The sequence below is a fragment of the Emydura macquarii genome, unplaced genomic scaffold, assembly GCF_026122565.2.
Source record: "Emydura macquarii macquarii isolate MOO-44397 ecotype Brisbane River unplaced genomic scaffold, CSIRO-AGI_Emac_v2 contig_2013, whole genome shotgun sequence".
NCBI lineage: Eukaryota > Metazoa > Chordata > Testudines > Chelidae > Emydura > Emydura macquarii.
The window spans coordinates 30,779-306,446 of NW_027132150.1; the positions used below are offsets into that span (position 1 = coordinate 30,779).

The window sequence follows — 275,668 nt, forward strand, 5'->3', positions numbered from 1 at the left end:
GGAGACGGTGCTGCTCCCCACCCCGAGGGCTGAGGAAGTGTCTGCTCGGTGGACAGCACTCACAGTAAAGAGAGACGTGCAGGATTCAGCGTAGCTAGGTGCCATCTCACATGCTGCGTCCCCCATTGTACCCTCTGGCCCACACTTCACAACAGCGCTATCCGGGTCATGACACGACAGCACCTCCCCAATCAACAGCACCGTCTGGTCCCCTCACCCCCTAACAGTCCCCAGATTCACCCCATCACCCCACCGTGCATCTCATTCCAGTCAGAAACAAAGGAAAACACATTTGGTGAGCACAGGGGGAAAGCAGCTCCAGCCCCTGTAAGAGGAAGCCCTCATCCACCCCCCTCAGTGAGAATGTGTCCAGTGCCAGTAAGCAGAGGTTAGTGAGCTGGATTTTACTCAGACTGGTACATGTAATTGTATTTCCTTGACAGGAGCTGCTGTGACAGGAGAGGGCAGCAGACTAGGACCTACCGTCGGTCTCTCTCTCTCCCATCCCCCTCTGCGGGACACATTTTACCCTGCCCATAGTAGGAGGGGAGAGTCTGGCTTGGAGGATTTCAGCCTGTCTGCTTCAGGCTCCAGCCACCACAGCAGGAAGATTCTTTCCCAGAAGTTCAAGCCCTGATTTGTCACTGGAGGGGCTGTGGTGGTTAAAAATAAGGATTTGGCAAGAGAAAGAGGGCAGGGGAGCAGGTGATGCCACTTTGCAGCACTGAGGAAAGAAAGCGAGAGAGAGGCTGCACTACCAGTCACAGAGCAGGGCAAAGGGGAGGTACTGCCAGAGGACACAGACACTTCCTCCCCTCATATGTCTCCATGGCTGCTCAGAACCTGAGCTGGGGATGTGACATAGATATGGCTGCCTTCCTGTTTATCCCCTCATGGTTAAATGGACTGCTCCTTGCCTGTTCTGTCTTTCTCCGTTGCTCCCTAATGGGTACCATTTCTTTACCTTTCTGCCTTTGTTGAGGGTGGGTCTTTTTTCATTGGTGGAGATCTGTCTCTCTCTCTCTCACACTCACATGTACATTTAGATTAATATCTTCCCCCCTGTAGGTTTTTCATATCCCTCCATCTCCACTCCTAGTGTTGCCCCCTCTCACAAGTCTCACAGTATTAAGTGTTAAGGCCCCAGCTCTTGAAGTTATGTGAGTACATGGGACTCACTGATAATTTAAAAAGGAATAGTAGCCACCCATTTGTAGTGAAAAGCTGGAACTCAAACCTTAAAGGTAAAAAGTAAAATGTATTACTCATAAGCCAATCTAATGTTTGTGGTCTGCCTCTTTGGTATTGAAGTACTTCATCAAGAAGCTCTGAGTGACTGGAAGTCCCTGGGAGACCATATGTCCCTTCATGATCCTGTGTTTTGGCTGCAGGGGGGCAGAGCTGCTTCACAAAGGGAAGCAAAGAGCGAGGCCAAGCCCTGGGCACTCAGAATTTACAGGGATCAAAAGGGGGGAGTGGGTCCTTGAGTCCAAAGGGGTCTGCACCACCTCAATGGGTGTCTTATGCAGTGGTCTGGGCCTGTGTCCAGCCAGCATCTCTGTTTCTGTCTAATCTACTTGTGACAAGACCTTGCATTTTAAATGATTTCCGAGTTCTGTCCGCACATCTTTGAGGAGCAGGATGTAGAGCAGAGGATCCAGGACACTGCCCAGAGTCGTGAGGCATAGTGCTACCTGGCTGTAAATGAAGAGGTTTGTCTCAAAGAGGCAGAGGCCGTCCTTGTTCTGAAGAATCTCCCTCTGGTATTTATAGAAAGAGGTCACCTGGTATGGGACGCAGAGCAGGAAGAAGGAGATGAGGAGGAGGGAGATAAAGTTGGAGATTTGCCTTTTTGTCTCCTGCTCCAGGGATGGCACCTGCCTGAGCTTGTGCAGGACCCGGAAGTAGAAGAACCCCATGAAGAAGCAGGGTAGGAAGAAGGAGAAAACCATGGTGGCCATCTTGAAATGTGCATAGTACCTGTCCAGCGGGTAACCCTCATAGCAGTGCTCCGCTTCTGCCTCCTTCAGCAGTAGCCCAGTGCCCACGGAGCAGATGCCCAACACTAGCACCCAAGCTGCAGCACTGATCTTGCTGGCACCCCTTACTGTTTGTAGCCCACGGAACCACAGGGGATGGACCAGCCCTATGTAGCGCTCCATGGCGATGAGGCACAGGAAGCCATTCTTGGCATAGAAGTTGGTGATGAAGACCAGGCCGACTGTCCCACAGGTCCCAGGCCCCAAATCCCAGTGGTGATCCCGGTAGCTGTAGTAGATCCAGAAGGGCAGCATCAGGGTCTGCAGCAGGTCAGCTACCACTAGGTTCAGCATATAAACAGAGAGGACCATGGACTTGTTTATCTGGGACACCAGGACCCAAAGTGCCAGGCAGTTCAGTGGCAAGCCAGCCCCCAATACCACAGAGTAGACAGGGATGAGGAAGTATTTGGTGGTGTTAAAGGCCATGGGGCAGGGTGAGGGCACGACCATGGTAGTCATCTTACCCACCAGTCAGCAATTGTTACCAAGGACCTTGGTTGCCGTCCTGCATGGAGGGGAATACAGGCCCCTCTTCTCAGGGCAACTGTCCTACTGTGGGAGCCACATCCAGTTCTCCAGGGTGTCTGAGCCACAAGGGGAGCACAGTCACTTCACTTACTCCCAAGCTGCACTCCTCAAAGAGCCTAGAAGAGAGAAAAACCAAGAGCTGTAGGGAAGAGGCAAGGCAGCCCAGGCACCTGCCTCTATCCTTGATTCCTTGCTCTCTTTATCAAACAGAGAAGGGTGGGATTTTACTGCCTAATAACCCTTGTGTTGGGATCTGCGCTAGAGAACAAGCTTGAAACTAGGGCTTTTAACTCCTCATTGTTACGGTCAACATGGCAGCAAAGCTGGGCTGTCTGGCCAGGAAGTAATCACAACTTCCTGTTCCCCTGACAGGCCAATTATCCTTTTAAGCAAGCAAAGTCCACTGCAAACTCCCAACTAACTAAATGTGAACGAAAAATGAGCACTGGGTCTTGATGCAAGGCCTCTGTGTGGCCTTTACAACAACTGCTCCCCCTAGCCCCAAGCAGAGCTTCCCACAACTGGGGAAGTGAGAAGAGCTGAAGACTCAGTGAAATTCCTTAGGGATCTTGCTTTGCCAAGAAATGAACTTGGGAGGCACTTGGACACAGCAGTGACTGGTGCCAGCAACAGAGAGGAAAGGCTCATCAGAGGCACAGGCCCTGCCCTAGGGAACATACATTCTAACTAGATCACGTACAAGTCAAATCCATCTGTACAAATGTGGGGCAGTAGGCAAGGGCCAGAGCCAGAACAATGGAGACACCAGGTCTAAGCTAAAATCAAGGACAACTAGGCATTGGCTCCAGAAACTGTATCATGAATGGCTCAAATACATCTAGTAACCCACCCTCCTCGAGTCCCTTTTCGAACCCTCTGTAGCAAAGGGGCCTTGTCCCTCGTGTCATTATTTACAGTAGTGCAAAACGTTGCTTTTTGCATTCAGGAGCATTTCCCCACCCATTTTCCATTGGTGTGGCATGATGCTCCTAGGTGCCAGCCCCCTTATGTTTAAAGCACCTAGTGTACTACTTGGTGTTGCGTAATTAACAATGCAGTAAGGCTACGGACAACTGCATGCTCAGACTTATTGCTGCACCATCCTTGGGCCATTGAGACTATGTGCACAAAAGAAACAGCCTTGGATACATGGAGAAAGCCCGTGAATGTAAGGAAAGGACCAGATTAAATTCAAACAGGAAATTATGCCTGACCCACATACGACACATTGGTGGGGGGAGAGAGATGAATGAGAGCTATAGGATGACTGCAAATGGGGTCATGTTACTCAATAACCCAAACTGCTAACTCTTCAGTTGATTCAGTCAGCAGTTTAGCTACCAGGGCTGGGATTTTCAAAGAGCCTAAGGAAGTTAGATAGCCAGTGTCCATTGACAATAGGAGTTGGGTGCTTAACTTCCCTAGAGCTGGTCTATCTATGAACTTGCGCTGAAAGAACTAAATCAGATTTAATTCACTACTGTTGTCGTTTTAGTGCAAGTCTGTGGATACTCCAGTTTCGGTTGAAGAGTGCTTTACAGCAATTTAGTGCGAATCATTTTTCTTGATTTAAGCTCAACTGAAAGAGGACACATTCCAAAATAAGAGTGTCCACACACAGATTTGAATTGAAATAGCAAAATGAGAAATTACAATTATTTTAATGCAGAGAACCAGCTCTAAGAGTCCTTTGCAAATCCCAGTCTACCATGACTGCTATGTAGGTATCCTGTCCGTGTGTCTGTTATCTATTTATTTGTACTGTGCTCAGACCTAGTGTCCTCAGATGAGATCAGGACCGTACTACGCTAGGCCTCATACAAACACATAGGAGATCCAAAGAGCACACAGTGTAAACAGATCAAGAGTGGGAGAAAGTAGGTGATCTTATCCCCCTGTTATAGCCCAGCTCGCTAAATGGTCATTTTCTAAAGAGCTCAACACTCAGCTTTTGAAACTCTGGCCATTTAATTTAGGGACCTGAACGGGAGCTGATCTACTTTGAAAATCTGACAGCAGAATCAGGCTGAGCTTGGACCAGCCAGCAGCATTTTTACAGACAGCCAGCTCAGGTTGTCTCAGACTCATGGCCTAAGCTGAGCTATAAAACATAAGTGCATCTCTGAGTCTACAGCACCAAGCTACCCTTTAATACAGTATCCTCAGATGCAAAACATTAGGAATGCAGCTTGTGAGGAAAATGCCATTTCACTTTAGCTTTTAGTGCAGAGTTGGAAACAGTTACCCTTCATCACAGCCATGCACTACCTGTTATTCCTCTCAGTTCGTCTCTCACCTGAGAGAAGCCATAGCAGCACCTCACTCCATTTGTGTTTTATTCTATTACCCTTTGAGGTTGGGATTTTGTTCCATGGTACAGTCCCGGGTTACTGCTAACATCACCCCAATAGATAGTAATACCACCCAGCTTATCTTGAATAAGCCTAGTTTGGTAAAGAGGACACCCACTCCTGTGACAAGCACATTTGACCTATGTAGCTCACGTGGAGAAGTGATATTAAAGTGCAACCTAAAAACAGCTCACTGAAAGATTAAATGACGAGGCAGGGGAACGGACTATTGGAGATTTGGACATAAAATATATAGGGTTAAGAGGCAGTTTCAGAAACAGTAGTGTTAATTGATTGTGGGAGGGAGGGAGGGAGCAAGCCAGAGAAGGCTTGCATACTTAGAAAGCTTTTTCCTTTGTGTAAAACTAGTCAGCATTAGTTCAGAACATTTGTACAAATTGTCATCTCCATGAACTTTGCTTGTGTGTTCGCAAGGATCCCGGCTCGCCAGCTGTCCCTTCCACATCTGCGTGTGCTCGGATCTGCATTGGTTTGTGAATAAATTCTCCATAGGAAGCAGTTTAAATGTGGATGTCCCAGTGTTTCTTTGCTGTATCCAGAAACAATGTTTGGGACACACTCTTACCTGTTAGTTTTACAGCAGGCTGGGTGTGGTTGTGTGTGATATATCAGAAAAATGTATTTTATTGTATTGCAATAACTAATCAATAGGATAATTGTAGAATGAGAGATGGATTGGTGTTGCAAAGGGTCCATGGGCTCAACTCTCTTTTCTCTTATTCAGGTCCTTATTTGCACACCCTTAACAGAGCAGAAAGTTTGCATGAAATTGAACTGTGGTTGCACTGGTATTTCTGTGGAGCTATAATACTTAGAGCAAATACAATGGACTGTATTACACAAGACCCTAAATGTTGCTCACCCTGTGTGTCTAACACAAGAGAAAAAGTGCAGCTCTCACAGAAATCAGGATAGAGGAGCTTCATAATATCCTGCTGACTTTCCCCAAGACAGTTAGGAAAGAGGGGAAGGGAAAGCTACAGAATTTTGGGGTAGACACACTCCATGTTTGGGCCACACTGTAGCTTTTCTCCTACAGTCACAAGGTTTCTGTAAAATTTCATAAGCAGAGAGAAGAGCAGCACTGATTCAGAGTGCAAGGCCTGAAATAACCATTGTGATTATCTAATCTGTAGATCACAGGCCATACAACTTCCCCAAAACATTCTTAGAGCATATCTTTTAGAAAAACATCCAACTTTGATTTAAAAATTACCAGTGATAGAACAATTTACCCAGGATTGTGTTGTCAAATGGTTAATTACTCTTCCTGTTAAAAAGTTACGCAATATTTCCAGTCTGAATTTGTCTAGCTTCAACTTCCAACAATTGAATGGGGTTATAGCTTTCTCTCCTACATACGAAGTGCCCATTATGAAATACTATTCCCCATGTAGGTCCTTACAGACTAATCAAATCACACCCCTTAGCCTTCTCTTCGTTCATCTAAATAAATTGAGCTCATGTTTATCATTATAAGGCGTGTTTTCTAATATTGTAACCATTTTCATGCCTCTCTCTGACCCTCTCCAGAATTCAAGAAGGATGTTGATAAACTGGACTCCTGAACTAGACAAAGCATTCCAGCAGCAGTCACACCAGTACCAAATACAGTTAAAATAGCCTCTCTATGCCTACTTGAGATTTGCTTGTTTATGCACCCAAGAATTACATTAGCTCTTTTGACCACAGCATCACTCATGTTCAGCTGATCCACCTCCCAAATCTTTTTCAATGTCACTGCTTACCAGGAGAGAGTCCCCCATCTTGTAAGTATAGCCTATATTCTTTGTTCCTAGATGTATATATTTACATGTAATCATATGAAAATAACTTACTACATGATCCAGAGTGCTTTGTACCAGTGACCAATCTGCACTGAACCCATAGCATGGCTGTCTGAAATAGACCAGAGCCTTCACCTAAAGAGCTTCACATCCCCCCCAAAAATAGTATTTTATAAGTGAATTAAAAAACCTTCCACTGACACTTTGTCAGAGCTGTATAGTCCAGCACCTGTGAGCTGTATCCATCATACTCACCAGTAATTCCACCACCTTTTGTTTGCTACTGTCATCTGTTGATCCTTGCTTTGGATTTAGACTGGAAGCTCTTTGGAGCAGTGTGTTTGCTACTACAGCCCCTGCCACATCCTTGCAGGCTGATAGATAAGTAATAAATGCAGTAATTAAATAGCAAGAGGGCAAGTGCCTTTAAACCCCAAGGAGTAAATAAGGAAGATAGGGTCTTTCCAGTAAAGGCATCTTAGGAGGTCGATAAAATCAAATAAGCACTCACTGAGCGTCATAGGACGTGCTAGGGCTCAGCGACACTCCAGCTCCTCTGTCTGTCTGTCTCTGGGTGTCAAACACTCCGCAGCTGTGGTTTAGTTACGTGACATTTACTATCTGCAGGTAGGAACATCTGAGCAAGTCAGCAACTAACCACAAAGCCTTGAATATGTGACGAGCATATGCTAACCATAGACTGGGAACTTGCCCACAGCGCTGCTTATTGAGCATAGCGTGTGCTTATTGAGAGGCCAGATTCAGCTCTAAAAGGAGAGTGACTGACAGAGGGAGGGGGATCTTCAGGGGTTGTTCTTCAGCAAAAATCACCTGCACAAAGGCCAGGCAGAATCATGACCCTCAAACTCTCAGGTTATCTCCTCTGAGATGAGCAGCACCCCAGGGGGTCAGGGAAAGGGGATAGAGGGCACTGGTTCCAGTCCGGTCCCAGATTGAAGAGAGGTTAATGAAATATGGGGACTTTCCCCTCTAGGGGTGTCATCTCGGATTCCAGCTAGGGATGGAATACAGAGCCTTTTTCTTCTAGTAGATGCCAGCTCCAGTGAAGCCCCAGGTCAGGCAAGTCCTTCCTAGTGGAAGCTCTTTAGTTGCTTGTCTGTTGGCAGGTCTCAGCCCCATCTCCCCAGTTTCCTGGGGACATAAGCCATCCTCTTTGGCCATCTCAGCAGGGAGGCGAAGGACTGACTGGGCCATGGATTGCTCTGCATCCCTCTGCCCCCGCGCGGGCAGTACCTGTTCTATGTATAGGGAGGGAGCTCCAGCTTGGACTCTGGGAAAAGGGAGCCAAGCAGCACAGTGAAAACAGAACTGGACTTTCCCCATCCACTGTCTCCTGTCCTTTCCTGTGCTCTCCACTTCCCCAGTTTATTTCTGCACACAGCCTTGGCCATGGTTTCAGCGGTGACCACATACTGCTGAAGAGGAGGAAGCGGAGTTACAGCCAGAGCAGAGCTGCTCCCTCCTGCCTTGCTCAGAGAAAGGACTAGAGTAACTGAATTCCTTCCCCATCCAGTTGGGGAGCAGACAGGTGCTCTGTAACTTGGGGAGCCATAAACTTGGCCACTGAGATGAAGTTTGCACCTGTAGGGAGCTTGGACCTCTCTGCTTGTGACAGGCATCAGTGACTTGTGACAGTCTCTGAATGGAAGTCAGGAGCAGCAACCCTGAATGCTCTGTTGCCACAGAAGTGGGACGCTCACCGACTTCAGCAGGGGAATATTCAAGATGCTGCTTTGGAAATGTTGCTGGTTCTCATATTCTTTGGGTTCCTCAGCTGCAGTCCCAAAATTGCAGCTCCCCTGTGACTGACACACACACATCCTCCCCCCCCCCCCCCCCATCCCATACACGTAGAGGCATGTACACACCCCATGCCACTCCACACAGACAACCTTCCATGCACACCCTTCAGTTTCCCAGCCATGTGCAGCGTCACGCAGACTCCACATCCTCCCACCCACACAGGCGCAGTCACTCATCCCTCTCATGTAGGTACGTGCAGACCCCCTCCACAAGCACACCAATCTCTCATGCATCCCTTAAGGCCAGGATCATGCACCCCCTACCCCCCCCAACAACCAGTGCACATACCCCTCACACACTCCACCAGCACACAAGCACTCCCACACACCTCAGTAGCCTCCTGAACTCTATCCAGAACCACAGAGAGGTCCTTCCCTTCAGTAGCTTGGCTAACGTGGTGAGAGCCATGGGAGGTGCCTGATTCCAGACACTGTTGAGTGTCTGACTGGACAGCTCTGGGGGGTCAGAGTGTGAGGAAGGATGTGGGAGCATGGTGTGAAGGAGGCTGTGTGCGCAGGGAGTGAGTGGTTGAGCAAGACTGTGTGGGACGGGGAGGTCCCCCATGTTGCAGTTGGGGAGTCCTGGGGGCAGGGGGTGGGAAGAGAAAGGCTGTAGCGAGATGTCTTGGGATGACGAAGTTGTGTGGGCCACTGTGGCAGTGCTGAGGAAGGACCCTGGCTGTACTGGGGGCTGAGGCTGGAAGCGTCTGCACTATGAGTCACATCAGCACAGTAAGGGCTCCCCTGGTACTGCTGCCTGCTCAGCAGGGAGCTGCGGGTGCAGCACCAGGGCCTCACCACAGAAGCCCTATGTTGTGTATTTTGTGTCTTGCCTAATTGCCTAAGTTACTGTAGCAACAGAGCTTAGCTTGTTGCCATAGCAATCGAGTTAGACTATGAGGGGATAGCTCAGCCTGTCCTGGCTGGTTTTAGTGTTCGTTCAATAGAGACGCTCCCTGTGTTGCATCTCGCTGTGATCCTGTGCTGGTTCCTCTCAGAATACAGGCAGTTAAAAGGAATTCAGCGTAACACACTGGGCTTCCCACAACAGACCTCTAGCCCAGACAGTCCCCCCTACCTTGTCCAGGCTCTTCTCCCTACCTCCAGTTCTTGGTGCCCTTACTCTGGAGAGCAGTAGAGAGTGACAAAGCAACAGACTCCCTCTGACTATGTCTCAGGGACAGATGGGTACTGAGTTGAAGAGCCCATCCCTAGGGCTATTTCTCTCTCTCCCCCTTTCCACCCCCAGTCCTCTTGTGAGAGCCCAGCTGCATAAAGGTAGTGGCCCTGGGGTGCCCTTGCTTCACTTCATACTGCACAAGGTGGCTAGACCCCCCCAGCCTTCCCTCTTCATCTCCTAATGAGCTTACACAGCAGAGGATTACAGGAGCTTTGCCCTCTCCTTCTGGGCAGCAGCTGCATGGGACTCACACAGGCAGAGCACCAGGACCAGCTAGAGCCAGGAGAGGTGAGATGGAGCAGAGTGAAAACAGGGCTGAGATAGCAGTGACTCTGGGGGTTGGAAGTGAGGGATGTTGGCAAAACCATGGGGTAGCCCTGGGCTGTGTTAGCAGGGGGCTGCAAGTCAGAAGTGAGGGGCAGTGGCAGAACTGGGATCAGGGTATGGAGCCCAGGGCCGAGAGCAGCAAATCGGGGGGTTGGGAATGAGTGCCGCTGGTAGAGTTGTGGGGCATGGAGAGTCCAGGGCTGGGATAGGAGCGGGCTTCTGTGTCTGGACGGAGACGGAGCAGTTTCAGCAGAACCGGGGTGGAGGGAGCCGGCACAGAAGCTGGCTGTTCAGCCTGGTTGATGTCAGTTCTGTTCCTTGGGCATGTCCCTCTATGATACCCCTGTACCCCCACATCACAGTGGCTGGGCTGGGGACCTTCAGGGGGCTTGGGCTACTTTCTGATGGATGGTAGCAGATTAGCTGGGAAGAGGATCCTCCTCCACAGCTGCTAAGATAGCTTTTTCCAGCGACACAGTCAGATGGCTGGGCAGGCATGGAGAGTGAGGGGGTGCAGGGAGAGAACACCCAGCAGTTGGGATGGGGGGCCAGCGACAGACACCAAGGGAGACCCTCCTGCAGGGTTAGGGATGCTCCTTGTGTCCAAAGCAGGGGCCTCACACCACTGAAGTCTCTTCCCTGGGGATGGGACAGGCAGCACAAATGTGGGGCCTGGAGATTCGACCCCAGAGCTGAGCTGCTTCCCCATCCCACCCCTCCAGAGCTCAGCAGCGGAAGGAAGCCACCTTGGTACCCCCTGTATCCATGGCTATGTCAATGACTCGCCTCAGGCGAATGAGGCAGCTGCAGAAAGGAGCCCTGGTGGACTCTCCCAGCAAGCATCCATGCTGCCACTCTGCCCCCTCCAAGCCAGGCTGTGGGGCACACTTGGGGGCTGGACATCCCCCCCCAGGTCACCTGTAACCACCTCTCTCCCTTCCCCCTCCTCCCTTCCAGACTGAGCTAGCCCACTGCCATGTCACTGCTCCTGCTCGATGAGACAGCTGGAGACCTGCCTGTCAGAGACAGCAGCCCAAAGCCTTCAGTGATCACAGCTATTCAAGGTCAGAGCCACCTCACTATGGCAACGCAGGGATCCCAAGGGAGGGGGGCACAGTGACCCCCCAGGCTCCCTCACTGACCCCCAGGCTCCCTCCTGGTCTCCCTCACCCATCTAACCCCCACCCCAGTCCACTCAGCCCCTCACTGAGCCCCCTTCCTGTTCCCTGCCCACGACAGAGTGATGCTCTAACTCTTTCCTGCTGACTTCCTAGATATGTTAGCTGTTGCTCGTCCCACGAAGGCCCAAGGGCTGAAAACCCGGATGAGTGGTGAGTGAGGGGCCCACCCCCATCCAGGGGCAGTGGGGCACAGACAGGGTATTCCCCCACAAATACAGCTCTCTGCCGGCAATAGGTATCCCACCCTGGGGTCAGCATCACTACCCCCAATCTAGAGAGTCGGGCTGTATCCCTGGGAAAGACTATTTCCCTGAAGTCTTGAGTTCTTACCTGATGGGCTTTCAGAGTCAGCGGCACGGACGCGGCAGCATGTGAGTCAGGTGAACCGGCTGGAGCTGGAGGATGGGTTCCTGCGTCTACATGATGAGAACCTGGTGCTCAAGGAGTTTGCCTGCAAGCAGGAGGACAGGATCAAGAGGTACCAACAGGAGCCCCTGAAACCCATCACCCTCACTGCTGGGATCCTAGACTTCCAGGCGGGTGCTGGAACAATTTGTATAGTGGGGGTGCAGACAGCCATTGAACCACACCGTAAACCCGGTCTATGATGGAAACCACTTCCATGAGAGGATCCTAGGATACTGCAGCACCCCCAGTTCCAGCACCTCTGCTGCCAGAGACATGATGGGGTGGAGGAAGGTATGAGGGATTGCAGAGTGAGCATGTTTGGGTGTCTGTGTTGGTGCAGGAAGAGGCATGGAGTTAAATCCCTGTGCTCCCCACTCCCCCAAGGTGGCTGAGACTAACCCATTAGCAGGCACAGGCTGAGGGAAGCATGGGGTGGGTAGGATAGGTGCTGTGGCAGTGTCTGTGTGGGGATGTGGTGGAGGGATTAGCTCTGGATTCATTACTCGTGCTTCCCCTTAGGCTGGGCACTAAGCTGCTGAGACTTACTCAGGAGCGGGCACAGGTTGAGGGGCAACCTGGCAGCAGGGCCAGGTGGTCAGGCCGGGACCTGGAGGAATCCCTGGAGGAGCTACAGGAGCAGGTGCAGGAGCTAGAGCGGCGCAATAAGGGGCTGCGGAGTCGTCTGCTTTCCTATAAGCAGCAGCTGCAGCTCCATGGTTGCAGGCACCACTGCCCCTACAGCTATGTCCAACCCCGGGTGGACACAGGGCTCTGGAGGACCCACACTGCAGATCAGAGGGTGCCGGAGAAACGGCACAGAGGTGAGGGGGATGGAGCAGGGCAGGGAGCCTATCCAACTCTGGGGAGTGGGGCAGTCACCATTCCTTGGTGGTGAAGGACCTGGATCCTGGGGTAGCATCTCCCCAAGAAAAGGGCTGGGAACCTAGGGATCTACTCCCCAATGGGAAGTGCTGGGAGCCCAGAGGCTTGGGTCTGTGAGCAGGGGGGGGGGTGTCCCCAGCTCCAACAGAAGGGATGGGGTAACAGACACTCCAGCAAAAAGTCCAGGGGATGACCCATCTTGGCCTCTCTGCAAGCCCTTTCCCAGTTCTGCTTCTGTGTCTGTGTCTTGAGTCAGCTCACAAGTGAAGTGAGTGTGCTGGCCTCAGCCCAGTCCCCTGTGCATCCTTTCCCTCTACAGAGTTAGCACCAGAAAAACATAAGGCCTCATCTTCTCCCCTCCCCTTCTCCTGCTGCAGGGATGCAGGTGCACCATCCAGGGGCCAGACCCACCCACCCAGCTCTCCCCCCATACAAAGACTGCATCACAGAAGGAGTACAAGCAGAGAGGGAGCAACTATGTGTCCCTCCCCCACCCAGCACCACAAAAGGGGCAACAGCCCCTGAATCCCAACTGTGAGTTACTCTACAGCCCTTCTCCTACCCCTTATCCTCTCCCTCAGCTGCTGCCCCTTCCCTCTTCCTAGCTGGGATGGGGCAGAGGTTCCTCACCCCCAGCATCAAAGTGCACCAAGACTGTCTTACCTGCGTACACAGCACATACTTCAGTAACAGGTTCTCAATCCCTCCACCACGATAGCCAGACAGCTGGAAAACAGGGCAGTATCCTAGCCCTTCTTTTCAGGTGGAAAGGGATAGTGTGTTCCCAGAATGCCCCTTGTCACATTAACCTCACTTAGGGACTCCTCAAGCACTTACTGCCTGTGCTCTTTTTAAACCACCGGCCCATTAATGGGCTAATTAGCTCATTGCCTGCCTAACGCCAGGCTGGCCTAGTAATCAGCCGCAGCCCTGACCAATTAGGCCTTCTGGGAGTGTGGGGGTTGCTAATTGGTGCAACTGGTGACCAGTGTGGTGGCTCATGTTCCCCTCAGTATGCTGTCAAATGCTCTGACTCTGCCAGCGTCCCTCCAAACCCGCCTTGCAGCCCCCCGCTCTCTTAGGAGTCAGTCTGGCATCACCCTAAGCACCTATGTCCTCTGCTCCCTGCCCCACACTGCCATGGGGGTCAGTGTAGCATCACCCCCAGGTTCCATTCTCCCCATCGCCTCTGATCCCTCTCCTCACAACTCCCTTAGGTCCCTGTGTTCTGTGCTGTGTCCCCTGCTCCCCACAGATCCCACACCCTGGTGTTGGCAGAGCTGGAGCCTGAATCACAGTGTGTGGCATGGGGGAGCGAGATGGACCACGAAGGGGCCCAGTCTCAGCAGCACCACCAGCAGGCCCTGGAGCATAGGTAGGGCACCCCTGCTGAGCGCAGCACACCCCCTAGATGAGAGGTGGCTCTGTTGGGTCTGGGGGAGGATAGGGGTCTGTGCCTATGTGGAACTGGCGGGCAGAGGGAGCTACTCTGATTGGCCCTGGGAATGGAGGGCAAAATCTCAATGGATAGTGGAGGGTAAGGAGGAGGAGCCTGGCCCTGTGCCAGGCCAAGACTGGGGGGGGGGGGGGGAGAAGGGAGGCCCTGCCAAGCCCAGGTGATGGTGGGGCATGCCAGGCCCCGGCTGGAGGCACAGGACAGATGGGATGGGATGGGATGGGGTGCAGGTGCGCTGTAGGGATTGCTGTTTGAGCCCAAGCCCCCCACTGCTTCCCTTGCAGAGCTGCCATCCGGGGAAACGTGGAGCAGATCCGGCTGCAACGGCTCCTGAGAGAGCGGAGCTGTGAGCTGGCTGTGACCAAAGGTCGATTCGCCGACCTGCAGGAGGTGAACTAGTGCCAGTCCTCTGCCACCCGGGGGGAGGGGAGAGAGAGAGAGCCCCCAGCTCTCAGTCCCTGCTTGTGCCACCCGGGGGAGGGGAGAGAGAGAGACCCCTAGCACCCAACTGTGACCCCCCCAACCCACCTGTGGGGATGAGTAGGGCCTTAGTGGGGAAGCTCTCCCTTCACCCCCTTGTGTCTGCACCTGTTCCGCCAGTGGGTTCAATGTACCTGGCCCTGGCGCCGGAAGGGCCACAGGGACTGTCCAGGCCCAAGGCTCTCCCAAGTCAGCGCTCAGCAAATAACAGGCTCACATGGCAGCACTGATGGCAGCTCTGTCATTTCTCTTCCCAGGCCTATGAGAACCAGCTCCAGCAGGTAAATACTGATGTACGGGAGCTCCCCTTCCCCAGCAACCCTGATGGAGGGGAGAGTCTCTGTACTGATGGGACAAGAGCTCCCCTGTCCCTATTACCCCCATGGAACCCGCTGCCCTCCCCACACATCCAGGCGGGGAGAGGCGCTCTGTACTGATGGGACAAGAGCTGCCCTCCCTCCCGATGGGACTCAGCCCAAAGACAATGCACTCTCAGCTGGAGGGGTGGCCTGGGGCAGGAGCAGTCTGTACCCAGCCCTAAGGAGACAGGGCCCCACCCCACCCCTTTGCTGCTGGGGTCTGTCACTCAGTGCCGGGTCCCTCCATCCCGGTGGCCAGGAAGCAGGGAGGGGCAGGGGCTGGTCTCTCTTCCTTTCCCTCCCCAACCAGAACCAGACAACACTGCGAACCACCAGCGATGCCCTTCTGGCTGAGGTGGAGGAGCTCACTGTGCAGCTGAAGGCAGAGAGGCAGAAGGTGACAGCGCTGGAGAGCCAGCTGGAGAGGGTCTCATCTCTGCAGGGGGCGCTGGAGGAGGTAGGGAGCCCTAACCAGCTAACGCAAGCCCTAAGCCCCCCGCTTCTCGGCCAGCGTTCCTGGGGTCAGTAGGGAGATCTCTGGTGAGCCGCAGCTGGGGGTCCCTTTCTAACCCCAGCCCTTTAACAGCCCACCCCCATTGGGTTTATAGCCCATCCCCATGGTTGGGGGATCTGGGCCTGGGAGCTGATCGCTTTGTCGCTCTCAGTTTCAGGAAAGACTCAGGCACCTGGAGAAGGAGCGAGACCTGCTGAAGGAGGAGTATGATAAGTTGTTGGAGAGGTGAGGCTGTGAATGAATCCCAGTCCCACGCCGTGCGGTGGAGCTGTCCAATGGAGGTGGTGCCCAAAGTCACGTGAGGAGGCTCAGCTCCTATTGCTCTGCCAGAGATGTCACAGCACATGAGCTCTTCAGACAGTGGCTCAGCCCCGGCTGTGAGCGCCGTTCAGAGCAGGGCTGCTGGGGCTGGGTGTTCTGGCTTGCAGGAGACGGGGCAGGGGTCTGGAGCAGCCCCAGAACAATGCTTACTTTGTGCCAGGCCTTGCCAGTTCCTAGCCCTGGCACCTCTGGACTTGCTGCATCAGTTATGACGGTACAAAAATGGCTTAAGCCCCCGGAGCTAATTGCTTGAGCACTGCACCTCTTTCCTTACAAATGAAGGACTACCCCAGAGACAGGTGACTGACCCTGGAGGATGGGGGTTTTGGGGCCAGTTAAACCCCCAGAGCCATAGGGACATCCCCCTCTCCGTCAGTCTGCCGTGCATCATGCCGGGGGCCCTGGCAAAGAACTGCTCCAGACATGCAGAAGCCATTCCCAGGGCCCTGAGGGCTCAGGGCACCAGGTGTGGTAGCCCTCCCCCTTCCCCCGTGGTGGGTTTGTTTCTGTCCCCCTTGGGGTACGCTGTAGCATTCCCCCTCTCACTGCAGCACTCTGGACGGTGAACGGCACCGCTGTGGCGCACAGCAGCAGGGGGCCATCTCACGGCTGGAGGATCAGCTGAGCTTGGAGCTGGCAGAGAAGAGGCGGCTGGTGGAGGAGCTGGCGCAAGAGAGAGGTGAGGGGGCAGGGGCAGCTCAGTCCCAGCACAGGGATGAAGGCCTGAGATGTCAGCCTCATCCCAACGGGGAGTTCATGCGTCACAACTGACTATTCCACTGTCACTGGGGTGGGGGGGGCCTCCCAGCCACGTGACAGCAGTGGGGGAGAGGGGTAATTTCGCCCGTGGAGGATGTGTTGGGGCCTGGCCGTGTGACACCCGAGGGAGGGTGTGGAGCCTTGCTGTGCAATGTGTGGTGTTGGTGGTGGTGGGGGGATGTGGCCCAGTCACACAGGGCAAGGGGCTGCTCTGCATCACAGCCGGCTTGGTGTCCAGGCAGGATTGCCCCCAACCCGCCTCTCCGCTCTAGCCCAGAGTGAGGTGCTGAAACAGGAAGTCACCCGGCGGCTCCTCGCCTACCCGCAGGAAGTGGAGAGGGGGGCTATCTTAGCAAACCAAACGCCAGAGCAGATGCCTCAGCTGACCCCGTCCCCGTCCCAGGTGGGTACGAGCCAGAATGGAGCCAGGGTTGGCAGATCTTCCCTGGCCCTTGCGGGGCGGGTTTGGTCTGGTCCCAGCTGTCACTGAAAGGGCTGGGCCCTGTGTGGAGGTGTCAGGGAGCTGGGGCAGTCCCACACTTCCCGGCGCGAGCTGTGCTAGGTGTGGGGGAGCTGCAGCTGGGGGCCGTGGTGGTCCTCCCTCACGCAGTGGGGTAGGCTTGGCTCTTCTCTGCGTACTGCTCGCCCAGCTCCCTCTCGTTCCCCACAGCCCCCTTGCCTGGATAGGCTCCCCGCAGAGACCCAGCAGGAGCTGGGCAACGCTCAGAGACTCCATGAGACAGAAGCTGCCCACGCTGACACCGTCCTGGAGCTGGAGAAAACCCGGGACATGCTGATCCTGCAGCACCGTATCAACCGGGACTATCAGGTGTGGTGTAGTGGGTGACCGGCCGCGTGTGCTGCGTCAGGCCGAGCTGTGGGGCAAGGCGGGGGGTGAGCTCTGGGCTGGCGCGTAACTGGCCGCGTGTGCTGCGTCAGGCCGAGCTGGAAGGTGTGATGGTGCAGGCGGAGCAGGAGAAGAGGGGACATGAGGAAAAGCAGCAGAAAATGGTGCAGCTCCTGGATCTGCGCAGCGCCCGCATCCGCCAGCTGGAGGGTAAGTGAGCGGCACCAGCCCCGCCTGCCCCCGGGAGCAATTCTTGGCCCTGCCTCACTCACAAACTGCTGGAAACAGCACTTGGGCAGGCTGGGCCTCTGGCGGGACCCGTGCTCGTCTGTCCTGCCCCCGAGACGCTGTGCCAGGGCCCTGCCTGCCTCGTGCCTGATGGCACTGTTCAGGGGGGCAACGGGCCCTGGCCAGGTGCTCTCAGGGGAGGCGCTGCGGCTGCTAGGGGACGTCCAGCCTGTCGCCGTCTGCACCTGTTCCTTCTACAACCTGGAGACGCACTGCACCCCGGGGTGCGTGGGCCCAGCCACGCCACAGCTTCACCGCTCAGTACGTGGTACAGGCTGAGCCCCTTTTGCTGCACTACCTGCAGGGTGCTATGGTCCACCTGGACCTGCACCTGGCCACGGCCACTGGCCACGGCCCACCTGGACCTGCACCTGGCCACAGCCACTGGCCACAGCACACTGGCCTCCTGCTGGCTGCGCTTCGGGGCGGTTCTGGGGCACTTGCGGGCACAGCAGTTGTGCTCTTAGACAACGACGGTGGGCTTGTGGGGACTGAGCCGTACAGGACGACAGCAGAACGGGAGTGGGTCACCTCTGTCAGGCACACAGAGGAGAGGGGGGGCTGGTCCAGGCTACCCTTTGGGGAGAGAATGGGGAGGGGATGGGGACATGCCCGTCCCTCACAGGCAACCCCCCCAATCTCCTCCCCCAGAGCACCTGAAGGCTGTGGTTTATGGAGCAGGACAGCGCCCCGTCCTGCCAGCTGTGGACGACATGGACGTGGAGGCGGGCAATGCCCCCCTGCTGCAGCCTGGTGAGAACCTGTTTGAGCTGCACATCGCAAGGGCGGTGCTCTCAGGGGAGGCGCTGCGGCTGCTCGGGGACGTCCAGCCTGTCACCTTCTGCACCTATTCCTTCTACAACTTCGAGACGCACTGCACCCCGCTGGTGCGTGGGGCCCAGCCGCGCTACAGCTTCACCTCTCAGTACGTGGTACAGGCTGAGCCCCTTTTGCTGCAGTACCTGCAGGGTGCTACGGCCCACCTGGACCTGCACCTGGCCACGGCCACTGACCACAGCACGCTGGCCTCCTGCTGGCTGCGCTTCGGGGAGGTTCTGTGGAGCAGGGAGCGTGTGCATGCCACAGCAGTGCTACATGGTAAGAGTTTTCCCTCTCCCCGCTGGTGCGCATTGGTTCAGAGCCCCACTTACCCCTGGCCTGGCATTGCTACGCAGTGAGGGGGCGGGGGGACCTGGCCGTGACAATGCCCCAGCTCAGCTGTATGCCATAGGCCCCGTGACTGGAGTAGCTCATCCTTGTCCCACAGCAGAGGCTCCCTGTGGACCAGTCAATAGCACAACGTGGCCGTGTCCAACGACAAGGCTCACCCTGCTCCAGCCATTCTGGCGTCAGCTTAGGGAAGAGGCCAGGTTTCTAAGCATGCTTATGTTCCTGTGGCTTAAATGGCCTATTCTCTGCTGCCCGAATTCCTTCGTGTTCCCCCACTCCCTATACCCCGGCTCCATGTCCCCCTCCGCCCCGCTCCCCCCTAGGTCCGAGCGACGAGAACTACGGGATCCTGCAGTATTGGGTGAGGCTGCACCTGCCCATGGAGCAGACCATGCGGCTGCACCGCGAGCGCACCCAGGCCTCGGGCTACTTGTCAGCCTGCATGCTCCAGGACAGAGCAGCCCCACAGCGCGGGCCGCAGGACAAGAAAGGGGTGAGGAAGCAGGGAGCACATGGGGCAGGCGCAGGTGAGGGGTCAACACAGGCTCACTCTGCAGGAAATGCATCCCAGAAAGGGGGAGCCTTATTGGGCCACACCCACTGGCACTGGCTTCCTAGAGAGAGACAACTGCCCCATAAAAGGGGATCCCCACGGGGCAGTCACAGGGCCTCCTAGGGATATGTGCTCCACGCTAGCACCTCTGCCACACATCAGAGCAGGCTCCTTGGAAGCCGCAGGCACTTTGGATGCTGAAATGCCTCCAGGTGGCAAAGCTGCGATCCCTACGAGATGCAGCCTGGCCCTCTACTCCCAGTTACCAACCTTACCTCTCCAGGTCCTGGCTGCTGAGTGGATGTGGAATGAGCTGCAGGTGCAGATTGGGGGCTGCACGGGCTTGCGGGGTCGCTGGCTCGGCACCCAGCCCAGCCCCTACGCCATGTACCGCTTCTTCACCTTCCCCGACCACGACACGCCCATTGTCCCCTCCAGCAACAACCCGCAGTTCGGGGACCTGCAGACCTTCCCCATGCGCCCCACGGCTGAGCTTGACCGCTACCTGCGTCTGGAGAGCCTCTGGGTGTACATCTTTGATGACGAGGATGCAGAGCCAGGCCGTTACCTGGGCAAAGCACAGATCCCCCTGCTACCTCTGGCACATGGGCACAGCATCGCAGGTGAACGCCGCCACAGGACCCCCATCCTCTGGTGTCCACGAGGCATAAGTCTGGCACAGAGCCCCTGCCTTGTGCGCACAGCGCCGCCCCTGGGCCTGCTTATGCCACCTTTTCTCTGTTCCCCAGGAGATTTTGTCCTCACAGACCCAGCTGGGCATCCCAATGGCTCCATTAGCCTCAGCCTGGCGTGGAGGCAGCGGTATCTGCCCCCGGGGGCTGCCCTGCGCCAGGCAGCCTTGGCCAGGGACCACCAGCGGGACAGACCCTGGCAGCAGCTGATTGAGGAGGAAAGGGCTGCACTACACAGCCAGGTACAGGACCACCCAGCAGCCCATGGTTAAGGTCCACCCCATACAATACCCCCCTGCCTGAGAAGAGCATGGGGCGAGGAGTGAGGTTGGAGGAGGGAGAGGGGGGGGCTTGGAGCCAGAATGCCCGGCTTCTGTCCCCAGCTTCCTTTGCCTTGCTGGGTGACGCTGCCCGCCCTGCACCTGTTTCCGCTCGGCTGTAGCACGGGGAGGGCAGCATTGGAAGCGGGGAAGTTGCCAGGGTGTGGCAGAGGCAGCAGAGGATGCCGTGTGACTGTGCTGGCCTGACCCCTGCTCAGGCCCTGGTTCTTCCTAGCACCTCCCCCTCGCAGCCCACCTGCCAGAGGGAGAAGCTGCGTGTCTCGGCGGCCAAGGCTGATGGCCACACTGGGAAGCGGGGCAGGCGGGATGAGGGAGCCAGCGGTCAGACTCAGCCCAGCCCAGCAACAGCGTTCAGTGGCCACGCCCCAGAGGCGGCGGAAGAGGTAGCCCCTGTGGGCGAAAGAAAAGGTGAGAGCTGGGGAGAGGGGCACCGGAAGCCGGCAAAGAGGGTGCAGTAGCCCCAGTCCCCTTCCCAATGCTCACCCCACAGGCAGTACCAAGAGGGCTGGGCCACAGCACACCTGGCAGGAAGCGCTGTTCCCACAGCCTGACGGCGTTTGTGTCCGTGCCGGGGACGCCAAAGAGAGCAGCTAGCGGCGAAGGAGGCCCAGGCTGGCGCGGAGCGGCAAGAGGGTCAGCTAAGGAAGCGGAATCCCCTGCCAGCACCCAGTGCTTGGTGTCTGAATCCCTTGCGTTGGACGTAGACTCGGCCCCGAGGACACTGCTACCAGCGCCTGCCTCCCCTGGGGCACCCAGCTGTCAGTGCCAGCTGGCCATGCTACCTCAGGGCCCTGCCCAGCCCCTCGTGCTGCGCCCGAGCTGACGGTGTAGGTCACACTCACCCAGCCTGAGGCGGCACAAGGTAGAACCAGAGCTGGGGCACCCAGGTGTCCATCTGTGGAGTGAGGCTCGCTGTGACGCGGAGAGGGCAAGAGGGTCTGTCCCTTTGTCAGTGGGGCAGGGCGGGGCAGGGCGAGATGGCCATCCCTTTGCAGAGCAGGGTCCTGCCTGAACAGACTCAGAGGTGGGCATGGGTGCTGCCCTGGCAGCTCTCGCTGCACACGCAGTCTGTCGCTGTAGCCATTGCTCTTCGCTGCCCAGGGCAGGCCCCAGCCTACTTCCCCTCCCCTTAACATCACTCTGTTCCCTCCAGCCCCCGAGCCAGCACCGGAGAGCAGCAGCGATGCGCAGACAGACAGTGACGAGATTGTGGTGGGGACCAGCCTGGGCAGCCCTCCAAAGCTGGTAATGCCCCGCCCGAAGGCCGTTGTGCGGGAGGAGAGACCCCGGGGTGGGGTAAACCCTGCCAGGTGCACGTGACTCAGGAAGAAGCATGGGGTAGCTTCAGCTTGCGGTGACCAGTCCTGTGCCCTGCGGGTTCCAGGGACTGCATATCGTGAGGGCAGAAGTGGGGTGGGGGGGAAGATCGGAGCTTGGCCCTGCCATCCTCCCCCCCACGCCAGAAGAGTTTGGGGTCCTGGATCCCACCCTCTCAGGCCCTACCTGACCTACTCTCACCTCCTCCTGTCAGGCCCTGGAGCGGATCCGCATTGAGATTCTCTCTCTGAGTCTGCATCGTGAGGCCATGGCCAATGAGCACATCCAGCAGCTGTATGTGGAGTACCGCTTCCCGGGGGTGCCCCTCTCGGAGACCGAGACTCCCCTCTCCTTGCGCAAGCCCCGTGGGGGTGAAGAGATCTACTTCCACTTCAGCAAGGGTGAGCTATTGAGGAGTGGGGTGGTGGTGTCTGGTGCACGCTCCCTCCCACCGGAGGCAGGGCAGGCGTATCCTCTTGGCTCCTGGGTGGACAAATCAGTGGAGAGGAGAAGCATCCCCTATCCCCTGCCTGCACTTGGGCCATACCCTAGTACTAGGCTTCGGGTGCAGCTCTACGTTGAAATACGGTCCCCAGTGGGTCACGCTAGACCCAGAACAGCAGCTGGAAAGGGAGGCCATTACCGGGTGAAGAACACCCGTCTCCTCAGCCCCCCGACTGGGGCTCAGCTGCCCCACGGTCGGTGCCAGCTGGCAAACAGCCCCGTGTCCCTGGCTGCGTTGTGGTTCTCACACTGCACCCCCTCCATGATGTGTTAAGCAGCATGGCCATGCCTGTTCCAGTGTCCCTCCCGCTCACAGGGCGAATGCAGCTCTGGGCTGCACCACTCACAGGGAAAAGGGATGACACCGGGGAGCATCTGGGCCCAGGCATCAGCCTGCAGCCAAACACCAGCCGTCCATCCGTCCGTCCGTGCCTTGCGCTTGCTGACGCCCTTGTGCTCTCCCCACCCTGCATCACCCTGGCTAACAGCTTTGTGCCTCCCACAGTGATCGTGCTGGACCCAGAGGGGTCGAGCACCCAGCGGGAACTGCTTTTCTCCATGCTGCAGGCAGAGGAGGCAGGGCAGAGCCGGTGAGTATCCTGGCTGGGAACAGGAATTCTGCCCCGGACAGAACCCTGCAGCTCACCCACCCCCAGCACAGGCTCCTCACATCATCCGAGCCAGCCTGTGCTTGTTCCCTGCCTCCCCCCGCTGGGGGGCCGGGGCTTTGGCCTGTTCTCATGCAGCGTGCACATGCGGCTGTAGGTTATGCTCTTGGAGGTGAGGCGGTCTCAGCTCTGGGAGGAGTTTGTCTGCCGGTGAGCTTTGCTCTTACTGTAGCGTGTTCCATGGCCGGAGGAACGAAGCCGTCTGGCACGGCCCCCATCCCTGAGCCCGGACACGAGTGCACTAGAGCAAAGGAGCAAGCCCCTGAACCTAGCTTCCCTATGGAGAGCCAGCCTCGGATGGCCATGCCCACTGCCCCTCTGTTGCAGGCTGCGGTTCGTGGTGGTGAGCGAGCCTCTGCCTGGAGCAGGCGGCGAGTGTGAGGACGTGGGCTTTGCCTACGTCGACCTGCGTGAGATCCTGCTGACAGGCAGGGACGTGCTGGAGCGTGACCTCGATGGTGAGTGACGGAGGGAGCCAGCAGCATCCAAACAAGCTGTCTCCCCTGCTGAGCTGCTGCCTCTCTTCCCAGAAAGGGGGCCAGTGGGCAGAAAAGAGGCACAGGCCTGGCCACTGAGCTGGGACCCCCAGTCCCCAGGGAGCTGCAGCAGGGCAAGGCCTGCCCCTTCCCAGGGTGGGGGGAGGCAAGTCCTGGCCGTGCCCACCTAGAGAAACTGACCCTCACCTCTGATTTCTTGCCCACTGCTGGCAGTTGTCAGCCCGCAGGAGCCGGGCTCTGCCATTGGGAAGCTGAAGGTCTCTGTGGAAGCAGCTGCCGCCCTCTGTGCCATCTACTGGGAGGGGAGACGGAAGGCTGAGGAGGAATGAGGGACCCGATCCGGTGAGAATGGCAGCCCCCACCAGGCGGGCAAGGACGGGACCGGAAGGCTGCAATGGGGATCTCCCCCAAGCTCAGAGCATGCCAGCCCTGCCTGAACAGTCAGCGCATTGCTCCCTGGGGCAGTGCCCGGCCCTCTCCGTGTCTATCCAGGGTGCTGGCCAGGACGGGGGGTCCTGGGTGTGACCAGAATACCAATAAAGAATGAGGTGACCAGTGTCCCCGTCCCACTGCCTGAACAGACTCAGCGCCCGGGAAAGGTGAACTTACAAAAAAAACATTTTATTGTTTCAATTCTCCAAAGTCAAAAATCCAAGAGCTACCGGCTATGAAAAAAAAAGAGCGCCCCCGCTGCCCGCGTCGCGTCGCATCACGTCGCCTCCCTCCCCAGCAAGCAGCAGGGGCCGGTGATGGGAGCCGAGGGGAGAGGACACAATAAAACCCCCCACAACAAAAGCATCTCTCCTGCCAGAGGCTTGACTTGGCAACTGAGGAAACAGATAAATACGGGACAGAGCCAGGCGAGTAAAAAACAAGCAGCGGGATCCCCTCCGAGCTGGACCACTCCCCTCATGCGCCCCCTTCCCTGCTCCCTGCAGTGCCGGGCCACTCCCATCCCTCCAGACCCCAGCCGTCCTGAGGGGGTGTGACCACCTCTTGCCTCCCCACCCCATTGCTGAGGAAGGCAGCAGTTGGGGTGGGACGGACGTGTAGGCACCAGCCCTGTGCCTCCCCCCCACCCACCTTGGTTACCAGCGTCCTGAGAACGAAGCCGGACACACTCGCGATCCTCTGGGCCGGCTGCCTTCCTCCAGTCCCCACAGCTGCCGGGAGGGAGGGAATGGCTCCACCCCAGCACAGGCAGCCTGCAGCAGCTCAGCGCCACGGCCTGGCAGGCACTGGACAGAGCCGGGGGAGATGCACCATTCGTACTCCTCCTGGGGACGGGGGGTGCCGGGGGAGGGAGGGGGCAGAGGAGCCAGTGGGGGAGCACATCACTGACACCAGCGTCCTTACTCCCAGAGACCTCTTCCTCCTCTTCATTGGCAGTGCTCGTGTCCATGGTTACAGGCAGGTGGGGCCTGGAATTCTCACAGCTGATTGGTCCGTACAAATGGCCAGAAAAAATCAGAAACAAAATGGGGGAAATTGAAAACGGGAAAAGACAAAAGTTTGTGGGTGGGGCCTGGTGCCCCCCACCCGGGGATTGGCTGCTGAGCAAGGTCTGGTGCCCCAGGACTGGCTCCTGGGGAGGGTCAGAGTTCAGTGCCTACTTCCTCTTCTTCTTGGGGGGCCCCGAGCTGCGGCCTGGGCTGCGGCTGTGGGAACTGCGGCGGCTGGAGCTGTGGGCTGAGCCCTTCCTCTTCCTGCTCAGGCTGCGGCTCTGCTCCTCCTCCTCCTCGTACCGGCTCTCCCGGTCCGCTAGGGGAGTGAGAGGGGATGGGGGTCAGGCGTGGCTGGGGAACCCACCCTCTCCCACGCACCCCCTGGCTCTCCTGGCCTATCCCCACCAACACCCTCCGGTACCAGCTCTCCTGGCCTACTGGAAGGCTCTCTCCCCCAGTAATCATTAGGGGTCAGAGTGAACAGGGGCTGTCCTTTCAGGAGCCACAAAGAAACCCACGTCCCCTGCCCGTGGGGGGCGTTTGGGGAAACGTCTCAATGGCCGGCACTCACCTTTCCTGGCCTCCTCCTCCAGCTCGTCCCAGTCCTTCCCACTCTCCTCCTCGCTGCCCATGGATTCCTTGGAGTAATCTGCCAACAGACAGGAGCTCAGAGGATGCCCCAGTGTGCAGCCCCCTACCCCCGCCGGCAGTGCGCTGCCCTCTCTCCAGTGGGGCTGGGATCAGGGGGAACTGGCTCCACACACTGGAACAAGAGGTGGTCCATCCCCCCCGTCCGAATGGGAGCACGGGGGAGGGGGGGGAGGGGAATGAGGACAGTGTGTGTGTGGGGGGGGACAACAGGGGGTTCCCAGCAGGAGGGCGAGGCCAGCAGAGAGAGAGAGAGAGAGAGAGAGAGAGAGAGAGAGAGACAGAGTGTGTGTGTGTGTGGGTGGGTAGGTAGGTAGGTATAAGGGGGAGTTCCCGACAGGAGGAGGAGGCAGGCAGTGTGTGTGCATGGTGGTGGTGGGGGCCCCCGAGCAGAGAGTCAGGGGAGGCCGGCACTGTGTGTGGAGGGGATAAGGGGGTGCTCCCGGCAGTGTGTGTGTGTGTGTGTGTGTGTGTGTGTGTGTTGGGGGGGGGGGGGGGGGGGGGGGGCGGCGGCGGCGGCGCAGCGGCTAAGGGAAAGCTCCTGCTGCCCAGCAGTGATGGGTTTGCCGGTGATCCCTCAGGGTCAGACTCGGGGGGTGGGTGAGAAGAACCCCTCCACTCCATGCTAGGGTGCATGGGACTCCTCACCTGATTCCTCGGCCTCAGAGGAATAATCTTCATCGCTGTCCTCCTCCTCCTCCTCATACTCATCCTCCGAGGGGTTAAATGTCTCGTCCTCGATCTCTGACTCCGACTCCCCAACCTCTGCATCGCTGCCCTGGGGAGAGATCCCGGCAGGCATCAGGGCTCCTGGGTCCTAGCCCAGCCCTGGGAGCCGGCAGTCCTGGGCTCTAGTCCCCGCTGTCACCCATTCACTGTGCTCTTGTCAGGGGGGCAGAGGAGTGGGAGGAGATCAGATTAATTCACGTTCATTAGGCTCAGATACTGGGGTGTCCAGAGAAAATAAAAATGATCCCCCCCCCCCATCACCGTCCCTTTGCAGGGGCCCCTCCCCCTTGGGAGTCAGAGCCCCTCAGCCCCATACCTCTCCCTCGGGCTCCAGGAACGACCAGCCCCCCTGCTCGAAGAAGCCCTCAGGGTCGTCCACAATCGTCTTCATGATTTTGGTCCAGTTGAGGGACTGCACCCCCTCAGTGTACTTCAGGTCACACGAGCTGGGGGAAAAGGAGAGGTCAGTACTGGGCCCCAGGGGATGAGAGGACTGGGCCTGGGGGAATGGGATCCAGAGTGGATACAAACTGATGATTGAAAATAAATAAAATCTGATGTTTTATTTAAATAGAATGTATTGTATTTAAACTAAACAGGTTTATTTTAAAAAAATGAAGCTATTTAAATTAAATGTGAAATTACAACCACCTCCATGAAGGCCTAAATTGACTATAATCTATGTACAGGACATTAAAAACGAAGAGTGTTCAGTCAATGTTTGCTACCCTCTTTTCAAGGAAGTGGAACCACTGAACTGGTGGAAGTAGCTGGCTAAACACCTGGGACCAGAGTCTGAGGACAGGCTAAGCAAGCCTTTAACCACAGTAGCTCTTCTGCAGGTGCAGAGAGAATAGCTTCCTCATTTCAGTGCGTTCAGCTAGTTCGGTTCCAGGACCAGTTCAGGCAGTGTTACAGATCTACTGGGAACTGGGAAAGCTGCCATCGCGTAATCGGTTTCAAATGCAGAATGTTTTGATAAACTTGATATACGTCTCTTCATACGTATCCAGCACATTGAAGAGTTTATTCAATTACTAACAAGCATTTTAAAATGCGGGTTTTGTGCATTTTTAATTGAATTTGAATTTCTATCCATGTAGAGCTTGACACAAACCAGCAACAATCAATCAATCAATCAATCACCACCTACTATGTAAAATGAAGACTGCAGAAAGTGTAAACTGCTGTGTAATCGCTTAAATAACCGGGTCAGGGTATAGGTGAGGCTAGCACATCTGCTTAGCAAAAAGAAGAACTGAATTTATGTGCAGGCCGTATTCAGTTGCAAATTAACTTGTTTTAACGGTTACCAGCCAGCCACCATCAGCCTTTCTTTAGGAAAGAAACCTAAGAAGTACAGGTGCAAACCATGAGTCAAATGGATTTAGATGATGATTAAAACGGGTGATTTCAATCCACGCCCCAGAGCCTCCCTGGGTGGACTGGAGTCCTGGGGTGTGTGAGGTGGGCACAGTGAGGAGGCTGGGAGCTGGGATGCGGAGGTGCTGGGGGATCAGCATCCCGGGAGGTATCAGGGGAGAAGCCCGGGGGGGCGTCACTCACTTGAGCCACTCCTTGATGGGATCGAGGGAGGCCACGGGGATGGCATTGATCATGGTCACTTTCTTGCTGTAGTCCTTGTAGACGATGACCATGTCGAAGTTCTTCAGGTGGAACTGGACTCGCTCGAAGTGGATGAGCTCCACCTCGTCCAGCGTCACCACGAAGGGGGGCTGCAGGGGAGGGGGGGTCAGGCACAGGATGAGACAGGGACCTCCTGCCGGTGCAGCCACTAATCACAGGGGAAGGAGCTGCACCCCCGAGTCCCTTCCCACCCCACAGCGCCAGGGCTTGCCCTGAGCTCCCCCCTGCCCAGAAGCACCCAGGCGGCTTGCGGTCTCTTGGGCCCTTGGGGGACAGGTTTGCGCCACGCCCTGTACCTAACCCCTTGTGCTCCATCTGTGTGGGGCACAAACAGGTGCCCCACAGACACTCACCCACTCCGTGCAATTCACCAGGGCACTGCTGGTCGGCTGGAGCAGGCAGGTGCTTCGGTAGGGGGCCCCGTTGAACCTGCCGGAGACAACGGCGCGTGAGGTCAGCGAGAGCCAGAGACCAACACCCACAGGGGCCAAGGCCAGGGACCCCCCCCCGAGGCCTGATCCAGCACAGTGGCTCCTGCAGGGTATGGGGGGCAGACTGAGCCCTCTGGTGGGCATCTTGTGTTACTGAATCTGCTCCTGGGGCCAGTGCCACAGCCCCCCAGGTCCCGGACGGGCACCCCCCACTCCCAAGAGGTGCAGGAAGAGCGCCTCGATGCCCCAGCTCTCCCTCTTACCCCAGGTCCCGGAAGGGCACCTCGAACTCCAGCTCCTCCTTGGTCAGAGCCTCCACCTTCTCGATGAAATTCTTAAAGGCCGTCTTCAGCTTGTGGCGCATCTCACGCTCCATCTGCGCGGGGCACAGGACAATCAGCCCGGCTCCCGGGGAGACAGACCTCCCCCTATTCTGAGCCCCCTAGTGCTCCACCTGCAGGATCAGCACAGCCTCCTAGGGACACAGACCCCTAAGCCCAGTCCCCCCTCGCCTTGCCCTCAATCTACAGCGGCAGCTGCCCGCCCCCCATCTCACCTGCTCAGCGTAGAGGTCATCGCGGTCGTGCATGTGCTGGTGTTTGCCCAGGTCTGTGGTGATCTCGCCCACCTCGGTGTAGAACTGCACATCCGTGTGCCGCTTCTTCCCAAACATGATGGCGTTCTGGGGGAGCGGAAGGGCACGAAGGGCAGCAGGATGAAGGCTCCCCTGTGTCACACGCGCCCCTCCCTTCCCCCCGCGTGATACTCTGCAAGAGAGAATCCCCACCGCGCACAGAGCAGGACAAGACCTGCAGGCACCCTTTGGGGTGGACGTGCAGCAGGATGGCCATCTCCCCACGGCAGGGCCATGGGGGGTGCGGAGGATGGGTCCGGGCGGCGCGAGCGGCCGTACCTTGAGGTGGAAGTGCAGCACGATGATCATCTCCCCGTCGCAGGGCTGGAACAGCGCGTGCTTGATGTTGTTGTACAGAATGTCGACCTTGTCTCCTCGCACCGAGGTGAAGCGGAAACCTGCCCAGGAGACAGACAGACAGGGAAAGTGGGACCGTTTCACTGGAGTCTGGCCGGGAGACAAGCGGGCCAGGGGAAGAAGGGCCCTTGCTCGGACCGGGGCTGGGAGGCAGGCGGGCTGGGGGGACGTGGGTTCTCCCCCGTACCATTGACATGGGCCTCCAGCGAGCCTTGCATCCGCTTCTGGGCGATGTTGGGCCGTATGTACAGGTCTTTCAGCTTGGGGTTGCTGCGGTTCAGGTTAATGATGAGGGAGTCTTGCTTGACGATACCCTGCAGAGACACGGGTAGAAGCGGAGTCAGACCCTGCGGGGCACAGAGCCTCTGGGGTCTGTCGGCGTCTCTGCCAGACGCCAGGCTGCAGGGTCAGCTCCCAGGGGTTCCCCACTCCCGGCTCACCTCCTTCTCCTTCTCCTCGGCCTCCCGGGTCTTGTAGCGCTTCTGCACCTCCTTGATGATGCGGAAGGCATTCTGCAGGTTGAGGGCCGGCACCGTCTGCTCCCCGGGCGTCTTCATGTTGGAGGCACGGTATGTGCTGAGGGAGGCACAGCGAGTGGGTGCGGGGCAGACAGCCCCGCCCCACAGAGCTCAGGGACACGCAGCTGGTGCCCACGCCCCCCGCCGCCCCATACAGCAGGCTGCTCACACTCCCCACTGTCCAGACCCCGGTCACACAGCCAGACCGGGCTAGAGCCCAAGGCCTGAAACCCCAGCCCTGCCCGGGCCGCGAGGGGGCTATGAAGCAGCCGCACGTCCCTGACGAAGGTGGCCTCAGGGCTGGGTAAGATGTTGCCTTGCTGGTACGCTGTGTGGACTGGGGGAGCCCCATGGAATAGTGGAGCCCTCCCAGGGTGGGGAAAACGTCAGTGGAGTGAGGGGGGGCTCCCAGGGCAGGGAGGCGGGAGGGGGCACTCACATCTCCTTGACGAAGGTGGCCTCGGGGTTGGGGAAGATGTTCCCCTCATTGCGCCCCAGGGCGCTGCCCGGGCAGTAGAAATTGATGCGCAGGTAGGTGTAGTCGCCCTCCACGGACATGCTGATGTTCTGCGCACAGGGAGGCGGGGGTCAGTCGGACTGTGCACACGGAATGCACCTGGGGACTTCCTCCCGACCCCTGCCCTCCGGGCTCCCCCCCGAGCCCCCCACCCAGCCCCACTCCGCAGGGCTCGTGCTTACGAGGCCAACAGAGACAGGGACCCTGGCGAAAATGCCCCCCTTTCCTTTGAGCTGAAGAACCAACATCCCCCTCGGCCCAACTTGTTCCCTAACCCCTGCCCCGTGCGCGGCGGAGTCTCACCTTTCTGGCCGCTGTCAGCCCCCATGCCTTGATGGGGGCGATGTGGAAGGACGTGGGCTCCCCGCATTTCCCCAGCCCTCCCACCTCGAGGGGGGCGATGTGGAGGGGTACAGGCCCCCCCGTACCTTGATGGTGGCGATGTGGAAGGGCGTGGCGATGCCGAAGACCGGCATGATGACCGTCTCGTACTTCTTGTCAATGTAGATCTTCATCTCCCGGATGTGTGGCTCCTTGGGCATCAGCGACGGGTTCTTGTAGGAGACGTTCGACTTGCGGGCCCTGGGTGGGGTGGGGGAGGATGAGACCACACGGCCACCTGGGGCCCCCGGACATCCAGCAGGCGCGCACCAGCTCCTCAGCAATGCGGCACAGTGAGACAGCACACCTGGCCCGGGTCGCACCCCCAAGGAACCCCACATCACCCACAGATGCAGAGCCCCTCCCGCTCCGGGCTCCCCTCCCACTCACTTCTGGATCTGCTGCTCGCCCTTCTGCTCTGTCAGCCGCCGCTTGGCCTCCTCGTTGAGCTGCATGGCCAGCTCCTTCTGGTGGGCTCGACGCTTCTCCTCCGCCGTCAGCTCGTTCTGGGTGGGCAGCAGGGATGAGCGTGAGCCCTGAGCCAGAGCCAGCTCAGCATCGCCCTGGTCCTGTTTACCCCCCCCGAGGACCATTCAGCCCCAGTCCCATGGGAGTGTAGCCCTCCAGCCCCTCCCTTGGCGGTAAGTAGCTCCCCCTGGGGACTGCGTGCCAGGCCCCCCACGGCACAGCCAGCCTGCCCAGCTCCCCCATGGCAAGAGAGGACTCGCACCCGAGTCCGCTCTGTCAGCAGTGCTGCTGCTCGAGAGCTGCGCCCCAGCAGGTCTTCAGCCTCGTCCTTCTCCTCCTCCTCTTCCTCCTCGTCTTCATTCTGTGGGAGAGGGACAGAGTGGTCAGAGCCGGTGCCCCCATCCTGGGGCAAGGAGCGAGCAGCACGAGTGCCTGTGCTGGGGCCCACGACTACCCGCCTGTCCTCAGCCGGAAATTCCTCCCCTTACATCTCTGCCCCAGCTCCCACCCCCGCGCCCTGCCCCATGGACGGTGTGCGCTAGGGATCACACTGGGGATGTTCTCCGGCATGCAGGATGTCAGACTCAATGGTCGTAATGGTCCCTTCTCTCTTTGGAACCTGCCAATTGATGAACTTTCACCACTTGACCCCTCAGCGTCTCCCCATCCCCATTCCTAAGGCAACCCCGGGAACCTTCTCTTGTCCCATCGCCGCCCCCCGTGCCCTGCTCTGACATCGGCTCCCACACACCCCGCCTCACCTTCAGGAAGATGCCAACATTCTTGACCTTCTTCTTAACAGAGGTGAGGATGACGGCCGGGCCGTCCTGAGAGAGGAGAGAGGGGGTCAGAGATGGGAGCAGATGGCAACCCTTGAACACACATGGGCAGAGAGACAGAACGTACCCACACCGTACACGCCCGATCCACCAAGGCGATGCCCCCGATAGAACTCTGTCCCCCCCACCCACCTCGTCCACCAGCACGGTGTCCCCAGTGAACAGTGCATATGTTCGCTCCTCTGGTTTCTTCCCATCCTTCCTGGTCAGGTCCGAGAAGCCCATGTTGATGCTGAAAACCATCCCTGCCAGACAGATAAGAAAGGGGGTGGGTGACTCAGTTCAGGGAGGTCCAGGCCAGGGGTGGCAGGGTGAGGGCCTGCCTGGGGGATGTGCAGGGAGGTCAGCAGTCCCCAGACAGTCCGCACGTGCATGGAGCTGTACGGGGGCAGGACACGCCCCCAGTTCCCCACTGCCTGCAGGAGAAGAAATTTAGAAACTAAAGGCAGGCTGGGGAGGTGGCAGGGGCTGGGTACCTGGTTGTGAAGGGTCTCTCTCCATAACTGAGCTGGGACTAGCTCTCATGTGGGGGATGGCAATGGCTCAGTGGGAAGTGATCTGTGTTTGTGTGTGTGGGGGAGGGGGGAGTGTGGTTGTTTCTCACCTTTCTTGAGCCGATGCTGGTTCTTGCTGTTGATGACGAGGGAGCCCTCTCTGAACTCGATGCCCATGGCAAATCTGGGGAGAGTCCGGGAGGAGTGCCGTTACCCATCAACATCGTCTGGCCCCAAAAACGCTCCCCTCCCCGTAGACCCAGCGCTGGTTTGGGCAGGAACTGCAGGTACCAGACTGAGCTGCAGAGGGGCTGGGCTTCTGCTTGAACCCGGAGCCGGTCTCTCTCGCTGTATGGCCTGGCTCATCCTGCTCAGCAGACGCAGAGGGGGCTGTGTGGAGGGTGAGGGTCTGTGTAGTGCGTGTCTGTCCCCAGGGGCATGATAGGATTTGAGGGGCGGTTTCTTACCCCAGGTTCTTGGTGATCTTGCTCAGCAGCTCTGGCTTCTGCTTCTTCACCACATCCATGACAGCAGCATAGACCTCACACAGCTTCACGCCTGTGGGAGTCTCAGCATGAGCATTGAATGGTGCAATGCCCTCACCTCCTTCGGGCAGCCCTATGCCTTCCCGCCACCCCTCCCCCTCCTTTCCCCAGCGCCCTCCCTGCTCACCAGGCCGCAGCTCCTTGAGCAGCTCCTCCTGCAGTTGCAGCAGAAAGGTGTAGTTGTCCTGCACTTCCTGGGGCGGGTCCACCATGAGCGTGCGCACCAGGTTGGAGCAGTAGGATTTGTAGCGGATGCCCATGGCACACGTGATGGCCCCAAAGTGCATGTGGTTCTTGTCGCTGGAGACAGAAAGAGGCGGGTATCAGGGGAGGCTGGGCTGAGCTGACCCAGAAGTCCCTGGAGCCTGGAAAAGGCACGGCCTGGACACACGTGAGACAGCCAGACCCAGCCCAGCCAGCAGTGCCAACTCCCCGACTCCTCGCCGTACGTTCCAGAGGCCTCTTCCTTTTCCATTTCCTTTCGGCCAACCAGTCCCCAGCACTGGGAGGTTGGGGGGAGCCAGCCTGACTGCGGCCCTTGTCTGCCCGCTCGGTAGAGGTAGGGGTGGGGTGGCTCCTGACACTCATACCGGAGTAGAGGGGAGGGCTAGGAGCCCTGCAGGCACTGACCTGACAACACTGAACTTGAGGTTGTAGTTGCCACCGCTCTGGATGATGGGAGGATAGCACATCTCCACTGTGGAGGGGTCAGCCCCCGACAGGTACTTCTTCTCCTCGATGGCTTTCTCCACGGACTCTGCCAGCTTGCTGTGCCGCACTTTCTGTGGGGGATGAGGGCGCGTGTCAAGAAGACTTTGAGAGTAGGAACAGCCAGACACGCTGCAGGATTTGCCAGCTTCCCAGGCTCAGAACAACTCATCTCCCAACCCCTGGGATCTCACTTCCCAGCCGCAACTCACCCCCTACCAGCCCCCATTTCCCAGCCACAATTCACCCACCCTCTCACCTCATCGGCATCAACAATCTCCATGACCCGCTCCTTGAAGAATTTGTTGAAGACCTCGGAGGTGATGGTGGCTGCTTTGCGCATCAGGTTCAGTTCCCCATCCTCCTTCACTGCGATGGTGTAGGCCACGACTGCGCTGATATCGACCTGCTCCAGAGACAGGGAGAGAGGTGAGGCATTTTGAGGGGCAGGTAGAGCTCCCCACATCACTGCCACGGTGTAAGCAACAACCCCGCTGATATGACTGGGAGGGAGAAGCGTGGGGGGCAGGTAGGATCCCCACATCACTGCCATGGTGTAGGCCACAACTGCGCTGATATCCACATGGGACAGAGAGAGGGCGAGGAGGTAGCACCAGAGAGGGGGGGAACAGCAGTGACCTGTCCCCCAGCTCACCTTCTCAAAGCCTTCCTTGCTGAGACAATCATTCCAGCTCTTCATGAACTCCCCAGGGAACTTGTCCTTGCTGAAGACCCCAATGTGCTTCCCGTTCTTGCTGCCCTTCAGCGCGTCAATCATCTTCTCAAAGTTCCCTTTATTGCTCTCATTCTGCAGGGGGGATGCTCAGGGTTAATCCCCAGAGATTGGGGACGGCATTAGGGAGAGGGCAGGCTGCATCACCAGAGACCCCCATCCCTTCACCTTGCCTCCCCAAGCGAGCCCCGAGCGCAACGTCTTGGGATAGTAATTCTGTGCCTGAACAATGGGAGTACAGCAGTAGGTACACACTGCCAACCACCCGCCAGAGTGGGGACAGTGACTGTGAAATGCTCACGGAGATTAGAGAGGTTATCAAAATAAAAAGCTCAGAAATCATGGGGGACTTCAACTAGCCCCATACTGACTGGGTTATTACCACCTCAGGAAAGGACGCAGAGATAAAGTTTCTTAACACCTTAAACGCCTGCTTCTTGGAAGAACTAGTCTGGAACCCACAAGAGGAGAAGCGATTCTTGATTTAGTCCTAAATGGAGCACAGGATCGAGTCCGAGAGGTGAATACAGCTGAACCGCTTGGTAACAGTGACCGTAACATAATAAAATGTAACATCCCTAGAGGAGGGGGGAACACCAAAGCAGCCCACTACGGTAGCATTTAATTTCAGAAAGGGGAGCTACACAAAAATCAGGAAGATATTAAACAAATCCCTGCAAGCTGCATGGAAACTTTTTAAAGACACCATAATAGAGGCTCAATTTAAATGTATACCCTACATTAAAAAACATAGTTAGAAGACCAAAGAGTGCCACGGTGGCTAAACAACAAAGTAAAAGAAGCAGATAGAGGCAAAAAGGCATCATTTAAAAAGTGGACGTTAAATCCTGTTGAGGAAAATAGAAAGGAGCATAAACCCTGGCAAGTGAAATGTAAAATTATTAATTAGGAAAGCCAAAAAAGAATTTGAAGAACAGCTACCCAACGACTCAAAAAGGTAACAGCAAAAAAAATATTTAAGGACAACAGAAGCAGGACGCCTGCTAAATAACCAGTGGGGACACTGGACCATCGAGATGCTAAAGAAGCACTCCAGGAAGATAAGGCTACTGAAGAGAAACTAAACTAATTCTTTGCATCGGTCTTCATGGCTGAGGATGTGAGGGAGATTCCCAGACCTGAGCCATTCTTTTTAGGTGACAAATCTGAGGAACTGTCCAAGATTGAGGTGTCACTAAAGGAGGTTTTGGAACAAACTGATAAATTAAATAGTAATAAATCACCAGGACCAGATGGTATTCACCCAAGAGTTCTGAAGGAACGCAAATGTGGAATTTCCAAACTACTAACGGTGGTATGTAACCGCTCATTTAAATCAGCTTCTGTACCACATGACTGGAGGATAGCTAACGTGATGTGATGCCAATGTTTAAAAAAGGCTCTAGAAGCAATCCTGACAATTACAAGCTGGTAAACCTAACTTCAGTACCAGGCAAACTGGTTGAAACTATAGTAAAGAACAGAATGATCAGACACATAACTTAACACGATTGGCACAGGGGAGGAATCAACATGGTTTTTGTAAAGGGAAATCATGCCTTACCAATCTACAAGAATTCTTTGAGGGGATCAAGAAGCACGTGGACAAGGGTGATCCAGTGCATATAGTGTACTTAGATTTTCAGAAAGCCTTTGACAAGGTCCATAAAGACTCTTAAGCAAAGTAAGCTGTCATGGGATAGGAGGGAAGGTCCTCTCCTGGATCAGTAACTGGTTAAAAGATAGGAAACAAAGCATAAGAATAAATGGTCAGTTTTCAGAATGGAGAGAGGTAAGTAGAGGTAAGTAGTGGTGTTGCCCAGTACTGTTCAACGTATTTATAAATGACCTGGAAAAAGGGGTAAACAGTGAGGTGGCAAAATTTGCAGATGATACAAAATTACTCAAGAGAGTTAAATCCAAAGCAGACTGCGAAGAGTTACAAAGGGATCTCACAAAACTGGGTGACTGGTCAACAAAACGGCAGATGAAATTCAAAGTAATGCATGCTGGAAAACATAATCCCACCTATACATATAAAATGCTGCAGTCTAAATCAGCTGTTAGCACTCAAGAAAGAGATCTTGGAGTCACTGAGGATAGTTTTTGGAAAACATCTATTCAATGTGAAGCAGCAGTCAAAGAAAGCTAACAAAACGTTGGGAATCATTAGGAAAGAGACAGAGACTAAATATCACATTGTCTCTAGAAATCCATGGTATCACCACATCTTGAATACTACGCGCAGATCTGGTCGTCCCACCTCAAAAAGATATATTGGAATTGGAAAAGGTACAGAAAAGGGCAACAACAATGATGAGGGGTATGGAACAGCTTCCATGTGAGGAGAGATTAATAAGACTGGGACTTTTCAACTTGGAAAAGAGACGACTAAGGGGGCATATGAGAGAGGTCTATAAAACCATGACTGGTGTGGAGAAAATAAATAAGTGCTATTTACTCCTTCTCATAACACAGGAACTAGGGGTCAGCAAATGAAATTAATAAGACCAGGTTTAAAATGAACAAAAGGAAGTATTTCTTCACACAACGCACAGTCAATCTGTGGAACTCTTTCTTTGCCAGAGGATGTTGTGAAGGCCAGGACTATAAGGGGGTGGGGGATGGGGGTTCAAAAAAGAACTAGATAAGTTCCTGGAGGATAGGTCCATCCATGGCTATTAGCCAGGATGGGAAGGGATACAAAACCTTGCTCTGAAGTGTCCCTAGCCTCTGTTCACCAGAAGCTGGGAATGGGCGACGGGATGGATCACTTGATGATTACGTGTTCTGTTTAATCCCTCTGAAGCACCTGGCATTGGCCACTGCCGGCAGACTGGGCTAGATGGACCTTTGGTCTGACCCAGTATGGCTGTTCTTATGAGCTTGCCCTCCAGCCCACCCCATCACACCACACCACCAACCTCCCCCCAGCCCAACGTGCACAACCTTCAACCTCCCACCAGCTCCACCTTGCTGTAACTTTCAATGGGTTCGGCACAACACCCTCTCTTCTCCTCAGAGCCCGGGGTACATCTTCATTCCCCAACTCTCCATCCCTCAGCACACATCACTCCCGACTGGTATGGAACACCACTCCCAACCTCCCAGCGGTGTCCAAGACACTTGCCTTCTCCCGGACAAGCAGTGTGATGGCTGGCACGCCGTTGGCATTCTCGTTGCCCTTGGTGTTGGCGATCTGCTTCAGGAACTCCACCTTCTTCTTGCTGGCCATGAACAGGATCTTGTCCTCACAGAAAACCATGATGGTGTCGGTGAGCTCATAGCCAAAGAGCCATGTCTGTGGGAAGGGAAGCCGTGAGGGAAAGGAGTCATTCTCTCATCTCCCCATGGCTCTCCCTCAGAGACCGATCCCCATAGACACCGACCCATGGAGTACTACCCCAACCTCCTTCTTCCCTTCACTCAGTGCTTTCCTCGTTCCCAGTGACCATGGCTTCCTCCACGTACTTCCCTTAGACTCACCTGCAGGGCAGTGGACTTCGCATAAACAATCTCTTCGTCCACCCCCACTGAGACCACAATGGCATCGATCTTGGCATATTCATCCTCTCCCTTCTGCAAGGGAAGTAGAGGGAAGTGAAGGCAAGGATCTCTCTTCTACTAGCTACCCCCAAACAGCGTAATGCTGATTAGCAAGGCTAATGTGACTCTGTGTGTCCTCTGGGCTCTCAATGACCTGTACCCTCGGAGGGGCAGCCCAGGGCTTCACGTGGTGGGGAGCAATCCTAATATTGTGATATAAACCCACAGGACACTGATCATTTCTGAGGGCCCTGTGTCTCAGAAAGGACCGAGTAGAAGGGGAAGGTCAGAGATGGGCAATGAAAACCACAAGAGGAAGGGAAAGTATTTAGCAGAGATGAATGAGAAAGGAGATAACAGCTGGCTACAAAATTGGACAAAGACGACCGTTTAGCTTAAGGAAGTTAGGGACCCAACCCCCAAATCAATGTCTGCTGGGTACCTGATTCCCTTTGAAAATCCTAGCCTTCAACTGGGTCTGGAACTCTCTCTCTCTAGGGCAAGGACGGCCTAAGCTGACAGAGGAATTTGGACACTCTACTCCCATCAAAGTGAACAGAACTGGGCACCCAAATCCCCTTGTGTGTGTGTCTATACGATGGGGCTCTGCCATAGCCCCTCTAGGCGCTACCATAATGCAGGCATCAACAGTTATAACTGGCTGGGGTTGTCGAGACAGTTTCCCAACTCCCATGAAGTTACTAAAAGTCACACAAGAGTCGGGTTTTCTAAAAGCTCTGGTCCCAGGAGCCAGGTCACAGCGTGAGAATCTCAGCGCTCACCTGAAACACACAAGGACATTTCTAGGCTCCAGGTAACAGAGGAAAAGCTGGAAACACAACCCACGTGCTATCCAAAGACTCAGAAACCAAACAGCAAAAACCCAAAACACGACACCGACGTTCATTAAAAAAAAAAAATGTAGAACCCAAAGGGTCAGACCACTAACAACTCCTAGGCCCCTCAAATCAAGGCGGGAGCTTCCAGCTATCCAAAGCCTTTATCTGGGCCCCGCTGCTGTAGGATCCGAGCATCTTGCAATCTGATGCATTTAGGCCCATGCCCCGCTGTGGGGTAGGGCCAGACTATTACCCCATTGTACTGGTGGGGAACTGTGGTACAGGGAGGCTGAGTGACTGGCCCAGCTCCCACAGAGACTGGAGTCTGTGGCAGAGCAGGAAGCTGAGCCAGGTCTCCAGAGTCCCAGGCTAGGGCCCTGAACTCTGCACCACGCCCCTCTTCCTGTGCACCCTTGGCTCTGAACACACCCCTCCCACCCTCCCTGCTGGCTGCCTCCACCTTCAGCTGGGTGCTTGCTTTAGATCACACAATAGGTGGTGGGGCCCGTTCCGTGCAGCACCTAGCACCTGTTCCGTGCAGCACCCAGCACGATGGCACCCCAATTCCCTCCTGGGGACTGCTACGTGAGCAGTAAACAGCAAGCGTCAGGAGATGTGTTTCAGCACTAGCAGCCTGCGGGACGCCTGGCCCCCAGATCCCCGCCCAGGCACGGAGCTCAGTGCTGTGTGGGGCCTCTGTGCGGGATGAGGGAGGGCGTGATGCTGGAGCGTGTGCTGGGGGTGCGGGTGGAGGGGGCAGCCTGGCAGCAGCTGGCGGGGGCAGGTCGCTCCCCCTGAGGAGGAAGGGGGGGCGGGATGCTCTTGGTGGGGGCAGGGCGTGGGAGGTCCATGCTGTGGGGTGGTACCAGGAGAGGCGCTAGGGGCTGTGCCCGGGGGATTAGCTGGAGCTAATGAGACCCCCCCACACACCCAAAGACCCTGGGAAGGGGTCCCCGGTGGGATCTCGAGCAGGTCTCCCCTAGGGCTGGTGGCTGGGGGTCCCGGGAGGGGGAAGATCCCTGGCTGGGGCTGGGGGGTGTCGGGCCAGGGAACATCCCAGGAGTCTGCCCGGGGGCCGGCCCAGAGAGACTCACAGGGGCGGGCGGGGGTCCCAGGGGTCTCCGGGGGGCCGTGGGCCGGGGTCTTCCCAGCGGGGTGTCGGGGGCGTGGGTCGGGGGGTCCCGGGGTGGTCCCGGGGGGGTGCCGGGGTCTCCCCAGCGCAGCTCTCGGGGGGGGTCGTGGGCCGGGCCCCGGGCCGCACCTGCCAGTTGCCATAGAGACGCTTGACTCGGCGGTAATAGGCCTCGCGGTCCAGGCTCAGCGCCATGGAGGCGGCTCCGGCTCGGCTCGGCTCGGCTCGTCACCGCGCTGCAGGCCCCGCCGCGGCCCCTCGCCCCCCGGAAGCGCTTCCCGCCGCCCCCCCGGACCCGCTTCCGCTTCCGGGCCGGAACGTCGCGCGGAGATTTTTTTCGCGGGTTTTTTTTTTCGCTCCTTGCCCCGCGCGGCCCCAAGACCCCCCCCCCTCCCTGCCGCGTGCGCGTGCGCGGCCTCACCCCGCCGCGGCGTGCGCACCGGCCACGTGACCCTGCCGCGCACGCGCAGGCTGCAAACACCCCCCCCCGTTCCCGCGTGAACGTGACGTCACGCCACTGGACCCGCCTGCACGCGCAGCCGCGGCCCCGGCACGCGCCCGCGTCTTGCCGCGCGCACGTTCACCCCGACTCCCCCTCCGGTCGCGGGGGAGGGGCCTGGGCGCCCTTGGTGGCGGGGGGAGGGGCCAGGGCCGGGAGGGGGCGATGCACCCCGGGGCGCGTCGCGGCCGGCCGCAGCACAGGGGCGGGGGGCGGGGCAAGGCAGGGTGCCCCCCCCCCCGCAGCTCCCCCCCCCCCCCGCAGCAGGAGGTGCCCCTGGTGCCAGGCCCAGCCCCCCAGCGGGGAGCCAAGGCCCATCTCAGAGCCGGGCATGGGGGGGGGGGGTCCTGCCCCTGCCCCACTGCTGAGCCCCGGCTGGTAGCCAGGGACCGGCTGGCCCGGACCGGCTGCAGGACACACACCAGGGGCACGGCTGGCCCGGCGCGGCCGCGGGACACACGGCGGGGCCCGGCTGCAGGACACACACCGGGGGCCCGGCTGGCCCGGCGCGGCCGTGGGACACACGGCGGGGCCCGGCTGCAGGACACACACCAGGGGCACGGGCGGGGGTGGGTTTTTTTGCACATTTTGTTTCTTTTATTAGAAAAAAAAAAGTCCGACTACAGGAAATGCTACCCCCGCCCCCCCCCACCCGCTCCAGCCCCTGGCAGCCCCCCAGGGTCCCGGCCCCACCACGCCAGCCCCGCCCCGCCCCTGCCATATTACACAAGACATATTACATATTTATATAAATATAGCCCCCCTCCCCCCGTACAATACAGCATTGGGCCCTGCACCACGGGCTGCCGCCAGGGGCTGCCACCCCCCAAGGCCCAGGAAGGAGCAGGGGCTGCACCCGCGCAGACAATTCTGCCGGGGGAGAGGCGACCGCAGCTGGGGCCTGATGCTGGGGTGCAGTGTTACTGGCCAAGCCCAGCGAGGCTCCTCTGCGCCAGGACAGGGGCTGTGCCCCCGTCCCATCAGCCCAGGAAGGGGCAGAGCGCCCCCGCTCTGGGCCCTGACCCCCAGCAGGGGAAGGGGATTGATGGATGCTGAGGGCCCAGGCCTGACCCCCTCCAGCCACCCCACACACAGTCAGTGAGTTCCAGTACCCCCTTCTGTCTGTTCAGCTCAGTCGCCCCCTTCATTAGCACCATCACTGGAGTCTGAGTTGGCCGGCATCATGGGGTCATCGAGCAGGGAGAAGTCCCGTTCTGAACTGGCATAGCCCTGAGACAAGTCATCCATCTCATCCTCCTCCTCCTCCTCCTCCTCATCATCCTCCTCCTCGTCAGGCTGTGGGTGCCCCAGGGAGCCGAGGTGCAGGGGCGGCCCCGTGGGGTAGCTGCCACGGCCCAACCCCGGGTGCAGCAGGGAGCCAGAGGAGGAGGCTGTAGGGAAGGGCATGTAGGGCAGGGAGGAGCCAGGGGCTGGTCCAGGCTGGAAGGGGCTGTGTAGGGACAGGGGCCCCACAGCCCCCAGCTGGCTCCGTCCAGCCCCACTCATCAGGGATACCATCTTGGACAGCTCCACACCAGCCCGGTGAGCCCGCGACTGTTTCAGGCCCCCCTCGGCCTCCAATGGAGCTGGCAGCAGCCGGCTCATCATAGGGTCAGACACGTAGCCCTAGAGAGAGAGAGAGAGAGAGAGGAGAGGGAAGGGACGGAGGAATTAGTGCTGCACACGCTGGTCCAGTACTGCTATGGGGCCAGCCTGCCACCAGCAGAGACAGTGACCCCAGCCCAGTAGCCGAGGGGCCGCCTGCCCCTACTAGGGGGGCACCGACCCCCAGCCCAGCCGTGAGAGGGAGAGAGATCCCCTCAGTGTCACAGCCCTCCCCCAAGAAGCCAGGCACTATGAGTGGGAGGGACTGCATGAAACCCAAGAAGGGGCTGTGCAGACAATAGCCCAGCCTCTGGGCCCTCCCCGGGGCAGAGGCTGGAACAGGTTATAGGGGAGGAGGTGGAGGACAGGTCACTGGGAGGGGCCAGGCGAGCCCCATGGGAGATGGAAGGGGGGGTAGGGAGCCATTACCACCGGCCTCTCTGGCCTCTCTCACCTTCTTGCCGTTGTGGGAGCCGCTGGCCCCCAGTCCCCGCAGGCAGCTCAGCTCCATGGTGCCTGTCTTTTTACACCGGTGCCACTTGTGCTGCTTGCGCCGCTCTTCCATGTACTGGGGGGTGGGAGGAACGGGGAATGACAGAGGGATTAGGCAAAGACAAGGACAATGACCTGGTTATTTGGCTCCGGCTCTGCTGCTCCAGGGCCCCACCTCCCTGCAGGGGGGCCTCTATCTGACAGCAGCCCCATGGTGCTGGGGCCTGGGGGAGCAAGCGCTTGACCCAGTATGGGATAGGGGTGCGTGACCCAAAGAATGCAGCAACTTTCAGAGCCTCCTGCTATTTGGGGACCATCAGAGCCCCTCCCCACTCATTTCACTGGGGTCTGGGGGCCCTGGATGCCCCTGGGCAGTGTTCAGGGGGCAGCTGGGTCCCTGGGAGTGGGTCTTCTGGAGGATCAGATGGAATAGCCGGGGGAGGCCGGTCTCCCAAGCCTGTTGCTCTACCATCTCCAGGCTGACACTGATGAGCAAGGGGGCAGAGAGGGCTCCGGGCTCCCAGGCATGCCCATGGCAGAAGGGAGGGACAGGGCAAGACTCACAGCCAGGAAGCGGGGGTCAATGGCGAACTCGGGGTGTGCCTGCAGCCAGGCCTCCAGTTCAACTCTGCGGGGGGCTGCCTCCCCCACCAGCAACGTCCCATTGGTCTTGTGCACCACCGGGATCCGCGCCTCCAGGTCAATGTCGGGGCCCCGCAGCCCCTCCAGACACTGCAGCTCCAGCTGGGAGAGAGATCCCCTCCCCATCAGCAGAGAGCGAGGCCACAGAGCCCCCCCAGCCAAGACAGAGACGCCCCACAGGCATCCCATCTCCCCCAACCCCCAGCACTGCAGCTCCCACAGAGGTCCCCAGCCCGCCCAGGCCCTGCAGCCGGCGCCGGACCCAGAACCACCCCCTCCCACTTCTGACGCACTCCCCTGTCCTCACCTCCACCAGCTTCTTGCTGCTCTTCTTGTGGCCCAGCGGGTGCTGGTGCAGGTGCCGCTCATGCACTGTGCCGTTCGGGATCAGCTTGTGCTTCTGGAACGTCAGCTTGATCCCCTCCTCCTGCGGGAGACGCAGGAGCAGCATGACCATGAAGGCGGGGTGGGGAAATGGGGGCCAGTGCCCCAGACCCACAGGAAAGCAGGCACCTCAGGTCTCCATGAGAAGTGAGTTTAACTCATTCCTCCCCAAGGCAGAGCCACTGGCACTGCTGGGGGTGTCGGTATTAGCATGGCAGGTCATCACGGGCACCCACTTCTGGACAGACAGACAGAGCCCCCCATAACCGTCCCCCCACACCTCCCATACCCTCCCCGTGTGCTGACCTGCCTGGCTCTGGCCGCAGCGTGGCCAGTCCAGAGCATTCCACCCCCGGTCCTCGCCCCCCACTTACGTCTTTGATCTGCACTGTGAACTCCTTCTCCTCGGGGCTGTGCCGGAGCCGGGTGTACAGGGCCGGCGCCTCCTCCTGGGGGCAGGCGTGGGGGGTGGGCGAGCTGGCATAGTCACCCGGCAGCCGGGGGGCAGTGTCCCCCTGCCCCCCGCAGGGTTCCTGGCTGCGCTGACCCGAGGGCCACTTCCCCGAGAGCACAGCCTGGCATACCAGGTCGATGCGGTTAATGAGCACGCGGTCCTGGGAGAGATGGGGTGTCAGCGTCACCATGGCAACCACCCCTCAAAGCCTGCCACGCAACCATGGCAACCGCCCCACTGCCCCACAGAACCACAGCAACCGCCCCACCAAAACCTGCCCTGTAATTCCCCCACCGTAGGGGAGACAGGGGTGGCAGTGTCAGCATGGCAACCTCCCCTCCCCCAGAACCCACCTCCCTCCCAGCCCCCCAGGCCATCGGGGCTGGGCTTGTCACCCCCCCCCCCGGGGAGCAGTACCTTGGGCCACTCGTGGGCACGCTGCCGCTCCTGCAGCAGCAGCTCAGGGGCAGAGGGCTGGGGAGAATCACCCTCCTGGGAGGTGGGCAGGGAAAGCAGCGACTCCTCCTCCTCCTCCTCCGACAGCTTCCCCCCGCAGGGCGCCACGCCTGGGGGTGGGGAGAGAACGGGGGCAGTGAGACAGACACCTTCCCGCCTGCGCTCCAGCGGGGAGAGCCCTGGCTCAATGGGGGCTTCGGGAGGGGGTCCAAGAGGGCCCCCCACTTCTCTCGCTGTCACTAGATCGGGCTGGGCTGACGGGGGTCACTTCACTCACCCTCGTCTTTGCGGTCAGAGCTGGCTCAGGGAGATCCCTAGCTCTGCCGGGGCACAGGGAAGGGCACGGGGGGCCCACGCTCATCCCTCTTGCCACTGTCCTCAGTGCAGGAGGACGAGGGGGGGTCCCTGGCTCAGTGAGGGTATGGGTGACCCAGAGGGGGGACAAGTACGGGGGGGTCCCCACACTCACCCCTCTCGTCGTCACTGTCCTCGGAGCAGGACGAGGACGACCCGGACGTGGATGGCGACAGCTTTCCCAGGTCAAGCTCCGAGTCCGAGTCGTCGGCCGAGTCCGGCTTGGGGAGAACCACAGGCAGCAATGGGGCTGGCAGCTCGGACGCAGGGGGCAGCGGGGAGCCCACAGAGGCTCCAGCACCGCCCGCAGGGGGCTGGGGCGTCCCTGCCCGGCTGTGCAGGTAGCTGAGGCGGGCGGCCAGGAAGGAAAAGTCGGGGTCCTGCATGATGGTGGTATCGGTCTGGCTCAGCCCATGGCGCGCCGCCCCCCGCAGCAGCTCCCCATCGTGTCGCCCACACTCCCACCAGCTGGGCAGCTCGGGGCCCGGGGGCTGGCACAGCGCCAGGCGCTCCTGCAGCAGCGGGTGGCACAGGACCTGCTCCCGCAGCCGGCGCAGCAGGTCCACGCGGTACAGCGTCCGGGAGGCCCGCTCCTCCGAGATGGGCTCAATGAACAGCGTGGGGTCTGGGGATTCTGTGGGGGAGAGATGGGGGGAAAGGAGGGTCAGAAGGAGCCAGCCCCCCCGCAACGCCCTGCCCCTTCGAGATGGGCTTGATGAACAGCAGGGGGTCCGGGAACTCTGTGAGGAGGGGGGGGGTCGGAGACTGTGGGAGCCCTGCCCCCCAACATCCCTCTATCCACACAGTCACTGGGAGCTGACACACATGTGCACACTTGGGGCTGCTGGCAGAGACAGACAGACAGATATTCACCCTCCCCCATGCCAGGGTCAGCCAGGACAGAGACAGACAGACAGCATCACTAGCAGCTGGGGCAGACGGCACAGGCAGACACTGTCGCTGGCACAGACAGACAGACAGACTCACCGTCGCTGGCGGCCGGGGGCAGCCGGCACAGACACAGACAGACACCATCGCTGGCACAGACAGACAGACAGACACTCACCGTCGCTGGCGGCCGGGGGCAGCCGGCACACCTGCCGGCACATGGCCACGAAACCATGGAAATACTTGGTGAGGCTTTCGTCCGTCTTGCGGCCTAGCCGGGCCAGCGCGCGGAAGCGGCCCCAGTGGAAGCGCAGCGTGTCCGGGTCGTACTCCACTCCGAAGCCGGACACCACGCGGTAGAAATCCGACTGCTCCCGACGCGTCCACCTGGGGGCAGGGGGGACAAACAGAAGAGACTCAAGGGCACATGGGCCTCGGCCAGCCCCTGGGGAGAGGCACTTCTCTCCCCCTAGTCCCTCCCAGCCCTGGATCCCAGAGGCCTCTCTGCCCTGCTGCCCCAGGGGTTCCTGCTACCCCCTCGGCTGCACATCACCCCAGCCTCACCGTTGCTGCTTCTCCCGGCGCACCATCTCCTTGAGCTTGCACGCCGCCTCGCAGCGCTGGCGCCGCCGGTCCCCCCGCTCGGCCGCCTCCATCTTCAGCTGCTCCCGCTTGTAGCTGCGCTGGTACGCCGTGATGAGGCGCCGCAGGCGGGCCGTGAGCGCAGAGCCCGGCGGCCAGAACAGGTGTCCGGGCTGAGCCGGCTGGCCTGCGGGGAGGCAACAGGGGTCAGAGACCCCCAGCGCATGCCAACCCTGCCCCCCCAACTGCCCGACTCCTCCTCACCCCCGCAGCCTGCACGCTAGGAGAGAGCGCCTGCTTTAACCCTTTCTTCGGAGCCTGCCGCCCCGCTCCTGCCACCCTCTCCCACCCCCCGGTACCTTCATCCCCATCCACCACCGAGATCTCCTCCTCCAGCAGCATCAGGGGGTCGCCCTAGGGGTGGGGAAGGAGAGACAGACACTGAGGACCGGCAGCATTGCACCCCCGGCCATTTCCACCCACCGCCCGAAACAGACGCCCCCAGGAGCCATCGGGGCCGAGAACCCAGCGTGGAGCTGTGGCGAGGGAGCCCAGGTGAAGTGCTGTGGGGAGAGCGGGGCAGGGGGGGCCCGGGGGGCAGGAGCAGCTCTCACCTCGTCCTCCTGCTCCTTGGCCGGCCCAGACAGCGGTTTGTATTCAGGGTCCTCGCAGTCTTTGTCGAAATCCACCCTGAGGCACGGGGGGGAGGGGGAGGGGTTAGCGACCCCCAGGAACTGCCCCCGGCTGACCCCCGCTCCACAGCCCCTGGGGAGCCATGCCTCAGGACTTCCGGAGAAGCAAGTTTAACTCATCCCCCCCCCAGGGCAGAGCCAAGCGCTGCTGCTGCTGCTGCTGCTGCTGCTGGGGGGGTCGGGATTAGCATGGCAAATCATCACCGGCAGGCCCCTCTGGACAGGAGTTCCCAGGGGCCCCGCCCCCAGGCCATCAGTTACCCCGCCCCCAGGCCCAGGCCCCGCCCCCAGGCCATCAGTTACCCTGCCCCCAGACCCAGGCCCCGCCCAGTCACTCACCCCTCCCCGACATCCAGGCGGTGCTCGGCAGCAATGGCCTTGTCGTCAGGGCGCCCCGCCTTCTCCAGGAAGCAGAGGGCAGGGTCAGCTCGCATGGTGTTGTACTTCTCATAGCCTAGGCAGAGGGGGACGGGACGGGTCGGGAGTCAGCACCCCGCTGCCCTCTCTGTAGCCTTCTCAGCCCCAGCCACCCCCGCAGGCAGAATCCCCTCCCCCGGAGCAGCTCAGAGCCCCCCACCCTCCCCACTCAATCACCTCCCCTCCAACCGAGGGGCAGCGGAGCCCCCCCACACGCACCGTGCTTGAAGACCCCAATGAGCAGGGACTTGTCGGCCTCGGCGTTCCACCAGCCGGTCGGCACCTCCAGCTGCTCCACCAGCGGGAACCAGATGTCCAGCTCGCTGCGGGGAGAGGCGGGCAGAGAGAGGGGTGAGACACGGGCCAGGCGCCGAGGGGACGGACAGACCGAGGGGAAGGGAAGGAAGGTCCCTTACCTGGCGCTGGCGCCAGCCAGCACCTTGCTGGCCTGGTCCCCGATCACCTCCTGGCGCAGGTAGTACAGCATCCGCACCCGCAGCAGCACCCTGGGCGGGGACACGTCACAGCGTCAGAGAGAGACAAGAGCCCTGGGTCCCGCAGCTGAGCCTCTGCCCTGGGCTGGCAGCAAACGTGGAGGGCAGCCCGGGCGCCTGGGTCCCGTGTTGCGGGGGCCGAACGCGCGCGGGTCGGGGGCGCGGGCGCCTGGGTCCCGTGTTGCGGGGGCCGAGCGCGCGCGGGTCGGGGGCGCCTGGGTCCCGTGTTGCGGGGGCCGAGCGCGTGCGGGTCGGGAGCAGCCCGGGTCCCGTGTTGTGGGGGCCGAGCGCGTGCGGGTCGGGAGCAGCCCGGGTCCCGTGTTGTGGGGGACGAGCGCGTGGGGCTCGGGAGCAGCCCGGGTCCCGTGTTGTGGGGGCCGAGCGCGTGCGGGTCGGGAGCAGCCCGGGTCCCGTGTTGCGGGGGCCGAGCGCGCGCGGGTCGGGGGCAGCCCGGGCGCCTGGGTCCCGTGTTGCGGGGGCCGGGCGCGCCGAGCCCGGGTCCCGTGTTGCGGGGGCCGCGCGTGCGGGTCGGGGGCAGCCCGGGTCCCGTGTTGTGGGGGCCGAGCGCGTGCGGGTCGGGAGCAGCCCGGGTCCCGTGTTGTGGGGGCCGAGCGCGTGCGGGTCGGGAGCAGCCCGGGCGCCTGGGTCCCGTGTTGCGGGGGCCGAGCGCGCGCGGGTCGGGAGCAGCCCGGGTCCCGTGTTGCGGGGGCCGAGCGCGTGCGGGTCGGGGGGCAGCCCGGGCGCCTGGGTCCCGTGTTGCGGGGGCCGAGCGCGTGCGGGTCGGGGGCAGCCCGGGCGCCTGGGTCCCGTGTTGCGGGGGCCGAGCGCGCGCGGGTCGGGGGCAGCCCGGGCGCCTGGGTCCCTTACTTGTTGCACTGGTGCTTGAGGTGCTTCTTGTAGCTCTCATCCTGGAAGAGCGTGTCCGGGTTGTACTTGCGGATCCACTCAGCTTTGTGGACGTCGAACGTGCTCTGGGACTTCACCTTCTTGCCCTTGCGCCCCCGCGGCACCGGGATGGACAAGCCTGGCGGGCAGAGGGGGCCAGAGGTCAGGCCGGCGGATGGCCTTTGAGGGGTCTCTCGCCCAAGGGGTTCCGCAGCCCCTCCCCCTGGCCCGTCTGCGATGGGCGAGCAGGGAGGGGGCTGCGGGGGCCGGGGTCCCTCACCCGAGTGGTTCTGCAGCTCCTTGGCTTTGCCGTTCTCGGCCGGGCTGATCAGGTCCCAGATGAAGCCCTTGATGTTCTCGTCGCCCCGGTAATGCAGCAGGCAATAGACCAGGATGGCGCGGCAGATGGTCTCCACGTCCCGCTCCGACAGGCGCCGCTTGAATCGCCCGTGGGACAGGATCTCTCGCCAGCGGCCCCAGCTGTGGGGAGCCCCATGGGTCAGCACCAGCCCTGCCACCATCCCCCCCAACGCACCCCCAGCCACGAGAAACCCTGCCACACTAAGACCTCCCACCAGCACTCCCAGCCCTGGGGAACCCCCGAGAAGTCTCCCCGCAGCTGCCCCATGGCCCCCCTCACCCGTAGACCAGCAGGTGCTTCTCCACGCGGAAGCAGTCGGTGCGCCCGTAGGAGTGGTGCAGGGGGTGGTGGCGGTCGTGGCGCCGGGAGCGCGGCCGCTCCTCGTCCTCACTCTCCAGGTCCGAGAACTCCACCAGGTCGTCGTCCTTCAGGGTGCTGAAGTGTCGGGTCTGCTTCCGCACCCGCGGCGTGTCGATCACCAGGTTATTCTGGGGAGGGGAGGGGAGGGGCGGTTACGCCTGGCGGGGGCCCGTGGCACCTCAGGAGAGTGCCCGGTCCCCTTCCCTGACAGCCCCGGAGCCAGGAGAGCAGCTCTGGGATACCCCATCCCCGGCCTGGGATAACCTGCCCCCCTAGGCTCAGCCCCAGACCCCTCCACTCCTCTCCAGGGTGACTTCGGACCCCCGCTCTGACCCCCCGCTGAAGCACCCACGCCCCATCCCTTCATTGCCCCGGACCCCAACCTTGCTGTTGAGCAGGTCCAAGTCCAGGTCTGCTTTCTTGGCCCATTTCTGCCAGAAGTTGGGGTCATCCAGGGCGATGTCTGTGCGGTTCTCCGAGGCCACGAAGCTCGCCTGGCGGAGGCAGCCGGGGGTTAGTGGCAGGGGGGTGGGCTCGTCCTAGAGCTCCCAGCTACAATCCGCCACGTGTCCGTCTATCCCTCTCCTCCCTCCCCACTCCATTCCCCACCCACACGCTGGCCGCGAGCGTCCCCGTCTGTGCCCCGCCGGGACGCGGGTGAGCCGCACCTTGGCAAAGGTGGAGCCCTTGCCCTCGCTCTCGATGGTGATGGTGGTGGTGCGGCGCAGCAGGATCTGGTCAATGTCCTCCTCACAGAACTTGGAGCCCTCGTCATCCTCCTCCATGATGGCGGCGTAGGCCCCCTTGCGCAGCAGGTCCTCGATCTCCTTCTTGGAGAACTGCTGGATCTGGGGGGAGGGACCCATTCATACGGATATCCCCAACGTCCCCAACGTCCCAGCCCCAGCCCCGCCGTGGGAACCTCTTCCCTGCCACAACTCCGTCTCAGCACCCCACCCCACATCGCAGCCACCGCCCCCTTGAAGGGAAAGGCCCCAGCAGGTCCTGTTTGCCACTTTCCGGAGCCAACTAGTCCCCTGCCCTGAGGCCAGATGGGGGCCTTGCCCCGTAGGAACAGGTCCCATTCACTTCCCCCCGCTCTCACCCCGGCGATGTTGCCCTCACGCCCGCTCATGGACTGCAGCACGGCCTTGTCCAGCCCCAGCTTGAGGCTGGCCTTGTCGAACATCTCGCGCTCGTAGGAGTTGCGGGTGATGAGGCGATAGACCTTCACCGCCTTGCTCTGCCCGATGCGGTGACAGCGCGCCTGAGCCTGGGGAGAGAGGAGCGTCCAGGCAGCCGGGGGGAGGAGCTGGGCTCCGGGGCACGGGACCCAGTGTGCGCTCAGGGGCACGGGACCCAGTGTGCGCTCAGGGGCACGGGGGACAGCGGTCGGGGGTTGGAGGACCCCCGAAGAATGCTCAAAGATGGGGGGCTCATGGGGCCAAGACAGCACTCGGGGGCAGGGCCCACACAACCTTTTCGGGCCCAGTAGAAACTTGTAACATGGGCCCCCTCCCACACACATTCCACAACACCTCATCCCGTACGTACACTCTCATGAGACACGAACATTTTCTCCTCATGGTCATGGGGGCTGCAGCCTGGTCTGGCCCTCCCAGGGTCTATGGTAAAGTGTATCCTTTCCCTGCCCCATGGGGGGGGCCTGCTCGGGGGGAAGGGAGGTTGGGGGGCTCAGAGGCTGCTCTGCAGCCAGAGAAGATGATGTGGGTGTCAGGGGCTGGGAGGGCGCGTGTGGGGGGTTTGGGGTCCCGTGGGGGCGTCCCCGGTACCTGCAGGTCGTTCTGCGGGTTCCAGTCCGAGTCGAAGATGATGCAGGTGTCGGCTGCCGTGAGGTTGATGCCAAGGCCCCCCGCCCGGGTGCACAGCAGGAAGACAAAGCGGTCCGAGTCGGGCTTGCTGAAGCGGTCAATGGCAGCTTGCCGCAGGTTCCCCCGCACCCGTCCGTCAATCCGCTCGTACAAGTACCTGCCAAGGAGAGGCCAGCACTGTATTTACTGTAATAAAACCCTGTGCCCAGCTACAGAGTGGGGGGCGAGGATCACCCAGTGCACCCCCAACTTCATTACCATAGGTCCCATGACACCCCTTCCAACCTGCCACAGCCTGTGTTGATGTAGGCCCTACAACAGAACCCCAGGGCCAGCTACAGCAGAAGCTAAGGTCACATCCCCATGGATCCCACCCACCGCCACACACACGCCCCCCCGCCCTTTCCCCTCCAGCTGTCTGTGTTTACATAGGTCCCAGACCAACAGCCCTGCCCCCTCACCTCCTCTGGATGAGGTAGTCCTCCAGGATGTCGAGGCAGCGCACCATCTGCGAGAAGATCAGCACTTTGTGGCCGCCGGCCTTGAGTTTGGGCAACAGCTTGTCGATGAGCACGAGCTTGCCGGCGGAGCGCACCATGGCCTGGAGGTGGAGGTCGTGGGGCACGTAGTGCGGGCAGGAGTCCCGGAACTCGGCCAGGATCTTCTCCTCCGCACCTGATGGGGAAGGAGCGCAAGATGGGGTTACCCTGGGGCCGGGTGGGGCGGCCTCCCGTGCCGCTGAGACGCCCCGGTTCCTCCCTGGTGTCAGGATCAGCACCGACTGCGTGGGGGAAGCGCCCCGGGCCCCACACTGCGGCGCCAGGGCCGGCACGGAGGGAGGGGGCAGCCTGCGCCCGGCCCCCCGCCCGGCTCCTCACCATTGATGAGGTAGGGGTGGTTGCAGCACTTGCGCAGCTCCATCATGGTGTTGAGCAGGTTGGGCATGTTGGTGTGGCCCGCCCCCTTGGACAGGAAGGAGAAGTTCTTCTCCAGGATGGCCCGGTAGTATTTCTTCTGCACGTTGGTCAGCTCCACCTCGATGATGGTCTCCTGCTTGGGCGCCAGGTTCTTCTCCACGTCCTCCTTCAGCCGCCGCAGCATCATGGGCTTCAGGATGGCCTGCAGCTTCTGCACCTGCAGGGCCAGGGGGGGTCAGCGTGGGAGGAGCAAGCCCAGGGCTGCGACGGCAGGGGCCGCGGTTTGGGTGCGAGGGGTGGGGGGGTAGGACGCCCACCCCGTCCTTACCTGCTCCTCTGTCTTGAGGTCCCCGAAGTCCTTGAGGAACTCGGCCTCGGAGGGGAACTGCGAGGGCTCCAGGAAGTGCAGCAGGCTGAACAGCTCCTCGACCGTGTTCTGCAGGGGGGTGCCCGTCAGCAGCACCTTGTGCTCCTGGCACGGGACGGGACGGGGAGAGCGCGTCAGGAGGCAACGCAAAATCCCAGCACGGGCCAGGAAGCCCACCGAGGGAGCCCCCCCACAACCCCTTCTGGGCTGCAGGGCTCCGCAGTCACCAGCCGTCCGCCCAGAGCCCCCCCCCAGTGCTCACCAGGTCCATGTGCTTGAGGCTGTCCAGCAGCTTGCAGTTGCGGTTCTTCAGCCGGTGGGCCTCGTCGATGATGACACAGCGCCACTCGATCTCCCGCAGCTCGGGGCAGTCCGACAGGATCATCTCGAAGGTGGTGATCAGCGCGTCGAACTTGTAGGCGCCGGGGATCAGCCGGCCCTGGAGGGGGGGGCAAGGACCATCAGAGCACGGGAACTAGCACAGCCGGATACCAAGAACAGCCTCCGCACAACGTTCCAGGGCAGGACACCCACCTCTCAGGGGCACCGGACTCCCCACCACTGCCTCAGGCCCGCGACAGCCCGCACACCTCTCCTGGAGCCCCTACCCCGTACGTTCCCTCCCCCTGCACCCAGAGGCCTGGGCTCTTCCCCCTCAATCACATGCTTTGGGGGGGGGGGGGGAAGGGGGCGTCCTACCAAGACCCTGCCCTGCTGGGACCCTGCCCCCCACCCAGGAGTCCTCGCAGCACACGCACGTGCGTGTCGGTGCCCACTCCTCTGCCCCCACAGGGGGGCGCGGCCCCGTACCCGGGAGTCCTTGCAGTACATCTCGTACTGCTGGATCATCTGGCGGGAGGCCAGGCTGCCGTGGTAGACGATGCTGTTCATCTCGGTCCACGTGTTGAACTCGCGCTCCCAGTTGGTGATGGTGGAGAGGGGCGCAATGACCAGGAAAGGGCCCCGGATGCCCACGTTGTAGACCTCCTGCAGGAAGGCTATCGACTGGATGGTCTTTCCCAGCCCCATCTCGTCTGCCAGGATGCAGTTCTGCCTGTGGGGGGGGGAGATGGGGTCAGCACCTCCCCCAGCTACCCCCCCACCAGCCCCACCTTGCTGCCAGGATGCAGTTCTGCCTGCTGCATGGCAGACAGAGAACGAAGACAAGCCTCAGCTGCCCCAGCCCCAGCTGCCCCCCAGCTCACCTGTTGTACCAGTTGAAGAGCAGCCAGTTGACCCCTTCCAGCTGATACTCGCGCAGCTGGTTGCGGTTCTTGTACTCGTGGGAGAGCTCCAGCTTTTGCCAGGAGATGGCCTGGGGGCGGGCCTGGGGGGACACAAGGAGACCCCGTCAGCGTGGAGGAAAGAAGCCCCCCCCTCCTCGGCAATGCCGAGGGGGCTGCAGGGTGGAAACGGAGGAGAGCCCAGGGCTGGACAGCAGCAGGCTGTGGGTCGGGTCGGGACGGGAGGCTGGGAAGGCAGCGCTCACTCACTGTGTACGGAGGTTGGGGCGCTGGGTCTGGGTGTCTCTGGGATGGGAGAAGGGGGCATAGCCAGGAGCTGGAGCTCCCACGCATGGTGAGGGACAGGTGCCCGACCTGCTGCTTTTGGGATGGGGGGGAGGAGGGGGCAGGGGCTGAGCCGGGAAGGTCGGGTGGCTGAGCTGGTTTGGGATGAGGGCTGGGGAGATTGGGGGGCAGGGGCTGTCATGCACCATTCAGCTGAGCTGGACGGTGAGCTCCGGGCACAGGGCTGGGGCTGGGGGGCGGAGCCGGAGCTGGGGGCTGTCACTCACCACACGTTTGAGCTCCGGGTGCCGGGCCTGGATGCGTTTGAACTCCCGGACTTTCCCCTCATCCACGTCTTCCTTGAGCTCCCAGGTGCTGTCCTCGTAGGGCAGCGAGCACCACTTCACCAGATAGTAGATGACCGGCTGGGGGGACGGGGACAGACCCACCGTCACAAGGGGCTCCCACAGCTCAGCCCCGCCCCATGGAGAGGGTCACCCCAGCCCGGGAGGGTGCCAGCTCCCCCCTCCCCACAGCGAGTTCCCTTCCTCTCAGCTTCACCCCAAGCCTCAACAGCCCACCTCGGCCATACATCAGTGCAGTTTGCAGCCCCACAGCTATGGCCCCTTCTCCCCCAGAGCTCACCACCCCTGGCCTCCTCTTCTCCCCCAACAACTCACTGCCCCCAGTTCCCCCTTCCCCAGGCAGCCAAGACCCCCACCCCACCCTGGTCACCTCTCCGTTGTCCTTATCGACACTGTGGGACTCATCCAGGATCCGGTCAACCTCCACATAGTCGGGGTTAAAGGGCTCCTCGTCCTGGGGAGAAGACGTCAATAATTCCCCTCTCCCTGCCCCCAGTCACACACACATCCCTCATCCTAGCCAGACCCCCTGCACCCACCCTCACAGCCCTCTGCTGGTGCTCCTCAGGGACCCCCTGGTGCCAGCAGGAAGAGGGAACGGGGGTGGGAGGGACAGAGGGCTGTACAGGGACCCGCTGGGTCCGTTATGTGCAGAACAGTTCACCAAAGGGTGGCATGTGAGGTCTCCCCCGAGAGCCAGCAGCCCACCGGCCCTCACTCATCGGGAAACGCACGCACTGACAATGTTTCAGGAGTGATGGGTCTAGACTGGAAATGATATTCTTAAGGTGTTGGAAGGAAGGCAGATCACCAGGAGGTGACACCCCTCGGAAACGCTCCTTTCAGGCAGGAAATACCAGACACTTCTCAGACTCAGACGCTAAGGTCAGAAGAGACCGTCATGACCATCTCGTCTGCTCTCCTGCACATCGCAGGCCACAGAACCTCACCCACCCACTCCTGTAACAGGCCCTTAGCCTAGGGCTGAGTTACTGAAGCCTCGAATCACGATTTAAAGACTCCACGTTAGAGAATCCACCACGGACACCAGTTTAAACATGCAGGTGACCCATGCCCCATGCTGCAGGGGAAGGTGAAAAATCTCCAGGGTCTCCCTGTCCGGCACATTGCAATGCACGCTTCTCTGCATACCGAGACACAGGCTATGTAAGAGATGACAACATCTCCAGGAATAACAGATGGGCTGCCAACGTCTGCAGAACGGCAAAGCATTATTCTGCCACCTTGGAGTGCAAAGCGACCCACCCTGGAGCCTTCACCTGGGAGACAACCAGCGAGCGTGCGAGGGACATGAAAGGAGGGTTGCAGCCAACCTGGCCATAAAGCGCTGCAAAGAACATGGGCCCGCCTGACTCAGCGAGACCTGAGCATCTAGTGCATTCAGTCTAGGCTCAAGAATGCACCTGACTGCTGTCTTTTCTCTTAACCCTTCCTTTACAATACTTGTACGTGCTGCCCTGGATCCTCTGCTCTGAGAGAGAAACCTTCGTTCTCACCAGAGACGTAGCTAAGTGCCATTTGTTCGGCGGAGCGGTGAGCTGGGCGGAACAGCGAAGCTGGGGTGTTCTGCTTCTGTGGGTCCCGCGAGTGTCCATGGGCTGGACGCTCCAGGGAAACGCACAGAGGGGTGCCAACTGCCAACCTTGCAGTGACAACTAGGCCTGCGAGGCTGAGAGAACAGTGCCCTGGCCCGCAGAGACCAGACTTCCTCATACTCAGAGCAGGTGGCAGCAGGGTGTCTCACGGCTCTGGGCACCCCCAGGAAGAGTTACTGCTGCCCAGACCCTGTCGTCCCCACACGACTTCCTCTAGTACCTCATGGAAGAAGTGCCTCATCTGGGTCATCTTGGTCTTGAAGCGCTTGAGTTTCTGGTGGATCCGCTTGTCCTTCTCCAGCTGGGCGATGGTGGCCCATTCGCAGTGCAGATACGAGCTGGAGGGAGGGCAGAGGGGTTAGACAGACAGACAGACAGCCCAGGAGTGATATCAGACCTGGCTGGAAACTGGAGTTCTAACTCCACATACAGAAATTCTGACATTGGAGATTTTTTCCATTCTGGATCTGAACAGAAAGCAGAAATTTCAGGAACTCCTGTGCAACAAAACCCCCCAAAACAAGGGTTGTCTCATGACCATGGAAACCAACTGTTTCCATAGGGTGAAAGGGGATCCTTTTGAATTGATGGTTTGGATTAGTTTCATTTTATATTCCTATACACAAACACACAACAACATGTTGTCCTGGGGGGTGCTGATGGCAGCCAGGGACCGCACAGCTGATGGGTGCACGACCCACCCTTCAGTCACACTGTGTGGAAGGAGGAATTCAATGCCCTTTTAGGCAGTGTCAGCTGGGAGCAGTAGGAAGCCAGTGATGAACGTGGCTCTGGGAGGGAGTTGAGACATGGTGCTCCTGGGATACAGGACCAGCTGCCTTCTATTTTGTTTCGATCACGTTCCAGGGAACAGGACTATGTGTCTGTTCTTTGTAAATGAGGGACCGCAGCAAAGAACAGACCCGACTAGCACTGACTTTTCCAAACAGAAACATCCCAGCTAGGCCCCAGACCCTGACAAAGCACAACAGCACAGGGTATAAAGCAGAATATTCCAATCCAACAGAAATCGGAACAAAATAGAAACAGCCCAAGTGAAAACCGTGTACTTCATGGACATTCTGCAATGAGAATTTTCTCCTGGAAAGTTTCTCTAAGTTACGTTGCTGTAAAACGTTTCCATTTTGACAGAATTTTTTTTTTTTTTTTTGGACACAGAAAACCGTTGTTGGTTGAAAAAATGTTTCAGCCAGCTCTAAAAGGCTGCACACCCCCCTGCACCCTGGGCCTTCCCCAGCTGGGCACTGCCACCCCAGTGCCCCAGCCCCCCAGGGCCTGTAGTGTTGGGTGCTCCAGACCCGTCCGCCACCCCTCAGGCCCTTGCAGGGGAAATCGGAGCTGGAGAGACCCAGCTGCCGCCTCCCCACACCATGCGGGGGGCGAGGAGCTGGGCTCAGGGAGCTGCAGGTGGGGATGGGCATGGCGGGAGACACCTACTAGTTCTTGTATTTGACGAAGAATTCCTCCGCTTCTGTAAACTGCCCAGAGGGGAGCTGGAGAGAGAGGGCCGGAGTTAGGGGAGCTGACACCCTGAACCCCGTTCCCTGAACCACCCTCCTCCCCTGTGGCCAGACGGGAGCCAGCTCCCCCAGAGGAGAAAGGCCCCACATCGCAGTCCCCGACCCCCTGAGCCGGCCTGCTCCTTCCTGCCGGACCCCGTGCCTTGGAGATGTCAGACCCGTCCCCGCAGTCTGTGCTCACCTCCTTCTTCACCACGCGCATGGACAGCACCTTGTCCACAATTGCAGCGTCCTCCTCGCTGGGGTTCTCCTGTGGGGGGCAGGTGGGAATGACACACGGCAGGAGCCCTTCCCCTTCCACACCCTGCCCCCCACACTGCATGCTCCCAACACCCTCGGGGCCCCCGTCCCCTGGGACTCAGCATGGGCCAGAGTCCCCACCCACCCAGCTCCTCAGGCTTACCACAAGGAGAGGCGTAGAGAGCACTGGCTCTGCACCCACACCCGCCCCCTGGCAACCAGGCAGCTTATCACCTCCCCCATGAGCCGGGGGGGGACTCACCACGAAGAACTGCATGGAGGGCAGGGTCTCCCCCTCCGGCTCAGGGGCAGGGGGCTGCGGCGTGGGGAGCTGCTCGGCCCGCACCGGCCCCGTCACGTCGAGCTCCTCATCCTCCTCGTCGTCCGTGATCTTTATGTCCAGGTCCTCGGTGTACTTCTTCCGCTTCACCTGCCGGTTGGAGCGACGCTTCTGGGGGGCGGGGGGCGTGTTAGAGACACCCCCAGAGCAGGCCCTGCACACAGGGCCCAGACAGCGCCCCCATCACCCCCACATAATGGGTTAGAGAGCAGTGGGCCAGAACGCCCTCCCACACACACACACAGTGCCCCACTCTCGCTCCCCCAGCAGAGATCACACTGCCCCCCCCAGGCAGGGAACCCCAATGTCCGGGCAGCGGATGACACCTCCTCCCCCCACCTCCCAGTCTCCTCACCTGGACGCTGCTCTCCTCCTCCTCGCGGGGGGACGGGGCCGGCATCGCCTCCGTGTCAGAGTTATCGGAGGAGGCGTTTCGCTTCCGTTTCTTCCCCACCACGGGGGTGATGGTGCTGGGGGTGGGGGGAGACAGACAGGCAGAGTGAGGGGGGCTGGCCTCACACCCCATTGGGGGAGGAACGGGGGGGGAGGGGTAAGGAGGTCATGGCTCTGTTCCACTCCACCCGGCAGCGCAGGAATCCCACACTCGCTGCCCACCATTCGCCAGAGTGTCCAGCACAGCTCCCAGCCCACCCCAGATCTAGACCCAACCCCCCCGCAGCTCCCAATTCAACCCCCCGGGGACCACCACTGGCACCTCCAAAGGCAAGATGGGGCAGACAGGACTGGAGGGGCCTGGGAAAGGCGGGGCTGGGCTGGAAAAAGGGAAGATGGGAAACTCACGAGCATACAACCCTGAGCGCACCGCACCTCTGGGCTGGGGGTCAAGTCTCCCCTGGGGGGATGTATGGGGGGGTGAGGGTCTCCCCTGGGGGCTCTGGACTGAGGGACTGGGGGGTCAGTCTCCCACCTGGGAGGGTGGGGACTGGGGGGCTGTAAGGGGAGGTCTCACCTGGGCTTGCTGCGCCCCTTGCTCTTGCCGGAGCCCCCCTGGCCCCGGCCCTTGCGGGGCCTCTCCTCCTTGGGCCCCCCTCGCTCGCCCCCGCCCTTGCGGCGCCGCTTGCGCTCGCCTTCCTCCTCGGGCCGCACGCTGGGCAGCTCGTCCTCGTTCAGCACACGGGGGATGTTCTGCTCGCCCCGCGCCCGCGCCCGGGCGATGGCCTCGGCCACGATGCGATTCGCCTTCTCCTGCTTCTTCTGGTGCTCCAGCTTGCGGGTCTCCTCCGAGCCGCCACGCACACCAGAGCTGGACAACGCCGCCACTTCGCTGCTGCTCAGCACCTTCACCACGGAGAGCCCCGGCGAGCCGGCCTGGGACGAGCCAGCCTGGGCAGGGAAGAGCACGTCACCCCTGACCCTAACCCCTCAGACCCCTAACCCAGCCTCCCCCCCCAGCGAGCCGGCCTGGGACAAGCCAGCCTGGGCAGGGAAGAGAGCGTCACCCCTGACCCTAACCCCTCAGACCCCTAACCCAGCCTTTCCCCCAGTGAGCCGGCCTGGGATGAGCGAGCCTTGGCAGGGAAGAGCGCGTCACCCCTGACCCTAACCCCTCAGACCCCTAACCCAGCCTTTCCCCCAGCGAGCCGGCCTGGGGCAAGTCACAGCCCGCCCCACGGATAGCCTTCCCCATGCACTGCCCCACGCAGGCCCCACTCTCCAGCTCACCTGCGGCTGCAGCACCATCTTGAGGGGAACCGTCAGCCTCTGCCCCGGACCGCCCACCACCTGGGCCTGCTGCAGGGAGGAGATGGCCAGGGGGGGCTGCTGCCCTGAAGCACCCGTTGTCTGGGGCTGCTGCTGCAACAGCTGGATCTTCTGAGGCCCTCCGGGCTGCCCCCCCGGGGGCTGCTGCACCTGCAGCTGGATGGTCACCACCTTGGCCGGCTGGCCCGGCACCCCCTTGGCCTGGCTCAGCGCCGCCAGCTGGCTCCCCTGCAGCACGATCTTCCCCGGCAGGTTGCCCAGCACCACGTGGCGCTGCCCGGGTGGGCCGCCCTGCGGCTGCTGCAGCACCAGGGTGATGCGCTTCGACTCACCCTGTGCGGGAGAGAGCAAAAGGGTTGAGACTCCAGCCCCTCCAGTACCCCTGCCCCCCGCCTGGAGCACCAGGGCGAGGTGCTCTTACCAAGGGGGACACATCCGCCCCCCCGCCAATCCCCCTCACCTGCGCTGGGGCGGACGTCAGGGTGACAGCAGGCTTGAGGGGCGTTCCGCCCGCAGCCCCGGCGCCCCCCACCAGGCTTTTCACAGGCTGCAGCACCAGTTGCTTGATGGGCCGGCCGGGCTGGACTAGCCGGTGCACAGTGGTGGGGCCGCCGGCGCCGGAGGGGGACACCTTGGTGGCCAGCACAGCATTGCTGGAGACGATGGAGACGCCGGGGCGCAGCGGGGTGCCCGTCAGCACCTTGGCAAACGTCACCTTGCCCCCGTTGGCCGCCCCCAGCGGCTGGGGCTGGGCCTGGATCTGGGCCACATGGGCCCCCGTCACTGAGCCACCCGCCGGTGCCTTCAGGATGACAATCTTGGGGCCTGGCAGGGGGGCGGCGGCCTGCGGCAGCTGCTGCCCCCCGACGGAGGAGGCAGACACCACGGCAGTGCTGGCACTGGACACCCCCATAAAGGGGTTCCCTTGACTCAGCACCTCCTGCCCCTGGGGGAGCCCCGGCTGCGAAGGGTCGGGCTGGGGGGGGATGGGTGTGGCATGCGGCTGCCCCGGCAGCGTCTCTGGCTGGGCAGGCTCTGGGTCGGTAGGGGGTGTCGGCTGGGAGGGCTCCAGCGCCCCTGACAGCCCCAGTGCCTCTTCGATGGGGTCAGGCGGCGCCGGGGCGAAGCCTTCGTCCGTCAGGGAGTCCAGGCCGAACAGGCTGGGGTCGTCGAACAGGTCCATGATGGGGTCAGCCATGGCGGTAGGCTGCTGAGGAGGAGGCTGCCCCGGTGGGGAGGGGTTTGGGGGTCCCCTCCCCAACGAGTGTGGCGATCAGGGCCTTGGCGGGTCACGTCCGGGGGGACCAGGCCGCATGGAGAAGGGAGAACAGAGTCCGGGTCCGGCTGCAGGGGGGAGACAGGGGAGAGGGTTATCTGGACGGGACGCACCTCCAGCATCTCTGGCTCCCCACGAGACAGGCCAGACACTCACCACGTACACGTTCACCCTCACGCCTGCCCCACAGAGCCCCTGCTGTCCCTCCCAGCCCTGCCGCTGCCCCATAACTCTGCCCCACAGCCCCCTGCTGTCCCAGCTCTGGGCTTCCCCCATGTCCCACGTACACACCCCCCGAGTCTCCAGCTGAGACACAGAAAGGGGACTCATCTCCAGTGTCCCAGACACTCCCCTTTCCAAGCCTGTCCAGCCACCACTCCCACAGAGCAGGAGCAGGAGTGACCACAGGTCCTGCCCCAAACCAGACCCGCAACCTGCCCTGCCCTCACGCCACACAGCAGCAGCGCCCCACGCCTGCCCTGCTGTTACCCCCAGACACAAGAAACCCCTCGTGCCAACGTCCTGCCCCGGCCAAAAACACTACGACAGCCGGGAACCAGCCCCCGAGAGCCGCAAGGGCTCAAATGCACATGGCGCTATACGCCTCAGGGGCGCTGCACAGAGCTGCCCCCACCCCCGACGGAAAGATGGGGCCGGAGAAGGGCCCCCCCGCCCACAGCTTCCAAGGGGCAAGAGGGCAGAGAAAACACCACACTGCTCCCCCCGTCCCCACACGCTGCTGCCCCCCGCAGCGTTACAGCCCTGCCCCCACACTGCACCAGAACCCCCACTCCTAGCTCCATCCCCCTCCCCACTCAATGGTCCCCATGCTCCTCCATTCTCCCAGCCTCCCGCAGCCTGGACCCGCTTCTCCCTCCATCCCCACTGTCCACACCCCTCATCCCGTCCCCATCACCCCAGCTCCCCCATCCACCCCACCCCAGCCCCCTTCCCGCAGCACCCCACAAGCCCCGGTGCTCCCCTACCCCATCTCACTCCAGGGGCCCCCCCATCCCCTTAACCCCCCCAATGCTCCCCATCTCACCCCCCTGTCCCCAGTCGCCCCCCATCCCACACCGGGCTCCAGCCCGGACGCGGCTCCAGCCCAGCGTCTCGGCGGCGAGTCCCTCCCCCGGGCCGGGCAGGAGGCGGGGCCGGGCCGGCTCCTTCCAGCACAGACAGGCCAGGCCTCAGCCGGCCCCGCAGGAGGATGGAGGGACATCGCCCCCCCTGCAGCTCCCTGGGACCCCCCCATCCCACACAGCTCCCTGACCGCCCCAGACGCCCGCACAAAGCTCCCCGGGATCCCCCCAGCCCGGCCCCACAGAGACCCACTGCCCCCAGCCCAGACCCACGGAGAGAGACCGGCTTCTCCCCTGCACACAGCTCCCCAGGACCCCCAGCCTGGCCCCACAGAGACCACACCCCACAGCCCTACACAAGAGACCCACCTCAGTCCCCACCTCCATAGATACCCCTTCATGGCTCAACACCCCAGGCACCCAGCAGCCCCCACATGCAGCTAGCCCCCCAGATGCTCCTGAGAATCCCCCGCAGCATCCCCCCGGCCAGGAGAACCCCCCCAACTCCCCCCACTGCAGACCCCTCCAATCCTGCCCCCTCAGCTTCCCCTCTCGAGCTGCAGCACCCCCAAGTCACTGAGGTGACCGCCCAGAGCCGGTGCCAAAAGCACCTCATATACACACGCTCTGGCCGGCAACCTCCACACCTTTGTGCCAACCCCCCAGGAGCCCGGAACCCCCCGCATCTAACACCCCACTTCACGCGGTGCAAGATACGGCAGGGTCTGGGACAGAGACCAGGGGCTCCATCCACCCACCCCAGCACGTAGAGCTGTATCCGCAGTGCTGGGCAAAATACAGCAGCTTCTCCCCCCCACCTGCTCCAGCTGCCATCTCCCCACTGCGCCCTAGAGATAACCCCCCACCCCCAGTGCCAAAAATAACCCCACCAACACCCAACAGGCTGACCGGGGGGTGGAGGGGAACCCTTAGTCCTGTACCTGCCATAGCAGCCAACTCCCACCCCCTGCTGAACCATAGCCCCCCTCAGCACCATCTGCCAGCATGGCTAAGCGACCCACCAAGGCCACCGGCCCCCCGGAAGAGTGCACAGACCACAATGCTCACTCTGTCCCAGCTGAACCCACAGGGCAACTGCCAGTCCTCCTCAAAGAGCGCAGGAGCCCGTACGCTTCCCAAACCCCCCCCCCCGCTGCATTGTGACCCCCCCGCCCGCCACTGTGCCCCTCTGCCAGCACCCACACACTGTGCACCAAGCTCACAGCCAGCACGCCTACCTGCCTGCAGTGCTAACCCCACGCATCCCCCAAGCACAGCCCAGCCCAGCCCAGGCGTTCCTCGCTCCCTGGGAGCGTCAGCATAAACAGGGAACCCCCACCCCAGGCCAGCCACAGCTCACACACGTAGGAGCCTAGAGTCCGGGGGGCCTGGGAAACAGGATGGGGAGCAGGACCCCACACCCACCTGGAGCCAGGTGCTGGGGGTCAGAACGGTCCTCGCAAGGAGAAATCCAGGGCCATCCCGCTGCACCCTGGGGGCGAGCAGGGCAGTGTGTGACGGGACAGGAGGGGGGAAAATTAGGGGCCCATCCAACACAGCACCCCGGCCTTGGGGGACAGGCTGGGGTTGTTGCTGGGCAACGACCCAGCATCCAGGTTGCACAAGATGAATGAAGGGAAAGCAGACGGGAGCAGGGAACCAGCAACGTGATACAGCAACAATGGGGTGGGGGAGCACCCCCACTCCAGGGCTCAGGGGTTGTCCGCTCAAGGCCCCACTGGGGAGAGAACCCAGGGCAAACAGCAGCATCTGCAGGGTGCTCGGTGATCTGGCTTGGCCAGGCAGTGACTAAGGGGGATGGCAGTGGCGGCTGGAGAATCTCGGGGTCACATCAAGGAGGAAATTCCGGGAGGGCTGGTCCATCCCCATCCTAGGGAGCCGTGGGGGTCACCCACGGAGAGGAGCACGCGCCCTGCGTCCCCTCAGCGCCACGCCACACGCTGCAGCTCCCAGGGCCCCAGCACAGCTGCTCCTGCCCCCAGGTGCCAGCCCCCACTCGGTCCCGGAGATCACCCCCCGGGCCATCACTCGGTCTGAGCCGCGCACACCCCCTACTGCTGCACCCCACTACTGCCCATCACCCACCCCGACACCCCCGCAGTGCCAACCCGGCCCGCGTCCCGGCCCACACGGCTCCCACCCCGTTCGGGGCAGAGGCCAGGCAGCCGGGCGACCTACGCCAGGCCACTCTGCCCACCCCAGCAGGGGCCCTGCAGAGCTCTGCCAGGGCCCCCCAGTGCTTCTCCTCTCTAGGGGAGCGGGCTGGGGGGGCCCGTGCACCCAGGTGAGCCGCCCCTGCACACGCACCAAGCTGGGAGCGCTCCCGAACCCCGACCCTGCCGCTGGGAAGGTGCGTGACCGGCGCGTGCGAGGCAGACGTCTCCCGGAGCCCCGACCGCCCCTGTCACCCCCGCACCCCCCGCCGCACCCCTGCCCGCCATGGGGCCTGCACGCCCCCACTCTCGCCGGGCAGAAGGGGGCAAACAAAACAGAGACAAGCCAGGGGGACGGGGGGGGCTCAGAGCCCGGCGGGGGGGCCTCAGGCCCCCCACATCACCCCCCCAGTCCTGCCATCTCCCCCCATCCCATCCCCTCTGCTGACAGCCGGCACCCCCCGCCCCTCAGACCCCCCCCCACGGGGCAGCCGCCCCCTGCTGCGCCCCCCAGCCCGGCCCGGCCCGGCGGGGGTGCACCAGCCCCACGGCAGCGGCTGCTCCCCGCCCCCCGTAAAAAGGGGGGCGCTGGGATGCAGCCCCCCCCCGTCTCCTTCCCCCCCTCCAAGGGCAGGGTGACAAGGACCCCTCCCCCCACATCCCCGCCCCCCAGCGCCATGGGCACCCAGCCCCCGCGCGCGGTGGACGCGCCCCCCATTATCCCCTATGGGGGGCGGGCTGGACCATCCCTCCCGGGGGGGGGGGGGATCTTCCTGCCTGGGCGGCCCGCAGCCGAGCGCGTCGCCATCCCATAATACCCCGGCCGGCCGGGCGGGGGGGGGGGGGGCGGGGGCCTTACCTGGGGTCTCCCCTGCGGCTGCCGCTCGGCCTCACCCTGCGCGGCGCTGCCCCCCCCTCGAGAACAAGGCAGCTGAGCATGGGCGGCGCAACCTAACCCGCAGCCCCTCCAAGCCCCGCCCACGCCGCCCGGCCGCGGCTACGGGCCCAGCGGCCTCGGGGGGCGGGGCCAGCCATCAGGTTAGGCTGAGAGCCTTCCAGGAAGTCTCCGCAGAGAGGAGGGGGGAGGGAAGGGGCCTCGCCCGGGCGGGGCTGTCCTGGGTGATGCCTGAATTAAAATAATCCTAATTTAATTACACCATCTCATTGTGTGTGGGATTTATTCCCCCCCCCCCTCCACTCCTTTGGAAGCCGGTCGTGAATAATGCTCCCCCTCCTCACAGTCAGGCAGTGGGCTGAACAGCTATGTGGCATAGCCATCTTGGTTTGGGATGGATGCTGAGTGTATGGGGGGTAACCCCCATTTAACCCTTTCATGACCCCCCACCCTCCAGTGCCCAGCTGGGACACAGGCCACAGGGCGAGCCCCACAATGAGTCAGCACCCCCCCCACAGTCACAGGATGGGGGTTAGAATCACGGGATCAGGGTTAGAAATCACAGGATGGGGTTAGAATCACGAGATCAGGGTTAGAAATCACAAGATTGGGTTTAGACATCACGGGATCTGATTTAGAAACCAGAGGATCCGGCCTAGAATTCATGGGATCAGGGTTAAAAATCACAGCATTGGATTCAATAGGCATGAGATTGGCTTTTAAATTACTGGGATGGAGTTTTAAAACCGTGGTCTCGTCAAACAGCAGGGCCAGAAACTCCCTTTAAAAAATAAGAAATCTAGGAACCTCAGATAATCAGTTATAATAATCTCTAGTTTTTATTGACTGCTTTTCACCTGTATTAATCTCAAAGCACTTTCAAAACCAGGCCAGAATCATTATCCCCATTTCAGAAATAAGAACAGCTATACGATGTCAGACCAATGGTCCATCCAGCCCAGTATCCTGTCTTCCGACAGTGGCCAACACCCGACGCCCCAGAGGGAATGAACAGAACAGGTAATCGTCAAGTGACCCATCCCCCAGATGGGGAAACAGAGGCACAGCAACGTGAAGTAACTGCTCAAGGTCACTCAGCAAGCCAGAATCAGAGTCAGGAGGAGCGGGGGCTTTAAAACAAAATGCCCAAGACTTGCCATAAAATCATGAAATTTGGCAAAACTGAAATGCTAAAAAACATTGATCAACCCCTTCCCCCTCCACATAATTTGATTTTTTATCCTGCTGTGGTTGAAGTTTAAAGTGGGCGTGGAGGAATCCCTTCAAAGGCAGAACTTTTTGTTAAAAAGCTGCTAATTCAAAGTTCTCTGGAATCTGTGGGCATACTCAGACTGTCTTGAAAACCGACAGGAGCTGGGGTAGGTGGTGTGCTGCAAATCCGGAGTAATGTGGTCAAGGAGTTCCAGAGACAGAGACAGAGACACTCCCCCCCCCCCCCTCCCATCTCCGCAATATAAGTGAACTGCTTACAGTTTTCAGAATATCATCCATACACATTGGTAAATTTCCTTGAAAGTAGCGCACCCAAGGAACGGGGGAAGCTGAATACCCCACTGAGATGAATGGGGCAGTTTATACCTCTATGACCCTCACCTGCTGCAGAGCCCCTTCCCACTCCGGCCCTGTGGGGGCATGGAGGGGTCAGAGCTGGTCGCTGAGTGTGAGGTGCTGTCCCCAGCCATATTTCTGTGTATTAACACGGGAGACAATTTACTTTAACCCTTTAATTCCCATTTTGCAAAACAGCAAAATGGCTTTAATCCTGGATTTCAGACTCTCAAAGGCTATTCTACACCAGGAGTTGCTCTGGATTAACTCCTGCGAGCAGTCTTAGGCTTCTCTAGGAGATGTTAATCTGGATCAAGGCAAGCTGTGAATTTAAAGCAGAATACTTACTCTGCAAAACTCCATGGATCTGGTGCTTTTATTTTGTAATTGACCTCTTTAATCCCGATGATATTTTCTGAGCGCCCCCATGTAATCAAGACTTTATTCCAGAATAAGAGCATCTACACAGGGAGTTACTCTGGAATGACCATTCCACTTTCAGTTCACACCCTGCCATAATCTGGATTAACATACCCATGCAGACAACCCCTAAGAGTGTTCACTTGTGAAGTTAGTCAGGAAAACCACACACGTACATAAACCCTCCGACTCTATCTACACTACAGATGCTTGCCGGCACAGCTTTATGGGTCAGGGTTGTGAAGCACTGCGATCCCTGACCCACAACTGGTCAGGGTTAGGGTTGCCAAAGGTGTGCCAGCAAAAACTTCTAGTGTAGACACTGCTGCACCGCAATGCTGCTCTTTTACTGGTGCAGCTCTGGCACTGGGGGTAAGAGAGTTGGAGGCCTGGATTCCCCGGGCAGAGCTATTTCGGCTAGGGGTGTGATTTTGTCACCCACATAGCTATGCTGGTACGAGCCCCATTGTCCACAGGAGCACTTTTGCTGGCGTACAATGCGTCTCCACGAGGAGGATTTACCGGCGCAGCTACACCGGTGCAGCTATGCCAAAAAAACGTTTCTAGTACAGGCAGGGCCAGCAAAAGCAGAGCCTTGCTGGTGTAAACCGTCTTCATACTCGGAGGGCTTGTCAGTCCAGTTGAAGGTCTAGGTAGTACAGTTACTCCCCGTGTAGATCCGGCCTCAAGATAAACAGGAACCAGGCACTCTCCTTCTGGAATAAGAATGTCCACATGCGGAGTTCGCGTGTAGACTGGCACGAAGTCTAGGAGTCTTTCCAGGCTCTGGGAGCTGCTAAGGAAGTTTCAGGGCAGTGAGCAGAGAGGTTGCTCCCACGTCCCTGGGGGTCTTTTGGCTGGGAGCAGGGTTTCTCTCAGTGAGGGGGGACACCCTGCAGCAGCGATTGCCTCCTGCAGGACTCTTTGGGGTCTCTGCCCCATGTTGCCCCCTGCATTGGCATGCTCAGAAGCACCAGGCAAGGGAACAAAGCTGTCTGCCCCGATCCTGGGCTCCTGGAGGGTTAAGAGTCTGCTCGTCTTGCTCCATTTCTGCTCTGCAATCTGTGGCCGCTGCATCAGCACAGCACCCTGGCCTCAGGGCTGCAGAATCCGGGCCAGGACCCCGACTTTACACAGGGAACTGTGCTCCAGTGGGATTCAGATAAAACAGGCACAATTTAGGCAGGGTTTATGAGACATGCAGGGGTTTGCCCACCAGTCAGATTGTGGGTGACATATGAACCAAGGGAGCCCTGAGAGACAGGCAGACTGAGGAGGGATGGTGGGACAGGCAGGCAGATAAAAGAACAGCTGTGTAGGAGGATGGGTATAAAGTGTGGAAAAACGGACACAGACACTAGGTAGAGATATGTAATGGTGGGAGAGAAAGATCAGGACAGACAGACACTGCAGGGGGAAGGACAGACAACTTAGTGGGTGACCAGTCAAATTGGTTTTCTCCAGGGAGATGCCCAGAAACATCAGCCTCTGTGATCCATGTATTTCCCCCCGTTTGTCGCCGATGTGCTTCCCAGGGGCTCAGCCCACCCAGCCTACGGGGTGCACATCATCCTTCAGGGCCACGGCTCAGACCCAGATGGCCCAGTGCAGCTCTGAAGTGTCTATGAAACGGCCACAAGACAGCTCCCATTCTCTCATACCTGGCCATCATCTAGTTGAATGTCCATACTAAGCCCAGTGACGAAAGCATTCTCTAGCTGAGGTTCTCAGTCCTGGAACAGTTCAACCGATTTCCCTCCAAAAACGCTTTTTAATAAAACAAATGGTGCTTCAGCAAAGACACTTTCCACAAAAAAATTTATTGGTTTTTTTTTAAACAAAGTCAAAAAAATTATTCTAAAAATAGTGGGGAAATTCCTTCTCTCCTCCAGTTCTTCCTTTATTCCCTGGTAAAAGGGGGAGGGGCTGTAAAAGTGAGGGGCAGGAGGAATTCCCCCCACTATTCTGAAATGAAAACATTTGACACTTTCCAAAGTTTCCATAATCCACCACCCAGGGAAAAGGGGGAAACCACAGAAACTGGAGACTTCCCAGCCTCAAACAAAATACATTTTAATTTAGAAAAAAGAAAAGTTTAGATTCCTCCACCCCCCAGAAATGGGGGAAAAATCAAAATGTTTGAATTACATTAAAATTGCTCATTTTCTTTTTAAAAATAAACCCCCCACAAAACCCTGCCCCAAAATAAACTCTAAAATAAACCCAAAAATCATAACTCCCAGATGCCTTCCCTCTGGGGCTGGACTCCCTCAAATCTGTCCTGTCCCAGGAGACACTAAGACCTTGTCTACACTTCATGGGGTGTGTGAACAAAACACAGCACCTCACAACATAGCTATACCAACAAACAAACCCCCAGCAGTGCTGACAGAAGAGGGCTCATGATTTGGTGAGGTCATATTCCTACACTGGCAGAAAACGTGAGAGCATGCCGACACCTGGGGCTGTGCTGGCAGAGCCGGTGCAGCGTAGACGTAGCTAGCAAGAGACGGTGCAAGTCCCTAAGCTTGCAAGTTGGGATCATCCTTACCAACGCCAACACTTGAAATTGTCCCATGCACTTAAGAGATTTTGTTTTGCAGAAAGCTTCAAAAGAAAATGAACAATTTTTGTTCCTTCAACTTTTAAACCTTTGAAATGGTTTTTGTTACGAAACTCTAAACGTGTCTTTTTTCCACAATGGAGTATTTCTAAACAAGTTAAATATTTGCTTAATTTAAAAACATATTAGGATTTCCTGGGTTTTTTCCTTCTCTCACTTTTTTTTTTTTTTTTAAAATTCCTTTACTCTCCTTTTTCATCTCACTGGAGGAAAAAAAAAAAGATGACCGTAGGAAGATGGTCACTTCTTTTTTATTAAAACCCTTTTTCTCACTTTTCCAGTGGGAAAATGGAAACGCAGGAGAAACAGAGACATTCTCCAACTTTAAAAATCCTTTAAAGTCCCTTTTCCCCATAGAAAAAGCAGGAAAATAAGTTGAGAGAAAGTTGGAATTTCCCCACAATTTCAAAACAAAAATGTGCAATATTTTCTCTCTTCAAAATATATTAAGGACTTGTTGCCTAGGGACACTGAGGAATGAATTTAAATTGGATCCAGTGAGCCATACTGAATCCCTGCACAGATGCTCTAAGTCGGAATTCAAGTGATGCTAATTCAGCTGATTTGTTTCCAAAGTGAATGAAGCTAAACTGAATTCCACTCACTTTAACTCTAAATAACAAAAGCATCCTCACAGAGATCTGATGCAGTTTAATGAGTCCACCTTAAAAGTTAATCCAGATCAACTTTCCTGAGTAGACAACCCCTCAGGTATCATCTACACGGGGAAGTTGTGTCAGTTTAATGCAACCGATGCCTGAATTCCAACTCTGACCTCCACGCCAGAACAAACCGTGGCTCTGACTCCGATTCGGCTTTAGAAGTTGGACACTCGGGGTGTGTCTGTTCCCTCTGTGAGTCTCACTGATCTGGGCTGAGAGAGGTGAGGAGCTGGGTGCCTTTGCTGGTACCAGCCCCGACTGTTAAATGTTCCCCTGGCATCACCGGGTACCGCACATTATCTGCGGTCCCATCACCACAGTGTCTGCGCCTCCCTGCTGTCAGCACGTTCACCCTCCTGTCCCTCTGCGGCCAGAAACATGGGGGGCCAAGATGTTCAAAGCTTCCTAAGGGAACCGGGTGCCCAGTGAATGGGGAACTTGGTGCCTGAATCCCCCAGGAAACTTAGAAAAGCTCAGCCCCACCCACACTGATGAAGAGAATAAATCTCCCAAAAGTGGTGCGGCCTAGGAGGGTACAGCAGGAGGGGGTGGGAGCCAGGACGCCTGGGTTCCATCCCCAGCTCTGGGAGGCGAGTGGGGGCTAGTGGGTTGGAGCAGTGGGGGCTGGGTTCTATCCGGGCTCTGGGATGTAGTGTGTGGGAGTAGGAGCCAGGACTCCTGGGTTCTCTCCCCAGCTTAGGTGGGGAAGGGCCATGCCATGGCGCTCCCATAAGCAGAGAAGCAGAGAGTGCAGGCTGAAGACATGCACACATTTAATGAGCCACGGAGCCACAGAGAGCGAGTACAGTATAAAAGCCGATATAGTCTGAGGGAAAGGGGCTAGGCACCTGGCCGGAGACACACAGACTGGGTGGGGGGCCCCAGTTGGGACCCACAAGCCCCAGGGAAAGGGGCCCAGGCAGCAAGGGATGCAGCTGAAGCGAGAAGGCACTGACTGGGGGGTGGAGAAGGAAGACTCCAGCCCAGGCTCTGCCCCCAGCCCCCCACTTACAAGGTGGAATGTTTGGGGCAGGATCTTTAACTGGCCCCAGGTACGAGCCAGCTGGTCTCTGTTTCCCTCCATGAGGTTGGGACAGGAGCCACTGAGACAACCCCACCTCCACAACTCAGCTGGGGGGAGCCACCATCCCTCCCAGGGACTGCAGCGGGCTGGTCTCAGGCCTAGGGGAGCAGAGGGTGACGGCCCTGTCCTCCCCACCCCAGAGGCCCTGGCAAGCACCAGAAGGTGCCACCAGGGGCTCAGCAGCAGCCTGAGTTGTCTCCCGAGTCCTGGGGGCTGTGGCGGGAGCCGAGGGCAGCGCCCGACGGCTGCTGGGGCCCGATCTTGATGCCGTTTGCCTAGAAGAGAGAGGGGAGATTACCAAGATGTGGACAGGACAGGGGCTGCCCAGGGAGCTGTGCACCAAGAGACTGGCTCTGGGAATGGGCCCAGGCCTCCAGGCCGGTATTTCCAATCCTCTGCCGGGAAAGGCGGGAGTGAGAAATGGGTCCCACGGAGCTGGGACACCGGCACCCTGAGTCGATCTCACAGAGCCCCTGGGGGAAGGGAGCCAGGCGTCCGGGATAGCAGCATGGGGGCAGTCACCCTAGGAGACCCCATAGCACGTGACGGGAAGAGGGAACCCAGGTGTGTGGGATGGCAGAGCTGGTGCCTCCCCACCCAGAAGGCCCTGTAGGTGGGTAAGGGGCTCCGGCTCACCTCGTTGTTGACGTCAAAGAGCCCCTGCTGGATCTTCCTGTAGATTTCCTTGGCAGTGTCAATGAAGGCCTGAAAATGCAACCAATGTGGGGCTGAGACCAGGGAGGCCTAGGGGCATCTCCCCCTGCCCCAGGACCTCTCCCTGTGTAATGGTGGGTGGTGATGGGTGTCACGCTGGCTGGATTGGTGGGGGGGAGGTGGGGGGAAATTTAGTATATTTAGTATATTGTTTGACATCAGTGTGTCAAAATCAGAATCATTCACGTGAGATACGCCCTGTCAGGTGCTGTTAGAAAGGCTGTGATGTGCGGAGGAAGATGACAATACCTATGTTCATGTGTTAGTTGTGGAATGCAAGTTATGGATATATTTGATACAGCCGTATTTCAAATGGTGCTGTCTGAGACACACCCCAGACAGGATGGCGGCAGGACTACAGCCTGCTTAATGGCCCATTGAGACATCCACAGATGCCAGGGGCCCAGGGGGAGAAGCCAAGGATACACCTGATGAGTCGCCAGGACTTGCTCATGTGACTCTGGACTCCATTTGGGTTCCTGTGAAATTCCACAAGCAGCATGGCCAGGACAGAGGACATATAAGGCAAAGGCCTGGGAATCCATTTTTGTCTTTCAGTCGGGATTCAGCTTCAGCCACCAACCTACCTCTGAACCAGCTCATCTACAACTACACTGAAGCTGTGAAACAGAGGACTGGGGCCCATCCAAGTACCGGATGTAGACCAGTGGGACTATATAAGCCTGCAAACTCCACAATTCTTCTAGAAACCTGATGTACATGGACTTTCAATCATTCGTACGTATCTGATTGCTCTAATCCTTTAACATTTCTCTCATGGTTTGTTTCTTTTTATAATAAACCTTTAGTGTTAGTTACTAAAGGGTTGGCTGGCAGTGTGGGATTTTGGGTGAGATCCGAACTCACATTGCTCTGGTGCTGTGGCTGACCCCGTGGGGTCAGAGGGAACCTTTGTAGTAAAGAGCAGAGAGTTTAAAGAACTGGTCTCCTTACAGGACCAGTGCTGATTTGGGAGCCTGGAGCTGGAATGCAGTGAAGGGGCTGTGTGTGTTTGTGGACTGGCTTCTGTGGGGATTCATACACTGGCTTCTTGATAACCTGTGTGGGGAATCAGAAGCGCAGTTTGTGGCTGGTTGGGAAGTCTGGCTTCAGTGCCACCCCCCAGTGCAGGGAGAATCTGCTCTCCGTTTACAGCTGCCCTGACCTTGGCATTCTCAGGAGGCTGCCCTAGGCAGGAAGGGTCACCATGGGGCTCCCAGGCGCACCCCTCAGCCCCGCTGAGTGGATCCTCCGCATGGGGACCCCGTGTGTAACAGGTGTGCAGGCCCTGGCAGCCATCTTGGCTGAGCAGAGAGCACGGGAAGGGGCACGGGGCGGGCAGAACAGAGAAGAATGGGGCAAACAGGGGAACGGGGGTGCGCGGTCCCGGGCCGTGACCCCAGCTCCCCTCCCCCGTCACCTCCTCGACGTTGGTGGACGTCTTGGCTGAGGTCTCCATGAAGACCAGCCCGTGTTCCCGGGCGAAGGCCTCGCCTTCAGCTTTCTGCACGTCCCGCCGGGACTCCAGGTCACTGCAGGGAGATGAGGGGTGAGCGCGGCTGGGCAGGGGTCCTGCCCCAGTGACTCCCCCTACCTCAAGGGCCATGCAGGGAGCCTGTCCTGGCCGGGCTGAGCACACTTCACCCTGCATCCCTGCACCCCGCCAGAGGGAATCCCCTCACCCCATTCTGCCCTGCAGATGTCAGCCCCTTCCCCGCACCCCCGGGCACAGACGTTCCTGCATCCCATGGAGATGAGAAACAGCAGATCTCCCCACGGACCTGGCCTGGAACGCCTGGATTGCCCCCCACTGTGGATCCCGGCCCCCCGCTACCTCTTGTTGCCGATGAGCATGATGACCATGTTGGAGCTGGAATGCTGCCTGGCGTCCTCCAGCCAGGAGGTCAGGTGGTTGAAGGTCTCCCGCCTGCGGGGCAGAGAGCGGGTTGGGAGGCTCGGTGGGGGGACCCCCGGCGCTGAGTGTGCGAGGACGGGGCGTGTGGGGCGTGTGGGGCGAGGGATCCCCGCCCTTGCCCTTACCTGGTGATGTCGTAGACCAGCAGCGCCCCGGCGGCGCCCCGGTAGTAGGAGCGGGTGATGGAGCGGAAGGACTCCTGCCCAGCCTGGCGGGGAGAAGGGGCATGAGCGCGGCCGCGCACCGGGCCCCACTTCTCCGCGGGCCCCACGGACCCCCCGGGTCCAGCTCCCCCACGGGCCCCCCCGACCCGGCCCCTCCGTCTTGCCATTGCCCCAGTCGTCCTGTTCCCCGGCCCCACGCCTGCCCCCTGCCCCCCCACAGCTCCACCTGCCAGCACGGCGCCCGGCCCCACGGCGCCCAGCCCCACAACTCCCCCCGCCCGGCCCGGCTCACCGTGTCCCAGATCTGCAGCTTGATCGGTTTGCTGTCCATGCTGATCATGCGAGCGCCGAACTCCACCCCTGCCGGAGAGCCGCAGCCTCAGCGCCGGACACCCGCCCGGGGCAGCCCCACCGCCCCCTCCCGCCGCGCCCCCCGGAGCCCCCCACTCCCGGTCCCCAGCCCCCCCCCGCACTCCCGCGGCCCGTCCCGGCGGCGGCGCGCACCGATGGTCAGGTCGTGCACGGGCTGGAAGCGCTTGTCGGTGAACTGCAGCAGCAGGCAGGACTTGCCGACACCTGCGGGCACAGAAGGGAAGGCTCAGCCCCGGCGCCGGGACCCCGCGCCCAGGGTGGGGGTGGGGGTGGGGTCGGTGGGGGCGGGGCGGGGGTGCGGGCCGGTGTCGGGGGAGCCCCTCCCCCCCGTACCGGTGTCCCCGATGATGATGTATTTGAAGAGGTAGGCATAAGACATGATGCCTCAACCAGATCCGCCAAGGGCCTCTCTAGCCCCTCCCAGGCATCTCTACTGCTCTACAGCTGGTGGTGCCGCTCTATCCCCACCTCGGGCTGTCTCTACTACTCTACTTCCGGCGCCGCTCTAGCCTGGCCGAGGCCTACTCTATGGCCCTCTTCCGGCGTCACTCTATCCTCGGCCATCGCCTACTCTATACTCCACTTCCGGTGACGCTCTATCCTCGTCCAGCGCCTACTCTATGGCCCACTTCCGGCGCCGCTCTAGCCTGACCGAGCGCCTACTCTATGCCCTACTTCCGGTTCCGCGCCGCTCTAGCTCTTGCAGAGCTCAGCTCGCTGGCTGGCAAGCCGGGGGGCCACTTTAGCCCCCAGCTCCCCACTCCGCTGTGCCCAGGGCCGCCCGCCCGCCCGCCTCGCTGGTCCCCGACACAGCCGGGCTTGGACCAGAAGCAGCCCGCAGAGGCACGGGCCGGCAGGGGGCGGGTTCCGGGTTCTGCTTCCGGTGGAAGCTCGTCGAGCCGGGCCGGGGGCCGCTCACGGCTCTAGCCGCCTGTCCGGCGGCGTCGGCTGAGACCATGGAGGTGAGGGGGGGGTGGTAGTGGGCGTGTGTGGGGCTGGTTGTGGGGGGCAGTGGGGGGTGGGGAGTAGTTGGGGGGCTGGCTGGGGCTGGTTGTGGGGGGGGCTGGCTGGGGCTGGTTGTGGGGGGGGCTGGTTGGAGGGGCAGTGGGGGGGCTGGTTGGGAGGGGTAATTGGGGGGGGCTGGTAGTGGGTGGCAGTGGGGCTGGGGGGCTGGCTGGGGCCGGTTGTGGGGTGCGGTTGGGGGTGGGGCCGGTTGAGGGGGTAGTTGTGGGGGGTGGGGCTGATTGTGGGGGGGGGCTGGTTGGGGAGACGTTGAAGTCACAGGTTCAGGCCTGTTTTGCGCGTGAGGGTTTTGCCAAGACGGTGCGTGTCCCCCCTCCCCCCGCTGACGGCGCCGGGACCCCCGTGGGGTTACACAGGCAGTCGCTCGCGCCAGCGTGGGACCGGCCCGGGCTGGTGTCAGCCACGTCCGCGCTAGGGCAGCATCGCCAGCTGAGCCGCGCCGTTTCCTGTGCCCGTGTGGACAAGGCCTGACACCAAAGCAATGACGGGGCTGGATCGTGACACAGGCGGCTCCTTTCGCTCTGGACACAAAACCAGCACCTGCTTCCCGCTGGCGTGAAACTGGCCGGGTCTGTGTGACTCGCGCCTGTCAACGGAGCGGCGCAGATGATGCCGGTTTAAGCATCCACAGGCCAGCTCGCAGCCGTTGGACAGAGCGTGCATGAAATCCCCTCTTCAGAGAGAGCCGCGTGGCTCTGGTGGGTGGGGGGAGAGGGGGAGCGTCAGGCTGAAATCCCATATCCCTAGGCCAGCTCGAGGGGTAAAAGGGTGCCAGTCAGGTCGTGTCTACACTTAAACATGTTGGCGTCTTGGCCCCACCCGCTGCACACTGGCAGCTTTACTGGTGTAAAAGGGTGTGTGGCGGGGAAGTGAAACAAGCTCTTCTGGTGTCATCTTTTATACCGGTTTCGTGCTGTCTCTCCTGGCAGTCCTATGCCTGGCGATCTTCGATATATGTCTCCTCCCAATGCACCATTTCTCTCGGGACTTTGTCCAGATGCTTCATTGCTCTCGTTGTTAAAACACTGGGCCTGATTTCCAAGCGGAATCTGTCTGGTTCAGCTTCCAGCCACTGGTTCTCACGCGCGTAGCTGAGGCTGGCACGGGTGCTGGGTCTAGGCCAAGCCTGCCTGGAAGTCCCACTGACGTTCCTTTGAAAGGCCCCGCCTCAGATCACAAGGGCCGGTATTTGCCCCTCGCTGCTGCCTCGGCCAGGTGCCCGTCACTCAGTGTGGACAGGACTGAATTCCATAGTGAAGGGCCTGTGCTGAGAGGCCAGGGACACAGGCTGGCCTGTGATCAGATGGGCTCAGTCAGTGAGTGGCGGGGCGGGAAATCTGCTCCCTCCCCACGTCTCCCCTTCTCTTCCTCACAGTTCCCTGGAGGAAACGACAATTACCTGGCCATCACTGAGCCGGCTCATTCCTTCCTGACCGGGGCGGAGGTGAGGCAGCGTTGCGGTGCGGGGGGGGGACAACAAACGGGAGGTGACAGCGAGATGGGTTTGGGGCAGGAGGTCCCCCCGACTGGGGGCTGGTGTTGGGAGGGAGGGGGAAGAACCACTCTTTGGACAGGGTCCTGCTGGGAGGCCTGGGTGGAATAGGCCCTTGGCTTGGATGTACCAACTGGGAATCGGGGGGAGGCCAACGCTGAGGTGATGAGTGCTCGGGGGGTCAGGGGTCCTGTGGGGAACCAGGGGCAGGGCGATTGGGCCCATCATTGGGGAATGGCTCAGGCAATGAGGAAGACACCAGGCTGTTGTGGGCTGGGTCCTTGATGGGAGGTGGGGAGCCCTGCTTGGCGGGTGACAGGGCTATGGGGCTGGCCCAGTGGTGGGGTGTGACAGCTTGGGAACGTTCTGTGATGTTTTTATGAACCACGCGCCTGGCAGCGACTGACTGGACTAGGGTTGGCTCTCCAGTGGGGGAGAAGGGGTTGAATGCTCCCAGGGAGGATAGGGAGACCATGGGAACCCCACAGAGACCGCGGGGAGCTGAGCAGGGCGGCCTCTGCCAGAGGAGGACCCAGGACAGGGACCGAGACACACGCAGAGGCAGAAAGAGGAAACCAAGCCAGTTCCTTAAGCAGCTTTGCTCCGGGGAGCTGGGGCTCGGCCAGGACGGGCCACGGTCCTTTGCTTCTCTGTGCTGACCTGAGGCCTGGGCCATGCTGGGACCCGGCTGGCTTCTAACCCCGGCTCAGTTTGGAAAGGCTACCTGGGGACACGGCCGATGCCCCTAGGCAGGCGCCTTAGTCCCAGCGGCGGAGCAAACGTCTCTGAGCAGGACGCGGCCGCAGTGGGGCAAGGAGGCGTGACCCTGAAGGAAGAGTGGGACCCCCTGGGGCTCTGGCCCAGTGAAGGACGGTTTAAAAGGGGGCGCGTGGCACAGATCCTGTGGATCACCAAGGGGCTGGGGGCTGGGCCCTGGCCGGTGAAGAGGCAGCGGGGGGCACCGGGGTGATGGGCCCTGGCCAGGGTGGCATGGTCTCTTACTTCTCGCCAGACGTTCCACACGCCCAGCCTGGGGGATGAGGAGTTTGAGATTCCGCCCATCTCTCTGGACGCCGACCCCTCGCTGGCCGTCTCCGACGTGGTGGGGCACTTTGATGACCTGGGCGACCCCAGCAGCGCGTCCGACGCCGGCTTCTCCGCCCAGTACGGCGTGCAGGCCCTTGACATGCCGGTGGGCATGAACCACGGCCTAATGGAGCAGGGCGGCGGGCTCCTGGCTGGGGGCTGGCCATGGTGAGGGGGCAAAGGAGGGCACCCGGGGACATGGAGGGGGCGGGCTGGGTTGCCTGGCTGGTGGGGTAGGGGAGAGCCTGTGTCCCCTGGGGCCCTGCTGGGGGTGGAAGTGCCGGGGTGCCCCTGGCTGGGGGTGGGGGCTGTGCCCCACAGGCCTTGGCGGGGAGGGCTGGGGGTGCTGCCCTCCAGCACTTGGCAGCATTCTGCAGGGGGTTGGTTCTGCCTGGGGCCTTATGCGCGGGGCCGTGCTGTCTTGTGCCAAGCCCCCAGCTTTCTGTCTTCCCCCTCCCCCCAGGACCTGGATCACTCCCTGGGCACCCAGTACAGCGCCAACCCGCCCGTCACCATCGACGTGCCCATGAGCCCCGGGGGCCTGGTGGGTCACAGCCAGCTGACCACCATCGACCAGTCGGAGCTCAGCTCCCAACTGGGCCTGAGCCTGGGGGGCGGGTCCATTCTGCCGCCCCCCGCCCAGTCGCCCGAGGAGCGGCTCTCCACCACGCCCTCGCCCACCAGCTCCCTGCAGGAGGAAGAGGCTGAGGAGTTCAGACGGGTGAGATGCTGTGACCCGTCCCGTGCCCAGGACAGCCCCCTGAGAATGCCAAGGTCAGGGCAGGCTGCAAACGGAGAGCAGAGTCTCCCAGCACTGGTGGGTGACACTGAAGCCCGGCTTCCCAACCAGCCACAAACTGCGCTTCTGAACCCCCACAGAAGCCAGTCCACAAACACACAGAGCCCCTTCACTGCATTCCAGCCTCGGGCTCCCAAATCAGCACCAGGTCCAGTAGAGAGACCAGTTCTTTAAACTCTCTGCTCTTTACTACAAAGGTTCCCTCTGACCCCACGGGGTCAGCCACAGCACCAGAGCAATGTGAGTTTGGATCTTACCCAGAATCCCACGCTGCCAGCCAACCCTTCAGTAACTAACACTAACGGTTTATTATAAAAAGAAAGGAACAAACCATGAGAGAAATGTTAAAGGGTCAAAGCAAATCAGACACATACAAGTGATTGGAAGTCCAGGTACAGCCAGTCTCTAGGAGAATTGTGGAGTTGCAGCTTGTCCAGTTCCTCTGGCGCACATCCAGTATCTGGGTGGGTCTCAGTCCTTGGGTTCAGTTGCAAGTGAACTGAGCCAGAGGCAGGCGTGTGTCTGTAGCTGGACAGGAACAAAGACAAAAACCACTGGCTTAGCTACCCCTGGCCCTGCTGTCTGGGGGATGTTATAATGGAGTCCCGAGTCACATGGGCCAGTCCTGGTAACTCCTCAGCTATGCCTTGAGTTGCCTCCTGGGCCCTTTGCATCTGTGAAGGTTTCGATGGGCCATCAAGCAGGCTATCGTCCTGCCGCCTCTGTCTGGGGTGTGTCCCAGAAACACAGCTGTATTAAAGACGTCCATAACTTCCGTGTCACGTACAGCACAGGCACATCCGTGCTATCATCTCACTCAGCACATTACAGCCTTTCTAGCAGTACCCGCCATGGCCTAGCTGACCTGAATTAGGATGATTTTGACACACTGATGTTAACCAATGACAAATGCCCCCCTCCCCCTCCCTCAGCTCTGCCGACGCCCCCGGGCCGGCACCCCTGTCCTCCACTCGCCTGCTGCTGAAGGCAAGGTCTGTCTCTCCTGCAGCAGGTGCCGGCCCAGAAGGCAGCGCCTGTGGTGCTGGACGCGGGGCGGAAGCAGAAGCCTCCCAAGAAGCAGAAGAAGAAGAAGGACCCGAACGAGCCGCAGAAGCCGGTCTCGGCCTACGCCCTGTTCTTCCGTGACACGCAGGCTGCCATCAAGGGCCAGAACCCCAACGCCACCTTTGGGGAGGTGTCCAAGATCGTGGCCTCTATGTGGGACAGCCTGGGCGAGGAGCAGAAACAGGTGTGTGTGTGGGGGGGGTTGTGGGGGAGCAGAAAGGATGAGATGTGGGACTGGTGGTGAGGGACAAGGGGCAGGGGAACGGGATGGAAGGAGTGTGGGGGGCTGGGACTGTGGTGGTGAGGGACAAGGGGCAGGAGCTGGGGAACAGGATGGAAGGAGTGTGGGGGGCTGGGACTGTGGTGGTGAGGGACAAGGGGCAGGGGAACGGGATGGAAGGAGTGTGGGGGGCTGGAAGCAGGGCAGTGGGAGCGCCGGGTGTCGCTGCTGACTCCCCGACCTGCCTTCCCAGGTTTACAAGCGGAAGACGGAGGCGGCGAAGAAGGAGTATCTGAAGGCGCTGGCAGCCTATCGGGCCATCCAGGTGTGTCAGGTAAGGGGGCCAGGCCCCCTTCCCCCCGCCACAGCCGGCTTGGTCTGCTCCTATCTGCCTGCCATGTCTGGGACCCACTCTCCAGCTCCGCCCATCCGCAGCAGGATACTCACCAGCTCTGGCTGGGTCAGTGCAGCCCCATAGGCAGGCGCTGGCAGAGCCATGGAGCCCCTCGCCCCGATCCGTGTCCCCGCCTGTCTGTCTGTCTCCATCCCTTCTTGCATCTCAGGTGTGTTCCTGTAGCACAAAGGGCCAGCCAGGAACGGGGCCCCACTGCCCTGGGCGCTGTATGGACCCTGCCCCACAGAGCGGCCAAACCCGGGCCAAGGGAAGGGGCTGGCAGCAAGTGGCCTGGCCATGCCCTGTGGCTCTGAAGGCGGGCTGGGCTCAGCAGAGCGGGAGGAGGAGGGTTGGAGCAAACGGCCGAGGAAGGGCAGCAAAACTGTAGCAAGCTGCCTGCAGGCCCCAGCTTCTCCCCCCCGGCTGGGGTCCCCGGCTGCGCTCTGCCACTCTCCCCGGGCACCGTCAGCTCTGCACAGTGCGGGGCCCCCGGCGGGGTCTGGGCCGGTGCCACTTTCCGTTGTCTAACCTTCCCCCTCCTGTCTCCCCCTTCGCAGACGACAGCAGAGATGGCTGAGCTGGACCTCGCCCCGGGGCCGCCCCCGGCTGCTTCCCAGCCAGCGCCAGCCCCCGCCCCAGCTGCCCCCTCGCCCTCCCCCACGCCTCCTGCCCCCTGCCCGGTTCTGGACTCCCCGCCAGTTGCCCCCCAGCCAGCGCCGGCTCCCGGGGCCCTCGCTTCTCCACCGGCACCAGCGGCGCAGCCCAGCTTCACCAAGATCATCATCCCCAAGCAGATGCTGCCCTCCTCGCTGGCCGTCACCTCGCAGGGCAACGTGGTGACCGTCATCCCCGCCTCTGCCTTCACCTCCCGGGGGCTGCAGCTGGGCACCGGCGCCACCCAGATAGTCACCCGCTCGGTGCTGCAGGCTGCCGCCGCCGCGGCCGCCGCCGCCTCCTCCATGCAGCTGCCCCGGCTCCAGCCCCCACCCCTGCAGCAGATGCCCCCACCCCAGCCCCCCGCCCAGCAGGTGGCCGTGCTGCAGCCCCCCCCACCGCTGCAGGCCATGCAGCAGCCCAAGGTGCGGCTCCACCTGCAGCAGCAGCCCCCGCCCCTGCAGATCAAGATCCTGCCGCCGCCGGCCCTGCAGATCCAGCCGGTCGCCCTGCGGCCGGAGGAGGCCAGTCCCGAGCGGCCCAGCCCGGAGCCGCAGGGCTCCCCGGAGCCGGTGGAGATGATCACCGCCGACGTGGTGCCGGAGGTGGGTGGCGAGCCCAGAGCGCGGAGGGACAGGGTGCCTGCCGTGGCCCAGCAAATCCATTGCTGGGGGGTCCCCCAGAGGGCGTGGGGCGGGCTGGGTGGTTGGGGGTGGCAGGGCCGGGTCGTCTCCCCCGCCCACAGTGACTGTCCCCCCCGCCCAGGTGGACTCTCCGACGCAGATGGCCGTGGAGCTGGTGGCCGAGTCGCCCGTGGGGCTGTCGCCCCGGCCCCGCTGCGTGCGCTCCGGCTGCGACAACCCGCCTGTGGCCAGCAGCGAGTGGGACAACGAGTACTGCAGCAGCGAGTGTGTCGTCAAGCACTGCAGGTGAGGGGGGGGGGGGGTCCCTGTGCCCCCACGTCTCGCCCCCAGGAGCGGCCGGCTCAGCCTCACGCTTCCCTCTGTCAGCGGGTGGCAGGGACCTGGCCACTGTCACGCCCCCGTGCCGGCCTGGCCGGCTGCGTCTGACGCTGCTTTCTCTCCCCTTCGCAGGGATGTGTTTCTGGCCTGGCTGGCGTCCCGCAACTCCAGCAACAACGTGGTCTTTGTGAAATAGCCGGCCCCGAACTCTGCGCGCCTGGGGCTGCAGCGCGCCTGGACTCAGCCTGGGGGCAGCGGGCGAGCCCCATGCGGTGGCTGTGGAGGACTGAGGGGACGGCGGGGGCGGGGGGGGCACCGGGACGTCTCAGACTTTGTCTGTGGGGCCGTTCCGTTGGATCTGATTAAACTGGGAGGGGCTGGAGCTGGCTGGGCCTGGTGACCTGCTTATTGGGGAGGGGGCCCGGCTAGCTCCCTGCAGGGGGCCCGGTGCTGCCGCCCGGGGGTTCAGAGGAGACTGGAGCAGCGAGGGAAGGGAAGGGGCTGAGCGGCCCCTTGGCGCTGGTCTAGCCCCAGAGGGAGGGGACACAGGCCCATTCCTCCCCGCTGAGACCCTCACTCCCAGGGCCGGAGGCACAGCGTCCGTTTCCTTGTTTTATTACAAAATAAGGCCTGGCCCGGCCCCGCGGGCCCTACATGTTCTTGGGCTTGGAGATGACGCCGTCGGGGTAGCGCTGCTTGAACTGGGCCACCACGTCGGGATCCAGGAGGTGGATGCCGTCCAGCTGGTTCCCCAGGGTGATCCTGGCCAAGGGAGGGGGCAGGGTTAGAAAGCCGGACGGCCGGGGGCCAGGCGGCCCAGCAGCTGCCGGTCAGGGCGGGTGGGGGGCACTCACCAGTTGGGCTGCACGTTGTGGGGGCGCCCGAACAGCTCGATCTTCCGTGTGCCGGGAGAAAGGCGCTCGATCATCCCGTAGATCTCGTCCGGCTTGTGGCTGGTGGAGCGGACCTGCAAGAGGAGGAGTAGGCCGTGGGGGGGCCCATGGGGAGCAGGGAAGGCGCCCTGGCCTCTCCCTGTGTGTGTGTTGGGGGGGGGGAGACGTGGGGAGGGGCTGAACTCACCTCTGCTACGATGACATCACAGTCCAGGCCCCGGTTGAAGCCTTGGGGGCTCCCCTTGACCCCCACCTGCACCAAAGAGAGAGCGGCTGAGCCAGGCCCTGGGAAGAGTCCTACCCAGCCCCCCCCCCACTGTCCCCCTGTACCAGGCGGGGTCCCCCCCTGCTGCCCCCGTACCAGGCAGTGCTCCTTGCCGTGGTTGAGCCAGTGTCCCGTCCGGCCGGTGCGGATGATTCGCTGCAGCTGGTTGGTTTTCACCCAGATGATCTCATCCACCCGCTCGTACCTGGGAGAGAAGAAGGGGGCTAGAGCCTGGGCCAGAGTGGGCAGCGTAACGGGGGTTGTTGGGGGGGCGGCAGAGACTCACCCCCAGAGATTGAGGCACTCACGTCCCAGCTCCATGGCCCTGTGGGGAGAGCAGGTGGGGGGTGAGATGCTGAGCCCCCGGCAGCCTGTCCTAGGGATTCCCCATAGCAACCGCCCCGGAAATCCCGATGCAGAGATCCCCCATGGCCATGCCATGCAGCAACCCCCCCACCACCTCTTGTCCCGTAGCTCATCCCACCCCAGGACCCCCCAGCCAGTGCCCCAGGACCCGCCCCCTACCGGCCGGTGACCCAGAGGAAGAGGAACCCTTCGTCCTGGAGCACGGGGATGTTGAGGCGCCGCATCTCGTCGTCCGTCAGCGTGCCGTAGGGCAGCTCCATGTGGATGTCCCAGGGCGGGTCGGCCATGACCACCGCAAACTTGCCCAGGATGCTGACGTCCAGGTAGCGGATGTCACAGCAGATCCACTGCGGGGAAGGGTGTCAGCCCGAAACCACAACCCCCCCAGGAGACGTCCCCCAGCGACCCAACCCCGCAGAAAAACGTCCTGGGCATGCTGATCTCAGAGCCGCAGTGATAGGGTGTGTCAGAGCCCCCCCCTTGCCCTACTGCGACCCCCAGAGCCTCAGCTCCCCACGCTCTGCAAGCCGCCCCAGAGATCCGACAGCCCACACCCTGTAATTCAGGCCAGAGCCCCCCTGCAACGTGTTCTCCAGCAACCCCCAACCACACCTGCCTCCAGCCCGCAACGTCTGCCCGGCCCCCTCCCAGCCCGCAGACGTCACGGCGGATCCATTGGGGCGGGTGGGTGTCAGACAGAGCCCAGAGCCCCCCATCACCCCACACCCCGCCCACAGAGCCCCCTGCCCCCTTCCCCAGAGCTCCCACCCCTGTGTCCTGTATAACCTTTCCCCCAACCCCGCCCGGATCCGCCCAACGCCCCCAGGCGCTCCCCCCTCGATTCCCCCACTCCCAGACACCTGCGGGGGGAAGAGGCGGTCGATGCTGGGGTCCCCGCCCACCGCCTGGGGCAGCGCCAGCTCCTGGCCAGGGTTGTGTTCGCGGCCCCCGGGGGTGTCCGGGTCGGCACAGGCGTCGATCTCGTAGTGCACGTACTTGCAGGTGTCCATGTGGAAGCAGGTGTTGAGGAAGGAGCAGTCGCCCAGAGACTCGTCCGTGTGCTTGTTAATGATGCGCCTGGGAGGAGAGCGGGGGAAGACGGGCATGGAACCCGGGAGTCTGGGTGTCCAACCTGCCCCGCCCCTCCCCCTGCCAGATCACAGAACCCAGGAGTCCTGGCTCCCAGCCCCCCCACTCTAACCCACCAGACCCCACTCCCCTCCCCCAGCCAGAACCCAGGAATCCCAGTCCCAGACCGTCCCCCCCATGACTCTAACCCACCAGACCCCACTCCCCTCCCAGAGCCAGGGACAGAACCCAGGAGTCCCAGCTCCTGCTGCTCTAACCACTAGACACCGCTCCCCTCCGACAGCCAGGGACAGAACCCAGGAGTCCTGGCTCCCAGCCCCCCCTGCTCTAACCCACCAGACCCCACTACCTTCCCAGAGCCAGAACCCAGGAGTCCCAGTCCCAGTCTGTCGCCCCCCCACTCTAACCCACCAGACCCTGCTCCCCTCCCACAGCCAGGGACAGAACCCAGGAGTCCTGGCTCCCAGCCCCCCCTGCTCTAACCCACCAGACCCCACTCACTTCCCAGAGCCAGGGACAGAACCCAGGAGTCCCAGCTCCCGCTGCTCTAACCATGAGACCCCGCTCCCTCCCAGAACTGGACAGAACCAGGACTCCGGGCTCCCGGCCCCCTCTCACCTGAAGTGCAGTTTGCGGCAGGGCCGCTCGGCATCGGTGGCTTTCATGCACTCCTCCTTGGTGCCGTAGTCGCAGAACTCCTGCACCTGGGCGCGGCCGCGCGAGCGGAACTTCTCCACAATCGACTGCTCCTTGGCCGTGGTTGTGTTCAGCAGCTCCAGGATCTCCTGGCTCACCTGGGTGGGTTGAGAGCAGTGAGAAGGACCCAGGAGTCCGGGGGTCCCTTCCCCCCATGCCCCTGCCAGTCCTCTGTGGGGTCTAGCAGGCCTACTCCAACCACTGGGAAGTGAGTCAAGGTCCATATATTGTCCTAATGACCGTTACTAAACGTTAACGAGGTGTGAAGAGGAGACATGCCCTACGGGTCTCTGATCCCACCCACGTCTGAGCTAAGCTCACGGCTGGTAAATGAATACCCACGGGACAGGCTGTTCCACCCTTCACGGTCCTTAAAAAACAGAGTGACTCCAGGTGGCCTGGCCTGGCCAAGAGGGAGGGACCCACTGACGTCGCTGCCCCCACCGGCTCCAGCTCAATCGGGACCACAGCCAGTTGTGGCGTGGCTGATCAGGGCACGTCCTGGCCCGTGTTTCTCCAGCAGCGAGGTTACAAGCGGGAATGAGCAACAAAGACAGAGGCTGCATTCTCCATCTTTGCTGTTCGTTGCTCTCCGCTGCTGCGTCTCCTTAGTTTTAAAAAAAGCAGGATCAGTGACAGCCCAGCTCAACTGCTCCCCTGCTCCCTGAGGACAGCGACTGCCCCTCGAGCACCATCGACGAGAGCGGAAGACATGGCGGGTTCCTTCTGCAAACTCTCTCCAGCTCGTGGAAAAGGGGAGAAGGGATACCGGGAAGCATCGAGCACGGCTTTAGTCTGAACAGTTCCAACGCCCTGTTTCTCCTCCTTTTTCCGTCTCTTTCATCAAAGGTCAAGAAGATTTTGAATAGTGGTGGTAGGCGGCCAGAGTCCCCGCACTCAAAACCCTGAACCGGATTTAATGGTTTGGTGGCGTCAATGGGACCCTGTCACCCAATCTCTGGGCCCGCTTTTTCCCATCAAAATTAATATAACACGCCCCTGCCCTAACCCACTAGACCCCATTCCCCTCCCAGAGCCAGGGAGTCCTGGCTCCCAGCCCCCACTGTCCCACCCACCCCCTCCCAGAGCCAGGGACAGAACCCAGGAGTCCTGGCTCCCAGCCCCCACTGTCCCACCCACCCCCTCCCAGAGCCAGGGACAGAACCCAGGAGTCCTGGCTCCCAGCCCCCACTGTCCCACCCACCCCCTCCCAGAGCCAGGGACAGACCCAGTCTTTAGGCGCCCAGCCCACGGTGAGGCTGGAACCCAGGGTCCAGCTGGCACCTTCTTGCTCTGTTGCTCCTTCGTGGACTGCTGGCTCAGCAGGCTCTCGATCTCCAGGTCCAGGTCTGACGCCTGCTTCCGAGACTTCTTGGCCGGCTCCTTGGCTGGCTCCGAGCTGGCCGAGGCGCAGGGGGTGGCGCCGGCCGGGGAAGGAACGGCACCCCCGGCGTCCTGCTCCGCCCAGCGTTTCTGGCCCCCAGCGCTGCCTGGCTCGGCAGGGCCCTTCCGCTCGGCCACGGCGCCCATCATGGCCGAGAGCTTGGAGTGGTCGGCGTAGGTGACCAGGGTGGGCTGCTCCTCGTCGTCCTGCAGCAGCCCCCGGCGCACCTCGATCAGCTCCTGCGCCGCGAACTTCTGCAGCAGGCTCTCCACGCTGCGCTGGGTGACGGGGGCCTCCGGCTGGGGGACAGACAGGGTCACGGGGCGGGGCCAGTGGGGACAGAGAGGGCGTTACCCCAATGCCCAGCGGGCCCCGTGGCGCCGGCGGGCAGGGAGAGGGATCGGGCTCTCACCGTGGAGATGGCCAGGCAGATGGAGAGGGCATCGGTGGGCAGGGCCAGCCCCAGGTCCGAGAGGTGATGCAGGAGCCTCTTCTCCAGCTCGGGGTCAGTGGCCAGCTCCGGGGCGGCGGCGCCGGGCGTGGAGGCGGCGGGCACCGGGCTGTCGCTGCGGAAGGGCGAGGCCAGCTCTGGGTTCCTGAGGTCTGGGGAGGTGAGCGGGCAGAGAGACAGGGCGACGCTGACGATGGCTGGGTCCCCAGGGCGACTCCCCACGCCCTGCCCTGCCCTGGCACCAGGTGCCCCCCGCCCCACGCACTGCAGGCAACGTCTCCCCCCACCTCCGGACAATCCGTCCTGCCCCACCTCCGCTGCCGCTTGGCCAGTGGGTCCTGCTGGGGCCTCTGCTGCAGACGCGGCGACACCCCAGTGTCCTTGGCTCCTCCAGCCGCCCCGCTGTGCCCCTGGCCCCCGCTGATGCCCCAGGATCCTGCGGGGCCCCCCTGCGCTCCCTGCCCCCCGCGCCCTTTTACCTCTGACCCCACCACAGGGCGCCTGCTTCTGCCGCTGCTGCGCCCCCCTCCTGGTCCCTGGTCCCCTCGCCCCAGAGTCCCGGGCTGCCCCGTGCCCACCTCCTGCGCCCCGCCATGGTCCTGCAGAGCCCCTGGACCTCGCCGCCAGGGATCCGGCCTGCCCCGACCCCCAACCAGCACCGCTCCTGCTGCCCGCCCAGCTCCAGATCCCTGGGGCCCTTTGACACCCCCCGGCCTCGGCCCCCAGCCCCTCCAGTGCCACTTCCCTGGGACCCTGCGACACCCCCGAGCCCCCCCCCCCAGGGAATCCTGCTGGTGCCACTATTGCCCCCACGTGCCCTTTGACCCCCATTGACCCCTGAACCTCCCCGCCTCGTGCCCTTTGACCCTCAACCCCCCTGCCTCGGCCCGCCTCGTGCCCTTTGACCCCCGCCTCGTGCCCTTTGACCCCCGCCCGCCACGCCTCGTGCCCTTTGACCCCCGCCTCCCCTTTGACCCCCCCCGCTGCCCCCCACCCTTCTCACCCAGCGGATCCTGCTTCCGCCGCCGCTGCAGCCGCTCCCGCAGCGAGTCCAGCTGCTTCTTGTGGGCCTGGATCGAGCTCCACGTGTCCGACATGGCCCGGCCCGGCCCGGCCCGGCCCCGCCGCCCTTCCCTGGCCCTGCTCTGTCAGCCGCGGAGCGGGGCCGGGCGGCGCGATTCACACTCTGCCGCGAAGCCCCGCCACCGGCAGCGTCTCTCGATGGAGGGGGGGACACACGGACGAACGGACACGTCCGGTTTCTGCCCTCACCGCGAATCCGCCGCCGCCATCATGTGTACTGGCAAGCGACGGCCATCTTGGTTATGGGCGTGCGTGTCCAGGGCGGCCATTTTGGTAATGGATAGTGCCGCTTGTCGGGCAGCCATCTTCGTTATGTACGGCGGCCATCTTGGTTATGGGTATCCTTAAAGCAGCCATCTTGGTTATAGTCGGCTAGAAAGCAGCCATCTTATTTACTGGCAAACGGTGGCCTATCTTGGTTTTAAGCCTCCGCGGCGGCCATTTTTGACTGGGGCGCATCGGGCGCCCGTCTTAGTTAGTGGCCAACGCTGGTGTCGGCCATGTTTGTTACTGGCACGGGCGGGGGTGGGCACTTCGCGGCATGATGGCAGCCATCTTTGTTATTGGCACAAAGGTTTTGCCCTGTGGGTCATTGGGCATGGGGTGGTTGGCGGTGCCTGGCTCACCCTCTCACAGGGTTGCCAGCCACATTGGCGCCTGGCCCCCGCCACAGAGGACTTGTCAGCCGAGCTGGCAGCCCCCCTGTTGGTCTCTCACAGGAAGGTGGGGGGGAGGTGTGCGTCTCCATCTCCCCGTGAAGTCCTGGCGGCCATGTTGGTTACTGGCAGTGGCGTGAAGCCACAAGGCCGCAGATGAAAGCACCATCTTGGTTGTGGGCAGGTGGAGGTAGCCAGCGTGATCACTGGCCCTTTGGCGCCATGTCGGCCACGCGCGACTGGCAGAGCGCGCCGAGCCGAGCCTGGGGGACGCCTGCCAGAGCCGGCTGTCTTCTCTGGGCAGGGCCGAGGCCTAACCCTGCTCTCTCTTCTGCAGCTCCCCCTTCCCCTGCTGCGGGCTCACATTTCCATTGCTCCTGCCCTCTGCGTCCCCAAGCACTCCACCCGCCACATGCGGCCCCCTCTGGGGGCCGGGCAGCCCCGTACTCAGCAGCCGGGGATGTGGGGGGCAGCAAAGAGTGCATCCCTGGGCATCTGCCCCATGTGGAGCAAACGGGAGCCCCACATTTCCCGCTGTCCCACACCCTAGGATTCAGGACCCTGGAGGTCCATGCTCAGCTCTGCCACGGACACGCTCACCTTCAATCTACCCGTAGCTCCCGCAGGGGACAAAGAATCCACCCACCTGCCACCCACTCACCCAGCCGTCAGCAGCGTGCTTGGGGAGGTGGGCCGGCCCCTCTGCCCCGTGCACCTGGCAGGGGTGGTGCTGGGCTCTGCACAGGGGAGAGGGAGAGGAATAGCTGGCCGAGGCATGAGGAAGGGAAAACAAAAAGGGGAAGGCAAGGTGGGAAGGGCGGGCAGAACAGCTGAGCCGGAGGGGGAAGATTTAGAGGATTAGCGCTGGCTGGACGTTCCCCTCGACGGAGGCCTCCCAGGCAGCTCTGGCTGAGACAGGCGTGAGCAGCGGAAGAGCATTATGTGAAACTGGCAGGGGCGGGGGAAGAGCTGGGCCTGCAGGAGCGGTGCAGGGAGCAGGGTTGGAGAAAGACCAAAGCAGGGGGTCTTGGTAATCCACGGGGATGGTGTGTTACACTCCCCCCTGTGCCGAGCCACACAGGATCTGCGTGTGTTACAGTCCCCGGCTGCATAGACCTGGCTCCTTAGCTCAAGGGGTTTAGGGCTGGAGATCCTCGGCTCAGGCCCCAGTAGGTTGGCGAAGATGGCAACCGTCAGCCATTCTACCCCTCACCCCCAGGGATAAACCGAAATTGTAGTCTTGTGGCTTCTGCAGCTGCTTACTTCAGAGGTAGGTGGGCGAGGGTGGAGGTGTGTGAATCTCCCCCTGTGCAGTAGGGAGCCCTGCTGTGTGTGTCCGCACACATCCCTCCTGCAGAGCTGAACCACGTGTGTGTGTTACACCGGACAGCCCTCGTTTGGGGTGGTTTGACCCCCTCCCATATCTGCTTGGGGACACCCTTTTAAAGCGCACACTGCTGTGCCTCTGCTGACAGGAGCTCACACACGCTCCCCTGTGCAGCGTGACCGTGTACGGATCACATGTGCGAGGTGGGGCTGGCAGAGACAGGGTCAGGCTGGCTGGGGCCATCCCCGCCCCAGAAGTACCTCAATGTCCGGTACCCTGGGAATGCACGAGTGGCCGCCTCGCTAGGGGGGAGACCTGTCCGGCCTGTGGGTGTGTCTGATTCCCCCCTACGAGAGGGGGTGAGCCCTGCTGTGTGTGTAGCGTCCAGGCTACTCCCTGCTGGATGCAATGAGTGTGTTTGTCCCTGCTGCAGGGGATGTCCTGCCATATGCGCGTCCATCCGTCTGTCCTTCCTGGAGGGGAACAGCCCTGCTTTGTGTGTGGGACACAGAGAAATGGCTGAATCTCCCTCCTCGCCCCCCATCTTCCAGCTGCAGATGCCCCTCGCCGCCACCTCCCGTCTCCAGGGAGAAGAAGACCCGAGTCTCTGGGGATTTGTCAAACTGCTTTAATGGTGGACACAGACCAAGTCCCGCTGTCCCTGGCCAGAGAGGCTGGGCCTTGGCTCTATACTAGAGGGCGCTTTGCTACGGGTCCAGGGTGTCAAGGACGAGCTCCGGTCCCTGCGCTCGGGTCCTGTCTCCCGCCTGGTCTCCTCTGAGCTACGGTAAAAGACTAAAATGCCACTAAAGTTGTGGGGAAGGGGATGCGTCCCCGATGCCTGATTCCCCCGCGGGGGCTGGGGCCGCCTGCAGCATGCCAGGGCTGGTTCCCCCTGGAAGAGAGAGAGAGAGCTGGGGTTAGGGGGCAGCATGGGGGGGCAGAGCAGGGTCGCCCCTCCCTGTCCGGGAGTCTGGCCCTAGGCTAATAAACTCTGGCCCAGGACAGAGCCCTGACCTCTGGAACCAAAACACTTGTGATGAGAGAGCACAACCCCCCCAACCAATGGATTAACCTCTGACCCCAAATCCATCCCACCAAGCAGCCTCTGCCTTCCCACCCTCGTCTGCCCTGGCACCCCAAAACTGCTGCTGACTCCCCCCCTCCCTTCCATCAGCTACCACCTTCCCCGTGACGTGGCTAACGGGGGAACAATCCCAACCATGGCTGGGAAGGGGGGGGGGGGAGAGGAGTCCCCATGTCTTTGGAGCAGCCCCCCCCCGCCCAGGACTCCCCAAGGGAGGGGGGACATTACCTGCGGAGGGCCTGGCGCGGCTGTCAGCTACTTCTCCACCTTGCCTTGGCTCTCTGGGGCGGCCTCCCCTGCCGCTGGGGGTCCTCCCGCTGGCTTCTCCCTGGCTTCAGTGGGGGCCGGCTTGCTGGGCGCGGGGGCCGGGCCGAAGAGCGCGGGAGGCGCGGTGGAGGAGGACGGCGTGGCGGTGGGGGGGCCCCAGCAGGTCTTGGTGGACAGGCCTCCCCCCGCGATGAAGGCCGTGTACTGGTTCCAGAAGGACAGAGGCCCCACCAGCTGGGCCGGCACGTCCCGCGTCAGGAACTCCTGCAGCTTTGCCGCGCCTGCCGGCGCCTCCGGGACCAGACGCCGGCCACGCCGGGGGGTGGCGCAGCTCCAGGCTGGGCCGCCTGGGGGAACCTGCCACGGGGACAGAGAGAGGGGAGCCCATTACATCCCAAGGCAGGCCGAGGGTCCCGGGGGCAGCCCCCATGGGAACCCTCTCCCTGCACAGAGGCAAGGGCAGATGGGGGGCTGGTTTCCCATACGTGGGGAGGCAGGTTTGAGGAAGGGGAGGTAGTAGGGAGGGTGCCAAGGGACAGGCTGCGGGGATGGGGTGAGGGGCAGCATGGGAGGTCCAGGGGCTTCCTTACCTGGTGGTGGGCAGCCAGAGCATGCTTGTGCAGCGCCGAGCCTTCGGGGGATTCCTCCTTGCCGACCCCACAAGCCACCGCCACCCCCTCTTTGGCCTGGCTGGCCCGGGGGGCCTCCTCTGCTCCGGCCCCCGCCTCCTCTCCGTCCTGTGCTCCGTCCCCTCCTCCCTCTGCCTTCTGGACGCTAGCGTCCCCTTCTCCCTCTGCGGTGGGCGAGGGGCTCCCGCCCCCAGGTGAGGAGCCGGGATCGGCTGCTCCCTCCCCCTCTGGCTTTCCAGCATGAGCTGGGGCTTCCTCCTCCGGGCTGGACGCCCCCTCCGAGCCCCCCAGGGCCTTCTCCGTGCCGCTGTCCAGCGAGTCCTCGTCACTGCCTTCCTCCTCCTCCTCCTCCTCCTCCGACAGCTCCTCCTCGTCCCTCTGCGGGGCGTGGCCCTCGGGCTGGCGGGGCCCCTCCTCCGGGGCGGCGGGGGGCTCGGGCAGCAGGGCCCCGTTGGGGATCTGGCCCCCGAGGTGCATGCGGACGTGCTGCTGGAGGCTGACGGCGTTGGTGAACTTCTTCTGGCAGATGGGGCAGGAGTTCTGGGCCCGGGCCGCCGGGCTGGCCTTGTGGCCCACGAAGTGCGCCCGCAGGTTGCCCCGGGTGGAGAAGGCCCGGCCGCACACCTTGCACTTGAAGGGCCGCTCCCCGCCGTGCTGCCCGTAGTGGAGGCGCAGGGCCCGGGGGCAGCTCAGCACCCGCAGGCAGATAACGCACTGGTTGGAGCCCGCCGAGGACGAGGAGGGCGGCGAGGAGGCGGAGGGGGCGGCCGGGCCCGCTCCGGGCGAGCCCCCCTGGCGGTCGATCTTCTCCACCAGCTGCTGCAGCTTGGAGGTCTCCGAGGGCGAGGCTCCCAGCGGCTCCAGCACGTAGGGGAAGGGGAAGCCGGTGCTGGCTGCTTTGAAGTGGTTGGCCAACAGGGCCCAGCTCGGCAGCTTGCCCAGGGGCACCCGGGCTCCTTCCGCCTCCCGCCCTGGCGGGGTGTTCTCGTCCCCTTTCCCCCGCCCCTCGGCCGCTTTCAGCAGCACCAGCTTGTTGAAGACGGGCAGGGTCTGGGCGGCGGCCGTGCCCCCGGCCGCCGTGCCGGAGAGCAGCGTCAGGCTCTCGGTGGCGCTCAGCCCCTTGCGCTCGGGGGCCGCGGCTTCCTCGGCCGGCTCGGCTTTCTCCGGCGGCACCGACATGCCGTAGGGGAGCCCGGCGCCCGTCAGCACGTAGTCGAGGTGTTCGGGGACGGGGTGGGGGTTCATCTGGACGTGCGGGTACTTCTCCCGGTGCCGGTGGAAGTGCACCTTGAGGTTGCCCCGCGTGGTGAAGCGGTTGCCGCAGACGTTGCACTTGTAGGGGCGCTCGCCCGTGTGGGAGCGCAGGTGGATCTGCAAGGCGCTGTCGCTCCCGAAGACCTTGGCGCAGAAGCGGCACTTGTGCCGGCCCCCCGGCTTCTCCTCCAGCCCCGGCTCTGCCCCCCCCGCCCCATTCTTCTGCCGCAGCAGCCCCGGGGAGGTGGCCTGCTCCAGGCCCCGTGCCGCCCCCAGGCACTGGGCGGCCAGGAGCCCCGTGGCCGGGAAGGCCGGGGCCAGGATGGACTCTGCTTTGGGGGCCCTGGCGCTGCCAGGGAAGGGGTGGTAGAGGTGGAAGAAGGTGGGCTTGGGCACCTCTGGGGAGCCCGACACCTGGCTCCTGACCGGCTCGGACTTGATGGAGAAGATGGGCAAGGGGGCCTTGGTGGGGTGGGAGGCCCCCGGGGCCGGCTCTGAGGAGGGGGCCGCGGCGGCCGGCTGCCCCAAGGAGCCGAGCAGCAGCACCTGCCGGCAGATCTCCTCGGTCATCTGCATCTGGTGCAGCTGGCGCTGCTGAAGCACTCGCAGCTCCTCCAGGATGAGGGGGATGTTGAGGTGCCCGGAGTGGGAGGGGGCAGCGGGCGGGGCCAGAGGAGGGGGTGGTGGGGGAGGGGGCGGCTCCGGGGCCAAGGGGTTGCTGGCTGGAGGAGCGGTCTCTGTTTCCATGCCTGGGGGGCTGTCGAGCCGGGGCTCGGAGGAGGAGGAGGAGGAGGAGGAAGAGCCGGCGCTGTCTTGCCCGTTGGCGGACGAGGAGGAGGAGGGAGGGGGCTGGTCGGGGTGACAGGAGGATGGGGCTGCCTCGTCACCCGTGTCCCCTGGGGAGAGAGAGAGAGAGAGAGAGAAGGGGTCAGACGCTGGCCTGGGGCAATGCCGGGGGCGCCCTCTGCACCACAGAGCTTCCGCAGCACCCCCAAAACCATAAAGAAACCTGTAACGTCCCTCCACACCTATCGGGGATCCTGCCCCCCACCCCCAAAGCTGTAAGGGACCCAGATACACCCCCAAACCTACCCAGAGACGGCCAGCTCCTAAAATCTAGAGAGGGATCTGTTAGCCTCCCTAGGGATGGGACAGCACCTGTCGATGGGGGGTGCTACAGGGCCCCGTAGATTTCAGGGGCTGTATTACCCCCACGTAAGCTATAGCAGAGGCACTTGCTACATCTCCCAAAGCCCCAGGCTGCATGAGATGGGGGGAGCCGCCTCGCCCCCGCCCCCCGCCATGCAATCATCCCCTGCTCTGCCCAGAGAGCCCCCTGCACCCCCAAATGGCGCCCCCGCCCTACAGGCACCTTCCTGCCCCCCGCCCCTCCACGTGGGCACAGGAGAGTCCGGGGAGGAGGGTCGGGCCCCACAGAGAGGTGCAGGGTTCTCCTTGCCCCAGGGTGTAAATCAGGAGTAGCCCCAGCAGCGTGCAGCAGGACAGACAGACAGACACCTCTGGAGAGAGACACTGGATAGGCCGAGAGAGGATGTGGGTGAAGAGGGGTGGCCGGCGAGCCAGCCAGAGGGGTGTAGGGACGGGTGATGGGGCTGCACGGGGACAGACGGACGAGGGTGTGTGGGGCGGACGGATGGATGGAGAATGGGGACGGACAGACAGACAGACGAAGGTGTGTGGGATGGACGGGTGATGGGGACGCACGGGACGGATGGAGGATGGGGAGGTACATGGGGACAGACACAGGGCGGGGGACAGACAGACAGACAGCGCGGTGCACCGGGCGGACGGACGGACAGACAGACAGCGCGGTGCACGGGGCGGACGGACAGACAGACAGACAGCGCGGTGCACGGGGCGGACGGACGGACAGACAGACAGCGCGGTGCACGGGCGGACGGACGGACAGACAGACAGCGCGGTGCACGGGCGGACGGACGGACAGACAGACAGCGCGGTGCGCGGCGGCCGAGCCGGCGGCGGGTGCGGAGGAAGCCCGGCGCCCCGGGCAGGGCAGGGCAGGCCGCGCCGGCGGTACCGCACCTCCGGGCTCCGCCATGGCCCCGGGCCGGCCCCGGCGCGCGGAGCCGGGCGCTGCAGCGGGCGGGTCGGGGTCGGGCAGGAGCAGGAGCAGGAGGCGGAGGAGGGTCGGGGGAAGCAGGAGCAGACGCGCACCGGATGCAGAGAGCAGCGGAGCCGAGCCGCCGGGACGGCTGCAGGGACCTCTGGTGTCCGGAGTGCCGCAGACAGCCGGGCCCTGCGCCCCGGTACACCGGCACCGCGCGCGCGGAGCGCCCGCCGGGGGGTCCCTGCACCCCTATGCACGGGGACCCCGCCCCGCGGAGACCCTGGCTGGGGGTCCTGCACGCTGACCCCCGGGGACCCCATTCCGTGGAGAGCCCGGCTGGGGGTCCCTCCCCCCCCCTCCGACGCATGGGGATCCCCCCCATGGAGAGCCCGGCTGGGGGTCCCTCCCCCCCCACTCCGACGCATGGGGACCCCCCCCATGGAGAGCCCGGCTGGGGGTCCCTGCGCCCCGACGCCCAGGGACCCCGCCCCATGGAGAGCCCGGCTAGGGGTCCCTGCGCCCCGACGCCCAGGGACCCCGCCCCATGGAGAGCCCAGCTGGGGGTCCAGGCGGAGTGCCCCCCCCCCCTGCCGCCCCCTCCCCTGCTCAGGGCAGCTGCCACCAAGGGCGATGTGTGGGAGAGGGGGAGGCGGGGGAAGCAGGCCCCCCGGGCCACAGCTGCAGGGGTCCGCTGGCAGCCCCGCAGCCGGGGGCAGATTGCCAGCTGGTGTGAACGGGCAGGCTCCGTTTGCGGCACGAGGGCACAGGGGTTCACACCAGCTGGGGACCCGGCCCCGCTGGAGCGAGGAGCGATGTACAGGGTGGCCATGGCCAGACTCAGGCCTGTGGAGCTGTGCTGACGGATGGCGCCCTCACTCAGACAGACAGACAGACAGACTGACCGACCAGGGCCTTGTCTACACTAGACAGAGACGTGGACCTACGTTAGGTCGACCCACAGCCACTGCATGAATGACTGTGGCGGCTCATGTCCACACTGCCTTCCCCCGATCTAAGGGGAGCCCCGTCTCAGCTTCGCCGGCAGCCCCCTGCTCGGAGCCCAGCTGCCCCACGGGCTCCCGGGATCTTGGGGGGCTGCCCCCACCCTTTCCCTCCCTGCTCCGCCGCGTCCCGCTCTGCAGGGGAGCAGGGGGCAGCTGGGCTCCGGCTGCCTGGCTTTCTTGTCATGTGATGTGAGGAACGCCGCGTCTACACGGCCGCCGCGTCGCCCAGCGACACGGACAGAAGCCCGGCGCCTCTCCCGGAGCTGGCTTTCCTCTGCCGGCGTAGCAGGGGCGAAGCTGACTTCCGCAGTGTGGACGGGCCTGAGGCCGGCCTAGTCCAGACTTCAACCCGCCAGCGGCCCGGCTGCCCCACGGGGAGAGGCCTGGTGTGCTGCGTTAGCCTCCCGCCGACACAAGAAAGACACCGGGGCTGGCCCGAGTGTGCTGGTGTGGACAAGGTCTGGCCCAGCCACACACAGGGCCTGGTCGGTTCATCGGCGACGGGCCCCGGCGCGCACACACGCGCTCTGACCCAGGAGCCGGCCTCCCGCGGGAGCCGCCGGCCCGTTGAACCGGCTCACTCCGCCGCGACCTCTTTCTTCAAAAGAAAGAAACCCAAACTCAACACAAGAGGAGATGGCCAGCGCTCACACGGTTGCCTAGCAACCGCACAAAGGGCAGAGCGAGTTGGGAGAAGAGTGGCGCTGCGCAGAGACGGGCGGAGAGACGGACAGACAGCTGACTGCAGGGGTGTGTATGGAGATGGGTGGCTGGACGGACAGGTAGAGACGTGTGTATGCGGGGAGAGCTCTGTACAGCCGTGCATGGGGACAGACAGATGGGGGGTTTGGGGGGACAGCAGGGTGGGGGGTACATAGATGGAAGAGGTGTACGGGGATCAATAGAATGGGGTGCATGGAAATAGATGGGTGCAGGGGATGGATAGATAGATGAGGGGTGCAGGGGGATTCCAGGGGGATAGACAGGGATAGACAGATGGGGTGCAGGGGGAGATGAGGGGTGCAGATGGGGTGCAGGGGGATTCCAGGGGGATAGACAGATGGGGTGCAGATGAGGGGTGCAGGGGATGGATAAATGGCTGAGGGGTGCAGGGGGATTCCAGGGGGATAGATAGATGGGCTGCAGCGGTGTGGGGTGGGATGGACAGACGGGCATATGTAGAGCAATAGCGGAGGGTTCAGGGCACAGATGAGGGGTGCAGGGGGTACATAGATAGATGGCTGAGGGGTGCAGGGGGATGGAGACAGACGCAGGGTGCTGGGGCTGGATAGACAGATGGGGGGTGCATTGGCTGAATAGATGGCAGAGGGGTGCCCCGTGGGATGGACAGACGGGGGTACGTAGAGCGACAGTGGGGTGCTCAGGGGACAGATGGGGGGTGCAGGGGATACATAGATGGCTGAGGGGTGCATTGGCTGGATTGATTGCTGAGGGGTGCGGGGGACAGATTGGGGGGTTCAGGGGGATACACAGATGGCTGAGGGGGCGCAGGGGGATACACAGATGGCTGAGGGGCGTGGGGGACAGATGGGGGTGCAGGGGGTACATAGATGGCTAAGGGGTGCATTGGCTGGATTGATGGCTGAGGGGCGCAGGGGATACACAGATAGCAGAGGGGGTTCAGGGCACAGACGGGGAGGTCCAGGGGGTACACAGATGACTGAGGGGACGCAGGGCACAGACGGGGGGCACAGGGGGTACACAGCTGGCTGAGGGGGGCACAGGGCACAGACGGGGGGGTTCAGGGGGTACACAGCTGGCGGAGGGGGCTAAACAGATGGCGGAGGGGGATACACAGATGGCGGAGGGGCGCAGGGCACAGATGGGGGTGCAGGGGGTACACAGCTGGCTGAGGGGGTGCACGGGACAGACGGGATACACAGATGGCGGAGGGGCGCAGGGCACAGGCGGAGGGGCAGGGGGTACACAGCTGGCGGAGGGGGGTCCAGGGGGTACACAGCTGGCGGAGGGGCGCAGGGGGTACACAGCTGGCGGAGGGGGTCCAGGGGGTACACAGCTGGCGGAGGGGCGCAGGGGGTACACAGCTGGCGGAGGGGCGCAGGGGGTACACAGCTGGCGGAGGGGGGTCCAGGGGGTACACAGCTGGCGGAGGGGTCCAGGGGGTACACAGCTGGCGGAGGGGCGCAGGGGGTACACAGCTGGCGGAGGGGGTCCAGGGGGTGCACAGCTGGCGCAGGGGGTACACAGCTGCGGCGGTGCAGCAGCGGGCCGGCCCGCGGGAGCTGGCGACTCCGGCGAGTTTCCCGGAGTTGGCGCACTCCGCCCCGCCCGCCCGGCGCACCTGCCGCCCGCACCCACCGTGCTCGGAGGCCGTGGAGCCGTCGCAGTCCGAGATGAGCTGCTGGGGCTTGCGCTGCTTGCGGCGAGACATCCCCGGGGGGGGCCGGGCCGGGCCGGGCCGCGCGGGTCTCCCGCCAGGGCTGGGCGGCGGCGGCAGCGGGGCTCTCCCGGCCAGGCAGGGGCAGGGTCCCGGCCCCCCGCCCCCGCCCAGGGACACGCCCCCCCCGGCGCCCCTCATTGGGGAGGCGAGGCCCTGATCTGGCCGCACGCTCCGGGCTCTTTTGTGCCTGGGACGGGCGGGCTCTTAACCCCTTCCTGCCCGGCCGGCCCGGCCCGGGGACGCCGCAGTGGCGGTGTCGGGGCGGCCGCTGCTGATCCCGGGCGGGGCACGCACGGAGCCCTCGCCTGGGGCTGAGATGCAGCCACCTCTGGGGTGCGGCCGCTGTTAACACCGGGCTGGGGGGATGGACGGACGGGGGCTGTTAGACACGGACCCTCGCCACTGAGATGCAGCCCCCTCGCCTGTTGGGCTGTGGGGGATGGCAGCTGTTAGACACCCCTCGCCTGGGCCTGAGATGCAGCCACTTCTGGGGCACAGCCGCTGTTAATACCGGGCTGGGGGGATGGACGGACGGAGGCTGTTAGACACGGACCCCTTGCCTGGGGCTGAGATGCACCTCTGGGGACCACCTACCAGGCTGGGGATGGACGGATGGGGGCTGTTAGACATGGACTCTCGCCTTGAGATACCGGGCTGTTAACACCGGGCTGGGGGGATGGCAGCTGTTAGACAGGGACCCCTCGCCTGGGCCTGAGATGCAGCCACTTCTGGGGCACAGCCGCTGTTACTACCGGGCTGGGGGATGGACGGACGGAGGCTCTTAGACACGGACCCCTCGCCTGGGGCTGAGATGCAGCTACCTCTGGGGACCAGCCGATGTTAATACCAGGCTGGGGGATGGACGGATGGGGGCTGTTAGACATGGACTCTCGCCTGGGGCTGAGATGCAGCCACCTCTGGGGTGCGGCCACTGTTAATCCCGGGCTCCTTCCCCCGGTGCTGGGAATTCGGGGCGGGCGTGCGGCACGAAGTGGTTTGGGATGGACCCACGAGGCCAGCAAACGAGGCCATCCCGGCAAAGGCAGCCTGCTGGTCCAGCGCCTGGAAGGGGCAGCACACTGACAAACATAACATCCCCCCTGCCCCCCGCCGCCGCCCTGGGGTCAGCGCAGACCGTGAGCGAAGGGCCCCCCCCCCCCACTGAGCCCCTGCCTTGGCTCCCTGCAGACGGGCACCCTATGCACAGCCCCTGACCCCCGCTCTGCTCCAGCCTGGCGCGCCCTTCCCCCACCCCCGCCCGCCTCCACCCCCGCATCACACCCTTCCTTCCCTTTTCTTTTCGCCTCTTCCCCGTGGCCTCCTGACCTCCCCCAGCGCCACAAAAGCCCGGGCCTCGGCGGAGCTGGCGCTGCGGGAATGTTAATGAAGCTGCAGCACAAAGGGGGAAAAGACGCTGGGGGGAAAGAAACCAAACCCCTCCGAAAGGGCCCCTTTGAGAAAGGCTGGCTGCTGTGTGTGGCTCGGTGCGGAGGGGCTGGGGGGAGGGGGCTGGTTGGGGGGGGCATGAGAACCTCCCAACTTGCTACCAGTGGGGGACATGCTCGTTCCTGGCTCTTCAGACAGCTGGGGGGGGGGTGTCAGTCAGCCGCCTGTGGGCCTCCCTCCCTCCCTGTATAAAGGGGGTGCAGTGGGGCGGGGGGGGGGCTGTGTTAACAGCGCATGGGGGGGGGGGGGAGTCTCCCAAGGACTTTAATCCTCATCCCTTCCTGCCCCGTCCAGCGTCCCAGCTCCTGGCATGGAAGTTGAGCTGGTGAAGCCTGGGGTGTGTGTGTGTGTGTGTGTGTGTGTGTGTGTGTGCAGGGGGGTGCTGTCAGCTCCAGCAGGGGCACTGCTTGGGCAGGGTGAGGGCACACACTGGGCGCCTGCTGGCTCTGCTCTGCATGGTTCCTCCCCACCCAGGCAGAAGCTGGCCACTGATTGTTTTCAAACTGTGCCCCCCCACACCCCCCCCGTTTTTGGCGCCCGGCTTGAGGCGCCCCAGGAGTTGCTGTCTCGCTCAGAAGCTGAGTGCCCCCCAGGCGCCCCAGTGGGGAGCTGCCAGAATCAGGCCCTCCGGAGAGCATTGGTGCCTCGAGGATTGGCTGGGTAGCTCTGAAAATCCAGGCCCATATGGCCAGGAGCACAGCGTGGCCCTGTAGCTGCCCTGGGGTTAACTGAGGGGCTGAGAAACAGGGCTACCCATCCCCCTACACCCACCCCTCTGATCTCTTCCTGGCCCCCTGCCTCCCTAGGCAGAGTTAACGCTTCCCTGCAGCTCAGGCCCAACCCCACACCGCTCCCCTCCAACACACAAAGAAAAGGGGGCGCCCCCTGCGGCCAGTGGGCTGGGGGAAGGAGGAGACGGGAGGGTGAGCCCCAGCCCCTGTGCTGGGGAGGGGGATTGGTGCAGCTCTCCCCGCTGCCGCTACATGTGGGGAGGGTGTAGACAGCCAATTTGTCTGGCCCCAGGAAACCCTGGATCTTGCAGGGAAGGGTCAGGAGAGAGAGAGGAACTCAGAGACCTCGACTGGCTGTGTGTGTGTGTGTGTGTGTGTCTGTGTGTGTGTGGATACAGAGAGGGAATGTGCAGGGAATGTGGGACGGATGCGCACCAGCTACGGATCTGGCCCCTTGACTCCAATGCAGCTGAGGCCAATTGACACCCACGCTGGGGAATCCGGCCCAGCCTCTTTGTGTTTTAAGCCCTTAAAACGCTGTGCCGGGCTGCAGGAAGGTGAAGGAGCAGCACCCCCCAGCTGATAAAGATGCCAGATCGCCTGAGGGGAGACAGGAAGGGCCAGTTCTCTGCCCTGGCTCCTTCCAAGGGCTTGTCCTGGTGGGGATGGAGAAGAGGGGGAGGGGACCCAGCTGGGTGGGAAAAGGCCGGAACTGCGCTTTCAAAGCTTTTCCCACTACAATGGAACAAAACCCTGGGGCAGCTCCTCCGGTGGGGGTTTGTGCAGCCACTGCTGCTTAGCTCGTCAGCTGGATTTCTCTCGCTGGTCTTAGCCAAGAGCTGCTGGGGGCATAGTGTGGCTGGGTCGGGGTCTCCTGCCCCTGGTGGGATGCAGCTGGGGGTGTAAACATCAGGCAATCACCAACCCCAACTGGAGTGGTGAGTAGGCGCACCTCAGGCATAAATCCCATCTAGACAGATGGGGATGATACAACGCCAGCCCCCCTGTGTCTTGGTGCGTAGGACTACAGGTGTCAACCACATCTGGATTTTTGAGTATCATTCCATCACCAATACCAGCTTGAGTATCTTACTGTGACCAAATAATGGGCCATAGCTGGGCTGGAGACCAATAGGAGACAATTGTGACTAACATCTGGCTTGGTTAATAGAGCACAGCCATAAACCAAATCTGGATGAGTGTTTCTGAGACAATTTTGAATCACCGCCGGCTGTGTGAACAGGGATACAAGCAAAAACCACACTGGCGTTGGCAATTATGCACAGTCATGAACCACAACTAGATTCGAGAACATGAGAGAATTGCGACTCACATTTGGGTTGGTTAATAGAGTGCAGGTGTAAACCACAACTGGATTGGGGATTATGATACACTCCAACCACATCTGGATAAAGTAGTAGGCTATAATCACAAACATCTAGATTTGTGCAAATTACACAGCCAGCACTTGATCCAGTCACCTCTGGAGTTGCAAGTTATCCCAGCTGGACTGGTTAATAAGCCACGCTGAGTAGAATCTCTCTGCTGGGGAGAGTTATTTTTTTATGTGGGAGAGATTTTGCCACCACCGTCCCCTGGCAGCTGCATGCTGTGCCTCAGAGGGAATACTCAGGAAAGAGGTGTTTTTGGAGCTGGTACAAACTAAAAGATGGAGGAGGAAAGGCTGGCAATTTGTTCCCAGTGGGCAGGGGAAGTTTTGTTCCAGGGATGATAACGGGGAAATCTGTACCGAGAATAACCCAAACTGCTACCAGGGAACTGAGAACCCCAGCGGGGGAACTGAGAACCCCAGCGGGGGAACTGAGAACCCCTACCAAAGAATCTATACCCAGAAGATCCGCACTTCTATCAGGAACCTAAAATTCATTCGTGTCACATATAACCACAATGGAACAGCTAATCCCCAATGAATAATTTAAAACACCAGTGGATAAAAGGCTCAGAAAGAATCCAACACTTTCCCAGGGAACCTAGAACCCAGTGGGAGAATCTAGAGCACAGAAGAACCTGACCATCTTGAAGGAACTCTAGAACCCCAACAAATAATCTACCGGCTCAATGAAGAATCTAGAAACCCAATGGGAAAGCTATAGCCAGAAGCCCCCAACACTCTTCTATGAAACCCAGACCCCTAGAGCCTCAATGGGAGAATCTAGACTCCAATGGCAAACCCCTTGAGAAAGCTATACCTAGAACCCCAGTGTGTAACCTAGAACACAGAGACTCTAAGAAGCTGAGAATCGGGTAGGATTTGTTAGGCCAGGAGGGAGAAGTGGCAGCATGGAAACAGAAGGGTATAAAAGACAGTAGCTATGAATGAACCATGTAAGATGCCCACAAGATGTCAGCATGCCCTAAGAGTTGAGCAGGGGTGGCCGGTGGCTTTCAGCACGGTAAATGATCAGTGTAGTAGACTCATCCCGATGACGACACAGGGCTGTACAGAGAGGCTGTAGCGCTGGGGAAAGTGCCCTAGAGTCTGACTCCTCTGTTTATTTCTACAGCACCTGTCTAGGCAACTTCCTCCACTCAGTCTGTCCCACAACTGGGGCCAGAGCCCCAGCCGGTGCCAATCAGCCTGGGTCCACTGACTCGCGTTTACGCTCGCTCTCTGTTTCTCTCACGCTCCGTCCCTCCACATCATCATCCATCTACCCATCCTTTCAAGAGCCATAGGTCCTATGCATGCCTACCACAGCATGTGGTGTACCTCATGCCATGCACTAAATGCCCCAGTAACACATACGTGGATGAAACCAGACGGTCACTACGCTCGCCGAAAAACTCACAGAAAAGTGATTCAAAAGACAAAAAAACACCAGCCGACCCGTGGGCGACCCCTTGTGACAAAACAGGCACTCTGTAGCTGACTGCTCAAGCCTCATCCTCAAAGGAAACCTGCACAACACCTTCGAAAGATGACCCTGGGAGCTGAAAGTCAGCACTTTGCTGGACACAGAAATCATGGTCTTAATAAAGGCCCTGGATTTATGGGTTCTTACGGTGAAACCAACCCACTAACCCTTCTCCTTTGTCCTGTGATGGCAGGGGTGTTACCTGGTCCCTTCACCTTGAACGGTCTCCGAATGTGTGTAAACTACGTATGCTCCACCATCTGCTCCACCGCGATATGCTGACCTGACGCAGAGCTCGGTATGGCTTGAAAGCTTTTCTCTGTCACCTAGAGAAGTTGTTCCAATAAACGCCATAACCTCCCCAACCTTCTCTTTCCCCCCCATATACACCCTTCTGTCTAGCCGGCCATTCTCATACACATCCATCCACCCACCCCGCTCGCATTCTGTCTGACCCATGCGCCCCATGGTCTCTGGGGCCTGGTCAGTCTCTGTCCGGGGCTGACTGCAGGGATACCTGTTCGGTCTCCAGCATAGGAGCCATGAAGGGTGGATTCATGGCAGGCGAGGAGCAGGGCCCGCCTCTGGCTTCGTTGCGCTGACGGCTGAGTCACTTCCTGCCTCCGCTCGCTCAGGTTTGCTGTGTCTCCTTCACACCCGCAGGGCGAGGTTTCAGCATGCAGCTCCAGTGTCTCCTCCTCGCTGCCTCTCTTGGTGCCTTTTGGGGTAAGCGTGGACTTTTCCTGGAACTCATTTCCCCTCGTGTAAGACATTTCGCCAGCCCTTCCCAGCTCTCTGCAGGGAACTGATGCTATCCTCAGCCAGCCATCCAACTTATCCCCATGCACGCCATCCATCCCCAATCACCAGCTCTCTCTATCTACATCCACATCCGTCCCTCCCTCCCCACTCACCCTGGTATCTCTGCTGCTGGCTGGACAGCCATTAGGGCGCCTCGCCCATCTCCCTGCCTGCGAGCGTTGAGCAGCTGCTGAAGTTTGAGCCGGTAAAAGCCGTGTGAGGAAGGGGACATGTCCCGTTCCCATGAACACTGGGAGCTCCGTCTCCTGGCTGCGCTCGGTGTTAATGCAGGCCTGGGTGCAGCGCGGAGTGTTTGGGAGCCCTGCTCGGATCTCATGCACCGTGGCCTCTGCCGCTGTTCTGCCTTCCAGGGCAGGCTCTCGGTGACCGGGTGTCCCAGCTGCCCCCGGAGCTGACGATGACAGAGAGGCAGAGCGTGACCCTGAGCTGCAACTTCTCCAGCAGCCGCTCCCAGCTGGATCTGTTCTGGTACCAGCAGCTCCGGGAGCAGCCGCCCCAGCTCATCGCCCGGGTCAACAACTATGGGCAGGCGGAATCCCAGCGCGGGCGCTTCTGGGCAGCGTTGCACCCGGGGAACAACACAGCTCCCCTCAGGATCCTGGCGGCGTCCCTGCAGGACAGTGCAGGCTACTACTGCGGCTTGGATCCCACATTGAGCTTGGCACTCAGACTACCTGCGCAAAAATGCCAGCCAGCCTCTCCTGCCCTGCTGCACACAGCGCAGCTCTCGGCCGGCACCGGGCAGCGCTCAGACGGGCAGGGAGGATCGCTCTCTTCATTTCCTGTAGGGGAAAAAAGTTTCCATGCCCCTTTTTCAAGCAGCCTGTTATGAAACAGGTGCTTCAGTGGGCCTGTGACTGGGAGATTTCAGAGAGGAGGAGGGGACAGGGCCAGGGGAATGCGACAGGGGTGTGCGCTCTAGGCAAACGACTCTGGGCTGCCCGTCGCTCTCTTGCAGCCCCACTGGACAGAGCCCAGCAAGGGGTAAGGGTGTACGACCCAGCCTCCTGCCCCGCTGCTGGTGTCCAACAGGGAGAACGTCCCCTTTCCTTGCAGCTTCGCATCCATCTCCTCCACCGCCTGTCGGCAGCGCCCGTCCCACACCCTGGCGTATTTGATTCATGGAGACTCCCTGGGATTCACCGACGGGGAACGAGGAAGAGCAGGCGCGTCTCTGGGTGGCTAAGGAGGGGCGAGCTGCATCTCTGGCTATCTCTGCAGCCCGGCTCTCGGACTGCGCGGTGTTCTTCTGCACACTGAGCCCCACAGCCCTGCATCCTTCCCCTAGGTGAGAACCTCCCAGCCCAGCTCCAACCCTTCTCTGTGCATGATCTTCTACCCTCCCATCGCCCCATCCTGCCCCGGGCAAGGACCTTCCCCACTTTAGTACTGCAGCCACCATGGTCTCGGTCAAGTAACTCCCAGCCACGACCCCTTCCTGCCCTCTCGCCCCTTTATTCAGGGCTTCCCTGCCCCCCACCCGCTCCTCTTGGGGCTGGGGGCTGAATGCTGGCTCTCTGAGGGGGTGTTATCACCGCCGCAGTGTGCACTGGGATGACGTTGCTCACATGAGCACAAGGCCTAAGACCGCTGATAGACACCGAGAGGCACAGACGTACGGGACTGTGTGTTGTGTGTTTCTAACTGCTGTATCTTTAACTGAGTGGGACGGCCCAGGAGCTGCCTTGCTGCCTCAGAAGAGATGAAAGGGGGCTGCCTTGCGGTCTCCAGAGCAAGCTTTCCCTGGTGGTTGGCTGCTGGGGCGGTTGAAAGGGAAAAGGCCGGTGGCTGGCGGAGGGGCGGGTGCTGTGCTGACAGGTTTGTGGTGGATGCAGAGGCAGCTGGGTGGCAGTGCTCAGTCACAGCTAGGAAGCACAGCCCCCCACCGCGCTTTTCCTCAGCACGTGCGGGGCAATGGGGGCTGGAGCTCTGAGCCGGGCCATGAAGGAATTACTGCCTGTGCTGTGCCTGCTAGGTGGGTAAGATCCTCCATCTCTTGTCTTCGCCTCTCCCCCTGCAGGGTCCAGCTGTTTATCCATCTGTCCTCCCCTCCCTCCCTCCCTCCCCCCGACCGCTGCCCTTCTCCGCACCTGCTGGATGAGTTAGGGACACTCCTTCTTTGGGGCCGGTGGCCCTGCCCCCCGGGTTCTCTCCGGCCCTAGACAATTTGTGCATCGCCGCCCAGCTGGTTCCGAGTTCTTCCTCTTTCACGCTCTGCCTCTTCTCCCACAGTGGCTCCCAGATGGGCCCTGGCCCAGGTTTTCCAGCCCCCTCAGCTGACGTCTGTGGAAGGAGAAAGGATCTTGATCCCATGCAGCCAAAATGCCACCTCCCACGACATGATGTCTTGGTACAAACAGCCCCCGCAGGGCCGTGGGGCGCTGAGTTTTCTCGGGACTGGGCACGAAGGCACTGCGTCTGCGGGAGGATTCACCGTGGCTGTAGACAAGTCCTCCCGCTCCACCAGCCTCACCCGAGACACAGCCAGCGTGAGCGATGGCGGCATCTACTACTGCGCAGTGAGAGACACAGCGAGGGGAACCAGGTGCCAGCTGTGCAGAAACCCTCCAGCGGGCTTCCTGCTGTCCCTCCCTCCTCCGTCAGCACAGCAGTGTGGGACCCCAGCGTCAAGCGGACGTGCCTTTTCTGGTGAAAAGGCTTTTTTCAAAGTGCTCCAGCCTCCATAGGCAGCATCAGCTCAGCTGGAAAACGGCTATGGGAGCAGAGGGATAAGTACAGAGCGGGGCTGGTAAAGGTGGGACCATTTGGTCTAGTGGTTCCTGAGATAGACACCCCCCAAGACAATGACCTGGCCTTGAAATTCTCATTTGTATTTGTGCAGAGCGAGGGGATAAATGACAGGCCAGGAAATTCAAAGGGAGGTAGGTGTCACTCCTAGGGGAAGGGAGTGGGGTCTAGTGGTTAGATCAGTGGGGCTGGGAGCCAGGATTCCTGGGTAGTATCCTGGGTTCTGGGAGGGGAATGGGATCTAATTGGTTAGTGGGTGTGGGGGTGAGTGGGTTTGAGAGCCAGGACTCCTGGGTTCTAGTCCCAGCTCCGCTGTGCAATCTTAGCCATGTTGCTCTGTGCCTCAGTTTCCCCATTTGCAAAATGGGGTTGATAACCTTTTCTTACCTCGTGGGGCTAGCGTGAGGATAAATCCGTCTGTGTACGTGAGCCGACAGGAGCCATGTAAACAGAGACAGAACTGGCAAAAGGGGGCCGAAAATGTCGTCTTGTGGCAGGAAGCTAAAAGAATGAGAGAATAAACAACTTGGCAAAGTACTTGGGTCCTTGCCTGGCATAAATTAAGCAGGTTCCATTGCAGTCAATGGGATCTGGTCTGTCACACTTGTATTCGTCCCTCCCTGGTCCAGTCAGGTGCCCACTGTCAGGCTTCCTACTCCCCCCTCTCAGGTCCTGATCCTCAGCCGCTATGAACAGTGTCGTTGCCCACAGTGAAGTCACCACTCAGCCCGTGTGGTAAGTCAGCACATTTCTTGTTACGCTAAAAGCATCACAGAGAAAACACATTCGAACCTACCTGCACGGTAACGCCCGCTAGAGATCACTGCAACTCCAAGAAGGGCTCCGGCAGGCGAACAGTTCCTCAGATCTGACTGAGGATTTGTGCTGATAGTGGGTAGCTCAGAAGAAGCCCACTCGTGACAAGTTTAGTCCCTCCTTTAAACAGCCTGGGTCTTTGATCTGGGACTAGGTGATTTGTAGACAACGGGCTCTCCTTAGGGTGTCCCTTCAGCTGGAGGAGTTACATTTGCATAACCCACACCTAGAAATTTCCTGGGAACTTCAAAAGTTCATTGTTTCAAATAGTCCTCTGATGCTCCTAACACTTCCCAGGGTTCCCATTGATCAGATCTCCCCACTAGAGACCTTCGATATAATCCCACAATAATACCTAAACCTTTGCATTTTTAAATACAATGAACTCCTAAAATACTTGCACTTAATTCAGTGAGGTTTGTCCAGGATATTGCAGGAAATTGCCACATCTGTCAATAAACTAGTTCTAGAGTTTTATTCCCCATCAGACGTCAGCCGGTGTCCTGCAGTGTCAGCCACGGTTATCATCAATCAATCATAATTCGGTAGAGCCAACGGGCCAGCCAAGAACGGGGTGCTGGGGTGCTGCACTAGGGTGACCTGTGAAATATCAGGACGGGGTAATAGGCACCTACATAAGAAAGAGCTCCACCTATTGAGACTGTCCCTATAAAATCAGGACATCTGGTTCCCCTACACTGCACAAAGCAGTGGATGGGCCTGCCCTGAAGAGCTGACCATTTAAATAGACCAGGCAGACGGAGGGTGAGGGAAGGGGTAGAAGACACCAGCAGCGTGAATAAGGGGACGGCAGCAGATGGCATTTGGTGCCATGAGCTTTCTTCAAGGCGTTGTTTAGGAGGGGATCAGCTAACGGGCAAGGAAAGCGGAGGGAAGGGGGTGAGGGCACAGGGCAGGGAGAAGAGGGCCAGAGAGGCGGTGTGCAGTGACGCTGGAGCACACAGCAGCGGGCAGTGGAAATCCCGTGAACCCATCGGGAAGTCTCAATGTCCAGAGGTCCCGGCTTTGGCTGCTCACAGAAGTTTGCGGGAAACGCTGCGCCTGGGGAAAACATTTTATACTGAAAATAAATAAATAAGTCGCGTCCCTGGTGATTTAATTAGAGGAAGATGCACAGGTCTCCCAACAACTCGCTCTTTCAACCAGCACCCTGCAGGGAGGCTGAGCTAAGCAGCCTGTCCTATATCTGACAGAAGGCAGAATCACCCGGGGCTGAGAACCTGGGAACAGCTGCAGGAAGCAGAGCGGTGCCAAGCCAGGACAGGGCGTGGAGAAGAAATCCTGAAGGTGCCGGGTCCATCGAGCTCAGCAGGTAAATACCCACTTTCAAAAGGCGCAGAGCAGGGCATTTTAACCAGCACCCACCCCGTGGTTCTGGATTTATTATTAACGGGCCGGCTCACCATCTGCCATGACTTGCCCATAGCTCCCCTGAAGCCAACACATGCAGGTGGGGATCTGTCTCTCTATCGTTTCTCTGTCTTATGGTAGGGCTAGAACTGAGCTTCCACCAATAGCAGAACTGATGGGCCCACGTCCAGCATGGACACACAGCAGGAGAATGTCCCGGCCCTGCACAGCTGAGATTGTCAAAGAACCGTACCCCTAAACCCTCACTTGGACCGTAATTCTAGCCCGCCCTCTAAGTCCTTTGCGAATCTGAGCATATCACTGAGGCTGACATCTTCACACACCTCCACTGATTTTGGGCGTCCGAACAGGGACCCGGGTGGCCTGATTGTCAAATGTTCCAAGCCGCTCCCCAGCTGAAGAGTGCGCAGCTGTTCACCCCTTAGTTTCTCCCCTTCTCTCAACCTACTTCACGAGGAGGGTTTAGGTGGGGATTGCCCCACGACCCTGGGTGCCTAACTCCTGGCTCTGGGGAAAATCTCTGCTTAAGGTTTACAAAGCAGTTTAAAATCCTTGGCTGGAACAGGCTAGAGAAATAGCGAGCCAGAGCCCGAGATTGTAAATCAGCAGAGCTCTGGTGTGTCTACACCGCGTCACACGAGCTGGGGTCTGCTCAGCAGATCACTGCAGGATTGTACAGTAGGTTTTGCTAATTTTTGTGGGGAAGATGAATAGAGAGGCTGTCTAACAAGGATTTGAAATTTGAGGAGGTTTTGGTGCATTTTCAGGAAAATTCAGGGTCCCCGAAAGATTCCTGAGAAGAGACAAACTATTCCTTGTCTTTCTCTTTTTAGGAGCATGAATCCGTAGAGCTTTTTGGCAGTGATTCGATTAAGGAGGATGAAGCTTTACTCAGCTCATCTCTGCAGCAGATCAGGTAAATCCTCCCAAATCATGGGAAACCCCTGGTGCCAGAGTTACCAGACTGGGTCCAGATTCTCCACTCTGTCACACTGGGAACACAGCAGCGAATCAATAGCTTTCTGGGTCATCAGAGCTGTTTGTGTGTCCAGTGCATTGGGCATGAACTTACCAATAGGCAGAGAAAGGGAGTAGCTGAAAGAGAAGCAAGGAACAGAATATTCATATGCAAGAAATATTGAACAGGTTTACTGTAGAGATAGGGAAGTAGTAATAGCATCGTACAAGGCACTAGTAAGAGCTCATCTGGAATAGTGCCCAATTCAGGTCATACATGTTTGAGAAAGAGGAGTTTAAACTAGAACAGGTTCAGAGAAGGGCTGCTAAGATGTCTAGGGAAGAGAGAGCTGACCTTATGAGAGGAGACTCAAAGAGCGTGACTTGTTTAGCCTAGCTAAACGAAGGCTGAGACTGGATCTGATTGCTCTCTGTAAAGACATCAGGAGGGTAGCAGGCGGGGAGACGAGCTCCTGAAGCCAAAGGGCAATGTAGGCACAAGAACAAATGGGAATAAACTGGCCATGAATACATTTAGGCTGGAAATGAGAAGAAGGTTTCTAACCATCAGAGGAGAGAAAGTCTGCAAGAACCTCCCAATAGGCAGAGTGGGACAAAGCTCCTCATTCGTTTTAAGATAGAGTTTGATACATTTATGAATGGGATTACGTGACAGGGTTGCTTGTCATAGCAGAGAGTGGATTCCATGACTCAGGAAGTCCCTTCCAGTCCTGTCTTCCTACGTTCTGGAAATGCTAAATTCTTCCATCTGATTGAATCTCCTAATGGCACAGGGATTAAAAAAAAATCCCTAGATTTATAGATGCTAACCCCAGAAGGGACCGTTCAATCACCTGGTCTGACCTCCAGCATGAGCCGGGGCAGAAGGTTTCCCCCAGACATTCTTGTGGAGTGAATTACTCCCACTCCCACTGTTGCACCCAATACCTTGAGTTTGAACTAGAGCATTCATGTCATACAGCTCTTGGCTAGGCTTGGAAGATTAGTTTTGTGTCTGTAAATGTTTGTAACTGTACATGCAAACCGACAAAAATATTTCCATTGATAAATAATGGCAGTTTAGAGAGGCAATGGAAGAAAAATGCTGCTTATTAGATTCATTAGACTTTAATTTAATGTTGACAATTTGTTTTTTAAGGATTATAAAGCTTTAACTTTTTTATATCACAGTGTCAAATAATTGTCTGACACCTCCACAATTTCCCACAACTTTCGATAGCTAAAATATAGAAACAAATGTTTAAAAATAAAACATGGATATTATCTGTTGAAATTATTAAAAAATAATTCAGTTCTGCCATGGAGGATAGATTCATGGATTTTAAGGACTAACGAGGCCATTTTGATAATCTAATTTAACCTCCTGGTAGCTCAGAGCATAGAATTTCACCCTGTGATTCCTGAATTGAATCCAATTACTTGTTGGATTAGAGTGGATCTTTGAGAAAGTCATCCAGTATTGATTTGCAGATTCCAATGGTGGAAAATCCACCAGGTTTTTTGGTAAATTGTCTCAATGGTTAATTCCCCTTCCTGTTCATTTTTAAAAAAACATCTTTCCAGTCGGAATTTGTCTAGTTTCAGCTCCCAGCCACTGGATCTAATGCTGCCTTTGTCTGCTATAGTAAAGAGCCCTCAGTTATCAGAGATCTCTTCGCCAAGAAGGTGGCTATAGCCTGGGGTCAAGGCACCTAAATGGAAGTGTCTACATCTAGGAAGAAAGAACGTAGGGCAAACATACAGGACGGGGGACTCTCTCTTGGGAAGCAGGGACTCTGAAAAAGATGTGGGGGTCATGGCGGATAATCAGCTGAACAGGAGCTCCCAGTACAACACCTAATGTGATCCTGGGATGCATAAACAGGGGGATCTCAAGTAGGAGGAGAGAGGTTATTTTGCCGGTCTTTGGCACCGGTGCGATGGCTGCTGGAATACCGTGTCCGGTTCTGATGTTCACAATTCAAGAAGGGAGTTGATAAGTTGGAGAGGTTCCAGCGAAGAGTCATGAGAATGAGTAAAGGACAAGACAACCTGCCTTCCTGCGAGAGATTCCAGCAGCTCGATCTAGTCAGTGTAACACAGACAAGATCACAGCTTGTGAGTACCTACATGGGGAACAAATATTTAGTAACGGGCTCTTCACTCTAGCAGAGAAATGTCTAACATGAACCAACGGCTGGACGTTGAAGTTAGACAAGTTCGGACTGGAAATAAGTTGTAAATTTTGAACAATGACAATGATTGTCCATTGAAACAATTTAACAAGGACCATGGTAGATTCTTCATCAGCGGCAATTTAAAACTCAAGGCTGGATGTTTTTTTAAAAGATCTGCTCTAGGAATTATCTGGGGAGGTTGTATAGCCTGTGTTATTCCAGGCTCAGACCAGATAGTCGTGTGTGTGTGTGTGTTTCTGGGGCTGGACTGGGTCATGGGGTAGAATTACTTTGTGCATAGAAATCCTTGCTTTTTTAAACCACATTTCCAATCTGAATTTGTCTAGCTTCAGCCCTCAGTCACTGGATCCAGTGCTGCCTTTGTCTGCCTGGATGTCAGAATCTGTGACACCTTCACTTAACTAATGGTTTCCAGCGGCGTCTCTGGCGCCTGGAGCCCAAGCCTGCATTTGCGCCCCCCGCCTCACCCCCTCTCCCCTGCACAGGGCAGGAGGGGTCCCGGTGCTGCCCCTCACCTGCCCCAGGGAGGGGGGGCATCTATACCTGTAGGTGGGGAGGTGGGCGCATATGCAGGCTAGATTCCACCACCCCCCCCCACACTTACCCATTGCATGGTGACCGCCTCTTCTATTCCAGTCCCGCAGCCAGGCGCCAGCTCAGACGGGGGCAGCCGGGCTGGCCCTTCACAACGCAGGGTGGGGGGCGCTGGAAGGGCTGGTGGCCCCGTCCCCTGCGTGTTGTGAAGGGCTGGCCTGGTGCCCCCCCCTCCCCGCAGCCCCACATCCAGGAGCCTGGCCCCCTCCCACACCCCTCTCGGTACGCCACTGATGGTTTCTTTCTTTCTTCTCCACGTGCAGGCTGGGATTTCCAAGGGAGCCCAGGGGAGTGAGGCACTCCCAACGTCAATGGGAGTTTGGCACTCTCTTTGAGAAGCCCACCTACAGAGGGAGCGTTTCAAGTCCCCTTCAGGGATGCGGCTGCCCGCTGTCCACTCATTTTGAGTGTCCAAACCCCCTAGTTGGCTTTGAACCTCCCCACTCCAGAGCCCTGAACTTCTTGCCCCCAGATCCCTTCGCAGACACAGCTCCCAGCAGAGATCTCTGCTCAGCCCCTCCCTAGTCGCACTGCGTGGACGCCCCCCCCAGAGCTCGCTGAATGGACGGGGAGAATGTCACCGTGGTGACACACTTTGTGTTGCTTGGATTCACCGAGAGCCGGGCGCTGCAGCTGGCCCTCTTCGCCCTCTTCTCCGTCACTTACCTGCTGATCCTGGTGGGGAACATCCTCATCATGGCGACGGTGGCCAACGACCGGCACCTCCACACCCCCATGTACTTTTTCCTGGGGAACCTCTCCTTCATCGATGTCTGCCACGCCTCAGTCACGGCCCCCAAGATGTTGTCCGACCTCCTCTCGGGGGAGAAGGCCATCTCCTTTGCGGGCTGCGTGGCCCAACTTTTCTTCCTCCACCTCTGTGCCTGCGCCGAGATCTTCCTCCTGACCGTCATGGCCTACGACCGCTACGTGGCCATCTGTCACCCTCTGCAGTACCCCATGGTCATGAGTATGAGAGTCTGCACCTGGCTGGTGGGTTCCCTGTGGTCTGGAGCCACTGTCCACTCCCTGGTGCAGACGGTGCTCACCGTCCGGCTGCCCTACTGTGGCCCCAACGTCATCGACAGCTTCTTCTGTGATGTGCCACCCGTCATCAAGCTGGCCTGCACCGACACCTACCTGACAGGGATGCTGATTGTCTCCAACAGCGGCATGATTTCTCTCACCTGCTTCCTGGCCCTGCTGGGCTCCTACCTGGTGATCCTGGTCTCTCTGCGCAGCCGGAGCGCTGAGGGGCGGCGCAAAGCGCTCTCCACCTGCGTGTCCCACTTGGCCGTGGTGGGCTTGTTCTTTGGGCCGTGCATTTTCATCTACTCCCGCCCCACCACCAGCTTCTCGCTGGACAAGGTGGTGGCGGTCTTCTACACAACCGTGACACCGGTGCTCAATCCGGTGATCTACACCCTGCGGAACCAGGAGGTGAAGGGGGCCATGAGGAAACTGAGGGAGAGACAGGTCTTCTCCTGGGGGAAATAGGACGATGTACAGGTGGATGGGGTCCAAATGGAGGGCCCTTCAAAGGAGGAACGGACCAGTGCATGGGGAAATGGGGTCCAAGGGGATGAACTGGAAGACACAAAAATACACACACACACACACACACAAGCACCCAACACATTTTTCTTTACTGTGGTCACAAATAAACAATAAAGCTGGGATAACATAAGTCCAAGGGAACACAACGAAACAAGAAGGGAAGAGAAGCGCATCTGGGTCCCAGCTGGACACAACACCCCATGCACTGAGTCTGTGTTACCAGCTGATTTTATCCTTGTGCATAGCTGATGCCAAGGCCCAGCTCACCTGATTAAAGTTACTTGGAAAGAGTTCGTTTTTCCCTAGACTTATTCTTTAAAGTTCTGGGGATCCAGGATGGCCAGGAAACCCCAGCTGTCGAGTGCTCATCAGGTTATTCTCTGCGCCCTGCGCCCTGCCATATTTTCATCAGGAGGTAGAAGGTATTTGACTTTGGAATCTGTCCCACAATTTGGTCAGGGGGTCAGGGTCTGCTCAGTAGTGTGCGTGGGGAGCCCAGGTCTGAAGGGCACCAGCAGAGATGTCCATGGGGCACTTTCAACCAGTCGTGTGTGACTATACGATATGAGAGTTTACCAAGGGTCAGCCAGTGGATCAGTGGAATATTTAGCAATAGAAGCCAGATGTCCTGTCTCTCATCCCCTTCTCTAACCCACTAGATTCCACTTCTCTTCCTGATGTGGGGGGCGGGGAGGGGGGAACCCAGGAGTTCTGACACCCACCCCTCTGCTCTAACCCACCAGCGCTGGGGATAGAACCTGCACTCCTGACTCCCGGCTTTCCTCTTGTAACTCACTTGACCTTGTTTCACCTTCCCCAGGCACTGGGACTAGAACCCAGCGGTCCCGACTCCCAGTCCTTGCTCGGCCAATTAGATTTCACTGTGTGCCCCCCACGTCTGGGGGGGGGGGGGGTTTGTTTGGTTGGGGGGGGGGGTGTGAGAAGCTTGACTAGGTGATGAGTTTATGGGCAGGCAGGTTAGCCCAGGCCATCAATGGGAACGCAGCCAGAGTTAGACAGTGGAACGGCCCGAATGCAACGTGCTGTGACTGTTGCATCACCTCACACACCGGCAGGCTGGTGCAATCTCTCTTGCTGATTCTGATTATGTCTCTTCCATGCTGCTACTTTTAATTAGATGCTGAGCAACCCCTTCAGCATCAGTCCACCTGGACTTCCTTCAGAAACTTGTAATGGGACCCAGAGGAATTGATTAGAAGGCCGGAAACTTGTGCGGGAGACTTTGCAATGGCATGGGACAGAGATAAGGGGACAGATCCCCGATGGGTGGAAGTCAGCCTCAGCTCCACTGGAGTCAATGGGGCCAGATTGCAAACTGGTGTAAATTGCCCATCGCTCCATTAGCGTGTCAATGGGACAGATCCGCAGCTACTCTAAGTTATCCACTTATTCATGCATTAAGGGGTTTAGACCTGTCAATACAGGAATGGCCAACCAGGATCAGACCAGGGGCCATCCAGCCCAGTTTTCTGTCTTGACAGCGCCCATTACCCGCGGCTGCAGAGGAAGGAGTTGGAAACCACCTAGAGTGAAGTTTCCCCCCTTCCCTGTCTGTTAGTGTTGGGTTTATGCGCTGAATCCAGAGAGTTTATGGCCCTTCTAAACTGCCTAATGCAATGCTGGCTGTTCTCATGATCCATCTCGAGAAGTGGGTTGTCTTAAATAAGAGGTGGAAGTCAGGACAGAACTGTCTGATTTCCAAGAGCTGCAAGAGACAGCTAAACCAACCCACTGAAGACAAAAGGGGTATTTGAGCCCACCCAGTAGTTTAGACTTTGTGGGCAGAGAGCCCCACAGGGTTTTGTCTTTGTACGTATGTGGTACAACACAAGCAAAGAGACACAGGGATAGAGAGAGACAGCAGCAAGAGAAAAGCAAAAGAACAGCGAGATACGCAACCTGAACAAGTTGGCTGGAAGTTTCTTGTCAGTAGCAAAGTAGCAACAAAGCGATCCCTGTTTTTTGCTTCCCTCCTGTGTCTGGAGAAGCGGGACTTTGTATATACAAGAGTCCATCAGAGAAAATAGCAGACTCCATTGTCAATTTCTGCTGCCAACTGGAGCAGCCCTAATGCCCCAAACTTTGATTAATTCGCCACTTGAGTCAACAGGGTTAACGATATAAAAGTGGCACTGGAGAAAGCCCTGCTCCGTGGAGCTGGGCAAAACTCAAGATTTCCCTTCCATGGGAAAACTGGATGTTCTGAAATGTTTCATTCTGAATCAGAATCCAAACAAAACAGAGTTCAAACTTTCCCACCTCCAGGTCAATAAAAATGTTCTGTTCTGCGTGACCCGTCCGTGCCCAGGGCAGCCCCCTGACAATGCCAAGGTCAGGGCAGGCTGTAATCGGAGAGCAGATTCTCCCAGCACTGGTGGGTGCCACTGAAGCCAGACTTCCCAACCAGACACAAACTGTGCTTCTGAATCCCCACAGAAGCCAGTCCACAAACACACACAGCCCCTTTCACTGCATTTCGGCTCCTGGCTCCCAAATCAGCACCAGGTCCAGCAAAGAGACCAGTTCTTTAAACTCTCTGCTCTTTACTAACCCCAAGGAGTCAGCCACAGCACCAGATTAATATAAGTTTGGATCTTACCTAAAATACCACACTGGCAGCCAATCCTTTAGTAACTAAACTAAAGGTTTATTGTAAAAAGAAAGAAACAAACCATAAGAGAAATGTTAAAAGGTCAAAGCAAATCAGACACATACAAATGATTAAAAGTCCAGACACATCAGGTATCTGGGAGAATTGTGGAGTTGCAGCTTTTCCAGTCCCTCTGGTTCACATCCAGTACCTGGATGGTCTCAGTCCTTTGTTACACAGCTTCAGTTGCAGATGACTTGCTCCAGAGGTGGGTAGTGGCTGAAGCTCAGGATGGAAGACAAAATGGTTTCTGTGGTTTGGTCTTATAAACCCTCTGTCCCTGGCCATGCAGCCTGTGGGAACCTACAAGAACTAAATTGGAGTCCAGAGTCACATGGGCCAATCCTGGTAACTCTTCAGGTCTGCCTTTAGTTTCCTCCTGGGCCCCTTGCATCTGTGACTGTCTTAATGGCCATTAAGCAGGCTATTGTCCTGCCGCCATCCTATCCGGGGTGTGTCTCATACACCATAGTTTGAAACACAGGTACATCAGATATGTCCATAACTTCCATTACAGATAGAACACATGAACACAAGTATTGTCATCTTACTCAGCACATCACAGCCTTTCTAACAGCACCTGACACGGCATATCTCACATCAATTATCACAATTTTGACATACTGATGTCAAACAATATAACAAATGCTCCCCACCCCCATCTACCCAGCATGACATTCTGATTTCAATTTTTTAAAATATAGACTCACAGACTCTAAGGTTAGAAGGGACCATTACAATCATCCAGTCTGACCTGTACAAGGCAGGCCACAGAACCTCACCCACCCACTCCTCTAACAGACCCTGACCTCTGGCTGAGTTACTGAAGTCCTCAGATCATGGTTTAAAGACTTCGAGGTACAGAGAATCCACCAGCAAGTGAGCCATGCCCCATGCTGCAGAGGAAGGTGAAAAGTCTCCAGGGCCCATGCCAATCTGTCCTTGGGGAAAATTCCCTTCTGATCCCAGATATGGCGATCAGTTAAACCCTGAGCATGTGGGCAAGACTCACCAGCCAAACACCCAGAAAGAATTCTCTGTGGTAACTCAGAACCCGCCCATCTAACATCCCATCAAAAGGCCATTGGGCATATTTACCGCCAGTAGTCAAAGATCAGTCAATTGCCAAACTGGGCTGTCCCATCAGACCATCCCCTCCAAAAACTTACCAAACTCAGTCCTGAAGCCAGCTGGGTTTCTTGCCCCCACTGCTCCCCTTGGGAGGCTGCTCCAGAACTTCAATCCTCTGATGGTTAGAAACCTGCATCTAATTTCAAGTCTAAACTTCCTGATGGCCAGTTTATAGCCATTGGTTCTTGTGTCTGAACTTGGTGCTGAACTTAAATAACTCCTCTCCCTCCTTGGTATTTATACAGAGCAATCACATCTCCCCTCAACCTTCTTTCAGTCAGGCTAAACAAGCCAAGCTCTTTGAGTCTCCTCTCATAAGGCAGGTTTTCATTTCTCAGATCATCCTAGTCGCCCTTCCCTGCACCTGTTCCAGTTTGAATTCATCTCTCTTAAAGATGGGGGACCAGAACTGCACACAGTATTCCAGATGAGGTCACACCAGCACCTTGTATAACGGTGCTAACACCTCCCTATCTCTACTGGACATACCTTGCCTGATGTATCCTACGTCCACATTAGCTTTTTTCACGGCCACATCACACTGGCGGCCCATAGACATTCTGATCAACCAATACAACCAGGGCCTTCTCTTCCTCCGTCACTTCCAACTGATGCGACCCCAGCTTATAGCAAAGAGTTCTTGTTATTAGTCCCGAAGTGCATGCCCTTGCACTTTCCACTATTAAATTTCATCCTGTTTCTATTACTCCACTTTGCAATACTATAACATATAATGAAGTAAATTTTGAAATAAAAAGTAATTTCAAAATGAAACATCCAAAGGTTTCATTCTGACAAGGTCAGAATAAAATATTTTGACTGTCTCAAAATGCTCTCCCCCGTTCCCAGTCAAAACAGACACATTCCCAAGAAAAGATTCAATTTCAACAAAATGCCCTTTTTGACAGAAAATGTTCAGGTGGAAAATGTTTCACCTGCTGCACTGCTAAATCTCAGTGGTACCATGTGGCAATGAGTTCCAGTGGCTAAATATTTCACGTTTTTACAGGCAGAGACAAGTTAACACCTCAATAGTTTTGCTTAAAAATGCAGATTTGGCTTGATTGAAACATTTTACACATAAAAGACTAAGAAACATAAGAATGGCCATACTGGGTCAGGCCAATGATCCATTTAACCCAGTGTCCTGTCCTTCGACAGTGGCCAATGCCAGGTGCTTCCGAGGGAATGAAGAGAACAGGGCAATTATTAGGTGATCCATCTCCTGTTTTCCAGTCCCAGCGTGTGGCTATCAGAGGCTTAGTCATCTTGGCTAAAAGCCATTGATGGACCTATGCTCCATGAACATCCACCATGCATTGGTGTCCATTTTGCTGATAAATAAAATAAAAATGTTTCGTTTTGACATTTAAAAATGAAATGTTTTGATTTGAGATTTTTTTTGTTTCAAAATTTACTTTGATTTTATTAATTAAAAAAAAAATCTGAAAAATGAAACAAAAATATTCAGTTTCAGACGGAAGGGAATGTTTCATTCTATCCAGAAGCATTCCTCCCTTCTCCCCCACCCACACTTTTTTGGAACGGCCAGAGAACCAAAAAATAATTTATTTTGTCAGCTATGGTGAGCAGCACTCGAGGTTAACCCCTCCCTGCCCCCTACCGGGCCAGCTAGCGTGACCTTAAAACACCGCTTTTAACTCGAGCTAGGAATTTGTGCGCACGACTGGGACTTGGGTTAGGGGCCAGTCTCAAGTTGTACCTTGAGCGATCACTGTAGTGAAAACAATAGACAGAGGCCAGGATAAAACAGTGGTGAGTGGGGGTGGAGAGAGACGTATTCATGGAGTGATAGATTCCAAGGCCAGGCGTGCGCGCTGGCTGACCTCCTGCATCGTGCAGGCCAGAGAACTTCCCCAGAATGATTCCTTGGGACACGCAAGCCTCCTCAGTGTCATTTCTCTCTGGCATAGACCTGCCTCCTGAGCAGCTTGCGCAGTGCATTCTGCATGTCCTCGTTCCTCAGGGTGTAGATGACTGGGTTGAGCAGCGGAGCCACAGCCGTGAAGAAGACGGACACCACCTTGTCTGCAGCCAGACTCTTGGCTGGCCTGAGGTAGATGAAGATGCAGTGCCCCAGGAAGAAGGTCACCACCGTCAGGTGGGCGGCGCAGGTGGAGAGCGCTTTGTGCCGCCCCTCGGAGAAGTGGTTCCTCAGCGAGACGAGGATGACCACATAGGAGACCACCAGCACCACGAAGCAGACCACGGAGATGAGGCCCGAGTTGGAGATGATGAGCACCTCAAAGACAAAGGTGTCGGCGCAGGCCAGCTTGATGACCAGGGGGACATCGCAGAAGAAGTTGTCAATGGCGTTAGGGCCACAGTAGGGGAGGTTCAGGGTCAGGGCAGTCAGGGCCACGGAGTGGACCAGCCCACCCAGCCACATAGCCGTGGCCAGCTTCAGGCAGACCCTGCGGCTCATGAGGGTGCTGTAGTGCATGGGGTTGCAGATGGCAGCGTAGCGGTCGTAGGCCATGACAGTCAGGAGGAAGATCTCCGTGCAGGCGAAGAGGTGGAGGAAGAACATCTGGGCGATGCATTCACCAAAGGAGATGGTCTTCTTCTCCACTAGGAAGTCGGCCAGCATCTTGGGCATCACCACGGAGGAGTGGCAGACATCGATGAAAGAGAGGTTGCTGAGGAAGAAGTACATGGGGGTGTGAAGGCACCGGTCGCAGGCAATGGTGAAGACGATGAGCGTGTTCCCCAGGAGGATGAAGACATAGATGACTATGAAGAAGGCGAACAGGGCCAGCTCCAGTGCATGGTTGCTGCTGAGGCCAGAGAGGACGAATTCATTCACCCTGCTCTCATTCTGCACCACCATGTTCTGTCTTGGTTTTGTTGCCCCTAGAAGAATGGACACGGTGGGAGAAGCAGGTGGTTATGTGAGGTATGAATGGGCAAGAAGTGACGGTAGGTATTTGGTGCCAACATTTTGAAGCCCTGTGCAAGAGGAGAGCCAGGAAAAATGTGGGTAGTGGGACAACTATGCAGAATGCACGCCAGAGGAGAACCACGCAAACCCTGGAGAACTGGCCAAAACCTGGCATTTCTGTTCCACAGGAAATTCCAGCGTTTCAGAAAGGTTCTTATTCTGATCTGGAATAAAAACTTGAAAATTCAAAATTTCCTGCAGAAAGGAAATTGAGATTTTACATTTCAGAAAAATCAAAGTGTTTCCATTTGATTTAAGATAGAATGGAGCAGCTGGCTGCCTGGACTCCAGCGATTTCTCAAGCTGCCCTGACTCCTGGGGTCTCCCTGGAATTCCCCCCTGTTCTGGGAGACTGAAGACTGCCCCTGACTCCAGCTTTAAAATCTGTTCAAGAGGACAGGAGAACAAAATACATGCAACAAGAGAGCCCTGCACACTGGATGCAAAGGAGAGCTATGCAGAACTGCATGCAACAGGAAAGCCATGCAAAAATTCATGCCACAAGAGAACAGTTGACAATGCATGCAATGGAAGAGCTGTGGAAAGCATTTGCAACAGAAGTCTGTGTGCAGAAGGCATGCATATTGGTAAATGGCTCAAGTTCTGCTCCAGGCCGGTTGGGCAGAGTTACAATTCTTTCTCCACTCCCATACACAAGATCCAGAGGGTAATAACCCTCTGCAAACTCATAACAGTATTCTATCTCCTAGCCTCTCTTGGCTGGGGCCAGCAGAGGCCTAAGTGATGGTTAACATCTTGGCTAGCTAGCCAGGGATCGATCTGGGGACCTTCATGGTTAAAACATGAGCTGCTGCAGTTTGAGGAAACAGGTATCCCTGACTGCGGCTGACACAGACTCGTATCCTCTGCAGATGGGCTCCAAGGGGGCACAGAACGCACCAGCCTCCTGCAGGGCTGCTCACGCATTTCCTTTTACAAAGAGTTTTAAATGAACAATTCTTCGCTGTTGCTCAGAAGCGAGAATTTCATTATTTTTTGAATTTTCTGATTTTTTTTTGATTTTACAAAAATAACTGGTTTTTTTTTTTTTAACCCCTCCCCCCCTCCATTTCCCCCATTGCGTGCATTTTTCAGTAGGAAAATGACAAAAGGCAGAAACAGGTGACAGGCGTTAGTTATGTCGGTTAATGCAGATCTGGAAGAAGTTCGGATATTGTGTCAATGAGAGTCCTATACAACTTGAATTGCACAGAACAGACCAGAGAATGTTGTAATATAGCAGGGGAAATCAGAATAGGAAAGAAAATAATAACTTTTCATTGAAAGATGACACTTTTTCATGGATTTTTTGAGAAATAAATGAGAAGAGTTTGAAATTTTCCACACAATCCTTTTTCATAGACTTTAAGGCCAGAAAGGACCATTATGGTCATCTAACCTCATCGCCACCAAACAGACCAGAGACTGTCACCCAGTGATTTCTGCATCAAGCTCATAACTTCTGTTTGAGCTAGAGGTATCTGTAGGAGAGTCATGACTTAAAGACTCCAACTGATGGAGAATCTACCATGTTGCTGAGTAAATCGCTCGAATGGTTTAGTTCCACTCAATGATAAAACTTTGTGCCTTGTATCCAGTCTGACTTTTTTTGTAGCTTCAGTTTCATCAACTGGATCTCATTATGTATTTTTCGGCTAAATTAAAGAGCCGATTGCGGTGTTTCCACGTGCAGGGCTGTCTACCCAAAGCAGACAGGTCCTGAGTGTGGAGTGATGCCCATGGGCAGGGGAGGAGAGACACAAGGTTATAATGAGACAGAATGGAAGAAGGTGACTCAGGAGCTGACTGAGAGTCAGGAGCTCGCTTGCTTGCATGCACACCCTTCCAGTAGGGGCAGCAGACAGACAGACATTACAGAGATGGACAGAGGCGGCTTTTTCTCCCACATGCATACACATGCATTCTGGGCAGGGCTCATTCAGTCAGTAGGGGGCAGCAGGGACAGACGGATGGACAGACACACACAATCTAATTTTCCCTCAAAGAGCTATGCTAGCATAAACCCAATTTAGTTAAGTACTTGATGGGGTTACTTGGGGAAGTATAATTAGGCAGGCCAAAAAAGAATTTGACGAGCAATTAGCAAAAGACAAAAACTGGCAACAATTTTTTTTTTTTTTAAGTACATCAGAAGCAGGAAGCCTACCACACAATCAGTGATGCCACTGAATGATCCGGGTGCTAAAGGAGCGCTCAGAGAAGACAAGAACATTGCAGAGAAGCTGAATGAATTCTTTGCATTGGTCTTCACTGCAGAAGATGTCAGGGAGATTTGCACGCCTGAGTCATTCTTTTTAGGTGACAAATCAGAGCAACTGTCCCCGATTGAGGTGTCAGTGGAGGAGGTTTGGGAACAAATTGATAATTTAAACAGTAATGGTAGCAGGACCAGACGGTGTCCACCCAAGAGTTCTGAAGGAACTCGGATATAAGATTGCAGAACTACTAACTGTGGCATGTAGCCTATCATTTAAATTAGCCTCTGTCTCAGATGACTGGAGGCTAGCGAATGTAATGCTAATTTAAAAAAAGGCTCCAGAAGCAAACCTGGCGATTACAAGCAGGCAAACCTAACTTCAGTGCCAGGCAAACTGGTTAGAACTATGGTAAAGAACAGAATCAATCAGACACATAGATGAACATGATACATTGGAGAAGAGGCAATGTGGCTTTTGTACAGGGAATTCAGGCCTCGCCGTGCTATTAGAATTCTTTGCGGGTATCAGCAAGCGTGTGGGCGAGGGTGATCCAGTGGGATAGTGGACTTGGACTTTCAGAAAAAATGTGACGTGGTTCCACACCAAAGGCTCGTAAGCAAAGTAAGCAGTCATGGGATAAGAGAGAAGGTCCTCTCATGGATCAGTAACTGGTTAAAAAATAGGAGAGAAAGGGTAGGAATAAATGGTCAGTTTTCACAATGGAGAGGGGTAAATAGCACGGTCTCCCAAGGATCTGTGTTATTCAACATATTCATAAATGATCTGGAACAGCAAATGAGCAATGAGGTGGCAAAATTTCTAGATGATACAAAATTACTCAAGATAGTTAAGGCCAATGTTGACTGTGAAGTGTTACAAAGCGATCTCACAAAATTGGGTGATTGGGCAACACAATGGCAGATGAAAGTCAATTTTGATACATGCAAGATATTGCACATTGGAAAACATAATCCCAACTACACAAACAAAATGATGGGGGTTTAATTTAGCCGTTACCACTCAAGGAAGAGATCTTGGAGTTGTGGATAGTTCTCTGAAAGTGTTTTTTTAGTGCAAATATTATCAGACTGTTAGGACCCATTAGGAAAGTGATAGCTAAGACAGAAAACATCATACTGCTGCTATATAAATCCATGGTACTTCAACACCAGGATTGCTGCATGCAGGTCTGAAGTTCTGACTGAAAGAGTAAAGCAAAAAAACCCAAACAAAACACCTCCCCTCCAACCAATTAAACCCAAATTGAAGCAGACATTTTTAAAAATCCCACATTGAATGAAAAAAAAAAAAAAGAGAAAACTTACTCTTGCTGGAGTTTCCAATGCTCAGTGCTCGCTGGACAATAATTGAATCTGGCCTAACTCCTAATACTTTGCTTCCATAAAAGCACAAGCAGCAGAATTGCCCTTTGTACCAGTCTCTGATTATTTTAATTTATCCAAGGCATGAAGAATAGTTTGTATTTAACAGGCAAGTTCTGTTTTGCTACCAATAATATCAGACTCATTGGTGAGCAGGTTAACTCTTTGTTCCTATTTTTAGGGCTCAGTGATAAAGAGAGAGCTGGTGATTCACCAGTGGAAGCTTTTAAAAAACAAGTTTTCTTGATTAATTTTCCAACAAACTTTGCTGTGCAAATAGGAACCTAATGCTACATTTTTTCTCAGTCTACTTCCTCAGAAAGCAGTGTTTCCTGTGCTAATTCTTTTGTGCTGTGTGACTAATCCTAGGAATTAATGCTCAATCATCTTATAATAAAGGAGGATTTCTAGATGAATTATACCTGCAGGAGTTCCCCCTAACATCTAGCCTCAAAAATCCAGCATTGTTGCTGTGTATTGTTCTCAACCCCAGCTATATAACCTTTTGCACTGTTGTAAATGTATTGTGGTGTGACATCAATTTGTGCTGGATACCTAAGAAAAGGTTTGTACTCCAGGGACTTGAAGATGTTTGACTTGCAGCTGAGTTGCCAGGGGAGCTGTTAAGTTGTCCAAAGTTTCTGAAGGTACAAAGTTTGTCAGAGTTTCACAGCTGCCAGTGGGATTAGAGTCCTACAGTCAGCTCCACAGCTGGTGTTAATCAAGAGAAGGCTATGGGAGCTGCTGGACCAGAACACCAGCTGGTGGCAATTGGCAGCACTCCTGGAGCCAGATCCCCTGTGGTGTAAATTGGTTATAGCGCCAATGGGGTCAGTAAAGCAACACTGATTTACACCATCTGAAGACCTGAATACTGGATTCTGTGTGTGCAATAGCCTTGAGGACAGAGGGTATCAGTTTAACTCATTTGTCACGCACAGTTCTGCCCTTTTAATTGTGTTGCAAATGAACTGTGGGGTAGATTTACACCAGTGTAACAGAGCAGAATATGACGCATCACATAATTGCATTAGCATACATCACCAGCGCATGAGCAGAGCCACAATGGAGGTGGATCATTAGCACTGAGAATGGGGTGGCGATAAAAGATAACCCAGGCACGGCCCAGCACCTAAACAAATACTTTGCCTCAGTTTTAAAATAAGGCTAATAATAATAATAAATAAGGCTACCTTAGCGGTAGCGGCAGGGTGGCTAATGGGAACCAGGCTCTGGAGATAGAAATTACTGGAAGTCAGACTCAAACAACTGAATGAGACTAAATCAGGGCCCCTGGCTAATCTCCAGCCAAGGATGTTAAAGGAACCGGCCCATGAAATTGCAAGTCCACTAGTAAGGATGTTTAATGAATCCATAAACTCCGGCATCATGCCCTATGACTGGAGAATTGCTAATACAGTTCCTAGTTTTAAAAAAGGGAAAAAAGGGATCTGTGAAACTACAGGCCTGTTAGTTTGGCCTTCATTGCATGCAAGGCCTTGGAGCAAATTTTGAAAGAGAAAGTAGGTAAAATACAGAGGTTAATGGTAACTGGGATAAAATACAGGATGGTTTTACAAAGCATAGATCGTGCCGGACCAACCTGTGCTCCTTCTCTGAGAAGATAAGTCATAACTGATTGTTTTTAGACCAAGGACTCAGACTCATAGACTTTAAGGTCAGAAGATCTGATCTACCTGGATTTCAGTCAGGCATTTGATACAGTCCACACAGGAAATTATTAGTTAAACTGGAGATGATGGGGCTTAATATGAGCATTGAAAGGTGGCTAAGGAACCGGTTAAAAGGGAGACCACAGTGGGTTATAATGAAGGGTGAACTGTCCGACTGGAGGGAGGTTACTAGTGGAGTTCCTCAGGGATAGGTCAAGGGACCAATCTCAGACGATGGCACATAAAGTGGGAGTGTGCTAATAACATTTGCGGATGACAGGAAGTTGGGAGGTATAGCTAATAGGGAGGAGGACTGGGATATCATACAAGAGGAACTGGATGACCTTGTAAACTGGAGTGATAAAAACGGGTTGAAATTTAATAGTGCAAAGAGCAAGGTCATGCACTTAGAGACTAACAGGAAGAATTTTTGCTATAAGCTGGGGATGCATCAGGTGGAAGTAACACAGGAGGAGAAAGACCTGGGTGTCCTGGTTGATCACAGGATGACTATGAGCTGCCATCATGATGCTGCCATGAAAAAGGCTAACGCATTAAGCGAGTTATTTCCCGTACAGCCAGGGAAGTGTTAGTATCATTATACAAGGCGCTGGTCAGACCTCATCTGGAATACTGTGTGCAGTTCTGGTCTCCCATCTTTAAGAAAGGGGAATTCAAACTGGAAGAGGTGCAGGGAAGGGCAGCTAGGCTGATCCAAGGAATGGAAAACCTGCCTTATGCGAGGAGACTCAAAGAGCTTGGCTTGTTTAGCCTGAGCAAGAGAAGGCAGAGGGGAGATCTGATTGCTCTGTATAAACACACCAGAGTGATAAATGCCAGGGAGGGAGAGAAGTTATTTATGTTAAATGCCAATGGGGAAACAAGAGTACAGATATAAACTGGCCATTAGGCTTGAAAGTAGAGGACGATCTCGAACCATCTGATCAGTGAAGATCTGGACAGCCTCCCAAGGGAGCAGTGGGGGAAAAAAAATCTAAGTGGCTTCAAGACGGAGCTTGATGAGTTTATGGTGGGGTTGGTCGGATGGGACTGCCTCCAGTGGGTTGTGAGTCTCCGGTGCCCGGGGGCCAAGCCTGCATTTGTGCCCCACCCAGGCCTCACATGACTGCGCAGGGCAGGAGGGGTCCCTGGCTCCCAGCAGACGGCGCCACCCCCCCAGCTGCTGCAGGGTGGAGGAGCTGTACCTGCAGGGGGGGGACGGGACGTGCCGCTTACCTCCTTCTGCTCGGGGGCCTTTCTGGTGCTCATTGCGGCAGCCAAGCCTGGCTCTGCCGTTCCTCTCTGCCCTTACCCACCCTGCAGAGCCTGCCTCTCCCACTGGAGTGGTGCCGGCTGGCCCTTCATGACACGCAGGGGCTGAGGGGCACAGGAGATCCGGCCTCCCCCCCATGCGTCATGAAGGGCCAGCCTGGCGCCTCCCGACTGGCTTGCACCCAGGGGACTTCTTCCCTGCTTCCCCCTGCGGTTTGCCACTGGTATCTGATCTGCGACGGCCGGCAGCAAATATCTCCAAAGGCCAGTGCGGGGCCCGAGATGGGGAGGGCGCTGAGTTACTACAGAGAATCTTTCCCAGGGGTCTGGCTGGTGGGTCTTGCCCACCTGCTCGGGGTCTAACTGGTCACCATATTTGGGGTTGGGAAGGATTTTTCCCCCCGGTCAGATTGGCAGAGACTCGGGGGGGTTTCGCCTTCCTCTGCAGGATGGGGCAGAGGACACGTGCAGGTTTAAACTAGTATAAATGCTGGTGGATTCTCTGTAACTTGGAGCCTTTAAATCCTGATTTGAGGACGTCAGTAACTCAGCCCGAGGTCAGGGGTTTATTACAGGAGTGGGTGGGTGAGGTTCTGTGGCCTACGAGGTGCAGGGGGTCAGACTAGATGATCATGATGGTCCCTTCTGACCTTAGTGTCTATGAGTTACTCCAGATTTACACTAGTGTAACAGAGAGGAGGCTTTGTCACTGGGTCCCATTGGGCCTGAGTACAGCGCTGCTTTAGCTTTACACTGGAGGAAACCCATTGATTTCAGTCGTGGTGTAAAACTGGAAGAGGGAACCTGTGCTGTGGTGTTAAACACTTTTTTCTGCAGCTACAGAAAATTTCTTTATAATAATATTAATAACAGCTCTCTGTTACATAGCACTTGTCACTCATTTTACAACTGGGGAAACTGAGGCACAAAGAGGTGAAGTGACTTGCCCAAGGTCACCCAGTAGGCCAATGGCAGAGCCAGGAATAAAAGCCAGGTGTCCTAAGCCCCAGTTCATTGCACTATCCAGTAGGCAACAGCGCCTCTAGCTGATACCAGAACTTATATGGTCACTTTTACCTCAGTCATTTATCTGGCAGGATTAAAAATGCCCAGATGCTTTTAAAGGATTATTACTTATTATCAATTAAGGATTAATAATGCATTTAACCAATAAGCCCCAGGTCCTTTTGCAATATCCTGTTTTTTAAATTGCAATAACTCTAACACAATACACAGAGGCCAGACTCAGGACGTGTATTTCTTCAAAATAATATTTGAATTGACTTTTTACAAGATATCAAACAGCAATATCGTAGCTGAGATTTCCAGAGGGGAAAAAGCTAGCTGGAAAACAAAACAAATGAACAAAAAAGGCAACCAAACAAAAATGTCGAAGTTATTCCTCTTTTGCGGGGCTCAAAATGGAAAAATACATGTAATAAAAGGAACAATATCCAGGGTTGCATTCCCCCCCCACCCCTTTCTTCATTCTTACATTTTCCCCTTAGCCACTGTGTCACTTTTCCAAAGTCGAGGAAGCTTTGAAACGATTTGGAATGAAAAAACCCGCCCACAAAGCCTTAAATATCTTTCACTTTACTGCATTCGGAGGCAAAAAAGACAAAAGAAAAAGAGGAGAAAGTGGAATAACCCATTTTTTTCATTGTCCCTCTTTTTTTGCACTGAAAAAGTGGGGAAAAAAGTAAATAAATAAGAGAAATGTTTCCCCAGTTTCTCTCAGGTTTTTTCCTTTCCCCTCTGTGTCAAAAGACAGAAACATTGACAAAAGGTGAGAACTGTCCATTAAATGTAAATATTTTAATTATGTTTGTTTGATATTGTTTTGAGAAATGAAAATGTGTGTTGTACACAAATGTTTTTGATAAAGTCACTGACAAAATTTTGACCAGCTGTGCATGTTAGGCGCCGAGCACCAGAGGGGTAAAGGTGCCTAAAAATCTAGATAGGTACCGAGGTGCTTTGAAATGAATGGGAGTTAGGTGCCTGTCTGCTTTTGAAAACCCCACTAGGCACCTAAATATTTTTACAAATCTGCAAAATTCAAAACAAAGAAAACTTTCACTTCACTTAAAACGTCCCATCAGTAAATAAAGTTGGGAAAAACCCTGACATTTCCCCATTGTTTTGACAGGATAATGTTTTGGCTGAAAAAAGGTCAATTAGTCCCAGCTTAGTGGGTTCAAAGCTCAACCGATGAGCCCTGCAGAGGTCTGAGAGCCAAGGATCATGGCATCAGGGTTGTCACTACCAACACATGGAGACAAGCAGCAGCATAGTCACTGCCATGATAAATTAGCCCCATTGCGGAACATGGTGCAAATCAGGGAGCTTCTCCTAGAATACAACCCCTCCTGAAGTCCAGGCTCTATTTCTCCTCTGCATCCACCTTCCTCCCACATAGCTTGCTGATCGCCCGCTTCATGTCCTCATTCCTCAGGGTGTAGATGATGGGGTTCAGCAGTGGAGTGATGGCTGTGAAGAACACGGACACCACCTTGTCCTCGGAGAAGCTGGTGGATGGGCGGGAGTAGATGAAGATGCAGTGGCCCAGGAAGAGTGCCACCACCGTCAGGTGGGCGGCGCAGGTGGAGAGCGCCTTGCGCTTCCCCTCGGAGAATTGATTCCTTAGCGAGACCAGAATGACGCCGTAGGAGGCCACCAGCACCACGAAGCAGACCACGGAGATGAGCCCCGAGTTGGAGATGATGAGCACCTCGATGATGTAGGTGTCGGTACAGGCCAGCCTGATGACTGGCGGCACGTCGCAGAAGAAGTTGTCTATTTCCCGGGGCCCGCAGTATGGCAGCTTGATGGTCATGCCGGTCAGGGCTAAGGAGTGAACGGCCCCACCAAGCCACACAGCAGCAGCCAGCAGCAAGCAGACCTTGTGGTTCATGACGGTGAGGTAGTGCATGGGGTTGCAGATGGCCACGTAGCGGTCATAAGCCATGACAGTGAGCAGGAAGATCTCCGTGCAGGTGAAAAGGTGGAGGAAGAACATCTGTGCCACACAACCCCCGAAACAGATGGTCTTCTCTGCGGAGAGGAAGTCGGCCAGCATCTTGGGCACAGTGACGGAGGCGTGGCAGACATCGATGAAGGAGAGGTTGCAGAGGAAGAAGTACATGGGTGTGTGGAGGCACCGGTCGTGGACAATGGTGACCATGATAAGGATGTTCCCAGCCAAGATTAGCAGGTAGATGGGCAGGAAGACGATGAAGAGGATCAGCTGTGTCTCTGGGTTGGAGGAGAGTCCCAGTAGGATGAACTCAGTCACTGTGGTCTGATTCAGGGTCACCGCCTCTCCCATTTTTGTTCCTAAAGGGGAGAGGAAATTGTTATAGGAATTGGGTAGGATCCCCCTTAAATCGTTTCAGGGCCTTCCAGTGGGGCTGCCTTTCTTCTGTTGAAGAAGCCACCAGAACAGAGATAGTTAGCTAGCCCTTGTAGGTTTGTATATAGTTAATAAACATGGTAATTCGATACCCAATGGTGTCTGTGTGGCGTCTTCATATTCATGAAGTAGAGCTGGGTGAAAGTTTTTGGAGGAATAGTTTATTCACCGCAAAACGCAGTTGAGGCAGACAGAAGCTAGTCATGAATTTGGTTCAAATTCAGTGAATAGTTTCACATTAAAAGAAGGCAAAATAGAAAAAATTAAAATGTTTTACTTTGGCTTTTTGAAGCAAAAGCGTTATGTTTCAAAATGATGTTTCATTTAAAGTTGAGCTCAATGTATTTAAACAAAGAATGAAAAAAATAAAAAACACAGCCCAAAATGAAACAAGACAAAACATTCATTTCAGGTCGAACAAAATATATTGTTCACCCTGAAATGAATTTTTTCAGGTTTTTGTTTCAGTGGGAAAAACTGGAAAAATACCATTTTTAGTCAATCCACAATGGAAGTATTTTTGATTTTTCAAATCAGTTATTCACTCAGCTGTTATAGAGAGCAGAGATGCAACGGTTGTCTTGCCAGGCCTTCACGGCTGTTAATGCCCCTTAGTGCATTAGTGCAGACACACAGCAAGAGGTGATACTTTCCCTGAAGAACTCATAGTCGAAAGGGGCAAGAAGTGGTGGTGTTGGGAAACTGAGGAACAGAGAAGGGAAGTGACTTGCCCGAGATCAGTAGCAGAATCAGGAATAGAATCCAGGTTTTCTGAGTCCGAGCCCTCTAACCACTAGAATCACATTGCTTCCCCATTTCAGTTCCCCTCTGAACAGCCCTCCTCTAGTTTCTCCTGCTCCACCACCTCAAGCACAGAGGGCCAAATCTGCAAATGATGTAAATGGGTGTAACTCCTATCCTAGACCTATCTGTCTGCCTGCCTGTTACATCTTCCCTCCACAGTATCTCTCTCTATCTCCATACACACCCTATAGCTATCTAGTTCTGGTGCTGGAGCCCAGCCCCTATGTCCCACAAGTTTGGAGGGAGATTTTCTAAGGCACAAAAGGCATTCACACAAATCCTGTTGGAAGTCAATGGGAATTAGGCATCTAACTCACCTAGGTGTGTGTTTGAATCCAAGTAGGTGCCTATCTGCATCTCCAGGTGCCTGAATACCTTTGTAAACCTGGTCCCATGCCCATTGCTTTTGAAAGACTCATGGCTCCAGCAGGTAGATATTGTGCGAGGCAGAGGCGGACTCTGTCCATGGTGCTGATTCGGGAACGGGCTATTTGCATACATATGGTCCAGTTTTTCAAAGGTATTTACGCACCTTAGGAAACAGAAAGGTGCCCAATGAGATTTTCAAAAGCACCTGGGTACCTAATGCCCATTGGTTCCAATGGGAGTTAGCTACCCAGGTGCTTTTCACTGGGTGCCTATACACCTCTTTAGATACCTAAATACCTTTAAACTTCTGGCCCAAGATTCTTAAAAGCAACATTATCATTAAAGTTGTTTCTTAATGGTGAGGCGTAAACTACAGGTTAGCAGCCTGATTTTTTTTAATCAAACATGGGAACTGTCTGATGTGAGCGACTGTTGGGATGTTAGATGTGAACCAAGGATGTTTACCTTTGTCACACGCAAGGCATACATCAGTCCAAGCTCCATCTAGCAGTCTCACATCTCCACACTAGACATTGATGGGATACCCTGCCCAGAAGTTACATTTCTTTCTGACCTTCCTTAGTTAGAGGATGGTTCATGCTCTGAATCAGGGAGCTTAGATTCCTTACAATGAATGTGTTTAAACAGTCATTAGAAATATAACTCGATGTTCTCATTAAACATATCATCTTTTTCAGAAACCTGTCCTCAGCCTCGATGCCTTATTGTGGTGTTGTGTTCCACAGGCTGTATAAAAAATCTTTTAAATAAAGTTTTAGACGTTTTGGACCTATTAAATTAAAATGCAAGGATTCTCTCCCATCCCCAAAGCCATATGAAAAAGTAAAACACTAACAGCAAAGTCCAATCTTTCCAACACACTGCAGTTTAATAAAATTGCAGCAAGGTGAACATTTTGGCTGATCTTTTACTGGTGAAAAATGCAGATTTGATCACACCAAAACATTTTGTGAATTTGTGCTGATTTCACCAAATTGTTTGTTAAAAAAAGTTCTGAAAAAATCTAAATGACTTTTTATTTAAAAGTATCCTTTAAAATATATAAAAAAAATTGAAATGGAAATGCATCAAGTCACTTGTCAAAACAAACGTTTTGTTTGACCCCAATTTAATTTCTTTTCACTTTTTGATTCAGTGAAAATTGTGTTGTTTGCCATGATTTTTTTTTTTTACTTTATGAAATTGCAATCAACCAGAAATAAATCTATTATCCACTCAGCACTAAATAAAACATGCCTTATAATCAGGTGTGAAACGATTAGATTTTTATCGGTAAACATTGGTAAATGTGTATTTCACTATACACACAGAAACCAATGAAAAACATTTCCATTGATGATAATTGAAATGTACAGCTAGGCAAAGTAAGAACAATGCTGTTTGAGAACTTAGCACAATTTCATTTAAGGATATTTACGCTGTATATTTTGACATGTGATGTTCACAGTGCATTTTAGCAGTTATAAAGCTTTAACTTTTTGAATCTCGATGTCTACTGTCCATAAATAATTGTCTGAACCCCCCATAATTTCCTGCAGCTGTGAAGATTTAAATGGATAAAAATTAGAAAAAATTTCATAAAAATAAACATCAATATTATCTATCAAAATTATAAAATTCTGCCAAGACAAAGACATTAGCTGGTGATTTAAGCTACCCACTTCATCTCATTTTTTTGAAGAATGTTCTTGCATTCGAGATCTTTGGGCCAGCTGTTGTAAACCAGGGTCACTCCTTCAGAGCCGAGGGAGCTGTGCTGATTTGTGCCAGCTGAGAACCTGGTCCAACATGTTCACGGCTTCAAAAGAAAGAAAGAAAAAGAAAACGAAAAAGAGAAAGATGAGTCTAAGGACAGCAGTTCTTTTTCATCTAATAACTCACTAACTGTAAAGGAACAGAGCCCGCACTGGTGTCAATTGTCTGTAGCTCCAGTGGAGTCAAAGGGGACACTCCCAGCTCGGGTAAGCTAGTGATAACACCACTGGAGTTGGTGCAGCCAGCCCTGCAGTGGGGTAAATAGGCCACTGCTCTGTGGTGTCAAATTCAACTCAGTTTCTCTCCCACTATTATTGTACTGATGCTCTCCAAAATAGACAGTTGGAGTGACAGCTACATTACTCCAGTTTTTACACTGGTGTAATTCTATATCGGTCAAACTGGGCCTAATTCTCATTTACATCAGAGCCTCTTTAGATACATCTGGTATCCTAAAGTGACCTTGAAGAGGTCACTGAAACCCATGACACTGGAGCCCTTGCAGAGAGTCCTCAGTGCAGATGAAAAATGATTTCAGTGCAGTTATGCTGGTGTAAAACTGGAGTCATGCAGTTGTCAGTCAGGTACGGAGATTAATGGAACGAAACTATTGGGCCAGATTATCAGCTGGTGTAAATCTAACATGAAACAGGAGTAACCTGGCAGAGAATGCACCCTGCTGCTCTTCGCCAAAGTAATAAAGAATGACTTACAGGGAGACAGCAACACGAGGAACTCCTGGCAAATTTCGTGTCTGGTGCAGTCCTGCCACAGTTGCTCAGCGCTATTGTTCTTCTCCAAATATATAACCTCTTAAGTCAGCATCACACAACCTGCAATGACATCAGTTCACCGTGGACTTGGCACTGTAGGGATCTGCAGCTGTGCAACTGAAGCACAAAGCACATCGTTAAGATGCCCAAGTTCTTCCAAACACTCACCCAAACTCTCAGTGTGCCCGTCTCTCCTGCACCCTGGTGGCAGGCTGGGGAGGGAAATGGGGACACAGGCTGCTGCTTTCCAGGTCAAGGGGAAAGTTTTGCTGCTCTGCAGAGTTTTGTTGTTTTAGTCGTAGGCCGCAATATCCTGGCTCAGAGTTCTGGTAGGCTCGGCCTGCTGGGGGGAGAAATGGGTTAGACAGGCGGCTAGAAAGATGCATGCTGTGAATAGAAGGTGAGAGCAAGAGAGCGTACCTTTCCTAGGCCTGAAGAAGAGCTCTGTGTAAACTCAAAAGCTGGTCTCTTTCACCAAGAGAAATTGGCCCAATAACAGATATGACCTCATCCATGTTGTGTCTCTAATGTTGTGGGGTCAAAACAGCTATAGCAACCGATAGATAGATGGGTGTGCGGGGGGGATAGATAGACAGACGTGGATGGATGGTATCTCACCAGGGGAGCTGGGCCTGCCCACCTCTGACTACTGGTTTCCAGCCTAAAGAAGTTCACCCTCCATTCATTTCACACCTTTCTTGCAGGGGGCCGGTCCCCATGCTGGGGGAAGAGTGGGGAGGGCCCATGTTTGAGAAGGAATCTGGAGGTTTAGAGGCAGTGAGTGTTTGTACAGCACCTAGCACCACGGGGCTCTGGTTCATGCCTAGGACTCCTGTGCCCCACTGCAGTACAAACAACCAGTAATGAGAATTAGAGGTGAAGGAAGGGAACCCCTGTAAGTGCAAAACTGCTGCAGCGCTGAATGGGTGAGGTGGGATGGGGATGACCAGCCACTAGATGGCAGGCGAGGATCATCAATGGGGAATCTCGCACAAGGGTTCGCTTTGGTTTTGAAAGCTGGGATTTCCAAAGAGTTAGGCACCCAACTCCTATTGAATCAAGTGCCTAACTCCCTCAGGCTCCTTTGAAAGGGGCTTGGCATAAAGCCAAATCGTCAGTGGGTGAGGCGAGCCGTAGGGTCTGACCCGCAGCAGGTGTTCACTGGTGCAGCCCCCACTGCGTTCACTGGATGCAAGTAGATGAGAAGCCCAGTGGTCAGTGCCTCGTGCACCATTTCCAGGCCTATGTCCCAGGCTCTGTGGCTGACAGCACTGCCTTGGGAAGGGTGCTCCTGTGGTCAGCATGCCAGCCTGGGGCTTGGGAAATCTGGATTCCATTCCCCCCCTTCTCCAGCGACTCCCTGGGTGACCTTGGCTATGCCACTTACCTCCAGATTTGAATGGGTGTTTTAGCACCTCCAGAGGCAGAAAGGGACCTGGGAGGGTTTGAAAAGCAGAGGTGCCTGGCGCCCACTGAAATCAAAGGGACTGAGGCATTTCTGAAAATCCAATTCGGTGCCTAAATCCCTTTACAAACCTGCCCTCTGTGCCTTGGATCCGCCTTCCTATGCCCTTCCCTGCCTCAGGGGGCATTGCGAGGCTCGAGACGTTACAGATTTTGGGGTGCTCAGAGAACGGGGGCCACAGAAGCTCCGAAGGCCTTGTTGACACACAGAAGTTGTAGTGCTTGAACTATCCTGGTGTAATTGAAACGTGACACAAGGCCCATCATGTGCATGTCTTCACAGCAGCACAGAGGGGCTTATCCTGACATAGCCATTGCTGAAATAAAAACGGTACCAGCACAAGGCACCTGGATGCCAGCAGGACCTGCACCACAGGCAGAAGGGTTCTGGGAGAACCAGCTGGTTAAAAATTCACCCACCCAATGACAACGATCAACCAGTACAAAATCTGCGTGTGGAGCAGGGATGAAAGAGGTGGCTGGGAGCCTATTCCACAACATCAGCTTCAATCCACCACCAGCACGTAGGCAGCACGGAGTTCCCACAGTTCCCACGTTCAGTCTCACCTCCCCGCTGTGGGGCAGAGAAGGGCTAGATCCCCCCTTTCGCTGCTGGGGAGAGGAGGCCCAGGTGGCCAGATTTTTAAAGGTATTTAGGAACAGAGAGATTTTCAAATGCCCCTAGTGCCTAACTCCCACTGGCTGCAAAAGGAGTTAGACACCCAGGCCCTTTTGAAAACCCCATTAGGTGCCGAGCCGGACCTGTAGGTGCCTTAATATCTTTAGCAATCTAGCCCATAGAGACTAAAGGCCAGATGGTGAAAAGGATTCAGGCAAAGGTTGTCCAAGGTATTAAAGATGCTGACTGGCACCTCGTGGGGTTTTCAGAAGCCCCGTCCACCAAACTCCTATTGACTCCAATAGGAGTTAGGAACCTAATTTGCACAGGTGCTTTGAAAATCCCTCTCGTTTCTTATCTGCATCCTTCAACACCTCAGTACCCTTGCAAATCTCACCCCCAGTGACTTACCCAAGGCCACAAACAGTCAGTGGCGGAGGAAGGAACTGAATGGCTGTCTCCTGAATCCCAGAGTATTACCCTATCCCTCCAACAGAGCTTCCCATCACAGAGTGCAGGGTTCTAGGTGTGGTCTCCCAGCGCTGCACCGCAAGGGACTCTTTGTGCTTTGAACCGGAAGGGGGAGGAGAAAGGATGATGCAGAGAAGCAGCCCTCAAGGCCCAGAGAACCTGCAGTTTTAAGACACAGCTCACCCCCTGCCATGACTCAGCTCCTTGGGGCGGGGAAAGGCGACATGGTCTTGCTTTGGCTGGCAGTCCTGGTGGGGTATGCAAAACTCGGTGAGGGGTGACTTTCGCCTCAGGGGGAATCTGAGCTACTGAGGGTCCCCGCTAGCGTTTGAGGGGAAACTGCCCAGGGTCCCGGGCCAGTGACGGAATTGTTCACTGCAGCAATTGTGCCAACAGAGCTGGGGCGGCAGATGTGAAGGGGCAGCGAACCAGGGAAATAAAAGTGTCTTTGCTAGAGAGAGAGAGAAATTGTCTGGGGCTGGATAGAATGGTGGATTCTGCAGAAGGAAGCTCCAATCGACTGACAGAGGGATAGACAGAGAGATGAGAAGGAAGAATAGTTAGACAGGTGAATGGATGGACAGGCTAGATTCTGCAGAAGGACAGATGGATGGACAGGTGTTGGTGTGCATGGGATGGATATAAACTGCACCTGGAAGGATAGATAGATAGATAGGTGGGTGAGAGTGTGTCTGGGGATGGATAGCCGCAGACACAGGAAAGCAGTATAACAACGAAGCCTTGTCTTTACAGGACGTGGTCAGGAGTCCGTGTTCCAGTCCCCTCCTGCCCTGACAATGGCAGCCGGACGCAGTGTCACGCTGAACTGTAATTTTTCCACCAGCGATAGTTTTCCGTATCTCTTCTGGTACCAGCAGCTCCCGCGCCAGCCCCCCCAGATGCTTATTCAGGTGGACAAATCCCAGCTTCGCAGGGAACTCGGGCGACTCTCCGCAGAATTACACATGGGGAATTACAGCGTCACGCTGGTGATCCGGGATGTAGCTCTCCAGGACAGCGCTGGGTATCTCTGTGCACTGAGACCCACACTGAGGGAAGGCAGCCTGGGTCTCGACACAAAAAGGGTAGGGCGGGGTCTGGCTCAGTGCATGCACTGAACAGTCAGAGAGAAAAAAGACAGGGTGAGAAAGAGCGAGACAAACACAGAGAGGGGTGATGGAGACAGCCAGACACAGAGAAAGGATAGAGACAGCCAGCCAGCCAGAGAGTGGGGATGGAGACAGCCAGCCAGACCCAGAAGGATGATAGAGACCGGCAGATATCACAGATGGGCAGCTAACATGTTTTAGAACTACATCTTGTATCCTAGTGTGGACAGCCCCTAAGTGTGAGTGTGTGTATGTATACCATCTGAGTTGTGTGTGTGTGGTTTTCATGGGGGTGTGTTAATGTGTGTTGTGTGGTATCTGTGTGTGTCTGTGTATTTGAATGGCCTGTGTGAGTGCTGTCTGAATGTACTGTATTGTGTTTATCTGTGTGTATGAATAGGAGTTAGTGTCCTGTCTAGAGGTGTCCTGTCTGTATTGTGTGCTGTCTGTGTTTGTGGTGTGGGGGTCTGTATGTGTGTGTTGTGCGTTCTCTCTGTGAGGGGAGTGTGTGTGTTGCACACTACATTTGTAACAAAAACACGACGCTAGCGTGACACATCTACAAATCCCTTCTGTTGACTACTCAGTATAACATGCTCAGCGGAGGGGAAGAGAGGGAGGGTATCCCTTCTGGAACCACCTGCCTGGGACATTTTTATCCTCCAGCCACTGGTGCTGGGTGATGGAGGGGAATCTTTCCCTCTGCCACAGGGAGAAGGTGGAGTTGTGCCTGCAGGATTGCACGTCCTGAGTGAGATCCCCACTGTGCACCGAGGACGGTTCTGGGCCTAGGCATGAGTTAGCCCATGGCAAGGAAGGATGAGCGTCTCCATTCTATTTCAGTTCAATTTCTGGCTCTGCCACAGACTCCCTGTGACACCCTGGGCCAGTCCTGGAAGCTGGGATTTTCAAAGGGAGGGTGGAAAGTTCTGTAATATTTGTATGAACACGCTGCATGACTCAGTTTCCCTACTCAGTTTGTATTGCGACCCATGAGGTGCGAAAAGGTTAATTTCTCCTCTGGGGGGAAGGGAGGCAAGCAGTGGGGTGCTGGGCTCACACAGACAGGTTTGGGTTGGTGTGAATAAAACTATCAAAGACTGTGTCCATCTCTGAATGACATTGCCTGAGAGGGATGACAGAGGACCAAGGAGCGGGCCTTGACTTTTACTGCCTGGGAGCCCCAGGAAGAAGAAGATGTGAACACCGCAGGCAGGGAATGCAACGGGAGAGAAAGCGGTGAGGTGTGAGGCAAAGGATTGTGTGCTCAGGGCAGAGAGAGATGGACTCCAGGAGGATTTGGCCCAGAAGGGCAGGGTGAGGCCACTAACATGGACTTTGAGTGAAGTTTTGCTTCTCCTTTCTAACCTCAGGATGCTTCACTCCTGGATCCCAGCTGACTAATCATGCTGACTTGCTTAGCCAAGGCTGCCCCTCTGGTGCCATGGCTCCCCGGAGCGGTGAAGCTTTTACCAGAGATCTGAACTCATCTGGACGCGCTACACAGACACTGCGGGAAACGGGCCCAGTCTCAGTGGAGTGGAGGTGCATGGCTTGTCCTTGCAAAGGACTGGAGGCCCAAGGTTTAACACATGGAAGGTGGCCCTTAGAGAGAAATTGTACAGCGGGGAGGCTTCTCATGCCCTGTAAACAGGGAACATCACAGGATTTGAGTGCCCAGCCCCTGAGACAATCCTATCCTTAGTGCCTACAAAGATGGCTGGATTGGGAGGGGTTATTTTTGCAGCAAAATATCCTGAGCCCCATCGAACACAGGAAATATCCAGAGGTGGCAGGCGGAGCTCTGCGTTAGCTGCATCATCCTGTGTGAGGGAGTCAGATGTTTGCACCTTTTGAAGTGAAACAGTAAGTTTGATTGTTGGGTCCAAGGGGCTGGTTGGCAGGTGTCAGAAGGAGAGAGAGAGAGACAGTGTCAGACCGATAGAGACGTACAGAGAGAGGCAGGGAAAGCAAGCAAGAGGTGCGGGTGTGGAGAGAGAGAGGTTTGACCCTGTCGATTGTGGGAGAAGGCGAATGACGTTTTTGCCCAACCATGAGGAGTCTCTCAGTTCTGCTTTTCAGCCTTGGTGAGTGGGATTTTCAAGGGATTTGTCTGTCTCCAGTCTGGATCTGAATGTTGAGTTTCCCAGGCGGTGATTGGTTCTTCCACTCTCACTTTCTGCCTCTCTTCCCGCAGCGGCTCAAAGCTGGGCCCTGGCCCAGGTTTTCCAGCTCACTCAGATCACGTATATGGAAGGAGAAAGGATCTTGATCTCATGCAACCAAAATGCCACTGCCCACAACTCAATGTCTTGGTACAAACACCCCCCAGAAGGCCTTGGGGTGCTGAGCTTTCTAGGGACTGGGTATGAAGGCTCCTCCACCGCTGGAGGATTCACCATGGCTGTAGACAAGTCCTCCCGCTCCACCAGCCTCACCCAAGACAGAGCCAGGGTGAGCGATGCTGGCATCTACTACTGTGCAGTGAGAGACACAGCGAGGGGAACCCAGCTGCCAGCTGTGCAGAAACCCTGCGCAAGGGCTTCCTGCCAACTCCACTCACGGTACGGCTGCGTTCCCCAGCCAAGCTGCGCTTATTCACAGCAGCTGGGGATCTGCCCCATTGACTTCAGGGGGGCTACGGACCAATTTACACCAGCGGGGATTTGACACGGACTCCATCGGTGCTACACTGATTTACACCAGCTAAAGAGTTAACAGCTGGAGGCCCAGGACCTTTTGGTGTTGGAAGAATTTGACAAGGTCTTTTTGGCTGGAATTTTCAGAGGAGCCTAAGGGAGTGAGGCACCCAATTCAATAGGATAGGAGTACCTAATTCCCTTAAACTCCTTTGGCACTGTGTTACCAACCAAAACCTCTAGAGGGCGCCGAGTGCCTTGATTAAAACCACGCTTCCCGAACAAACTCCCTTTAGCAGTTTAAGGTGTAAAAATCCCCCTCTTCAGGGTTTAGAGCCATCTCCAGCAGATGGGGCTAGGAGGATGCTTCCTCTCCTGGCAGCTCATCCCATGACTGCTCCCTGCAGGGTTTCCTCACACCTTCCTCTAATGCAGGTGGCCCATTATCCCCATCTACTAACTGGAAAACAGCTGATGCAAAGTGCTGGTTAATTGCTCCCTCCTCTCAGGTCTCAGACTGGGAGAGGGGAGTTGCCCAAGGGCTAAACTCCCCAAGGCCAGGCCGGAGAGCAACATAAATGCTCCTGCAGCTGGAGATCATGGATGATTCTGGCGTCACTGCGGTGGCTGTGTCAATGCTATGCAGGTCTTGTGTGCAACGGCTACCCTGTCATTAAAGGAGAGCATCTCCTCCAAGTCAGAATAATGAACAGATCTCAGCTTCTTCGGGTATGTAGGATCTGCTTCAATGTCTGCAGGTGGAGCAAACTGGGGAGAAAGGGCTAAAGACTTCCACTGCACGGTGACTGTGTGACTCTTGGCTAAGGCACCGAGTGTGAGGTTCTGGAGTAGCCTTCTAGTCTATTTCCTCCCCTTCGCTCTGTCTCTTTGACGCTCTCTTTCTCCATTTCTATCTCCCATTCTCTCTTTCTCTGTCTCTCCAAATCTATGTAGCAGCTCGGGTTGACTGGAGCTCTGAGCTGGTACAGAATATTTTCAGTCTTAGATGCTTGACTGGTTGGTACTTGCTCACATGCTCCCAGTCAAACTGATCACCAGATTTGGGGGTCAGTAAGACATTTTCCACCAGGTTAGATTTGCAGGGACCTTGGGGGTTTTTCCGCCTTCTTCTGCAGCATGGGGGAGGGGGGGTTGTGTCACCTGCTGGGATCAGCCAAGTATATCTCACTGTGTCAGGCATTGGTGATGCCTCGGCCTCTCCTGTTCTCTGCCTGAGTCACAATTGTTTAGTCTTTGGACGTCTGAAGAAGTGCTTTGGTTTAAGTGAAATTGTTGGCCTCAGTGTGGGGTATATTTAATGGCCTGTGATGTACAGGAGATCAGACTAGATTGTCTAATAGACCCTTTTGGGCCTTAAACTCTATGAAATTCTCTCTCTTGCCTTCAATGTGCAGTCTCTTTCTCTCTACACAAAGAGGAGAATTTTGCATTATCATACTGAAGTATTTTGGAGGTTTCTTTCATGTTCCAATTCATGAAAATTTGCTTTCCTTTTATTAATTTTTCTTTGGCTCTCTGATACCACGATGATGGATGAGCTATAAGAACTAACTAGAATAGAAGATAGTTGAATAGAAAAGGAGAAAGGAAAATAGAATTGAGTAGAATCGACCAAATATGAGTCCTGATTCTCCACTCACTTCCACCAAACGTATGCGGGTTAGAAAGGTTTACAATTTGAGAGTAAAACTTGTGGGGTACAAAGGAATAAACAAATCATGATTTATTGAGATTGCTAATCTGGCTGCATTATCTCTGTGCCTCCAGGAATGATCCCGTCTCGCATGGAAATGGAGAATCGCACTGTGGTGTCGGAATTCATTCTCTTAGGGATCCCCAACACCAAAGGCCAGGAGACCATCCTCTTCATCAGCTTCTTAGCTTTCTACCTCTGCACCCTGCTGGGCAACTTGCTCATTTTTTCAGCCATCCTCGCTGACTCCCGCCTGCACACCCCCATGTACTTCTTCCTCTGCAATCTTTCTGTGGTGGACCTTGGATTCGCCTCCATCACCACCCCTAAATTGCTGGTCAGTCTCTGGGCCAAGAGTAGAACCATCTCGCTGGGAGGGTGCATGTCCCAGGTCTTCTTCTACCACTTCCTAGGCAGCACCGAGTGCCTGCTCTGCACTGTCATGGCCTATGACAGGTACGTGGCCATCTGCCACCCGCTGCGCTACCTGGTCATCATGAACTGGAGGGTATGCGCCATCCTGGCTGCTGGCACCTGGGTCACCAGCTCCTTCCACGCCACCATTCTCACCAGCCTGACCTTCACGTTGCCCTACTGCGGGTCCAGTGTGGTGGACTATTTCTTCTGTGACATCTTCCCTGTGGTGAAGCTGGCCTGTGCAGACACGTACATCATCAAGACCGTGAGCTTCACCAATATTGGCCTGGTGCCCATGACCTGCTTCCTTCTCATCCTCATGTCCTACGTCAGGATCGCTGCCTCCGTGGTGAGAATGCGCAGTGCTGAGCACCGTCGGAAAGCGGTTTCCACTTGTGCATCACACCTGACAGTGGTATGCTTCTTCTTCGGGCCCTGTGCCCTCCTCTACACCCAGCCGTCCCTGAGCAAGGTGCTGGCTACACCCACTCAGATCTTTTGTAATGTGGTCACCCCGATGCTGAATCCGGTCATCTACACGCTGAGGAATAAGGAAGTCAAGGCAGCATTCAGGAAAATGAAATGGGGCTAATCCCAGTCCTGCAAAAATTGCTAGCTGAAATGGAATGTCTTCCGATAGAGGTGGTCAGGAAGTCAACGGATTTATGCCAGGGTTAGGTTAGAATTAGAAAACAGGCCAGTGGAGTTACTCCAGGGTTAGAGTTAGATTAACAGATTATAGGGCCAAAAGGGACCACTGTGATCATCTGGGTCAGACCAATGGTCCATCTAGCCCAGTATCCGGTCTTCCAACTGTGTGTCCTAGAACATGTCTTTTAGAAAAACATCATTCTTGATATTAAAATTGTCCTCGATGGAGACTCCATTAAACCATTCGAACAATTTATCAGGGATCAAATTACTCTCTCTATTGAAAATGTATGCAATATATCCAGCCTGAATTTGTCTACCTTCAACTTCCAGCTATTGGATCATGTTAGACCATTCTCTGGTAGGCTGCAGAGCCCATTATTAAGTATTTGTTCCCCATGTAGATACTTACAGGTGGTAATCAAGTTACCCCTTGACCTGCTTTTTGTTAAGGTAAATAACTCAAACTCTTTAAGTCCATCACTATAACACACATTTTCTAATCCTTCAATTATTCGCATGGTTCTTCTCTGAATCCTCTCCAATTTAGCAGCACATTTCTTGAACTGTGAACCCCAGAACTGGATAGAGTATACCATCAGCAGTTGCATCAGTGCCAAATACAGAGGTAAAAGAACCTTTCTGCTCGTACTCAAAATTCCTCCTCTATACACTAGGATTACATTAGTTCTTTTGGCCGCAGCGTCTCACTGTGAGCTTAGGTTCAGCTGATTTTCCATCATGACTGCCCAATCTTTTTCAGAGTCATTGCTTCCCAGGAGACAGTCCCCCATCCCATAAGCATGGCCTCAATTCTTTGCTCCCAGATGGACATGCTGACATTTCACCGTATTAAAATACACACTGTTTGCTTGACCCGCCCTTACCAAGAGATCCAGACTGGTGAGGAGGTCGGTGGGGTTATTCCAGGTTTAGGATTAGGTTTGGGATGGAAGTCAATGGAGTTTTCCAGAGCTAATGAGGAGGATATGGGTGTTTTCCTAGGAGTAGGGAAAAGATCAAAGGAATGATGCTCTTACTGAGGTTGGGCTGAGGGCAGTTAGGTTATGCTAAGGGGCAGATTAGGCATGAAATTAATAAAATTACCCAGGCTTTGGGTGAGGCAGGAAGTGAATATATTTATGGCAGGGTTAGTATTAGAGCTTGGCAGGAAGTTAGACAAACGACTCAATCTCTTTGGGGCTCAGTTCCCTACCTGAGGCACTGTGGTACAAATCACTCTTTTCTCCCACCCATTTCTCCTGTAAGCTCTCCGGGGCAGGGTCTGTCTCTCACCGGTGTGGGTGCAGTGCCCATTGCCCTCTAATGGCCTTCTACAAAAGCAAAATAATATTTTTGTGAATTGTCATCAACTCTTATGAAGTGGGTTTTGGCCCATAAATGAGAAAAAATTGAAATAAATGAAATGCAGGCACCCGAAGTAGAGAATGTGAGCCATGCCACTTGTCCTTTTCCCTGCAGGACAGTCCACACTACTACAACATCCCGGTATTAAAAACAGCCCTGACTGAGGGAGGAGCGCCCCACCTGAGTTACCTGCACCACTCCCTGCACTGCAGCTCCCCTTTGCACGGCCCAGGCTCAGCCTGAATTTTCTCTGTTGTTTCTTTGCCGTTGTCCAGGAAACCAATTTCCAAAGAGCCACAAACCCAGAGCAGGGCGACTGAGCAAAGAGAACTTGGAATGGAAGAGAGGGGCACAGCTGTGGACATGGACTTTAAAAGCGGCTGTAACTTCTGATGGACAATGGGAAAGCTGCATTGACCTCTGGGCCCTGGGCACTGGATGGCTGCAGAGGGAGGAGGCAGGAGAGGAGGTTGCTATAGTGTTTAGTAACTGAGAACTGTATCAACTCAACACACCTACATTTAAAGAGCCCATGGGGATTATTTGCAAAGCATTACCTTGTGGCTAGGACACAGGAGTGGGACACACAACATCTGGGTTGAAGTACAGGTTCTGTGGAAGATTCCCTATTTGACCTTGAGTAACTCACTGAATTGTTTTGTGCCTCAGTTTCCCCATCTGTTAAACAGGGATCATTAAATGCTTTGTCTCTCTCTCATCCATTAAATGTGTATCCATTTCAGACAGTGATAGTCTCTTACTATGTGTCTGCGCAACACCTAGGAGAAAGGGGCTCACATCTGAGTTTCAGTCTGTAGGTCCTACCATAATACCAAAGATAAGAATCAGAGGCAACCCAGGGTGGGGGCAGGAGGGGTCACGTGACCGTGCAGATTTCTGCCAGGGTCTGCTGGCCAGGCCCCCTCCCTGTCCAGTGGCTCCTGGAGCAGGCTGCAAGCTGTGGCTGTGGGGAGACGGAGAAGCGAACATTTTGCTGTGGGAGCTGCAGGGAGGGGAAGCTGAGAGCAGAGCCTGTGCCTGCCTTTGAACTGTGCCCTCTGCCCACCAACAGCAGGTCCCAGCCGCCTCTGATAAGAACAGTGAGAATACAAATAAAAAGAGTAAAATGCAGCTCCGGCCCTGGTGGTTGTGGGAATGACAAATGGAACTCAGCCAAGAATAACCTCAGAGCTGCTACCCAGCACAGTGATAATGGCCCCCCTGGGTATTCTTTAGAACACCTGCATTTTAATTAACCCCAAAGGCCATTGCACGTCATGGTATGTTATGACTGTGTCGGGGATAATCTAACTACAGAGACTAATTATAACTTCTCCTTCTGCCACTTCATTCCGGCTCCCAAATAAGATGCCCACCAGAGGAATAGCAAAAAATGACAGCGATGAAAAGAATTGCAAACGGCCTTACTGACACTGCTCTGCTATGGCAGCAGCAAACGGATCCATGAGCTCAGTGCTGACAAACCCCTAACACAGCCCTGCTTCCCTGGCTCTGACACACCCTCTGTGTGTGGGGTCTATGGACTGGTTTAGGTTACAGGGTATGCCAGCGATGTAGCTAACCACCGCTAAGCCTTCAGTATACGGGCACAATGGAGGTGCAAGATGAGCCTTACCTGGCTAGTGAAGGGGCAGGTTTGTTAAGTTAAATTAACCTTAAACCTCTAAAGATGCTTTCCCCCTCCACGAACATGGGTTGTGCAAAGGGATGGGAAGAGAACATGCCCGATACACAGAAAGACACAGAGTGATGTTTATCCCAGTGGAATGAGAAGGGATGGTGTATGGGGGTAATGCTCAGACTGGAGTCCTGGATATTTGGGTCAGATTCCCGGCTCTTCCACGGACTCCTTCTGTGACCTCAGACAATTCAATCAGTCTGAGATTTTCAAGAAAGCCAATAGGAGTTAGGAGCCCAATGCCCACTGCACTAGAATGAGTTTTGGGAGCCTGGCACCTTTGGAAATCTCACACACAAATTCTCTGTGCTTCAGTTCCTCCTTGTAAAATGGAGCTGGTAACACTTCCTATGTTTGTGAACTCTCAGAGACATGGACAGTCTCATGCTGTGTCTGAGCAGCACCCAGAATATTGGGGCCATGATTTTCCTGGAGTTGCTAGGGACCACAATACTGCCAGTCTGTACTGGACTGCAAAAAGTGATGCCAAGTGGTGCATGGGACCTACGCTGTCCATCTGCACAGCGCTGACTTTCACCCTCACAGATAATCACACAACTGCATGACTACATCCATGTGCTCAAGGTGACAGAAGGGGGAAAGGGAACAGCGGCTAATACAAACCAAGGGGAAAGCTATGTTGCTGACAGAGACCACTAGGTGAACACCTGGCCCAATTCACTTCTATTTCACACTCCTGGGTGGAATTCGCTGGCTTGTTTTACACGGCGGGAGAGACTAGATGATAATTAATGCCACATGTCCCCTCATCATTTATGGGTTAGATTCTCAGCTGGTGTAAATCTACCTAGCTCCTTTGTTTCCAATGGAGTTAGTCCTGATTTACACCACCAGGGTGAGTGACAGAGGGGAATCAGCCCCAATGGAGTTACTTAGGATTCAGATCATGGCGAGTGAGAGGAGAATCTGCAGTCTGGTGGAGCTGAGGATCCGGCCCTTTCAGTTTAATAGTATAACACTTATTTATGCCAGCTGAGCAGCTGGTCCTGGGAGGTCTACGAGTGTCCTCTAAAATGATGCAAAATCTCAGTTAATTGGTGACTCTGCTGAGGTCTCAGACCAGGAGCCTGGAGGGGATTCAGAGACTGGGTCCCAAAGGGACCTTGGGTGATTTAAAGACCATGGACAGCGTAAAGGCTGTGGGAAGCTGTGAAAAAGCTCTGGGGCTCTGCAGCAGCCTGTGGCGATATGTTGTGGACATCCCTGGCTAGCTTCGGAGATGATTAGATCTGCAGGCTGGATAAGAAAAGTGCAGATCGGGCACCTCTGCTGTGTGATATGCTGTTTTGGTCAAGAAATCTGGACGCTTCAACACAGGAGTCACGGCCAGGGGGAAGAGGAAAAATTGCATTCAGCTGGATCGTCCTCTCCCAATGCAGCCAGTGTAAGACAACTGGTTTGGTAAAGATTTTCTCTCTGTGCCTTAGTCTCTTCCTGTCTTGAAATCTGTCAGTCTCTGCCTCACTCGAGGACGATGTCACCCAAATATTTTCTTTAGTGAAAAATCCGTCCATCCATCTGTCCGTGCTTCTCTCTGCAGTACCTGTCTGCCTGTCTCTGTTGTGGATGTGTATCATTTATCTCCCTCTCTCCATTAATCTCTGTGTGGCTATGTACACACCACAGCTTAGTTCGGTATAAGTTACGTTGTTCAGGGGGCTGAATAACCCAGCGTAAGTTACAAGGACCTAAGCGCTGGTGTGGACAACTCTGTGTTGGTGGGAGAGCCTCTCCCACTGACATAGCTACTGCTGCTCGCGGGGGGTGGAGTATTTAAGTTGACGGTAGAGCTCTGTCCCATCGGCTTAGCCTGTCTGTACTAGCAGTGCTACAGCGACGCTGCTGTAAGCTCTGTAGTGTAGCCAGCATGTGATAACCCCAACACGGCAACTTCTGCCTCTCAGCAGCACCTCTCATGCATGGGGAAAACTCCCTGACAAAATGCAAATAGACACTTCATTTTTGTCCTTCAAATCCAACCTTAAAAATTCTCCTGTTGTGATATTCACAGAATGAGCCTGCTGATCATGGCTGAGCAGATGACAAGATGTCGCTATTCCTCCTTCTTTCTTTTTCCTTTTTCTCTAACCCATTTAAAAAAAGCCCAAACAATTCATATCATTAACAAAGCTGGGGGAATTCTTCACCAGATTCATTTGTTCATATGTGGCATCCTCACCCTCTCTAACACTAACACAAAGGAGCACCTACACTGATAAAAAAGAATCCCTACCAAAACAAAGTACTCCACTGCACACACAATAATCCCTCTGCAAAGAGGATGAGAGAAAGAACAAACCACATATGACAAATGTTAGTCACATCTCTTAATCCACAAGTGGAAGGCTCTAAGATACTGCGGTGAAAAAGTTGGGGTAAGAGCCTGTATAGATTAGAGTTGAAGAAATTAGAACAGGATAGGACAGAAGAGAAGAAACTGGAATGGAGTAGAATGGAATAGGACATCCCCTTTGTCTGTTCGTCCTTGGATGGTAAGATTTTTAAGGCAGACATTTTCTCTTTCTGTGTTCTGCACTGCATAGTGAGGACCTGATGCCAACTGGTATGATAATGATGTAAATATAAACTACTATGAATGAAAAGGAGTAAGGGGGTGATATGCAGTAAAGAGGTAGGAGTGGAAGGAAGGGTCAGCACTGCAGTAAAAGGATGATATTTCTTTTTGTTTTTGTACCTCATTGGTATTATTTCTCTCCCCTACCTCAGGAATGGTCAATCACACTGTGGTGACTCATTTCACCCTCTTAGGAATCCCCAACACTGATGGTCTTGAGACAATCCTCTTTGTCGTCTTCTTAGCTTTCTACCTCTGCACCCTGCTGGGCAACCTGCTCATCTTATAAGCCATCCTCACTGACACTCACCTGGACGCTCCCATGTATTTCTTCCTAGTATGATCTATAAGAACTGAATAGAATAGAAGACGGTTGAATGGAAATGAGGAAAGGAAAATTAAATTGAGTAGCATCAAATAGAATCGATGAAATATTAGAGTCTTGGTTCTCCACTCACTTTCACCAAACTTATAATGGTTAGAAAGGTTTACCCTTGTAGATTAAGATGTGGTGTGCTATGAATAAACAAATGATGATTTACTGAGATTGCTAATCTGGCTGCATTATCTCTGTGCCTTCAGGAATGACCCCGTCTCGCATGGAAATGGAGAATCGCACTGTGGTGTCAGAATTCATTCTCTTAGGGATACCCAACACCAAAGGCCATGAGACCATCCTTTTCATTGGCTTCTTAGTTTTCTACCTCTGCACCCTGCTGGGCAACTTGCTCATTTTATCAGCCATCCTCACTGACTCCCGTCTGCACACCCCATGTACTTCTTCCTCTGCAATCTCTCCGTGGTGGACCTCGGATTCGCCTCCATCATCACCCCTAAATTCCTGGTCAGTCTCTGGACTAAGAGTCGAACTATCTCACTGGGTGGGTGCATGTCCCAGGTCTTCTTCTACCAGTTCCTAGGCTGCACCGAGGGCCTGCTCTGCACCGTCATGGCCTTTGACAGGTACGTGGCCATCTGCCACCCGCTGCGCTACCTGATCATCATGAACTGGAGGGTGTGCGCCATCCTGGCTGCCAGCACCTGGATAACGAACGCCTTCCACGCCACAATTCTCACCAGCCTTTCCTTCACGCTGCCCTATTGCGGTCCCAATGTGGTGGACTATTACTTCTGTGACATCTTCCCTGTGGTGAAGCTGGCATGCGCGGACACGTACGTCATCGAGACCGTGACCTTTACCAACACTGGGGTTGTGCCCATGATCTGCTTCTTCCTCATCCTCACATCCTACGTCCGCATCGTCTACTCCATCCTGAAGATGAACTCAGCCGAAGGGCGACACAAAGCAGCCTCCACTTGTGCCTCACATCTGACGGTGGTGACGCTCTTCTTTGGGCCCTACGCCCTGGTCTATATGCAGCCACAGCTGAGCAAAGCGCTCGTGACTGCTGTGCAGCTCTTGGGTGATGTGATCACGCCCATGCTGAACCCGGTCATCTACACACTGAGGAACAAGGAGGTGAAAGGGGCTCTGAGGAAACTGAGAGGGGGGTCAAACGACTGCACGTTGATGTGCTGCATCTGCAGAAGTAGCATGTGGGTGTGCAGTGAAATGTCTACAAATTCCTCCTCATGGCTCTTCAGCGGCTTGTGTGAGAGTCTCTTTCGCTCTACTTCCCCATACAGTCTCACCTATCTATCTGGAGCTCTACAAATCACAAAAGTGCCGCTAAAAGCATCTAGGTGTCCTGAACATGATTTAAGGATGAAATGTTCAAAGCTGCCTAAGGGATAGGCACACTCAGTCTGCATTAAAATTAATAGGAATTGGAGATCCAAATCTGGTAGCTGACTTTGAAAATCTCATCCTCATTGCACAAATCTACAGAAGCCAGGGCAGCAACTTCTGCAAACTCAAGAAAGGGAAGAGAAAACTTTTCTTCATTAGCCAGCATAAACCACGTGTCAGCAGGAACCTGTGCTGGAGAGCTGCCTAACGATCCTGGGAGAACAGCTGGGTTTTGGATTTATAGTAAAATTTTCAAAACCACCTAAGTGATTTAGGAACCAAAATCCCATTTTCATAGAATGGTAGAAGAACAGGGTTGGAAGGGACCCCAAGAGGTCATCTAGTCCAATCTCCTGCTCAAAGCAGAACCAACCCCATCCCCATCAGACGTGATGGAGGCATTTAAGAGTCTAAGGTACGTTGTCACTGACGGTGGCAAATTCACCACCTTGAGATCGATGTATCCAGGTCGATTGAGCGGTCAGTGAAGACCCGCTCAATCAATGAGGAAGTTGACTTGTATTGTATTAAAAATGTAGCTGTCTGTGTTATTGTGAAGACCCCCGTCAGCAAGAGGAGAGATGTGGGTTTCCACCCAAGAAAGGCAAGAGATAAGAAGCTGAGAGCATTGGCCCTTGCTGGACCATAAGGGGAAAATGCAGGTGTAGTTGCCCTGAACTGTAACAAAAATCTGGGCTTAAACACCAGGATCCATTTAAAAATCCCACTATGTGCCTGTCTGCACCTTTGAAAATCTGGCCGTTGGGAACCTATGTCCCATTGAATGTCAGTGAGAACTGGGCTCCTTAATGGCTTTTGAAAATGAGACTTACTCTCCTAAGGCACTTAGGGGGTTTTGTAAATTTTACACTGGACTACGACAGGGATAGAAAGAGAAACAAAAAAGGAAGAAAAAATGCTGATAGGAGATTTAATGGATGTGAGAACTTTACACTCATGACACGCACTGTGTTTTGGGCTTGTGCTACGTATGAATTGTGTCTTCTGCATCCGTTGCACTTGAATTTTGAGTAACATGCAGTGTGCATGAAACCAAAACCTGGGACTCAAATGAGGATTTTTTCCTGTTTCCCAGCCTCAGCTGTTTTATTGTAACTTGTCTCTAAGTTGCCTGTGCTTCTTCTTGGTGTGCAAATTAAAAATAAACCTGGAAACCAGTGTGTGGAGAGGACTGGACCCATTTATGAGACTGGCAAATAAAAAGTGAAATTTAACAAAAGAACAAGAATATAAAAGGAAAAAGAGTTGGACTTTGAGGCTGGGATGTCCAAAGGGCCCAAGGAAGTTAAAAGTCTTCGGCAATTAGAAAACGAGTTCACTGCAGGCCCCTTTGAAATTTCCAACCTAAACTGGACCTGTGATATTAGAAGTTAGAGAAGTGACTTAATCTCTTTGGGCTCAGTTCCCCACCTGATGCACTGTGGTACAAATCACTCTTTTCTCCCACCCATTTCTCCTGTAAGCTCTCCGGGGCAGGGTCTGTCTCTCACCGGTGTGGGTGCAGTGCCCATTACCCTCTCATGGCCTTCTAGAAAAGAAAATTAATATTTTTGTGAATTGTCATCAACTCTTATGAACTGGGTTTTGGCCCATAAATGAGAAAAAATTAAAATAAATGAAGGGCAGGCACCCGAGGAAGAGAATGTGAGCCATGCCATTTGTCCTTTTCCCTGCAGGACAGTCCACACTATTACAACATCCCGGCATTAAAAACAGCCCAGACTGAGGGAGGAGCGCCCCCTCCTGAGTTACCTGCACCACCCCCTGCACTGCAGCACCCCTTTGCACGGCCCAGGCTCAGCCTGAATTTTCTCTGTTGTTTCTTTGCCATTTTCCATAAAACCAATTTCCAAAGAGCCACAAGCCCAGAACAGGGCGACTGAGCAAAGAGAACTTGGAAAGGAAGAGAGGTGCACAGCTGGGGATATTGACTTTAAGAAGAGCTGTAACTTCTGATGGACAATGGGAAAGCTCCATTGACCTTCAGGCCCTGGGCACTGGATGGCTGCAGAGGGAGGAGGAGGGAGAGCAGGTGGCTATAGTGTTTAGTAACTGAGAACTTTATCAACTCAACACACCTACACTGAAAAAAACAGAATTACTTGCAAAGCATTATCTTGTGGCTAAGACAAAGGAGTGGGACACAGGAGATCTAGGTTCAAGTACAGGTTCTGTGGAAGATTCCCTATTTGATCTTGAGAAACTCACTGAATTGCTTTGTGCCTCAGTTTCCCCATCTGTTAAACAGGGATCATTAAACCCTTTGTCTCTCTCTCATCCATTAAATGTGTATCCATTTCAGACAGTGACAGTCTCTTACTATGTGTCCATGCAACACCTAGCAGAAAGGGGCCCACATCTGAGTTACAGTCTGTAGGTCCTACCATAACACCAATGATAAGAATCAGAGGCGACCCAGAGAGTTGGTACAAGGTGTCATATGTGTGCAGATTTCTGCCAGGGTTTGCTGGCCAGGCCCACACCTTGTCCAGTGGCTCCTGGAGCAGGCTGCAAACTGTGGCCGCTGGGAGACAGAGAAGCAAAGACTTTGCTGTGGGAGCTGCAGGGAGGGGCAGCAGAGAGGAGATTGTGCTCCTGCCTTTGAACCGTGCCCTCTGCCCACCATCAGCAGGTCCCAGCCGCCTCTGATAAGAACAGTGAGAATACAAATAAAAAGAGTAAAATGCAGCTCCGGCCCTGCTGTTCGTGGCAGTGACACATGGAACTCAGCTGGTGCCAGCCAAGAGTAAACTCAGAGCTGCTACCCAGCACAGTGATAAGGGCCCCCTGGGTATTCATTAGAACACCTGCGTTGTAATTAACCCCAAAGCAGACTGCACGTCATGGTATGTTATGACTGTGTTGGGGATGATCTAACTACAGAGACTAATTATAACTTCTGCCATCTGCCACTTCAGTCCGGCTCCCAAATAAGATGCCCACCAGAGGAATAGCAAGAAATGACAGCGATGAAAAGAATTGCAAAGGGCCTTACTGACACTGCTGTGCTATGGCAGCAGCAAACGGATCCATGAGCTCAGTGCTGACAAACCCCTAACAAAGCCCTGCTTCCCTGGCTCTGTCACACCCTCTGTGTGTGGGGTTATGGACTGGTTTAAATTACAGGCTATGCCAGCAATGTAGCTAACCACTGCTAAGCCTTTAGAATAGAGCTACAATGGAGGTACAACACGAGCCTTACCTGGCTAGTGAAGGGGCAGGTTTGGTTAAGTTAAATGAACCTTAATCCTCTAAAGATCTTTTCCCCCCACGAACACTGGCTGTGCAAAGGGATGGGTAAGAGAACATGCCCGAGACCCAGAAAGATGCAGAGTGATGTTCAGCCCAGTGAAAAGAGAAGGGATGGTGTATGGGGATAATGCTCAGACTGGAATCCAGGACCTCTGGGTCAGATTCCTGGCTCTTCCACAGACTCCGGTTTTGACCTCAGACAATTCAATCAGACTGAGATTTTCAAGAAAGCCAATAGGAGTTAGGAGCCCAATGCCCACTGCACTAGAATGAGTTTTGGGAGCCTGGCTCCTTTGGAAATCTCACCCTCAAATTCTCTTTGCTTCAGTTCCCCCTTGTAAAATGGGCCGGTAACACTTCCTATGTTTGTGAATTCTGAAAGGCAGGGACAGTCTCATGCTGTGTCTGAGCAGCACCCAGAAAATTGGGGCCATGATCTTCCTGGAGTTGCTAGGGACCCTTATACTGCCAGTCTGTACTGGATTGCAAAAAGTGATCCCAAGTGGCGCACGGGACCTACGCTGTCCATCTGCACAGCGCTGACTTTCACCCTCACAGATAATCACAGAACTGCATGACTACATCCATGAGCACAAAGAGACAGAAGGGGACAAGGGAAGCTGCGAATACAAACCAAGGGGAAAGCTCTGTTGGTGACACAGAACACTAGCTGAACACCAGGCCCAGTTTATTCCTATGTCACACTCCTGGGTGGAATTCACTGGCTTGTGTTACATGGTGGGAGAGACTAGACAATAACTAACATCCCATGTCCCCTCATCATTTATGGGTTAGATTCTCAGCTGGTGTAAATATACATAGCTCCTTTGATTCCAATGGACTTAGTCCTGATTTACACCACCAGGGCGAATGACAGAGGGGATTCAGCCCCATTGAACACAATGGAGTTAATCAGGATTCAGAACACGGCGAGTGAGAGGAGAATCTGCAGTCTGGTGGAGCTGAGGATCCGGCCCTTTCAGTTTAATAGTGCACTGTTATTTATGCCAGCTGAGCAGCTGGTCCTGGGGGTTTATGAATGTCCTCTAAAATGATGCAAAATCTCAGTTAATTGGCGACTCTGCTGAGGTCTCAGACCAGGAGCCTGGTGGGGATTGAGAGACCGGGTCCCAAAGGGACCTTGGGTGATTTAAAGACCATGGAGAGCGTAAAAGCTGAGGGAAGCTGTGAAAAAGCTCTGGGGCTCTGCAGCAGCCTGTGGCGATGTGTTGTGGACATCCCTGGCTAGCTTTGGAGATGTTTAGGTCTGCAGGCTGGATAACAAAGCGCAGACTGGGCACCACTCCTGTGTGATGTGTTTTGGTTAAGAAATCTGGACACTTCTACACAGGAGTCACGGCCAGGGGAAAGAGGAAAAATTGCATTCAGCTGGATCGTCCTCTCCCAATGCAGCCAGTGTAAGACAACTGGTTTGGTAAAGATTTTTTCTATGTGCCTCAGTCTCTTCCTGTCTTGAAATCTGTCAGTCTCCACCTCACTCGAGGACGATGTCACCCAAATATTTTCTTTAGAGAATAATCCATCCATCCATCCTTCTCTCTGCAGTACCTGCCTGCCTGTCTCTGTTGTGGATGTGAATCATTTATCTCCCTCTCTCTGTTAATCTCTGTGTGGCTATGTACACACCACAGCTAAGGTTGGTATAAGTTACGTTGTTCAGGGGGTTGAATAAGGCTGTGTAAGTTACACCGACCTAAGCGCTGGTGTGGACAATTCTGTGTTGGCGGGAGAGCCTCTCCCACTGACATAGCTACTGCTGCTCGCGGGGGCTGGAGTATTTAAGCTGACGGTAGAGCTCTGTCCCATCGGCTTAGCCTGTCTGTACTAGCAGTGCTACAGCGACGCTGCTGTAAGGTCTGTAGTGTAGCCAGCATGTGATAACCCCAAGACGGCAACTTCTGCCTCTTAGCAGCACCTCTCATGCATGGGGAAAGCTCCCTGATAAATGCAAATAGACACTTCATTTTTGTCCTTCAAATCCAACTTTAAAAATTCTCCTGTTGTGATATTTACAGAACGCAGCCTGCTGATCATGGCTGAGCAGATGACAAGCTGTTGCTATTCCTCCTTCTTTCTTTTTCCTTTTTCTCTAACCCACATAAAACACCCCAAATAATTCATATCATTAACTAATCTTGGGCAATTCTTCACCAGATTCATTTGTTCGTATGTTGCATCCTCACCCTCTCCTTTAACACAAACACAGAGCAGCACCTACATTGATAAAAATGAATCCCTGCCAAACAAACTACTCCACTGCACACACAATAATCCCTCTGCAGAGACGATGAGAGAAAGAAGAAACCACATATGACAAACGTTGGTCACATCCCCTCATCCACCAATGGAAGGCTCTAAGATGCTGTGGTGATAAAGATGGGGTAAGAGCCTGTATAGAATAGAGTTGAAGAAATAAGAACAGGAGAGGAGAGAAGAAAAGACACTGGAATACAGTCGAATAGAATAGGACATTCCCTTTGTTTGTTTGTCTTTGGATGGTAAGTTTTTCAAGGCAGACATTTCCACTTTCTGTGTTCTGCACTGCACAGTGAGGACCTGATCCCAACAGGCATGAGAAGGATGTAAATATATTTTACTACGAATGAAAGGGAGTAATGGGGTGACATGCAGAAAAGAGGTGGCAGTGGAATGTAGGGTGAACATAGCAGCAATAGGATGGTATCAAATTTTGTTTCACTAACTTATTGATATTATTTCTTGCCTCTACCCCAGGAATGAGTCCTATGTAGGATTGGTCAACCACATTGTGGTGACTCATTTAATCTTCTTAGGAACCCCCAACAATGACGGCCTTCAGACCATCCTCTTCGTCGTTTTCTTAGCTTTCTACCTCTGCACCCTGCTGGGAACCTGTTCATCTCATTAGCCATCCTCGCTGACTCCCAACTGGATGCTCCCATGTATTCCTTCCTATTATGATCTATAAGAACTGAATAGAACAGAAGACAGCAGAAGGGAAAAGAATAAGGAAAATTAACTTGAGTCGCATCAAATAGAATCGATGAAATATTAGAGTCCTGATTCTCCACTCACTTTCACCAAAATTATGATGGTTAGAAAGGTTTGCCCTTGTAGATTAAGATGTGGTGTGCTATGAATAAACAAATGATGATTTATTGAGATTGCTCATCTGTTTGCATTATCTCTGTGCCTTCAGGAATGACCCCGTCTCGCATGGAAATGGAGAATCTCACTGTGGTGTCAGAATTCATTCTCTTAGGGATCCCCAACACCGAAGGCCATGAGACCATCCTCTTCGTCGCCTTCTTAGCTTTCTACCTCTGCACCCTCCTGGGCAACTTGCTCATTTTATCAGCCATCCTTGCAGACTCCCGCCTGCACACCCCCATGTACTTCTTCCTCTGCAATCTCTCCGTGGTGGACCTTGGATTCGCCTCCATCAGCACCCCGAAATTGCTGGTCAGTCTCTGGGCAAAGAGTAGAACCATCTCGCTGGGCGGGTGCATGGCTCAGGTCTTCTTCTACCACTTTCTATCGAACACCGAGTGCCTGCTCTGTGCTGTCATGGCCTTTGACCGGTACGTGGCCATCTGCCACCCGCTGCGCTATCTGATCATCATGAACTGGAGGGTGTGCACCATCCTGGCTGCGGGTACCTGGATAACGAACTCCTTCCATGCCACCATTCTCACCAGCCTGACCTTCACGCTGCCCTACTGCGGGCCCAATGTCGTGGACTATTACTTCTGTGACATCTTCCCCGTGGCCAAGCTGGCCTGCGCAGACACGTACATCATCGAGACCGTGACCTTTACCAACGCTGGGGTGGTGCCCATGACCTGCTTCTTCCTCATCCTCCTATCCTATGTCCGCATCTTCTACTCCATCCTGAAATTGAACTCAGCTGAAAGGCGACACAAAGCAGCTTCCATTTGCGCCTCACATCTGACAGTGGTGACGCTGTTCTTTGGGCCCTGCGCCCTGGTCTACACTCAGCCACGGCTGAGCAAGGCGCTGGTGACCGCTGTGCAGATCTCTGCCGACGTGGTCACGCCCATGCTGAACCCGGTCATCTACACACTGAGGAACAAGGAGGTGAAAGGGGCTCTGAGGAAACTGAGAGGTGGTCAAATGACTGCACGTTGATGTGCTGCATCTGCAGAGCTAGCTTGTGGGTGTGCAGTGAAATATGTCTATAAACTCCTCCGCATGGCTCCTCAGTGGCTTGTGTGAGAGTGTCTCTCTCCTTCCCCATACAGCCTCACCTATCTATCTGGAGGTCTACAAACCACAAAAGTGCTAATAAAAGCATCTAGCTGTCCTGGACATGCTTTAAGGCTGAAATGTTCAAAGCTGCCTAAGGGATAGGCACACTCAGTCTGCATTAAAATTAATAGGAATTGGAGAGGCAAATCTGGTAGCTGACTTTGAAAATCTCAGCCTCATTGCACAGATCTACAGATGCAAGGGTAGCAAACTCAAGAAAGGGAAGAAAAAAATTCTCTTCATCATTTGGCAGAAACCACGTGTCAGCAGGAACCTGTGCTGGAGAGCTGCCTAACAATCCTGGGAGAACAACTGGGTTTTGGATTTATAGTAAAATTTTCAAAACCACCTAAGTGATTTAGGAAACTAAATCCCATTTTCATAGAATGATAGAAGAACAGGGGAGGAAGGGACCCCAAGATGCCGTCTAATCCAGCCTGCTGCTCAAATCAGGACCAACCCCATCCCCATCAGACGTGATGGAGGCATTTAGGAGTCTAAGGTACGTCGTCACTGATGGCAGCAAATTCACCACTATCAGATCGATCTATCCGGGTTGAATGAGACGTAAGTGAGGACCCGTAGGCACCTAGTTCTCACTGAAATCAACCAGAGTTAGATGTCTGGGGCCAGATTTTTAAAAGGGGGACAGACAGCCATTTCCTGCAATGTTCTGGATAAACCTTACTGCATGAGCTTTAATACCTTGGAGGTGCATTGTATGAAAATGCAGCTGTGTGTGTGTTATTGTGAAGAGAAGAGACCCCGTTGTGGGGTTTGAGGCACTGATCACCTGATCGAGCCCATAGTGGATCTGGTGTGATCTGTGCTAAGATTATTAGCCTGCATGTGGGTTCTTTTATTGTTTTTAGTAAGTTTTCTTTGCGACGTTTTTACCGTAAGAATGAACCAGGCTTGCTTAGACAGAACTGTGTGGTAAGTTGTACCTGAGGTAATTACACAGGGCACCACTTCTGAGGGGAGAAGCAAGGCAGGGCTGCTTAGGCAGAGAATCTTTTGAGGAAAAAACAGAGTGAAGGGAACTGTTCAGTCTGGAAAGACCCCATTCAGCAAGGAGAGAGATGTGGGTTTCCATCCGAGAAAGGCAAAGGCCAGGGAGCTGGAAATGTAGAGCGTTGGCCCTTGCTGGACCATAAGGTCTGTGGCAATTAGAAAACTAGTTCACTTCAGGCCCCTTTGAAATTCCCAACCTAAACTGGAAGTGTGATATTAGAAGTTAGAGAAGTGACTTAAGCTCTTTGGGGCTCAGTCCCCACCTGATGCACTGTGGTACAAATCACTCTTTTCTCCCACCCATTTCTCCTGTAAGCTCTCTGGGGCAGGGTCTGTCTCTCACCAGTGTGGGTGCAGTGCCTATTACCTTCTAATGGCCTTCTACAAAAGAAAATTAATATTTTTGTGAATTGTCATCAACTCTTATGAAGTGGGTTTTGGCCCATAAATGAAAAAAATTCAAGTAAAAAAAGGCAAGGCACCCGAGGTAGAGAATGTGAGCCATGCCACTTGTCCTTTTCTGTGCAGGACAGTCCACATTACCACAACATCCCGGCATTAAAAACAGCCCTGACTGAGGGAGGAGCGCCCCCTCCTGAGTTACCTGCACCACTCCCTGCACTGCAGCTCCCCTTTGCACGGCCCAGGCTCAGCCTGAATTTTCTCTGCTGTTTCTTTGCCATTGTCCAGGAAACCCATTTCCAAAGAGCCACAAACCCAGAACAGGGCGACTGAGCAAAGAGAACTTGGAATGGAAGAGAGGTGCACAGCTGGGGACATTGACTTTAAAAGCGGCTGTAACTTCTGATGGACAATGGGAAAACTGCATTGACCTCTGGGCCCTGGGCACTGGATGGCTATAGAGGGAGGAGGAGGGAGAGCAGGTGGCTATAGCCTTTAGTAACTGAGAACTGTATCAACTCAACACACCTACATTTAAAGAACCCATGGGGATTACTTGGAAAGCATTATCTTGCGGCGAAGAGAAAAGTGTGGGACACGGAATATCCTGGTTCAAGTACAGGTTTTGTCGATTATTGCCTGTTTGACATTGAGTAAATCACTGAATTGCTTTGTGCCTCAGTTTCTCCGTATGTTACACAGGGATCATTAAATCCTTCATCTCAATCATCCATTAAATGTGTATCAATTTCAGACAGTAACAGCCTCTTACTATGTGTCCGCGCATCATGCAGCAGAGAGGGGCCCATATCTGAGTTCCAGTCTGTAGGTCCTACCATAATACCAATGATAAGAATCAGAGGCGACCCAGGGTGGGGGCAGGAGGGGTGAGGTGACCATGCAGATATCTGCCAGGGTTTGCTGGCCAGGCCCTCTCCCCGTCTAGCGGCTCCCTGGAACAGGCTGCAAGCTGTGGCCGTGGGGAGACGGAGAAGCGAACACTTTGCTGTGGGAGCTACAGGGAGGGGCAGCTGAGAGCAGAGCCTATACGTGTCTTTGAACTGTGCCCTCTGCCCACCAACAGCAGGTCCCAGCCGCCTCTGATAAGAACAGTGAGAATACAAATAAAAATAGTAAAATGCAGCTCCGGCCCTGCTGTTCGTGGCAGTGACACAATGAACTCAGCTGGTGTCAGCCAAGAGTAATGTGGGAGCTGCTACCCAGCACAGTGATAAGGGCCCCTGGGTATTCATCAGAATACCTGCATTTTAATTAACCCCAAAGGCCACTGCACGTCATGGTATGTTATGACTGTGTTGGGGATAATCTGTCTACAGAGACTAATTATAACATCTGCCTTCTGCCACTTCATTCCAGCTCCCAAATAAGATGCTCACCAGAGGAATAGCAAGAAATGACAGCGATGAAAAGAATTGCAAAGGGCCTTACTGACACTGCTCTGCTATGGCAGCAGCAAACGGATCCATGAGCTCAGTGCTGACAAACCCCTAACACAGCCCTGCTTCCCTGGCTCTGTCACACCCTCTGTGTGTGGGGTCTATGGACTGGTTTAGGTTACAGGCTATGCCAGTGATGTAGCTAACCACTGCTAAGCCTTTAGCATCGAGGTACAATAGAGGTGCAAGACGAGCCTTACCTGGCTAGTGAAGGGGCAGGTTTGTTAAGTTAAATCAACCTTAAAACTCTAAAGATCCTTTCCCCACCATGAACACTGGATGTGCAAAGTGATGGGTAAGAGAACATGCCTGAAACCCAGAAAGACGCAGAGTGATGTTCATCCTAGTGAAAAGAGAAGGGATGCTGTTGGGGGCAATGCCCAGATTGGAATTCGGAACATCTGGGTCAGATTCCCGGCTCATCCACAGAATCCTTTTGTGACCTCAGACAATTCAATCAGTCTGAGATTTTAAAGAAAGTCAATGGGAGTTAGGAGCCCAATGCCCACTGCACTAGAATGAGTTTTGGGAGCCTGCCTCCTTTGAAAATCTCACCCTCCAAATCTATGTGCCTCAGTTCCCCCTTGTAAAATGGGGCCGGTAACACTTCCTATGTTTGTGAACTCTTAAAGGCAGGGACAGTCTCACGCTGTGTCTGAGCAGCATCCAGAACATTGGAGCCATGACCTTCCTGTAGTTGCTAGGGACCACAATACTGCCAGTCTGTACTGGATTGCAAAAAGTGATGCCAAGTGGTGCACGGGACCTATGCTGTTCATCTGCACAGCGCTGACTTTCACCCTCACAGATAATCACAAACTGCATGACTACATCCATGTGCACAAAGAGACAGAAATGGGAAAGGGAGGTGCTAATACAAACCAAGGGGAAAGCTCTATTGGTGACAGAGGCCACTAGGTGAACACCAGGCCCCGTTCACTTCTATTTCACACTCCTGGGTGGAACACCCCAGGTTCCCTCATCATTTATGGGGTAGATTCTCAGCTGGTGTAAATCTACATAGTTCCTTTGATTCCAATGGAGTTAGTCCTGATTTACACCACCAGGGTGAGTGACAGAGGTGAATCAGACCCATTGAATGCAGTGGAGTAACTCAGGATTGTGATCATGACAAGTGAGGGAGAATCTGCAGTCTCGTTTAGCTGAGGATGCGGCCCTTTCAGATGAATAGTGCTACCCTTTTTTATGCCAGCTGAGCAGCTGGTCCTGGGAGTCTATGAGTGTCCTCTAAAATGATGCAAAATCTCAGTTAATTGGTGACTCTGCTGAGGTCTCAGATCAGGAGCCTGGAGGGGATTCAGAGACTGGGTCCCAAAGGGTAAAGGCTGAGTAAAGGCTCAGTGTAAAGGCTGAGCGAAGCTGTGAAAAAGCTCTGGGGCTCTGCAGCAGCCCGTGGCGATATTTGGTGGACATCCCTGGCTAGCTTTGGAGACGATTAGGTCTGCAGGCAGGATAACAAAAGCCGAGACCGGGCACCTCTCCTTTGTGATGTGCTGTTTTGGTTAAGAAATCTGGACGCTTCTACACAGGAGTGAAGGCAGGGGAAAGAGGAAAAATTGCATTCAGCTGGATCGTCCTCTCCCAATGCAGCCAGTGTAAGACAACTGGTTTGGTAAAGATTTTCTCTGTCCCTGAGTCTCTTCCTGTCTTGAAATCTGTCAGTCCCCTCCTCACTCAAGGACGATGTCACCCAGATATTTTCTTTAGTGAAAAATCCATCCATCCATCTGTCCATCCTTCTCTGTGTCGTACCTGTCTGCCTGTCTCTCTGTTGTGGATGTGTATCATTTATCTCCCTCTCTCCGTTAATCTCTGTGTGGTTATGTACACATCACAGCTAAGGTCGGTATAAGTTACGTTGTTCAGGGGGCTGAATAACCCAGCGTAAGTTACAAGGACCTATGCGCTGGTGTGGACAACTCTGTGTCGACAGGAGAGCTTCTCCGACTGACATAGTCACTGCTGCTCGCGGGGGCTGGAGTATTTAAATTGACGGTAGAGCTTTGTCCCATCGCCTTAGCCTGTCTGTACTAGCAGTGCTACAGCGACGCTGCTGTAAGCTCTGTGGTGTAGCAGCATGTGATAAGCCCAACACCACAGCTTCCCCCTCTCATGCATGGGGAAAACTCCCTGAGAAAATGCAAACAGACACTTCATTTTTGAACTTCAAATCTGATCTTAAAAATCCCATTTTGATATTCACAGAACACAGTCTGCTGATCATGGCTGAGGAGATGACAAGCTGTCGCTATTCCTCTTCCTTCCTTTTCCATTTTTCTCTAACCCACATAAAAGACTCCAAACAATTCATATCATTAACAAAACTGGGGTAATTCTTCACTAGATTCATTTGTTCGTATGTTGCATCCACACCCTCTCCTTTAACACAAACACAGAGGAGCACCTAAATTGATAAAAATGAATCCCTACCAAAAGAAACTACTCCAGTGCACACACAATAATCCCTCTGCAGAAAGACTGAGAGAAAAAACAAACCACATATGACAAACATTGGTCACATCTCCCCATCCACGAATGGAAGGCTCTAAGATGCTGTGGTGATAAAGATGGGGTAAGAGTCTGTACAGACTAGAGTTGAAGAAATAAGAACAGGAGAGGAGAGAAGAAATAAAACAGGAATAGAGGAGAATACAATAGGAAATCCCCTTTGTCTGTTCATCTTTGTATGGTAAGGTTTTCAAGGCAGACATTTTCTTTCTGTGTTCTGAACTGCACAGTGAGGACCTGATCCCAACAGGCATGAGAATGATGAAAATATAAACTACTACGAATGAAAGAGAGAAATGGGGTGAACATGCAGAGAGAAGGCGGCCGTGGAAGGATGGGTGAGCATTGCGGCAACAGGATGATATCTATTTTTGTTTCACTAACTCATTGGTATTATTTCTCTCCCCTCCTCCAGAAATGATTCCCACTTGGGTTGGTCAGCCACACTGTGGTGACTCATTTCATCTTCTTAGGAATCCCCAACACTGACGGCCTTCAGACCATCCTCTTCGTCGTTTTCTTAGCTTTCTACCTCTTCACCCTACTGGGAACCTGCTCATCTTATTAGCCATCCTCTCTGACTTCCACCTGCACACCCCCATGTATTTCTTCCTAGTATGATCTATAAGAACTGCATAGAATAGAAGATGGTTGAATGGAAAAGAAGAAAGGAAAATTAAATTGAGTAGCATCAAATAGAATCGATGAAATATTAGAGTATTGATTGTCCATCACTTTCACCAAACATATGATGGTTAGAAAGGTTTACCCTTGTAGATTAAGTTGTAGTGTGCTAACTAATAAACATGCCATAATTTATTGAGATTGCTAATCTGGTTGCATTATCTGTGTTCCTCCAGGAATGACCCTGTCTTGCATGGAAATGGAGAATCGCACTGTGGTGTCGGAATTCATTCTCTTGGGGATACCCAACACCAAAGGCCATGAGACCATCCTTTTCATCGGCTTCTTAGCTTTTTACCTCTGCACTCTTTTCGGCAACTTGCTCATTTTTTCAGCCATCCTCGCTGACTCCCGTCTGCACACCCCCATGTACTTCTTCCTCTGCAATCTCTCCGTGGTGGACATCGGATTCGCCTCCATCGCCACCCCTAAATTGCTGGTCAGTCTCTGGACGAAGAGTAGAACCATCTCGCTGGGCGGGTGCATGTCCCAGGTCTTCTTCTACCACTTTCTCGGCAGCACCGAGTGCTTGATCTACACCCTCATGGCCTATGACAGGTACGTGGCCATCTGCCACCCGCTGCGCTACCTGATCATCATGAACTGGAGGGTGTGCGCCATCCTGACTGCGGGCACCTGGATCAGCAGCTCCTTCCACGCCACCATTCTCACCAGCCTGACCTTCACGTTGCCCTACTGCGGGCCCAATGTGGTGGACTATTTTTTCTGTGACATCTTCCCTGTGGTGAAGGTGGCCTGTGCAGACACGTACATCATTGAGACAGTGACCTTTACCAACACTGGGGTGGTGCCCATGACCTGCTTCTCCCTCATCCTCCTATCCTATGTCCGCATCGTCTACTCCATCCTGAAAATGAACTCAGCCGAAGGGAGACGTAAAGCAGCCTCCACTTGCGCCTCACATCTGACAGTGGTGACGCTGTTCTTTGGGCCCTGCGCCCTGGTCTACACACAACCACGGCTGAGCAAGGCGCTGGTGACTGCTGTGCAGATCTCTGCCGACGTGGTCACGCCCATGCTGAACCCGGTCATCTACACGCTGAGGAACAAGGAGGTGAAAGGGGCTCTGAGAAAACTGAGAGGGGGTCAAATGACTGCATGTTGATGTGCTGCATCTGCAGAACTAGGATGTGGGTGTGCAGTGAAATATGTCTACAAATTCCTCTGCAGGGCTCTTATGTGGCTGGTGTGAGAATCTGTCTCTCTCCTTCTCCAGGCAGCCTCACCTATCTATCTGGAGCGCTACTAATCAAAAATTGCTCCTAAAGGTGTCTAGCTGTCTTGGACATGTTTTAAGGCTGACAAGTTCAAAGCTGCCTAAAGGATAGGCACACTCAGTCTGCATTAAAATTAATAGGAATTGGAGATCCAAACCTTGTAGCTGACTTTGAAAATCTCAGGCTTATTGCACAAATCTACAGAAGCCAGGGCAGCATCTTCTGCAAACTCAAGAAAGGGAAGAAAAAAATTCTATTCATCAACAGGTACGAACACATGTCATCAGGAAGCTGTGCTGGAGAGCTGCCTAATGTTCCTAGGAGAACAGCTGAGTTTTCAGCATGTTCTGAAGATCAACGGATTAGTGATAAAATTTTTAAAACTACCTAAGTGAGTTAGGAACCTAAATCTTTGTTTCATAGAATCATAGAAGAATATGGTTGGAAGGGACCCAAGAGATCATCTAGTCCAGCTCCCTGGTCAAAGCAGGACCAACCCCAATTCCATCAGAAGTGATGAAGGTATTTAGGAGTCAATGAAGGCATTTAGAGCACGTCTTCACTCACAGCAGCAAGTTAGCCGCTGTCAGATCGATCTATCCGGATCGATTAAGCTGTCAGTGAGGACACACTCAATTGATGCGAAATCGACTTGTGAAAACGACTCTGTCAAGTGCTCAGCGCAGTGAAGGCGCCATGCACAACAGAAGTTAAGAAGTCGACCGGAGTTACGCAATCTACTCTGCGTAGCTTGCGTAATTCCCGTCGACTGCCGCCGAAATTTAAGGTAAGTGTAGACCAGGCCGAAATCTCACTGAAAGGCCGTGGGATGGAGGCTTCTGAGGACCAGATTTCAAAGGCATTTAATCACCTAATAGGATTTTGAAGAGCACCTTGAGTGAGTCAGTCACCAGCCTCCCATTTACTGTCAATGGGAGTGGAGCACCTGACCTATTTAAAAGCCTTAGTAAATTCCAGGAGGCACATAAACCCCTTTGTAAATCTAGATGTTAGACCAGAGGATATTTAGACACCTAGCAGGACTTTCAGGAGCATGCAGGCACCTAGCAACCACTGAAATCAAGCAGAGTTAGATGTGTGGAGCCAGATTTTTAACGGGGGACAGACAGTAATTTCCTGCAATGTACTGGATAAACCTTACTGCATGTGCTTTAATACCTTGGAGGTGCATTGTATTAAAATGCAGCTGTGTGTGTGTTATTGTGAAGAGAAGAGACCCCATTGTGGGGTTTGAGGGACTGATCACATGATACAACCCACAGTGGAGCTGGGGTGATCTGTGCTAAGATTATTAGCCTGCATGTGGGTTCTTTTATTGTTTTTAGTAAGTTTTCTTTGCGACGTTTTTACCGTAAGAATGAACCAGGCTTGCTTAGACAGAACTGTGTGGTAAGTTGTACCTGAGGTAATTACACAGGACACCACTTCTGAGGGGAGAAGCAAGGCAGAGCTGCTTAGGCAGAGAATCTTTTGAGGGAAAAATACAGTGAAGGGAACTGTTCAGTCTGGAAAGACGCCAGTCAGCAAGGAGAGAGATGTGGGTTTCCACCCAAGAAAGGCAAAGGCCAGGGAGCTGACAGCCTGAGAGCGTTGGCCCTTGCTGGACCATTAAGGGAAAATGCAGGTGCAGTTGCCCTGAACCGTAACAAAAATCTGGACCTAAACAGCAGGATCCATTTGAAAATCTCACTGTGTGCCTATCTGCACCTTTGAAAATCTGGCCATTGGGAGCCTATGTCCCACTGAATGTCAGTGAGAACTGGGCTCCTTAATGGCTTTTGAAAATGAGACTTACTCTCCTAAGTCACTTAATGGGTTTTGTAAATTTTACCTTCTGCTGAGACAGAGAGAAAAAGAAAGAAAAAAAGCTTATAGAAGGTTTAATGGATGTGAGAACTTTACACTCATCACACGCACTGTGTTTTGGGCTTGTGCTACGTATATATTGTGTCTTCTGCATCTGTTGTACTTGAATTTTGAGTATCATGCAGTGTGCATAAAACCTGGGACTAAACTGAGGATTTTTTCCTGTTTCCCAGCCTCAGCTGTTTTATTGTAACTTGTCTCTAAGTTGCCTGTGCTTCTTCTTGGTGTGCAAATTAAAAATAAACCTGGAAACCAGTGTGTGGAGAGGACTGGACCCATTTATAGCAATGGCAAATTAAAAGTGAAATTTAACAAAACAGCAAGAACATGAAAGGAAAAAGAGTTGGACTTTGAGGCTGTGATTTCCAAATGCTTAAGGAAGTTAATAGTCTGCGGCAATTAGAAAACGAGTTAACTTCAGGCCCCTTTGAAATTTCCAACCTAAACTGGACGTGTGATATTAGAAGTTAGAGAAGTGACTTAATCTCTTTGGGCTCAGTCACCCACCTGAGGTTTTGTGGTACAAATCATTGTTTTTTCCCACCCATTTCTCCTGTAAGCTCTCTGGGGCAGGGTCTGTCTCTTACCGGTGTGGGTGCAGTGCCCATTACCCTCTAATGGCCTTCTACAAAAGAAAATTAATATTTTTGTGAATTGTCATCAACTCTTTTGAAGTGGGTTTTGGCCCATAAATGAGAAAAAATTAAGATAAATGAAGGGCAGGCTCCCGAGGCAGATAATGTGAGCCATCCCACTTGTCCTTTTCTGTGCAGGACAGTCCACACTATCACAACATCCAGGTATTAAAAATAGTCCTGACTGAGGGAGGAGCGCCCCTCCTGAGTTGCCTGCACCACTCCCTGCACTGCAGCTCCCCTTTGCACAGCCCAGGCTCAGCCTGAATTTTCTCTGTTGTTTCTTTGCCATTGTCCAGGAAACCAATTTCCAAAGAGCCACAAACGCAGAACAGGGCGACTGAGCAAAGAGAACTTGGAATGGAAGAGAGGTGCACAGCTGGGGACATGGAGTTTAAAAATGGCTGTAACTTCTGATGGACAATGGGAAAACTGCATTGACCTCCAGGCCCTGGGCACTGGATGGCTGCAGAGGGAAAAGGAGGGAGAGCAGGCGGCTATAGTGTTTAGTAACTGAGAACTGTATCAACTCAACACACCTACATTTAAAGAGCCCATGGGAATTATTTGCAAAACTTTATCTTGTGGCTAGGACAAAGGAATAGGACAGAGAAGATCTGGTTTCAAGTACATAGAATCATAGAATATTAGAGTTGGAAAAGACCGCAGGAGGTAACTACTCCAACACCCTGCTCAAAGCAGGACTAACCTCAGCTAAATCATCCCAGCCAGCGCTTTGTCAAGCCGCAGCTTAAACCTCTAAGGATGGAGATGCCACCACCTCCCCATTTAACCAATTCCAGTGCTTCACCACCCTCCTAGTGAAAAGCTTTTTCCAAATGTCTAACCTAGACCTCCCCCACTGCAACTTGAGACCATTGCTCCCTGTTCCGTCATCTACTACCACTGAGAACAGCCTAGCTCCATCCTCCCTGGAACCCCCCTTCTGGTAGTTAAAGGCTGCTATCAAATCCCCCCTCACTCTTCTCTTCTGCAGACTAAACAAGCCTAGTTCCCTCAGCCTCTCCTCATAAGTCCTGTGCTCCAGCCCCTAATCATTTTTGTTGCCCTCCACTGCACTCTGTCTAACTTTTCGACATCCTTTTTTTGGGCAGTGCGGAAAGGTGGTGGTTCTGTGGAAGATTCCCTATTTGAGCTTGAGTAACTCACTGAATTGCTTTGTGCATCAGTTTCCCAATCTCTTAAAATGGGATTTTTAAATCCTTTGTCTCTCTCATCCATTAAATGTGTATCCATTTCAGACAGTGACAGTCTCTTACTATGTGTCTGTGCAACACCCAGCAGAAAGGGGCCCACATCTGAGTTCCAGTATGTAGGTCCTACCATAATACCAATGAAAAGAATCAGAGGTGATCCAGGGTGGGGGCACGAGGGCTTAGGAGCAGGCTGCAAGCTGTGGCTGTGGGGAGACGGAGAAGCGAACACTTTGTTGTGGAGCTGCAGGGAGGGGCAGCTGAGAGCAGAGCCTGTGCGTGCCTTTGAACCGTGCCCTCTGCCCACCAACAGCAGGTCCCAGCTGCCTCTGATAAGAACAGTGAGAACACAAATAAAAAGAGTAAAATGCAGCTCCGGCCCTGCAGTTCGTGGCAATGACACAATTAATTCAGCTGGTGCCAGCCAAGAGTAACCTCCGAGCTTGTATCCAGCACAATGATAAAGGCCCCCCTGGGTATTCATTAGAATACCTGCATTTTAACCCCAAAGGTGATTGCACGTCCTGGTATGTTATGACTGTGTTGGGGATAATCTCACTACAGAGACTAATTATAACTTCTGCCTTCTGCCACTTCATTCCAGCTCCCAAATAAGATGCCCACCAAAGGAATAGCAAGAAATGACAGCGATGAAAAGAATTACAAAGGGCCTTACTGACACTGCTCTGCTATGGCAGCAGCAAACGGATCCATGAGCTCAGTGCTGACAAACCCCTAACACAGCCCTGCTTCCCTGGCTTTGTCACACCCTCTGTGTGTGGGTCTATGGACTGGTTTAGGTTACAGGCTATGCCAGAGATGTAGCTAACCAATGCTAAATAGTAGAGGTGCAAGACGAGCGTTACCTGGCTAGTGGCAGAGCAGCTTTGTTAAGTTGAATCAACCTTAATCCTCAAGATCTTTCCCCCCATGAACACTGGTTGTGCAAAGGGATGAGAAGAGAACATGCCCGAGACCCAGAAAGATGCAGAGTGATGATCATCCCAATGGAAAGACAAGGGATGGTGTCGGGGGTAATGCTCAGACTGGAGTCCTGGGTTTCTGGGTCAGATTCCCGACTCTTCAACAGACTCCGGTTTTGACCTCAGACAATTCAATGAGACTGAGATTTTCAAGAAAGCCAATAGGAGTTAGGAGCCCAATGCCCACTGCACTAGAATGAGCTTTGGGAGCCTGGCTCCTTTGAAAATTTCACACTCAAATTCTACGTTCCTTAGTTCCCCCTTGTGAATTAGGGCCGGTAACACTTCCTATGTGTGTGAACTGTTAAAGGCAGCGACAGTTCATGCTGTGTCTGAGCAGCACCCAGAGCATTGGGGCCATGATCTTCCTGGAGTTGCTAGGGACGACAATACTGCCAGTCTGTACTGGATTGCAAAAAGTGATGCGAAATGGTGCATGGAACTTATGCTATCCATCTGCACAGCGCTGACTTTCACCCTCACAGATAATTACAGAACTGCATGACTACATCCATGAGCACAAAGAGACAGAAGGGGGCAAGGGAAGCTGCGAATACAAACCAAGGGGAAAGCTCTGTTGGTGACACAGAACACTAGGTGAACACCAGGCCCAGTTCACTCCTATGTCACACTCCTGGGTGGAATTCACTGGCTTGTGTTACATGGTGGGAGAGACTAGATGATAACTAACATCCCATGTCCCCTCATCATTTATGGGTTAGATTCTCAGCTGGTGTAAATCTACATAGCTCCTTTGATTCCAATGGACTTAGTCCTGATTTACACCACCAGGGCGAATGACAGAGGGGAATCAGCCCTGTTGATCCCAATGGAGTTACTCAGGATTCAGATCATGGCGAGTGATAGGAGAATCTGCAGTCTCTGTTGGAGCTGAGGATCCATCCTTTTTAGTTTGATAGTGCTACTCTTATTTATGCCAGCTGAGCAGCTGGTCCTGGGGGTCTGTGAGTGTCCTCTAAAATGATGCAAAATCTCAGTTAATTGGTGACTCTGCTGAGGTCTTAGACCAGGAGCCTGGTGGGGATTCAGAGACCGGGTCCCAAAGGGACCTTGGGTGATTTAAAGACCATGGACAGCGTAAAGGCTGTGGGAAGCTGTGAAAAAGCTCTGGGGCTCTGCAGCAGCCTGTGGCGATGTGTTGTGGACATCCCTGGCTAGCTTTCCGGACCATTAGGTCTGCAGGCTGGATAAGAAAAACGCAGACTGGGCACCACTTCTATGTGATATGCTGTTTTGGTTAAGAAATCTGGAAGCTTCTACACAGGAGTCACGGCCAGGGGGAAGAGGAAAAATTGCATTCAGCTGGATCGTCCTCTACCAATGCAGGTTGTGTAAAACAACTGGTTTGGTAAAGATTTTCTCTATGTGCCTCGGTCTCTTCCTGTCTTGAAATCTGTCAGACTCTGCCTCAGTCAAGGACGATGTCACCCAAATATTTTCTTTAGAGAAAAATCCATCCATCCATCTGTCCCTCCTTCTCTCTGCAGTACCTGTCTGGCCGTCTCTGTCGTGGATGTGCATCATTTATCTCCCTCTCTCCATTAAGCTCTGTGAGGCTATGTACACACAGTAGCTAAGGTTGGTATAAGTTACGTTGTTCAGTGGGTTGAATAAGCCAGTGTAAGTTACACTGACCTAAGCACTGGTGTGGACAACTCTGTGTTGGCGGGAGAGTTTCTCTCACTAAGATAACTACTGCTGCTCGCGGGGGCTGGAGTATTTAAATTGACGGTAGAGCTCTGTCCCATCGTCTTAGCCTGTCTGTACTAGCAGTGCTACAGCGATGCTACTGTAATCTGTGTAGTGTAGCTAGTATGCCATAACCCCAACACGCCAGCTTCTCCCTTTCAGCAGTATCTGTCATGCATGGGGAAAGCTCCCTGACAAAATGCAAATAGAGATTTCATTTTTGTCTGTCAAATCTAACCTCAAAAATCCCCTGTTGTGATATTCACAGAATGCAGCCTGCTGCTCATGGCTGAGCAGATGACAAGCTGTCGCTATTCCTCTTCTTCCTTCCTTTTCACTTTTTCTCTAAACCCGATAAAAACCCTCAGACAATTCATATCATTAACAAAACTGGGATAATTCTTCACCAGATTCATTTGTTCGTATGTTGCATCTGCACCCTCTCCTTTAACACAAACACAGAGCAGCACCTACATTGATAAAAACGAATCCGTCAAAACAAACTACTCCACTGCACACACAATAATCCCTCTGCAGAGAGGATGAGAGAAAGAACAAACCACATATGACAAACGTTGGTTACATCCTCTCAACCACCAATGGAAGACTGTAAGATGCTGTAGTGATAAAGTTGGGGTAAGAGCCTGTACAGACTAGAGTTGAAGAAATTAGAACAGGAGAGGAGAGAAGAGATGAAAGTGGAATAGAGGAGAATGGAATAGGACATCCCCTTTGTCTGTTCATCTTGGGATGGTAAGATTTTCAAGGCAGACATTTTTTATTCCTGCGTTCTGCACTGCACACTGAGGAGCTGACTCCAAACTACTCATCTTATCAGCCATCTTCGCTGACTCCCATCTGCACACCCCAATGTATTCTTTCCTAGTATGATCTATAAGAACTGAATAGAATAGAAGATGGTTGAATGGAAAAGAAGAAAGGAAAATTAAATTGAGTAGCATCAAATAGAATCGATGAAATATTAGAGTCCTGATTCTCCACTCACTTTCACCAAACTTATGATGGTTAGAAAGGTTTACCCTTGTAGGTTAAGTTGTGGTTTGCTAAGGAATAAACAAATCATGATTTATTGAGATTGCTAATCTGGCTGCATTATCTCTGTGCTTTTAGGAATGACCCCGTCTCGCATGGAAATGGAGAATCTCACTGTGGTGTCAGAATTCATTCTCTTAGGGATCCCCAACACCAAAGGCCATGAGACCATCCTTTTCATCGGCTTCTTAGCTTTGCACCTCTGCACCATCCTGGGCAACCTGCTCATTTTTTCAGCCATCCTCGCTGACTCCCGCCTGCACACCCCCATGTACTTCTTCCTCTGCAATCTCTCCGTGTTGGACATTGCATTTGACTCCGTCGGCACCCCTAAATTCCTGCTCAGTCTCTGGACCAAGAATAGAACCATCTCGTTTGGAGGGTGCATGTCCCAGGTCTTCTTCTACCAGTTCCTAGGCAGCACCGAGTGCCTGCTCTACACCGTCATGGCCTTTGACAGGTACGTGGCCATCTGCCACCCGCTGCGCTATCTGATCATCATGAACTGGAGGGTGTGCGCCATCCTGACTGCGGGTACTTGGATCAGTAGCTCCTTCCACGCCACCATCCTGACCAGCCTGACCTTCACGTTGCCCTACTGTGGGCCCAATGTGGTGGACTATTTCTTCTGTGACATCTTCCCCGTGGCCAAGCTGGCCTGTGCGGACACGTACGTCATCGACACCGTGACCTTTACCAACACTGGGGTGGTGCCCATGACCTGCTTCTCCCTTATCCTTATGTCCTACGTCCGCATCTTCTACTCCATCCTAAAGATGACCTCAGCCGAAGGGCGACGCAAAGCAGCTTCCACTTGCGCCTCACATCTGACGGGGCTGACGCTGTTCTTTTGGCCCTGTGCCCTGGTCTACACGCAGCCACAGCTGAGCAACGTGCTGGTGACCTCTGTGCAGATCTTTGGCTATGTAGCTACACCCGTGCTGAACCCGGTCATCTACACGCTGAGGAACAAGGAGGTGAAAGGGGCTCTGCGGAAACTGAGAGGGGTTCTGACAACTGCACGTTGATGTGCTGCATCTGCAGAAGTAGCATGTGTGTGTGCAGTGAAATATGTCTACAAATTCATCTGCATGGCTCTTCAGTGGCTTATGTGAGAGTCTGTCTATCTCCTTGCCTGTAGAGCCCTACCCATCTGTCTGGAGCGCTACAAATCATAGAAGTGCTCCTAAAAACATCTAGCTGTCTTGGACATGCTTTCAGGCTGACATGTTCAAAGCTGCCTAAGGGATAGGCACACTGAGTTGGCATTAAAATTAATAGGAATTGGAGATCCAAATCTTGTAGCTGACTTTGAAAATCTCAGCCTCATTGCACAGATCAACAGATGCAAGGGCAGCAACTTTTGCAAACTCAAGAAAAGGAAGAAAATAATTCTGTTCATCAGCTGGCACGGACCCAAAATCAGCAACATCTGATCCATTGAGATGTCTTTGTGTATCCCACTAGGCACCTCATCCTCTTTGTAAATCTAGACCTTAGTCCACATTTTAAAAGATATCTAGGCACCCAGTGGGACTTTTCAAAAATACCTAGCTCCCAGGGACAACTGGGCTCCTTAATGGCTTTTGAAAATGGGCTTATTTTCCTAAGTCACTTAAGAGGTTTTGTAAACTTCACCCTCTACTCAGACAGAGAGAGAAAGATAAAGAAAAAAGGAAGAAGACATGCTAATAGACGGTTTAACGGAGGTGAGAACTTTACACCCATCACACACTGTATTTTAGGCTTGTGTTACATATGTATTGTGTCTTCTGCATACGTTGTACTTGAATTTTGAGTAACATGCAGTGTGTATGAAACCTAAACCTGGGACTAAACTGAGGATTTTTTCCTGTTTCCCACCCTCAGCTGTGTTATTGGAGCTTGTCTCTAAGTTGCCTGTGCTTGTTCTTGGTGTGCAAATTAAAAATAAACCTGGAAACCAGCGTGTGGAGAGGACTGGTCCCATTCATGAGACTGGCAAATAAAAAGTGAAATTTAAGAAAACAACAAAACGACAAAGGGAAAAAAGAGTTGGAGTTAGAGGCTCTGATTTACAAATGGCCCAAGGAAGTTAAAAGTCTGCAGCAACTAGAAAACTAGTTCACTTCAGGCCCCTTTGAAATTTCCAAACTAAAGTGGAAGTGTGCTTTAGAAGCTAGAGAATTGAGTTAATCTCTTTGGGCTCAGTTCCCCACCTGAGGCATTGTGGTACAAATCGTTCTTTTCTCCCACCCATTTCTCCTGTAAGCTCTCCGGGGCAGGGTCTGTCTCTCACCGGTGTGGGTGCAGTGCCCATTACCCTCTAATGGCTTTCTACAAAAGAAAATTAGTATTTTTGTGAATTGCCATCAACTCCTATGAAGTGGGTTTTGGCCCATAAATGAAAAAAAATTAAGATAAAAGAAGGCAAGGCACCCGAGACGGATAATGTGAGCGATGCTGCTTGCCCTTTTCCCTGCAGGACAGTCCACACTACCACAACATCCCAGCACTAAAAACAGCCCTGACTGAGGGAGGAGCGCCCCCTCCTGAGTTGCCTGCACCATTCCCTGCACTGCAGCTCCCCTTTGCACAGCCCAGGCTCCGCCTGAATTTTCTCTGTTGTTTCTTTGCCATTGTCCAGGAAACCAATTTCCAAAGAGCCACAAACCCAGAACAGGGCGACTGAGAAAAGAGAACTTGGAATGGAAGAGGGGCACAGCTGGGGACATTGACTTTAAGAAGGGCTGTAACTTCTGATGGACAATGGGAAAGCTGCATTGACCTCCTGGCCCTTAGCACTGGATGGCTGCAGAGGGAGGAGGGAGAGCAGGTGGCTATAGTGTTTAGTAATTTAGAATTATATCAACCGAACACATTATCTTGTGGCCAAGACAAGAGAGTGGGATCTGGGTTTAAGTACAGGTTCTGTGTAAGATTCCCTGTTTGACCTTGAGTAACTAACTGAATTGCTTTGTGCTTCATTTTCACCATCTGTAAACAGGGATAATTAAATCCTTTGTCTCGCTCATCCATTAAATGTGTATCCGTTTCAGACAGTCACATTCTCTTACTGTGTGTCCGCGCAACATGCAGCATAAAGGGACCCACATCTGAGTTCCAGTCTGTAGGTCCGACTATAATACCAATGATAAGAATCAGATACGACCTAGGGTGGGGGCATGAAAGCTCAGGTGACCATGAAGATTTCTGCCATGGTTTGCTGGGCAGGCCCCCATCCTGTTCAGTGACTCCTGGAGCAGGCTGCAAGCTGAGGCCACGGGGAGATGGAGAAGCAAACACTTTGCTGTGGAAGCTGCCTGTGCCTGCCTTTGAACTGTGCCCTCTGCCCACCAACAGCAGGTCCCAGCCGCCTCTGATAAGAACAGTGAGAATACAAATAAAAAGAGTAAAATGCAGCTCCAGCCCTGCTGTTCGTGACAGTGACACATGGAACTCAGCTGGTGCCAGCCAAGAGTAAACTCGGAGCTTGTACCCAGCACAGTGATAAGGGACCCCCTGGGTATTCATTAGAATACCTGCATTTTAATTAACCACAAAGGCCATTGCACGTCATGGCATGTTATGACTGTGTTGGGGATAATCTGTCTACAGAGACTAATTATAACTTCTGCCTTCTGCCACTTCATTCCGGCTCCCAAATAAGATGCTCACCAGAGGAATGGCAAGAAATGACAGCGATGATAAGAATTGCAAAGGGCCTTACTGACACTGCTGTGCTATGGCAGCAGCAAATGGATCGATTATCTCAGTGCTGACAAACCCCTAACATAGCCCTGCTTCCCTGGCTCTGTCACACCCCTCTCTGTGTGTGGTCTATGGACTGGTTTAGGTTACAGGCTATGCCAGCAATGTAGCTAACCACTGCTAAGCCTTTAGAATAGAGCTACAATGGAGGTGCAAGACGAGCCTTACCTGGCTAGTGAAGGGGCAGGTTTGTTAAGTTAAATGAACCTTAATCCGTTAAAGATCCTTTTCCCCCCACGAACACTGGCTGTGCAAAGTGATGGGTAAGAGAACATGCCCGAGACCCAGAAAGAAGAAGAAGGAAAAAGAGAAGTGAAAAGAGAAGGGATGTAGTTAGCGACTATGCTTGGACTGGAATCCAGGACCTCTGGGTCAGATTCCCGGCTCTTCCACAAACTCCTTTTGTGACCTTAGACAATTCAATCAGTCTGAGATTTTCAAGAAAGCCAATACGAGTTAGGAGCCCAATGCCCTCTGCACTAGAATGAGTTTTGGGAGCTGGGCTCCTTTGAAAATCTCACCCTCAAATTCTCTGTGCCTCAGTTCCCCCTTGTATATTGGGGCCGGTAACACTTCCTGTGTTTGTGAATTCTGAAAGGCAGGGACAGTCACACACTGTGTCTGAGCAGCACCCAGAACACTGGGGCCATGATCTTCCTGGAGTTACTAGGGACCCCTATACTGCCAGTCTGTACTGGATAGCAAAAAGTGATGCCAAGTGGTGCACGGGACCTACGCTGTCCATCTGCACAGCGCTGACTTTCACCCTCACAGATAATCACACAACTGCATGACTACATCCATGTGCACAAAGAGACAGAAGGGGGAAAGGGAAGCTGCTAATACAAACCAAGGGGAAAGCTTTGTTGGTGACACAGAACATTAGGTGAACACCAGGCCCAGTTTACTCCTATGTCACACTCCTGGGTGGAATTCACTTGCTTGTGTTACATGGTGGGAGAGACTAGATGATAACTAACATTCCATGTCCCCTCATCATTTATGGGTTAGATTCCCAGCTGGTGTAAATCTACATAGCTCCTTTGATTCCAATGGACTTAGTCCTGATTTACACCACCAGGGTGAGTGACAGAAGGGAATCAGCCCCATTGAACCCCATGGAGTTATTCAGGATTCAGATCATGGCGAATGAGAGGAGAATCTGCAGTTAGCTGGAGCTGAGAATCCAACCCTTTCAGTTTAATAGTGCTACCCTTATTTATGCCAGCTGAGCAGCTGGTCCTGGGAGGGTCTATGAGTGTCCTCTAAAATGATGCAAAATCTCAGTTAATTGGTGACTCTGCTGAGGTCTCAGACCAGGAGCCTAGAGGGGATTCAGAGACTGGGTCCCAAAGGGACCTTGGGTGATTTAAAGACCATGGACAGCCTAAAGGCTGTGGGAAACTGTGAAAAAGCTCCGGGGCTCTGCAGCAGCCTGTGGTGATATGTTGTGGACATCCCTGGCTAGCTCTGCAGACGGTTAGGTCTGCAGACTGGATAACGAAAGCGCAGACTGGGCACCTCTCCTGTGTGATGTGCAGTTTTGGTTAGGAAATCTGGACGCTTCTACACAGGATTCACAGTCAGGGGAAAGAGGAAAATTGCATTCAGCCGGATCGTCCTCTCCCAACGCAGCCAATGTATGACGTCTTGGTTTGGTAAAGATTTTCTCTCTGTGCCTCAGTCTCTTCCTGTCTTGAAATCTGTCAGTCTCTGCCTCACTCGAGGACTATGTCACCCAAATATTTTCTTTAGAGAATAATCCATCCATCCTTCTGTCTCTCCTTCTCTCTGCAGTACCTGTCTGCCTGTCTCTGTTGTGGATGTGAATCATTTATCTCCCTCTCTCTGTTAATCTCTGTGTGGCTATGTACACACCACAGCTAAGGTCGGTATAACTTACGTTGTTCAGGGGTTTAAATAAGGCAGTGTAAGTTAGACTGACCTAAGCGCTTGTGTGGACAACTCTGTGTCAACGGAAGAGCTTCTCCCACTGACATAGCTACTGCTGTTCGCGGGGGCTGGAATATTTAATAGGACGGTAGAGCTCTGTCTCATCGGCTTAACCTGTCTGTACTAGCAGTGCTACAGCGACGCTGCTGTAAGCTCTGTAGTGTAGCCAGCATGTGATAACCCCAACACGGCAGCTTCTCTCTTTCAACAGCACCTCTCATGCATGGGGAACGCTCACTGAGAAAATGCACATAGACACTTCATTTTTGTCTGTCAAATCTAACCTTAAAAATCCCCTGTTGTGATATTCACAGAATGCAGCCTGCTGATCATGTCTGAGCAGATGGCAAGCTGTCGCTATTCCTCTTCTTCCCTCTTTTTCCCTAAACCCGATAAAAACCCTCAAACAATTCATATCACTAACAAAGCTGGGACAATATTTCACCAGATTCATTTGTTCGTATGTTGCACCTGCACTCTCCTTTAACACAACCACAGAGCAGCACCTACATTGATAAAAACGAATCTGTCAAAACAAACTACTCTACTGCACACACAATAATCCCTCTGCAGAAAGGCTGAGAGAAAGAACAAAGCACATATGACAAACGTTGGTCACATCCCCTCATCCACCAATGGAAGGTTTAAGATGCTGTGGTGATAAAGATGGGGTAAGAGTCTTTATAGAATAGAGTTGAAGAAATTAGAACAAGAGAGGAGAGAAGAGATGAAACTGGAATAGAGTCGAATAGAATAGGACATCCCCTTTGTCTGTTGATCTTTGAATGGTAAGATTTTCAAGGCAGATATTTTCTCTTTCTGTGTCTGCACTGCACAGTGAGGAGCTGACTCCAACAGGGATGAGAATGATGTAAATATAAACTACTACGAGTCAAAGGGAGTAATGGGGTGACATGCAGAAAAGAGACGGCAGTGGAAGGATGGGTGAGCATTGCGGCAATAGGATGATATCTATTTTTCTTTCACTAACTCATTGGTATTCTTTCTCTCCCCTTCCCCAGAAATGATTCCCACGTGGGGTTGGTCATCCACACTGTGGTGACTCATTTCATCCTCTTAGGAACCCCCAACACTGACGGCCTTCAGACCATCCTCTTCGTCGTCTTCTTAGCTTTCTACCTCTGCACCCTGCTCATCTTATTAGCCATCCTCACTTACTCCCACCTGCACACCCCCATGCATTTCTTCCTCGTATGATCTATAAGAAGTGAATAGAATAGAAGACAACTGAATAGAAAAGAAGAAAGGAAAATTAAATTGAGTAGCATCAAATAGAATCGATGAAATATTAGAGTCCTGATTCTCCACTCACTTTCACCAAACGTATGATGGTTAGAAAGGTTTACCCTTGTAGATTAAGTTGTGGTGTGCTATGAATAAACAAATCATGATTTATTGAGTTTGCTAATCTGGCTGCATTATCTCTGTGCTTCCAGGAATTAGCTTGTCTCATATGGAAATGGAGAATCTCACTGTGGTGTCGGAATTCATTCTCTTAGGGATTCTCAACACCGAGGGCCATGAAACCATCCTCTTCATCAGCTTCTTAGCTTTCTACCTCTGCACCCTCTTGAGCAACTTGCTCATTTTATCAGCCATCCTTGTTGACTCCCGCCTGCACACCCCGATGTATCTCTTTCTGTGCAATCTCTCCGTGGTGGATCTTGGATTCGCCTCCATCAGCACCCCAAAATTGCTGGTGAATCTCTGGGCCAAGAGAAGAACCATTTCACTGGGCGGGTGCATGTCCCAGGTCTTCTTCTACCACTTCCTAGGCAGCACCGAGTGCCTGATCTACACCGTCATGGCCTTTGACAGGTACATGGCCATCTGCCACCCGCTGCGCTACCTGATCATCATGAACTGGAGGGTGTGCGCCATCCTGGCTGCCGGCACCTGGATCACCAGCTTCTTCCACGCCACCATTCTCACCAGCCTGACCTTCACCCTGCCCTACTGCGGGCCCAATGTGGTGGACTATTTTTTCTGTGACATCTTCCCTGTGGTGAAGCTGGCCTGCGCAGACACGTACATCATTGAGACCGTGACCTTTACCTACACTGGGATGGTGCCCATGACCTGCTTCTCCCTTATCCTCATGTCCTACGTCCGCATCGTCTACTCCATCCTGAAGATGAACTCAGCCGAAGGGCGACGCAAAGCAGCCTCCACTTGCGCCTCACATCTGACGGTGGTGACGCTGTTCTTTGGGCCCTGCGCTCTGGTCTACATGCAGCCACGGCAGAGCAAAGTGCTGGTGACCTCTGTGCAGCTCTTCGGCTATGTAGCCACGCCCATGCTGAACCCGGTCATCTACACGCTGAGGAACAAGGAGGTGAAAGGGGCTCTGAGGAAACTGAGAGGGGGGCAAACAACTGCCCGTTGATGTGCTGCATCTGCAGAAGTAGCATGTGGGTGTGCAGTGAAATCTGTCTGCTAGTTCATCCGCTTGGCTCTTCGGTGGCTTTTGAGGGAATCTCTGTCTCTCTCCTTCCCCACAGAGCCTCATTTATGTATCTGGAGCTTTAGAAATCATAAAAGTGCTCCTAAAAGCATCAAGGTGTCTTAGGCATGCTTTAAGGCTGACATGTCCAAAGCTACCTAAGAGATAGGCACACTCAGTCTGCATTAAAAATAATAGGAATTGGAGATCCAAAATTTGTAGCTGACTTTGAAAATCTCAGCCTTATTGCACAGATCTACAAATGGAAGGGCAGCATCTTCTGCAAACTCAAGAAAGCAAAGAAAAAAATTCTCTTCATCATCTGGCATGAACTACATGTCAGCAGGAAACTGTCCTAGAGAGCTGCCTTAGATTCCTGGGACAAAATCTGGGTTTTCAGTATGTCTTGAAGATCAAGAGATTTGTGGTAAAATTTTCAAAACCACCTAAGTGATTTAGGAATGTAAATCCCATTTTCATAAAATCACAGAAGAATAGGGTGGAAGGGACCTCAGGAGGTCATCTGATCCTGTCTTCTGCTCAAATCAGAAGCTACTCCAACCCCATTAGAAGTGGTGGAGGCATTAAGGAGTCTAACCTTACATCTTTACTGATGGCGACAAATCTGCTGTTGTCAGATGGATCTATCCAGAACAATTGAGCTGTCAGTGAAGACACGTAGGTACCTAGCCCTCATTGAAATGAAGGAAATTGAGATATCTGGGGCCAGATTTGTAAAAGAAGGGACAGAAAGCGAATTTACTGCAATGTTCTGATTAAACCTTACTACATGAGTTTAATACCTTAGAGGTCCATTGCATTAAAAATGCAGCTGTGTTATTGTGAAGACCCCAGTCAGCAAGGAGAGAGATGTGGGTTTCCACCCAAGAAAGGCAACGTCTAGGGAGCTGAGAGCGTTGGCCCTTGCTGGACCATTAAGGGAAAATGCAGGTGCAGTTGCCCTGAACTGTAACAAAACTCTGGGCCTAAACAGCAGGATCCATTTGAAAATCCCACTGTGTGCCTATCTGCACCTTTGAAAATCTGGCCGTTGGGAGCCTATGTCCCACTGAATGTCAGTGAGAACTGGGCTCCTTAATGGCTTTTGAAAATGAGATTTACTCTCCTAAGTCACTTAGGTGGTTTTTGTAAATTTTACCCTCTGCTCAGACAGAGAGAGAAAGAGAAAGAAAAAGGGAAGAAAAATGATAATAGGAGATTTAATGGACGTGAGAACTCTACACTCATCACACGCACTGTATCTTAGGCTTTTGCCACATATGTATTGGGTCTTCTGCATCCGTTGTACTTGAGTTTTGTGTATCATGCAGTGTGTATGAAACCTAAAGCTGGGACTCAAATGCATAGTTTTTACTTGTTTCCCACCCTTGGGTGTTTTCTTGGAACTTGTCTCTAAGTCGCCTGTGCTGCTTCTTGGTGTGCAAATTAAAAATAAACCTAGAAACCAGTGTGTGGAGATGACAGGACCCATTTATGAGATTGGCAAAGAAAATGTGAAATTTAAAAAAACAGAAAAACATAAAAGGAAAAAAGAGATGGACTTTGAGTCTGTGATTTCAAATGGGCCAAAGGAAGTTAAAGGTTTGTGGCAATTATAAAACTAGTTCCCTTTAGGCCCCTTTGAAATTTCCAACCAAAACTGGAAGTGTGATATTAGAAGTTAGAGAAATGACTTAAGCTCTTTGGGACTCAGTCCCCACATGATGCACTGTGGTACAAATCATTCTTTTCCCCACCCATTTCTCCTGTAAACTCTCCGGGGCAGGGTCTGTTTCTCACTGGATTGGGCGCAGTGCCCATTACCCTCTAAAGGCCTTCTACAAAAGAAAATTAGTATTTTTGTGAATTGTGATCAACTCATATGAAGTGGGTTTTGGCCCATAAATGAAAAAAAAATTAAAATAAATGAAGGAAAAGAACCCGAGGCAGATAATGTGAGCCATGTTGCTTGCCCTTGTCCCTGCAGAACAGTCCACACTACCACAACATCCCGGCGTTAAAAACAGCCCTGACTGAGGGAGGAGCGCCCCCTTCTGAGTTGCCTGCACCATTCCCTGCACTGCAGCTCCCCTTTGCACGGCCGGGACTCAGCCTGAATTTTCTCTGTTGTTTCTTTGCCACTGTCCAGGAAACCAATTTCCAAAGAGCCGCAAACCCAGCACAATGATAAGTGCCCCCCTGGGTATTCATTAGAATACCTGCTTTTTAATTAACCCCAAACGCGATTGCACATCATGGCATGTTATTACTGAGTTGGGGATAATCTGTCTGCAGAAACTAATTACTAATTATAACTTCTGCCTTCTGCCACTTCATTCCGGCTCCCAAATAAGATGCTCACCAGAGGAATAGCAAGAAATGACAGCGATGAAAAGAATTGTAAAGGGCCTTACTGACACTGCTGTGCTATCGCAGCAGCAAATGGATCCATGAGCTCAGTGCTGACAAACCGCTAACATTGCCCTGCTTCCCTGGCTCTGTCACACCCTCTGTGTGTGGTCTATGGACTGGTTTAGGTTACAGGCTATGCCAGCGATGTAGCTAACCACTGCTAAGCCTTTAGCATCGAGGCACAATAGAGGTGCAAGACAAGCCTTATCTGTCTTGTGAAGGGGCAGGTTTGTTAAGTTAAATCAACCTTAAACCTCTAAAGATGCTTTCCCCCCATGAACACGGGTTGTGCAAAGGGATGGCTAAGAGAACATGCCCGAGACCCAGAAAGATTCAAAGCGATGCTCATTCCAGTGAAAAGAGAAGGGATGGTGTTGGGGGTAATGCTCAGACTGGAATCCAGGACATCTGGGTAAGATTCCCGGCTCTTCCACAGACTCTGTTTTTGACTTTAGTCTGAGATTTTCAAGAAAGCCAAAAGGAGTTAGGAGCCCAATGCCCACTGCACTAGAATGAGTTTTGGGAGCCTGGCTCCTTTAAAAATCTCACCCTCAAATTCTCTGTGCCTCAGTTCCCCTATTTAAAATGGGGCCGGTAACACTTCCTATGTTTGTGAACTCTTAAGGCAGGGACAGTCTCACGCTGTGTCTTAGCAGCATGCAGAACACTGGGGCCATGACCTTCCTGGAGTTGCTAGAGACCCCTACACTGCCAGTCTGTACTGGATTGCAAAAAGTGATGCCAAGTGGTGCACGGGACCTACGCTGTCCATCTGCACAGGGCTGACTTTCAGCCTCACAGATAATCACACAACTGCATGACTACATCCATGTGCACAAAGAGACAGAAGGGGGCACAGGAGCAGCGGCTTGTACTGACAAAGGAGAAAGCTCTGTTTGCGACAGAGTCTGCTAGGTGAACAGCTGGCCCCGTTCACTTCTATTTCACACTCCTGGGTGGTGTTCAGTGGCTTGTGTTACATGGCAGGAATGACTAGATGATAATTAACGCCCCATGTCCCCTCATCATTTATGGGTTAGGTTCTCAGCTGGTGTAAATCTACATAGCTCCTTTGTTTCCAAAGGACTTAGTCCTGATTTACACCACCAGGATGGGCGACAGAGGGGAATCAGCCCCATTGAACCCAATGGAATTACTCAGGATTCAGATCATGGCGAATGAGAGGAGAATCTGCAGTCTGCTGGAACGGAGGATCCAGACCTTTCAGTTTATTAGTGCTACCCTTATTTATGCCAGCTGAGATGCTTGTCCTGGGGGTCTACAAGTGTCCTCTAAAATGATGGAAAATCTCAGTTAATTGGTGACTCTACTGAGGTCTCAGACCAGGAGCCTAAAGGGGATTCAGAGACCGGGTCCCAAAGGGACCTTGGGTGATATAAAGACCATGGACAGGCTAAAGGCTGTGGGAAGCTGTGTAAAAGCTCTGGGGCTCAGCAGCAGCCTGCGGCGATATGCTGTGGACATCCCTGGCTAGATTTGACAAAGATTAGGTCTGCAGGCTGGATAACATAAGCCCACACCGGGCACCTCTCCTGTGTGATGTGCAGTTTTGGTCAAGAAATCTGGACATTTCTACACAGGAGTCAGAAAGAATTGCAATCAGCTGGATCGCCCTCTCCCAATGGAGCTATTGTAAGACAACTGGTTTGGTAAAGATTTTCTCTCTGTCCCTCACTCTCGTCTTGAAATCTGTCAGTCTCCACTTCACTTGAGGACAATGTCACCCAAATATTTTCTTTAGAGACAAATCCATCCATCCATCTGTCTGTGCTTCTCTCTGCAGTACCTGTCTGCCTGTCTCTGTTGTGGATGTGTATCATTTATCTCCCTCTCTCCATTAATCTCTGTGTGGCTATGTACACACCACAGCTAAGGTCAGTATAAGTTACGTTGTTCAGGGGGCTGAATAAGCCAGTGTAAGTTACACTGACCTAAGCGCTGGTGTGGACAACTCTGTGTTGGCGGGAGAGCTTATCCCACTGACATAGTCATTGCTGCTCATGGAGACTGGAGTAATTAAGTTGATGGTAGAGCTCTCTCCCTTTCGTGTGTCTGTATTAGCAGCTGTACAGTGATGCTGCTGTAAGCTCTGTAGTGTAGCCAGCATGTGATAACACCAACACGGCAGCTTCTCCCTTTCAACAGCACCTCTCATGCATGGGGAAAGCTCCCTTAGAAAATGCAAATAGACACTTCATTTTTGTCTGTCAAATTCGACCTGAAAAATCCTCTTTGTCATGATATTCACAGAACGCAGCCTGCTGATCATGGTTGAGCAGATGACAAGCTGTTGTTATTCCTCTTCTCTTTTCCCTTTCCCACTCTCTCTAACCGCCATAAAACCCTAAACAATTCATATAATTAACATAGCTGGGGAATTCCTCACCAGATTCATTTGTTCGTATGTTGCATCCTCACACTCTCCTTTAACACAAACACAGAGCAGCACCTACATTGCTAAAAATGAATCTCTGCCAAACAAACTACTCCAGTGCACACACAATAATCCCTCTGCAGAAAAGCTGTGAGAAAGAACAAACCACATATGATAAACGTAGGTCACTTCCCCTCATCCACCAATGGAAGGCTCTAAGATGCTGTGGTTATAAAGATGGGGTAAGAGCCTCTATAGAAGAGAGTTGAAGTAATTAGAACAAGAGAGGACAGAAGAGAAGAAACTGGAATAGAGTCGAATAGAATAGGACATCCCCTTTGTCTGTTGATCTTTGGATGGTAAGATTTTCAAGGCAGAAATTTTCTCTTTCTGTGTTCTGCACTGCACAGTGAGGACCTGATCTCAAAATGCATGAGAATGATGTAAATATAAACTACTTTGAATGAAAGGGAGTAATGGGGTGACATGCAGAGAGGAGACGGCAGTGGAAGGAAGTATGAGCATTGCCGCAATAGGATGTTATCTATTTTTCTTTCTGTAAGCCAATGGTATTATTTCTCTCCCCTACTCCAGAAATGATTCCCACGTGGGGTTGGCCAAACCCACGGTGGTGACTCATTTCATCCTCTTAGGAATCCCCAACACTGATGATCTCCAGACCATCCTCTTCACCATCTTCTTAGCTTTCTATCTCTGCACCCCGCTGGCAACCTGCTCATCTCATTAGCCATCTTCACTGACTCCCACCTGCACACTCCCATGTATTTCTTCCTAGTATGATCTATAAAAACTGAATAGAATAGAAGATGGTTGAATGGAAAAGAAGAAAGGAAAACTAAATTGAATAGCATCAAATAGAATCGATGAAATATTAGAGTCCTGATTCTCCACTCAATTTCACCAAATTTATGATTGTTAGAAAGGTTTACCCTTGTAGATTAAATTGTGGTGTGCTAAGGAATAAAGAAATAATAATTTATTGAGATTGCTAATCTGGCTTCATTATCTCTGTGCCTCCAGGAATGACCCCATCTCGCACGGAAATGGAGAATCGCACTGTGGTGTCAGAATTCATTCTGTTAGGGATACCCAACACTGAAGGCCATGATACCACCCTTTTCATTGGCTTCTTAGCTTTCTACCTCTGCACTCTCCTGGGCAACCTGCTCATTTTATCAGCCATCCTCGCTGACTCCCGCCTGCACACCCCCATGTACTTCTTCCTCTGCAATCTCTCTGTGGTGGATCTTGGACTTGCCTCCATCACCACCCCTAAATTCCTGGTCAGTCTCTGGGCCAAGAGTAGAACCATCTCGCTGGGTGGGTGCATGTCTCAGGTCTTCTTCTACCACTTCCTAGGCAGCACCGAGTGCCTGCTCTACACCGTCATGGCCTTTGACAGGTACGTGGCCATCTGCCACCCACTGCGCTACCTGGTCATCATGAACTGGAGGGTGTGCGCCATCCTGGCTGCGGGTACCTGGATCACCAGTTCCTTCCACGCCACCATTCTCACTAGCCTGACTTTCACGCTGCCCTACTGCGGGTCCAATGTGGTGGACTATTTCTTCTGTGACATCTTAGCCATGGTGAAGCTGGCCTGTGCAGACACGTACGTCATCGAGACTGTGACCTTTACCAACACTGGGTTGGTGCCCATGTCCTGCTTCTTCCTCATCCTCCTATCCTACGTCCGCATCGTCTACTCCATCCTGAAAATGAACTCAGCCGAAGGGAGACGTAAAGCAGCCTCCACTTGCACCTCACATCTGATGGTGGTGCTGCTGTTCTTTGGGCCCTGTGCCCTGGTTTACACGCAGCCGCAGCTGAGCAAAGGGCTGGTGACCTCTGTGCAGATCTCTGCCGATGTGGTCACGCCCATGCTGAACCCGGTCATCTACACGCTGAGGAACAAGGAGGTGAAAGGGGCTCTGAGGAAACTGAGAGGGGGTCAAACCACTGCACGTTGATCTGTTGCATCTGCAGAAGCAGCATGTGGGTGTGCAGTGAAATGTCTACAAATTCCTCCGCATGGCTTCTGTGAGAATCTGTCTCCCTCCTTCCCCATACAGCCTCACCTATCTCTCTTGAGCTCTTCAAATCACTGAAGTGCTCCTAAAAGTGTCTAGCTGTTAAAGATGACATGTTCAAAGCTGCCTAAGGGACAGGTACACTCAGTCTGCATTAAAATTAATAGGAATTGGAGATCCAAATCTTGAAGCTGACTTTAAAAATCTCAGTTTCATTGCACAAATCTACAGGAGCCAGGGCAGCATCTTCTGCAAACTCAAGAAAGGGAAGAAAATAATTGTATTCATCATCTGACACAAACCACATGTCAGCAGGAACCTGTGCTAAAAAGCTTCCTAACGTTCCTGGGAGAACAGCTGGGTTTTCAGCATCTCCTGAAGATCAACGGATTTGTTTCAAAAATTTTCAAAACCACCTCAGTGATTTAGGAAGCTAAATTCCATTTTCATAGAATCATAGAAAAACAGGGTTGGAAGGGACCCCCAACACATCATCCAGTCCAGCCCTCTGCTCAAAGCAGGACCAACCCCAACCGCTTCAGAAGTGATGGAGGCATTTAGAAGTCTAAGGTAAATTCACTGCCGTCAGATCGATCTATCCGGATCAATTGAGCGGTCAGTGAGGACATGCTCAATCGGTGTGGAAGACGACTTTTGAAAACCGCCCTGTCAAGTGCTGCAGTGCAGTGAAGACGCCGCGCACAACAGAAGTTAAGAAGTCGATGGGCATTACGCAATCCACTCTGCGTAGCTTGTGTAACTCCCATCGACTGCCATCAAATTTTAAGTAAGGTAAGTATAGACCAGGCCGAAATCTCACTGAAAGGCCGTGGGATGGAGGCTTCTGAGGACCAGATTTCAAGGGCATTTAAACACCCAATAGGATTTTGAAGAACACCTTGAGTGAGTCAGCCACCAGCCTTCCATTTGCTTTCAATAGGAGTTGAGCACCTGACCTATTTAAAAGCCTTAGTAAATTCCATTAGGCAAATAAAACCCCTTTGTAAATCTAGACTTTAGGCCAGAGGATATTTAGACACCTGGCAGGATTTTCAGGAGCACGCAAGCACCTAGCAACCACTGAAATCAAGCAGAGTTAGATGTCTGGGGCCAGATTTTTAAAAGGAGGACAGACAGTAATTTCCTGCAATGTTCTGGATAAACCTTACTGCATGCGCTTTAATACCTTGGAGGTGCATTGTATTAAAATGCAGCTGTGTGTGTGTTATTGTGAAGAGAAGAGACCCTGTTGTGGGGTTTGAGGCACTCATCACCTCATCGAGCCCATAGTGGAGCTGGGGTGATCTCTGCTAAGCTCATTAGCCTGCATGTAGGGGAGAAGCAAGGCAAGGCTGCCTAGGCAGAGAATCTTTTGAGGGAAAAAGACAGTGAAGGGTGTTGGGGAAATGTTTTTCACTATGGTTTTGGTATCCTCCCCTCCATCTGATCCAATGGACTCCATTTTTAAATTGTGGAATCCATCTTTTGTTGCCCGGATGGTGATGCTTGGCAGGATGCCAAGGCCTAATAGTCTGCCTAGAGACGGGGCAAAAAGGCGGGAAGCCTGGCCATTGGAGTGCCATGTGCATAATGGGAGTGCCGGGTGCACCACTCAGCAAGGCGGGAAAAATCCTGGCCGGGGATTGGCTGTGAGGGACCCGAACCGAAGTGATTTAAGTCTGTGGGGGCCACAGGCAGGGGCTGCCCATCTCAGTGGCAGAGCGGCGAGGGTGTCCCGTTTACTTCGCACCCTTCCCAAGACCAGGCCGAGAAGCAGACGTCTGCGGACCTGGTGCCGAAGCAGACGTCTGACCACTTGAATTTTGAGTAACATGCAATGTCTATGAAACCTAAACCTGGGACTCAGATGCATATTTTTTACTTGTTTCCCACCCTCAGCTGTTTTATTGGAACTTGTCTGGAAGTTGCCTGTGCTTCTTGGTGTGCAAATTAAAAATAAACCTGGAAACCAGTGTGTGGAGGGGACTTGACCCATTTATAGGAATGGCAAATAAAAAGGGAAATTTAAGAAAACAACAAGAATATGAAAGGAAAAAGAGTTGGACTTTGAGGCTGTGATTTCCAAATGGCCCAAGGAAGTTAAAAGTCTGCAGCAATTAGAAAACTAGTTCACTTCAGAAATTTCCAACCTAAAGTGGAAGTGAGATAGTAGAAGTTAGAGAAGTGACTTAATCTCTGTGGGGCTCAGTCACCCACCTGAGGCATTGTGGTACAAATCACTCTTTTCTCCCACCCATTTCTCCTGTAAGCTCTCTGGGTCAGGGTCTGTCTCTCACCGGTGTGGGTGCAGTGCCCATTACCCTCTAATGGCCTTCTACAAAAGAAAATTAATATTTTTGTGAATTGTCACCAACTCTTATGAAGTGGGTTTTGGCCCATAAATGAAAAAACAATAAGATAAATGAAGGCAAGGCACCCGAGGCAGATAATGTGAGCCATGCCACTTGTCCTTTTCCCTGCAGGACAGTCCACACTATTACAAAATCCCGGTATTAAAAACAGCCCTGACTGAGGGAGGAGCGTCCCCTCCTGAGTTGCCTGCACCATTCCCTGCACTGCAGCTCCCCTTTGCACGGCCGGGACTCAGCCTGAATTTTCTCTGTTGTTTCTTTGCCATTGTCCAGGAAACCAATTTCCAAAGAGCCACAAACCCAGAACAGGGCGACTGAGCAAAGAGAACTTGGAATGGAAGAGAGGTGCACAGCTGTGGACATTGACTCTAAAAACAGCTGAAACTTCTGATGGACAATGGGAAAGCTGCATTGACCACCAGGGCCTGGCACTGGATGGGTGTAGAGGGAGGAGGCGGGGGAGCAGGTGAGTGTGGTGTTTAGTAACTGAGAACTGTATCAACTCAACATACCTATATTTAAAGAGTCCATGGGGATTACTTGCAAAGTATTATCTTGTGGCTAAGACAAAGGTGTGGGACACAGAAGATCTGAGTTAAGTACATGTTTTGTGGATTATTGCCTGTTTGACCTTGAGTAATTCACTATATTGCTTTATGTCTCAGTTTCCCCATCCGTTAAACAGGGATCATTAAATCCTTTATCTCCCTGAATCAATAAATATGTATCCATTTTAAATACTGTCAGTCACCTACTATGTGTCCGTTGAACACCCAGCAGAAAGGGGCCCACATCTGAGTTCCAGTCTGTAGGTCCTACCATAATACCAATGATAAGAATCAGAGGGGACCCAGGGTGGGGGCACGAGGGCTCAGCTTGACCGTGCTGATTTCTGCCAGGGTTTGCTGACCAGGCCCCCTCCTTGTTCAGTGACTCCTGGAGCAGGCTGGAAGCTACGCCCTGGGGAGATGGAGAATCAAACACTTTGATGTGGGAGCTGCAACGAGGGGTCGTTGAGAGCAGAGTGTGTGCCTGCCTTTGAACTGTGCCCTCTGCCCACTAACAGCAGGTCCCAGCCGCCTCTGATAAGAACAGTGAGAATACAAATAAAAAGAGTAAAATGCAGCTCCAGCCCTGCTGTTCGTGGCAGTGACACATGGAACTCAGCTGGTGCCAGCCAAGAGTAACCTTGGAGCTGCTACCCAGCACAGTGATAAGGTCCCACTGGGTATTCATTAGAATACCTGCATTTTAATTAATCCCAAAGGCGACTGCACGTCATGGTATGTTATGGCTGAGTTTGGGATAATCTAACTACAGAGACTAATTATAACTTCTGCCTTCTGCCACTTCATTCCGGCTCCCAAATAAGATGCCCACCAGAGGAACAGCAAGAAATGACAGCGATGAAAAGAATTGTAAAGAGCCTTACTGACACTGCTCTGCTATGGAAGCAGGAAACGGATCCATGAGCTCAGTGCTGACAAACCCCTAACATAGCCCTGCTTCCCTGGCTCTGTCACACCCTCTGTGTGTGGGGTCTATGGACTGGTTTAGGTTACAGGCTATGCCAGCGATGTAGCTAACCACTGCTAAGCCTTTAGAATAGAGCTAGAATGGAGGTACAAGACAAGCCTTATCAGGCTAGTGAAAGGGCAGGTTTGTTAATTCAAATCAAACTTAAACCTCTGAAAATCCTTTCCCCCCCACGAACACAGGATGTGTAAAGTGGTGGGTAAGAGAAAATGCCCGAGATCCAGAAAGAACAAGAAAGAAAAAGAGAAGTGAAAAGAGAAGGGATGGAGTAAGGGATAATGTTCAGACAAGAACCCTGGACCTCTGGGTCAGATTCCCGGCTCTTCCATAGACTCGTTTTGTGACCTCAGACAATTCAATCAGACTGAGATTTTCAAGAAAGCTAATACGAGTTAGGAGCCCAATGCCCACTGCACTAGAATGAGTTTTGGGAGCCTGGCTCCTTTGAAAATCTCACCCGCAAATTCTCGGTGCCTCAGTTCCCCCTTGTGAATTGGGGCTGGTAACCCTTCCTTTCTTTGTGACTTCTTAAAGGGAGGGACAGTCTCACACTGTGTCTGAGCAGCACCCAGAAAATTGGGGCCATGGTCTTCCTGGAGTTACTAGGGACCCCTATACTGCCAGTCTGTACTGGATAGCAAAAAGTGATGCCAAGTGGTGCACGGGACCTACACTGTCCATCTGCACAGCGCTGACTTTCAGCCTCACAGATAATCACAAACTGCATGACTACATCTATGTGCACAAAGAGACAGAAGGGGGAAAGGGTACAGAGGCTTATACTAACCAAGGAGAAAGCTGTGTTGGCGACAGAGACTGCTAGGTGAACACCAGGCCCCGTTGACTCGTATTTCACACTCCAGGGTGGAATTCACTGGCTTATGTAACACCGTGGGAGAGACTAGATGATAATTAACTTCCCCTGTCTCCTTATGATTTTTGGGTTAGATTCTCAGGTGGTATAAATCTACATAGCTCCTTTGATTCCAATGGAGTTAGTCCTGATTTAAACTAGCAGGGTGAGTGACAGAGGGGAATCAGCCCCATTGAACCAAATGGAGTTACTCATGATTCAGATCATGACGCGTCAGAGGAGAATCTGCAGTCTGGTGGAGCTGAGGATCCGGCCCTTTCAGTGTAATAGTGCTACCCTTATTTATGCCAGCTGAGCAACTGATCCTGGGGCCTATGAGTGTCCTCTAAAATGATGCAAAATCTCAGTTAATTGGTGACTCTGCTGAGGTCTCAGATCAGGGTCCTAGAGGGGATTCAGAGACCGGGTTCCAAAGGGACCTTGGGTGATTTAAAGACCATGGACAGCCTAAAGGCTGTGGGAAGCTGTGAAAAAGCTCCGGGGCTCTGCAGCAGCCTGTGGCAATATGTTGTGGACATCCCTGGCTAGCTTCAACAATGATTAGGTTTGCAGGCTGGATACCAAATGCCCAGACTGGGCACCTCTCCTGTGTGATGTGCTGTTTTGGTTAAGAAATCTGGATGCTTCTACACAGGAGTCACAGCTGGGGGAAAGAGGAAAAATTGCATTCAGCTAGATCATCCTCTCCCAATGCAGCCAGTGTAAGACAACAGGTTTGGTAAATTTTCTCTTTGTCCCGCAGTCTCTTCCTGTCTTGAAATCTGTCTCCGCCTCACTCAAGGATGATGTCACCCAAACATTTTCTTCAGAGAATAATCCATCCATCCATCTGTCTGTGCGTCTCTCTGCAGTTCCTGTCTGCCTGTCTCTGTTGTGGATGTGTATCATTTATCTCCCTCTCTCCGTTAATCTATGTGTGGCTATGTACACACTACAGCTTAGGTCGGTATAAGTTACATTGTTCAGGGGGCTGAATAAGCCAGTGTAAGTTACACTGACCTAAGCACGGGTGTGGACAACTCAGTGTTGGTGGGAGAGCTTCTCCCACTGATATAGCTACTGCTGCTCGCAGGGGCTGGTGTATTTAACATGACGGTAGAGCTCTGTCCCATCGGCTTAGCCTGTCTGTACTAGTCAGTGCTACAGCGACGCTGCTGTAAGCTCTGTGGTGTAGCAGCATGTGATAACCCCAACACCACAGCTTCCCCCTCTCATGCATGGGGAAATCTCCCTTAGAAAATGCAAATAGACACTTCATTTTTGTCCTTCAAATCTGACCTTAAAAATTCCCTGTTGTGTTATTCACAGAACGCAGACTGCTGATCATGGCTGAGCAGATGACAACCTGTTGCTATTCCTCCTCTTCCTTCCTTTTCACTTTTTCTCTAACCCCCATAAAACCACAAACAATTCATTTAACTTACAAAGCTGGTGCAATTCTTCACCAGATTCATTTGTTCGTATGTTGCATCTGCACCCTCTCCTTTAACACAAACACAGAGCAGCACCTACATTGATAAAAATGAATCCCTGCCAAACAAACTACTCCACTGCACACACAATAATCCCTCTGCAGAGAGGATGAGAGAAAGAACAAACCACATATGACAAACGTTGGTCACATCACCTCATCCACCAGTGGAAGACTCTAAGATGCTGTGGTGATAAAGATGGGGTAAGAGTCTGTACAGACTAGAGTTGAAGAAATTAGAACAGGAGAGGAGAGAAGAAATAAAACAGGAATAGAGGAGAATACAATAGGAAATCCCCTTTGTCTGTTCATCTTTGTATGGTAAGGTTTTCAAGGCAGACATTTTCTTTCTGTGTTCTGCACTGCCCAGTGAGGACCTGATCCCAACTGGTATGAGAATGATGCAAATATAAACTACTACGAGTGAAAGGGAGTAATGTGGTGACATGTAGAAAAGAGGCGGCAGTGGAAGAACTGGTGAGCATTGCAGCAATAGGATGATATCTATTTTTGTTTCACTAACTCATTTTTATTATTTCCCTCCCCTACCCTCAGGAATGAGTCGAACGTGGGGTTGTTACAAATCCCTAACACTGACGGTCTTCAGACCATCCTTTTTGTTGTTTTTTTTAGCTTTCTACCTCTTCACCCTTGTGGGAACCTGCTCATCTTATTAGCCATCTTCACTGACTCCCACCTGCACACCCCCATGTATTTCTTCCTAGTATGATCTATAAGAACTGAATAGAATAGAAGATGGTTGAATGGAAAAGAAGAAAGAAAAATTAAATTGAGTAGCATGAAATAAAATTGATGAAATATTAGAGTCCTGATTCTTCACTTACTTTCACCTAACTTATGATTGTTAGAAAGGTTTACCCTTGTAGATTAAATTGTGGTGTGCTAAGGAATAAACAAATCATGATTTATTGAGATTGCTAATCTGGCTTCATTATCTCTGTGCCTCCAGGAATGACCCCGTCTCACATGGAAATGGAGAATCGCACTGTGGTGTCGGAATACATTCTGTTAGGGATCCCCAACACCAAAGGCCATGAGACCATCCTTTTCATTGGCTTCTTAGTTTTCTACCTCTGCACCCTCCTGGGCAACCTGCTCATTTCATCAGCCATCCTCGCTGACTCCCGCCTGCACACCCCCATGTACTTCTTCCTCTGCAATCTCTCCGTGGTGGACCTTGGATTGGCCTCCATCAGCACCCCGAAATTGCTGGTCAATCTCTTGGCCAAGAATAGAACCATCTCACTAGGTGGGTGCATGTCTCAGGTCTTCTTCTACCACTTCTTACAGAGCACGGAATGCCTGATCTACACCGTCATGGCCTTTGACAGGTACGTGGCCATCTGCCACCCGCTGCGCTACCTGATCATCATGAACTGGAGGGTGTGCATCATCCTGGCTGCGGGCACCTGGGTCACCAGCTCCTTCCATGCCACCATTCTCACCAGCCTCACCTTCACGCTGCCCTACTGCGGGGCCAATGTGGTGGACTATTTCTTCTGTGACATCTTCGCCGTGGCCAAGCTGGCCTGTGCAGACACGTACATCATTGAGACCGTGACCTTTACCAACACTGGGGTGGTGCCCATGACCTGCTTCTTCCTCATCCTCCTATCCTACGTCCGCATCGTCTACTCCATCCTGAAGATAAATTCAGCCGAAGGGAGACGCAAAGCAGCCTCCACTTGCGCCTCACATCTGACGGTGGTGATATTCTTCTTTGGGCCCTGTGCCCTGGTCTACACGCAGCCACAGCTGAGCAAAGCGCTGGTGACCGCTGTGCAGATCTCTGCCGACATAGTAACGCCCATGCTGAACCCGGTCATCTACACGCTGAGGAACAAGGAGGTGAAAGGGGCTCTGAGAAAACTGAGAGGGGAGCAAACGACTGCACATTGATGTGCTGCATCTGCAGAAGTAGCATGTGGGTGTGCATTGAAATATGTCTACAAATTCCCCCGCATGGCTCTTTTGTGGCTTCTGTGAGAGTGTCTCCCTCCTTCCCCATGCAGCCTCACCTATCTATCTGGAGCTCTACAAATCACAAAAGTGCTTCTAAAAGTGTGTAGCTGTCTTGGACATGATTTATGGCTGATATGTTCAAAGCTGCCTAAGGGATAGGCACACTCAGTCTGCATTAAAATTTATAGGAATTGGGGATCCACATATGGTAGCTGACTTTGAAAATCTCAGCCTCATTGCACAGATCTACAGAAGCAAGGGCAGCATGTTCTGCAAACTCAAGAAAGGCAAGAAAATAATTCTATTCATCATCTGATATGAACCACATGTCAGCGGAAACGTGTGCTAGAGAGCTGTCTAACGATCCTGGGAGAACAGCTGGGTTTGGATTTGTGGTAAAATTTTCAAAATCACCTAAGTGATTCAGGAACCTAAATCCCATTTTCATAAAATCATAGAAGAATAGGGTTGGAAGGTCCTGATCTCTGCTCAAAGAATAGGAGGTTGCCTGGTCCTGATCTCTGCTCAAAGCACGATTTACACGAACCCCATCAGAAATGATGGAGGCATTTAGGAGTCTAAGGTACGTCTTCACTGATGGAGGCAAATTCGCTGCCATCAGATTGATCTATGTGGATCGATTGAGGCGTCAGTGAAGGCACGCAGGCACCTAACCCCCATTGAAATCAAGCAGAGTTAGATGTCTGGGGGCAGATTTTAAAAGGGGGAAAGACAGCAATTTCCTACAATGTTCTGGATAAACCTTACTACATGAGCTTTAATACCTTGGAGGTGCATTGTATTAAGAATGCAGCTGTGTGTGTGTTATTGTGAAGAGAAGAGACCCCGTTGTGGGGTTTGAGGGACTAATGACCTGATTGATCCGATAGTGGAGCTGGGGTGATCTGTGCTAAGCTCATTAGCCTGCATGTAGGTTCTTTTATTGTTTTAATAGGTTTTCTCTGTGGTGTTTCTCCTTAAGAATGAACCAGGCTTGCTTAGACAGAACTGTGTGGTAAGTGGTACCTGAGGTAATTACACAGGGCACCACTTCTGAGGGGAGAAGCAAAGCAGGGCTGCTTAGGCAGAGAATATTTTGAGGGAAAAACACAGCGCGGGAAACGGTTCAGTCAGGAAAGACCCCAGTCAAGAAGGAGAGAGATGTGGGTTTCCACCCAAAAAATACAACGGCCAGGGAGCCAGAATCATGAAAACATTGGCCCTTGCTGGACCATTAAGGGAAAATGCAGGTGCAGTTGCCCTGAACTGTAAATATCAGGATCCATTTGAAAATCCCACTATGTGCCTATCTGCACCTTTGAAAATCTGGCCGTTGGGAGCCTGTGTCCCACTGAATGTCAGTGAGAACTGGGCTCCTTAATGGCTTTTGAAAATGAGACTTGCTCTCCTAAGGCACTTAGGGGGTTTTGTAAATTTTACCCTGTACTCAAAGAGAGAGAATGAAAAAGGAAGAAAAAAAGCTAATAGGAGATATAATGGATGTGAGAACTTTACACTCATGACACGCACTGTATTTTAGGCTTTTGCTACGTATGTATTGTGTTTTCTGCATCCATTGCACTTGAGTTTTGAGTAACATGCAATTTCTATGACACCTAATCCTGGGACTCAAATGCATATTTTTTTCTTTTTTCCCACCCTCAGCTGTTTTATTGGAACTTGTCTGTAAATTGCCTGTGCTTCTTCTTGGTGTGCAAATTAAAAATAAACCTAGAAACCAGTGTGTGGAGAGGACTGGACCCATTTATGAGACTGGCAAATAAAAAGTGAAATTTAACAAAACAACAAGAATATGAAAGGAAAAAAGGTTGGACTTTGAGGCTGGGGTTTGCAACGGTTCCAAGGAAGTTAAAGGTCTGCGGCAATTAGAAAACTAGTTCACTTCAAGCCGCTTTGAAATTCCAAGCTAAACTGGAAATGTGATATTAGAAGTTAGACAAGTGACAATCTCTTTTGGGCTCAGTTCCCCACCTGAGGCATTGTGGTACAAATCATTCTTTTCTCCCACCCATTTCTCTTGTAAGCTCTCCGGGTCAGGGTCTCTCTCTCACCGGTGTGGGTGCAGTGCCCATTACCCTCTACTGGCCTTCTACAAAAGAAAATTAGTATTTTTGTGAATTGTCATCAACTCTTATGAAGTGGGTTTTTGCCCATCAATGAAAAAACAAAAAGATAAATGAAGGAAAGGCACCCGAGGCAGATAATATGAGCCATGCCGCCTGCCCTTTTCTCTTCAGGATAGTCCACAGTATTACAACATCCCAGCATTAAAAAGCCCTGACTGAGGGAGGAGCGCCCTGCCTGAGTTACCTGCACCATTCCCTGCACTGCAGCTCCCCTTTGCACGGCCCGGGCTCAGCCTGAATTTTCTCTGTTGTTTCTTTGCCATTGTCCAGGAAACCAATTTCCAAAGAGCCACAAACCCAGAACAGGGCGACTGAGCAAAGAGAACTTGGAATGGAAGAGAGGTGCACAGCTGTGGACATGGACTCTAAAAGCGGCTGTAACTTCTGATGGACCATGGGAAAGCTACACGGACCTCCAGGCCCTGGGCACTGGATGGCTGCAGAGGGAGGAGGAGGGACAGCAGGTGACTATAGTGTTTAGTAACTGAGAACTGTATCAGCTCAAGACACCTACATTTAAGGAGCCCATGGGAATTACTTGCAAAACATTATCTTGTGGCTAAGACAAAGGAGTGGGACACAGAATATCTGGGTTCAAGTACAGGTTCTGTGGAACATTGCCTGTTTGACCTTCAGTAACTCACTATATTGCTTTGTGCCTCAGTTTCCCCATCTGTTAAACAGGGATCATTAAATCCTTTGTCTCTCTCATCCATTAAATGTGTATCCATTTCAGACAATGGCAGTCTCTTACTATTTGTCCGTGCAAGACTCAGGAGAAAGGAACCCACATCTGAGTTCCAGTCTGTAGGTCCTACCAAAATACCAATGTTAAGAATCAGAGACGACCCAGGGTGGGGCACGAGGTGTCACGTCCATGCAGATTTCTGTCAGAGTTTGCTGGCCAGGCCCCCCATCCCTGTCCAGCAGCTCCTGGAGCAGGCTGCATGCTGCAGCTATGGGGAGAAAGGGACCCATGGAGAAGCAAACACTTTGTTGTGGGAGCTGCAGGGAAGGGCAGCTGAGAGCACAGCGTGTGCGTGTCTTTGAACTGTGCCCTCTGCCCACCAACAGCAGGTCCCAGCTGCCTCTGATAAGAACAGTGAGAATACAAATAAAAGGAGTAAAATTCAACTCTGGCCTTGGTGTTTGTGGCAATGACAGAGGAACTCAGCTGGTGCCAACCAGGAGTAACGACAGAGCTGCTACCCAGCACAGTGATAACGGCCCCCGTAGATATTCATTAGAATACCTGCATTTTAATTAATCCCAAAGGCCATTGAACGTCATGGTATGTTATGACTGTGTCAGGGATAATCTAACTACAGAGAATAATTATAACTTCTGCCACTTCATTCCGGCTCCCAAATAAGATGCCCACCAGAGGAATAGCAAGAAATGACAGTGATGAAAAGAATTGGAAAGGGCCTTACTGACACTGCTCTGCTATGGCAGCAGCAAATAGATCCATGAGCTCACTGCTGACAAACCCCTAACACAGCCCTGCTTCCCTGGCTCTGTCACACCCTCTCTGTGTGTGGTCTATGGACTGGTTTAGGTTACACGCTATGCCAGCGATGTAGCTAACCACTGCTAAGCCTTCAGCACAGAGGCACAGTAGAGGTGGAAGATGAGCTTTACCTGGCAAGTAAAAGGGCAGGTTTGGTTAAGTTAAATCAACCTTAATCCTCTAAAGATCCTATGCCCACGAACACTGGTTGTGTAAAAGGATGGGTAAGAGAACATGCCCGAGACCCAAAAAGAAGAAGAAGGAAAGAGACGGTGGAAAGAGAAGGGATGGAATAAAGGGTAAGGCTCAGACTGGAATCCTGGACCTCTGGGTGAGATTCCCGGCTCTTCTATGTAATCCTTTTATGACCTCAGACAATTCAATCAGTTTTAGATTTTCAAAAAAGCCAATAGATGTTAGGAGCCCAATGCCCACTGCACTAGAATGAGTTTTGGGAGCCTGGCTCCTTTGAAAATGTCACCCACAAATTCTCTGTGCCTCTGTTCCCCATTGTGAATTGGCGCCGGTAAACCTTCCTGTGTTTGTGAACTGTGAAAGGCAGGGACTGTCTTACGCTGTGTCTGAAGAGCACCCAGAACATTGGGGCCATGAGCTTCCTGGAGCTGCTAGGGACCACAATACTGCCAGTCTGTACTGGATTGCAAAAAGTGATGCCAAGTGGTGGACGGGACCTACGCTGTCCATCTGCACAGCGCTGACTTTCACCCTCACGGATAATCACACAACTGCATGACTACATCCATGTGCACAAATAGACAGAAGGGAGCACAGGAGCAGCGGCTTGTAGTGACCAAGGAGAAAGCTGTGTTGGCGACAGAGACTGCTAGGTGAACACCATGCCCAGTTGACTCCTATTTCACACACCTGGGTGGAATTCATTGGCTTGTGTTACACGGCGGGAGAGACTAGATAATAAGTAACATCCCATGTCCCCTCATCATTTATGGGTTAGATTCCCAGCTGATTTACACCAGCAGGGTGAGAGACAGGGGGGAATCAGCCCCCTTGAACCAAATGGAGTTACTCAGGATTCAGGTCATGGCGAGTGATAGGATTATCTGCAGCCTGGTGGAGCTGAGGATCCGGCCCTTTCAGTTTTATAGTGCTCTCTTATTTATGCCAGCTGAGCAGCTGGTCCTGGGGGTCTGTGAGTGTCCTCAAAAATGATGCAAAATCTCAGTTAATTGGTGACTCTGGTGAAGTCTCAGACCAGGAGCCTGGAGGGGATTGAGAGACCGGGTCCCAAAGGGACCTTGGAAGATTTAAAGACCATGGACAGCCTAACGGCTCTGGGAAGCTGTGAAAAAGCTCCAGGGGTCTGCAGCAGCCTGTGGCGATATGTTGTGGACATCCCTGGCTAGCTTTGGAGATGATTAGGTCTGCAGGCTGGATAACAAAGCGCAGACCGGGCACCTCTGCTGTGTGATGTGCTGTTTTGGTTAAGAAATCTGGACGCTTCTACACAGGAGTCACGGCCAGGGGAGAGAGGAAAAATTGCAGTCAGATGGATCATCCTCTCCCAATGCAGCCAGTGTAAGACAACTGGTTTGGTAAAGATTTTCTCTCTGTGCCTCAGTCTCTTCCTGTCTTGAAATCTGTCAGTCTCCACCTCACCCGAGGACAACGTGACCCAACTATTTTCTTTAGAGAAAAAACAATCCATCGATCTGTCCCTGCTTCTCTCTGCAGTACCTGTCTGCCTGTCTCTGTTGTGGATGTGTATCATTTATCTCCCTTTCTCCGTTAATCTTTGCGTGGCTATGTACACATCACAGCTAAGGTCAGTATAAGTTACGTTGTTCAGGGGGCTGAATAAGCCAGCATAAGTTACAAGGACCTAAGCGCTGGTGTGGACAACTCTGCGTTGGCAGGAGAGCTTCTCCCACTGAGATCTCTGTAGATGCTCGCAGGGGCTGGAGTATTTAAATTGACGGTACAGCTCTGTCCCATCGGCTTAGTCTGTCTGTACTAGCAGTGCTACAGCGATGCTGCTGTAAGCTCTGTAGTGTCGCCAGCATGTGATAACCCCAACACAGCAACTTCTCCCTTTCAACAGCACCTCTCATGCATGGGGAAAGCTCCCTGAGAAAATGCAAATAGACACTTCATTTTTGTCCTTCATATCTAACCTTAAAAATTCTCTGTTGTGATATTCACAGAACGTAGCCTGCTGATCATGGCTGAGCAGATGGAAGCTGTCGCTATTCCTCCTTCTTTCCTTTTCCCTTTTTCTCTGACCCCCATAAAAACCCTCAAAGAATTCATATCATTAAGAAAGCTGGGACAATTCTTCACCAGATTCATTTGTTCATATGTGCATCCTCACCCTCTCCTTTAACACAAACACAGAGCAGCACCTACATTGCTAAAAATGAATCTCTACCAAAACAAAGTACTCCACTGCACACACAATAATCCCTCTGCAGAGAGGATGAGAGAAAGAAGAAACCACATATGACAAACGTTGGTCACATCCCCTCATCCACCAATGGAAGGCTCTAAGATGCTGTGGTGATAAAGATCGGGTAAGACCCAATATAGAATAGAGTTTAAGAAATTAGAACAAAGTAGGAGAGAAGAGATGAAACTGGAATAGAATCAAATGGAATAAGACATCCCCTTTGTCTGTTCGTCTTTGGATTGTAAAATCTTCAAGGCAGACATTTTTTCTTTCTGTGTTCTGCACTGCACAGTGAGGACCTGATCACAAAATGTATGAGAAGGATGTCAATATATACTTGTATGAATGAAAGGGAGTAATGGGGTGACATGCAGAAAAGAGGAAGCAGTGGAAGGAAGGGTGAGCATTACAGCAATAGGAGGATATATCCTTTGGTTTATGTAACTCATTGGCATTATTTCTCTTCCCTATCCCAGGAGTGATTCCCACATGGGGTTGGTCAACCACACTGTGGTGACTCATTTCATCCTCCTAGGAATCCCCAACACTGACGGCCTCCAGACCATCCTCTTCGTCTTCTTCTTAGCTTATTACCTCTGCACCCTGCTGGGCAACCTGCTAATTTTTTCAGCCATCCTCGCTGACTCCCGCCTGCACACCCCCATGTACTTCTTCCTCTGCAATCTCTCCGTGCTGGACATTGGTTATGCTTCCATCACCACCCCCAAGCTGCTGGCCAACCTCTGGGGTCAGAGCAGGGTCATCTCGCTGGGAGGGTGCATGTCCCAGGTCTTCTTCTACCACTTTCTAGGCAGCACTGAGTGCCTGCTCTACACTGTCATGGCCTTTGACAGGTACGTGGCCATCTGCCACCCGCTGCGCTACCTGATCATCATGAACTGGAGGGTGTGCGCCATCCTGGCTGCGGGTACCTGGATCACAAGTTCCTTTCATGCCACCATACTCACCAGCCTGACCTTCACGCTGCCCTACTGCGGGTCCAATGTGGTGGACTATTTCTTCTGTGACATCTTTGCTGTGGCCAAGCTGGCCTGTGCGGACACATACGTCATCGAGACCGTGACCTTTACCAACACTGGAGTAGTGGCCATGACCTGCTTCTTCCTCATCATTTTATCCTACGTCTGCATCGTCTATTCCATCCTGAAGATGAACTCAGCCGAAGGGCGACGCAAAGCAGCCTCCACTTGCTCCTCACATCTGACGGTGGTGACGCTGTTCTTTGGGCCCTGCGTCCTGATCTACACGCAGCCACAGCTGAGCAACGTGGTGTTGACCGCTGTGCAGATCTCTGCCGATGTGGCCACCCCCATGTTGAACCCGGTCATCTACACGCTGAGGAACAAGGAGGTGAAAGGGGCTCTGAGAAAACTGAGAGGGGGTCAAACGACTGCACATTGATCTGCTGCATCTGCAGAAGTAGCATGTAGTTGTGCATTGAAATATGTCTACAAATTCCTCCGCATGGCTATTATGTGGCTTCTGTGAGAGTGTCTCTCTACTTCCCCATGCAGCCTCACCTATCTATCTGGAGCTCTACAAATCACAAAAGTGCTTCTAAAAGTGTGTAGCTGTCTTGGACATGCTTTAAGGCTGATATGTTCAAAGCTGCCTAAGGGATAGGCACACTCAGTCTGCTTTAAAATTTATAGGAATTGGAGATCAAAATCTTGTAGCTGACTTTGAAAATCTCAGCCTCACTGCACAGATCTACAGAAGCAAGGGCAGCATCTTCTGCAAACTCAAGAAAGGGAATAAAGTAATTCTATTCATCATCTGATACGAATCACATATCAGCTGCCTAACGATCCTGGGAGAACAGCTGGGTTTTCAGCATGTCCTGAAGATCAATGGATTTGTTGTAAAAATTTTCATAACCACATAAGTTATATAGGAACCTAAATCCTAGTTTCATAAAATCATAGAAGAATATGGTTGGAAGGGACCCCAAGAGGTAGTCTGATCTGGCCCCCTGAAATTTCAGCAACCACTGAAATCAACCAGAGTTAGATGTCTGGGGCCAGATTTTTAAAAGGGAGACAGACAGCAATTTCCTGCAATGTTCTGGATAAACCTTACTGCATGAGCTTTAATACCTTGGAGATGCATTGTATTAAAATGCAGCTCTGTGTGTGTTATTGTGAAGAGAAGAGACCCCGTTGTCGGGTTTGAGGGACTAATCATCTGATCGAGCCCACAGTGGAGCTGGGGTGATCTCTGCTAAGCTTATTAGCCTGCATGAAGGTTCTTTTATTGTTTTTAATAGGTTTTCTCTGTGGTGTTTTACCTTAAGAATGAACCAGGCTTGCTTAGACAGAACTGTGTGGTAAGTTGTACCTGAGGTAATTACACAGGGCACCACTTCTGAGGGGAGAAGCAAAGCAGGGCTGCCTCGGCAGAGAATCTTTTGAGGGAAAAACACAGTGAAGGGAACTATTCAGTCTGGAAAGACCCCAGTCAGCAAGGAGAGAGATGTGGGTTTCCACCCAAGAAAGGAAAAGGCCAGGGAGCTGGAAATATAGAGCGTTGGCCCTTGCTGGACCATAAGGGGAAAATGCAGATGCTGTTGCCCTGAACTGTAACAAAAATCTGGGCCTAAACAGCAGGATCCATTTGAAAATCCCACTATGTCCCACTGAATGTCAGTGAGAACTGGGATCCTTAATGGCTTTTGAAAATGAGACTTACTCTCCTAAGTCACTTAGGGGGTTTTGTAAATTTTATCCTCTACTGAGACAGAGAGAGAAAGATAAAGAAAAAAGATGGAAAAAAAGATATTAGAAGTTTAAACGGAGGTGAGAACGTTACACTCATCACATGCACTGTGTTTTGGGCTTGTGTTACGTATGTATTGTGACTTCTGCATACGTTGTACTTGAATTTTCAGTATCATGCAGTGTGCATGAAACCTAAACCTGGGACTAAACTGAGGATTTTTTCCTGTTTCCCAGCCTCAGCTGTTTTATTGGAACTTGTCTCTAAGTTGCCTGTGCTTCTTCTTGGTGTGCAAATTAAAAATAAACCTAGAAACCAGTGTGTGGAGAGGACTGGACCCATTTATGAGATTGGGAAATAAAAAGTGAAATTTAACAAAAGAACAAGAATATGAAAGGAAAAAGAGTTGGACTTTGAGGCTGGGATGTCCAAAGGCCCAAGGAAGTTAAAAGTCTGCAGCAATTAGAAAACTAGTTCACTTCAGGCCCCTTTCAAATTTCCAACCAAAACTGGATGTGTGATATTAGAAGTTAGACAAGTGACTTAATCTCTTTTGGGCTCAGTTCCCCACCTGAGGCATTGTGGTACAAATCATTCTTTTCTCCCACCCATTTCTCCTGTAAGCTCTCCGGGGCAGGGTCTGTCTCTCACCGGTGTGGGTGCAGTGCCCATTACCCTCTAATGGCCTTCTACAAAGAAAATTAATATTTTTGTGAATTGTCATCAACTCTTATGAAGTGGGTTTTGGCTCGTAAATGAGAAAAAATTAAGATAAAAGAAGGAAAGGAACCCGAGGCAGATAATATGAGCCATGCCACTTGTCCTTTTCCCTGCAGGACAGTCCACACTATTACAACATCCAGGTATTAAAAACATCAGTGACGGAGGAAGGAGCGCCCCTCCTGAGTTACCTGCACCACTCCCTGCACTGCAGCTCCCCTTTGCACAGCCCAGGCTCAGCCTGAATTTTCTCTGCTGTTTCTTTGCCATTGTCCAGGAAACCAATTTCCAAAGAGCCACAAGCCCAGAACAGGGCAACTGAGCAAAGAGAACTTGGAATGGAAGAGAGGTGCACAGCTGTGGACATGGACTTTAAAAGCGGCTGTAACTTCTGATGGACAATGGGAAAGCTGCATTGACCACCAGGCCCCGGGCACTGGATGGGTGTAGAGGGAGGAGGCGGGGGAGCAGGTGGCTGTAGTGTTTAGTAACTGAGAACTGTATCAACTCAACACACCTATATTTAAAGAGCCTGTAGCAATTATTTGCAAAACATTATTTTGTGTCTAGGAGAAAGGAGTGGTACACAGGAGATCTTGGTTGAAGTACATAGAATCATAGAATATTAGAGTTGGAAGGGAGCTCAGGAGGTATCTAGTCGAACCCCCTGTTCAAATCAGGACTAACCTCAGCTAAATCATCCCAGCCAGGGCTTTGTCAAGCCGCAATTTGAAAATATCTAAAGATGGAGATTTCACCACCTCCCTAGGTAACCCATTCCAGTGTTTCACCACCTGCCTAGTGAAAAACCTTTCCCTAAAATCCAACCTAGACCTCCCCCACTGCAACTTGAGATCATTGCTCCTTGTTCTGTCATCTGCCACCACTGAGACAAGCCTAGCTCCATCCTCCCTGGAACCCACTTTCAGGTAGTTAAAGGCTGCTATCAAATCCCCCCTCACTCTTCTTTTCTGCAGTCTAAACAATCCGAGTTCCCTCAGCCTCGCCTCAAAAATCATGTGCTGCAGCCCGCTAATCAATTTTGATGCCTCTGCTGGATTCTCTCCAACTTAGCCACATCATTTTCGTAGTGGGGGCGATCTGTGGAAGATTCCCTATTTGACCATGAGTAACTCACTATATTGCTTTGTGCCACAGTTTCCCCATCTGTTAAACAGGGATCATTAAATCCTTTGTCTGTCTCATCCATTAAATGTTTATCCATTTCAGACAGTGACAGTCTCTTACTTTGTGTCTATTCAACAGCTAGCAGAAAGGGGCCCACATCTGAGTTCTAGTCTGTAGGTCCTACCAAAATACCAATGATAAGAATCAGAGGTGACCCAGGGTGGGAGCACGAGGGGTCAGGTGACCATGCAGATTTCTGCGTGGGTTTGCTGGCCAGGCCCCCTCCCTCTCCAGCGGCTCCTGGAGCAGGCTGCAAACTACGGCCATGGGGAGACAGAGAAGGGAACACTTTGCTGTTGGAGCTGCAGGGAGGGGCAGCTGAGAGCAGAGCATGTGCGGGCCTTCGAACTGTGCCCTCTGCCCACCAACAGCAGGTCCCAGCTGCCTCTGATAAGAACAGTGAGAATACAAATAAAAGGAGTAAAATGCAGCTCGGCCTACATTTAAAGAGCCCATGGGAATTATTTGCAAAGCATTATCTTGTGGCTAAGACAAAGGAGTGGGACACAGAATACCTGGGTTCAAGTGCAGGTTTTGTGGATTATTGCATGTGTGACATTCAGTAAATCACTTAATTGCTTTCTGCCTTAGTTTCTCCATCTGTTAAACAGGGATCATTAAATCCTTTGTTTTTCTCATCCATTTAATGTGTATCTGTTTCAGACAGTGACAGCCGCTTACTATGGGAATGTTCAACACACAGCAGAAAGGGGCCCACAACTGAGTTCCAGTCTGTAGGTCCTACCATAATACCAATTATTAGAATCAGATGCAACCCAGGAGCCAATCACACAACTGCATGACTACATCCATGTGCACAAAGAGACGGGGGGGAAAGGGAAGCTGCTAATACAAACCAAGGGGAAAACCTTGCTGGCTACACAGACCACTAGGTGAACACCAGGCCCAGTTCACGCCTATTTCACACTACAGGGTGGAATTCGCTGGCTTGTGTTACACAGCAGGAGAGACTAGATGATAAGTAACATCCCATGTCCCCGTATGATTTTTGGGTTAGATTCTCAGGTGGTGTAAATCTACATAGCTCCTTTGATTCCAAAGGAGTTAGTCCTGATTTACACCAGCAGGGTGACTGACAGAGGGGAATCAGCCTCATTGACCCCAATGGAGGTACTCAGGATTGAGATCATGGCTAGTGAGAGGAGAATCTGCAGTCTGGTGAAGCTGAGGATCCCGCCCATTTTGCTTCAGTTTCGCCATCTGTTTATCAGGGCTCATTAAATCCTTTATCTCTCTCAGACATTAAATGTGTTTCCATTTCAGACAGTGACAGTCTCTTACTATGTGTCTTTGTAATACCCAGCAGAAAGGGGCCCACATCTGAGTTCTAGTCTGTAGGTCCTACCATAAAACCAATGATAAGAATCAGAGGCGACCCAGGGTGGGGGCACGAGGGCTCAGGTGACTGTGCAGATTTCTGCCAGGGTCTGCTGGCCAGGCCCCCTTCCTGTCCAGTCCTGGAGCAGGCTGCAAGCTATGGCCATTGAGAGACGGAGAAGCGAACACTTTGCTGTGGGAGCTGTAGGGAGGGGAAACTGAGAGTAAAGTGTGTGTGTGCTTTTGAACTGTGCCCTTTACCCACCAACAGCAGGTCCCAGCCGCCTCTGATAGGAGCAGTGAGAATAGAAATAAAAAGAGTAAAATGCAGCTCTGGCCCTGCTGTTCGTGGCAGTGACACATGGAACTCAGCTGGAGCCAGCCAAGAGTGACCTCGGAGCTTGTACCCAGCACAGTGATAAGGGCCGCCCTGGGTATTCATCAGAATACCAAGTTTTAATTAACCCCAAAGGGGACTGCATGTCATGGTATGTTATGACTGAGTTGGGGAATAATCTAACTACAGAGACTAATTATAACTTCTGCCACTTCATTCCAGCTCCCAAATAAGATGCCCACCACAGGAATAGCAAGAAATGAGAGTGATGAAAAGAATTGCAAAGGGCCTTACTGACACTGCTCTGTTATGGCAGCAGCAAACGGATCCATGAGCTCAGTGCTGACAAACCCCTAACACAGCCCTGTTTCCCTGGCTCTGTCACACCCTCTGTGTGTGGGGTGTATGGATTGGTTTAAGTTACAGGCTATGCCAGCGATGTAGCTAAACACTGCTAAGCCTTTAGCAACAAGACACAGCAGAGGTGCAAGACGAGCACTACCAGGCTAGAGAAGGGGCAGCTTTGTTAAGTTAAATCAACCTTAATCCTCTAAAGATCCTTCCCCTCCCCTCTCCCCCCTCCCCCCCCCCCATGAACACTGGTTGTGCAAAGGGATGGGAAGAGAATATGACTGGGACCCAGAATGACACAGAGTGATGTTCATCCCAGTGAGAAGAGAAGGGATGGTGTATGGGGATAATGCTGACACTAGAATCCAGAACATCTGGGTCAGATTCCCGGCTCTTCCACAGACTCCTTCTGTGACCCCAGACAATTCAATCAGACTGAGATTTTAAAGAAAGCCAATAGGAGTTAGGAACCTAATGCCCACTGCACTAGAATGAGTTTTGGGAGCCTGGCTCCTTTGAAAATTTCACCTTGAAATTCTCGGTGCCTCAGTTCCCCCTTGTGAATTGGGGACTGTTACACTTCCTATGTTTGTGAACTCTTAAATGCAGGGACAGTCTCACGCTGTGTCTGAGCAGCACCCAAAACACTGGGGTCATGACCTTCCTGGAGTTGCTAGGGACCACAATACTCCCAGTCTGTACTGGATTGCAAAAAGTGATGCCAAGTGGTGCACAGGACCTACGCTGTCCATCTGCACAGCGCTGACTTTCACCCTCACAGATAATCACACAACTGCATGACTACATCCATGTGCACAAAGAGACAGAAGGGGACAGGAGAACAGCGGCTAATAGAAACCAAGGAAAAAACTCTGTTGGTGACACAGAACACTAGCTGAACACCTGGCCCAGTTCACTTCTTTTTCACACTCCTGGGTGGAATTCGCTGGCTTGTGTTATACGGCAGAAGAGACTAGATGATAATTAACATCCCATGTCCCATCACCATTTATGGGTCAGATTCTCAGCTGGTGTAAATTTACATAGCTCCTTTGATTCCAATGGAGTTAGTCCTGATTTACACCACCAGGGTGGGTGACAGAGGCGAATCAGCCCCATTGAACCCAATGGAGTTACTCAGGATTCAGGTCATGGCGAGTGAGAGGAGAATCTGCAGTCTGGTGGAGCTCTGGATCCGGCCCTTTCAGTTTAATAATGCTACCCTTATTTATGCCAGCTGAGCAGCTGGTCCTGGGGGTCTGGGAGTGTCCTCTAAAATGATGCAAAATCCCAGTTAATTGGTGACTCTGCTGAGGTCTCAGACCAGGAGCCTGGAGGGGATTCAGAGACCGGGTCCCAAAGGGACCTTGGTGATTTAAAGACCATGGACAGCGTAAAGGCTGTGGGAAGCAGTGAAAAAGCTCTGGGGCTCTGCAGCAGCCTGTGGCGATATGTTGTGGACATCCCTGGCTACCTTCGGAGACGATTAGATCTGCAGGGTGGGTAACTGCAGATCGTGCACCTCTCCTGTGTGATGTGCAGTTTTGGATGAGAAATCTGGACTCTTCTACACAGGAGTCACGGCCAGGGGGAAGAGGAAAAATTGTATTCAACTGGATCGTCCTCTCGCAATGCAGCCAGTGTAAGACAACTGGTTTGGTAAAGATTTTCTCTATGTGTCTCAGTCTCTTCCTGTCTTGAAATCTGTCTCTCTCCACCTCATTCAAGGACGATGTCACCCAGATATTTTCTTGAGAGAAAAATCCATCCATCCATCCTTCTGTCCTTCTCTCTTCAGTACCTGTGTGCCTGTCTCTGTTGTGGATGTGTATCATTTATCTCCCTCTCTCCGTTAATCTGTGTGTGGCTATGTACACACTGAAGTTTAGGTCGGTATAAATTATGTTGTTCAGGGGACTGAACAAGCCAGCATAAGTTACAAGGACCTAAGTGCTGGTGTGGACAACTCTGTGTCGACGGGAGAGCTTCTCCCACTAACATAGCTACTGCTGCTCACGGGGGCTGGAGTATTTAACATGATGGTAGAGCTCTGTCCCATCGGCTTAGCCTGTCTGTACTAGCAGTGCTAGAGCAATGCTGCTGTAAGCTCTGTAGTGTAGCCAGCATGTCATAACCCCAACACGGCAGCTTCTACCTCTCAGCACCACCTCTCATGCATGGGGAAAGCTCTGTGACATGCAGTAAAGAGGCGGTAGTGGAAGGAAGCGTGAGCATTGCAGCAATAGGGTGATATCTTTTTTTGTTTCACTAACTCATTGGTATTATTTCTCTCCCCTACTGCAGGAATGAGTCCTATGTGGGGTTGGCCAACCTCACTGTGGTGACTCATTTCATGTTCTTAGGAACCCCCTACACTGATGGCCTTCTGACCATCCCCTTCGTCATCTTCTTAGATTTCTACCTATGCAGCATGCTGGGAACCTGCTCATCTTATTAGCCATCCTCTCTGACTCCCACCTGCATACCCCCATGTATTTCTTCCTAGTATGATCTATAAGAACTGAATAGAATAGAAGATGGTTGAATGGAAAAGAAGAAAGGACTATTAAATTGAGTAGCATCAAATAGAATAGATGAAATATTAGAGTCTTGATTCTCCACTCACTTTCACCAAACTTATGATAGTTAGAAAGGTTTACCCTTGTAGATTAAGTTGTGGTGTGGTATGAATAAACAAATAATGATTTATTGAGATTGCTAATCTCTCTGCATTATCTCTGTGCCTCCAGGAATGAACCCGTCTTGCATGGAAATGGAGAATCGCACTGTGGTGTCAGAATTCATTCTGTTAGGGATACCCAACACCAAAGGCTATGAGACCCTCCTTTTCATTGGCTTCTTAGCTTTCTACCTCTGCACCCTGCTGGGCAACCTGCTCATTTTTTCAGCCATCCTCGCTGACTCCCGCCTGCACACCCCTATGTACCTCTTTCTCTGCAATCTCTCCGTGTTGGACATTGGATTCGCCTCTATCAGCACCCCGAAATTCCTGGTCAATCTCTGGACCAAGACTAGAACCATCTCATTAGGTGGGTGCACGTCCCAGGTCTTCTTCTTCCATTTCCTAGGCAGTACAGAATGCCTGATCTACACCGTCATGGCCTTTGACAGGTACGTGGCCATCTGCCACCCGCTACGATATCTGATCATAATGAACTGGAAGGTGTGCGCCATCCTGACTGCGGGTACCTGGATCACCAGCTCTTTCCATGCCACCATTCTCACTAGCCTGACTTTCACGCTGCCCTACTGCGGTCCCAATGAGGTGGACTATTTCTTTTGTGACATCTTCGCCGTGGCCAAGCTGGCCTGCGCGGACACATATGTTATCGAGACCGTGACCTTTACCAACACTGGGGTGGTGCCCATGACCTGCTTCTTCCTCATCCTCGTATCCTACGTACGCATCGTCTACTCCATCCTGAAGATGAACTCAGCCGAAGGGCGACGCAAAGCAGCCTCCACTTGCGCCTCACATCTGACGGTGGTGATACTCTTCTTTGGGCCCTGCGCTGTCATCTACACACAGCCACAGCTGAGCAATGTGGTGGCGATTTCTGTGCAAATCTTCGGCGACGTGGCAACGCACATGCTGAACCCGGTCATCTACACGCTGAGGAACAAGGAGGTGAAAGGGGCTCTGAGGAAACTGAGAGGGAGTCTGACGACTTCATGTTGATGTGTTGCATCTGCAGAAGTAGTATGTGGGTGTGTATCGAAATATGTCTACAGATTTCTCCGCATGGCTCTCACAGAAGTCACTGAAGCGTCTGTCTCTCTCCTTTACCATAGAGCCTCGCCTATCTATCTGGAGCTCTAGAAATAATAAAAATACTCCTAAAAACGTCTAGCTCTTTAAGGCTGACATGATCAAAGCTGCCTAAGGGACAGGCACACTCAGTCTGCATTAAAATGAATAGGAATTGGAGATCCAAATCTTGTAGCTGACTGAAAATCTCAGCCTTACTGCACAAATCTATAGATGCAAGGAGAGCAACTTCTGCAAACTCAAGAAAGGGAAGAAAAAAATTCTCTTCATCATCAGGCACGAATCATATGTCAGCTGGAAACTGTGCTAGAGAGCTGCCTAACAATACTGGGAGAACAGCTGGGTTTTCAGCGTGTCTGGAATAGCAATGGATTTGTGGTAAAATTTTCAAAACCACCTAAGTTATTTAGGAACCTAAATCTCATTTTCAGAGAATCATAGAAGAATAGGGGTGGAAGGGATCACAGGAGGTCGTCTAATCCAACCCCCTGATCAAAGAAGGACCAACCCCAACCCCATCAGACCTGATGGAGGCATTTAGGAGTCTAAGGTACGTCTTCACTGATGGTGGCAAATTCGCCGCCATCAGATTGATGTATCCGGGTTGATTGAGCGGTCAGTGAGGACACACTCAATCGATGTGGAAGACGACTTGTGAAAACGGCCCCCTCAAGTGCTGCAGCGCAGTGAAGACGCCGCGCACAATGGAAGTTAAGAAGCCGATGGGAGTTAAGCAATCTACTCTGCGTAGCTTGTGTAACTCCCATTGACTGGCGCTGAATTTTAAGGTATGTGTAGACCAGACCTAAATCTCACTGAAACTCCCTGGGATTGAGGCTTCTGATGACCAGATTTCAAAGGCATTTAATCACCTAATAGGGTTTTCAAGAGAACCTTGAGTGAGTCAGCCACCAGCCTCACATTTATTTTGAATGGCAGTGGCGCACCTGACCTATTTAAAAGCCTTAGTAAATTCCACTAGGCACATAAACTCCTTTGTAAATTTAGACGTTAGGGCAGAGGCTATTTAGACACCAAGCAGGATTTTCAGAAGCACGTAGGTACCGAGCCCCCATTGAAATCAAGCAGAGTTACATGTCTGGGGCCAGATATTTAAAAGGGGGACAGAGAGCAATTTTCTGCAATGTTCTGGATAAACCTTACTACATGAGCTTTAATACCTTGGAGGTGCACTGTATTAAAATGCAGCTGTGTGTGTATTATTGTGAAGAGAAGAGACCCTGTTGTGGGGTTTGAGGCACTAATCACCTGACAGAGCCCACAGTGGAGCTGGGGTGATCTGTGCTAAGCTTATTAGCCTGCATGTAGGTTCTTTTATTGTTTTAATAGGTTTTCTCTGTGGTGTTTCACCTTAAGAATGAACCAGGCTTGCTTAGACAGAACTGTGTGGTAAGTTGTACCTGAGGTAATTACACAGGGCATCACTTTTGAGGGGAGAAGCAAGGCAAGGCTGCCTAGGCAGAGAATCTTTTGAGGGAAAAAGACAGTGAAGGGTGTTGGGGAAATGTTTTTCACTATGGTTTTGGTATCCTCCCCTCCATCTGATCCAATGGACTCCATTTTTAAATTGTGGAATCCATCTTGAGTTGCCCGGATGGTGATGCTTGGCAGGATGCCAAGCCTAATAGTCTGCCTAGAGACGGGGCAAAAAGGCGGGAAGCCTGGCCATTGGAGTGCCGTGTGCAAAGCACTGGGGCCGTGTGCATAATGTGAGTGCCGGGTGCACCACTCAGCAAGGTGGGAAAAATCCTGGCCGGGGATTGGCTGTGAGGGACCCGAACCGAAGTGATTTAAGGCTGCGAGGGCCACAGGCAGGGGCTGCCCATCTCAGTGGCAGACGGCGAGGGTGTCCCGTTTACTTCGCACCCTTCCCAAGACCAGGCCGAGAAGCAGACGTCTGACCAGGTCGGGAGCAGCACTCCTTGGGTGGAGCGAAGCAATAATGTGAATATGGACCAGAGACGGAGGGATCCAAGGGGCTGTGTTATTGGTGTTGGGCCTGGGGTTTATCCCCACAGTTCATTCCTAACGCCAGGGGTTTATGTAAAAGTTTAGTCCATGGGCTGTCCCTTCAGTAAATTGTTATCTGATCGGATTGAACCCCGGCGTGGTTATTCAGTCAGTCCCGGTGATAAATCCGGGAGTCAGGGCAAGCAAATCTTTTCCTGAAGAAGGGAACTGTTCAGCCTGGAAAGACCCCAGTCAGCAAGGAGAGAGATGTGGGTTTCCACCCGAGAAAGGCAAAGGCCAGGGAGCTGGGAGGCTGAGAGCATTGTCCCTTGCTGGACCATAAGGGGAAAATGCAGGTGCAGTTGCCCTGAACTGTAACAAAAATCTGGGCCTAAACAGCAGGATCCATTTGAAAATCCCACTATGTGCCTGTCTGCACCTTTGAAAATCTGGCTGCTGGGAGCCTATGTCCCACTGAATGTCAGTGAGAACTGGGCTCCTTAATGGCTTTTGAAAATGAGACTTGCTCTCCTAAGGCACTTAAGGGGTTTTGTAAATTTTACCCTCTACTCAGACGGAGAGAGAAACATAAATAAAAAAGGAGGAAAAAATGCTAATAGAAGGTTTAATGGATGTGAGAATTTACACTCATCACATGCACTGTGTTATGGGCTTGTGCTACATATGTATTGTGACTCCTGCATCCGTTGCACTTGAATTTTGAGTATCATGCAGTGTGCATGAAACCTAAACCTAGGACTAAACTGAGGATTTTTTTTTATTGTTTCCCACCCTCAGCTGCTTTATTGGAACTTGTCTCTAAGTTGCCTGTGCGGTTTTTTTGGTGCACAAATTAAAAATGAACCTGCAAACCAGTGTGTGGAGAGGACTGGACCCATTTATGAGACTGGCAAAGAAAAAGTGAAATTTAAAAAAACAGAAAAACATGAAAGGAAAAAAGAGATGGACTTTGAGGCTGTGATTTCCAAATGGCCCAAGGAAGTTAAAAGTCTGCAGCAGTTGGAAAACTAGTTAACTTCAGGCCCCTTTGAAATTTCCAACCTAAACTGGAAGTGTGATATAAGAAGTTAGAGAAGTGACTTAATCTCTTTGGGGCTCAGTCACCCACCTGATGCATTGTGGTATAAATCATTCTTTTCTCCCACCCATTTCTCCTGTAAGCTCTCTGGGGCAGGGTCTGTCTCTCACCGGTGTGGGTGCAGTGCCCATTACCCTCTAATGGCCTTCTACAAAAGAAAATTAGTATTTTTGTGAATTGTCATCAACTCTTATGAAGTGGGTTTTGGCCCATAAATGAAAAAAAATTAAAGTAAAAAAAGGAAAGGAACCCAAGGCAGATAATGTGAGCCATGCCGCTTGCCCTTTTCCCTGCAGGACAGTCCACACTACCACAAAATCCTGGCATTAAAAACAGCCGTGACGGAGGAAGGAGCATCCCCTCCTGAGTTCCCTGCACCACTCCCTGCACTGCAGCACCCCTTTGCACAGCCCAGGCTCAGCCTGAATTTTCTCTGCTGTTTCTTTGCCACTGTCTGGGAAACCAATTTCCAAAGAACCACAAACGCAGAATTGGGTGACTGAACAAAGAGAACTTGGAATGGAAAAGAGGGCACAGCTGTGGACATGGACTCTAATAAAGGCTGTAACTTCTGATGGATAATGGGAAAGCTGCATTGACCACCAGGGCCTGGGCACTGGATGGCTGTAGAGGGAGGAGGAGGGAGAGGAGGTTGCTATTGTGTTTAGTAACTGAGAACTGTATCAAGTCAACACACTTACGTTTAAAGATCCCATGGGAATTACTTGCAAAACATTATCTTGTGGCTAACACACAGGAACGGGACACAAGAGAACTGGGTTGAAGTACAGGTTCTGTGGAAAATTACCTGTTTGACCTTGAGTAACTCACTTAATTGCTTTGTGCCTCAGTTTCCCCAACTGTTAAACAGAGATCATTAAATCCTTCATCTCTCTCATCCATTAAATGTGTATTCATTTCAGACAATGACAGTCTCTTACTGTGTGTCCATGCAACAGCTAGCAGAAAGGGGCCCACATCTGAGTTTCAGTCTGTAGGTCCTACCATAATACCAATGATGTTCGTGGCAGTGACACAATGAACTCAGCTGGAGCCAGCCAAGAGTAACCTCGGAGCTGCTACCCAGCACAGTGATAAGGGCCCCCCTGGGTATTCATTATTATACCTGCATTTTAATTAACCACAAAGGCGATTGTACGTCATGGTATGTTATGATTGTGTTGGGGATAATCTAACTACAGAGACTAATTATAACTTCTGCCTTCTGCTACTTCATTCCGGCTCCCAAATAAGATGCCCACCAGAGGAATAGCAAGAAATGACAGCGATGAAAAGAATTGCAAAGGGCTTTTCTAAGACTGCTCTCTTTGGCAGCAGCAAATGGATCCATGAGCTCAATGCTGACAAATCCCTAACATAGCCCTGCTTCCCTGGCTCTGTCACACCCTCTGTGTGTGGGGTTATGGACTGGTTTAGGTTACAGGCTATGCCAGCGATGTAGCTAACCACTGCTAAGCCTTTAGCATCAAGGCACAATAGAGATGCAAGACGAGACTTACCTGGCTAGTGAAGGGACAGGTTTGTTAAGTTAAATAAACCTTAATCCTCTAAAGATCCTTTCCCCCACGAACACGGGTTGTGGAAAGGGATGGGAAGAGAACATGCCTGGGACCTGGAAAGATGCAGAGTGATGTTCATCCCAGTGGAGAGAGAAGGGATGGTGTTGGGGGCAATGCTCAGACTGGAATCCAGAACATCTGGGTCAGATTTCCGTCTCTTCCACAGACTCCTTCTGTGACCTTAGACAATTCAATCAGCCTGAGATTTTCAAGAAAGCCAATAGGAGTTAGGAGCCCAATGCCCACTGCACTAGAATGAATTTTGGGAGCCTGGCTCCTTTGAAAATCTCACACTCAAGTTCTCTGTGCCTCAGTTCCCCCTTGTGAATTGGGGCCTGTAACACTTCCTTTGTTTGTGAACTCTTAAGGCAGGGACAGTCTCATGCTGTGTCTGAGCAGCACCCAGAACATTGGGGCCATGACCTTCCTGGAGTTGCTAGGGACCACAATACTCCCAGTCTGTACTGGACTGCAAAAAGTGATGCCAAGTGGTGGACGGGACCTACGCTGTCACCCTCACAGATAATCACACAACTGCATGACTACATCCATGTGCACAAAGAGACAGAAGAGGTCAAGGGAACAGCGGCTAATAAAAAACAAGGAGAAAGCTCTGTTGGTGACAGAGACCACTAGCTGAACAACTGGCCCAGTTCACTCCTATTTCACACTCCTGGATGGAATTCGCTGGCTTGTGTTACATGGTGGGAGAGACTAGATGATGATTAACATCCCATGTCCCCTTATCATTTATGGGTCAGATTCTCAGCTGGTGTAAATCTACATAGCTCCTTTGATTCCAATGGAATTAGTCTGGGGTGAGTCACAGAGGGGAATCAGCCCCATTGAACCCAATGGAGTCACTCAAGACTGTGATCATGGCGAGTGAGTGGAGAATCTGCAGTCTGGTGGAGCTGAGGATCTGGCCCTTTCAGTTGAATAGTGACTACCCTTATTTATGCCAGCTGAGCAGCTGGTCCTCAGGAGTCTATGAGCTGAGCAGCTGTCCTCCTAAAATGATGCAAAATCTCAGTTAATTGGTGACTCTGCTGAGGTCTCAGACCAGGAGCCTGGAGGGGTTTGAGAGACCAGGTCCCAAAGGGGCCTTGGGTGATTTAAAGACCATGGACAGCGTAAAGGCTGTGGTAAGCTGTGAAAAAGCTCTGAGGCTCTGCAGCAGGCTGTGGCGATAGGCTGTGGACTTCCCTGGCTAGGTTCGGAGATGATTAGGTCTGCAGGCTGGATAACAAAAGCACAGACTGGGCACCTCTCCTGTGTGATGTGCTGTTTCGGTTAAGAAATCTGGACGCTTCTACACAGGAGTCACGGCCAGAGGGAAGAGGAAAATTGCATTCAGCTGGATCGTCCTCTCCCAATGCAGCCAGTGTAAGACTATTGGTTTGGTAAAGATTTTTTCTATGTGCGTCAGTCTCTTCCTGGCTTGAAATCTTTCAGTCCCCACCTCACTCGAGGAAGAGATCATCGAGATATTTTATTTATAGAAAAATCCATCCATCCATCCATCCTTCCCTTCTTTTCTCTGCAGTACCCGTCTGCCTTTCTCTCTGTTGTGGCTCTGTATCATTTATCTCCCTCTCTCCCTTAATCTCTGTGTGGCTATGTACACACTACAGCTTAGGTCTGTATAAATTATGTTGTTCAGGGGTTGAAGAAGCCAGTGTAAGTTATAAGGACCTAAGTACGGGTGTGGACAACTCTGTGTCGACGGGAGAGCTTCTCCCACTGACATAGCTACTGCTGCTCGCGGGGGCTGGAGTATTTAACTTGACGGTAGAGCTCTGTCCCATTGTCTTAGCCTGTCTGTACTAGCAGTGCTACAGCGATGCTGCTGTAAGCCCTGTAGTGTAGCCAGCATGATATAACCCCAACACAGCAGCTTCTCCTTTTCAACAGCACCTCTCATGCATGGGGAAACTCCCTGAGAAAATGGAAATAGACACTTCATTTTTGTGCTTCAAATCTGACCTTAAAAGTCCCCTGTTGTGATATTCACAGAACGCAGCCTGCTGATCATGGCTGAGCAGATGACAAGCTGTCGCTATTCCTCTTCCTTCTTTTTCCCTTTTTCTCTAACCCCCATTTTACACCCCAAACAATTCATATCATTAACAAAGCTGGGGCAATTCTTCACCAGATTCACTTCTTTGTATGTTGCTTCCTCACCCTCTCCTTCAACACAAACACAGAGCAGCACCTACATTGATAAAAATTAATCCCTGCCAAAACAAAGTACTCTACTGCACACACAATAATCCCTCTGCAGAGAGGCTGAGAGAAAGAACAAACCACATATGAAAAACGTTGGTCACAGCCCCTCATCTGCCAGTGGAAGGCTCTAAGATGCTGTTGTAATAAAGATGGGGTAATAGCCAGTATAGAATAGAGTTGAAGAAATAAGAACAGGAGAGGAGAGAAGAGATGAAACTAGAATAGACTAGAATGGAATAGGACATCCCTTTTGGCTGTTTGTCTTTGCATGGTAAGTTTTTCAAGGCAGACATTTTCTCTTTCTGTGTTCTGCACTGCACAGTGAGGACCTGATCCCAGTAGGAATGAGAATAATGAAAGTGGTGAACATGCAGTAAAGAGGCGGTAGTGGAAGGAAGTGTGAGCATTGCAGCATTAGGATGATATATCTTTTTCTTTCTGTAACTCATTGTTATTATTTCTCTCCCCTACACCAGGAATGAGTCCCACGTGGGGTTGGTCAACCACACTGTGGTGACTCATTTCATCCTCTTAGGGATACCCAACACTGACGGCCTTCAGACCATCCTCTTCGTCTTCTTCTTAGCTTTCTACCTCTGCACCCTGCTGGGCAACCTGCTCATTTTTTCAGCAATCCTCGCTGACTCCCGCCTGCACACCCCCATGTATTTCTTCCTCTGCAATCTCTCCGTGCTAGACATTGGATTTGCGTCCGTCAGCACCCCCAAAATGCTGGCCAACCTCTGGGGTCAGAGCAGGGTCATCTCACTAGGCGGATGCATGTCCCAGGTCTTCTTCCTCCACTTCCTAGGCTGCACTGAGTGTCTGCTCTACACCGTCATGGCCTTTGACAGGTACGTGGCCATCTGCCACCCGCTGCGCTACCTGGTCATCATGAACTGGAGGGTGTGTGCCATCCTGACTGCCGGCACCTGGATCACAAGTTCCTTCCACGCCACCATCCTGACTAGCCTGACCTTCACGCTGCCGTACTGCGGTACCAATGTGATAGACTATTTCTTCTGTGACATCTTCCCCGTGGTGAAGCTGGCCTGCGCGGACACGTACGTCATCGAGACCGTGAGCTTCACCAATGTTGGCATGGTGCCCATGACCTGTTTCCTCCTCATCCTCATGTCCTACGTCCGCATCATCTACTCCATCCTGAAGATGAACTCAGCCGAAGGGCGGCGCAAAGCAGCCTCCACTTGCGCCTCACATCTGACAGTGGTGACACTGTTCTTTGGGCCTTCCGCCCTGATCTACACACAGCCACAGCTGAGCGAAGTGCTGGTAACTCCTGTGCAAATCTTCGGTGACGTGGTATCGCCCATGCTGAACCCGGTCATCTACACGCTGAGGAACAAGGAGGTGAAAGGGGCTCTGAGGAAACTGAGATGGGGGCAAAAGACTGCACGTTGATGTGCTGCATCTGCGGAACTAGATTGTGGGTGTGCATTGAAATCAGTCGACAAATTCCTCCGCATGGCTCTTCAGTGGCTTCTGTGAGAGTCTGTCACTCCCCTTCCTCGTACAGCCTCACCTATCTATCTGGAGCTCTAGAAATCATAAAAGTGCTAATAAAAGCATCTAGCTGTCTTGGACATGCTTTAAAGCTGACATGTTCAAAGCTGCCTAAGGGATAGACATTCTCAGTCTGCATTAAAATGAATAAGAATTGGAGATTCAAATCTGGTAGCTGACTTTGAAAATCTCAGCCTTATTGCACAAATCCACAGATTCAAGGGCAGCAACTTCTGCAAACTCAAGAAAGGGAAGAAAAAAATTCTCTTCATCAACAGGTCTGAACACGTCAGCAGGAAGCTGTGCTAGAGAGCTGTCTAATGTTCCTGGGAGAACAGCTGGGTTTTCAGCATGTCGTGAAGATCAACGGATTTGTGGTAAAAATTTTCAAAACCACCTAAGTGATTTAGGAACCTAAATCCCATTTTCATAGAATCATGGAAGAATATGGGTGGGAGGGACCCCAAGAAATCATCTAGTCGAGCCCTTTGCTCGAATAAGGACCAACCCCAACTCCATCAGAAGTGATGCAGGCATTTAGGAGTCTAAGGTACGTCTTCACTGACAGCAGGAAATTCACCACCATCAGATCGATCTATCCGGATCGATTGAGTGGTCAGTGAGGACACACTCAATCGGTGTGGATGTCGATTTGTTAAAATCACCCCCTCAAGTGCTGCAGCGGAGTGAAGACGCCGCACACATCGGAAGTTAAGAAGTCGACTGGAGTTACACAATCTACTCTGCGTAGCTTGTGTAACTCCTGTCGATTGCAGCTGAATTTTAAGGTAAGTGTAGACCAGGCCGAAATCTCATTGAAAGTCCCTGGGACGGAGGCTTCTGAGGACCAGATTTCAAAGGCATTTAATCACCTAATAGGGTTTTCAAGAGCACCTTGAGTGAGTCAGCCACCAGCCTCCTATTTACTTTCAATGGCAGTGGAGCACCTGAGCTAATAAAAAGCCTTAGAAAATTCCACTAGGCACATAAATCCCTTTGTAAATCTAGACGTTAGGCCAGAGGATATTTAGACACCTGGCAGGATTTTCAGAAGCACGGAGGCACCTATTCCTCATAGGAATCAAGCAGAGTTGGATGTCTGGGGCCAGATTTTAAAAAGGGGACAGACAGCAATTTCCTGCAATGTTCTGGATAAACCTTACTGCATGAGCTTTAATACTTTGGAGGTGCATTGTATTAAAAATGCAGCTGTGTGTGTGTGTTATTGTGAAGAGAAGACACTGTTGTGTGGTTTGAGGGTCTAATCACCCACAGTGGAGCTGGGGTGATCTCTGCTAAGCTTATTAGCCTGCATATAGGTTCTTTTATTGTTTTTAATAGGTTTTCTCTGTGACGTTTTAACCTTAAGAATGAACCAGGCTTACTTAGACAGAACTGCGTGGTAAGTTGTACCTGAGGTAATTACACAGGGCACCACTTCTGAGGGGAGAAGCAAAGCTGGGCTGCTTAGGCAGAGAATCTTTTGAGGGAAACACACAGTGAAGGGAACTGTTCAGTCCGGAAAGACCCCAGTCAGCAAGGAGAGAGATGTGGGTCTCCACCCAAGAAAGGCAAAGGCCAGGGAGCTGAGAGTGTTGGCCCTTAATGGCTTTTGAAAATGAGACTTACTCTCCTAAGTCACTTATGGGGTTTTGTAAATTTTACCCTCTGCTCAGACAGAGCTAGAAAGATAAAGAAAAAGGAAGAAGAGCTAATAGAAGATTTAATGGATGTGAGAACTTTACACTCATCACACACACTGAATGTTGGGCTTGTGCTACGTATGAATTGTGTCTTCTGCATCCGCTGCACTTGAATTTTGAGTAACATGCAGTGTGTATGAAACCAAAACCTGGGACTAAAATGAGGATTTTTTCTTGTTTCCCACCCTCAGCTGTTTTATTCGAACTTGTCTCTAAGTTTCCTGTGGTTTTTCTTAATGTTCAAATTAAAAATAAACCTGCAAACCAGCGTGTGGAGAGGACTGGACCCATTTATGAGACTGGCAAATAAAAAGTGAAATTTCACAAAACAGTAAAACATGAAAGGAAAAAGAGTTGGACTTTGAGGCGGTGATTTCCAAAGTGCCAAGGAAGTTAAATGTCTGCGGCGATTAGAAAATTAGAAAACTAGTTCCTGTTAGGCCCCTTTGAAATTTCCAACGTAAACTGGAAGTGTGATATTAGAAGTTAAAGAGTGAGGCATTGTGGTACAAATTATTCTTTTCTCCCATCCATTTTCCTGTAAGCTCCTCGGGGCAGGGTCTGTCTCTCACTGGTGTGGGTGCAGTGCCCATGACCCTCTAATGGCCTTCTACAAAAGAAAATTAATATTTTTGTGAATTGTCATCAACTCTTATGAAGTGCATTTTGGATCATATATGAAAAAAAATCAAGTAAAAAAAGGAAAGGAAACCTTGGTGGCTAATGTGAGCAGAGGGAGATATTGTGAGCTATGCCATTTGACCTTTTCCCTGCAGGACAGACCACACTACCACAACATCCCGGTATTAAAAACAGCCTTGACTGAGGGAGGAGCGCCCCCTCCTGAGTTACCTGCACCTGCACCACTCCCTGCACTGCAGCACCCCTTTGCACGGCCCAGGCTCAGCCTGAATTTTCTTTGCCGTTGTCGAGGAAACCAATTTCAAAAGGCCACAAACCCAGGACAGGGTGATTGAGCAAACAGAACTTGGAATGGAAGAGAGGTGCACAGCTGATGACATGGACTTTAAAAACGGCTGTAATATCTGATGGATCATGGGAAAGCTCCATTGACCTCCAGGCCCCGGGCACTAGATGGCTGTATAGGGAGGAGGAGGGAGAGCAGGTGGCTGTAGTGTTTAGTAACTGAGAACTGTATCAACTCAACACACATACATTTAAAGAGCCCATGGGGATTACTTGCAAAGCATTATTTTGTGGCTAAGACAAAGGAGTGGGACACAGGATATCTGGCTTGAAGTACAGGTTCTGTGGAAGATTCCCTGTTTGACCTTGAGTAACTCACTGAATTGCTTTGTGCCTCAGTCTCCCCATCTGTTAAACAGGCATCATTACATCCTTTGTCTCTCTCATCCATTAAATGTGTATCCATTTCAGACAGTGACAATCTCTTACTATGTGTCCGCGCAACACCCAGCAGATTTCTGCCAGGGTTTGTTGGCCAGGCCCTCTCCCTGTTCAATGGCTCCTAGAGCAGGCTGCAAGCTGCTCCTACGAGGAGACAGAGAAGTGAACACTTTGCTGTGGGAGCTGCAGGAAAGGGCAGCTGAGAGCAGAGCATGTGCATGTCTTTGAACTGTGCCCTCTGCCCACCAACAGCAGGTCCCAGCCGCCTCTGATAAGAACAGTGAGAACACAAATAAAAAGAGTAAAATGCAGCTCCGGCCCTGCTGTTCATGGCAATGACACATGGAACTCAGCTGGTGCCAGCCAAGAGTAACCTCGGAACTGCTACCCAGCACAGTGATAAGGGCCCTCTGGGTATTCATTAGAATACCTGCATTGTAATTAACCCCAAAGGCGACTGCACGTCATTGTATGTTATGACTGAGTTAGGGATATTCTATCTACTGAAACTAATTGTAACTTCTGACACTTCATTCCGGCTCCCAAATAAGATGCCCACCAGAGGAATAGCAAGAAATGACAGCGATGAAATGAATTGCAAAGGGCCTTACTGACACTGCTCTGCTATGGCAGCAGCAAACGGATCCATGAGCTCAGTGCTGACAAACCCCTAACACAGCCCTGCTTCCCTGGCTCTGTCACACCCTCTGTGTGTGGTCTATGGACTGGTTTAGGTTAAAGGCTATGCCACCGATGTAGCTAACCACTGCTCAGTCTTTAGCATAGGGACACAATGGAGGTGGAAGACAAGCCTTATCTGGCTAGTGAAGGGGCAGGTTTAGTTAAGTTAAATCAACCTTAAACCTCTAAAGATCCTTTCCCCCCACGAACACTGATAGTGCAAAGGGATGGGTAAGAGAAAATGCCCGAGACCCATAAAGACGCAGAATGATTTTCATCCCAGTGAAAAGAGATGGGATGGTGTTGGGGTAACGCTGACATTAGAATCCAGAACATCTGGATTAGATTCCCCGACTCCTCCACAGACTCTTTTCTTGAGCTTAGACTATTCAATCAGTTTGAGATTTTCAAGGAAGTCAATAGGAGTAAGGAGCCCAATGCCCTCTGAACTTTAATGAGTTTTGGGAGCCTGGCTCCTTTAAAAATCTCCCACTCAAATTCTCCGTGCCTCAGTTGTAAAATGGGGCCGGTAAGACTTCCTATGTTTGTAAACTCTTAAAGGGAGGGACAGTCTCATGCTGTGTCTGAGCAGCACCCAGAACATTGGGGCCATGACCTTCTTGGAGTTGCCAGGGACCCCTATACTGCTAGTCTGTACTGGATTGGAAAAAGTGATGTAAAGTGGTGCACGGGACCTACACTGTCCATCTGCACAGCGCTGACTTTCACCCTCATGGATAATTACACAACTGCATGACAACATTCATGTGCACAAACAGACAGAAGGCGGAAATGGAAGCTGCTAATAGAAACCAAGGAGAGAGCTCTGTTGGTGACACAGAACACTAGGTGAACACCTGGTCCAATTCACTCCTATTTCTCACTCCTGGGTGGAATTCACTGGCTTGTGTTACACGGCAGGAGAGACTAAATGATAATTAACATCCCCTGTCCCCTTATTGATTCCAATGGAGTTAGTCCTGATTTACACCAGCAGGGTGAGCGACAGAGGGGAATCAGCCCCATTGAACGCAATGGAGTTACTCAGGATTCAGATCACAGTGTGTGAAACTGCAGCCTGGTGGAGCTGAGGATCCAGCCCTTTCAGTTTATAGTGCTACCCTTATTAATGCCAGCTGAGCAGCTTGTCCTGGGGGTCTATGACTGTCCTCTAAAATGATGCAAAATCCCAGTTAATTGGTGACTCTGCTGAGGTCTCAGACCAGAAGCCTGGAGGGGATTCAGAGACCGGGTCCCAAAGGGACCTTGGGTGATTTAAAGACCATGGACAGCGTAAAGGCTGTGGGAAGCTGTGAAAAAGCTCTGGGGCTCTGCAGCAGCCTGTGGCGATATGTTGTGGACATCCCTGGCAAGCTTCCCGAACCATTAGGATTGCAGGCTGGATAAGAAAAGTACACACCGGGCACCACTCCTGTGTGATGTGCTGTTTTGGTTAAAGAAATCTGGACACTTCTACACAGCAGTCACGGCCAGGGGGAAGAGGAAAAATTGCATTCAGTTGGATCGTCCTCTCCCAATGCAGCCAGTGTAAGACAATTGATTTGGTAAAGATTTTCTCTCAGTCCCTCAGTCTCTTCTTGTCTTTAAATCTGACCTCACTCAAGGATGATGTCACCCATATATTTTCTTTATAGAAAAATCCATCCCTGCTTCTCTCTGCACTACCTGTCTGCCTGTCCCTGTTGTGGATGTGTATCATTTGTCTCCCTCTCTCCGTTAATCTCTGTGTGGCTATACATATGCTACAGCTAAGGTCAGTATAAGTTCCGTTGTTCAGGGGGCTGAATAAGCCAGCGTAAGATACACCGACCTAAGCACTGGTGTGGAGAACTCTGTTTTGGCGGGAGAGCTTCTCCCACTGAAATAGCTACTGCTGCTGGCGGAGGATGGAGTATTTAAATTGACAGTAGAGCTCTGTCCCATAAGCTTAGCGTGTCTGTACTAGCCATGCTACAGCGATGCTGCTGTAAGCTCTGTAGTGTAGCCAGCATGTGATAACCCCAATAGGGCAGCTTCTCCCTTTCAGCAGTATCTTTCATGCATGGGGAAAGCTCCCTGACAAAATGAAAATAGACACTTCATTTTTTTCTTTCAAATCTAACCTTAAAAATCCCGTGTTTTGATATTTACAGAACGCAGCCTGCTGATCATGGCTGAGCAGATGACAAGCTGTCGCTATTCCTCCTCTTCCTTCCCTTTCCGTTTTTCTCTAACCCCCATAAAACCCCCAAACAATTCATATCATTAACAAAGCTGGGACAATTCTTCACCGGATTCAGTTGTTCGTATGTTGCATCCTCACCCTCTCCTTTAACACAAACACAGAGCAGCACCTACACTGATAAAAACGAAGGCCTACCAAAACAAAGTACTCCACTGCACACACAATAATCCCTCTGCAGAGAGGATGAGAGGAAGAACAATCCACATATGAAAAACATTGGTCACATCACCTCATCCACCAATGGAAGGGGCTAGGATGCTGTGGTGATAAAGATGGGGTAAGAGCCTGTATAGAAAGAGTTGAAGAAATAAGAACAGGAGAGGAGAGAAGAGATGAAACTGGAATCGAGTAGGATAGAATAGGACATCATTTTGTCTCTTGGTCTTTGGATGGTAAGTTTTTCAAGGCAGACACTTTCTCTTTCTGTGTTCTGCACTGCACAGTGAGGACCTGATCCCAAAAGGCATGAGAATGATGTAAATATAAACTACTACGAATGAAAGGGAGTAATGGGGTGACATGCAGTAAAGAGACGGCCGTGGAAGGAAGGGTGAGCATTGCAGGTATAAAAAGGATGTCATGTTTTTTTGTTTCTGTAACTCATTGGTATTATTTCTCTGCCCTACCCCAGGAACGATTCCCACGTGGGGTTGGTCAACCACACTGTGGTGACTCATTTCATCCTCTTAGGAATCCCCAACACTGATGGCCTCCAGACCATCCTCTTCGTCGTCTTCTTAGCTTTCTACGTCTGCACTCTGCTGGGCAACCTGATCATCTTATTAGCCATCCTCGCTGACTCCCGCCTGCACACCCCCATGTACCTCTTCCTCTGTAATCTCTCCATGTTGGACATTGGTTTTTCTTCCATCAGCACCCCAAAGCTGCTGGCCAACCTCTGGGTTCAGAGCAGGGTCATCTCGCTGGGCGGGTGCATGTCCCAGGTCTTCTTCTACCACTTCCTAGGCAGCACTGAGTGCCTGCTCTACACTGTCATGGCCTATGACAGGTACGTGGCCATCTGCCACCCACTGCGCTACCTGATCATCATGAACTGGAGGGTGTGCGCCATCTTGGCTGCCGGCACCTGGATCACCAGCTCCTTCCACGCCACCATTCTCACCAGCCTGACCTTCACGTTGCCCTACTGCGGGCACAATGTGATAGATTATTACTTCTGTGACATCTTCCCTGTGGTGAAGTTGGCCTGTGCAGACACGTATGTCATCGAGACTGTGAGCTTCACCAATATTGGCATGGTGCCCATGACCTGCTTCCTCCTCATCCTCATGTCCTACATCCGCATCATCTACACCATCCTGAAAATGAACTCAGCCGAAGGGAGACGCAAAGCAGCCTCCACTTGCGCCTCACATCTGACGGTGGTGACGCTGTTCTTTGGGCCCTGCGCGCTGATCTACACGCAGCCACAGCTGAGCAAAGTGCTCGTAACCCCTGTGCAAATCTTTGGCAGTGTGGTCACGCCCATGCTGAACCCGGTCATCTACACGCTGAGGAATAAGGAAGTGAAAGGGGCTCTGAGAAAACTGAGTGGGGGGCAAATGACTGCACGTTGATGTGCTGCATCTGAAGAACTAGCTTGTGGGTGTGTATCGAAATATGTCTACGAGTTTCTCCGCATGGCTCTTCAATGGCTTCTGTGTAAGTCTGTCTCTCTCCTTCCCCATACAGCCTCACCTATCTATCTGGAGCTCTAGAAATCATAAAAGTGCTAATAAAGACCTCTAGCTCTCTTAGGAATGCTATAAGGCTGACATATTCAAAGGTGCCTAAGGGTTAGGCACTCTCAATCTGCATTAAAATGAATAGGAATTGAAGATTCAAATCTGGTAGCTGACTTTGAAAAGCTCACCTTATTGCAGAAATCTACAGATGCAAGGGCAGCAACTTCTGCAAACTCCAGAAAGGGATGAAAAAAATTCTATTCATCATCTGGCATGAATCACATGTCAGCAGGAAGATGTGCTAGAGAGCTCCCTAATATTCCTGGGAGAACAGCTGGGTTTTCAGCATGTCCTGAATAGGAATGGATTTGTGGTAAAAATTTTCAAATCCACCTAAGTGATTTAGGAACCTAAATATCCCATTTTCATAGAATCATAAAAGAACAGGGTTGGAAGGGACCCCATTACGTCATCTAGTGTAGCCCCCTGCTCAAAGCAGGACCAATCCCAACCCCATGAGAAGTGATGGAGGCATTTATGAGTCTAAGGTACGTCTTTACGGATGGTGGCAAATTCGTCACCATCAGGTTGATCTATTCGGGTTGTTTGAGGGGTCAGTGAGAACACGCTCAATCGATGTGGAGGTCGACCTGTGAAAATGACCCCCTCAAGTGCTGCAGCACAGTGAAGACGCCATGCACAACGGAAGTTAAGTCAACGGGCGTTACACAATCTACTCTGCATAGCTTGTGTAACTCCCATCGACTGCCACTGAATTTTAAGGTAAGTGTAGACGAGGCCGAAATCTCACTGAAAGTCCGTGGGATGGAGGGTTCTGAGGACCAGATTTCAAGGGCATTTAGACACCCAATAGGATTTTGAAGAGCACCTTGAGTGAGTCAGCCACCAGCCTCCCAATTGCTTTCAATAGGAGTTGAGCACCTGACCTATTTAAAATCCTTAGTAAATTCCACTAGGCAAATAAAACCCCTTTGTAAATCTAGACGTTAGGCCAGATGATGTTTAGACACTTAGCAGGTATTTTCAGGAGCATGCAAGCACCCAGCCCCCATTGAAATCAAGGAGAGTTAGATATTTGGGGCCAGATTGTTAAAAGAGGAACAGACAGCAATTTCCTGCAATGTTCTGGATAAACCTTACTACATGAGCTTTAATACCTTGGAGGTGCATTGTATTAAAATGCAGCTGTGTGTGTGTTATTGTGAAGAGAAGAGACCCCGTTGTGGGGTTTGAGGCACTAATCACCTGACAGAGCCGATAGTGGAGCTGGGGTGATCTCTGCTAAGCTTATTAGCCTGCATGTAGGTTCTTTTATTGTTTTAATAGGTTTTCTCTGTGGTGTTTCTCCTTAAGAATGAACCAGGCTTGCTTAGACAAACTGTGTGATAAGTTGTACCTGAGGTAATTACACAGGGCACCACTTCTGAGGGGAGAAGCAAGGCAGGGCTGCCTAGCCTGAGAAACGTTTGAGGGAAAAAGACAGTGAAGGGTGTTGGGGAAATGTTTTTCACCATGGTTTTGGTATCCTCCCCTCCATCTGATCCAATGGACTGCATTTTTAAATTGTGGAATCCATCTTGAGTTGCCCGGTTGGTGATGCTTGGCAGGTTGCCAAGGCCTAATAGTCTGCCTAGAGACGGGGCAAAAAGGCGGGAAGCCTGGCCATTGGAGTGCCATGTGCATAATGGGAGTGCCGGGTGCACCACTCAGCAAGGTGGGAAAAATCCTGGCCGGGGATTGGCTGTGAGGGACCCGAACCGAAGTGATTTAAGGCTGCGAGGGCCACAGGCAGGGGCTGCCCATCTCAGTGGCAGACGGCGAGGGTGTCCCGTTTACTTCGCACCCTTCCCAAGACCAGGCCAAGAAGCAGACGTCTGACCAGGTCGGGAGCAGCACTCCTTGGGTGGAGCGAAGCAATAACGTGAATATGGACCAGAGACGGAGGGATCCAAGGGGCTGTGTTACTGGTATTGGGCCTGGGGTTTATCCCCACAGTTCATTCCTAACGCCAGGGGTTTATGTAAAAGTTTAGTCCATGGGTTGTCCCTTCAGTAAATTGTTATCTGATCGGATTGAACCCCGGCGTGGTTATTCAGTCAGTCCCGGTGATAGATCCGGGAGTCAGGGGAAGCAAATCTTTTCCTTTAAGAAGGGAACTGTTCAGCCTGGAAAGACCCCAGTCAGCAAGGAGAGAGATGTGGGTTTCCACCCGAGAAAGGCAAAGGCCAGGGAGCTGGGAGCTGGGAGCATTGGCCCTTACTGGACCATTAAGGGAAAATGCAGGTGCAGTTGCCCTGAACTGTAACAAAAATCGGGGCCTAAACAGCAGGATCCATTTGAAAATCCCACTATGTGCCTATCTGCACCTTTGAAAATCTGGTCGTTGGGAGCCTATGTCCCACTGAATGTCAGTGAGAACTGGGCTCCTTAATGGCTTTTGGAAATGAGACTTGCTCTCCTAAGTCACTTAAGTGGTTTTGTAAATTTTACCCTCTGCTCAGACAATAAAGATAAAGAAAACAGGAGGAAAAAAAGCTAATAGAATGTTTGATGGATGTGAGAATTTTACACTCATCATACGCACTGTGTTTTGGGCTTGTGCTTCGTATGTATTGTGTCTTCTGCATACATTGCACTTGAATTTTGAGTATCATGCAGTGTGCATGAAACCTAAACCTGGGACTCAAATGCATATTTATTACTTGTTTCCCACCCTCCGCTGTTTTATTGGAACTTGTCTCTAAGTTGCCTGTGCTTCTTCTTGGTGTGCAAATGAAAAATAAACCTATAAACCAGTGTGTGGAGAGGACTGGACCCATTTATGAGACTGGGAAATAAAAAGTGAAATTTAAGAAAACAACAAGAATATGAAAGGAAAAAGAGTTGGACTTTGAGGCTGTGATTTCCAAACGGCCCAAGGAAGTTAAAAGGCTGCGGCAATTAGAAAACTAGTTCGCTTTAGGCCCCTTTGAAATTTCCAACCTAAAGTAGAAGTGTGATATTAGAAGTTAGAGAAGTGACTTCATCTCTTTGGGGCTCAGTCCCCACTAGATGCACTTTGGTACAAATCATTGTTTTCTCCCACCCATTTCTCCTGTAAGCTCTTCGGAGCAGGGTCTGTTTCTCACCGGTATGGGTGCAGTGCCTATTACCCTCTAATGGCTTTCTACAAAAGAAAAAATAATAATATATTTTTGAATTGTCATCAGATCTTATGAAGTGGTTTGTGGTTCATAATTGAAAAAAAATGAAAGTAAAAAAAGGAAAGAAACCCGTGGCAGATTATATGAGCCATGCTGCTTGTCCTTTTCCCTACAGGAGAGTCCACACTATCAAACCATCCTGGCATTAAAAACAGCCCTGACTGAGGAAAGAGTTTCCACTCCCTGTACCTCAGCTCCCCTTTGCATGACCAGTGCTCAGCCTGAATTTTCTCTGTTGTTTCTTTACCGTTGTCCAGGAAACCCATTTCCAAAAAGCCACAAACCCAGAACAGGGCGACTGAGCAAAGAGAACTTAGAATGGAAGAGAAGTGCACAGCTGTGGACACTGACTTTAATAAGGGCTGTAACTTCTGATGGACAATGGGAAAACTGCATTGACCTCCTGGACCTGTGTACTGGATGGTTGTAGGAGGAGGAGGAGGGAGAGCAGGTGGCTATAGTGTTTAGTAACTGAGAACTGTATCAGCTCAACACACCTACATTTAAAGAGCCCATAGGAATTACTTGCAAAGCATTATCTTGTGGCTAAGACAAAGGAGTGGGACACACAAATTCTGGGTTTATGTACATGTTCTGTGGAAGATTCCCTATTTGACCTTGAATAACTCCCTATATTCCTTGAATAACTCCCTATATTGCTTTGTGCCTCAGTTTCCCCATCTGTTAAACAGGGATCATTAAATCCTTTGTCTCTCTCATCCATTAAGTGTGTATCTATTTCAGACAGTGACAGTCTCTTACTATGTGTCCGTGCAACACCCAGCAGAAAGGGACCCACATCTGAGTTCCAGTCTGTATGTCTGACCATAACACCAATGATAAGAATCAGAGGCAACCCACAGTGGGGGCAGGAGAGGTCACGTGACCATGCAGATTTCTGCCAGGGTTTGCTGGATAGGCCCCCTCCCCTGTTCAGTAGCTGCTAGACCAGGCTGCAAGCTGCGGCCCAGGAGAGACGGAGAAGCGAACACTTTGTTTTGGGAGCTGCAGGGAGGGGCAGCTGAGAGCAGAGCCTGGGCGTGCCTTTGAACTGTGCCCTCTGCCCACCAACAGCAGGTCCCAGCCGCCTCTGATAAGAACAGTGAGAATAGAAAAAAAAAAAAAAGAGTAAAATGCAGCTCTGGCGCTGGTGTTCGTGGCAGTGACACATGGAACTCAGCTGGTGCTAGCCAAGAGTAACTTCGTAGTTGCTACCCAGCACAGTGATAAGGGCCCCCCTGGGTATTCATTAGAACACCTGCATTTTAATTAACCCCAAAGGCCATTGCACGTCATGGTATGTTATGACTGTGTTCGGGATAATCTGTCTACAGAGACTAATTATAACTTCTGCCTTCTGCCACTTCATTCTGGCTCCCAAATAAGATGCCCACCAGAGGAACAGAAAGAAATGACAGCGATGAAAAGAATTGCAAAGGGCCTTACTGACACTGCTCTGCTATGGCAGCAGCAAACGGATCCATGAGCTCAGTGCTGACAAACCCCTAATATAGCCCTGCTTTCCTGGCTCTGTCACACCCTCTGTGTGTGGGGTCTATGGACTGGTTTAGGTTACAGGCTATGCCAGCGATGTAGCTAACCAATGCTAAGCCTTTAGCACAGACACACAATAGAGGTGCAAAACGAGCCTTGCCAGGTTAGTGATGGGGCAGGTTTGTTAAGTTAAATCAATCTTAATCCTCTAAAGATGCTTTCCCCCCATGAACACTGCTTGTGGAAAGGGACGGGTAAGAGAACATGCCCGAGACCCAGAAAGATGCAGAGTGATGTTCATCCCAGTGAAAAGAGAAGGGATGGTGCTGGAGGCAATGCTCAGACTGGAGTCCAGGATATTTGGGTCAGATTCCCGGCTCTTCCACAGAGTCCTTCTGTGACCTTAGACAATTCAATCAGTCTGAGATTTTCAAGAAAGCCGAAAGGAGTTAGGAGCCCAATGCCCACTGCACTAGAATGAGTTTCGGGAGCCTGGCTCCTTTAAAAATCTCCCATTCAAATCCTCCATGCCTCAGTTCCCCCTTGTAAAATGGGGCCGGTAACACTTCCTATGTTTGTAAACTCTTACAGGGAGGGACTGTCTCACGCTGTGTCTGAGCAGTATCCAGAACATTGGGGCCATGATCTTCCTGCAGCTGCTAGGGACAGCAATACTGCCAGTCTGTACTGGATTGCAAAAAGTGCTCCCAAGTGGGAGACAGGACCAACGATGTCCATCTGCACAGCGCTGACTTTCACCCTCACAGATAATCACACAACTGCATGACTACATCCATGTGCACAAAGAGACAGAAGGAAGCAAGGGGACAGCGGCTAATAAAAAACAAGGAGAAAGCTCTGTTGGTGACAGAGACCACTAGCTGAACACCTGGCCCAGTTCACTCCTATTTCACACTCCTGGATGGAATTTGCTGGCTTGTTTTACATGGCGGGAGAAACTAGATGATGATTAACATCCCATGTCCCCTCATCATTTATGGGTTAGATTCTCAGCTGGTGTAAATCTACATAGCTCCAAAATAACTTCAAAAACAGACTTCAAAGAGAAACTGCTGAATTAGAAATGATCTGCAAACATGTCACATTCAAAATGGGTTCAAACAAAGATTTGCAATGGGTCTCTCATTACAAGAGATAAATTGCTTTGCTCACCAATTCTCACCTCCTACTCAATGACTGTCATTCGGCCTCAAGTACCCGGCTTTCATCCACCTCCTATACACTTGTATATGTATATGATGATCCTATGTTTCTCATTTCTACCTCTGCATCTGACGAAGTGAGCTGAGCCTCATGAAAACTTATGGCTGCTAAAATTAAATTTGTTAGTATTTAAAGTTCCACAGAACTCTCGTTGTTATAGCTCCTTTGATTCCAAAGGAGTTAGTCCTGATTTACACCACCAAGGTAGATGACAGAGGGGAATCAGCCCCATTGAACCCAATGGAGTTACTCAGGATTGAGATCACGGCGAGCGAGAGGAGAATCTGCAGTCTGGTGGAGCTGAGGATCCGGCCCTTTCAGGTTACTAGTGCTACCCTTATTTATGCCAGCGGAGCAGCTGGTCCTGGGAGTCTATGAGTGTCCTCTAAGATGATGCAAAATCTCAGTTAATTGGTGACTCTGCTGAGGTCTCAGACCAGGAGCCTGGAGGGGATTCAGAGACCGGGTCCCAAAGGGACCTTGGATGATTTAAAGACTATGGACAGCCTAAAGGCTGTGGGAAGCTGTAAAAAAGCTCTAAGGCTCTGCAGCAGCCTGTGGCGATATGTTGTGGACATCCCTGGCTAGCTTCAGAGACAATTAGGTCTGCAGGCTGGATAACAAAAGCCCACACCCGGCACCTCTCCTGTGTGATGTGCTGATTTGGATGAGAAATCTAGATTTTTCTACACCGGGGTCACAGTCAGGGGAAAGAGGAAAAATTGCATTCAGCTGGATCATCCTCTCCCAATGCAGCCCATGTAAGACAACTGGTTTGGTAAAGTTTTTCTCTGTGCCTCAGTCTCTTCTTCTCTTGAAATCTGTCAGTCTCCACCTCATTCAAGGACGGAGTCACCCAGATGTTTTCTTTAGAGAAAAATCCGTCCATCCATCTGTCCCTCCTTCTCTCTGCCGTACCTGTCTGCCTGTCTCTCTGTTGTGGATGTGTATCATTTATCTCCCTCTCTCCATTAATCTCTGTGTGGCTATGTACACACTACAGTTTAGGTTGGTGTAAGTTACGTTGTTCAGGGGGCTGAATAAGCCAGCGTAAGTTACACCAACCTAAGCGTGGGTGTGAAGAACTCTGTGTCGATGGGAGAGCTTCTCCCACTGACATAGCTACTGCTGCTCGCTGGGGCTGAAGTATTTAAGTTGACGGTAGAGCTCTGTACCATCAGCTTAGCCTATCTGTACTAGCAGTGCTACAGCGACGCTGCTGTAAGCTCTGTAGTGTAGCCAGCACGTGATCACACCAACACGGAAACTTCTCCCTTTCAACAGCACCTCTCATGCATGGGGAAAACTCCCTTACAAAATGCAAATAGACGCTTTATTTTTCTCCTTCAAATCTGATCTTAAAAATCCCCCGTTGTGATATTTACAGAAGGCAGCCTGCTGATCATGGCTGAGCAGATGACAAGCTGTCGCTATTCCTCCTCTTTTTTCCCTTTCCCTCTCTCTCTTACCTGCATAAAAACTGCCAAACTATTCACATCATTAACAGAGCTGGGGCAATTCTTCATGAAATTCATTTGTTTGTATGTTCCATCCTCACCCTCTCCTTTAACACAAACACAGAGCTGCACCTACATTGATAAAAATGAATCCCTACCAAAACAAACTACTCCACTGCACACACAATAATCCCTCTGCAGACAGCATGAGACAAAGAACAAACCACATATGACAAACGTAGGTCACATCACTTCATCCACCAATGGAAGGCTCTAAGATGCTGTGGTGATAAAGATGGGGTAAGAGCCTGTATAGAATACAGTTGAAGAAATTAGAACAGGATAGGAGATAAGAGATGAAAGTGGAATAGAGTAGAATAGAATAGGACATGCCCTTTGTCTGTTCGTCTTTGGATGGTAAGATCTCCAAGGCAGACATTTTCTCTCTCTGTGTTCTACACTGCACAGGGAGGATCTGATCTCAACTACTTTGATAAAAATGTAAATATATACTTGTAGGAATGAAAGGGAGTAAATGGGGTGACACGCAGAAAAGAGGCGGCAGTGGAAGGAAGGGTGAGAAATTCAGCAATAGGATGGTATCTATTTTTGTTTCACTAACTCATTTTTATTATTTCTACCCCAGGATGAGTCTCATGTGCGGTTGGTCAACCACACTGTGGTGAACCATTTCATCTTCTTCAGAGTCCCTAACACTGACGACCTCCAGACCATCCTCTTCGTCGTCTTCTTAGCTTCCTACCACTGCACGCTGCTGAGAACCTGCTCATTTTATTTGCCATCCTCGCTGACTCCCACCTGCACACCCCCATGTATTTCTTCCCAGTATGATCAAAAAGAATTGAATAGAATACAGGATGGATGAATGGAAAAGAAGAAAGGAAAATTAAATTAAGTCGCATCAAACAGAATCAATGAAATATTAGAGTCTTGATTCTCCACTCCCTTTCACCAAACTTATGATGGATAAAAGGTTTACCCTTGTAGATTAAGTTGTGGTGTGCTACGGAATAAACAAATCATAATTTATTGAGATTGCTAATCTCTCTGCGTTATCTCTGTGCTTCCTGGAATGTCCCCGTCTCGCATGGAAATGGAGAATCGCACTGTGGTGTCGGAATTCATTCTCTTAGGGATCCCCAACACCGAAGGCCATGAGACCCTCCTCTTCATCGGCTTCTTAGCTTTCTACCTCTGCACCCTGCTGGGCAACTTGCTCATTTTTTCAGCCATCCTAGTTGACTCCCGCCTGCACACCCCCATGTACCTCTTCCTCTGCAATCTCTCAGTGCTGGACATTGGATTTGCATCCATCAGCACCCCAAAATTGCTGTTCAATCTCTGGACCAAAAGTAGAACCATCTCACTAGGCGGGTGCATGTCCCAAATCTTCTTCTTTCAGTTCCTAGGGAGCACGGAATGCCTGATCTACACCGTCATGGCCTTTGACAGGTACGTGGCCATCTGCCACCCCCTACGCTACCTGATCATCATGAACAGGAAGGTGTGCGCCATCCTGACTGCAGGTAGTTGGATCAGCGGCTCCTTCCACGCCACCATCCTGACCAGCCTGACCTTCACACTACCCTACTGCGGTCCCAATGCGGTGGACTATTTCTTCTGTGACATATTCCCCGTGGTCAAGCTGGCCTGCGCGGATACGTACGTCATAGAGACCGTGACCTTTACCAACACTGGTGTGGTGCCCATGACCTGCTTTTCCCTCATCCTCCTATCCTACATCCGAATCGTCTACTCCATCCTGAAGATGAAATCAGGCGAAGGGCGACGCAAAGCAGCCTCCACTTGTGCCTCACATCTGACGGTGGTGACGCTGTTCTTTGGGCCCTGTGCCGTCATCTATACGGAGCCAGAGCTGAGCAAAGTGGTGGCTACCGTGGTGCAGATCTTCGGCGATGTGGCAACGCACATGCTGAATCCGGTCATCTACACTTTGAGGAACAAAGAGGTGAAAGGGGCTCTGAGAAAACTGAGAGGGGGTCAGATGACTGCACGTTGATGTGCTGCATCTGCAGATGTAGCTTGTGGGTGTGCATTGAAATATGTCTACAAATTCATCTGCATGGCTCCTCAGTGGCTTATGTGAGAGTGTCTCCCTCCTTCCCCATACAGCCTCACCTATCTATCTGGAGGTCTACAAATCACAAAAGGGCTCCTAAAAGCGTCTAGCTGTCTTGGACATGATTTAAAGGTGACACGTTGAAAGCTGCCTAAGGGATAGGCACACTCAGTCTGCATTAAAAATAATAGGAATTGGAGATTCAAATCTAGTAGCTGACTTTGAAAATCTCAGCCTTATTGCACAAATCCACAGATGCAAGGTCAGCATCTTCTGCAAACTCAAGAAAGGGAAGAAAAAAATTCTCTTCATCATCTAGCACAAATCATATGTCAGCGGGAATCTGTACTAGAGAGCTTTCTAATGTTCCTAGGAGAAGAGCTGGGTTTTCAGCATGTCCTGAAGATCAACGGATTTGTCGTAAAAATTTTGAAAATCACCTAAGTGATTTAGGAATGTAAATCCCATTTTCATAGAATCATGGAAGAATATGGTTGGAAGGGACCACAGGAGGTCATCTCGCCCAGCCCCCTGATCAAAACAATACCAACCCCAACCCCATCAGAAGTGATGGAGGCATTTAGGAGTTTAAAGTACGTCTTCACTGACGGCTGCAAATTCGCCGCCGTCAGATGGATGTATCCGGATCGATTGAGCGGTCAGTGAGGACACACTCAGTCGATGCGGACGCTGACTTGTTAAAATCACCCCTTCAAGTGCTGCAGCGCAGTGAAGGCACCACGCACAACGGAACTTAAGAAGTCGATGGGAGTTACGCAATCTACTGTGCGTAGCTTGTGTAATTCCTGTCAACTGCCGCCGAACTTTAAGGTAAGTGTAGACCAGGGCTAAATCTCTCTGAAAGGCCGTGGGATGGAGGGATCTGAGGACCAGATTTCAAAGGCATTTAATCACCTAATAGGGTTTTCAAGAGCACCTTGAGTGAGTCAGCCACCAGCCTTCCATTTACTGTCAATGGCAGTGGAGGACCTGAGCTATTTAAAAGCCTTAGTAAATTCCACGAGGCACATAAACCCCTTTGTAAATCTAGACGTTAGGCCAGAGGGTATTTAGACACCGAGCAGGATTCAGCAACCACTGAAATCAAGCAGAGTTCGATGTCTGGGGCCAGATTTTTAAAGGGGGACAGACAGCCATTTCCTGCAATGTTCTGGATAAACCTTACTGCATGCGCTTTAATATCTTGGAGGTGTATTGTATTAAAATGCAGCTGTGTGTGTGTTATTGTGAAGAGAAGAGACCCCGTTGTTGGGTTTGAGGCACTAATCACCCGATCGAGCCCACAGTGGAGCTGGGGTGATCTGTGCTAAGCTTATTTAGCCTGCATGTAGGTTCTTCTATTGTTTCTAATACGTTTTCTCTGTGGTGTTTTTACCTTTAGAATGAACCAGGCTTGCTTAGACAGAACTGTGTGGTAGGTTGTACCTGAGGTAATTACACAGGGCACCACTTCTGATGGGAGAAGCAAGGCAGGGCTGCCTCGGCAGAGAATCTTTTGAGGGAAAAACACAGTGAAGGGAACTGTTCAGCCTCGAAAGACCCCAGTCAGCAAGGAGAGAGATGTTGGTTTCCATCCAAGAAAGGAAAAGGCCAGGAAGCTGGAAGCCTGAGAGCATTGGCCCTTGCTGGACCATTAAGGGAAAATGCAGGTGCAGATGCCCTGAACTGTAACAAAAAACTTGGCCTAAACACCAGGGTCCATTTGAAAATCCCACAATGTGCCTATCTGCACCTTTGAAAATCTGGCCATTGGGAGCCTATGTCCCACTGAATGTCAGTGAGAACTGGGCTCTTTAATGGCTTTTGAAAATGAGACTTACTCTCCTAAGGCACTTAGGGGGTTTTGTAAATTTTACCCTCTTCTCAGACAGAGAGATGGAAAGAAAAATGAAAAAGGAAGAAAAAAAGCTAATAGAAGGCTTAATGGATGTGAGAACTTTACACTCATCACATTACACACACTGTACTTTAGGCTTGTGCTACCTATGTATCGTGTTTTCTGCATCTGTTGCATGTTACTCAAAATTCAAGTGCAATGTCTATGAAACCTAAACCTGGCAATAAACTGAGGATATTTTCTTGTTTCTCACCCTCAGCTGTTTTATTGGAACTTGTCTCTAAGTTGCCTGTTCTTCTTCTTGGTGTGCAAATTAAAAATAAATCTGGAAACCAGTGTGTGGAGAGAATGGGACATATTATTGAGACTGGCAAATAAAAAGTGAAATTTAACAAAACAGCAAAAACATGAAAGGAAAAAGAGTTGGACTTTAAGGCAGTGATTTCCAAAGGGCCCAAGGAAGTTAAAAGTCTTCGGCAATTAGAAAACTAGTTCACTTTAGGCCCCTTTGAAATTTCCAGTCTAAACTGGAAGTGTGATATTAGAAGTTAGAGAAGTGACTTCATCTCTTTGGGGTCAGTTCCCCACCTGAGGCATTGTGGTATAAATCATTCTTTTCTCCCACCCATTTCTCTTGTAAGCTCTCTGGGGCAAGGTCTGTCTCTCACTGGTGTGTGTGCAGTGCCCATTACCCTCTAATGGCCTTCTACAAAAGAAAATTAATATTTTTGTGAATTGCCATCAACTCTTATGAAGTGGGTTTTGGCCCATAAATGAAAAAATATTAAACTAAAGAAGGAAAGAAAACCGAGGCAGATAATGTGAGCCATGCCGCTTGTCCATTTCTATGTAGGACAGTCCACGCTATCAAACCATCCTGGCATTAAAAACAGCCCTGACCGAGGGACGAGCGCCCCCTCCTGAGTTGCCTGCACCACTCCCTGCACTGCAGCACCCCTTTGCACGGCCGGGGCTCAGTCTGAATTTTCTCTGTTTGTTTGCCGTTGTCCAGGAAACCCATTTCCAAAGAGCCACAATCCCAGAAGAGGGCAACTGAGCAAAGAGAACATGGAATGGAAGAGAAGTGCACAGCTGTGGACATTGACTCTAAAAACAGCTGAAACTTCTGATGGACAATGGGAAAGCTGCATTGACCTCCTGGCCCTGAGCACAGGATGGCTGCAGAGGGAGAGCAGATGGCTGTAGTGTTTAGTAACTGAGAACTGTATCAACTCAACACACCTACATTTAAGGAACCCATGGGGATTACTTGCAAAGCATTATCTTGTGGCTAACACAAAGGTGTGGGACACAGAAGATCTGGTTTCAAGTACATAGAGTCATAGAATATTAGAGTTGGAAGAGACCTCAGGAGGTATACAGTCCAACCCCTGTTCAAATCAGGACTAACGTCATCTAAATCATCCCAGCCAGGGCTTTGTCAAGCCGTATCTTAAAAACCTCTAAAGATGGAGATTCCACCACCGCCCTAGGTAACCCATTCCAGTGCTTCACCACCCGCCTAGTGAAAACCTTTTTCCAAATATCCAACGTAGACCTCCCCTACTGCAACTTGAGACCATTGCTCCCTGTTCCGTCATCTACTACCACTGAGAACAGCCTAGCTCCATCCTCCCTGGAACCCTCCTTCAGATAGTTGAAGGCTGCTATGAAATCCCTCCTCACTCTTCTCTTCTGCAGACTAAACAAACTCAGTTGCCTAAGCCTCTTCTCATAAGTCTTGTGCTCCAGCCCCCTAACCATTTTTGTTGCCCTCCACTGGACTCTCTCTAACTTGGCCACATCCTTTTAATAGTAGGCGGGCTCTGTGGATGATTCCCTATTTGACTTGGAATAACTAATTTAACTATTTTATGCCTCAGTTTCCACATCTGTTAAATAGGGATCATTAAATCCTTTGCCTCTCTCATCCATTAAATGTGTATCCATTTCAGATACTGACAGTCTATTACTATGTGTCTGTGCAACACCCTGCAGAAAGGGGCCCACATCTGAGTTCCAGTCTGTAGGTCTGACCATAACAGCAATGATAAGAATCCGAGGCGAACAAGGGTGGGGGCAGGAGGGGTCAGGTGACCATGGAGATTACTGCCAGGGATGGTGGCCAGGCCCCCACCCTGTTCAGCGGCTCCTGGGGCGGGCTTCAAGCTGCGGCCCCGGGGAGACGGAGAAGCGAACACTTCTCTGTGGGAGCTGCAGGGAGGGGCAGCTGAGAGCAGAGCGTGTGCGTGCCTTTGAACTGTGCCCTCTGCCCACCAACAGCAGGTCCCAGCCACCTCTGATAAGAACAGTGAGAATACAAATAAAAAGAGTAAAATCCAGCTATGACCCTGCTGTTTGTGGCAGACACATGGAACTCAGCTGGTGTCAGCCAAGAGTAACCTCGGAGCTGAGACCCAGCACAGTGATAAGGGTCCCCCTGGGTATTCATCAGAACACCTGCATTTTAATTAACCCCAAAGGCCATTGCACATCATGGTATGTTATGACTGAGCTGGGGATAATCTAACTACAGAGACTAATTATAACTTCTGCCTTCTGCCACTTCATTCCGGCTCCCAAATAAGATGCTCACCAGAGGAACAGCAAGAAATGACAGCGATGAAAAGAATTGTAAAGGGCCTTACTGACACTGCTCTGCTATGGCAGCAGCAAACGGATCCATGAACTCAGTGCTGACAAAACCCTAACATAGCCCTGCTTCCCTGGCTCTGTCACACCCCTCTCTGTGTGTGGTCTATGGACTGCTTTAGGTTACAGGCTATGCCAGCGATGTAGCTAACCAATGCTAAGCTTTTAGCATCAAGGGACAGTAGAGGTGCAAGACGAGCCTTACCTGGCTAGTGAAGGGGCAGGTTTGTTAAGTTAAATCAACCTTAAATCTCTAAAGATCCTTTCCCCCACAAACACTGGTTGTGCAAAGGGATGGGAAGAAAACATGCCCGAGACCCAGAAAGACGCAGAGTGATGTTCATCCCAGTAGAAAGAAAAGGGATAGTGTAAGGGGTAATGCTCAGACTGGAATCCAGGACATCTGGGTCAGATTCCCGGCTCTTCCACAGACTCCTTTCTTGAGCTTAGACTATTCAATCAGTCTGAGATTTTCAAAAAAGTCAATAGGATTTAGGAGCCCAATGCCCTCTGAACTTTAATGAGTTTCGGGAGCCTGGGTCCTTTAAAAATCTTCCATTCAAATCCTCCATGCCTCAGTTCCCCCTTGTAAAATGGGGCCGGTAACACTTCCTATGTTTGTAAACTCTTACGGGGAGGGACTGTCTCACGCTGTGTCTGAGCAGCATCCAGAACATTGGGGCCATGATCTTCCTGCAGCTGCTAGGGACAGCAATACTGCCAGTCTGTACTGGATTGCAAAAAGTGCTCCCAAGTGGGAGACAGGACCTACGCTGTCCATCTGCACAGCGCTGACTTTCACCCTCACAGATAATCACACAACTGCATGACTACATCCATGTGCACAAAGAGACAGAAGGAAGCAAGGGGACAGCGGCTAATAAAAAACAAGGAGAAAGCTCTGTTGGTGACAGAGACCACTAGCTGAACACCTGGCCCAGTTCACTCCTATTTCACACTCCTGGATGGAATTTGCTGGCTTGTTTTACATGGCGGGAGAAACTAGATGATGATTAACATCCCATGTCCCCTCATCATTTATGGGTTAGATTCTCAGCTGGTGTAAATCTACATAGCTCCAAAATAACTTCAAAAACAGACTTCAAAGAGAAACTGCTGAATTAGAAATGATCTGCAAACTTGTCACATTCAAAATGGGTTCAAACAGAGATTTGCAATGGGTCTCTCATTACAAGAGATAAATTGCTTTGCTCACCCATTCTCACCTCCTACTCAATGACTGTCATTAGCCCTCAAGTACCCGGCTTTCATCCACCTCCTATGCACTTGTATATGTATATGATGATCCTATGTTTCTCATTTCTACCTCTGCATCTGACAAAGTGAGCTGAGCCTCATGAAAACTTATGGCTGCTAAAATTAAATTTGTTAATATTTAAAGTTCCACAGAACTCTTGTTGTTATAGCTCCTTTGATTCCAAAGGAGTTAGTCCTGATTTACACCACCAAGGTAGATGACAGAGGGGAATCAGCCCCATTGAACCCAATGGAGTTACTCAGGATTGAGATCACGGCGAGCGAGAGGAGAATCTGCAGTCTGGTGGAGCTGAGGATCCAGACCTTTCAGGTTACTAGTGCTACCCTTATTTATGCCAGCGGAGCAGCTGGTCCTGGGGGTCCATGAATGTCCTCTAAGATGATGCAAAATCTCAGTTAATTGGTGACTCTGCTGAGGTCTCAGACCAGGAGCCTGGAGGGGATTCAGAGACCGGGTCCCAAAGGGCCCTTGGGTGATTTAAAGACCATGGACAGCCTAAAGGCTGTGGGAAGCTGTAAAAAAGCTCTAAGGCTCTGCAGCAGCCTGTGGCGATATGTTGTGGACATCCCTGGCTAGCTTCAGAGACAATTAGGTCTGCAGGCTGGATAACAAAAGCCCACACTGGGCACCTCTCCTGTGTGATGTGCTGATTTGGATGAGAAATCTAGATTTTTCTACACCGGGGTCACGGCCAGGGGAAAGAGGAAAAATTGCATTCAGCTGGATCATCCTCTCCCAATGCAGCCAGTGTAAGACAACTGGTTTGGTAAAGTTTTTCTCTGTGCCTCAGTCTCTTCTTGTCTTGAAATCTGTCAGTCTCCACCTCATTCAAGGACGAAGTCACCCAGATGTTTTCTTTAGAGAAAAATCCGTCCCTCCTTCTCTCTGCTGTACCTGTCTGCCTGTCTCTCTGTTGTGGATGTGTATCATTTATCTCCCTCTCTCCATTAATCTCTGTGTGGCTATGTACACACTACAGTTTAGGTTGGTGTAAGTTACGTTGTTCAGGGGGCTGAATAAGCCAGCGTAAGTTACACCAACCTAAGCATGGGTGTGAAGAACTCTGTGTCGATGGGAGAGCTTCTCCCACTCACATAGCTACTGCTGCTCGCTGGGGCTGAAGTATTTAAGTTGACGGTAGAGCTCTGTACCATCAGCATAGCCTATCTGTACTAGCAGTGCTACAGCAACGCTGCTGTAAGCTCTGTAGTGTAGCCAGCATGTGATAACCCCACCACAGCAGCTTCTCCCTTTCAACAGCACCTCTCATGCATGGGGAAAACTCCCTTACAAAATGCAAATAGACGCTTCATTTTTCTCCTTCAAATCTGATATTAAAAATCCCCTGTTGTGATATTTACAGAAGGCAGCCTGCTGATCATGGCTGAGCAGATGACAAGCTGTCACTATTCCTCCTCTTTTTTCCCTTTCCCTCTCTCTCTTACCTGCATAAAAACTGCCAAACTATTCACATCACTAACAGAGCTGGGGCAATTCTTCATGAAATTCATTTGTTCGTATGTTCCATCCTCACCCTCTCCTTTAACACAAATACAGAGCTTCACCTACATTGATAAAAATGAATCCCTACCAAAACAAACTACTCCACTGCACACACAATAATCCCTCTGCAGACAGGATGAGACAAAGAACAAACCACATATGACAAACGTAGGTCACATCACCTCATCCACCAATGGAAGGCTCTAAGATGCTTTGGTGATAAAGATGGGGTAAGATCCTGTATAGAATACAGTTGAAGAAATTAGAACAGGATAGGAGATAATAGATGAAAGTGGAATAGAGTAGAATAGAATAGGATATCCCCTTTGTCTGTTCGTCTTTGGATGGTAAGGTCTCTAAGACAGACATTTTCTCTCTCTGTGTTCTACACTGGACAGTGAGGATCTGATCTCAACTATTGTGATAAAAATGTAAATATATACTTGTAGGAATGAAAGGGAGTAAATGGGGTGACACGCAGAAAAGAGGCGGCAGTGGAATGAAGGGTGAGAATTTCAGCAATAGGATGGTATCTATTTTTGTTTCACTAACTCATTTTTATTATTTCTACCCCAGGATGAGTCTCAAGTGCGGTTGGTCAACCACACTGTGGTGACCCATTTCATCTTCTTCAGAGTCCCTAACACTGACGACCTCCAGACCATCCTCTTCGTCGTCTTCTTAGCTTCCTACCACTGCACGCTGCTGGGAACCTGCTCATTTTATTGGCCATCCTAGCTGATTCCCACCTGCACACCCCCATGTATTTCTTCCTAGTATGATCTATAAGAACTGAATAGAATACAGGATGGATGAATGGAAAAGAAGAAAGGAAAATTAAATTAAGTCGCATCAAACAGAATCAATGAAATATTAGAGTCTTGATTCTCCACTCCCTTTCACCAAACTTATGATGGATAAAAGGTTTACCCTTGTAGATTAAGTTGTGGTGTGCTACGGAATAAACAAATCATAATTTATTGAGATTGCTAATCTCTCTGCGTTATCTCTGTGCTTCCTGGAATGTCCCCGTCTCGCATGGAAATGGAGAATCGCACTGTGGTGTCGGAATTCATTCTCTTAGGGATCCCCAACACCGAAGGCCATGAGACCCTCCTCTTCATCGGCTTCTTAGCTTTCTACCTCTGCACCCTGCTGGGCAATTTGCTCATTTTTTCAGCCATCCTAGTTGACTCCCGCCTGCACACCCCCATGTACCTCTTCCTCTGCAATCTCTCAGTGCTGGACATTGGATTTGCATCCATCAGCACCCCAAAATTGCTGTTCAATCTCTGGACCAAAAGTAGAACCATCTCACTAGGCGGGTGCATGTCCCAAATCTTCTTCTTTCAGTTCCTAGGGAGCACGGAATGCCTGATCTACACCGTCATGGCCTTTGACAGGTACGTGGCCATCTGCCACCCCCTACGCTACCTGATCATCATGAACAGGAAGGTGTGCGCCATCCTGACTGCAGGTAGTTGGATCAGCAGCTCTTTCCACGCCACCATCCTGACCAGCCTGACCTTCACACTACCCTACTGCGGTCCCAATGCGGTGGACTATTTCTTCTGTGACATATTCCCCGTGGTCAAGCTGGCCTGCGCGGATACGTACGTCATAGAGACCGTGACCTTTACCAACACTGGTGTGGTGCCCATGACCTGCTTTTCCCTCATCCTCCTATCCTACATCCGAATCGTCTACTCCATCCTGAAGATGAAATCAGGCGAAGGGCGACGCAAAGCAGCCTCCACTTGTGCCTCACATCTGACGGTGGTGACGCTGTTCTTTGGGCCCTGTGCCGTCATCTACACGCAGCCAGAGCTGAGCAAAGTGGTGGCTACCGCGGTGCAGATCTTCGGCGACGTGGCAACGCACATGCTGAACCCGGTCATCTACACGTTGAGGAACAAGGAGGTGAAAGGGGCTCTGAAAAAACTGAGAGGGGTTCTGACGACTGCACATTGATGTGCTGCATCTGCAGATGTAGCTTGTGGGTGTGCATTGAAATATGTCTACAAATTCATCTGCATGACTCCTCAGTGGCTTATGTGAGAGTGTCTCTCTCCTTCCCCATACAGCCTCACCTATCTATCTGGAGGTCTACAAATCACAATAGGGCTCCTAAAAGCATCTAGCTGTCTTGGACATGATTTAAAGGTGACACGTTGAAAGCTGCCTACGGGATAGGCACATTCAGTCTGCATTAAAAATAATAGGAATTGGAGATTCAAATCTGGTAGCTGATTTTGAAAATCTCAGCCTTATTGCACAAATCTACAGATACAAGGGCAGCAACTTCTGCGAACTCCAGAAGGGAGAAATATATTCTCTTCATCATCTAGCACAAATCATATGTCAGCGGGAATCTGTGCTAGAGAGCTTTCTAATGTTCCTAGGAGAAGAGCTGGGATTTCAGCATGTCCTGAAGATCAACGGATTTGTCATAAAAATTTTGAAAACTACCTAAGTGATTTAGGAATGTAAATCCCATTTTCATAGAATCATAGAAGAATATGGTTGGAAGGGACCACAGGAGGTCATCTCGCCCAGCCCCCTGATCAAAACAATACCAACCCCAACCCCATCAGAAGTGATGGAGGCATTTAGGAGTTTAAAGTACGTCTTCACTGACGGCTGCAAATTCGCCGCCGTCAGATGGATGTATCCGGATCGATTGAGCGGTCAGTGAGGACACACTCAGTCGATGCGGACGCTGACTTGTTAAAATCACCCCTTCAAGTGCTGCAGCGCAGTGAAGGCACCACGCACAACGGAACTTAAGAAGTCGATGGGAGTTATGCAATCTACTGTGCGTAGCTTGTGTAATTCCTGTCAACTGCCGCCGAACTTTAAGGTAAGTGTAGACCAGGGCTAAATCTCGCTGAAAGGCCGTGGGATGGAGGCTTCTGAGGACCAGATTTCAAAGGCATTTAATCACCTAATAGGGTTTTCAAGAACACCTTGAGTGAGTCAGCCACCAGCCTCCCATTTACTGTCAATGGGAGTGGAGCACCTGACCTATTTAAAAGCCTTAGTAAATTCCACGAGGCACATAAACCCCTTTGTAAATCTAGATGTTAGGGCAGAGGGTATTTAGACACCGAGCAGGATTTTCAGGAGCACGCAGGCACCTAGCAACCACTGAAATCAAGCAGAGTTAGATGTCTGGAGCCAGATTTTTACAAGGGGGACAGACAGCAATTTCCTGCAATGTTCTGGATAAACCTTACTTCATGCGCAGTAATACCTTGGAGGTCCATTGTATTAAAAATGCAGCTGTGTGTGTGAAGAGAAGAGACCCCATTGTGGGGTTTGAGGGACTGGTTACCTGACAGAGCCCACAGTGGAGCTGGGGTGATCTGTGCTAAGCTTATTTAGCCTGCATGTAGGTTCTTTTATTGTTTCTAATAGGTTTTCTCTGTGGTGTTTCTCCTTAAGAATGAACCAGGCTTACTTAGACAGAACTGTGTGGTAAGTTGTACCTGAGGTAATTACACAGGGCACCACTTCTGAGGGGAGAAGCAAAGCAGGGCTGCTTAGGCAGAGAATCTTTTCAGGGAAGAACACAGTGAAGAGAACTGTTCAGTCTGGAAAGACCCCAGTCAGCAAGGAGAGAGATGTCGGTTTCCATCCAAGAAAGGCAAAGGACAGGGAGCTGACAGCCTGAGAGCGCTGGCCCTTGCTGGACCATTAAGGGAAAATGCAGGTGCAGTTGCCCTGAACTGTAACAAAAATCTGGGCCTAAACACCAGGGTCCATTTGAAAATCCCACAATGTGCCTATCTGCACCTTTGAAAATCTGGCCATTGGGAGCCTATGTCCCACTGAATGTCAGTGAGAACTGGGCTCTTTAATGGCTTTTGAAAATGAGACTTACTCTCCTAAGTCACTTAGGGGGTTTTGTAAATTTTACCCTCTGCTCAGACAGAGAGATAGAAAGATAAATGAAAAAGGAAGAAAAAAAGCTAATAGAAGGCTTAATGGATGTGAGAACTTTACACTCATCACATTACACGCACTGTACTTTGGGCTTGTGCTACATATGTATCGTGTCGTCTGCATCCGTTGCATGTTACTCAAAATTCAAGTGCAATGTCTATGAAACCTAAACCTGGCAATAAACTGAGGATATTTTCTTGTTTCTCACCCTCAGCTGTTTTATTGGAACTTGTCTCTAAGTTGCCTGTGCTTCTTGGTGTGTAAATTAAAAATAAATCTAGAAACCAGTGTGTGGAGAGAATAGGACATATTATTGAGACTGGCAAATAAAAAGTGAAATTTAACAAAACAGCAAAAATATGAAAGGAAAAAGAGTTGCACTTTGAGGCTGTGATTTCCAAAGGGCCCAAGGAAGTTAAAAGTCTTTGGCAATTAGAAAAATAGTTCACTTTAGGCCCCTTTCAAATTTCCAGTCTAAACCCATTTCCAAAGAGCCACAAACCCAGAACAGGGCGACTGAGCAAAGAGAACTTGGAATGGAAGAGAGGTGCACAGCTGTGGACATTGACTCTAAAAGCGGCTGTAACTTCTGATGGACAATTGGAAAACTGCACTGACCTCCAGGCCCAGGGCACTGGATGGCTGTAGAAGGAGGAGGAGGTAGAGCAGGTGGCTATAGCCTTTAGTAACTGAGAACTGTATCAACTCAACACACCTACATTTAAAGAACCCATGGGAATTATTTGCAAAGCATTATCTTGTGGCTAAGAAAAAGTTGTGGGACACAGGAGATCTTGGTTGAAGTACATAGAATAATAGAATATTAGAGTTGGAGGTGACCGCAGGAGGTATCTAGTCGAACCCCCTGTTCAAATCAGGACTAACCTCAGCTAAATCATCCCATCCAGGGCTTTGTCAAGCCGCAGTTTGAAAACCGCTAAAGATGGAGATTCTACCACCTCCCAAGATAACCCATTCCAGTGCTTCACCACCCTCCTAGTGAAACACCTTTTCCAAACAGCCAACACTGACCTCTTCACTGCAACTTGAGACCATTGCTCCTTGTTCTGCCATCTACTACCATTGAGAAGAGCCTAGCTCCATCCTCCCTGAAACCCCCTTTCAGGTAGTTAAAGGCCGTTATCAAATCCACCCCTCACTCTTCTCTTCTGCATACTAAACAAACCTAGTTCCCTCAGCCTCTGCTCATAAGTCTTGTGCTCCAACTGCCTAATCATTTTTGTTGCCCTCCACTGGACTCTCTACAACTTGTCCACATCCTTTTTTTAGTCGAGGGGGTGGGAGGGGAGTGGGGGTTCTGTGGAAGATTCCCTATTTGACCTTGAGTAAAACACTTAATTGCTTTGTGCCTCAGTTCCCCATCTGTTAAACAGGGATCATTAAATGCTTTGTCTCTCTCATCCATTAAATGTGTATCCATTTCAGACAGTGACAGTCTCTTACTATGTGTCTGCGCAACACCCAGCAGAAAGGGACCCACATCTGAGTTCTGGTCTGTAGGTCCTACCATAATACAAATGATAAGAATCAGAGGCGACCCAGGTTGGGGGGACGAGGGCTCAGGTGACCATGCAGATTTCTGCCAGAGTTTGCTGGCCAAGCCCCCTCATTCTCCAGCGGCTCCTGGAGCAGGCTGGAAGCTATGGCCATGGGAAGACGGAGAAGCGAACACTTTGCTGTGGGAGCTGCAGGGATGGTCAGCAGAGAGTAAATCTTGTAAGTGTCTTTGAACTGTGCCCTCTGCCCACTAACAATAGGTCCCAGCTGCCTCTGATAAGAACAGTGAGAACACAAATAAAAAGAGTAAAATGCAGCTCCGGCCCTGCTGTTCGTGGCAGTGACACATGGAACTCAGCTGGTGCCAGCCAAGAGTAACTTCGGAGCTGCTACCCAGCACACTGCTAAGGGCTCACCTGGGTATTCATCAGAACACCTGCATTTTAATTAACCGGAAGGCGATTGCACGTCCTGGTATGTTATGACTGAATTAGGGATAATCTAACTACCAAGACGAATTGTAACTTCTACCACTTCATTCCGGCTCCCAGATAAGATGCCCACTACAGGAATGGCAAGAAATGACAGCGATGAAAAGAATTGCAAAAGGCCTTACTGACACTGCTCTGCTATGGCAGCAGCAAATGGATCCATGAGCTCAGTGCTGTCAAACCCCCAATATAGCCCTGGCTCTGTCACACCCTCTGTGTCTGGGGTCTATGGACTGGTTTAAGTTACAGGCTATGCCAGCGATGTAGCTAACCACTGCTAAGCCTTTAGCATCGAGGCACAATAGAAGTGCAAGACGAGCCTTACCAGGCTAGTGAAGGGGCAGGTTTGGTTAAATTAAATCAACCTCTAATGATCCATTCCCCCACAAACACTGGTTGTGCAAAGGGATGGGAAGAGAACATGCCCAAGACCCATAGAGACGCAGATTGATGTTCATCCCAGTGAAAAGAGAAGGGATGGTGTTGGGGGTAATGCTCAGACTGAAGTCCTGGGTATTTGGGTCAGATTTCCGGCTCTTCCACAAACTCCTTCTGTGACCTCAGACAATTCAATCAGTCTGAGATTTTCAAGAAAGCCAATAGGAGTTAGGAGCCCAATGCCCACTGCACTAGAATGAGCTTTGGGAGAGCTGGCTCCTTTGAGAATCTCACACTTAAATTCTCGGTGCCTCAGTTCCTGCTTGTAAATTGGGGCCGGTAACTCTTGATGTTTGTGAACTGTTAAAGGCAGGGACTCTCTCATGCTGTGTCTGAGCAGCACCCAGAACATTGAGGCCATGACTTTCCTGCAGTTGCTAGGGACCCCTATACTGCCAGTCTGTACTGGATTGCAAAAAGTGATGCCAGGTGGCGTACGGGACCTACGCTGTCCGTCTGCACAGCGCTGACTTTCACCCTCACAGATAATCACACAACTGCATGACTACATCCATGTGCACAAGGTGACAGAAGGGGTAAGGATAAAGTAGATAATAGAAATCAAGGAGAAAGCTGTGTTGGCTAGAGAGACCACTTAGGAGGAAACCGGCCTGGTGTTCACCATTTCAAACTCCTGGGTGGAATTTGCTGGCTTGTTTTACATGGCGGGAGAGACTAGATTATAATTAACATCCCATGTCACCATATCATTTATGGGTTAGATTCTCAGCTTGTGTAAATCTACATAGCTCCTTTGATTCCAATGGTGTTAGTCCTGATTTACACCAGCAGGGTGAGCGACAGAGGGAATCAGGCCCACTGAACCCAATGGAGTTACTCAGGATTTAGATTAGTGAGAGGAGAATCTGCAGTTTGCTGGAGCTGAGGAACCGGCCCTTTAAGTTTAAGAGTGTTACCCTTATTTATGCCAGCTGAGCAGCTGGTCCTGGGGGTCTGCGAGTGTCCTCTAAAATGATGCAAAATCTCAGTTAATTGGTGACTCTACTGAGGTCTCAGACCAGGAACCTTGAGGGGATTCAGAGACCGGGTCCCAAAAGGACCTTGGGTGATTTAAAGACCATGGACAGCGTAAAGGCTGTGGGAAGCAGTGAAAAAGCTCTGGAGCTGTGCAGCAGCCTGTGGCGATATGTTGTGGACATCCCTGGCTAGCTTTGACGATTATTAGGTCTGCAGGCTGGATAACAAAAGCACAAACCGGGCACCTCTCCTGTGTGATGTGCTGTTTTGGCTAAGAAATCTGGACGCTTCTACACAGGAGTCACGGCCAGGGGGAAGAGGAAAAATTGCATTCAGCTGGATCGTCCTCTCCCAATGCAGTCAGTGTAAGACAACTGGTTTGGTAAAGATTTTCTCTCTGTGCCTCAGTCCCTTCTTGTCTTGAAATCTGTCAGTCTCCACCTCACTCGAGGAAGAGGTCACCCAAATAATTTCTTTAGAGAAAAATCTGTCCATCCATCTCTCCCTTCTCTCTGCAGTACCTATCTGCATGTCTCTGTTGTGGATGTGTATCATTTATCTCCCTCTCTCCATTAATCTCTGTGTGGCTATGTACACACCACAGTTTAGGTTGGTATAAGTTACGTTGTTCAGGGGGTTGAATGAGCCAGTGTAAGTTACAAGGACCTAAGTGCTGGTGTGGACAACTCTGTGTCGACGGAAGAGCTTCTCCCACTGACATAGCTACTGCTGCTTGTGGGGGCTGGAGTAATTAAGTTGACTGTAGAGCTCTGTCTCATCGGCTTAGCCTGTCTGTACTAGCAGTGCTACAGCGATGCTGCTGTAAGCTCTGTAATATAGCCAGCATGTGATAATCCCAACACGGCAGCTTCTCTCTTTCAACAGCACCTCTCATGCATGGGGAAAACTCCCTGATAAAATGCACATAGACACTTCATTTTTGTCCTTCAAATCTGACCTTAAAAATCCCCTGTTGTGATATTCACAGAACGCAGGCTGCAGATCATGGCTGAGCAGATGACAACCTGTTGCTATTCCTCTTCCTTCCTTTTCCCTTTTTCCCTAACCCCCATAAAACCCCCAAACAACTCATATCATTAACAAACCTGGGGCAATTCTTCACCAGATTTATTTGTTCGTATGTTGCATCCTCACCCTCTCCTTTAACACAAACACAGAGCAGCACCTACATTGATAAAAATGAATCCCTGCCAAACAAACTACTCCACTGCACACACAATAATCCCTCTGCAGAGAGGATGAGAGAAATAACAAACCACATATGACAAACGTTGGTCACATCCCCTCATCCACCAATGGAAGGCTCTAAGATGCTGTGGTGATAAAGATGGGGGAAGAGCCAATATAGAATAGAGTTGAGGAAATTAGAACAGAATAGGAGAGAAGAGATGAAACTGGAATAGAGTAGGATGGAATAGGACATCACCTTTGTCTGTTGGTCTTTGGATGGTAAGTTTTTCAAGGTAGACACTTTCTCTTTCTGTGTTCTGCACTGCACAGTGAGGACCTGATCCCAACAGGCATGAGAATGATGTAAATATAAACTACTACGAATGAAAGGGAGTAATGGGGTGACATGCAGTAAAGAGACGGCCGCGGAAGGAAGGGTGAGCATTGCAGGTATAAAAAAGATGTTATGTTTTTTCGTTTTTCTAACTCATTGGTATTATTTCTCTCCTCTACCCCAGGAATGATTCCCACATGGGGTTGGTCAACCGCACTATGGTGACTCATTTCATCCTCTTAGGAATCCCCAACACTGATGGCCTTCAGACCATCCTCTTCGTCGTCTTCCTCGCTTTCTACCTCTGCACCCTGCTGGGCAATCTGCTCATTTTTTCAGCCATCCTCGCTGACTCCCGCCTGCACACCCCCATGTACTTCTTCCTCTGCAATCTCTCTTTCCTGGACCTTGGTTATTCTTCCATCAGCACCCCGAAGCTGCTGGCCAACCTCTGGGTTCAGAGCAGGGTCATCTCGCTGGGCGGGTGCATGTCCCAGGTCTTCTTCTACCACTTCCTAGGCAGCACCGAGTGCCTGCTCTACACCGTCATGGCCTTTGACAGGTACGTGGCCATCTGCCACCCGCTGCGCTACCTGATCATCATGAACTGGAGGGTGTGCACAATCCTGGCTGCGGGTACCTGGATCACCAGTTCCTTCCACGCCACCATTCTCACCAGCCTGACCTTCACGCTGCCCTACTGCGGGTCCAATGTGGTGGACTATTACTTCTGTGACATCTTCCCCGTGGTGAAGCTGTCCTGTGCGGACACGTACGTCATTGAGACCGTGAGCTTCACCAATGTTGGCATGGTGCCCATGACCTGCTTCCTCCTCATCCTCTTGTCCTACGTCCGCATCATCTACTCCATCCTGAAAATGAACTCAGGCAAAGGGCGGCGCAAAGCATCCTCCACTTGCGCCTCACATCTGACGGGGGTGACACTGTTCTTTGGACCCTGCGCCCTGATTTACACACAGCCTCAGCTGAGCAAAGTGCTAGTAACCCCTGTGCAAATCTTCGGCAGCGTGGTCACGCCCATGCTGAACCCGGTCATCTACACACTGAGGAACAAGGAGGTGAAAGGGGCTCTGAGGAAACTGATAGGCGGTGAAATGGCTGCACACTGATGTGCTCCATCTGCAGAAGTAGCTTGTGGGTGTGGATTGAAATATGTCTACAAATTCCTCCGCATGGCTATTATGTGGCTTATGTGAGAATCTGTCTCTCTCCTTCCCAGTAGAGGCTCACCTATCTATCTGGAGCTGTACAAATCACAAAAGTGCTCCTAAAAGCATCTAGCTGTCTTAGGCATGGTTTAAGGGTGACATCTTCAAAGCTGCCTAAGGGATAGATGTCATGCTGGTTAGATATGGGGGGAGGAAGGGCATTTAATATATGGATTAACATCAATATGTCAAAATCACAATAGTTCATGTGAGATATGCCATGTCAGGTACTGTTAGAAAGGTTATAATGTGTTAGGTAAGATGATAATGCTTATGTTCATGTGTTATATGTGAAGTGGAAGTTATTGATATTTTTGATTTGTCTGCTTTTTAAATTGTGCTGTCTGGGTCATGACTCAGACAGGATGGTGGCAGGACAATAACCTACTTAATGGCCCATTCAGACATTCCCAGGTGCAAGGGGCCCAGGGGGAGAAGCCAGAGAGACACCTTATGAGGCACCAGGACTGGCCCATGCGATTCTGGACTCCATTTTAGTTCCTGTAAAACTCTATAAACAGCATGGGAAGGGCCAGGAGGTATATAAGGCAGACGCCTGGAGAATCCATTTTGCCTTTCAGTCGGGACCCAGCTTCAAACACCTGTCTACCTCTGAATCAAGTCATCTGCCACTGAAACTGTGAACAAAGGACTGAGGCCCATCCAATTACTGGATGTATATCAGAGGAACTATACAAGCCTGAACACTCCACAATTCTTCTAGAAACCTGATGTACATGGACTTCTAATCATTTGTATGTATCTGATTGCTCTAATCCTTTAACATTTCTTGTATGGTTTATTTCTTTTTATAATAAACCTTTAGTTTTAGTTACTAAAGGATTGGCTGCCAGTGTGGTATTTTGGGTAAGATCCAAACTTATATTGATCTGGCAATGTGGCTGCCTCTTTGGGGTCAAGGGAACCTTTTTAGTAAACAGCATAAATAACTGGTCTCTTTACTGGACCTAGTGTCTGATTGGGAGCCAGAGACTGAAATGCAGAAAAGGGGGGCCTGTGTATTTGTATTTTGAGCTTCTTGATAACCAGTGTGGGAAGTCAGAAGCACCGTTTGTGGTGGGTTGGGAAACCTGGGTTCAGTGCCACCCACCAGTGCTGGGAGAATCTGCTTTCCTTTTACAGCTTGCCCTGACCTTGGCATTATCAGGTGGCTGCCCTAGGCACAGAAGGGTCACGTTAGGCACACTCAGTCTGCATTAAAACTAATAGGAATTGGAGATCCAAATCTTGTAGCTGACTTTGAAAATCTCAGCCTTATTGCACAAACCCACAGATACAAGGGCAGCAACTTCTGCAAACTCAAGAAACGGAATAAAAACATTCTATTCATCAACTGGCACGAATCACATGTCAGCAGGAACCTGTGCTGGAGAGTTGTCTAACTTTCCTGGGAAAACAGCTGGGTTTTCAGCATGTCCTGAAGATCAACGGATTTGTCGTAAAATTTTTGAAAACCACCTAAGCGATTTAGGAACCTAAATCCAATTTTCATAGAATCATAGAAGAACAGGGTTGGAAGGGACCTAAGGAGGTCGTCTAGTTGAGCAGGACCTACTCCAACCCCATCAAAAGTGATGCAGGCATTTAGCAGTCTAAGGTATGTCTTCACTGATGGCAGCAAATTCGCCGCCGTCAGATTGATCTATCCGGATCGACTGAGCGGTCAGTGAAGACGCCGTGCACCACGGAAGTTAAGAAGTCGACGGGCGTTACACAATCTACTCTGCGTAGCTTGTGTAACTCCCATCGACTGCCGCTGAATTTTAAGGTAAGTGTAGACCAGGCCGAAATCTCACTGAAAGGCCGTGGGATTGAGGCTTCTGAGGACCAGATTTCAAAGGCATTTAATCACCTAATAGGGTTTTCAAGAGCACCTTGAGTGAGTCAGCCACCAGCCTCCCAATTACTTTCAATGGCAGTGGAGCACCTGACCTATTTAAAAGCCTTAGTAAATTCCACTAGGCACATAAACCCCTTTGTAAATCTAGACGTTAGGCCAGAGGATATTTAGACACCTAGCAGGATTTTCAGAAGCCTGCAGACACCTCGCAACCACTGAAATCAAGCAGAGTTAGATGTGTGGGGCCAGATTTTTAAAAGGAGGGACAGACAGTAATTTCCTGCAGTGATCTGGATAAACCTTACTGCATGAGCTTTAATACCTTGGAGGTGCATTGTATTAAAATGAAGCTGTGTGTGTGTTATTGTGAAGAGAAGAGACCCTGTTGTGGGGTTTGAGGCACTGATCACCTGACAGAGCCCACAGTGGAGCTGGGATGGTCTGTGCTAAGCTCATTAGCCTGCATGTAGGTTCTTTTATTGTTTTAATAGGTTTTCTCTGTGGTGTTTTACCTTAAGAATGAACCAGGCTTGCTTAGACAGAACTGTGTGGTAAGTTGTACCTGAGGTAATTACACAGGGCACCACTTCTGAGGGGAGAAGCAAAGCAGGGCTGCTTAGGCAGAGAATCTTTTGAGGGAAAAACACAGTGAGGAGAACTGTTCAGTCTGGAAAGACCCCAGTCAGCAAGGAGAGAGATGTGGGTTTCCACCCGAGAAAGGCAAAGGCCAGGGAGCTGGGAGTGTTGGCCCTTGCTGGACCATTAAGGGAAAATGCAGGTGTAGTTGCCCTGAACTGTAACAAAAATCAGGGCCTAAACACCAGGATCCATTTGAAAATCCCACTATGTGCCTATCTGCACCTTTGAAAATCTGGGTGTTGGGAGCCTATGTCCCACTGAATGTCAGTGAGAACTGGGCTCTTTAATGGCTTTTGAAAATGAGACTTACTCTCCTAAGTCACATGGACTTTAATAAGGGCTGTACCTTCTGATGGACAATGGGAAAGCTGCATTGACCCTGCAGGCCCTGGGCACTAGATGGCTGCAGAGGGGGGAGGAGGGAGAGCAGGTGGCTGTAGTGTTTAGTAACTGAGAACTGTATCAACTCAACACACCTACATTTAAAGAGCCCATGGGAATTAGTTGCAAAGCATTATCTTGTGGCTGGGACAAAGGAACGGGACACAGGAGATCTGGTTGAAGTACATAGAATCATAGAATATTAGAGTTGGAACGGACCTCAGGAGGTATCTAATCCAACCCCTGTTCAAAGCAGGACTAATCTCAGCCAAATCATACCAGCCACGGATTTGTCAAGTAGCAGCTTAAAAACCTCTAAGGATGGAGATTCCACCACCTCCCTAGTAACCGATTCCAGTGCTTCACCTCCCTCCTAGGGAAAAACTTTTTCCTAATATCCAACCTAGACCCTCCCCACTGCAACTTGAGACCATTGCTCCTTGTTCTGTCATCTACCACCATTGAGAACAGCCTAGCTCCATCCTCCCTGGAACCCCGCTTCAGATAGTAACTCACTTAACTATTTTGTGCCTCAGTTTCCCCATTTCTTAAACAGGGATCATTAAATACTTTCTCTCATCCATGAAATGTGTATCCATTTCAGACAGACAGCGACAGTCTTTTACTATGTGTCTGTTCAACACCCAGCAGAAAGGGGCCCGCATCTGAATTCCAGTCTGTAGGTCCTATCATAATACCAATGATAAGAATCAGAGGCAACCCATGGGTGGGGCACAAGATGTCACATGCATGCAGACTCCTGGAGCAGGCTGCAAATTGCGGCCGCTGGGAGATGGAGAAGCGAACATTTTCTGTGAGAGCTGCAGGGAAGGGCAGCTGAGAGCAGAGCCTGTGCGTGTCTTTGAACCGTGCCCTCTGCCCACCAACAGCAGATCCCAGCTGCCTCTGATAAGAGCAGAGAGAATACAAGTAAAAAGAGTAAAATGCAGCTCCGGTCCTGCTGTTCGTGGCAATGACACATGGAACTGAGCTGGGACCAGTCAAGAGTAACATCAGAGCTGCTACCCAGCACAATGATAAAGGCCCCCCTGGGTTTTCATTAGAACACCTACATTGTAATTAACCGCAAAGGGGACTGCACGTCATGGTATGTTATGACTGTGTTGGGGATAATCTGTCTACAGAGACTAATTATAACTTCTGCCTTCTGCCACTTCATTCCGGCTCCCAGATAAGATGCCCACCAGAGGAATAGGAAGAAATGACAGCGATGAAAAGAATTGCAATGGGCCTTACTGACACTGCTCTGCTATGGCAGCAGCAAACGGATCCATGAGCTCAGTGCTGACAAACCCCTAACACAGCCCTGCTTCCCTGGATCTGTCACACCCTCTGTGTGTGGGGTTATGGACTGGTTTAGGTTACAGGCTATGCCAGCGATGTAGATAACCACTGCTAAGCCTTTAGCATAGAGGCACAGTAGAGGTGCAAGACGAGCCTTACCTGGCTAGTGAAGGAGCAGGTTTGGTTAAGTTAAATCAGCCTTAAAACTCTAAAGATCCTTTCCCCCATGAACACTGATTGTGGAAAGGGATGGGTAAGAAAACATGTCCGAGACCCAGAAAGATGCAGAGTTATGTTCATCCCAGTGGAAAGAAAAAGGATAGTGTAAGGGGTAATGCTCAGACTGGAATCCAGGACACATGGGTCAGATTCTTGGCACTTCCACAGACTCCTTTCTTGAGCTTAGACTATTCAATCAGTCTGAGATTTTCAAGAAAGCCAATAGGAGTTAGGAGCCCAATGCCCACTGCACTAGAATGAATTTTGGGAGCCTGGCTCCTTTGAAAATCTCACCCTCAAATTCTCTGTGCCTAAGTTCCCCTTGTAAAATGGGGCCGGTAACACTTCCTGTGTTTGTGAACTCTGAAAGGCAGAGACAGTCTCACACTGTGTCTGAGCAGCATGCAGAACACTGGGGTCATGACCTTCCTGCAGCTGCTAGGGACCACAATACTGCCAGTCTGTACTGGATTGCAAAAAGTGATGTGAAGTGGGGGACGGGACCTACGCTGTCCATCTGCACAGCGCTGACTTTCACCCTCACAGATAATCACACAACTGCATGACTACATCCATGAGCACAAATAGACGGAAGGGGGGAAAGGAAGCTGCTAATACAAATCAAGGAGAAAGCTCTGTTGGTGACACAGAACACTAGCTGAACACCTGGCCCAGTTGACTTCTATTTCACACTCCTGGGTGAAATTCGCTGGCTTGTGTTACACGGCGGGAGAGACTAGATGATGATTAACATCCCATGTCCCCTCATCATTTATGAGTTAGATTCTCAGCTGGTGTAAATCTACCTAACTCCTTTGATTCCAATGGAGTTAGTCCTGATTTACACCAGCAAGGTGAGTGACAGAGGGGAATCAGCCCCATTGAACCCAATGGAGTTACTCAGGATTCAGATCATGGCGAGTGAGAGGAGAATCTGCAGTCTGGTGGATCTGAGGATCCGGCCCTTTCAGTTGAATAGTGCTACCCTTCTTTATGCCAGCTGAGCAACTGATCCTGGGGGGTCTATGAGTGTCCTCTAAAATGATGCAAAATCTCAGTTAATTGGTGACTCTGCTGAGGTCTCAGATCAGAAGCCTTGAGGGGATTCAGAGACTGGGTCCCAAAGGGACCTTGGGTGATTTAAAGACCATGGACAGTGTAAAGGCTGTGGGAGGCTGTGAAAAAGTTCTGGGACTCTGCAGCAGCCTGTGGCGATATGTTGTGGACATCCCTGGCTAGCTTCGGAGAAGATTAGATCTGCAGGGTGGGTAACAAAAGCGCAGACTGGGCACCTCTCCTGTGTGATGTGCAGTTTTGGCTAAGAAATCTTCACGGTTCTACACAGGAGGCATTGTCAGGGGGAACAGTAAAAGTTCCATTTAGCTGGACCGTCCATTCCCAGTGCAGACTATGTAAGACTCAGGGCTTGGTAAACATTTTCACTCTGTTCCTCAATCTCTTCTTGTCTTGACAATCTGGACGATGTTGCAGAAATGTTTTCTTTAGAGAAAAATCCATCCTTCTGTCTCTCCTTGTCTCTACAGTACCTGTCTGCCTGTCTCTGTTGTGGATGTGTATCATTTATCTCCCTCTCTCCGTTAATCTCTGTGTGGCTATATATACACCACAGCTTAGGTCAGTATAAGTTATGTTGTTCAGGTGGCTGAATAAGCCAGCGTAAGTAACTCCGACCTAAGCGCTGGTGTGGACAACTCTTTGTTGGTGGGAGAGCTTCTCCCACTGAAATAGGTACTGCTGTTAGCTGGGACTGGAGTAATTAGGTTGACGTTAGAGCTCTCTCCAATTGGCTTCGCTCGTCCAGAATAGTAGCTGTACAGCGGTGCTGCTGTAAACTCTGTGGTGTAGACAGAATGTGATAATCCCAACACGGCAGCCTCTTCCTTTCAACAGCACCTCTCATGCATGGGTAGAGCTCCCTAACAAAATGCAAATAGACACTTCATTTTTGTCCTTCAAATCTGACCTTAAGAATTCCCTGTTGTGGTATTCACAGAATGCAGCCTGCAGATCATGGCTGAGCAGATGACAAGCTGTTGCTGTTCCTCTTTCTTCCTTTTCCCTTTTTCATATAAAGACCCCCAAACAATTCATAACATGAAAAAAGCTGGGACAGCTCTTTACCAGATTCATTTGTCCGTACCCTCACCCTCTCCTTTAACACAAACATAGAGGAGCACCTACATTGATAAAAATGAATCCCTACCAAAACAAACCAAAACTAACTACTCCACTGCACACACAATAATCCCTGTGCAGAGAGGATGAGAGAAAGAACAAACCACATATGACGAACGTTGGTCACATCCCCTTATCCACCAATGGAAGGCTCTAAGATGCTGTGGGGATAAAGATGGGGTAATAGCCTGTATAGAATAGCGTTGAAGAAATTAGAACAGCAGCGGAGAGAAGAGATGAAACTGGAATTGAGTAGAATAGAACAGGACATCCCCTTTGTCTGTTCGTCTTTGGATGGTAAGATTTTCAAGGCAGACATTTTCTCTTTCTATGTTCAGCACTGCACAGCGATGACCTGACCCCAACTGGTATGATAATGATGTCAATATATACTTGTAGGAATGAAAGGGAGTAATGGCGTGAGATGCAGAAAGGAGGCGGCAGTGGAAGGAAGGGTGAGCATTGCAGCAATAGGATGATATATATTTTTGTTTCACTAACTCATTGGTATTATTTCTCTCCCCTACACCAGGAATGAGTCCCGTGTCAGGTTGGTCAGCCACACTATGGTGACTCATTTCATCCTCTTAGGAATCCCTAAAATTGACGGCCTTCAGACCATCCCCTTCATCGTCTTCTTAGCTTTCTGCCTCTGTACCATGGTGGGAACTTGCTCATCTTATTAGCAATCCTCTCACACTCCCGCTTGTACACCCCCATGTATTTCTTCCTAGTATGATCTATAAGAACTGAGTAGAATAGAAGATGGTTGAATGGAAAAGAAGAAAGGAAAATTAAATTGAGTAGCATCAAATAGAATCGATGAAATATTAGAGTCCTGATTCTCCACACACTTTCACCAAACATATGATGGTTAGAAAGTTTTACCGTTGTAGATTAAGTTGTGGTGTGCTAACGAATAAATACATTATAATTTATTGAGATTGCTACTCTCTCTGCATTATCTCTGTTCCTCCAGGAATGACCCAGTCTCACATGGAAATGGAGAATCACACTGTGGTGCCAGAATTCATTCTCTTAGGGATACCCAACACCAAAGGCCATGAGACCCTCCTTTTCATTGGCTTCTTAGCTTTCTACCTCTGCACTCTTCTGGGCAATTTGCTCATTTTTTCAGCCATCCTCGCTGACTCCCGCCTGCACACCCCCATGTACTTCTTCCTCTGCAATCTCTCTGTGGTGGACCTTGGATTTGCCTCCATCACCACCCCTAAATTCCTGGTCAGTCTCTCGGGCAAGAGTAGAACCATCTCGCTGGGTGGGTGCATGTCTCAGGTCTTCTTCTACCAGTTCCTAGGCTGCACCGAGGGCCTGCTCTGCACCATCATGGCCTATGACAGGTACGTGGCCATCTGCCACCCGCTGCGCTACCTGATCATCATGAACTGGAGGGTGTGCGCCATCCTGGCTGCGGGGACCTGGATCAGCAGCTCCTTCCACGCCACCATTCTCACTAGCCTCACCTTCACGCTGCCCTACTGCGGGTCCAATGTGGTGGACTATTATTTCTGTGATATCTTCCCCGTGGCCAAGCTGGCCTGTGCGGACACATATGTCATTGAGACTGTGACATTTACCAACACTGGGGTAATGGCCATGACATGCTTCCTCCTCATACTCTTATCCTACGTCCACATCGTCTACTCCATCCTGAAGATGAACTCAGCTGAAGGGCGACGCAAAGCAGCCTCCACTTGCGCCTCACATGTGACGGTGGTGACGCTGTTCTTTGGGCCCTGCGCCGTCATCTACACGCAGCCACAACTGAGCAAAGTGGTGTCGATCGCTGTGCTGATCTTCTGCAACGTGGCCACGCCCATGCTGAACCCAGTCATCTACACGCTGAGGAACAAGGAGGTGAAAGAGGCTCTGAGAAAACTGAGATGGGGTCATAGAATCATAGAGTTGGAAGGGACCTTAGGAGGTATCTAGTCCAACCCCCTGCTCAAAGCAGGACTAACCTCAGTTAAATAATCCCAGCGAGGGATTTGTCAAGCCGCAGCTTAAAAACCTCTAAAGATGGAGATTCCACCACCTCCCTAGGTAACCCATTCCAGTGCTTCACCATCCTCCTAGTGAATAACTTTCTCCTCATGTCCAACCTAGACCTCCCCCCCTACAATGACCGCTCTTTGATGTGCTGCATCTGCAGAAGCAGCATGTGAGTGTGCATTGAAATATGTCTACAAATTCCTCCGCATGGCTCTTCAGTGGCTTATGTGAGAATCTGTCTCTCTCCTTCCCCATACAGCCTCACCTATCTATCTGGAGCTCTACAAATAATAGAAGTGCTCCTAATACATGTAGCTGTCTTGGATATGCTTTAGGACTGATATGTTCAAAGGTGCCTAAGGGATAGGCATTCTGAGTCAGCAATAAAATTAATAGGAATTGGAGATCCAAATCATGTAGCTGACTGAAAATCTCAGCCTTATTGCACAAATCAACCGATGCAAGGGCAGCATCTTCGCAAACTCAAGAAAGGGAAGAAAAAAATTCTCTTGATCATCTGGCATGAATTACATGTCAGCAGGAAGCTGTGCTAGAGAGCTGCCTAACAATCCTTGGATAACAGCTGGGTTTTCAGCATGTCCTGTATTTCAATGGATTTGTTGTAAACATTTTGAAAATCACCTAACTGATTTAGGTGATCCTATTTTCCTAAATCCATTTTCATAGAATCATAGAAGAATACGGTTCGAAGGAACCCAAGAGGTCATCTAGTCCAGCCCCCTGATCAAAGCAGGACCAACCCCAACCCCATCAGAAGTGATGGAGGCATTTAGGAGTCTAAGGTACGTCTTGACTGATGGCGGCACATTCACCACTGTCATATTGATCTATCGATTGAGTGGTCATTGAAGATGCCACGCACAACAGAAGTTAAGAAATTGACGGGAGTTACACAATCTACTCTGCGTAGCTTGCGTAACTCACGTCAACTGCCGCCGAATTTTAATGTAAATGTAGACCAGGCCTAAATCTCACTGAAAGGCCAAGGGATTGAGGCTTCTGAGGACCAGATTTCAAAGGCATTTAATCACCTAATAGGGTTTTCAAGAACACCTTGAGTGAGTCAGCCACCAGCCTCCCATTTACTTTCAATGGGAGTTGAGCACCTGAGCTATTTAAAAGCCTTAGTACATTCCACTAGGCAAATAAAACCCCTTTGTAAATCTAGACTTTAGGCCAGAGGATATTTAGACACCCCCTAGCAGGATTTTCAGGAGCATGCAGGCACCTAGTCCCTATTGAAATCAGGGAGAGTTAGATGTGTGGGGCCAGATTTTTAAAAGGAGGGAAAGAGAGTAATTTCCTGCAATGTTCTGGATAAACCTTACTGCATGAGCTTTAATACCTTGGAGGTGCACTGTATTAAAATGCAGCTGTGTGTGTTATTGTGAAGAGAAGAGACCCTGTTGTGGGGTTTGAGGGACTGATCACCTGACAGAGCCCACAGTGGAGCTGGGGTGATCTCTGCTAAGCTTATTAGCCTGCATGTAGGTTTTTTTATTGTTTTTAATAGGTTTTCTCTGTGGCGTTATTACTGTAAGAGTAAACCAGGCTTGCTTAGACAGAGCTGTGTGGTAAGTTGTACCTGAGGTAATTACACAGGGCACCACTTCTGAGGAGAGAAGCAAAGCAGGGCTGCTTAGGCAGAGAATCTTTTGAGGGAAAAACACAGTGAGGAGAACTAACTGTTCAGCATGGAAAGACCCCAGTCAGAAGGAGAGAGATGTGGGTCTCCACCCAAGAAAGGCAACGGCCAGGGAGCTGGGAGCTGAGAGCGTTGTCCCTTGCTGGATCATTAAGGGAAAATGCAGGTGCAGTTGCCCTGAACTTTAACAAAAATCATGGCCTAAACACCAAGATGCATTTGAAAATCCCATTATGTGCCTATTGGCACCTTTGAATACCTGGCCGTTGGGAGCCTATGTCCCACTGAATGTCAGTGAGAACTGGGCTCCTTAATGGCTTTTGAAAATGAGACTCTCTCCACTAAGTCACTTAGGAGGTTTTCTAAATTTTACCCTCTGCTCATACAGAGATAGAAAGGTAAATTAAATGTTAATAGGAGATTTAATTGATGTGAGAACTTTACACTCACACACTGTATTTTAGGGTTTGTGCTACGTATGTATTGTGTCTTCTGCATCCTTTGCACTTGAGTTTTGAGTAACATGCAATGTCTATGATATCTAAACCTGGGACTCAAATGCATATTTTTTTCTTGTTTCCCACCCTCAGCTGTTTTATTGGAACTTGTCTCTAAGTTGCCTGTGCTTGTTCTTGGTGTGCAAATTAAAAATAAACCTGGAAACCAGTGTGTGGAGAGGACTGGACCCATTTATAAGACTGGCAAATAAAAGTGAAATTTAACAAAACAGAACATGAAAGGAAAAAGAGTTGGACTTTGAGGCTGTGATTTCCAAAGGCCCAAAGAAGTTAAAAGTCTGCAGCAATTAGAAAATGAGTTCACTTCAGGCCCCTTTGAAATTTCCAACCTAAACTGGAAGTGTGATATTAGAACCTAGACAAGTGACTTAATCTCTTTGGGCTCAGTTCCCCACCTGAGGCATTGTGGTACAAATCATTCTTTTCTTCCCCCCCCTTTCTCCTGTAAGCTCTCTGGGGCAGGGTCTGTCTCTCACCGGTGTGGGTGCAGTGTCCATTATCCTCTCATGGCCTTCCACAAAAGAAAATTAATATTTTTGTGAATTGTCATCAACCAATGGGTTTTGGCCCATAAACGAAAAAAAAATAAAAATAAATGAAGAAAAGGCACCCGAGGCAGATAATGTGAAACATGCCACTTGTCCTTTTCCCTGCACGACAGTCCAGACTATCACAACACCCTGGTATTAAACACAGCCTTGACTGAGGGAGGAGCACCCCTCCTGAGTTGCCTGCACCACTCCCTGCACTGCAGCTCCCCTTTGCACGGCCCAGGCTCAGCCTGAATTTTCTCTGCTGTTTATTTGCCGTTGTCCAGGAAACCAATTTCCAAAGAGCCACAAACCCAGAACAGGGCGACTGAGCAAAGAGAACTTGGAATGGAAGAGAGGTGCACAGCTGTGGACATTGACTTTAAGAAGGGCTGTAACTTCTGATGGACAATGGGAAAGCTGCATTGACCACCAGGCTCTGGGCACTGGATGGCTGCAGGGGGAGGAGGAGGGAGAGCAGGTGGCTATAGTGTTTAGTAACTGAGAACTGTATCAACTCAAGACACCTACATTTAAAGAATTACTTGCAAAGCATTATCTTGTGGCTAAGACAAAGGAACGGGAAACAGGAGATCTGGGTTCAAGTACATAGAATAATAGAATATTAGAGCTGAAAGAGACCTCAGGAGGTATCTCCTCCAACCCACTGTTCAAAGCAGGACTAACCTGAGCAAAATTATCCCAGCCAGGGCTTTCTCAAGCCACAGCTTAAAAATCTCTAAAGATGGAAATTCCACCACCTCCCTAGTTAACCCATTCCAGACTTCACCACCCTCCTAGTTAAAAACTTTTCCTAATATCCAACCTAGACCTTCCCCACTGCAACTTGAGACCATTGCTCCTTGTTCTGTCATCTGCCACCATTGAGAAGAGCCTAGCTCCATCCTCCCTGGAATCCTGCTTCAGGTAGTAACTCACTTAACTATTTTGTGCCTCAGTTTCCCCATCTCTTAAACAGGGACCATTAAATAACTTGTCTCTCTCTTCCATTAAATTTGTATCCATTTCAGACAGTGACAACCTCTTATTATCTGTCCATTCAACACCCAGAAGCAAGGGGCCACATCTGAGTTCCAGTCTGTAGGTCCTACCATAATACCAATGATAAGAATCAGAGGCAACCCAGGGTGGGGACACGAGGTGTCACATGCATGCAGATTTCTGCCAGGGTTTGCTGGCCAGGCCCCCCATCCCTGTCCAGCGGCTCCTGGAGCAGGCTGCAAGCTGTGGCCACGGAGAGACAGAGAAGCGAACACTTTTCTGTGGAAGCTGCAGGGATGGTCAGCAGAGAGTAAATCTTGTGAGTGTGTTTGAACTGTGCCCTGTACCCAGGCCACAGACGCCTCTGATAAGAACAATGAGAACAAAAATGAAAAGAGTAAAATGCAGCTCCAGCCCTGCTGTTCGTGGCAATGACACAATGAACTCAGCTGGTGCCAGCCAAGAGTAACCTCGGAACTGCTACTGTGACTGTGACTGTGTCGGGGATAATCTGTCTACAGAGACAAATTATAACTTCTGCCTTCTGCCACTTCATTCCAGCTCCCAAATAAGATGCCCACCACAGGAACAGCAAGAAATGACAGCGATGAAAAGAATTGCAAATGGCCTTACTGACACTGCTCTGCTATGGCAGCAGCAAACGGATCCATGAGCTCAGTGCTGACAAACCCCTAACACAGCCCTGCTTTCCTGGCTCTGTCACACCCTCTGTGTGTGGGGTCTATGGACTGGTTTAGGTTACAGGCTATGCCAGTGATGTAGCTAACCACTGCTAAGCCTTCAGCATCGAGGTACAATAGATGTGCAAGACGAGCCTTACCTGGCTAGCGAAGGGGCAGGTTTGTTAAGTTAAATCAACCTTAATCCTCTAAAGATCCTTTCCCCCCACGAACACTGGTTGTGCAAAGGGTCGGGTAAGAGAACATGCCCGGGACCTAGAAAGATGCAGAGTGATGTTCATCCCAGTGAAAACAGAAGGGATGGTGTTGGGGTAATGCTCAGACTGGAATCCTAGCCATCTGGGTCAGATTCCCGGCTCTTCTGCAGACTCATTTTTTGACCTCAGACAATTCAATCAGCCTGAGATTTTCAAGAAAGCCAATAGGAGTTAGGAGCCCAATGCCCACTGCACTAGAATGAGTTTTGGGAGCCTGGCTAATTTGAAAATGTCACCTTCATATTCTCTGTGCCTCAGTTTCCCCTTGTAAAATGGGGCAAGTAACACTTCCTATGTTTGTGAACTGTTAAAGGCAGGGACAGTCTCACGCTGTGTGTGATCAGCACCCAGAACATTGGGGCCATGATCTTCCTGGAGTTGCTAGGGACCACAATACTGCCAGTCTGTACTGGATTGCAAAAAGTGATGCCAATGGGACCTATGGTGCATGTGACCTATGCTGTCCATCTGCACAGCGCTGACTTTCACCCTCACAGACAATCACACAACTGCATGACTACATCCACGTGCACAAACAGACAGAAAGGCGCAAGGGAAGAGGCTAATACGAACCAAGGAGTAAGCTCTGTTGGTGACAGAGACCACTAGCTGAACACCAGGCCCAGTTCACTCCTATTTCACACTCCTGGATGGAATTTGCTGGCTTGTTTTACATTGCGGGAGAGACTAGATGATAACTAGCATCCCATGTCCCCTCATCATTTATGGGTTAGATTCTCAGCTGGTGTAAATCTACATAGCTCCTTTGATTCCAATGGAGTTAGTCCTGATTTACACCACCAGGGTGAGTGACAGAGGGGAATCAGCCCCATTGAAGCCAATGGAGTCACTCAGGATTCAGATCATGGCTAGTGAGTGGAGAATCTGCAGTCTGGTGGAGCTGAGGATCCGGCCCTTTCAGTTTAATAGTGCTACCCTTATTAATGCCAGCTGAGCAGCTGGTCCTGGGAGTCTGTGATTGTCCTCTAAAATGATGCAAAACCTCAGTTAATTGGCGACTCTGCTGAGGTCTCAGACCTGGAGCCTAGAGGGGATTGAGAGACCAGGTCTCCAAGGGACCTTGGGTGATTTAAAGACCATGGACAGCCTTAAGGCTCTGGGAAGCTGTGAAAAAGCTCTAAGGCTCTGCAGCAGCCTGTGGCGATATTTGGTGGACATCCCTGGCTAACTTCGGAGACGATTAGGTCTGCAGGCTGGATAACAAAAGACCACACCAGGCACCTCTCCTGTGTGATGTGTTGTTTTGGTTAAGAAATCTGGACGCTTCTACACAGGAGTCACGGCCAGGGGGAAGAGGAAAAATTGCATTCAGCTGGATCGTCCTCTCCCAATGCAGCCAGTGTAAGAGTCCTGGTCTGGTATAGATTTTCTCTACGTGCCTCAGTCTCTTCCTATCTTGAAATCTGTCAGTCTCCGCCTCACTCGAGGAAGAGGTCCCCCAGATGTTTTCTTTATAGTAAAAAACGTCCATCCTATCTGCCTGTCTCTGTTGTGGATGTGTATCATTTATCTCACTCTCTCTGCTAATCTCTGTGTGGCTATGTACACACTACAGCTTAGGTCGGTATAAGTTACGTTGTTCAGGGTGTTGAATAAGCCAATGTAAGTTACACGAACCTAAGCGCTGGTGTGGACAACTCTGTGTCGTCACGAGAACTTCTCCCACTGACATAGCTACTGCTGCTCGCGGGGGCTGGAGTATTTAAGTTGACAGTAGAGCTCTGTCCCATCGGCTTAGCCTGTCTGTACTAGCAGTGCTACAGTGACACTGCTGTAAGCTCTGTAGTGTAGCCAGCATGTGATAACCCAGCACGTCAGCTTCTCCCTTTCAGCAGCAACTCTCATGCATGGGAAAAGCTCCTTGAGAAAATGCAAATAGACACTTCATTTTTGTCCTTCAAATCTAACCTTAAAAATCCTCTGTTGTGATATTCACAGAACACAGCCTGCTGATCAAGGGTGAGCAGATGACAAGCTGTCACTATTCCTCTTCTTTTTTCCCTTTCCCTCTCTCTCTAACCGCCACAAAAAACCCCAAACAAGTCATATTATTAAGAAAGCGGGGGCAATCCTTCACGAAATTCATTTGTTCATATGTTGAATCCTCACCCTCTCTTTTAACACAAACACATAGCAGTATGACATTTATAAAAACAAATCCCTGCCAAAGTAAATTTCTCCACTGCACACACAATAATCCCTGTGCAGAGAAGATGTGAGAAAGAGCAAACCACATATGATAAACATTGGTCACATCACCTCATCCACCAATGGAAGGCTCTAAGATGCTGTGGTGATAAAGATGGGGTAAGAGCCTCTATAGAATAGAGTTGAAGAAATTAGAACAGGAGAGGACAGAAGAAAAGAAACTGGAATCGAGTAGGATAGAATAGGACATCCCCTTTGTCTGTTCGTCTTTGGATAGTAAGATTTTCAAGGCAGATGCTTTCTCTTTCTGTGTTCTGCACTGCACAGTGAGGACCTGATCCCAACAGGCATGAGAATGATGTAAATATAAACTACTACGAAAGGAAGGGAGTACTGGGGTGACATGCAGAAAAGATGCAGCAGTGGAACTAAGTGTGAGCATTGCAGCAATAGGATGATAGCTATTTATGTTTCACTAACTCATTGATATTATTTCTCTCCAGTACCCGAGGAATGAGTCCAATGTGGGATTGGCCAACCATACTGTGGTGAGTCATTTCATCCTTTTAGGAATCCCCAACACTGACGGCCTTCAAGCCATCATCTTCGTCGTCTTCTTAGCTTTCTACCTCTGCACCCTGCTGGGAATCTGCTCATCTTATTAGCCATCCTCTCTGACTCCCACCTGCATACCCCCATGTATTTCTTCTTTGTATGATCTTATAAGAACTGAATAGAATAGAAGATGGTTGAATGGAAAAGAAGAGAGGAAAAGTAAATTGAATAGATTCAAATAGAATCATTGAAATATTAGTCTCTTGATTCTCCACTCACTTTTACCAAACTTATGATAGTTAGAAAGATTTACCCTTGTAGATTAAGTTGTGGTGTGCTATGAATAAACAAACCAGAATTTATTGAGATTGCTAATCTGGCTGTATTATCTGTGTGCTTCCAGGAATGACCCAGTCTCGCATGGAAATGGAGAATCGCACTGTGGTGTCGGAATTCATTCTCTTAGGGATACCCAACACTGAAGGCCATGATACCATTCTTTTCATCGGCTTCTTAGCTTTCTATCTCTGCACCCTCTTGGGCAACTTGCTCATTTTTTCAGCCATCCTCGCTGACTCCCACCTGCACACCCCCATGTACTTCTTCCTCTGCAATCTCTCCGTGTTGGACATTGGATTTGCCTCCATCAACACCCCTAAATTCCTGGTCAGTCTCTGGACCAAGAGTAGAACCATCTCGTTTGGCGGGTGCACGTCCCAGGTCTTCTTCTTCCACTTCATAGCCAGCACGGAATGCCTGATCTACACCGTCATGGCCTTTGACAGGTACGTGGCCATCTGCCACCCGCTGCGCTACCTGATCATCATGAACTGGAGGGTGTGCGCCATCCTGGCTGCCGGCACCTGGGTCACCAGCTCCTTCCACGCCACCATTCTCACCAGCCTGACCTTCACGCTGCCCTACTGTGGTCCCAATGTGGTGGACTATTTTGTCTGTGACATCTTTGCCGTGGCCAAGCTGGCCTGTGCGGACACGTACATCATCGAGACCGTGACCTTTACCAACACTGGGGTCGTGCCCATGACCTGCTTCTTCCTCATCCTCGTATCCTATGTTCGCGTCTTCTACTCCATTTTGAAGATGAACTCATCCGAAGGGCGACGCAAAGCAGCCTCCACTTGCGCCTCACATCTGACGGTGGTGATGCTCTTCTTTGGGCCCTGCGCCGTCATCTACACGCAGCCACAGCTAAGCAATGTGGTGGCGACCGCTGTGCAAATCTTTGGTGACGTGGCAACGCACATGCTGAACCCGGTCATCTACACGCTGAGGAAACTGACAGGGGGTCTGGTGACTGCACGTTGATGTGCTGCATCTGCAGAACTAGCATGTGGGTATGCATTGAAATATGTCTACAAATTTTCCGCATGGCTCCTCAGTGGCTTGTGTGAGAGTCTCTCCTCTTCCCCATACAGCCTCACCTATCTATCTGGAGGTCTACAAATCATAAAAGTGCTTCTAAAAGCATCTAGTTCTCTTGGACATGCTTTAAGGCTGACTTGTTGAAAGCTGCCTAAGGGATAGGCACACTCAGTCTGCATTAAAATTAATAGGAATTGGAGATTCAAATCTGGTAGCTGATTTTGAAAATCTCAGCCTTACTGCACAAATGTACAGATGCAAGGGCAGCATCTTCTGCGAACTCCAGAAAGGGAAGAAAAAAATTCTCTTCATCATCTGGCAGAAACCACATCAGCAGGAAGCTGTGCTGGAGAGCTGCCTAACGTTCCTGGGAGAACAGCTGGGTTTTCAGCACATCCTGAAGATCAACAGATTTGTTGTAAAAATTTTCAAAACCACCTAAGTGGTTTAGGAACCTAAATCCCATTTTCATAGAATAATAGAAGAACAGGGTTGGAAGGGACCTCAGGAGGTCAT

At 52.5% G+C, this 275,668-nt stretch overlaps 27 protein-coding genes, 2 non-coding genes and 1 pseudogene across 38 annotated transcripts; 20 read left to right on the forward strand and 10 right to left on the reverse strand.

The window, feature by feature from the left end:
- Nucleotides 1-270: 270 nt before the first annotated feature.
- On the reverse strand, nt 271-13,342 carry LOC137159932 (G-protein coupled receptor 4-like). 2 transcript variants are annotated; one of them, XM_067558406.1, is made up of 3 exons: nt 13,194-13,342; nt 11,571-11,656; nt 271-2,686 (listed from the first exon to the last, which is right to left on the reverse strand). In XM_067558406.1, the coding sequence occupies exon 3, from the start codon at nt 2,499-2,501 to the stop codon at nt 1,569-1,571; it is 933 nt and encodes a 310-aa protein (XP_067414507.1). In that variant the 5' UTR covers nt 2,502-2,686; nt 11,571-11,656; nt 13,194-13,342; the 3' UTR covers nt 271-1,568. The 2 variants fall into 2 exon arrangements, with proteins under 2 accessions (XP_067414507.1, XP_067414506.1); XM_067558405.1 differs by lacking the exon at nt 13,194-13,342 and having other exon boundaries at nt 11,571-11,684.
- RPGRIP1 (RPGR interacting protein 1) lies at nt 11,036-23,779 on the forward strand. Its single transcript, XM_067558369.1, has 24 exons — nt 11,036-11,123; nt 11,334-11,394; nt 11,557-11,718; nt 12,168-12,469; nt 12,908-13,064; nt 13,786-13,905; nt 14,271-14,376; nt 14,724-14,747; nt 15,136-15,282; nt 15,491-15,564; nt 16,212-16,339; nt 16,692-16,822; nt 17,090-17,248; nt 17,359-17,476; nt 18,206-18,652; nt 19,048-19,217; nt 19,561-19,900; nt 20,027-20,211; nt 20,541-20,718; nt 21,464-21,555; nt 21,842-22,028; nt 22,637-22,721; nt 23,127-23,257; nt 23,510-23,779. The coding sequence occupies exons 1-24, from the start codon at nt 11,036-11,038 to the stop codon at nt 23,623-23,625; spliced, it is 3,708 nt and encodes a 1,235-aa protein (XP_067414470.1). The 3' UTR covers nt 23,626-23,779.
- Nucleotides 23,780-23,896: 117 nt separating this feature from the next.
- On the reverse strand, nt 23,897-40,255 carry SUPT16H (SPT16 homolog, facilitates chromatin remodeling subunit). 2 transcript variants are annotated; one of them, XM_067558404.1, is made up of 26 exons: nt 40,037-40,255; nt 37,877-37,966; nt 37,521-37,691; nt 34,313-34,465; nt 33,917-34,063; nt 33,580-33,731; nt 33,077-33,249; nt 32,872-32,962; nt 32,515-32,588; nt 32,043-32,155; nt 31,833-31,898; nt 31,334-31,432; nt 30,994-31,109; nt 30,651-30,804; nt 30,145-30,272; nt 29,628-29,763; nt 29,375-29,501; nt 29,110-29,228; nt 28,753-28,878; nt 28,460-28,572; nt 28,119-28,194; nt 27,685-27,854; nt 26,435-26,564; nt 26,038-26,167; nt 25,313-25,390; nt 23,897-25,057 (listed from the first exon to the last, which is right to left on the reverse strand). In XM_067558404.1, the coding sequence occupies exons 1-26, from the start codon at nt 40,100-40,102 to the stop codon at nt 24,906-24,908; spliced, it is 3,150 nt and encodes a 1,049-aa protein (XP_067414505.1). In that variant the 5' UTR covers nt 40,103-40,255; the 3' UTR covers nt 23,897-24,905. The 2 variants fall into 2 exon arrangements, with proteins under 2 accessions (XP_067414505.1, XP_067414504.1); XM_067558403.1 differs by having other exon boundaries at nt 37,877-37,969.
- Nucleotides 40,256-41,205: 950 nt separating this feature from the next.
- On the reverse strand, nt 41,206-65,451 carry CHD8 (chromodomain helicase DNA binding protein 8). 2 transcript variants are annotated; one of them, XM_067558407.1, is made up of 38 exons: nt 65,312-65,451; nt 60,381-61,264; nt 59,882-60,253; nt 59,169-59,542; nt 58,554-58,668; nt 58,121-58,309; nt 57,800-57,868; nt 57,536-57,591; nt 56,298-56,415; nt 54,832-54,915; nt 54,384-54,521; nt 53,794-53,915; nt 53,399-53,642; nt 52,851-53,027; nt 52,550-52,693; nt 52,183-52,438; nt 51,766-51,979; nt 51,266-51,461; nt 50,578-50,745; nt 50,141-50,320; nt 49,856-49,966; nt 49,392-49,600; nt 49,032-49,231; nt 48,734-48,890; nt 47,789-47,878; nt 47,592-47,695; nt 47,295-47,409; nt 46,878-46,953; nt 46,623-46,677; nt 46,246-46,450; nt 45,860-46,068; nt 44,909-45,427; nt 44,401-44,549; nt 43,904-44,143; nt 43,453-43,572; nt 43,068-43,247; nt 42,466-42,579; nt 41,206-42,032 (listed from the first exon to the last, which is right to left on the reverse strand). In XM_067558407.1, the coding sequence occupies exons 2-38, from the start codon at nt 61,116-61,118 to the stop codon at nt 41,538-41,540; spliced, it is 7,302 nt and encodes a 2,433-aa protein (XP_067414508.1). In that variant the 5' UTR covers nt 61,119-61,264; nt 65,312-65,451; the 3' UTR covers nt 41,206-41,537. The 2 variants fall into 2 exon arrangements, with proteins under 2 accessions (XP_067414508.1, XP_067414509.1); XM_067558408.1 differs by lacking the exon at nt 65,312-65,451 and adding an exon at nt 63,704-63,764.
- LOC137159940 (small nucleolar RNA U6-53/MBII-28) lies at nt 43,655-43,760 on the reverse strand. The gene has a single exon (XR_010921760.1). It is a non-coding gene; the product is annotated as a small nucleolar RNA U6-53/MBII-28 (small nucleolar RNA).
- On the reverse strand, nt 47,039-47,164 carry LOC137159941 (small nucleolar RNA U6-53/MBII-28). Its single transcript, XR_010921761.1, has one exon. It is a non-coding gene; the product is annotated as a small nucleolar RNA U6-53/MBII-28 (small nucleolar RNA).
- A 3,686-nt stretch (nt 65,452-69,137) lies between the features above and the next one.
- RAB2B (RAB2B, member RAS oncogene family) lies at nt 69,138-75,346 on the reverse strand. Its single transcript, XM_067558410.1, has 8 exons — nt 75,204-75,346; nt 75,003-75,074; nt 74,791-74,858; nt 74,460-74,542; nt 74,254-74,346; nt 73,840-73,951; nt 72,342-72,410; nt 69,138-71,980 (listed from the first exon to the last, which is right to left on the reverse strand). The coding sequence occupies exons 1-8, from the start codon at nt 75,247-75,249 to the stop codon at nt 71,882-71,884; spliced, it is 642 nt and encodes a 213-aa protein (XP_067414511.1). The 5' UTR covers nt 75,250-75,346; the 3' UTR covers nt 69,138-71,881.
- A 431-nt stretch (nt 75,347-75,777) lies between these two features.
- On the forward strand, nt 75,778-82,886 carry TOX4 (TOX high mobility group box family member 4). The gene is made up of 9 exons (XM_067558413.1): nt 75,778-75,832; nt 77,269-77,337; nt 78,398-78,639; nt 78,910-79,192; nt 80,280-80,519; nt 80,809-80,889; nt 81,507-82,208; nt 82,369-82,532; nt 82,698-82,886. Exons 1-9 carry the CDS (start codon nt 75,827-75,829, stop codon nt 82,759-82,761), a joined length of 1,851 nt encoding a protein of 616 aa, XP_067414514.1. The 5' UTR covers nt 75,778-75,826; the 3' UTR covers nt 82,762-82,886.
- METTL3 (methyltransferase 3, N6-adenosine-methyltransferase complex catalytic subunit) lies at nt 82,462-88,926 on the reverse strand. Of its 2 annotated transcripts, none has more exons than XM_067558411.1 (11): nt 88,713-88,926; nt 87,671-87,861; nt 87,159-87,557; nt 85,797-85,972; nt 84,950-85,166; nt 84,249-84,436; nt 84,010-84,048; nt 83,820-83,928; nt 83,646-83,711; nt 83,420-83,532; nt 82,462-83,327 (listed from the first exon to the last, which is right to left on the reverse strand). In XM_067558411.1, the coding sequence occupies exons 1-11, from the start codon at nt 88,804-88,806 to the stop codon at nt 83,216-83,218; spliced, it is 1,704 nt and encodes a 567-aa protein (XP_067414512.1). In that variant the 5' UTR covers nt 88,807-88,926; the 3' UTR covers nt 82,462-83,215. The 2 variants fall into 2 exon arrangements, with proteins under 2 accessions (XP_067414512.1, XP_067414513.1); XM_067558412.1 differs by lacking the exon at nt 88,713-88,926 and adding an exon at nt 88,288-88,402.
- Nucleotides 88,927-91,383: 2,457 nt separating this feature from the next.
- SALL2 (spalt like transcription factor 2) lies at nt 91,384-99,663 on the reverse strand. Of its 2 annotated transcripts, none has more exons than XM_067558414.1 (4): nt 99,446-99,663; nt 92,720-94,908; nt 92,091-92,486; nt 91,384-91,670 (listed from the first exon to the last, which is right to left on the reverse strand). In XM_067558414.1, the coding sequence occupies exons 1-3, from the start codon at nt 99,516-99,518 to the stop codon at nt 92,118-92,120; spliced, it is 2,631 nt and encodes an 876-aa protein (XP_067414515.1). In that variant the 5' UTR covers nt 99,519-99,663; the 3' UTR covers nt 91,384-91,670; nt 92,091-92,117. The 2 variants fall into 2 exon arrangements, with proteins under 2 accessions (XP_067414515.1, XP_067414516.1); XM_067558415.1 differs by lacking the exon at nt 99,446-99,663 and adding an exon at nt 96,077-96,187.
- A 7,819-nt stretch (nt 99,664-107,482) lies between these two features.
- On the reverse strand, nt 107,483-126,507 carry LOC137159939 (olfactory receptor 4E1-like). 2 transcript variants are annotated; one of them, XR_010921759.1, is made up of 3 exons: nt 125,973-126,507; nt 108,538-108,651; nt 107,483-107,685 (listed from the first exon to the last, which is right to left on the reverse strand). XR_010921759.1 is itself a non-coding variant. In XM_067558416.1 (2 exons), the coding sequence occupies exon 2, from the start codon at nt 122,315-122,317 to the stop codon at nt 121,382-121,384; it is 936 nt and encodes a 311-aa protein (XP_067414517.1). In that variant the 5' UTR covers nt 122,318-122,340; nt 125,973-126,507. The 2 variants fall into 2 exon arrangements, 1 of the variants encoding a protein (XP_067414517.1); XM_067558416.1 differs by lacking the exons at nt 107,483-107,685; nt 108,538-108,651 and adding an exon at nt 121,382-122,340.
- LOC137159905 (olfactory receptor 4E2-like) lies at nt 114,669-115,883 on the forward strand. Its single transcript, XM_067558373.1, has one exon. It carries the CDS (start codon nt 114,669-114,671, stop codon nt 115,602-115,604), a length of 936 nt encoding a protein of 311 aa, XP_067414474.1. The 3' UTR covers nt 115,605-115,883.
- A 4,853-nt stretch (nt 126,508-131,360) lies between the features above and the next one.
- On the reverse strand, nt 131,361-136,362 carry LOC137159906 (olfactory receptor 4E1-like). 3 transcript variants are annotated; one of them, XM_067558377.1, is made up of 2 exons: nt 136,344-136,362; nt 131,361-132,271 (listed from the first exon to the last, which is right to left on the reverse strand). In XM_067558377.1, exon 2 carries the CDS (start codon nt 132,159-132,161, stop codon nt 131,361-131,363), a length of 801 nt encoding a protein of 266 aa, XP_067414478.1. In that variant the 5' UTR covers nt 132,162-132,271; nt 136,344-136,362. The 3 variants fall into 3 exon arrangements, with proteins under 3 accessions (XP_067414478.1, XP_067414477.1, XP_067414475.1); XM_067558376.1 differs by lacking the exon at nt 136,344-136,362 and adding an exon at nt 133,181-133,205; XM_067558374.1 differs by lacking the exon at nt 136,344-136,362 and having other exon boundaries at nt 131,361-132,305.
- A 7,856-nt stretch (nt 136,363-144,218) lies between these two features.
- Nucleotides 144,219-145,136, forward strand: LOC137159907 (olfactory receptor 10D3-like). The gene has a single exon (XM_067558378.1). It carries the CDS (start codon nt 144,219-144,221, stop codon nt 145,134-145,136), a length of 918 nt encoding a protein of 305 aa, XP_067414479.1.
- Nucleotides 145,137-151,463: 6,327 nt separating this feature from the next.
- On the forward strand, nt 151,464-152,552 carry LOC137159921 (putative olfactory receptor 10D4; annotated as a pseudogene).
- A 6,545-nt stretch (nt 152,553-159,097) lies between these two features.
- On the forward strand, nt 159,098-160,030 carry LOC137159908 (olfactory receptor 10D3-like). The gene has a single exon (XM_067558379.1). The coding sequence runs from the start codon at nt 159,098-159,100 to the stop codon at nt 160,028-160,030; it is 933 nt and encodes a 310-aa protein (XP_067414480.1).
- Nucleotides 160,031-166,429: 6,399 nt separating this feature from the next.
- On the forward strand, nt 166,430-167,362 carry LOC137159922 (olfactory receptor 10D3-like). Its single transcript, XM_067558393.1, has one exon. The coding sequence runs from the start codon at nt 166,430-166,432 to the stop codon at nt 167,360-167,362; it is 933 nt and encodes a 310-aa protein (XP_067414494.1).
- A 7,695-nt stretch (nt 167,363-175,057) lies between these two features.
- Nucleotides 175,058-175,984, forward strand: LOC137159924 (olfactory receptor 10D3-like). Its single transcript, XM_067558394.1, has one exon. The coding sequence runs from the start codon at nt 175,058-175,060 to the stop codon at nt 175,982-175,984; it is 927 nt and encodes a 308-aa protein (XP_067414495.1).
- Nucleotides 175,985-182,133: 6,149 nt separating this feature from the next.
- On the forward strand, nt 182,134-183,066 carry LOC137159909 (olfactory receptor 10D3-like). The gene has a single exon (XM_067558380.1). The coding sequence runs from the start codon at nt 182,134-182,136 to the stop codon at nt 183,064-183,066; it is 933 nt and encodes a 310-aa protein (XP_067414481.1).
- Nucleotides 183,067-188,973: 5,907 nt separating this feature from the next.
- On the forward strand, nt 188,974-189,921 carry LOC137159910 (olfactory receptor 10D3-like). The gene has a single exon (XM_067558381.1). It carries the CDS (start codon nt 188,974-188,976, stop codon nt 189,919-189,921), a length of 948 nt encoding a protein of 315 aa, XP_067414482.1.
- A 7,300-nt stretch (nt 189,922-197,221) lies between these two features.
- On the forward strand, nt 197,222-198,154 carry LOC137159925 (olfactory receptor 10D3-like). Its single transcript, XM_067558395.1, has one exon. The coding sequence runs from the start codon at nt 197,222-197,224 to the stop codon at nt 198,152-198,154; it is 933 nt and encodes a 310-aa protein (XP_067414496.1).
- A 6,631-nt stretch (nt 198,155-204,785) lies between these two features.
- On the forward strand, nt 204,786-205,718 carry LOC137159911 (putative olfactory receptor 10D4). Its single transcript, XM_067558382.1, has one exon. The coding sequence runs from the start codon at nt 204,786-204,788 to the stop codon at nt 205,716-205,718; it is 933 nt and encodes a 310-aa protein (XP_067414483.1).
- An 8,015-nt stretch (nt 205,719-213,733) lies between these two features.
- Nucleotides 213,734-214,666, forward strand: LOC137159926 (olfactory receptor 10D3-like). The gene has a single exon (XM_067558396.1). The coding sequence runs from the start codon at nt 213,734-213,736 to the stop codon at nt 214,664-214,666; it is 933 nt and encodes a 310-aa protein (XP_067414497.1).
- A 7,464-nt stretch (nt 214,667-222,130) lies between these two features.
- LOC137159912 (olfactory receptor 10D3-like) lies at nt 222,131-225,586 on the forward strand. Of its 2 annotated transcripts, XM_067558383.1 has the most exons (2): nt 222,131-223,038; nt 225,565-225,586. In XM_067558383.1, the coding sequence occupies exons 1-2, from the start codon at nt 222,299-222,301 to the stop codon at nt 225,584-225,586; spliced, it is 762 nt and encodes a 253-aa protein (XP_067414484.1). In that variant the 5' UTR covers nt 222,131-222,298. The 2 variants fall into 2 exon arrangements, with proteins under 2 accessions (XP_067414484.1, XP_067414485.1); XM_067558384.1 differs by lacking the exon at nt 225,565-225,586 and having other exon boundaries at nt 222,131-223,057.
- Nucleotides 225,587-229,806: 4,220 nt separating this feature from the next.
- Nucleotides 229,807-230,733, forward strand: LOC137159914 (olfactory receptor 10D3-like). Its single transcript, XM_067558385.1, has one exon. The coding sequence runs from the start codon at nt 229,975-229,977 to the stop codon at nt 230,731-230,733; it is 759 nt and encodes a 252-aa protein (XP_067414486.1). The 5' UTR covers nt 229,807-229,974.
- An 8,615-nt stretch (nt 230,734-239,348) lies between these two features.
- Nucleotides 239,349-240,281, forward strand: LOC137159915 (olfactory receptor 10D3-like). Its single transcript, XM_067558386.1, has one exon. The coding sequence runs from the start codon at nt 239,349-239,351 to the stop codon at nt 240,279-240,281; it is 933 nt and encodes a 310-aa protein (XP_067414487.1).
- Nucleotides 240,282-248,671: 8,390 nt separating this feature from the next.
- On the forward strand, nt 248,672-249,604 carry LOC137159916 (olfactory receptor 10D3-like). The gene has a single exon (XM_067558388.1). It carries the CDS (start codon nt 248,672-248,674, stop codon nt 249,602-249,604), a length of 933 nt encoding a protein of 310 aa, XP_067414489.1.
- A 7,121-nt stretch (nt 249,605-256,725) lies between these two features.
- LOC137159917 (olfactory receptor 10D3-like) lies at nt 256,726-257,658 on the forward strand. The gene has a single exon (XM_067558389.1). It carries the CDS (start codon nt 256,726-256,728, stop codon nt 257,656-257,658), a length of 933 nt encoding a protein of 310 aa, XP_067414490.1.
- A 7,696-nt stretch (nt 257,659-265,354) lies between these two features.
- LOC137159927 (putative olfactory receptor 10D4) lies at nt 265,355-266,311 on the forward strand. The gene has a single exon (XM_067558398.1). It carries the CDS (start codon nt 265,355-265,357, stop codon nt 266,309-266,311), a length of 957 nt encoding a protein of 318 aa, XP_067414499.1.
- Nucleotides 266,312-274,189: 7,878 nt separating this feature from the next.
- Nucleotides 274,190-275,095, forward strand: LOC137159928 (olfactory receptor 10D3-like). The gene has a single exon (XM_067558399.1). The coding sequence runs from the start codon at nt 274,190-274,192 to the stop codon at nt 275,093-275,095; it is 906 nt and encodes a 301-aa protein (XP_067414500.1).
- The last annotated feature ends 573 nt before the right edge of the window (nt 275,096-275,668 follow it).

Bases quoted from the DNA above. Each gene is read 5' to 3' on its own strand.
- LOC137159932 (XM_067558406.1), bottom strand. From the start codon at position 2,501: ATGACTACCATGGTCGTGCCCTCACCCTGCCCCATGGCCTTTAACACC.
- RPGRIP1 (XM_067558369.1), top strand. From the start codon at position 11,036: ATGTCACTGCTCCTGCTCGATGAGACAGCTGGAGACCTGCCTGTCAGA. The intron at 15,283-15,490 runs GTAGGGAGCCCT...TGTCGCTCTCAG, and splicing joins TGCAGGGGGCGCTGGAGGAG to TTTCAGGAAAGACTCAGGCA. The intron at 22,029-22,636 runs GTGAGCTATTGA...TGCCTCCCACAG, and splicing joins CTACTTCCACTTCAGCAAGG to TGATCGTGCTGGACCCAGAG.
- SUPT16H (XM_067558403.1), bottom strand. From the start codon at position 40,102: ATGGCGCTGAGCCTGGACCGCGAGGCCTATTACCGCCGAGTCAAGCGT. The intron at 34,466-37,520 runs GCAAGTGTCTTG...TCCCCCCTGCAG, and splicing joins CACTGCTTGTCCGGGAGAAG to AATGAGAGCAATAAAGGGAA. The intron at 32,156-32,514 runs GTGAGAAACAAC...TCTGTCTGGCAG, and splicing joins CCAGCATCGGCTCAAGAAAG to GGATGGTTTTCAGCATCAAC.
- CHD8 (XM_067558407.1), bottom strand. From the start codon at position 61,118: ATGGCTGACCCCATCATGGACCTGTTCGACGACCCCAGCCTGTTCGGC. The intron at 54,522-54,831 runs GTGACCAGGGTG...CCGTCCCCCCAG, and splicing joins TCGATAAGGACAACGGAGAG to CCGGTCATCTACTATCTGGT. The intron at 47,410-47,591 runs GTGCGTGTGGGG...CCCTCTGCCTAG, and splicing joins CATTGGGGTCTTCAAGCACG to GCTATGAGAAGTACAACACC.
- RAB2B (XM_067558410.1), bottom strand. From the start codon at position 75,249: ATGTCTTATGCCTACCTCTTCAAATACATCATCATCGGGGACACCG. The intron at 74,543-74,790 runs GTGAGCCGGGCC...TCTCCCCGCCAG, and splicing joins AGCTGCAGATCTGGGACACG to GCTGGGCAGGAGTCCTTCCG. The intron at 71,981-72,341 runs GTGAGCCGGAGC...TCTCTCTTCTAG, and splicing joins TCTTTGACGTCAACAACGAG to GCAAACGGCATCAAGATCGG.
- TOX4 (XM_067558413.1), top strand. The intron at 77,338-78,397 runs GTGAGGCAGCGT...ACTTCTCGCCAG, and splicing joins CCTTCCTGACCGGGGCGGAG to ACGTTCCACACGCCCAGCCT. The intron at 82,209-82,368 runs GTGGGTGGCGAG...CCCCCCGCCCAG, and splicing joins CCGCCGACGTGGTGCCGGAG to GTGGACTCTCCGACGCAGAT.
- METTL3 (XM_067558411.1), bottom strand. From the start codon at position 88,806: ATGTCGGACACGTGGAGCTCGATCCAGGCCCACAAGAAGCAGCTGGAC. The intron at 87,862-88,712 runs GTGAGAAGGGTG...TCACCTCCCCAG, and splicing joins GCGGAAGCAGGATCCGCTGG to ACCTCAGGAACCCAGAGCTG. The intron at 85,973-87,158 runs GTGCCAGCTGGA...CAACCCACCCAG, and splicing joins AGGAGCAACAGAGCAAGAAG to GTGAGCCAGGAGATCCTGGA.
- SALL2 (XM_067558414.1), bottom strand. From the start codon at position 99,518: ATGTCTCGCCGCAAGCAGCGCAAGCCCCAGCAGCTCATCTCGGACTGC. The intron at 94,909-99,445 runs GTGGGTGCGGGC...CTCTCTCCCCAG, and splicing joins CTCCACGGCCTCCGAGCACG to GGGACACGGGTGACGAGGCA. The intron at 92,487-92,719 runs GTAAGGAAGCCC...TCCCCGTGGCAG, and splicing joins CTCTGGCTGCCCACCACCAG to GTTCCCCCAGGCGGCCCAGC.
- LOC137159905 (XM_067558373.1), top strand. From the start codon at position 114,669: ATGGACGGGGAGAATGTCACCGTGGTGACACACTTTGTGTTGCTTGGA.
- LOC137159939 (XM_067558416.1), bottom strand. From the start codon at position 122,317: ATGGTGGTGCAGAATGAGAGCAGGGTGAATGAATTCGTCCTCTCTGGC.
- LOC137159906 (XM_067558374.1), bottom strand. From the start codon at position 132,305: ATGGGAGAGGCGGTGACCCTGAATCAGACCACAGTGACTGAGTTCATC.
- LOC137159907 (XM_067558378.1), top strand. From the start codon at position 144,219: ATGGAAATGGAGAATCGCACTGTGGTGTCGGAATTCATTCTCTTAGGG.
- LOC137159908 (XM_067558379.1), top strand. From the start codon at position 159,098: ATGGAAATGGAGAATCTCACTGTGGTGTCAGAATTCATTCTCTTAGGG.
- LOC137159922 (XM_067558393.1), top strand. From the start codon at position 166,430: ATGGAAATGGAGAATCGCACTGTGGTGTCGGAATTCATTCTCTTGGGG.
- LOC137159924 (XM_067558394.1), top strand. From the start codon at position 175,058: ATGGAGAATCTCACTGTGGTGTCAGAATTCATTCTCTTAGGGATCCCC.
- LOC137159909 (XM_067558380.1), top strand. From the start codon at position 182,134: ATGGAAATGGAGAATCTCACTGTGGTGTCGGAATTCATTCTCTTAGGG.
- LOC137159910 (XM_067558381.1), top strand. From the start codon at position 188,974: ATGACCCCATCTCGCACGGAAATGGAGAATCGCACTGTGGTGTCAGAA.
- LOC137159925 (XM_067558395.1), top strand. From the start codon at position 197,222: ATGGAAATGGAGAATCGCACTGTGGTGTCGGAATACATTCTGTTAGGG.
- LOC137159911 (XM_067558382.1), top strand. From the start codon at position 204,786: ATGGGGTTGGTCAACCACACTGTGGTGACTCATTTCATCCTCCTAGGA.
- LOC137159926 (XM_067558396.1), top strand. From the start codon at position 213,734: ATGGAAATGGAGAATCGCACTGTGGTGTCAGAATTCATTCTGTTAGGG.
- LOC137159912 (XM_067558383.1), top strand. From the start codon at position 222,299: ATGTATTTCTTCCTCTGCAATCTCTCCGTGCTAGACATTGGATTTGCG. The intron at 223,039-225,564 runs GCAAAAGACTGC...AAGTAAAAAAAG, and splicing joins CTGAGGAAACTGAGATGGGG to GAAAGGAAACCTTGGTGGCT.
- LOC137159914 (XM_067558385.1), top strand. From the start codon at position 229,975: ATGTACCTCTTCCTCTGTAATCTCTCCATGTTGGACATTGGTTTTTCT.
- LOC137159915 (XM_067558386.1), top strand. From the start codon at position 239,349: ATGGAAATGGAGAATCGCACTGTGGTGTCGGAATTCATTCTCTTAGGG.
- LOC137159916 (XM_067558388.1), top strand. From the start codon at position 248,672: ATGGAAATGGAGAATCGCACTGTGGTGTCGGAATTCATTCTCTTAGGG.
- LOC137159917 (XM_067558389.1), top strand. From the start codon at position 256,726: ATGGGGTTGGTCAACCGCACTATGGTGACTCATTTCATCCTCTTAGGA.
- LOC137159927 (XM_067558398.1), top strand. From the start codon at position 265,355: ATGGAAATGGAGAATCACACTGTGGTGCCAGAATTCATTCTCTTAGGG.
- LOC137159928 (XM_067558399.1), top strand. From the start codon at position 274,190: ATGGAAATGGAGAATCGCACTGTGGTGTCGGAATTCATTCTCTTAGGG.